Source organism: Drosophila ananassae, chromosome XR (genome assembly GCF_017639315.1).
Source record: "Drosophila ananassae strain 14024-0371.13 chromosome XR, ASM1763931v2, whole genome shotgun sequence".
In the NCBI taxonomy this organism is placed as follows: Eukaryota; Metazoa; Arthropoda; class Insecta; order Diptera; family Drosophilidae; genus Drosophila; species Drosophila ananassae.
In genome coordinates this window covers 14,334,565-14,608,651 of record NC_057932.1, presented here as the reverse complement: position 1 = coordinate 14,608,651, position 274,087 = coordinate 14,334,565, and the positions used below count along the sequence as shown (strand labels likewise).

At 41.7% G+C, this 274,087-nt stretch overlaps 26 protein-coding genes and 4 long non-coding RNA genes across 68 annotated transcripts; 13 read left to right on the top strand and 17 right to left on the bottom strand.

The window, feature by feature from the left end:
- Window positions 1–4,154: 4,154 nt before the first annotated feature.
- On the top strand, window positions 4,155–5,264 carry LOC6505246. Of its 2 annotated transcripts, none has more exons than XM_032452078.2 (3): window positions 4,155–4,415; window positions 4,476–4,970; window positions 5,027–5,264. In XM_032452078.2, exons 1-2 carry the CDS (start codon window positions 4,356–4,358, stop codon window positions 4,920–4,922), a joined length of 507 nt encoding a protein of 168 aa, XP_032307969.1. In that variant the 5' UTR covers window positions 4,155–4,355; the 3' UTR covers window positions 4,923–4,970; window positions 5,027–5,264. The 2 variants fall into 2 exon arrangements, with proteins under 2 accessions (XP_032307969.1, XP_001965617.1); XM_001965581.4 differs by having other exon boundaries at window positions 5,022–5,264.
- Window positions 5,265–8,121: 2,857 nt separating this feature from the next.
- LOC123257626 lies at window positions 8,122–10,058 on the bottom strand. The gene is made up of 2 exons (XM_044717383.1): window positions 9,862–10,058; window positions 8,122–9,472 (listed from the first exon to the last, which is right to left on the bottom strand). Exon 2 carries the CDS (start codon window positions 9,465–9,467, stop codon window positions 8,379–8,381), a length of 1,089 nt encoding a protein of 362 aa, XP_044573318.1. The 5' UTR covers window positions 9,468–9,472; window positions 9,862–10,058; the 3' UTR covers window positions 8,122–8,378.
- A 27,165-nt stretch (window positions 10,059–37,223) lies between these two features.
- LOC6505019 lies at window positions 37,224–123,809 on the bottom strand. 11 transcript variants are annotated; one of them, XR_006507783.1, is made up of 10 exons: window positions 123,733–123,809; window positions 123,288–123,488; window positions 119,195–119,701; window positions 117,361–117,423; window positions 59,313–59,513; window positions 53,156–53,229; window positions 46,772–46,984; window positions 44,315–44,534; window positions 37,562–37,772; window positions 37,234–37,502 (listed from the first exon to the last, which is right to left on the bottom strand). XR_006507783.1 is itself a non-coding variant. In XM_044717526.1 (8 exons), exons 1-8 carry the CDS (start codon window positions 123,349–123,351, stop codon window positions 43,248–43,250), a joined length of 2,352 nt encoding a protein of 783 aa, XP_044573461.1. In that variant the 5' UTR covers window positions 123,352–123,789; the 3' UTR covers window positions 39,151–43,247. The 11 variants fall into 11 exon arrangements, 3 of the variants coding, with proteins under 3 accessions (XP_044573461.1, XP_001965618.2, XP_044573460.1); XR_006507778.1 differs by lacking the exons at window positions 117,361–117,423; window positions 119,195–119,701; window positions 123,288–123,488; window positions 123,733–123,809 and adding exons at window positions 70,728–70,769; window positions 70,938–71,834; window positions 111,474–111,744; window positions 113,382–113,714 and having other exon boundaries at window positions 37,240–37,502; XR_006507779.1 differs by lacking the exons at window positions 117,361–117,423; window positions 119,195–119,701; window positions 123,288–123,488; window positions 123,733–123,809 and adding exons at window positions 70,728–70,769; window positions 70,938–71,834; window positions 111,474–111,744; window positions 113,382–113,667 and having other exon boundaries at window positions 37,243–37,502; window positions 59,322–59,513.
- Window positions 44,945–46,043, bottom strand: LOC26515530. Its single transcript, XR_001408401.3, has 3 exons — window positions 45,495–46,043; window positions 45,356–45,432; window positions 44,945–45,288 (listed from the first exon to the last, which is right to left on the bottom strand). It is a non-coding gene; the product is annotated as an uncharacterized LOC26515530 (long non-coding RNA).
- Window positions 72,271–73,254, top strand: LOC6505248 (cuticle collagen 40). Its single transcript, XM_001965585.4, has one exon. The coding sequence runs from the start codon at window positions 72,536–72,538 to the stop codon at window positions 73,022–73,024; it is 489 nt and encodes a 162-aa protein (XP_001965621.1). The 5' UTR covers window positions 72,271–72,535; the 3' UTR covers window positions 73,025–73,254.
- LOC26513747 lies at window positions 93,102–95,871 on the bottom strand. Its single transcript, XR_001408403.3, has 2 exons — window positions 93,474–95,871; window positions 93,102–93,197 (listed from the first exon to the last, which is right to left on the bottom strand). It is a non-coding gene; the product is annotated as an uncharacterized LOC26513747 (long non-coding RNA).
- A 6,643-nt stretch (window positions 123,810–130,452) lies between the features above and the next one.
- Window positions 130,453–132,378, bottom strand: LOC6505017. The gene is made up of 2 exons (XM_001965587.1): window positions 131,621–132,378; window positions 130,453–131,560 (listed from the first exon to the last, which is right to left on the bottom strand). Exons 1-2 carry the CDS (start codon window positions 132,376–132,378, stop codon window positions 130,453–130,455), a joined length of 1,866 nt encoding a protein of 621 aa, XP_001965623.1.
- Window positions 132,379–135,458: 3,080 nt separating this feature from the next.
- On the bottom strand, window positions 135,459–136,225 carry LOC6505016 (protein sisterless A). Its single transcript, XM_001965588.2, has one exon. The coding sequence runs from the start codon at window positions 136,131–136,133 to the stop codon at window positions 135,561–135,563; it is 573 nt and encodes a 190-aa protein (XP_001965624.1). The 5' UTR covers window positions 136,134–136,225; the 3' UTR covers window positions 135,459–135,560.
- A 658-nt stretch (window positions 136,226–136,883) lies between these two features.
- Window positions 136,884–138,976, bottom strand: LOC26513933. Of its 2 annotated transcripts, none has more exons than XM_014904867.3 (3): window positions 138,257–138,975; window positions 137,152–138,028; window positions 136,884–137,095 (listed from the first exon to the last, which is right to left on the bottom strand). In XM_014904867.3, exons 1-2 carry the CDS (start codon window positions 138,648–138,650, stop codon window positions 137,157–137,159), a joined length of 1,266 nt encoding a protein of 421 aa, XP_014760353.1. In that variant the 5' UTR covers window positions 138,651–138,975; the 3' UTR covers window positions 136,884–137,095; window positions 137,152–137,156. The 2 variants fall into 2 exon arrangements, with proteins under 2 accessions (XP_014760353.1, XP_032307963.1); XM_032452072.2 differs by having other exon boundaries at window positions 136,888–137,073; window positions 138,257–138,976.
- Window positions 138,977–139,962: 986 nt separating this feature from the next.
- On the bottom strand, window positions 139,963–140,869 carry LOC6505015 (protein BUD31 homolog). Its single transcript, XM_014904763.3, has 2 exons — window positions 140,616–140,869; window positions 139,963–140,556 (listed from the first exon to the last, which is right to left on the bottom strand). The coding sequence occupies exons 1-2, from the start codon at window positions 140,707–140,709 to the stop codon at window positions 140,216–140,218; spliced, it is 435 nt and encodes a 144-aa protein (XP_014760249.1). The 5' UTR covers window positions 140,710–140,869; the 3' UTR covers window positions 139,963–140,215.
- Window positions 140,870–140,981: 112 nt separating this feature from the next.
- On the top strand, window positions 140,982–149,533 carry LOC6505249 (receptor-mediated endocytosis protein 6 homolog). Its single transcript, XM_014904840.3, has 7 exons — window positions 140,982–141,119; window positions 143,455–143,618; window positions 143,680–143,826; window positions 143,882–147,693; window positions 147,751–148,599; window positions 148,658–148,754; window positions 148,814–149,533. The coding sequence occupies exons 2-7, from the start codon at window positions 143,472–143,474 to the stop codon at window positions 148,952–148,954; spliced, it is 5,193 nt and encodes a 1,730-aa protein (XP_014760326.1). The 5' UTR covers window positions 140,982–141,119; window positions 143,455–143,471; the 3' UTR covers window positions 148,955–149,533.
- Window positions 149,534–150,487: 954 nt separating this feature from the next.
- On the bottom strand, window positions 150,488–156,878 carry LOC6505014 (kinesin-associated protein 3). 6 transcript variants are annotated; one of them, XR_004310176.2, is made up of 10 exons: window positions 156,430–156,878; window positions 155,367–155,484; window positions 154,779–154,944; window positions 154,390–154,722; window positions 154,192–154,328; window positions 153,946–154,134; window positions 152,411–153,886; window positions 152,093–152,352; window positions 151,638–151,727; window positions 151,225–151,356 (listed from the first exon to the last, which is right to left on the bottom strand). XR_004310176.2 is itself a non-coding variant. In XM_014904762.3 (9 exons), the coding sequence occupies exons 1-9, from the start codon at window positions 156,780–156,782 to the stop codon at window positions 151,212–151,214; spliced, it is 3,168 nt and encodes a 1,055-aa protein (XP_014760248.1). In that variant the 5' UTR covers window positions 156,783–156,878; the 3' UTR covers window positions 150,488–151,211. The 6 variants fall into 6 exon arrangements, 5 of the variants coding, with proteins under 5 accessions (XP_014760248.1, XP_001965627.1, XP_032307875.1 ...); XM_014904762.3 differs by lacking the exon at window positions 151,638–151,727 and having other exon boundaries at window positions 150,488–151,356; window positions 154,390–154,713; XM_001965591.4 differs by lacking the exon at window positions 151,638–151,727 and having other exon boundaries at window positions 150,488–151,356; window positions 156,430–156,877.
- A 591-nt stretch (window positions 156,879–157,469) lies between these two features.
- Window positions 157,470–160,271, top strand: LOC6505251 (nuclear cap-binding protein subunit 1). Its single transcript, XM_001965592.4, has 2 exons — window positions 157,470–159,483; window positions 159,538–160,271. Exons 1-2 carry the CDS (start codon window positions 157,687–157,689, stop codon window positions 160,090–160,092), a joined length of 2,352 nt encoding a protein of 783 aa, XP_001965628.1. The 5' UTR covers window positions 157,470–157,686; the 3' UTR covers window positions 160,093–160,271.
- A 1,354-nt stretch (window positions 160,272–161,625) lies between these two features.
- Window positions 161,626–163,524, bottom strand: LOC6505013 (pyrimidine-specific ribonucleoside hydrolase RihA). The gene is made up of 3 exons (XM_001965593.4): window positions 162,930–163,524; window positions 162,091–162,534; window positions 161,626–162,034 (listed from the first exon to the last, which is right to left on the bottom strand). The coding sequence occupies exons 1-3, from the start codon at window positions 163,482–163,484 to the stop codon at window positions 161,651–161,653; spliced, it is 1,383 nt and encodes a 460-aa protein (XP_001965629.2). The 5' UTR covers window positions 163,485–163,524; the 3' UTR covers window positions 161,626–161,650.
- An 897-nt stretch (window positions 163,525–164,421) lies between these two features.
- LOC6505252 (probable uridine nucleosidase 1) lies at window positions 164,422–165,844 on the top strand. The gene is made up of 2 exons (XM_032451988.2): window positions 164,422–164,816; window positions 164,896–165,844. Exons 1-2 carry the CDS (start codon window positions 164,574–164,576, stop codon window positions 165,727–165,729), a joined length of 1,077 nt encoding a protein of 358 aa, XP_032307879.1. The 5' UTR covers window positions 164,422–164,573; the 3' UTR covers window positions 165,730–165,844.
- A 4,334-nt stretch (window positions 165,845–170,178) lies between these two features.
- On the bottom strand, window positions 170,179–205,879 carry LOC6505012 (glutamine-dependent NAD(+) synthetase). The gene is made up of 6 exons (XM_001965595.4): window positions 205,692–205,879; window positions 187,727–187,922; window positions 174,248–174,557; window positions 173,821–173,910; window positions 172,323–173,756; window positions 170,179–172,270 (listed from the first exon to the last, which is right to left on the bottom strand). Exons 3-6 carry the CDS (start codon window positions 174,391–174,393, stop codon window positions 171,583–171,585), a joined length of 2,358 nt encoding a protein of 785 aa, XP_001965631.1. The 5' UTR covers window positions 174,394–174,557; window positions 187,727–187,922; window positions 205,692–205,879; the 3' UTR covers window positions 170,179–171,582.
- On the top strand, window positions 178,101–205,403 carry LOC6505254 (cytosolic carboxypeptidase Nna1). Of its 10 annotated transcripts, XM_044717453.1 has the most exons (17): window positions 190,017–190,167; window positions 190,243–190,516; window positions 192,104–192,282; window positions 195,829–195,981; window positions 196,902–197,955; window positions 198,103–199,018; window positions 199,084–199,357; window positions 199,417–199,697; window positions 199,891–200,050; window positions 200,112–200,270; window positions 200,332–200,499; window positions 201,472–201,587; window positions 201,688–201,823; window positions 202,255–202,869; window positions 203,056–203,642; window positions 203,695–204,081; window positions 204,138–205,403. In XM_044717453.1, exons 5-17 carry the CDS (start codon window positions 197,004–197,006, stop codon window positions 204,955–204,957), a joined length of 5,571 nt encoding a protein of 1,856 aa, XP_044573388.1. In that variant the 5' UTR covers window positions 190,017–190,167; window positions 190,243–190,516; window positions 192,104–192,282; window positions 195,829–195,981; window positions 196,902–197,003; the 3' UTR covers window positions 204,958–205,403. The 10 variants fall into 10 exon arrangements, with proteins under 10 accessions (XP_032307999.1, XP_014760329.1, XP_044573392.1 ...); XM_032452108.2 differs by lacking the exons at window positions 190,017–190,167; window positions 190,243–190,516 and adding an exon at window positions 178,101–178,620 and having other exon boundaries at window positions 200,332–200,400; XM_014904843.3 differs by lacking the exons at window positions 190,017–190,167; window positions 190,243–190,516 and adding an exon at window positions 178,101–178,620.
- Window positions 205,880–206,079: 200 nt separating the features above from the next.
- On the bottom strand, window positions 206,080–223,424 carry LOC6507965. The gene is given in 26 exon segments (XM_044717502.1): window positions 206,080–206,665; window positions 206,725–207,683; window positions 207,739–209,194; window positions 209,734–210,115; window positions 210,158–210,475; window positions 210,539–211,273; window positions 211,406–211,621; window positions 211,676–211,951; window positions 212,026–212,286; window positions 212,389–212,598; window positions 212,740–213,082; window positions 213,149–213,381; window positions 213,464–213,957; window positions 215,532–216,118; window positions 216,176–216,308; window positions 216,368–216,511; window positions 216,574–217,236; window positions 217,239–217,943; window positions 218,005–218,153; window positions 219,057–219,130; window positions 220,399–220,538; window positions 220,597–220,726; window positions 220,787–220,927; window positions 220,984–221,112; window positions 221,695–221,790; window positions 223,107–223,424. Coding segments are annotated over 26 exon segments (9,243 nt in total). The 5' UTR covers window positions 223,206–223,424; the 3' UTR covers window positions 206,080–206,495.
- On the top strand, window positions 209,430–214,113 carry LOC6505256 (DNA topoisomerase 2-binding protein 1). Its single transcript, XM_001965600.4, has one exon. The coding sequence runs from the start codon at window positions 209,591–209,593 to the stop codon at window positions 213,971–213,973; it is 4,383 nt and encodes a 1,460-aa protein (XP_001965636.2). The 5' UTR covers window positions 209,430–209,590; the 3' UTR covers window positions 213,974–214,113.
- Window positions 223,425–223,552: 128 nt separating the features above from the next.
- On the bottom strand, window positions 223,553–231,339 carry LOC6505009 (gamma-tubulin complex component 3). Its single transcript, XM_001965602.4, has 5 exons — window positions 230,845–231,339; window positions 229,033–230,370; window positions 228,781–228,973; window positions 228,399–228,720; window positions 223,553–224,892 (listed from the first exon to the last, which is right to left on the bottom strand). Exons 1-5 carry the CDS (start codon window positions 230,963–230,965, stop codon window positions 224,170–224,172), a joined length of 2,697 nt encoding a protein of 898 aa, XP_001965638.1. The 5' UTR covers window positions 230,966–231,339; the 3' UTR covers window positions 223,553–224,169.
- On the top strand, window positions 225,007–226,086 carry LOC6505257 (probable methylthioribulose-1-phosphate dehydratase). Its single transcript, XM_001965603.4, has 3 exons — window positions 225,007–225,250; window positions 225,307–225,777; window positions 225,839–226,086. The coding sequence occupies exons 1-3, from the start codon at window positions 225,123–225,125 to the stop codon at window positions 225,921–225,923; spliced, it is 684 nt and encodes a 227-aa protein (XP_001965639.1). The 5' UTR covers window positions 225,007–225,122; the 3' UTR covers window positions 225,924–226,086.
- LOC6505258 (peroxisomal multifunctional enzyme type 2) lies at window positions 226,671–228,092 on the top strand. The gene is made up of 3 exons (XM_001965604.4): window positions 226,671–226,707; window positions 226,789–226,958; window positions 227,730–228,092. The coding sequence occupies exons 2-3, from the start codon at window positions 226,826–226,828 to the stop codon at window positions 227,942–227,944; spliced, it is 348 nt and encodes a 115-aa protein (XP_001965640.1). The 5' UTR covers window positions 226,671–226,707; window positions 226,789–226,825; the 3' UTR covers window positions 227,945–228,092.
- Window positions 231,340–231,420: 81 nt separating the features above from the next.
- On the top strand, window positions 231,421–234,054 carry LOC6505259 (mediator of RNA polymerase II transcription subunit 20). The gene is made up of 2 exons (XM_001965605.4): window positions 231,421–231,924; window positions 231,988–234,054. The coding sequence occupies exons 1-2, from the start codon at window positions 231,511–231,513 to the stop codon at window positions 232,312–232,314; spliced, it is 741 nt and encodes a 246-aa protein (XP_001965641.3). The 5' UTR covers window positions 231,421–231,510; the 3' UTR covers window positions 232,315–234,054.
- Window positions 233,071–243,631, bottom strand: LOC6505008 (programmed cell death protein 4). 3 transcript variants are annotated; one of them, XM_014904760.3, is made up of 5 exons: window positions 243,491–243,631; window positions 239,712–240,148; window positions 238,574–239,619; window positions 238,357–238,496; window positions 233,071–234,474 (listed from the first exon to the last, which is right to left on the bottom strand). In XM_014904760.3, the coding sequence occupies exons 2-5, from the start codon at window positions 239,968–239,970 to the stop codon at window positions 234,402–234,404; spliced, it is 1,518 nt and encodes a 505-aa protein (XP_014760246.1). In that variant the 5' UTR covers window positions 239,971–240,148; window positions 243,491–243,631; the 3' UTR covers window positions 233,071–234,401. The 3 variants fall into 3 exon arrangements, with proteins under 3 accessions (XP_014760246.1, XP_014760247.1, XP_001965642.1); XM_014904761.3 differs by having other exon boundaries at window positions 239,718–240,148; XM_001965606.4 differs by lacking the exon at window positions 243,491–243,631 and adding an exon at window positions 241,955–241,972.
- Window positions 243,632–243,792: 161 nt separating this feature from the next.
- LOC6505007 (gametocyte-specific factor 1 homolog) lies at window positions 243,793–245,827 on the bottom strand. The gene is made up of 2 exons (XM_001965607.4): window positions 245,485–245,827; window positions 243,793–245,414 (listed from the first exon to the last, which is right to left on the bottom strand). Exons 1-2 carry the CDS (start codon window positions 245,680–245,682, stop codon window positions 245,148–245,150), a joined length of 465 nt encoding a protein of 154 aa, XP_001965643.1. The 5' UTR covers window positions 245,683–245,827; the 3' UTR covers window positions 243,793–245,147.
- A 231-nt stretch (window positions 245,828–246,058) lies between these two features.
- LOC6505260 (probable RNA 3'-terminal phosphate cyclase-like protein) lies at window positions 246,059–247,511 on the top strand. The gene is made up of 3 exons (XM_001965608.4): window positions 246,059–246,991; window positions 247,050–247,203; window positions 247,273–247,511. Exons 1-3 carry the CDS (start codon window positions 246,179–246,181, stop codon window positions 247,458–247,460), a joined length of 1,155 nt encoding a protein of 384 aa, XP_001965644.1. The 5' UTR covers window positions 246,059–246,178; the 3' UTR covers window positions 247,461–247,511.
- A 550-nt stretch (window positions 247,512–248,061) lies between these two features.
- LOC6505262 (vitellogenin-3) lies at window positions 248,062–249,672 on the top strand. Its single transcript, XM_001965609.4, has 3 exons — window positions 248,062–248,310; window positions 248,372–248,754; window positions 248,823–249,672. The coding sequence occupies exons 1-3, from the start codon at window positions 248,109–248,111 to the stop codon at window positions 249,495–249,497; spliced, it is 1,260 nt and encodes a 419-aa protein (XP_001965645.3). The 5' UTR covers window positions 248,062–248,108; the 3' UTR covers window positions 249,498–249,672.
- On the bottom strand, window positions 249,499–250,359 carry LOC123257690. Its single transcript, XR_006507798.1, has 2 exons — window positions 250,256–250,359; window positions 249,499–250,042 (listed from the first exon to the last, which is right to left on the bottom strand). It is a non-coding gene; the product is annotated as an uncharacterized LOC123257690 (long non-coding RNA).
- Window positions 250,360–251,477: 1,118 nt separating this feature from the next.
- Window positions 251,478–272,641, top strand: LOC6505263 (protein retinal degeneration B). 10 transcript variants are annotated; one of them, XM_044717542.1, is made up of 14 exons: window positions 251,483–251,562; window positions 251,813–251,838; window positions 258,234–258,648; window positions 258,721–258,865; window positions 258,924–259,115; window positions 259,179–259,589; window positions 259,841–260,187; window positions 261,062–261,100; window positions 261,389–261,464; window positions 261,525–262,730; window positions 262,792–262,929; window positions 265,486–266,453; window positions 267,123–267,295; window positions 268,087–270,241. In XM_044717542.1, the coding sequence occupies exons 3-14, from the start codon at window positions 258,571–258,573 to the stop codon at window positions 268,250–268,252; spliced, it is 3,939 nt and encodes a 1,312-aa protein (XP_044573477.1). In that variant the 5' UTR covers window positions 251,483–251,562; window positions 251,813–251,838; window positions 258,234–258,570; the 3' UTR covers window positions 268,253–270,241. The 10 variants fall into 10 exon arrangements, with proteins under 10 accessions (XP_032307804.1, XP_044573477.1, XP_032307805.1 ...); XM_032451913.2 differs by lacking the exon at window positions 251,813–251,838 and having other exon boundaries at window positions 251,478–251,562; XM_032451914.2 differs by lacking the exons at window positions 251,483–251,562; window positions 251,813–251,838 and having other exon boundaries at window positions 257,953–258,648; window positions 270,176–272,641.
- LOC116655034 lies at window positions 251,557–254,531 on the bottom strand. 2 transcript variants are annotated; one of them, XR_004310174.2, is made up of 2 exons: window positions 252,700–254,531; window positions 251,557–252,076 (listed from the first exon to the last, which is right to left on the bottom strand). It is a non-coding gene; the product is annotated as an uncharacterized LOC116655034 (long non-coding RNA). The 2 variants fall into 2 exon arrangements; XR_006507797.1 differs by having other exon boundaries at window positions 253,518–254,531.
- Window positions 272,642–274,087: the final 1,446 nt, after the last annotated feature.

The following is a 274,087-nucleotide window of genomic DNA, read 5'->3' as shown; positions in this document are numbered from 1 at the left end:
TCGCATCAATCACAAAGCGCCATGTGTCGCCTTGCCACTTGGCAAATGGAAAGAACAATAAAAAGGAGCAGGTCCTGGCACAAGGAAATAAAAGTGGCACAATAAGGCGAAAGCACACAATTTCGTAGGACATCCTCCGCCAGCTTCAGCTCCAGCTATAGCTCCAGCCCCCTATGGAGTTGTTTTCAATCTTAACACTTTTGCGAATTTACGCCGGAAAATCGCTAATGAAAACATTGATCGATTTTCCGGCGAATCTGCCAAACGGAATCGATCCAATTACTTTTATTTTGTGCATACCCTATCTAAGGGTATTATGGTTTTATTTATCTTTCTATTTATGAGATTAGATATATAGTTTGAAATGAAAATAGACTACATCCTATAGAGGTTCCAAGAGAAACAATCTTAGTCCTTGAAACTTTTTTATTAGAAAGGGTATTGGAAGTATAGATTCCTCTCAAACTACCCCTTACTTTTCAGTATTTTTTTTTTTATATTTTTTTGTGTTTTATTTATTTTATGATTGGGCCCAGGACACGTGCTTACTTGGATGGTTTACCCGCTGAGCTAGAGGACATAAATCTTCCAGTCCTGACGACGTTTGACAGCGACACTCATATGTCATATCCTTGTTTTTGTTCCTGTGGGCCGGGCCTTGTTTTGGATTTCGTGTTTAACATTTTACAGCCGAGGCAGCAGTTTGACAGTTTTTGTTATTTATTATGGATAGAAAAGAAAACAATTTTTGAGCAACAAATAATAAAAAAAAGGGATCAAATTTGTGTAGGCTTATGTGCGGAGGTGATAGGTTTTTAGAGGATTATTAAAAGGATTACCGGGAAAGAGTAAAGTTTTCTCTTTAATGTTTAAACTTTAAAGTTTAGAGTCTAAATGATGGATTCCTATTTCCACTCATCATTTAGAAAAGAATCTTGAATCTGATAACCTTGGCTGGGAAATGAAATTCTGGCCAGGACTTGAAGTGTCGGATTAAGTGGCTTTGCATGGAAACATTGGCCAATTGTTCGGTTTAAGTGCTTAACTTGGCCAGGAGAGTGGATATTTTAGTTGGCCAAAAGCAATAGGGTTACATAGTTTCAGAACTTGGACCATATCTGGGCTATATCCAATCAGAACACTAAGAAAATATTAAAAACACAATATAGATAGTTCAAATATTTATTAAAATAATAAGGATTGATTTCTCTCAGTGCACTAACTGCCAAACAACTGACTAGTGTCTGGCTTTTGAAGAAAAAATCCACATTTGGCAGAAAACAATGGGCGGTAATACGACAGAACAATGGCCTAAAGACTGTGAGATGGCCAGGAACATGTCCTGCAGAGCTGCAAAGAAAGTGAAGTGAAAGTAAGGATAGTGGGGGGGCGGAGCGGTGGGCGTGGTTAACTAGTTTCGTACTGAAGTACTGTACATTTACATATACATGTGCAATTTACACACATATGGCCAGGACGAACAGGACGAACAGCAAAATGCAATACAATAAGCATGGAATGCATTTCGAGTATGGATGTATGTGTTCGTGATTGCAGAATCTACCACATCATCAGTTGCCCCGCCCATCAACAGTCAACCGCCCACTTTCCGTACTTACCCCCTTCCCTTTCCCTGTCCCCCCTGTTACCCTGCCACTTCGGCCATCGAACAAAATGCCCAATTTGGTCAACGTCAACGTTTTGAGGATGCCACCACGTCCAGCTTTCAGCCTCCCCCTGCCCTCGAGAGAGAGATGACTAAAAAGATTTAATGAAAAGGCCTTAAAAAAAAGCTAAAAAATAAATATATATTTTTTATAAAAATAATATAAGAAGTATGTAAGTACAAAGGTCTACAAAAGTAAGTAAGTACAAAAGGTATAGAAACAAGGCAGTAAGTATGGGGTTTCTATCTATAAGACCATTTATTTATAAAAATTACTTAAGAATTTAATAAAAGATGGAGTACCAAGTACTATTTTAATTTTTGGCGCCCCGACCATCCGACCGAAGGGCGCTGCTGCATAATGTACGGCTCGAATCGAGGGGATACATCTGAGATAGTAGGAGTAGTAAGTATCACAAGGACGAGTGTTGCAAAGATAAAGCATGTTGATAAGATATGGTAGAGACCATTGTAGTCCGAACATAATTATATATCTTATATTATTCTCTCTCTTATACACTGTACATATCAAGTCTTATACTATATCTAACTTGTAAAAAAAACATCTATATCTTCTTCAGATTTTTACAAAGAGTTCAAGTTCATCTTAGGCTTAGTCCTTAGTCTTCTATCTCTAGAATTATATATATTCCAAAATAAAAAAAGAAAAAAACCTGCTAAAAAGTAGCCAAAATGCCAGCAGTTGTGGGCCTAGGACACATATAGTATACCCACCATTAGGCCCAAAGGACTCACAGGAGTGCTGGCCCGCACGTAGCACGCATTTGCAATTTAAACTTGAATACGCATAAATTAGTGGGTATTGCCAACTTACCAGCGACGACTGCAGCTAAAACAACAACAATGCCCGGCCATGATGACAGGGCCAGGATATAGGACTCTCAGGATATGGGCGGGGTGAAGGGAAGGGGGCTGGCTGATGGCAAGGAAGTGGTCCACAGTGGTCCGCAAATTACAGCAACTGATATTGTCATGAGGGGCCTCGGTCGGGCCAGACCTCTCATGCCTTATGGATGTGTAACTAAAAAAGGCGTCAAATTATGGCCACGCCGAATGGAATTCAAATTGGCCATAATGCCAACTCGCCAACTGGCCAACTACTGGCTGTTGAGTGAAAAAAAGTGGCTAATTTTTCGCTGGCCTGTGCTGGCCAGTGTAAGGCCGATCCACTTAAAGCGGAAGTGTAAAGCGATTCAATGGGCAGAAACAATCGTAGATTACGAATTCTCTATGAATTTTCACATGACTTCTCTGCGGGTTTGCAGATTTTTGTTGGATTTTATTGGACGGGGTTTCCTTGGGTTTAGACATTAAATAAATAATTTAAGCTTCATTTAGCTAATAGAGAAGTTTATTAAACATTATACATGAATTTAAAAGTAAGAAAATACTAAAAGAAACTAGGTTTTCGTCTATTGAAGTTTCTAAGTTCAAGACTTAAGTTTAGCTTTTTGTTAAAATATTCGAAACTTTTCAAAACATTCTTAAAATAATAAAAAAAATTATCTATTCTTTGGATTAAGTTTAACATTTTTTAAATAATTTATTTACCTTATTTTTTAGAGAAACCTCATAAAGCAAGTAAGGCCCCCTTGACTTTTCTGGTTACCCCATCCACTGTGCAAAAAAAAAGAGGGGGTTCTGGTAAAAAGGGGCGGCCCTGGCCCTGGGAGTTAGACAGTGGGCTGTGGACTGTGGGCGTGGCAGTGCCAGTGCGCTTCATTAGGCATGTGTTTGTTTGTGGCCTGCGGCCTGGACCGGAGCTGACACTAGAAACTGGAAAAGTTTGACCAGCCGGCGGATTGTTCCCCAGGGGTGGGGTGGGGTGTGGAGAGAGGGTCCTGTGGGGAGAGAGGAACTTTGAAAAATCCGGAAAGGCCCCTGGAAATCGTAGAACCAAACACCGGCCCTGGCCCTCAACCTGTCCGGTTTTGGCCAAAGACGTGAATGCGGTGGAGAACTGGGCCACTTAGTAGGGATCTCGGGGCCCTCCGTTTCTACTGGACCACTTTGCTTAATGGCCCGATACTGGGCATAATCGCAGGGCTTTTGTATTTTCAGGCTTGTTTGTATGGTTTTTTTTTGTTTTTTTTTTTGCTTTCGCCCCTAGCTGGCAGTTGGAAAATGTGAGGAAAATCCAAAAACAAGAGGCGTCATAAAAATTACGCCACACATTCCATTCCAACTCGCAACGCATTTCAATTCGAAATCCCTTTATGGCCGAAAGGAAAATTAGTCCAGCATTCCGATGATTTAATCGTTTCATTTTCCCAATGGCTCAACAAATCAATTACCAGAATCTTATTTACCGCCCTGTTATTGGCATTTTTAAATCATTTTAATTAAAAATAATTACACTTTCTTGCCATCAAGTAGGCCGTGGATCGAATGGAAGTAGGCTCTGACATCGAATCTCTTTTAAAAGAGTAGCCTTTGACCTTCTGTCAGGTCTAACTTATATTCCATCACCAGGATATCCTCAGTCACAACCAGGAACTCATTCGAGAAACATCTAAATCGAAAGTAAATTCCCCGTAGTAGTTTAGTTCGGAATAAAAATTCACAAAAAAAAATATATAGTATGAAAAATAAGTTTTAGGTTTAGATATTTTTGGTATTTTTCTTCTCGGGTTTGGTTTGCAGAAATAGTTAAAAAAAATAAATTGAAATGAATAATCGTGGCAGTGCATTGAACACATTCTCCTTCTGGAAGGGACAGCCAGGACTGGTGAGTGCCAGGACGAAGGATTCTTTCCATCCCATAACCTCCAACCATCCCGCTCCGTAGCCCGTTTCGTATACCCCGTCGATAGCAGGAGGGATGCCGATGCAGACGATACTACAGCGTCCAGTACCGATCGTGATGCCTAGCTTGGACCTGGGAGTGGGAGACGTTCCAAGGACCAACTCTCCTCCAACATCGCCGGGTCAGCAGGCGGCCCTGGAGCCCTGTCTGGAGAATGGAGAATTTTGTGCCTGCAACGAGATGGACTTTAGTTTGGGGCTGGCTGGTGTTATGTCGGCTCTAAGGAGGGCCGGAGTATCGCTGCGTTCCGACCGCCTGGGTCTCCACCACAGCTGCCACAATGTCCTCAATCATGACTGCTCTCTAGGATCTACTACCGCTCTGGCTGATAGCCGCCAGTGCCACAGCCACCATGAGTTCCGCCAACAGCCTGGATCCAGTTGTTTCTGTTCGCGATCCAAGGATTCCCCAGTTACCAAGATGAACTAATGGTAGAATGTTAAAGGAGGTTTTATTATATTATTAATCACGGCTATAGTAAGTTATTATCAAGTATCTGATTAGATTATAACTATTATTCATTTCTAGTGAAGTTTAAAAAAAAAAATGGATTACTTACTTAACTGATTACTTGGCTAAAGGTTCACCACAAATTCCAAATTGAATAGGAAATTATATATATAACTTTCCCTATTTGGCCTAAACTTTCCTTTTTACACCCTAGACTATACCTGATATATTTTGTTATGCAATTTTAAGACTATAAACATTGTTGGCTAAAAACTATTTGCCCAATCGATTAAAATAAAGAAAAAAATATTTCCACAATTAGTCTGATTGCGTTTCTGATTCAACGAATGGCCTTTATTTTCTCGTATTTTTCGCAATATCTGATATTTCTGCAGTTAAAGCAATTTACGAGTATTTCGAATGGGAATCGATTGCTCGTCCTTTGGCTCCTTGGGCGCTGTCTCATATTTCTGCAGCATTTCCATTCAAGGGCTTCCACAGCAATTGCAACTGCAACTGCAACTGCGCCTGCAACTTGCAACTTGCAACCTGCGGCCTGTCAGGGGCTCCGACTTAATTGATTTGCCATTGCAAATATTTTGCTATAATTAATGAGTTGTCCGGCAGCTACGGGCTTTCTCCGGACGATTCCGTCCGGACGACAGCCGGAGACTGCAGTTTGCGGAGTTTGCAACTCTTAATGGCCTTGCCACAAACATTTGTCCAGACTGGTCCTCCACCTGGCAGTGGCAATGGACTGCCAATGGAGGGGCGGAAGACTGGAAGGCGTGGCTGGGACTCTTCTGGCCGTCGTTCTGTTTCCTTTACGGATCGAAGAGCACCGGACTCCGACCACGAGCAGCAAATTGCAGCCAGACTGCAGGCCGAACAGCAATTTCAAGTAAAAACTTGATTAATGTCCGCTATTCAATTTCGTCTTTTTCACGTCCAGCCTGCAGCCAGGACTCTTTGGTGGAAGAGACTACTCTGGTATACCCGAGGCTTCAGGACTCTGTTCGCACCAAGGCTCAAAGGATATTTGCCAAAAGGACACAAATATTCAAAAGTAAATATGACACATATATGTACAAAGGAATAAAGAGATGTTGGGATAAGATGGGAATTTATATAGGAGTTCTATTAAAAAGGATATAATAAAGGGATTAAGTTAGTGATTATATACATATACTTTATAATTAGTAAGTATTAGTTTAAGAATTATTAAATAATTATAAGTGAAAGACATACATGTGAACATTTGGTTTCTATTTATTTCCAACTATTTATAATAATTTCTTAGAGATTACAAGAATAAGAATTCCTTTAGACTTATAGATTTCAATACTATTTCTTTATAGGCTGATGAGGCTTAAGTTTTTGAACAATTTAGTAAATAATTAGTAAATAATTATAATTGCCGCCATAAGCTTCTTAATGAGTTCTTGATTGATTATTAAGTTTATGGAACAATTTCTCAAACTTTCTCCACTGAATCCCCTTTATTGATAGACCATAAAAACGCTATATTTGTTTATTACTCAAAATCCAAAATGCAAACTCCTTATTCAAATAATTCAATTAAGAGGTAATGGGTATTTATTGGCTTTAACTGTTTTCTCCCTTCAGTCGTTTGCAATTACGGCCGTAAGTATTTAACAACAATTCCAATTGCCGGAGTGCCGAGTTCGAGTCCAGTTCTCCAGCCATTTGTTGGGAAAAATGTAAATGGCAGTGGTGGTGGCGGGAAAATGGGAAATGGAAAAGCTCAATGGCGGACGGAAGGAGTCGATGATGAAAGGAAACGGGCCAACGCAAAAGGCGTTCAACTTGAAACTTCTGGCCTTTAGGCCCTTTTTTTTCTCTCAGTGTTCACTCTGTTGTGCTGACTTTGTCAGAAAATTTGTTGAAAAACGAAAATATCAAAGTAACAACAAAACAAAAACTGACAGCCGTAAAAAGCGTTAGACTTTGCCATCCAACAGCCATTTTGTAAACTGACAAATATGTCCTGGCGAGTGGGCGGATAGCGGTGTGAGGGGGCGTGGCAGTTGATAGAGAAAGAGAGAGAGATTTTGGCATTTCAGATCATAAATCCAAAGCGTTGAGTGGAGATGGAGATGAAAATTGAAGGGAAAAGTGGTGACAGGACTACTACAGTTAGGGGGTGAGGACTGTGACTGTGATGGCGAGAGTGATATATAGAGACAGGATACACCATTTTTAAAGGTGAAAAAATGGTAAAAATATTCAAAGACATCTATGATTACCTGAAAACTTCTTCAAAATATATCCTATTTCAGCTGAAAGCCTTACTAGCTGTGGCAGACAGATTGTAAATAAATAAGTATCCTATTTCATATATTCTGAAGATTTCTTTTGTAAACTCTTATCAAGTCTCTACTGTACTGTACTAACCTTTTATTAGTTTACTGAAAATATAGGATCTCCTGTATGCTAAAAAATAGGACAAAAGCCAACAAACACGGTTCGTGCGCTCTCCATTATCGCATCGAATGCGAATTTGTGTTTGCCTTTTGATGGAATGGCCAATGGCTTTTTATTTATTTGGCCAGAATGCAGTTAGATGACAGCCATGCCATATCCCTGCATGTTTGCTGATCAATATTAATGAAATATTCACCCGATATCAATGGGAATAAATGTATATATACATGTATACATATCCTAAAGCCATATTAAATTCGCTTCCCTTTAATTATTCAGAAACCCAGGCACTTTGTTTTGTGGTTAGACTTTTTAAAGCCTTCTCGTCCTGCGTCCTGCGTCCTGTGACTCGTCCTGGCTTGCCGGCTCATTTCTTATTATATTCCGCCTGCAATTTGCCTGATTAATTGCTGGAGTGGCATTACCTCCTTTTCCAACTTGTTGTTCCACTTTTTTTCCCAGCATTTCTTGACTTTTTTTTCGGCTTTTTTATTTTTGGTAATTTTATGTGTTTCCAGACTGAATTGGTTGGAGGTACTAAGAGAGTTTATAGGGCTAAGTATAAGTGTTATAAATAATAATAAAATATAAAATATAATATTTCTTCTTTGGGAAGAAACTTCAACTGAAAACCTTCCATTTAACCCTTCATATGGCATAAACTCCGATTTTGATGCGGTTTTTGTTTTTAGATATATAATTAAAAATAAAAAATGCACTTTTTTTTCGTTTTCCCGATTTTTGATTTTTTACACTTTTATTAAGGATAAAGGATATGTTGCATAAATACATCAAATATGCTTGGGTTCAAAATTAAACTTAATATAATCCAAAAATTTATTTAACATAAATGAATATATTTGTAATGTTTTTAGTGCATTAAACAAAATATTTGAATTCATAATATATTTAATAGTTTCAGTGCTCAGTTTACATAGATAAAACGTAAATTTTATTATAATATTTGCTATAAGGCGCTTAAATTACTGTTTAATTTAAGTGAAAATTGGTGAAACAATTATTTCTTTTATTGAAGCATAAAGCTACTCCACATTTGTTGCACATGACTTGAGAATATCCTGCACAGTTTGGAAACTTGCATCTTATTCTTTTGTCTGCCCAAATTGGCCAATGTCCAACCTGATCCTGTCGTACCATTTGGTTTGGTACATGCTGAGTTGGACCTCTCTGCTTCTTTAGCTGCAATTCATTTTCAATGACGGAACTTCGTTTACCCAATTTTGATTTAGTGTTAACTTTTGTTAGCACTTCTGCGATATCAAGCCGAAAGTCTGATGAACTTAAAACTTTTCCAGGATATCCATTTGCCTTCCTAACACGTTTATACAACAACCAAGCGTTGCTGATTGTAAGGTCCAGTAAATGATAAAAGATTCTGACTTGCCAACGTTTGCTTCTCAATAAAATTTTATATCTTCCGATTATACTGTCGATCAGATCAACGCCTCCCATATAACTGTTGTATTGTGCTACAGCGAAAGGACGGTCAATTTGTATATATTCCTTTTTGGCCTTGTTGAATCGGCGGGCAGTGTCTGTGGGAACTATTCCAGCGTAGTTCGAAATGGACATATACAACACAATTCCAACAAACTGTTGAATATCCAAAGGAGTAAAAGTAATATTTGCGTTTGGCTCTTTTTGATGAATGTAAAGGTTAGTTTCATTCGAAATATTCTCAAAAACTTTTTTAGGAAATAGATACGAAAAAAATTGAATAGGCTGGGACAGCTCCATTAGTTCCGGAGGTAACGCAGTGCTCGTGAGCAGCTGAAGTTGGTTCTCATTCAAAATCAAACTGCGTTGTCTCCATAGCAAATTCCTTCTTAGGTCCTTTTTGCTAGAAGTCGCAACATCGTTGACATCCTTGCTTGGAACATTCAAGTCGGTAGGGAGTTCAACTTGATTTTCCAAAACTTCGTCATCTGAGGTCTCAAAATCTTCTTTATTGGGATAGTAATCGCTTTCGTCATCAGCAGAAAAGTCGAGATCATCCTCGCTATCCACGCTATTAAAAAAACTTTCTATTTGCGAAGGCGTTAATCCTTTTTCTGACATTATTCCTATGTAATACAATAGTATATACCATTTGAAACATAACATAACTTTGGTTCCATAGATGAACATATAACACAGACGACAAAGACAATAAATACCAAATAATTGTATATAAAAACACATAAAACATAACATAATAATAATCACAAACAAATAAATGTTGCATATATACATCAAAACTGAGACTGCACAAATTATCTCTGAAAAGCAGTTTGATGTATATCTGCAACACAACGATACTCACTATTTTCACGTAACACATAAACCATAACATAAAAACTCGGCTGCACATGCATTATAAACATAAATACCTTTTCAATTGTGCAGTTTTGTTTAAACAAATAAGTTGTATTTTAAGAAATATTTGTAATTGAAAGTTTGGAACGGAGCTCACGTGCTTGTTTCACAAAATTGGCGGGAAAAGTAAACTTATGTTGTCAAAACTCATGGTAGAGTGGGATCAGGTCATACTAATAAAAAAAGCCTTGTTGCATTATGACATCACACTAACACATGTCACTTTCTTTATAAACACTATGAAATAGTTGAATTCAAACGGTATGTTGCAGATATGCATCACGGCCATATAAAGGGTTAAATTAAAAATAAAATAAAATAAAACTCTATAACAATATTTCCTGGCCAGACACTCATAAACAGGTAAAGACCTGAGGTCAGGGGTCTTTTCGACTGCCCGCATATCCTGCAGGGTAATCCTTAATCGAACCCTGGAGGCAGGACATCGCCCCCGTAAATGCTGCCCACTCCTTTCCGCTCCCTCGCTCTGTGTCCTTTGTGGGCCAGTGTCTTGGCTTCTCTTTCGACTCCTTGTTGCTGTTTATTTTGGCTGTTTCCTTTTTGGCCAACCTTGTGGTTGAGGCAGCCACGCCGGCAACAGCTCATCTGTTTTTATTTATGTATTTCATTTATTTAATTCAAACGTCTGACTGAGTTGTGCGCTCTGTGTCCTGTGTCCTGTGTACTCTTGCCACCCGCCGAAAATATCCTTGGTCCTTGGCTGTGGGTCCTTGGTCCGTTGTTTAGTTTGCTCTGAATTTGCATTTGGCATGTCCTTCTGCGGGGCCTCTCTTATTTTTGGTCATTGTTTTTGGGTATAGACAGGAAGAAATCAATAGATATTTTTAATTATTTTTTAATTAGTTTATAAATTTTAGAATTGTTTTTTAGATAATAGTTTATAAGAGAATATTTTAATAAGACTGTTTTTTACCTTGGGCCTATCTCTAACCTTTAATTTTAATTACCCAAATTATTCTTATTTTTCCTTCCTATTATCCCTAATATTTTCGACCAGTGCAGTGATTTTCCTTTGCTTTCCACTGCCCGGCGTCTGTCTTCTGTTTTTCTTGGTGTTTTTCTTCATTAAATGCGTTTGAATTAATTTATAATTTGCTGACGCTTATTTATGCCGTCCTGCCACTGCCACTGCCACTGGCTCTGCCACTTTCTCGTCCTGCCACCAGATCGTTTTTTATTTTTATTTTGGCCATTTTCACGCCTTGCGCGTAACTGTAATTAATTGTCATCGAATTTTCAACGAGTCAGCCTATTTGGTGGAGATTTTCTTTGCTGGCCCATTTTTTTAATTTTATTCCTTAGCCCGGTAATCGCTTTTTGGTAAGACAGCCTCAGGCCCAGGCCCAGGCCCTCTCCCCGACTGAGTTATGGTGTTTGCGTTTGTGGTTTTTGCTTCATGGCTCTTAGATTTTGATGTATGAGCCGGGGAAATGGGATAAGTGGCCAGGACGTCCTTAAATTTTTGGCCCCCAGGCCTCTCTGCTTCTGGTTCTGGTTCTGGTCAATTGCATACAAAATCATATTTGTTTGGGTCTTTAATGGGTGAGTCGCAGGATGAATCGTTCCAGTCTCCGAAGGAAGCCTTACATAAAAAACATACTCGGCCGGCTAATGGCTTGCAATTGATTTTGACTTATTACGAGTGTATTTTTACAAGGGAAGGGAGTCCTACACCCTACCATCTGTCAATATTTGATGAAGATATATATTATATTATGATTCGGCAGTACGTCTTAATGCACTAAACAATTTCACGTCTGGCTGGAGCCAAATGACTTTTGCATGGGATAAATCGGGCGAACTTTCAGCTTAGCCGGGCTCAGCTCAGCTCACTTAACATAAGTTCGATTTTTCTGGCAGTGACGTAGCCTGATTTTGATTTGCCATTTATAGGGTTCAAAGGGTATACTGTATTAGGGGGTTAATGTAACAAAGTCCATACAAATCTGATTAGAATTAAGGATAGAAGTCTCTTAGGGACTTGTTAGCCCCTTAAACTTTTGGATAGAGCATCACTTAACTGCCAGGTATCACTTAGTCTGTAAACTGTTTCCTTCCAAAAGTTGGTAACTGATTGAATATGCTCCACAAAAGTGCGGAAATCTCTTGCGATCTGCCACAAAAGGGTTTTCGCCTTTCCCTTTTTTGCCTTTGCGGCTTAGACCGGCTTGGCCAATTGCCGTTCTGCCGTTCTGCCATTTGGCATTTGGCAATTGACGATGACAATTGGCAGCTGACAGGAGCACCACCCACTGCACTGTCTATTACCCTTTTCCCTCGATGGCTATGGCTCTGGGCCTAAAGTGAGCGCACGTGTTAAGTGGCAATCAATTGACAATTTCTGTCTTGTAATTGCCACACTTTGGTTCTGATCTCGAAATGGGGGAAAAGGTCCTTTGACAGTAACCCCCCTCAGTCATGAGTGGAAATCTGATGAGTAAGCCAACGAGAGCAGCTGAATTTTTTAAATTTTTAAATAGGCTTCCACTTTTCTGGTCATCTGAAAGTTTTTCTTTCGAATCTCTAGATTCATTTGCTGCCCAACATTACTCATCTGGACACTTTTTTTTTTGTGTCGAACCTCCTCGGTGACATCCTCTGTGACACTTCTCGGCCATTAAGTGGGTGGTCGAGTGGTCGAAGTCCTTGTTTTTTTCCCTCCACCACCTTCGGAACATCCGAACATCAATCAAGGCACTTTGCTCTATTTCAATTTCAATTCCGTTGGCAAATTCAAATCCAATTTCCCAGACATTGAAATAAATGTTTTATGCGGCGCACAGTTAATGAAACATAAATGAATCAACATAATTATATTGTGTACACATCCGTACATACAGAGTATGTGTATATATATCTGGGGGGGTCTGTTGATTTTATGCAATTTGCTTATGTAAATTTTATTTGCGTAATTTCGCGTATTTTGCCAAGTGAATTTTTCATTTTGCCTCTTTTGTGCCGCGACTGTTTTATTTCCTTTTTTTTTCTTTTTTGCATATGAGTTTAGGGTTTTGTAGAAATGAATGTGTGGCGGCGCGGAATTATGCAGCAGGTTGTGCTTAGCATAGAAATTCGCAACTTGTTTGGTCAGACACATCATTTAAATTACATTTAAACAGGGTCTAAGCCCTGTTCTCCGACGCTTAGTCGACACTGAGTTATGAACTAGGGAAGTTTTTCGGACTTAAAGTATTACATTCATAAATCACTTGACCAGCTAACAACGGGCTGGCCAAAAAAAAAAAAGGAAATCGACAAATATTTGGGCAACTTTAAGCTGGTAATGCTTTAATACACTAAACTGTAATTGGGGAATTGGCCTGGCCGACTGGTCGACTGGCCGACAGCATGACTTGGCCAAAAGTCAACGCACACAGCTGTAATTCCCAGGACACAAAGAACGGTCAAAAGGGAAAATTAAATAATAAATACAAGACTAGCTGATGCTCTCAAAGCATTAGGAGATTTTTCAGGGTTTTGTTTCTTAAACTAACTCGGTCACACTAATACAGAGTGTGACTGTTCGGTGAATAATTTGGGATTTATTTGTTTATTAAGACTTGAAATGAAGAGAGTATTCCAAAGGTGAACCAAACTCACGCATTTTCCATTTTTTCTCATTAAGAGTTGATGTCAAAGGTAGCCTGAAATAAACGAGGATAGAAAACGACACAGAATCTGGGAGAGATTTCAATTCCCCTCGGGGGGCCCAAAACCAAAACGCATAAAAACACACATGACTAACAAATCCTTGAAGCCATTTTAGAAAATTGTGGCAAACTTTTAATGGAGAAGGGGGTTTAGAGTGGGGTTCGGTGGTATGGTTGAGGTGGCCCCTAAAGTTGCCTTTATGAAATAGCAAATTATGTCATTAAAACTTTAGTCAAAACAACAGAATGCTCAACTAACGCTAAAAAATGCTGGCCATTTGCCAAAAAGACAAACATTAGAGCTGGGAAATGGTAGCTGGTAGCTGGTAGCAGAGAGTGGGTAATTCATTGAGGAATTCATTTATAAAACCATTCATAAACACAAACTTGCTGTTGCAGTTGCAGAATGCAGTTTAAACCAAATTAGACTTGGGGATACTGGAGGTGAAAACTGAAAGTGAAGGCCACAGGCGACTGCTATTTTGGCAAGTGGGCCAATGTGCCACAACTCGAATGGGGAATGGGAGTGGGAATGGGGCTAAGAACTAGAAGTACAAGCACAAGTGTGTCTGCCGTTTGGGAGCCAACTGCCAACTTTGTTGCAAGCTGCGAACTGCGTCCTGCGAGCTGAGTCCTGCGATCTGAGTCCTGCGAGTTGGGCAAAACTTTGCCAACATTTTCGGGCGCGACAGTCACATTTTCAGATAGCATGTAACAGTGCGTTTCATTAGGAGAGAGTTACTTAATAAATTATGGTATTATATGCCTTTGAAAAGTAGACTTTATAGAAAATATTCCAACCTAGTCCTGATTTTTATAGATTTTTTGTTGAATAGAAACCCGAAGCTCTATGGCTATGGAAAGCACTGTCCTGGTGGCTTCACTGGCACTCGAGGGCGTTAGACCAGGATGTGCAGATACAGAGATACGTAGATACAAACACACACAGATAGACATAGAAATAGAAATTCCTGCGGAGAGACAGATATTTGCATAGAGCTGGGGCAGGGTCAGAGGGCTTCGCGGGTTTTGGGGGTTTTGGGGGCGCCTCGAGGGGTCAGGCCTTTGAAAATGGCGTCAAGTGGATTCCATCTGATAGCAGGCACTGCCTTAAATCAACTTTCAGTTTGTCGAGCTCGTCGAGAGGGCGGGATGCCAGAGTTTCCTTGAAACTGAGACACCAGCGCGAGTCCATCCAGATGAAAGCCCAAAGATATGCAGCCAAGATGCCAATGATTCCCAAGGCCCAATGCGATGAGGTGTTTACTGGATGGAAGGACCTTAATTTTATGGTGACTTTAACAAGGTGAAAGTTAAATAAAAAGCATAAAGCCAATCAATTAAAACGTCCTTGCTTGCCGAGCTCGCCTTGCCGAAAGGCGCAACAATCACCTTAAAGTAGTTTCCGTTGCTTTCCCAACGGAGTGAGTGTGTGTGGGGGTGTGTGACACTGTGTGTGTATGTGTGAAGGTGTATATGTGTGAATATTATTGAAATTATTTAATAACATAAACACGCAAACTTTGGCGACAAATAAAAAGCGAGTCAGGGCGACCCTTGGAGGCTATTCCTCCGAACACGAAACAAGAACAACACAACCAACAAAGGCCGAGAACCGAAAAACCAAAAACGTGACAAAGCCCGGCACACCTACGAACGCAACACCAACACATATGAATATTTTATATGCCATCCGGAAGGGTGTTTCCATACATGCACTGAGAGAAAAACACAATTAGAAGGCAAAATAAATGCAAAAATTAGGACAAAAGTAGGATAAAATATTGGCAGTTAAAGTTATTGATATTGTAAATTTTTAAATTATATTTTATACCATAAATCCTCTTAGTTCCAGTAGCATTTTTTTCCAGTGTCTTTATGCATGTGTGGAGAAACAACAGCAACAAAAACCACGAACCACGTTGGGCGCCAAAAGCAAACAATTTCACTTAGTTGGGGCTAATAAATGTCAACGATAATGTTGGACATTATTTTTTCTTCTTGCCATTTTTTTTTGTACTCCAAGCTGCTTCTTATTCCCCAACACATACTTCGAAACACACACTCACACTCCCAGGGAGGTGTGGATAAACAAATTACAGGGTATGAGGGGCAAAACATAAGGAACATTATTGTTCATTCAGAGGCAGTACAAGTTGTGAATTATAACAAAAGTAATACAATATAATTACAATAATTTAGGGTTTATAGAGAAAGTGATAGTTTCCAATTACACTGATCTTAAAAATAATAGGAAATAAAAGTATGGGATTTCTATGTTTAGACTTTGGTTCGGAAGAAGTATCAAGTATAATATAGGGTATCTAAAAAGCTATTCCCCTTATGGAGTATCATATTTAAGCCCTAAAACTCCCATCCAGCCTGCAATCTGATGACCTTGTCATAGTTTCTGTTCTCGGTGCGTCCTGTCAACATTTCCGCCTGGCAAATGAGTTTCTCTCGAAGATTACACTCCCTCCCCCCCCCCAGAACCGAAAAAAGGGATAGAAGGGGTATCAGTGGGGGATCCAGAGGTATAGCTCTAATTAAATTAATTACAGTTGTCAGAGACAGGCTCTGATAACACACACATGGAACATGGTAGATGGTAGATGGCGGGACGCAATAAACTTATGCTGGCACATCGTCAAAATCCAAGGAGTCCTGCCCAGGATTCATCTGAAGTATCCTAGTTTATGACAGGCGGGACGGGATAGACGGGGCTGGGATTTTTTGGCCAAACAGCAGCAGCAGCAGCAGAAGGCCAAGTCAGTTGGCTTAGCTGGAAAACTCATCAATCTAATCCCCAGTTATTTCCGTGACATTTTCTTTGTTAACGCCAGGACAACAACAACAAGGACAATGACGACAAGTAAAAGGCGTAGGAAGGGTGTCCTGGAATAGACGACAATTTCATTTACATTTTAGTTTACGTCTCAGTCCAGACCGGCCTGGCCCGTCCTGTCTCCTCATTTTTTTTGACAATGTTTCCGGCTTTATGTTACCACCTTGTAATGCCATAAAAAAATATGTCCTAGACGAGGGCCGAGCCACAGGACAGTTGTTCCAAGGGGGGGCGTGGCAGGACTTTAAGTCAATCTCCTCAATTGTTATGGCCAAGGGTATAAGCTTGTAATGCCAGGGGAGCAGGCCACAAAATGACTTTGGCAATTAATAGTTTTACCTATTACATTTATGGCCCGGGAGTTGGTTATATTTACACAGGATATCCTAGCTGTCAGTGTTAGCTGAAAAGGATTTTATTAGTATCCTTATTTGTATTAAAAGAAAATCCTTAATCTTTTAAATTTGATTCTCAATTGACTTGCCAATCGAGACCCTCGAACCTAATCAAATACACAGTTTCGTGACCAATCAGATTTGAATTTGTTACACTTGTTTAATATCCCTGAGTCCTTTTTCAACACATCCTTTCGGGGCAAAATTATTGCAAATCAATTGGAGTTTACCCAACAAATGAATCGAAGTGGTTAATTGAAAGGCCTGATTGGGTGACTGATGGAACTCGGATGGAATGCAAATCGTCAGGATTTTGTTTTGTGGCGGCCACCTCCTCCGAATGTGGCCATGTTCCTGCATCTTCGGCAGTTGGCACTCCATTTCGGGTAATTTTTATTCCACTTTGGGTTCGCTTTGAGATTAGGGGACTTGTTGGCCTTTTTTCCTTTTTTTTTCCCATTTTCCGCTTTATTTTTTTTTGGGTTGTGTTGTGTTTGGGCCAAAAGCAGCCGCAGTGTTCATTTATTTATCGGATATCGATGGGGCGACTCTAGGCTTGTGGCACGTGATGGTGATGGGCCGCCCTTGCCGCCCTTGCCGCCTTGCCAGTGTATCCTTGCTGTCCTTTCTGCTCCTGCCCCGGCGATTGTTCCCCACCGGCACTAAATTATCGTTTTCAATGCTTTGCTTGAGCTGCCATTTGCTGATTGCCACCAGACCCACAGAAAACTAATGGGAGCGAGGGAAAGCGACCACATATTGATGTCATTGTATTAAGTACAATTGCGGGCAGGATATTAGGCAGTCCTCAGCACTTTTTTGTCTTTTAAGGCTTTAAACTCTAAGGAATAGAAGCCTTTGGTTTAATTATTGGACTCTGTTCTTCTCTTTTCAAATATTATATTTTTAAATATTTTATTATGTCTCACTTAACCCCTAATATTTTAAGCCCAACTATACGTATTGGAATTCCTGGCATATAAATTGCTTCTCGCTCAAATGACCGCTTTTAACTTTGGCTCAGATTTGGCTTCGAATTCAATTGCATTGGGTGTCCGAGTACTCCAAAAGGGGGGGGGGGGGGGTGACTGTGTTTGTAATCCTGACAGAGCTTAGGCCTAAGCTTGGGCCCACTCCCAGCCCCAACAGCCCAACGGCCCCAGCAACCTTGTGGCCACTTTCCACCCGGGTTGTCAGCCGGTTTAGCCTCCTCTAGCCCCTCCCACAATGACCATTTGCCGCTAGTCGTTGACTTTTTACTGTCTACATGTGGGCACCTAATTGATGCAATGCAGTTGAGCCTCCAGTCTTGACATAACTTTGCTTTTAAGCCCCCTCGCTCCCACACCACTCCCACCCACTGCCGCAAATAGACGCAAAAAAAAAGGGAAAGAAACAAGAGTCCTTGGCGAAAGGTGGAAGAGTCAACCGAAGCAGTCGAGTTTGCTTTTAAAAAAATTAGGGTAAGGATAAGAAGGTTTTCCACCATTCCGACACCGAACCTTTCGCTTAAGTTAAATATTTTATAACAGGGATGCCCAGTCCCATTGCTCTCGTTCCTCCTTTGTTGTTGGATTGCTCTGTCATATGGGTAGAGCAAAATCATATACGTGTGCTGCTCCCAGTATAGGCAAGGCAAATTACAATAACAATTTTTCGTAGTTTAATAACACTTAAACAGTTTCAACACTTTTCTGGCATTTTGTTGTTGGATTGCCGAAAACTTTTCACTGCAAAAAATCACTTCTTGTTGTGGTTTTGGACAGAATGGTTGACTGTGGAACGATGCATTTTTTCTTTGTCGAAAATTTTCTTTGCGAGCAGCAATGTATTATATGTAATATAATAATAAGCGGAAACAAAAAAATTAATTTGGAAAGGCATTTTATTAAATGCTATGCTAAAGTATCTGCGTCACAAGCCGATATGGAAGCGCAGTAAAAAAAATTCGAAAAATAATTGAGCATATTGAAAATAATTATAATCCTAAAATTAATTCTCAATTATCCGAAAAAAATTTTTTTTTTTTTTTCTGTTGAAAATGTTACAAAAATTTTTTTCAGTGATACGATAGAAAAAAAAAAAAAAACTATCGCTCATATGTATTTGTGCTTTTGTGCATAGGTATTGGAATTTGCTCTGTCATAAGCAGTGCTTGGGCACCCCTGCTTTAAAGACTGGGGGGGCTGCACTCTGCTTTCTAAACTACCATATTATTACTAAACACTTTTGCCAATTACCAGACCAACTATTCCCAACACTTTTCCCTGGCAGTTTGCGGCTAATGCTTCCATAAACATAAACAACTGCAGTTCCAGAGCCATTTGCTTGCCGCTTGCAGCTTGCCGCTGATTCTGCGGTTTTTTTGAGAGCCAATGGGGCGTATGCGTAATATATTTGTTGAGCACTTCAGTGGACACAGAACATAAATCCAGATTAGCTATCTAGTTAGGATGGAAAAAAAAATATACTTTAAGCTTTTCTTTTGACAAATTCATTAAGCAATTGATTTGAATTTGAAATATTTAAAGAATAAAGAAGAAGTATATAATCTCTCTATTTTAAGGAGACAATAGGCTTGGAACAATGATGGCCAAATCGGAACAGAATCTCTCCATATTGTTGTCAGAATTGTGAGCGTGAGTGTGTATGTGTCCTTAATCGTCCTCGGGGACATATCCTGTCATTTGGCCAGCTGCACCTCTAATTACGCCACATTATGCTGGAAAAGCTGGAAAGCCAAGAGCCGGCCAGGCCAAATGATGTCCATTCTTCGCCAACATAAATATATATATAATATTATATATATTCTATAGTATAGTCCTGGCAAGTACACCTTTATGGCGGCATGTGTGCCTTGGTTTTGTGGGGCGTAATTTATGCGCATATGTTAAATGTGGGAGCCGCACTCATAACTCACCCAAAAATATGTAATCAAAAGCATTAGGGCCGCATAATGGCCCGCCCAACAATGATAGAGTAGTGGCCGAAAAGAGGCGGCAAAATGGCCTAAAAACGATGGCTAAATCTGGAAGAAAGTGAGAGATTTCTAAGATTTCCAAGCCAGCAATTCTTTCAATGGGTTTATTGAACTTGCTCTCCAAAAACTACAAAGTTAACCCACCGAATGGTTTCTAATTTCTCCTTCTAACCTTTGGGACTCTCCTTATTTTTGTTTTTGGTAGTGGGGTTTAATGGTATTTGCCTTTTGGGCAATAAAAGCAACATAAGCTACGAGTCCCCCCTCTATACACATGCGAGTTCTAATAATCATAAAAAACGAAGAGCCAGAAAAAAACACTAAAAACAAAGAAAACTAAATTAGAGTAAAGTAGAAATGGGGGAAAAAATAGGAAAGTTGCCGGAGGTGGCAAGATATTCTAGTAGCAGACAAAAGACAAAGTTGAAATGCAATTGAAAAGTTGGGAAAAACCGAAAAGGAAAAGGAAGAGGAGGTCCTTGGGTGTGGGGAAGGAGAAAATGGGGAAAATTTGTGTCCAGAGGCAACCCACAAGAAATGTCATAAATGTTGACTCAGTGTCCTGCATGTGGGTGATTGTGTTTACACTTGTAAAATATAAGAGTTACATAGTCCTAAAGGATATAATAATTAAGAAAAAAAAGGAAATTTGGCTGGAACAAAAATAATACAATTTTATAGCATACTTATCAGGGATTATTGAGGAGTTCTTGGTTATACCTTGTATTTCCGATAAAAAATTACTTTTACTTTAAAAAATAGCATACAAAATGAAAGCTTGTTTATAATTTGTATAATCTGTGTACCATTTTTTATCAGTGTAGTACAAGTCTCGCTAAATTCATGTGTAAAACTTTATTGAGGGCAGAACCAGTCGAAAAAAAAATAATAAAGGAATAAAGGTTGGAGTGAAAATGGAGGCGGGAACGCGGAAATGTGGGCGGGGCTGCAACTGCAAAGCTAACAAATTAGCAGCTCTGATAAAGGAGGAGGCGTGGCAGGAGTGTGTGTGTGCTTGGGGTGTTGCAAAGTTTCCTGCAACCGGACAAGTTTAACAAAAGTCTTAACATATTTTCGTAATCCAAAAGTTTACTACAAATGCGACTTAATTGTTGGTGAGCGTTGCGTTGCGTTGCGTTGCGTTGCGTTGTTGCGTCGTCTTTTCGCCAAAGCCTTTTCTTGCCAAGGGATTTTCCACCACTTCCACTTCCCTTCGCCCCTCCCCCGTTGACATAATCAAAAGCCCGTAGAATGCCAAGGAGAGAACCCAAACCCAAAAGGAATTTGCTCTTGATGATGTTTTGCGCGCTTTTTTATTAAGTGATTAAAACAAAAAGTAGAAAACTAAGGAGAAGAAAGTTGCGAGACTAAGCCAAAAGTGGGCGAAGCACTACTAACTTACTTTTGTTTGTCTCCGGAGGAGGGGCAGAGCTAGGAAGAGCTGTTAATTTGACAAAGAGATTATCTGGAGATTCTTAAGGATAACTATTTCGTAGAATGCTATCTCGACTAAAAATCCACTTAATTACATTTATTTTGGTTTAAATACAAAAAGGCATTCAATTGAAATGATTTCAGTCAGTTTACGATAAAGCCAGTTGAAATGAAAAGGACTTGGCTTGGCAGTCCTTTCGGCCAAGGATCATGTAAATTGCAGTGCAGTCCTTTGGTGGCACCTACAAATCCATGTTCTTGTTAACTCGAGCCCACAGATTCCTGGACACTAAGGACAATGTGCCTGCGGCTATGGACGTCTTCTTTTCGTCCTGCCTGCCTGCCTGCCTGCCAGCCCTGTCTCCTATGTCCTGTCAACTCCCCGCCCCCACCACTTGGCCTCTCCTTCTGCGACCAAGAGTGTTCGATTACAGCATTGGTTTTTCGGTTCTCGGTTTTCGGTTACGGCCTTTCAATTTGGGCTTTGACTTGGTCTTAACTTGACTTGAGATGAAAGTGGTTTGCTCAACTTCATCACCTCGCCTCGCCCCTTTTGGATCCTTGATGGTCACACATCCTCCATCCTCCATCCTCCCTCCTCCGGCTGGAATCAATAAGTGTGTGTGACATTTGTGTCACATTTATGTCGAAATTTTGTGGCACTAATGTGTCCTGGCTTATGGCTTGGTCATAGTTCGTGTTCGTGTCCTGTTTGTTGCTGCTTCTGCCTTAGATGCCCCTCATAATGTCCGTATTTATTACAGTAACTCAACTGAACACGGCAGTTGCTGATGCCAGTTGCTGATGCCCCCCAAAAAAAGGGGGAGTTTTTTCCACTGAAACATAAAAAGTGTGGAATTATTGGACAAGGATGAAAGAGTGTTATATGATCAAGGACATTGATATCTTGTCCTCTCAAAGTAAATGTAGTTTTTGCAAAAATTGTTATCCTTTTCTCTCAGTGCCTCGAAATAGAGACATTTCATCTGTCTCCGGCTCTGATTTGCTGCCAGAAACTGCCCTTGTTGAGAAAATGAAAACATAAAAACTTATGAAATCTTTTCCTGGCAACTGTCACCGACTGCGATTATCCTTTGGGCTGTTTATTAATAAATAGTTTGACAGGGCGTAGAAATGGTTCCTTGATTTAATGGGTTTCCTTCTCTTTATCCTTCTCCCTCTTGAATCCCCCATTCGAAATCGATTGATTTCTCTGGCAGTTTCCAAACTGCATTTATGCCCAGTTTGGCAAATGGCTTTATTGCACATTTTTTTTTTGCTCAACCCCTCAAGGCGGTTGGTATGCACTTGCATTTGCAAGGCACCTGGACACCGAACCGACGCCACTTTCGGGGGCAAGACCAAGTTGGCCTGGCCGGAGAATCCACTTTAATCGCTGTCAATGTTTGTGCCAACAGTTCGGATAATCCCGTAAATATTTATGCGCAGTTTGGCCCGAAATGCGAGCGGTGGGTGGTGGCGAATTGGTGGATTGCTTGTTGGCCTGGCCAGAACCATAGCCAGGACCAGGGCCAGAGCCAGAGCCGGAGCAGCTGATGACAACAAAAGCATAAATGGTTTTACTGTTAACTCGACTCGAAAACTTGTCTATGGGCTTGCGGCAATCGATAGCTGTCGAAGTGGAGATGGTTGGTAGTGGTGGTAGATGTGGAGGAGATCCTGGAGGGTAAGGACGATGTATTTAATGCCGATGTTGTGCTAACTTTTGTGTAATCCGCCCAGCATTCCAGGCTCTTACAGGCTAAAACTTACAAGTACTTAACGACAACAGTTTCCCCGGCATTGGGGATTCTTTAGTAAGTGCTTCAGTTGGCCCTGAAAACGATGTGATGGCTTCTCCTCAGATCTAGATTAAAGATTTGCGAATAGACTTTTAGAAAACAATTACATGGAATTAGGATAGGCTTTATAGGAGCAGATTATGTGAAATATTTCCTCGCTCTTATTAAATGGTTAGGGTATAAATAGAGTAGCAGATGGCATCCATCCGACTGCATCCATCACGATTTTGGCCAACTTCTTCGGGGCCTGCAGCACTGCCAATGCGGCGGAAAACAAAGGGACAGAGAGTGGAAAAAAAAAGAAGCCCCAACCACTTTGGGGCCAAATGTGGCCAGTGGCTCGGGGGTCGAGTACGTGTGCGGCTTGCCATTTGGAATTTGGTAGAAACAGAGCGGATGGCAGGGTAGCCGGGGGATAAGGCGACGAGGGGCATTTGTGGACAGTTTTGTGGCAATGTCAGATTGTGTGTGTTGGCCGTTTCGGCATTCGAAACAAATTGAAAAGTTGCGTTTGCGTTTGCGTTTGCCCTGGCCGTGCAGTGCCGCAACACACCACTCTCACTCACTCACTACCAGGGGGCTAAAGGTGACGCTCCTCCCAACATCCAAATGGAGCATGAAAGCTATACACATGCCCGGCAATTAGACCACGTCCCATACTGCGTCCTCATCCGTGGTGGCACTTATGCCTGTCAATAACTTCATTTCCGGTACAACGTGATTTAATTAACGATTACCATGTGTGTCCCACAAAGGGGCGATAACCACGCCCACATCCACATGTCCCCCCGCCCCTATTATAGAAGTTTTTTTTTTTAATGTCACAATTAAGTGAGTTTCCTTGTCAGCTTTTTTCTTTCTCTCGGTCGCAGAGTCCCGGCTACGGGTATCTTTCGTTAAATTCTCGCACTAAAAATAAATAAAACTTGATTATTTCTAAATAATACTACATTATTATACATACTAAGTAAGTTTTTATGAAATATATCTTTTAAAATGAACATTTAAAAGAAATATAATTCACATAGGTGTTTATTTTCCTTTTAGAAATTATCATGTAATAAAATAATTAACTCCAGTTTTAAACAATAAAAAATGTGTATTAAAACCTTAGATTATTTTCGAAACCGTTAAACCGCTTTCTACCGTTTGAGTTTTTTTTTTAATATTTAAATAACCGCTTCGAGCTCTTCCAACACCGATGATCGCTATTCAACACATGCATTCTTACGCTTACCAACACCTATTTTCCAGACGACGCATCATTAACTCTTCCACGGGAACTTCGCCGAAGACAAAAAATAGAAGCTTTTGGGACATATGCATCTAGTCTCGAAGATAAGCACGTTACCAATAATGTGGACACGGTGAAATATTCCGTCGATCTAAAAAAGCATGAAAAGTGGACAGCGTGCTCTACGGACCTACCTAAAGTTCCCCCTGGAAGACATGCAATGAAACCGTTTGGGTTACACCACGCTTTTTTTCGGTTTTCGCAGAAAAATTGATTGCGCTGATTGAAATTGAGGCGCTGATTCCGAAAATGTATGGCGATGCCAGATCGGGCCACAGATGACCGAGATATTCGCTCTAGAAAGCTTAATTCTGGCCCGATCTGGCAACGCTGCGCATTTTTGGAATCAGCGTTCCAATGTCCTTCGGACTGCATCATTACTTTTTCGATATCGAACAACTCATTTTTCACCCGATTTTCGAAAAAATGAAAAGGGGTTACATCACGTTTTTTTTCGATTTTCGCTGAAAAATTGATTGTCTGATTTCGGCGATCTTTGGATGCATTTCGACTAATTAGGAGGCGCTGATTCCGAAAATGTATGGCGATGCCAGATCGGGCCACAAATGGCCGAGATATTCGCTTTAGAAAGCGCATTTTTGGCCCGATCCGGCAACGCTGCGCAGTTTTGGAATCAGCGTTCCAATGTCGTTCGAACTGCAGCATTAGTTTTTCGATATCGAACAACTCATTTTTCACCCGATTTTCGAAAAAATGAAAAGGGGTTACATCACGCTTTTTTCGATTGTCGCAGAAAAATTGATTGTCTGATTTCGGCGATCTTTGGATGCATTTCGACTAATTAGGAGGCGCTGATTCCGAAAATGTATGGCGATGCCAGATCGGGCCACAAATGGCCGAGATATTCGCTTTAGAAAGCGCATTTTTGGCCCGATCCGGCAACGCTGCGCAGTTTTGGAATCAGCGCTCCAATGTCGCTCGAGCTGCATCATTAGTTTTTCGATATCGAACAACTCATTTTTCACCCGATTTTCGAAAAAATGGAAAGGGGTTACATCACGCTTTTTTTCGATTTTCGCTGAAAAATTGATTGTCTGATTTCGGCGATCTTTGGATGCATTTCGACTAATTAGGAGGCGCTGATTCCGAAAATTTATACCGTTGCCAGATCGGGCCACAGATGACCGAGATATTCGCTCTAGAAAGCTTAATTCTGGCCCGATCTGGCAACGCTGCGCATTTTTGGAATCAGCGTTCCAATGTCCTTCGGACTGCATCATTACTTTTTCGATATCGAACAACTCATTTTTCACCCGATTTTCGAAAAAATGAAAATGACATCACGCTTTTTTCGATTGTCGCAGAAAAATTGATTGTCTGATTTCGGCGATCTTTGGATGCATTTCGACTAATTAGGAGGCGCTGATTCCGAAAATTTATAGCGTTGCCAGATCGGGCCACAGATGACCGAGATATTCGCTCTAGAAAGCTTAATTCTGGCCCGATCTGGCAACGCTGCGCATTTTTGGAATCAGCGTTCCAATGTCCTTCGGACTGCATCATTACTTTTTCGATATCGAACAACTCATTTTTCACCCGATTTTCGAAAAAATGAAAAGGGGTTACATCACGTTTTTTTTCGATTTTCGCTGAAAAATTGATTGTCTGATTTCGGCGATCTTTGGATGCATTTCGACTAATTAGGAGGCGCTGATTCCGAAAATGTATGGCGATGCCAGATCGGGCCACAAATGGCCGAGATATTCGCTTTAGAAAGCGCATTTTTGGCCCGATCCGGCAACGCTGCGCAGTTTTGGAATCAGCGTTCCAATGTCGTTCGAACTGCAGCATTAGTTTTTCGATATCGAACAACTCATTTTTCACCCGATTTTCGAAAAAATGAAAAGGGGTTACATCACGCTTTTTTCGATTGTCGCAGAAAAATTGATTGTCTGATTTCGGCGATCTTTGGATGCATTTCGACTAATTAGGAGGCGCTGATTCCGAAAATGTATGGCGATGCCAGATCGGGCCACAAATGGCCGAGATATTCGCTTTAGAAAGCGCATTTTTGGCCCGATCCGGCAACGCTGCGCAGTTTTGGAATCAGCGCTCCAATGTCGCTCGAGCTGCATCATTAGTTTTTCGATATCGAACAACTCATTTTTCACCCGATTTTCGAAAAAATGGAAAGGGGTTACATCACGCTTTTTTTCGATTTTCGCTGAAAAATTGATTGTCTGATTTCGGCGATCTTTGGATGCATTTCGACTAATTAGGAGGCGCTGATTCCGAAAATTTATACCGTTGCCAGATCGGGCCACAGATGACCGAGATATTCGCTCTAGAAAGCTTAATTCTGGCCCGATCTGGCAACGCTGCGCATTTTTGGAATCAGCGTTCCAATGTCCTTCGGACTGCATCATTACTTTTTCTATATCGAACAACTCATTTTTCACCCGATTTTCGAAAAAATGAAAATGACATCACGCTTTTTTCGATTTTCGCAGAAAAATTGATTGTCTGATTTCGGCGATCTTTGGATGCATTTCGACTAATTAGGAGGCGCTGATTCCGAAAATGTATGGCGATGCCAGATCGGGCCACAAATGGCCGAGATATTCGCTTTAGAAAGCGCATTTTTGGCCCGATCCGGCAACGCTGCGCAGTTTTGGAATCAGCGCTCCAATGTCGCTCGAGCTGCATCATTAGTTTTTCGATATCGAACAACTCATTTTTCACCCGATTTTCGAAAAAATGGAAAGGGGTTACATCACGCTTTTTTTCGATTTTCGCTGAAAAATTGATTGTCTGATTTCGGCGATCTTTGGATGCATTTCGACTAATTAGGAGGCGCTGATTCCGAAAATTTATAGCGTTGCCAGATCGGGCCACAGATGACCGAGATATTCGCTCTAGAAAGCTTAATTCTGGCCCGATCTGGCAACGCTGCGCATTTTTGGAATCAGCGCTCCAATGTCGCTCGAGCTGCATCATTAGTTTTTCGATATCGAACAACTCATTTTTCACCCGATTTTCGAAAAAATGGAAAGGGGTTACATCACGTTTTTTTTCGATTTTCGCTGAAAAATTGATTGTCTGATTTCGGCGATCTTTGGATGCATTTCGACTAATTAGGAGGCGCTGATTCCGAAAATGTATGGCGATGCCAGATCGGGCCACAAATGGCCGAGATATTCGCTTTAGAAAGCGCATTTTTGGCCCGATCCGGCAACGCTGCGCAGTTTTGGAATCAGCGTTCCAATGTCGTTCGAACTGCAGCATTAGTTTTTCGATATCGAACAACTCATTTTTCACCCGATTTTCGAAAAAATGAAAAGGGGTTACATCACGTTTTTTTTCGATTTTCGCTGAAAAATTGATTGTCTGATTTCGGCGATCTTTGGATGCATTTCGACTAATTAGGAGGCGCTGATTCCGAAAATGTATGGCGATGCCAGATCGGGCCACAAATGGCCGAGATATTCGCTTTAGAAAGCGCATTTTTGGCCCGATCCGGCAACGCTGCGCAGTTTTGGAATCAGCGCTCCAATGTCGCTCGAGCTGCATCATTAGTTTTTCGATATCGAACAACTCATTTTTCACCCGATTTTCGAAAAAATGGAAAGGGGTTACATCACGCTTTTTTCGATTGTCGCAGAAAAATTGATTGTCTGATTTCGGCGATCTTTGGATGCATTTCGACTAATTAGGAGGCGCTGATTCCGAAAATTTATAGCGTTGCCAGATCGGGCCACAGATGACCGAGATATTCGCTCTAGAAAGCTTAATTCTGGCCCGATCTGGCAACGCTGCGCATTTTTGGAATCAGCGTTCCAATGTCCTTCGGACTGCATCATTACTTTTTCGATATCGAACAACTCATTTTTCACCCGATTTTCGAAAAAATGAAAAGGGGTTACATCACGTTTTTTTTCGATTTTCGCTGAAAAATTGATTGTCTGATTTCGGCGATCTTTGGATGCATTTCGACTAATTAGGAGGCGCTGATTCCGAAAATGTATGGCGATGCCAGATCGGGCCACAAATGGCCGAGATATTCGCTTTAGAAAGCGCATTTTTGGCCCGATCCGGCAACGCTGCGCAGTTTTGGAATCAGCGTTCCAATGTCGTTCGAACTGCAGCATTAGTTTTTCGATATCGAACAACTCATTTTTCACCCGATTTTCGAAAAAATGAAAAGGGGTTACATCACGCTTTTTTCGATTGTCGCAGAAAAATTGATTGTCTGATTTCGGCGATCTTTGGATGCATTTCGACTAATTAGGAGGCGCTGATTCCGAAAATGTATGGCGATGCCAGATCGGGCCACAAATGGCCGAGATATTCGCTTTAGAAAGCGCATTTTTGGCCCGATCCGGCAACGCTGCGCAGTTTTGGAATCAGCGCTCCAATGTCGCTCGAGCTGCATCATTAGTTTTTCGATATCGAACAACTCATTTTTCACCCGATTTTCGAAAAAATGGAAAGGGGTTACATCACGCTTTTTTTCGATTTTCGCTGAAAAATTGATTGTCTGATTTCGGCGATCTTTGGATGCATTTCGACTAATTAGGAGGCGCTGATTCCGAAAATTTATACCGTTGCCAGATCGGGCCACAGATGACCGAGATATTCGCTCTAGAAAGCTTAATTCTGGCCCGATCTGGCAACGCTGCGCATTTTTGGAATCAGCGTTCCAATGTCCTTCGGACTGCATCATTACTTTTTCTATATCGAACAACTCATTTTTCACCCGATTTTCGAAAAAATGAAAATGACATCACGCTTTTTTCGATTTTCGCAGAAAAATTGATTGTCTGATTTCGGCGATCTTTGGATGCATTTCGACTAATTAGGAGGCGCTGATTCCGAAAATGTATGGCGATGCCAGATCGGGCCACAAATGGCCGAGATATTCGCTTTAGAAAGCGCATTTTTGGCCCGATCCGGCAACGCTGCGCAGTTTTGGAATCAGCGCTCCAATGTCGCTCGAGCTGCATCATTAGTTTTTCGATATCGAACAACTCATTTTTCACCCGATTTTCGAAAAAATGGAAAGGGGTTACATCACGCTTTTTTTCGATTTTCGCTGAAAAATTGATTGTCTGATTTCGGCGATCTTTGGATGCATTTCGACTAATTAGGAGGCGCTGATTCCGAAAATTTATAGCGTTGCCAGATCGGGCCACAGATGACCGAGATATTCGCTCTAGAAAGCTTAATTCTGGCCCGATCTGGCAACGCTGCGCATTTTTGGAATCAGCGCTCCAATGTCGCTCGAGCTGCATCATTAGTTTTTCGATATCGAACAACTCATTTTTCACCCGATTTTCGAAAAAATGGAAAGGGGTTACATCACGCTTTTTTTCGATTTTCGCTGAAAAATTGATTGTCTGATTTCGGCGATCTTTGGATGCATTTCGACTAATTAGGAGGCGCTGATTCCGAAAATTTATAGCGTTGCCAGATCGGGCCACAGATGACCGAGATATTCGCTCTAGAAAGCTTAATTCTGGCCCGATCTGGCAACGCTGCGCATTTTTGGAATCAGCGCTCCAATGTCGCTCGAGCTGCATCATTAGTTTTTCGATATCGAACAACTCATTTTTCACCCGATTTTCGAAAAAATGGAAAGGGGTTACATCACGTTTTTTTTCGATTTTCGCTGAAAAATTGATTGTCTGATTTCGGCGATCTTTGGATGCATTTCGACTAATTAGGAGGCGCTGATTCCGAAAATGTATGGCGATGCCAGATCGGGCCACAAATGGCCGAGATATTCGCTTTAGAAAGCGCATTTTTGGCCCGATCCGGCAACGCTGCGCAGTTTTGGAATCAGCGTTCCAATGTCGTTCGAACTGCAGCATTAGTTTTTCGATATCGAACAACTCATTTTTCACCCGATTTTCGAAAAAATGAAAAGGGGTTACATCACGTTTTTTTTCGATTTTCGCTGAAAAATTGATTGTCTGATTTCGGCGATCTTTGGATGCATTTCGACTAATTAGGAGGCGCTGATTCCGAAAATTTATAGCGTTGCCAGATCGGGCCACAGATGACCGAGATATTCGCTCTAGAAAGCTTAATTCTGGCCCGATCTGGCAACGCTGCGCATTTTTGGAATCAGCGTTCCAATGTCCTTCGGACTGCATCATTACTTTTTCGATATCGAACAACTCATTTTTCACCCGATTTTCGAAAAAATGAAAAGGGGTTACATCACGTTTTTTTTCGATTTTCGCTGAAAAATTGATTGTCTGATTTCGGCGATCTTTGGATGCATTTCGACTAATTAGGAGGCGCTGATTCCGAAAATGTATGGCGATGCCAGATCGGGCCACAAATGGCCGAGATATTCGCTTTAGAAAGCGCATTTTTGGCCCGATCCGGCAACGCTGCGCAGTTTTGGAATCAGCGTTCCAATGTCGTTCGAACTGCAGCATTAGTTTTTCGATATCGAACAACTCATTTTTCACCCGATTTTCGAAAAAATGAAAAGGGGTTACATCACGTTTTTTTTCGATTTTCGCTGAAAAATTGATTGTCTGATTTCGGCGATCTTTGGATGCATTTCGACTAATTAGGAGGCGCTGATTCCGAAAATTTATAGCGTTGCCAGATCGGGCCACAGATGACCGAGATATTCGCTCTAGAAAGCTTAATTCTGGCCCGATCTGGCAACGCTGCGCATTTTTGGAATCAGCGTTCCAATGTCCTTCGGACTGCATCATTACTTTTTCGATATCGAACAACTCATTTTTCACCCGATTTTCGAAAAAATGAAAAGGGGTTACATCACGTTTTTTTTCGATTTTCGCTGAAAAATTGATTGTCTGATTTCGGCGATCTTTGGATGCATTTCGACTAATTAGGAGGCGCTGATTCCGAAAATTTATAGCGTTGCCAGATCGGGCCACAGATGACCGAGATATTCGCTCTAGAAAGCTTAATTCTGGCCCGATCTGGCAACGCTGCGCATTTTTGGAATCAGCGTTCCAATGTCCTTCGGACTGCATCATTACTTTTTCGATATCGAACAACTCATTTTTCACCCGATTTTCGAAAAAATGAAAAGGGGTTACATCACGTTTTTTTTCGATTGTCGCAGAAAAATTGATTGTCTGATTTCGGCGATCTTTGGATGCATTTCGACTAATTAGGAGGCGCTGATTCCGAAAATGTATGGCGATGCCAGATCGGGCCACAAATGGCCGAGATATTCGCTTTAGAAAGCGCATTTTTGGCCCGATCCGGCAACGCTGCGCAGTTTTGGAATCAGCGCTCCAATGTCGCTCGAGCTGCATCATTAGTTTTTCGATATCGAACAACTCATTTTTCACCCGATTTTCGAAAAAATGGAAAGGGGTTACATCACGCTTTTTTTCGATTTTCGCTGAAAAATTGATTGTCTGATTTCGGCGATCTTTGGATGCATTTCGACTAATTAGGAGGCGCTGATTCCGAAAATTTATAGCGTTGCCAGATCGGGCCACAGATGACCGAGATATTCGCTCTAGAAAGCTTAATTCTGGCCCGATCTGGCAACGCTGCGCATTTTTGGAATCAGCGTTCCAATGTCCTTCGGACTGCATCATTACTTTTTCGATATCGAACAACTCATTTTTCACCCGATTTTCGAAAAAATGAAAAGGGGTTACATCACGCTTTTTTTCGATTTTCGCTGAAAAATTGATTGTCTGATTTCGGCGATCTTTGGATGCATTTCGACTAATTAGGAGGCGCTGATTCCGAAAATTTATACCGTTGCCAGATCGGGCCACAGATGACCGAGATATTCGCTCTAGAAAGCTTAATTCTGGCCCGATCTGGCAACGCTGCGCATTTTTGGAATCAGCGTTCCAATGTCCTTCGGACTGCATCATTACTTTTTCTATATCGAACAACTCATTTTTCACCCGATTTTCGAAAAAATGAAAATGACATCACGCTTTTTTCGATTTTCGCAGAAAAATTGATTGTCTGATTTCGGCGATCTTTGGATGCATTTCGACTAATTAGGAGGCGCTGATTCCGAAAATGTATGGCGATGCCAGATCGGGCCACAAATGGCCGAGATATTCGCTTTAGAAAGCGCATTTTTGGCCCGATCCGGCAACGCTGCGCAGTTTTGGAATCAGCGCTCCAATGTCGCTCGAGCTGCATCATTAGTTTTTCGATATCGAACAACTCATTTTTCACCCGATTTTCGAAAAAATGGAAAGGGGTTACATCACGCTTTTTTTCGATTTTCGCTGAAAAATTGATTGTCTGATTTCGGCGATCTTTGGATGCATTTCGACTAATTAGGAGGCGCTGATTCCGAAAATTTATAGCGTTGCCAGATCGGGCCACAGATGACCGAGATATTCGCTCTAGAAAGCTTAATTCTGGCCCGATCTGGCAACGCTGCGCATTTTTGGAATCAGCGTTCCAATGTCCTTCGGACTGCATCATTACTTTTTCGATATCGAACAACTCATTTTTCACCCGATTTTCGAAAAAATGAAAAGGGGTTACATCACGCTTTTTTTCGATTTTCGCTGAAAAATTGATTGTCTGATTTCGGCGATCTTTGGATGCATTTCGACTAATTAGGAGGCGCTGATTCCGAAAATTTATACCGTTGCCAGATCGGGCCACAGATGACCGAGATATTCGCTCTAGAAAGCTTAATTCTGGCCCGATCTGGCAACGCTGCGCATTTTTGGAATCAGCGTTCCAATGTCCTTCGGACTGCATCATTACTTTTTCTATATCGAACAACTCATTTTTCACCCGATTTTCGAAAAAATGAAAATGACATCACGCTTTTTTCGATTTTCGCAGAAAAATTGATTGTCTGATTTCGGCGATCTTTGGATGCATTTCGACTAATTAGGAGGCGCTGATTCCGAAAATGTATGGCGATGCCAGATCGGGCCACAAATGGCCGAGATATTCGCTTTAGAAAGCGCATTTTTGGCCCGATCCGGCAACGCTGCGCAGTTTTGGAATCAGCGCTCCAATGTCGCTCGAGCTGCATCATTAGTTTTTCGATATCGAACAACTCATTTTTCACCCGATTTTCGAAAAAATGGAAAGGGGTTACATCACGCTTTTTTTCGATTTTCGCTGAAAAATTGATTGTCTGATTTCGGCGATCTTTGGATGCATTTCGACTAATTAGGAGGCGCTGATTCCGAAAATTTATAGCGTTGCCAGATCGGGCCACAGATGACCGAGATATTCGCTCTAGAAAGCTTAATTCTGGCCCGATCTGGCAACGCTGCGCATTTTTGGAATCAGCGCTCCAATGTCGCTCGAGCTGCATCATTAGTTTTTCGATATCGAACAACTCATTTTTCACCCGATTTTCGAAAAAATGGAAAGGGGTTACATCACGCTTTTTTTCGATTTTCGCTGAAAAATTGATTGTCTGATTTCGGCGATCTTTGGATGCATTTCGACTAATTAGGAGGCGCTGATTCCGAAAATTTATAGCGTTGCCAGATCGGGCCACAGATGACCGAGATATTCGCTCTAGAAAGCTTAATTCTGGCCCGATCTGGCAACGCTGCGCATTTTTGGAATCAGCGCTCCAATGTCGCTCGAGCTGCATCATTAGTTTTTCGATATCGAACAACTCATTTTTCACCCGATTTTCGAAAAAATGGAAAGGGGTTACATCACGTTTTTTTTCGATTTTCGCTGAAAAATTGATTGTCTGATTTCGGCGATCTTTGGATGCATTTCGACTAATTAGGAGGCGCTGATTCCGAAAATGTATGGCGATGCCAGATCGGGCCACAAATGGCCGAGATATTCGCTTTAGAAAGCGCATTTTTGGCCCGATCCGGCAACGCTGCGCAGTTTTGGAATCAGCGCTCCAATGTCGCTCGAGCTGCATCATTAGTTTTTCGATATCGAACAACTCATTTTTCACCCGATTTTCGAAAAAATGGAAAGGGGTTACATCACGCTTTTTTTCGATTTTCGCTGAAAAATTGATTGTCTGATTTCGGCGATCTTTGGATGCATTTCGACTAATTAGGAGGCGCTGATTCCGAAAATTTATAGCGTTGCCAGATCGGGCCACAGATGACCGAGATATTCGCTCTAGAAAGCTTAATTCTGGCCCGATCTGGCAACGCTGCGCATTTTTGGAATCAGCGTTCCAATGTCCTTCGGACTGCATCATTACTTTTTCGATATCGAACAACTCATTTTTCACCCGATTTTCGAAAAAATGAAAAGGGGTTACATCACGCTTTTTTTCGATTTTCGCTGAAAAATTGATTGTCTGATTTCGGCGATCTTTGGATGCATTTCGACTAATTAGGAGGCGCTGATTCCGAAAATTTATACCGTTGCCAGATCGGGCCACAGATGACCGAGATATTCGCTCTAGAAAGCTTAATTCTGGCCCGATCTGGCAACGCTGCGCATTTTTGGAATCAGCGTTCCAATGTCCTTCGGACTGCATCATTACTTTTTCTATATCGAACAACTCATTTTTCACCCGATTTTCGAAAAAATGAAAATGACATCACGCTTTTTTCGATTTTCGCAGAAAAATTGATTGTCTGATTTCGGCGATCTTTGGATGCATTTCGACTAATTAGGAGGCGCTGATTCCGAAAATGTATGGCGATGCCAGATCGGGCCACAAATGGCCGAGATATTCGCTTTAGAAAGCGCATTTTTGGCCCGATCCGGCAACGCTGCGCAGTTTTGGAATCAGCGCTCCAATGTCGCTCGAGCTGCATCATTAGTTTTTCGATATCGAACAACTCATTTTTCACCCGATTTTCGAAAAAATGGAAAGGGGTTACATCACGCTTTTTTTCGATTTTCGCTGAAAAATTGATTGTCTGATTTCGGCGATCTTTGGATGCATTTCGACTAATTAGGAGGCGCTGATTCCGAAAATTTATAGCGTTGCCAGATCGGGCCACAGATGACCGAGATATTCGCTCTAGAAAGCTTAATTCTGGCCCGATCTGGCAACGCTGCGCATTTTTGGAATCAGCGCTCCAATGTCGCTCGAGCTGCATCATTAGTTTTTCGATATCGAACAACTCATTTTTCACCCGATTTTCGAAAAAATGGAAAGGGGTTACATCACGCTTTTTTTCGATTTTCGCTGAAAAATTGATTGTCTGATTTCGGCGATCTTTGGATGCATTTCGACTAATTAGGAGGCGCTGATTCCGAAAATTTATAGCGTTGCCAGATCGGGCCACAGATGACCGAGATATTCGCTCTAGAAAGCTTAATTCTGGCCCGATCTGGCAACGCTGCGCATTTTTGGAATCAGCGCTCCAATGTCGCTCGAGCTGCATCATTAGTTTTTCGATATCGAACAACTCATTTTTCACCCGATTTTCGAAAAAATGGAAAGGGGTTACATCACGTTTTTTTTCGATTTTCGCTGAAAAATTGATTGTCTGATTTCGGCGATCTTTGGATGCATTTCGACTAATTAGGAGGCGCTGATTCCGAAAATGTATGGCGATGCCAGATCGGGCCACAAATGGCCGAGATATTCGCTTTAGAAAGCGCATTTTTGGCCCGATCCGGCAACGCTGCGCAGTTTTGGAATCAGCGTTCCAATGTCCTTCGGACTGCATCATTACTTTTTCGATATCGAACAACTCATTTTTCACCCGATTTTCGAAAAAATGAAAAGGGGTTACATCACGCTTTTTTCGATTTTCGCAGAAAAATTGATTGTCTGATTTCGGCGATCTTTGGATGCATTTCGACTAATTAGGAGGCGCTGATTCCGAAAATTTATAGCGTTGCCAGATCGGGCCACAGATGACCGAGATATTCGCTCTAGAAAGCTTAATTCTGGCCCGATCTGGCAACGCTGCGCATTTTTGGAATCAGCGTTCCAATGTCGTTCGAACTGCAGCATTAGTTTTTCGATATCGAACAACTCATTTTTCACCCGATTTTCGAAAAAATGAAAAGGGGTTACATCACGTTTTTTTTCGATTTTCGCTGAAAAATTGATTGTCTGATTTCGGCGATCTTTGGATGCATTTCGACTAATTAGGAGGCGCTGATTCCGAAAATTTATAGCGTTGCCAGATCGGGCCACAGATGACCGAGATATTCGCTCTAGAAAGCTTAATTCTGGCCCGATCTGGCAACGCTGCGCAGTTTTGGAATCAGCGCTCCAATGTCGTTCGAGCTGCATCATTAGTTTTTCGATATCGAACAATTCATTTTTCACCCGATTTTCGAAAAAATGGAAAGGGGTTACATCACGCTTTTTTTCGATTTTCGCTGAAAAATTGATTGTCTGATTTCGGCGATCTTTGGATGCATTTCGACTAATTAGGAGGCGCTGATTCCGAAAATTTATAGCGTTGCCAGATCGGGCCACAGATGACCGAGATATTCGCTCTAGAAAGCTTAATTCTGGCCCGATCTGGCAACGCTGCGCAGTTTTGGAATCAGCGCTCCAATGTCGTTCGAGCTGCATCATTAGTTTTTCGATATCGAACAACTCATTTTTCACCCGATTTTCGAAAAAATGGAAAGGGGTTACATCACGCTTTTTTTCGATTTTCGCTGAAAAATTGATTGTCTGATTTCGGCGATCTTTGGATGCATTTCGACTAATTAGGAGGCGCTGATTCCGAAAATTTATAGCGTTGCCAGATCGGGCCACAGATGACCGAGATATTCGCTCTAGAAAGCTTAATTCTGGCCCGATCTGGCAACGCTGCGCATTTTTGGAATCAGCGTTCCAATGTCCTTCGGACTGCATCATTACTTTTTCGATATCGAACAACTCATTTTTCACCCGATTTTCGAAAAAATGAAAATGACATCACGCTTTTTTCGATTTTCGCTGAAAAATTGATTGTCTGATTTCGGCGATCTTTGGATGCATTTCGACTAATTAGGAGGCGCTGATTCCGAAAATGTATGGCGTTGCCAGATCGGGCCACAATTGGCTGAGATACAGGCTCTTGAAACTCCATATCTGGCAATATTCAGGCTTTTCTCGGTCATTTGGCAGCCGATCTGGCAACGCCTTATAATTGGCGAACAATTTGATTCTTTTTTTAAGGAAACACCCTTTATTTTATACATGTTTAAAACATTTTATTGCAAATCTTTCATTGTGAGCCTAAAAAAAAACAATATCGATGACGGAAAGCTTCAGATCCTTCCCGGGCTATAAATGATGAGAATAACATATAATATATGTTATCCAAGCGGAGAATTTTTTCATCATGGTCTTAAAACAACTTGCATCATTGTCTGCTAATGCTCATATCTCGAAAGAACAGGTTTTGCATCTTTTTTGGAGCTGAAGACAGCTACAACATGACCAATGATAGGACCTTTCGTGATCTGCAAAAGAGATGTTGATAAGGATTTTAAAGTAATAGGAAGGGATTTTCATTAGTAACTTAATAGTCTGTTGTATTCTGCCGCAAAATGTTGGCCCTGTTTCTATATAAATCCGACTTCCCCTCGTTTTTCAAATTCTCTGGAGCTGCTTCACATATGATTTTACTCCATATTGTAAGTAAGAGATTAGTATTCTATGGGCCTCTTCAGCTCTAGTGACTCGCTAGTGTCTTATAATAGCAACCATGCTACTCCTCAGGTAAACAAGCTCTGTAAATATAAATAAAAACAAATTTGTCAACAAACTCATCATAAAAATTTCATTTCTTCCCGATCTTAGCTCTTTGAAGACTCTAATCATATTTGAGGTATCCATTTTTTAGCTGAAAAGTAAGTCCTGAAAGTGCCAAGCTTGGAAAGATATGGGAGAGATATAAAGATTTATAGTTTCATTTATTTCAGTGTGGTTTGGATTAAAATATAACCTTTAAATGCTTTAGAAAACGAGAAGGATCCCAATGGTTGAAAGGACACCCTAGACTTACCTTTTCAGCAATACCTAAAATGTTAAAGTATAAGAGAGAAATAAAAAGTATTCCCCATATATTCAGTATATTTTTTGGTTTTATTTTCATTATATTCTTTTTTAGTTTCGTTTTATACATATTTTAACTTCACAAAAAAAATATTTCTTTTTTTTAATTAAGTATTTTTGTGTTTTTGTTTTTTTTTTGTATGTATTTAATAATTTTTTTTTTTGGTTCATGCAGTTTAGCATTTAAACGACGTTTTTAGTTTTGAAACATTGTGTTTGTTTTTATTGCATGGAAAGTTTGTTCGTTTGGTTTTATCATTTAAAATTTACACCAAAAAAGATCAGCTATGTTTACAACTAGTAAATTAGTATATCCTTGTGTATACTCGTAATTTAATTAATTTGTAATTGTGTTTATAACGTCTGGCGACTCAATCGTCTAGCTCCTTCGAACATGTACATATACATATAGCGATCAATTGATAACACTTGAAATTCTCAATAGTTCGGTTTAAAAACGAGGCCATCTCCGCTCGCCTTCCACATCCCTTCGTTTGATAACAATTCTTCTGGGTTTTGATATAATTCTCTCTAAGCCATTTGGAGTTCTGGCAATTACCGGCCCAAAAAACATCTAGTACCGCTTCAGGCCTAAGCTATGACATGTATTTTTTTCTGCACAATTAGTAGTAATACCCCATAAAGTTTTCTTTTTTTTTCTCTGAGAAATAAGTGGCTAATACAATTTTTTGGTTTTTTTTTTACAGTAGCAATTCAGATTTCCAGTATTTCTCTAAAACGAGATTTGGTTTGGTTTATACTTTAGTATTCCCTTTCCATTTAGTTCCACTCGAAAACTCCCATTTTGTTGGCTTGCTTTCTTTTTTGGTAAAATTTGATTTTAACGTCTTACAACTTAGGAAAAAAACACACATGTCCTTGCGTTGAACAGGACCCTATACAATTATTTACGTGTATATATCTGTGGATGTATATATATCTGTTTAGAATTACTAGAATTTCTCTAATTTGGTTTAAGGCTTAGGCCTGGAAAATACTTTCAACTTGGTTGGCAATACTCCAATTTTTTTTCTCTTTATTCTTTTGCTATGATTTTGCCACCTTTTTGGTTTTTTTCTATTTGTTTACTTATTTGTTTTCATTTTTTTTTGAAAATTTGACACTTTGTTTTTTGGTTTTGAAATAGATTTTGCATTTAGATTTGATTGCTAATTCACACACAGATAAGTAGATAGATATATAGATAGATATATTAGATTGAGACGGGGAAAGGGCAAGATAGAGATAGAGGTTCTGATCTGATTTGCTGGGGTGGGGTGGTGGGAGATTATTAGGTGTCTTATTATTAGGTATGTCTCTAGTACTGTCCTGGGTGTATTCGATATTGTCGTGCTTGAGATCGAATCGAATCGAGTCGGTTTTGGTTCGGATTTCATCTGAATTATAGCTTACATATACAATATATCATGTATCTTGTATCTGGTATCATATATCATGTATGTATGTTGTAGGAAACCAATAGTTCGAAGGGTGTAACATTGAATAGCTATATAGGATGGGGCAGAATCGAATCAAATCGAAATCGGGGCCACATTGATAACATTTATCTAAAAATAATACAGTTCCTTGTCTTTATAGCCCGTATAGTGTCAATTAACTTTTTCTTTTTGTCTCATTAAGAAGAAATCTTATTGTTTTACAATTTGTATTTCGGTTCGATTTTTAAAAGGTTTTCTGGTTAGTTTTGAAAGCTTTTTGGGTGTGGTATTCGTTTCGTTTTCTTGTTCTTTGGCTAAGGTACAAATTTTCTACAGGTTTCATCAATCTACGTGGAATAGAGTTTCTTATTTCACTTTCTTTTTTGCATTTGAGTTTGAGTTCGAGTTCGGGTTTCATTCGTTTGTCTGGAAGACTACAGCTAAGTACACAGCTACGTGTATGCATGTATATATATATTTATATATATTTTGGGTTTTTTGGGTTTAAAAATGCAACAATTACTTTGAGTTTAGAGTTAAATATAGAGAGAAAGACTTGAGAGTTGCAAGCAAATGAAAAACCACTCACTAACTATTTACAACGAAACTTCATTTCAAAGGTATACTAATATAATGCTATATATATCCATATGCCACATATTTTTCCCCGATTTGTATCTCTAATAGTTTCATGCACTTTCCTCCTGTGGCTGTGACACTTAGTTCTAGCTACAAAAAATTTCAATTACACACCAATTTACCAGAAATAGTAAATATTGTATGCCTTGTATATGTATAGTATGTATATGGAATGTAAATATAAATATGAATATTTATTTTGTTTCCATTTTCATTTTCATTTCGGTTACTCTATCTGCTTTTTCTGCCCCGTTGTTGTTGCTGCTGCTGCTGTGGTCCAATTTTCATTTGATTTTCTTCAGCTCCAACCCCCATACACTCTCCCCTCGACTCACTCGACACTCAAGAAACATTCATGCAGATATATAGAATATATATATATATATATATATAGCCGACAGGGCCGACTTGATGACATTCCATCTTGCCACCATCATTAGTTTCAGTTTGAGTTGCAACTAATTTGCTAATGGAGCCTGTTGTGTGGCAAGAACAACAACGAAATAATAAATAATACATTCAACATTCAACGCAATACGCATACGCAGTGTATGCCTCTGCCTCTGCCTATGCGTGAGAGTCGTATTTGTTTCATTATTTTGATTTAGACACCACAAAATTTCACATTTCACATTTACCTACGAGCTTGCTATACATATACGGGAGTGGTGTTGGTGTGTGCCATACATATACCTATTTCTCTAAGTTGTATATCTTAAATTTTCCTTCAAACTGGTCATCTTTCAATTTTATTTGAATTCTTGGAGAGCTACTCCATCGTATAAATATAGTTTTAATTTCTGTCTAAATTTTTGTTCATCATTTCGTTAAATCTTTAAGAGTTAAGTTTTTAGTTTTCATTGTGTAAAGCTTTCGTTTCGTATGTTAATAAGCATACATGTTCATTTTCTGTTCATTTTCTTGTTCATTTTAAATACTGCACTGCTTTCATTCTGCACTGCTTACTGCATTGCGCCATCTTGTACGCCATCTTGCAAGCAGTCCAGTTTCCGGTTTACTTACATGTGATGCTCAATTTAACCCTCTAAGTGCAACCCAATCAAAAATGGAGTATTTTTTGTTCTTGAAATAGATGCAGGTTCTCCTGCCGATCCACAAACCAGACCATAATTGGATATTTATGGACATTCGGCACCTAGATTTTTCTTTAATTTTTTTTTCCATATTTTTGTATTTTGAATGCTTGTTTTTTTTGTTTTTTTGTTTTTGGCAGATTCGCGTTGTGTTTCTCGTTACCGTTACGCATTTCATTTCGTTTCTATGCAAATTTCTGCATACAATAGTGGGTGTTTATGCAAGCGTTTCAGTGTATGAGTGTGTGTTTGAGTGTGTGTGTGTGTTTTGGGCCAGCATCAAGAAACAGAGATAGACAAAGACAAAGAGAAAAAGAGAAAGAGAAGGAAGAGATAGAGAAAAAGAGATGGGAAGAGAAAGAAAGCAGATATTTTAATCGCCATTCACCAATTTCAATTCCCATGCGTATGCATCCTTGTTTGTTTTCTTGTCTGAGAGTGTGTGCATGAGTGTATGAGTGTATGAGTGTGTGTGTTTGTGTGTGTTTGTGTTTCCTTGGTGGTGTCCAATGTGGCATAATGAAAAACAACAACAACAAAAGCATGTCAAGCAATAACAGTTAGCAAAAAAGTTAACGCCCAGCAGCAAACTTTACCCATTTTACTCGCCCATTTACTCGAATTCCATCCATGGCCATAAAGCATCCAATTAAATTCATCCAATAACTTAGCATCATCAATTAAAAGCAAAAATTCTCTTCTTTGTTTTTCTTTCAATTTCGATTGCTTCTCGGTCATAGGCGAACTTCCATTCAATTTGCATTTCAATAACAAGAGAGTGTTTTCCTTTTTTGCATATTTTTTGTTTTTTTTTTTTTCTCATCCAACAAGCAATAATATTTCGATATTTAAATTAAAATCCAGTGCTATCCAGTACAATAAATATTATATAATATTCTTAATTTTTTTCAAACATTGCCTTGCCCAAAAAACACACACAAAAACACACACAAAAAACACACAAATAATGAAATATTTTTACCCAAGGTGTTTGCTTTTAACATTTAATATTATTCAAGGTTTTTTTTTGTTTTTTTATTTTTTTTTTAGTTAATATACTTTGTTTTTCCATCACAGCTAACGTCAATTTATATTTTGTTTTATTTATTTTTTTAACACTAGGACATTTAACAACGTTTCTAAGAAGAGTTCTCTCGGGCCTCTCGTCTCCAGAATTTATTTTTTAAAGAAAAATGATTATATGGATCTTTGATATATTTTTCATATTTGGTTCAGTTTATCGCCTTACAGTTTCTATTTAGATTTAGATTTAATATATTTTATTTTTTAAGACTATAACACATTTGACAGATTGCAACATCGATCGATATACACACAAAAAAACGCATTGAACCTTAATTTGTTTCTAAACTTGTCTAGTTTACGAGTACAAATGATGGATTTTTTCAAAATTTAAATCGGAAGTAAGCCATTGGAGGTTTACGAGAAGCACAGACACACACTATATAGGGTGGATCTCGGACTTAGGACCTTCTTTCTATTATATTTCAATTACTTTTCTTATAGAATGGTTCTTGACTTCTGATTATAATCTTTTTAATAATTATTTACTTTATTTTCTAATTTTTCACACAGTTCTATAATAGTTTCTGGTTTAAAAAAAACCTTTTTTGAAAACATCTTTTATGATTTTGGATGCCAATCTCTTAAGATCCACCCTGAAACACACAGAATACATATACATTTAAAAAAAAAACATATACATATACACATACATATATATATAAATAAAATATATATAAATAGATATATATATATAGATATCGAAAGGATATTGGAAGGACAACAACAACTGTGGTACACCGCGTTTCATTCGACTGGGGGACAGGGGCGGGGTGTGACAAGGAGTGTGCCAAGGATCTCTACTGGCAAGGCGGTGCAAGGATACTCACTGCCTCCGGGTGGGGGGGGAGGTTGTTGAAGGTGGATGGCTGGGGGGGGCAGGGAGGGAGGATGATTAGCAGGAGACACCCTGCTTGGCAACCGTATACCAGGTGCTGACCGTCACCAGCGACGGCGAGTCCGGAGTGGTGGGCAGTGGCTGCTCCGCCCCCGCCCCCGCCCCGGCCTCCGCTCCGGCCTCCGCCTGGGGCGCCTCCGGCTCCATTACATTAACGGTGAGTGGCGCCAGGTGGGGGGGTGCTCGGTGCTGCTCTGTGGATGCTACGGGGGGCAGTGATGTGGATGCTAGGGGCTGTGGTGCTGCAACTGCCTTGGACTTGTGGACACCTCCGCCGGCACCTCTCCTTTTGGTTTTGCTCTTAGTTTTGGCTTTGATCTTGTCCTGGAACTGAGACTGCGACTGCAACTGCGACTGTGGCTGGGATTGCAAGGGATGATGAAAGTGCATGGGCTGGGGCGTGTGAAGGTCACGACCCACCTGCGGCCCCACCTGCGGACACCGGAAGCGTATGGCCTGCTCATTGGCGGCATTTATTTCCGGCCATCTTTGATAGGCTTGCTGCCTCTGATGTTGTTGCTGCTGCTGCTGCTGTTGTTGTTGTTGTTGTGGCTTAACCCTCTGCTGACTGGTGGTCCTCTTCTTGCTCTTGCTCCGCTGCCGGCGGGTGTTTGATTTGCTCTGTGACCTCTTTGTGGAGCGATACTGTTGACTTCGCCGGCAATGGCGGCACACAAAGTACTCCTCATCATCATCATCATCTTCATCCTCATCCCCACCCTCATCATCATCCTGGTCGTCCTCCCCCTCCTCCTCCGCATCATCATCGTCGTCCTTGAATCCTTTGTAGAGATTACTCCGCTTGTTGAGCAGCTTGCAGTCGAGTATTCCGGTGGTGCCGGTGGCCGCCGAAGTGCCGCTGGTGGTGCTGGTTGTGGTTGTGGTGGTGGTTGCTGTGGTTGTGCCAGTGGTGGTGCTCTCATCCCCATCCATTTCCAGAGTCATGTGGCAGCATCGAGTTTTTCTAATTTGTTGATGTTGCTGTTGTTGTTGTTGTTGTTGTTTTTGTTGCTGTTGTTGTTGTTGTTGTTGTTGCTTGTTCTTCGTCTTGTGATTGGACTTACGTTTTTCCGGATCCTTGAACTGCTGATCCTGTCGAGGATTCTGGGAGCGACTGCCACTGCGTCGTCGACGGCGCACCGTGTACTCGTCGCCCTTGTCGGTCGGATATGGTCAGAACGCTGTGTCGAACACTGACATCGACCCGGAAATGGCGTCATCGTTGCGACATGCCTCCAGGAACTCCTCCAGGGTCACCACTCCATCCCGATTGATGTCCATTTTCTACAGATTACCATAAAGGATAAGTGGCCACATAGTAGCCTTTAGCTTACAAGTCACTTTGGTTTAAAATCAAATCTAAGGAAGCCATGAGTCTGATGCATGCGATGAGGTGATGGGCCATGAAGGGTTATGAAGAAAAGCGAAAAAAAATAGAAACTCAAGCAGATCTTGGACGGCAAGTCCTTCAAATACATGTCCTATATGTCAGATGGTATGATGGACTATGATGATATATATAATATATATCTAAAGATGATCTTATGCCACAGAATAGTAGTACTCCCTTTATCGTCTAGACTCTTACTCCTAAAGAAGAGATCTCCCTAGAACTATGTCCTCCAGTTCCCAGTCTAGTCACTTTGGTTAACCCTTCATATCCTACTCCAAATCCACTTAAAAATAAACAAAAATAGGCTGACAAACATAATATTTACGGCGTAAAGCAGGCAAAATTTGGTTACAGGAAGTCTTCTCGACTACATTTCAATATTCTCGTACTTTTGCGCCTCCCAGGTTTTAGGCTTGACTTCTAGTATCCTCTTTGTATCCTTTGCGTGGTCTCACTCTCCGTCCATAGTCCTTTCCATGATTTGATGTCATGGACACCATTTCTTGTGTCTTGGAACCTTGATGGAGGATTGGAGGATCTCGGAATCCAAGGCTTTCAAAAGTAATTTCTCGTTTGCAGAACTCTTGGCTTCTTAATCTTAGGAATTGTTTGAGGAAGGACCTGAACTATGGGTATTCTTGAGATCTAGGAGGCAGAAAGCATTGAAGATGAGGCTCCTGATGACCTCTAGTCTTAAGCCTTGGACACTTACGGAATCTGGGATGTCTTCTTTCCCCTTGAATACTCCTTGAGAGAGAGTGATCCCTCAACCTTGGATACTCTTAGAATCTATAATGCAGAAAGTTTTGAATTCTCCAGAGATCCTTGATTCTAGAGCCTTCTATACTCACGTCTTCTACGATGCCCTCAAGCTCTGAGCTCTGAACTCACTGGGAATCTTGAATACCTTTGTAGCCGACAATAACTTCCTTACCAATTTCCCAATTATTTTCACCGCAATTTCGTTCAAGGCAGATTTTGGAATAAGTGTAAAATAATTTTGGTGTATAGTTTTATTATTTTTTTGTTTTTTTTGGGCTTTGCTGATTTGTATTTTTATTTTTTTTTATTTTGTAGTGTTAAGATTAAGACACGTTGGTGTAATGAACTAGAATCTGTTTCGACACTGACGCCTAAAGGCTGTGGCCTACTATTTTTCGAAATATTCAAATTTTCCAATTCCATGGAGCTCTTTGATTGAAAATATTTAAACGACAGTTGCCAGGGGGAACAGGTATTTCAGTTTAGAGTCTAAACTTTTGAGTCTAAACTTTGGGAATCAGAGTCGGGCTGCGTTGATTAGTTTCTCATTTCGAAATATTTCGAATTTCATGTGTCAGTCGGCAATATTTGTGGAAAAACACTCTGTGAAATTGCATTTTTGGCCAAAAATCAGGAAATGTTTAAACGGAAGAACCACCCACGCTGTCATTATGCTGCCCGAGGTCGCTGTCTCTCGCTATTGCTATTCTCTGGTCCTTATTATGAAGGATAATAATTTCATGCAATTTGGCACTTTGGCACTGGCACTGGCACTGGCACTGGCACTTTGCTCTTTCCATTTTGCATCTGACGGATATGGAACCGCGAAATTAGATGCAGGATACAGGGCGGTGGCGTGCTTTCCATTCATGTCCATTGTTAATGGCAGTACAATTAGCCGATATCGGATGTAGTTACCTGTACAGGTGTACAGCTGCAGGACAATGCATGGCATTTAGTTGTCAAATCCTTTCTTTCCCTTCCATAATCAATTATCCCCACTATCCTTACTATAGAATCTATCATTTCAGATTTCATTTCAGGCATTAAAGCCTCGTCAAGGACATCTCAATTTATTCGGAATGGGGAACAGAAACCGCTAATGACAATGCGTGACTGGCAAGCCAAAAAAGGACATGCCAGGACACTCTGCTCTGCCCTGCTGCCCGGCAAATTGAAATAGACAATTTGCAATTTGCATAATGCAAAGTAAATAAGTTTCATGTTCACGGGCATTTCAAATGCCGAGTTTTACGAGTGCGTATAATTAGCATAAATAATGGCAGCGAATTGTCTCGACAGGATTCTCTGTCTGCCAGACTACAGGATACTACAGACAGGTAGGTAGCGGGGAAAAAGGACTCACCTGAAAGATCTGCTCCACCTTGCCCTTGATCTTCTCCTCCTCGGGACACTCGTCCGGCAGGCGGCCCATCAGCTCGTATATGGCAGTCACAATGTCAGTCATTTCCTCCCTCGTAATGAAGCCATCGCCGTTGATGTCGTACAGCGAGAAGGTCCAGCGCAGCTTCTCCTCCACCGAGCCGCGCGAAAGTATCGAGAGTCCTTGGACAAAGTCCTGCAAGAGAGGCATTGAGAAATAACTTGGCATAAATAAGCATAAAGATGGGGGAAATGGAGACGGAAGTAAAGGTAAAGGTGGCAAAAAACCCGGAATTACAGGTACAAAAGAAATTGAAAATATGTTTCAAGAAATTGCTTGTAAACCGCAGAGGAGCTTCAACAACTGAGGTTGAGATATTAGTGGAGAAGTGGGGATAGATTTTATGAAATAGTGTGGCCATTGTCTTATGTGAAACAAATAAGAAATGGTCACACTCGAGAGATAAAAGGTTATTTATTTATTATTAACTATTAGCGAGTTAATTTAATATAATTAGAAGAGATTGTCACATTTGAAGGACAAATAAAGTTTTAATTTTTATCATTTATTTAAACTATGTTATCAACCAATTTTACTCGAAAATCTTCTATAGAATAGTGAGGCCATTGTGTAATGTTGAAATAATAAGAAATGGTCACACTCGAGAGATTTATTCATTATTTGCTATTAAAAATATGTCATCAAGTTTGTTAAAATGTTGACAAGTCGACAAGTATTTAAAACTTTTATGAAAGAGTGTGACCATTGTCTCTAAAATTAGAAGAGATGGTCACATTTGAAGGACAAATAAAGTTTTAATTTTTATCATTTATTTAAATTATGTTATCTAACTGAGTTATAATGTTACTCGAAAAGCGTCTATTGAATAGTGTGGCCATTGTCTTTAAAGCTATAAAAGATGGTCACACTTGAAAGACAAATAAAACAAACTAACATTACTATTACTATTAAAACAGACTTCTTATCAACTATTTAAACTTTTTTATCAGCTATCTGCTATTTTATTAACTATTTTAAGTTAAAATAGAGGTCGAGAAGAGTTACCAGTAACTTTAAAATAGTGTGGCCATTGTCTATTAGACTACAAGAGATGTTCACACTTGAAGAACTTTTAAATTTAGGGTTATGAGGCTTTTCTAACGAAAACTTAATAAAATTATTTCAAAAGTGATTAAATTCTTCCGAATTATCTTGATTATTTATTCGAAAGGACCTACTCTTTCGCCCACCATCGTATCCCCTTTTCAAGTTCCGGCTGATGCCAGTGCTAGGACTGCTCCTGGTGCCTCTGCCTGCTGCTGAAGTGGACATTTATTTCTAACATTTGTATGACAAATGTACCTAGATAAGAACTTGAAAAGAGAATGGGGCTAAACTTTTTACAACTGGCATTTGGGGCAGGGGGTACGGTACGTCGTGTACTTCCTTTCCTGCCAGCCTGCCTGCCTGCCGCCTGCCCCACTTTCTTTCTCCGGAGGTGTTGAGGCATTTTTGGAAGGCCGCAGCTGACAGCAAACTGAGTCCTGCTTTTGCATACCGAGTGTGTCGGAGTTCCAGGGACGAATTGTAAAGTTCTCTAGCTATGCTTATGACTACAGATACCTGGTACTACTTTTGTGGCATACTTTTTGGCGCTCTACTTGGGAGTAAGCTTGTCCGATTGAAGATACCCTTGGAGTCGACAAGTACCGGGTATGAATTCATAAAAAAAAAAGCAAAGTAATGGCCAGCGAGTAGATAAAGTGCGAGGGTCCGAGGCATCATTTGTGTCTTGTTCTGGCCATTTGGGCAATTGCAGCGTCCAACTAATTTATCAAACCCGAATAGATCCTATTCTATTCTATTCTAGTCTGCAAAAAAATAGAAGAACTTGCGGGAGTGCAGCAAAGTTTCGGCATTCGACGTGGACAAATTGCAGAAAGGAACAGCAAGCTGGCCCCAAAAACTTTGCCACAGAAGTGAATAAAAATATGACGGGTTGTCGTGGCCTAGATTTTCTAGACATTTCTTCTTTAAGCTGCTGGACCAGTATAGAAGGGGCTATTTGTTTTATTAATTTTTCAGAGAATCCAATCAATCTCGGTTATGGTATTCGGTTTTAACGACTCTGCCGCACAGTAATGTGCAATTTTCGTTTCGGAATTATTTGAGAGGCTCTCTGTGCTTTTTGGACGTGCCCGGCTACAATCCCTTGCCCCAACTTGTCTAGCAATCATAGGGGATTCCGTTTAAACCCCCCCTCTAATATATATATATATACTATATGTAAGACATGTCTCGTAGAATTTTGCTGCCATCCATTGAGTGCTTTTATCTCACATACACGAGCAATTTATCTTCCCTGGCAGCGTAACAGCGTAAACAGGTCACACACTCTTTACTTTGTCCTCCTTGACTTCGTCCTGGCTCTTGTCGTCCTGGCATATTGGCCCTGCCCACAATTTCAATTTCAAAGCATGACAGGTTTGGCTGTTTACTCCTCGTATTGCTGTTGTGTAGCTATTACTTTTGACGGCCTTTTGTTCCACTCTCTCTCTCTCGTTGGCAGTTTAATAAACGCGACTGTCATGCAAATCGCGCATAAAACACCTTGCAACAATATGTGGAACTTAATTGAAAAGCGGAAGTCTACTTAGTCAGGCCGTCGCATACAAAACTAGGGGGAGAATTACCAAAGGCCAGGACCAAAAAGGACCAAGACCAAGAGGAGTGCTGTGCTTTATATCGAGTACGTGCCTTGTAGTCATTACAATTTTGAGGTCATTATTCAACAACGAAAATGGCGAGCAGGCAAAAAGGCAAAATGCTCACAAAGATAAGCTTTTCCGAGGGTTTTCCGAGGGGTGAAGTGTGCTTATAATTGTGTGTATGTGTGTGTGTGTATAATTTCCAGAGATGGACATATGACGCGATTGCGATTATCCTTTTGTGGAAGAGTCCTGGGAAAGTGACTGCTGACTTGATTGCAATATTGATTCTCAGAGGTTGCAATTCAGACTTTTGGTATTAAGTTGTAGGTTTTTTTAGGGAGTATTTTTACAGTATTATCTAGTATCTAATATTTAGTATTAATTACTTAGTATTTAGTATCAAGTTTCAAGCTATTATTAAGTAAGAACCCCTGAAAACCTTCTTAATCTAAGACCTCCTCCAGCAAAAACCTCATCACTTGTCCCCCCCCTAACTTAGGACTCCCTATATCTCATCCCATAACTCACCACCCCCCACCCCTAGCTCTATTGTTTAACTTGGGTTTTCGCGTTACCCCCTTGTGACTACCCCCCTTAAAGCGGGTGGTCCTTGTGACTGTGTGTGTTGTCTTGACCCCCGCCCCTCTACGCTGACAAAGTTGGCGTTAAAATCGCCATAATTCATCGCTCCAATGGCATTGTCTGTATCTGAACGAGAGTGTATAGTCCTGCCAGTGTGTCCTTGCTTCGTATTGCTTCCTATCTCACCCCCACTTGCCGTCTTCTCTTTCGCACCGGAAGTAGAGTTCATGTTCGGACATTGCAGGGGCAGTCCAAAGACAGTGCTTTCAAAAAACCAAAAAAATTATTCGCAATTTGCATGCGCCACAGGGGATACAGTGAGAGAAAAGTGGAACTATATTTATTATTTTAAAAACAATTTAAAAAGAGTTTGAAATAAATATAATCTTTTAATATTTTAACTTCCATTTTCTACTATTACTCTCAGCAGCAGTCTCTTTTCTTTCTTATACTCTCTCTCTTCTTGTATCTATTCTTTTAATCCCAGCCGTACAATGTGCGGCAGTGCCCTCTAGTCGCTCTCTTCAGCTAGAGGTGGAACTGAGTGAAAAGAAAACCAAAACAAGTTGCACACATTTTCTTTCTCTGCTCCCCTGTCCTCTCGATTTCGGCGAAAATGTAGTGAGTTTTTCCGGTCTTTTGTTTTGCATTTCGCTGGCTGCAATAGAAATGTTGACAATGACAGGCGACAGCAGCGAAACACGCGAATTTCCATTCCAACCGGCCCCCCCCCCACAACCCCAGGCACCACCCGGCACCCCAATCGCCCCCGCCATTTTATATCAATTTCGAGACATTTCACTTTGATTTCTGAATTTTTGCGCATTATTTTTTGGGTAGTGGGAGTGGCAGTGGGGTGGAGCCACTCCCCTTGCTATTTTTCTTGGTTGATTGCAATCCCCCCGCACTTTTCGCCCCCCCTCCCCGCGGCGAAAGTGCAAAACAGAAGCCAAGGAAAAGTGCGGAAAATGGCAGCTGGGAGATGAAGAGTTGCGAAAATTTTAGAGGATGTCCTTGCACAAAACTATTCAATTTTTGGTTCATAAATTATGTGTCAGAGCTTCATTAAATTTTTATTATTGTTGCGAGAGGAAATCTAGTTTAAATTTGATATAGAATTAGTTATTAGAATTATTTAGAATTAGAATTATTTAGAATTAGAATTAGAATTATAATTATTTAGAATTATTAGAATTTATTAGAACAGAGGCTAATTATTAGAACTAGAACTATAGATCTCCCACCCAGTAGTCCTTCCACATTTTCCGGCATTTAGTTTTAGTTCCTATTTACTCTGAGAGTTCCGGTCGAAACTTTAAGGACCTTTAAGGGGTGAAGCTAACACAGTCGCCCCCTTTTCCAGGCCAAAGCGGATTATGGTGCTTCTGACCCCCCCACCCTGCGAGTATTGGGAGTCGACTGGCTGTGTACTTTGCTTATTACAAGTTTTATGCTGCGGCAGTTAATAGAGCGCTTAAGCATCTATCTGGAGGGAGTCCTGTTTCTTGATACCCCGAGTCCTGACTCCGGCCAGCAGACCGCCTTTGTTCTCGACTCCTTGGCTGCCTGTCACTAATAAACCGTAACTAAATGCGCTTACCAGGCCGAGAAGAAGTTCCCAGTCCCAGTCCCTTCTGATCCTGCGACCCTTACGCTCTTAACTGTTTTTGTTGTTGCCTGTCTCCCTTAGTTATTTCTCTGGTATCCTTGTTTTTTTGTTTTTTTTGGCATTTTGCAGCATCATTTGGCGCCACCCAGGACCTCCACCGTTTCAACTAAATCAGCTTCATTTAGAGACTCACGATGCCGCACAACTTTTGCTTCTTAGGAGCACAGGAAGAAGGCCTCTGCTAAGAAACTAATTGAAGTTGGCAGTCTGGGAGGAGGGAATCGGGAGTTCTCCGGCATTTCTTCCAGTGTATAAGTACCTCTAACCAAAACCTATGCCAACTCAACTCGCCTCGGCTGTCGGCCATATTTTATACTTAAAACGTCTAACGTAATTTCATTGTACTTAAGTCTGCCTCGTTCTCGTCCTTCCAGAAGTCCTGTTTGCCTCCATGCCACATGCCTCCATGCCTCATGCCACTCTTTGGACCACCCACTCATTGGGTGACCTCAACATTTTCTGTTTGTTGCCACATCATCGTCTGGACATTAAGAGGCGCACTGAGTAAATTAAATAGAATTGTTCGTGCTCGCACTCGAACTTTACGCATTTGGGAGGCAAACAGAATGCCAGGATTAATTATCGATAACGATAGCGAGGCAGAGCTTCGATAAACCACAAATATGGTAGAATGACCTTGAGGTTGTTTCAGGCAACAGGTCTTTAAAGATGTCCTGTCATTAGAACTCTGCTAAAGATTCTGTTTGCCAGGAATGTGGCAAGTTCTACAGATTGTTAAAGGAATGCTTAGTCCAGAGTCCTGTGTCCTTAGTCCTGAGACAATTTCTCAATTTCATCCGCCAGCTGCTCGATGACCCAATCCAAATTGCAATTTCGCATTAGGACTCTAGTTTCCCCCCAAAAAATATACACAAAAACAGACGGAAATGAGCTGCCCGAATGTTTCCCATTACATATCTCATGGCGTCTCTGGCCTGAAGGAATTACTTTGATGTCGGACACTGTCCTTGGAGGAGAATCAAAATCAGACAAAAATAGAGGACAGTGGTGGGACTCTGGAGAGAGTCTAGACTTTATAGTCTTTATAGGAAAGATTTCTAGGAATATTTCAATATCTGGAGAAAGAAATCGAATAGATTATACTCTAAAGAGACTCTAGATAGAGGGAATAGATAGTAGTCTAATAGAATAAAGTCCAACTTGTCTTAAAAGCATGCTCATCACTGCCACAAGCCACCTAGATGGCCTAAAAGTGGAATGGTCCTGGTAATGGATTAATTTCCCAGCCACTACTTCCCTTTTGGGAGAATACTTTCGGGCAACCTTTGTGGCCTAATGGGGATACGAATACCTTCACTTACATATCCTCCACCTTAAACTTTTTCTTTTTTGGTCCTTAAGGGAGGATAAAACAGGTAGATAAGAAAGGATATGGGCACTCACCTCGAAGCTGACAATGCCGCTGTGATCCTGATCCAGTGTATTAAATACATAGTGTGCGTATAGGGTTGGATTGGCTATTATTGTTGTGGTTTTTGTTGTTCGTTGTCCATTTGTTGTTTGTTGTTTGTTTGTTTGTTTGTTGGTTGAATGAAAACAAGAGAAGAAGAGCGTTAAATGAGAGCATTCCACACGGAAGCTGCAAGTTTAGGACCAATTAGGTCGCAACAGAAGCGCTTTAAATTATCAATTCTATAAGCCACACACACACTCTACATGCTCACAAAATAATAAATAGGGGTAATAAATAATAAATTAAATAAAATAAAAATAATAATTAAGAAAAATATGTAAGCTAAGGCCTCCTTTGATTTCTCTCAGTGGAGAAAAGCGATAATGACTCGATAGTTGGCCGGAATAGAGATATAAGTTTTTGGACTTTTCGGTGACAACTTTTATGAGGGTTCTCTCTCTTCCCGAGTCCTAGAGCTGCTCCTGGACCTGCTCCTAGTCCTTCCTCCTCATCCCCTAGTCTTCAAAAACTTTCCCTTTTTCTTTCAGTTCTTTCAGTCAACCGCAAAAGTTTTTCCGTGTTTTCCGCTGGCCTTTTCCCTTTTTCTATTTATCAGAGAGGAGAATAGCATTTTTTATTTTTATTGTCGAGCGAAAAGGGGGGGACCTGCTTCAGTTTGCAACTAATTATGCGAGTGTCTCCAGCGTCTGCTGATAGCTCTGCTTTCTCCGCTTTCTCCCTGCTTTCCCTTTTGAAACCAAGAAGCCTTTCAATCCCCAGAAGGAGTTCTTTGAATTTGTATCATCTGAGGTGTGTTTTCTTGTCTTCTATTAACTATTTATTGTGAGAGTCCTTGCCAAAAGGAGCCTGGTTGAGGGGCTATATCTCGGCTATTTTTATTTCAACCGAAATTTCCCCCCAAAAACACCTACCCAGTGTGGTCGTGGAAGTTCAGGCCAAGAATTGAGGCCAAAACCCAGTTCGTGGGGACTTTCACCCGCGTTGTTATCTTGTCTCTCTGACTTTTGCCAAGAGCACTTAGCGCACTTAGTGTCCTGGCTATGCTATGTCCTTGCCCTCGCACACTCCCCTCTCCTGTTCGCCCTGTCGTCTAAAAAATTTCTTTATTTGGCCATCACATAACGTTTTGATTATTGCACTCGCCCCCTGTGCTCTTTCACTTTTTTTTCTTTTTTTTTTTTTACGATTCGCGTTTATGTTTACGACGTTATGTTGCCTCGTCCTGGCTACTGCTCCTGCTCCTACTCCTGCTCCTGTTACTGTTGCTGATGTCGAACTTTTTTGGGTTTATGCTCTCGGCAACGTTTACACCTCTTTGGCGAGAGCCAGTACATAAAATCGCATCAATTGCCATTCGGAGAGCCCTGGACCGGGTGGTAGGTACCCTGATACCCAGAAAATCCGATTCCAGAGCCTCGCCTCGCCTCGCCTCGCCTCGCATTTCGCCGCCATAAAGTGAAAGCGAAAGTGAAAGTTCGGCGGCTATTGACGCATTTTGTTGCATTTACAGTTGCCAGTTACAGATAATTCAATTGTGGGCTGGACTTGTTCGCGAAAAATTGGGTTTTTTTAAGGCTCTAGAAGATTTGGTTCTGGATCTAGAGCGAAATTTTAAAGGGGGTACTTAAGAAAACATTGTGGGTTTTGATGGAGATTGGTGGAAAATAAAACTACTAATTATTTAGCAGTTTAGTAAAGGTAATATTAATAAGAATCGAACAAGTTTTGTCCAAGTTAGACCCTTTTCAAGAGGTAATAAGTTTACTACAGACAAATTACAGACAACTACAGGCAAATTTTGAAAAAAAATAATAAAAAATTTCTCTTATATGTTTTGATGCAGATTGAAGAAGAACAATTCTACCAATCATTTAAGTTATTTCAATGAAGAATCGGACAAATATCAGCCAAGATATGGTCTTTAAAAGACAAAAAGCATGCTTTTTGTAATCATCTTTGCCTTTTTTATAGTTTTCATCCATATTATATTTTGTTAAAATTAGTTTCCAGGTTTTGATGCAGAACGATGAAGAATATATCCAAACATAATTTAAGAATCATTTCCCTTAAGAATCGAACCACTATAGGCCAAGATATAGTCTCTGCAAGCTAAAAAGCATGCTTTTTTTGCTTTTTTGGTATTATAGTTTCCACCTATATTTCCCAACAATTTCCTTACTAAGTTTTAATGCAGAATGATGAGAAATATATCTACAAATCATTTAGGAATCATTCCCCTAAAGAATCGAACCACTAGAGGACAAAATATAGTCTCTGCAAGGTAAAAAGCATGCTTTTCTTTGCTTTTTTCATAGCATATAGTCAGTCCTATAGTTTCTATAGCCCCCTTAAAAACGGAACCCATATTTACCATTTTATAGCCTCTTCCAGCCATTAAGCATGCTTTCTTTTATCATCATTGCTTTTTTCATATTTTCCCCATTAAATTCCCCGAACTATTATCATTGCGTTCAAGGCCCCCATAGAGCTCCCTCTTCAGAGGCAAAAAAACCGCCAACTTCCATTGGCTTTAAAGGCGGAAAAGAAAAGCGAGACGCGAGCTCTCACGTACCGAGGCAAGTGTATAAATTTATTTGTCCAAATTTATTGTCGTCGTTTGATGCTTAATGTGTTTTTATGACGCATGACGCAGAATGCCACACCCAGGGGCAGGAAGAAGGCAGGGAGCTGGAGGCCTGGAGGCCTGGAGGCTGGGGGCTAAGCAGGGTCAAAGCTGAATGGCAAAAGATGGCATCTGCTCCCAGGAAATCGTTCGCTTCTCGGTTGTTTTTTTTTTTAGCGCCGCTCTTCGCAGGAACAAATCAAAAATGACTGCAAATGTGCCATGTAAAAATTGTTATAAAATTTGCGCAGAAATTTGCCAAGAAACTCCCAGTCCAGGCCAGGAGTCTGCCGGAAAAAACAAAAAAAAATGAAGGTTGGTGAGGAGGAGTGGGGACAAAAGTGATAAATCACCAACTTTGATGGTGGTTTTTTTTTTCCTCTGTATGCGTACCAGAGGGGAGGGGCTTGGGCAAAGCAGCTTATCAAAATAAAAAATGATTTCATTATTTATTTTTCATCAGATAACGGCAGACATGATGGAGAATAAGAGCGTGTGGAGCCAGGAGGGGGCAGGAAATAAGTTTCATGTTTACTGCGAATTTCTTATTTCTTATTTCGCATTTCTGTTTCTGTTTCGGTTTCCGGCCGTCGATGACGGCGCCCAGATCCTCCCTATCCCTGTCTCTGGCCCCCGCCGTATCCTGGCCATTATTGTTCCCCGTCAAAATAGGTTTATTATAATAATTTAGCGTCTAAACATGTGTATCTACGGCGTTGTGTCTTTCGAGCTGAAAGCACTGACAATTTATGGCCTTGAAGGCAAGTGGAGGGGTTTGGGGTGATACCCGGTACTCCTCTGGGCTCTATAAAGTCATCTAGTCTTCATAGTCTTTCTGGACCTCTTGTCTTCCTAGTCCTCTCAGTCTTCTTAGTTCTTCAAGTCTTTCTAGTCCTTTAAGTCTTTCTAGTACTTCTAATCCCTCTAGTCTTTCTAGTCCTCAAGTCTTTCTAGTCGCTTTAGTCTATCTAGTCCATTTAGTACTCCTAGTCCCTCTAGTCTTTCTGCTCTTTGTAGTCTTTCTAGTCCTTCTAGTGCTCTAGTCCACTACTCATTTTAATCTTTCAGTCTTTCTAGTCCTCTAGTCTTTCAAGCCTTACTAGTCTTGAAGTCTTGGTAGACTTTCTAGTCCTTATATGTACTTTCCTAGTCCTCTAGTCCAATAGTCCTTCTGAGCCTCTAGTCCCCTTGTCTTTCCAAACTCTCTAGTCTTTCCTAGTCCCCCTAGTTTCTTTAGTCTTTCTAGTCTATCTAGTACTTTTAATCCCTTTAGTCTTTCTAGTCGCTTTAGTCTATCTAGTCTACCTGGTACTTCAAGTCCCTCTAGTCTTTCTGGTCTTTGTAGTCCTTCTAGTCCTTCTAGTGCTCTAGTCCACTACTCATTTTAATCTTCAGGCCTTCTAGTATTTATAGTCTAGCAGTCTTTTTAGTCCTCTAGTCTTTCAAGTCTTACTAGTCTCGAAGTCTTGGTAGACTTTCTAGTCCTTATACTTCCCGAGTCCTCTAGTCCAATAGTCCTTCTACGCCTCTAGTCCCCTAGTCTTTCTAAACTCTCTAGTCTTTCCTAGTCCCCCTAGTTCCTTTAGTCTTTCTAGTACTTCTAATCCCTTTAGTCTTTCTTATCACTCTAGTTTTTTTAGTCTTGAGTGACTCTTTGTAGTCTCAGTACCCTTAGTAGCTGATACTTCTCTAGCCTACTGTAGTCTTAATATTCCTTCTAGTCCTCCTAGTCTTTATAGTCTCTATAGTCTTTCTATATATGTTCTAATTATAGTTCACTACTTCTCCAGTCCCCTTGCCTTTCTAGTCTTGATTCCTAGTCTTTTTATAGTCCCTCCTATAGTCCTAGTCCTTCTAGTCATCTCCAGCCTTCTCTAGCTCTTTAGTCTTCTTAAAAGAAAAAATTTTAAACAAATCATGCATAAGAGTACTTCCCCTGATTAGTAAAAATCTTTCCGCTTTAAATTCAGCCTTGTAATCCCCCCGAGGACTCTGCCCTAAAAATAGACAAGAATCCCCTCCAGTTTTCGGCTAGCAATTTGCTAATTTACCTTTTCTGGCAACTTTTCTGTTCACTTTTCACTGACATCGCAGCCCGTAACCGGGATTGCGAGCCCTCGCCAGTAATCTATCAGCAATTCAGTTAGTGGCTGGTCACTGAAAGAATTCATATCCTTTTGGTCCTGGCCCCTCTGACCCTTTCGAGAGTCGTCTCATCTTCAGTTCCCAGCTATTCCAGATGTAAATGTACATTTTTTTCACAAGAACGAAAAAAATGGAGGAAAAAAAACCGAAACTCAGAAGTCAAAACGAATGAGAAAAAAATAAAAAAAAAAGACCAGAATTCACTTGTTGTTCAAACGAGGTCAAGTGGGTGGCTTGACTGCCACGCCCCCTTGGAGCTGCGTCAGCATCCTTGCCCCGCGAGTTGTGAAACATGATTTTGCTTTTTATACTTTTTTGCTAATTTGCTTTCTGCATTTCATATTTTTACAAGCCAAGGGCCGGCAAACAAAGAGTCGCCTTTTTGCCCTCATGCCCAGGCCCAGGCCCAGGACCAGGCCCAACATCGTCATTAGCATCAGTATCCTTCCTCCTCGTCTTGGTCTTCGTCCTAGTATGTCCCGCTCCGTCCATCTCCTACCCTCCTTCCATTATTATTTTCAACTCTTTGGGGCTATGGCCCAGGGGTCATGCATTTTTATCAATGGCTTTCGACTCGAGTTGGGAATGGGGACTGGGGATTGGGGATAAGAGCTCCGAAAAATCTCGCCCAGAATCTGGAGGAGAATGGCGCTGGGAAATCTCCAGTCAATTGCCATTTGTTTTGTGGTCCTTGGCTGCTAATCGCAGTCCTGTGAAATTTCATTTCCATTTCGATTCCGGTTTTTGGTCCTTCGAGCTCAAAATGGCGCTCGAAACCAATGAAATCGAAGAAGCCATTTGAAAAGTTTAGAAAACAAAAAAATGGGAGATAAAATTAAAGGCATTTTCTCTTTAAAACTTTAAGAAAATCTATTAAAATAAAGTTTAGAGTTTAGAGAGAAGTCAGAAACTAAAAAAACACACACTCTCACCCACATCGACAGACACAACAAAGCAACATAAACTTAAAACACAAACACTAAACACCAAAACATAAACACAACAAAGTACTATTATGCACTCTAAGTTATATAACAATCAACATTTAAAGACACGAAAACTGGAACACAGAACACATCGAGATCGATATATATAATCGTGATCTAAATCTAGATCGGATGTAGAACAACTCGAACTACTCGATGGTGGTGGTGGTGGTGGTGGGATGACTGTTTTTTTTATTTTTTAGATTAGTTCGTGTATAATCGATCGATTGTTAGCTAGCTATCGATATCGTTTATCGTTTATCGGTTATCGGTAATGGCGCAGATGCAGATTAGAGCAACAATACAGTAAGGGCAGGCGTTAGTAAATCACTAATCAAGTCAGAAATGTTAACGAAACAAAGTATACTGTACCGCACGAACCTCCCTGTGGGAAGAACTGTGAGTAGATCACTTTGAAGGTGTCCTCCTTGACGACGCCAGTTGGGCACTCGGCCTTGAATCCTCTATAAATTCGTTTGATCTCGTCCTCGGTGAATCGGGTGGCTCGACTGAGGGCGCTTAGCGAGTCGGGCCTGTACCTGGCCGGTGTTTCAAACTCCTCTAGTTCTGAATCTGTAAGAAATGGAATTAAAACAAGGATTAGTTGCGAAGTCTGAGAGCGTTGGGCGCCAATTATTGAGTCTCTCTCTCTTGAGAAAATCTTCCTTAAAAGTAGGCCATGTTGTTTAGTTCCTAGAGCTCACTTCGTTCTCCAGTCATTCTCAACTCAGGAACACAACCCATCGGACACAAAAAACTAACAAGGAACCCCCAAGAAATATTTCAAACAAATATAAAACATATAAAACACAAATTTGTATAAAATTGGCAAGAAAACTTGGGAAGATGGTGAAGCACATTGTGATAGTGGCTATTCGCGAGGTCCTGGACACTGAGGTGGCCTGCAAGTGTCTGGGCTACTGGTCGATGAGGAAGTCCCTCAATCAGCTGGAGAAGAAGCCTCCAAGCAAGACATCAAACCTGGACAACCCCCAACCCTAAAAGCGGATCAATAGACTCGAATCGAATGCGATTTCCACTGGATTTGGGCAAATGATAGACAAACGACATGAATAAATGGAGAAATGGGCTTCAAAGATTTCCTTTTCTTTTGCTTTTTGAGAGGCAGAGCCAAGCATGGTGGCTCAAAAGCATGTTCTGAAAAGCACAAGTTAAATTTAAAGCAGCCACTGCCGGAATATGTGTGCTCTCTTGGCTCTGCGGCTGCCTTCGGGCCATGTTCTAGTATGGCTTTTTAGATACTACCACATTTCCCAGGCCCAGGACCACCTCCACCTCCACCTTCGCTGCTTCAGCCTTCAACCGAAAACGACACACGCGATTTTGATCTGTTGAGTCGCTGGAAGTGTTTGAATTGACTTGCCAGTTGCCTTAAGTATCTTGTACTTAGCCTGTCGAAAGTTTTCGCTTTTTCGAGCCAGTGTCAGATGGGGGTTATCAGAGCCTGGCAGACTGCCTTTCCACCAAAAAAAAAAAAAAAAAAGGTAAAAAGGCGCTTGAGTTATTTTTTTTCTTTTGCTGGTCTGACTTTAACTTCGGCGTGGTTTCCTTTCAGTGTTCAGTGCTCGGCGGCGAAAAAAAGTTCTTTGTGACTGAGGCACCTCAATTTTAGTTAATTAAAAGTTTTGCCCCCACACTCGCGCACACATAGACACCTTTTAGAACGCGCACACACGGCGCCTACACTTTGACAAATTGGGCCAGAGTTTGGAAAGACTTTTGGTATGAAAAGTTTCATATTTTGGCTGCGAGGAAAAGCATGCATGAGTCAGGTTTTTATGACAGATACTTTCCACATTTCTTTATTTCTTTCAGAGAAAAGCTTTATGGAATTCAAAAATTATCTTAAACACTCTTGAAATTTGATTGGAAAATATTGAAAAGAGTAGATTATTCCTAAAAATCATACTTTGATACTAAAAAGCATGCTTAAGTGAAGGTATTATACCCGATACTTCCCAAACCTTTATTTTTACAGGGAATAGATTTTAATCAAATATTATTTAAATAACTCTTCAAATTGGATTAGAAAACATTAAAAAGAGTAGATTTTTTCTAAAAAGCATGCTTTGAGAAAAAGCATGCTTAAGTTTAGGTTTGTGACTATGAGATACTCAATACTTTCCACACTTTTAGGCAAAGAAGAGCTTTATAACTTTTAATATTAGAATAGAAAACAATTAAACTAGTTTTTTTTAAAATCATGTTTAGTCAATGTATGAGACTTTGTGATACTTTGGCACACAATTTTATTTAGAAGAGAATAGCTTAAAATAAATCTCTAAATAACGCTTGAAAGAGTTAATTATTTCTAAAAAGCATGCTGAAATGCATGTTTTAGACTGTAAGATACCCAGTACTGCTCATGCTTTTTGTGCCTAATGCCAATCAAATATTTCCCTGCTCACTTTTTCATATTCCATACTTTATAATGCCAATTTTTCAAGTGTCGGGTTCAAACTGCTCGGCACACAGAGCATTTTTGGTGAGTTTCAGCTCACGCGCTTGACAAATGGCTGCTTAAAAATGCATGAAAACATGCAGAGTGGAATACAGGATGGGGATGTGGATAGGGTTTCTGGCAGGGGCATGTGGCATGTGGCATGTGGAGGGCGTTGAATTGTTGGCCATGCCCATTGCAACTAAAAGCCAGGCTTCTCGCACTAAAGAACAAAAAGAGATGCCGACGACTGAGGCGTGCAGTTGTCGTTGCCTTTGGCGCTAAATTTTAATTTGCCAGCCAGGCTTATAGTTCCTTTTTCTGGCCAAAAAAGAGTAGGGCTCTCGGCCATGAGTTTATATTTTATTTGGCTTTCATACCTGAGGCACAAAGTCAATCAAAAAACATAAAAATCTTATTTAAAATTATTAGAAAATGGAAGGCAGAGTATCTAGAAGACTATCTTCTCTCTACTACTAGTTAATTTAACTAATTTACTTTAATCTGAGATACTTTCGGGGTAGATACTTTCCCTTTTAGATTGTCTCCCTTGGCTGGGCAGACACTTTGTCTGTTTATGGCTTCCATTTTATTTCTTGTTCCCATTTCCCATTTCCCATTTTTATCTTTTATTTTCATTTCTCGTTCTCGTTACACTCGAGTGGATTTTGCATTCGCAGTCGCATTCTTCAGCTTCAGCTGCAGCTACAGAACGCTACGCCGGGTATTTGAGAGCTTTATGTCTCTGGCATCGTTTGCATCTTTATTTTCCTTCTCACAATGTGAGCAAAATGTTGACGAAATGCATTAATTCTAATATATATTCATGTGAAGTCTGTCGGTTTGTCGGATTGTTTGCCTTTAATTTACCAAAAAAAAAAAAAAAAAGAGAAAAACTTGTTTCCTTTTAATATTTTTTTCCCATCCTCCCTCTGGACGGCTACCTCTTCCGGTCTACCATTTCCTTCTGGCCTGGTGGACTTTTTCGCGCTTTATTATCAGATGCCACATTTACACTGAATTTCCACCTAAATGTCTAAATTATTTGCGAGACAAACAAAATTGTTGTCGCTGATGCTGCGACAGCTGTTGGTTAGTTTGTTGAGCGCCCAACGATAGGCAACACTTTTTTGTTTTTCACATTTGAGATGCAACTGAAGAGATAATTGGAGATTTATTATACTTATTTTTTTTAAATAAAAAATTTGAGTATTTTTATCATTAATCTTCTATTGTTTAGATTTTTTTTTTATATTTTTTTTTTTTTTTTAAATATAAATATTATTTCAAGAGATATTATCCCTTTGGAGAGCATCTCTCGCAAAACCCCCTTCCCCCTCCTGAGGTCAAGGTGTGAAAACACATGCCTCATTTGGTGTGGGCGGAAGGCGTGGTCGAGGACCAGACCAGACCAGACCAGACCAGGCAATTGCCAAACATAACAATAAACAAGAGCCTGACAGGCTGGCGGGACATCTGAGTGGGTGGTTGGTGGTGTGGTGGTGTGCCATTGTTGTCAGTGTAATTTCAGATAGAGCACAAAACAACCGAACCACTTGCAGTTGTTGTGCGTTGCAGGTTGCCCCTGCCCCTGCCCCTCCTCCACACCGCCCCCCCTCAATCACCTTGCATGAGTTCGCATAATAAGTTCCTGTTTATCTCGACTCGGTTTGCGTTTGTTTGGCCAACGTTCTCTGCAATGCCAGGACATCTACCCCCACCCACCCACTCACTCTGCCTCCTCCCGCCCCCATTAAATGCCAGTGTGTGTGTGGCTGCGCAGGTGTCATGTTTCCGTTTCCGCTGCAACAGCAGCAGTGGCAGTGGCAGTGGCAGCAGCAGCAACAGCAACAGCAACAGCAGCCAGCAACTCAGTGCAAATATTTTTGTATTTTTGCATGCGACACACTCTGCCACAGCTGCCTCCAATATCATAGTTGTGGCACAACTATAGTGGCTAGTATACATAGCTGCCACCTGAAATCATACAATTTATGAAAATATTTCCACATTTTGTGGCAAAAGTTTGATTTTTAAGCCTTTCATTTTGAATAAAAAATTAAGAAAAAATATAAATAAAATTAAGGGAATTGTAAGCCAACTTTGAATAATTTTTTAATAATTTTTAAAACTAAAATATATATTTTTTAACCCCTCTTTTCTTTTAACCCACTGACTGCCACTGTCACCGCAGCCACCGCCTGGCCCGCCCCTTCTTTTTTTTGCCTAGGGGCGTGGCATTGGTTTTTATTAGTTGGGTGTTGCATTTGTTGTTGTTGTTGTTACTTTTTTTGTTGCACTAAAAATATTTGCTTTCGTTCAATTTGAAGAGTGTGGCATGTCGATAAGTGGCAGCAATGGCAGTTTTTCCAAATGTTTGCCTCGCATCAGCCACGCCCCCTCGCCTCCCCCCCACAACTATAAAAGTGCAAATTAATAAAAAAAAATAAAAAAAATAAGAAGAAGAGTTTTTATATATTTATAAAGTGAGGGGAGGGAGGGAGGGAGGATGGCGTTTTCTTTTGAAGGCGGAAGAGAAGGCGGAAGGCACGCCTTTGAAGATGCGCACTCAATCGAATCGAGCCATTCACAGATACTAACACACACACACACACAGATACACACCCACACACTCTCCATAACACACACACTCAAATAAACATGCACCGTAAAGTATCTCGAAATGCCTTTGGCTGCTTTACAGCTTTTCTTTTTATCTTCCTCGAGGTTCCGCTTTCTTTTCTGGCTTTTACTTTCTTTTTTCTTTTTTATACTCTCTTTTTTTTGATCGACAGACCGAGAAATAAACGAGATGTTTGAATACACCCAGACAGCTGAAGAGAATTAAATTTTATGCCCCGCCATTGAGGGTTTATGGACGAGTCCTTCAGGACTCCTCCTCCTCTTGCCAGAGAGACATGTGTCTGGGTGTCCTCTTTAAAGATGAACTCATTCAAGTCTACAGTTTTAATCAATCAATGGGATGAGCTGGTTGTTCAAATATTTCTTAAAATGACAACTGCAACTGCCAACTGCAACTTCAAGGACTTTATTTATGTATTTTTCGATACCGGGTAAGCTCCTTTCGGCTCTAACATTTGAAAGCCTTGCGCCTAAGCCTCTCGCAAAATGCCACTAGGATTTTCATTTTCTCGGCTTAGTCTGGGGAATAGTTTATTGTATAAAGAATTATGTACTTTTTCTCTACTTTTTCTTATTTTTTTGCTGGCCAAGAAATCCCACTAAAAACAGATTTATCCACACATGGTCTGAAAAAAAACTACAAAAATAAAAAGAGGGGGGCATAAAAAAGTTGGACTGCAACTTTGCCGCAACAGACAATGCTCCGACACTTATCTCATTTAATTTTGTATAATTTTTTGCCTCTTCTCTACACTCCCACACACTCACTACACACACACTAAACCCCTTTTTGGCCAAAAAAGAAAAATGAAAGCAGTGCAACTTTGTGCGCCATGTTCCTCATCACATTGTTGCAACATTTTCGTGGCAAGACGAGATGTGGGTGCCGAGGTTAATGAAAAAACTTTCATTTTTTTTTCTTTTCTTTTTTTTGTTAGCTTCTGGATGTGTTGTCTTTGTTGCGCATTTGTGCGGTTGCGATTGTTGCAAGTTGGCCAGTAAATTGGCGGCCCTATTTCTGCCCCTTGTCACCCCTCTTGTGGAAGGTGCAAGTGCAAACTGCACTTTAATCATTTATTCGCTTAAATAAATTAAAATGCGGCAGGCCCTGACACTTGAACGCATCCTTGTATGCACACGAGGAGCCCCAGGGAGCTGGCCGAGAAGGAAGGATTCCAGCCCAGAGATGCCCAGGGACAGGAGGATAACTAAAAGGATTCAAAGAAATTACTTAAAATTATTAAATAAAATTTAAGAAATAATATTAGAAACTCTCAGAAATAGGCTTTGAAAAAACTATTGCCTACTTATTAGGGTTTTTATTTTTAAATTAATAATACAAATAAATAAAGGCTTAAATTTTTAATAAAAACTTAAAAACAAACTTGAAGAATTAATTTTAAATAGTAATATTATTTTTGAAACCCCTTTATTCCTTCCAGGGTATCCCCAGACATCCTTGCGGTTGCACTTTCAGCGAAAGTGTGCCAAGAAGCCAGTTGCAAGGAGACAGCCGAATAAAGAGGACGAGGGCTGACGAGAGGGGCGTGGCAGTCAGTAAGCCGCTCTCAAAGGACCAGGCTGCACTTAAAACATCGCGGTGGCCATTAAAAATTATATGCAATAAGCATCAGAAGCAGGAGCAGGAGCAGCGGCAGGAGCAAGGACCAAGGAGCAGGAGCACAAGGAGAGCTGAAGCTGGCAAACAAACAACAAATAATGAAATTATAATTAAAGCCAGGACGAAAAGGACTAAGGGAAGAGTAAGAGCATCAAGTGCACAAAATGAAGCGACCACAAAATGCAGACAACGAATTCAATTACCTTCCATAAGGGGGCGGCTGTGGCGTGGAGTGTGGGCGTGGCGTGGCGTAATGAAGAAATTATGAAGTGCATTAAAGTGCAGAAACAGCAGAGCCAAGCCACGGCCAAAAGGACGCAGGACGAAGGACGAAGGACGAACAACAGGACAAGCCAAAGGAGATGAATACACTGATTGAGCTGCCCGGAGGATAAGAGCACAGAACAGAGAAGGCAAAAAAAAAGAAAAGACAGGACAATAAAATGCAGCCAGCGGCACTGAAGGCAAAAAAATAAATATATATGTATATATATATCCTTATATCCTGTATATACGAAGTGTATGTGGCGACGAAGGCCAAAACAAAGGATCAGAAGAGCAGGAACACGGAGCAAGAACAAGTCCGCCGGAGTAAGCCAATTACCAAAGCCAGAAACGAGCATTATTTTGTTTTAAGTTAACACCCGCAAGGATAAGGCAGTTTAATTCCATCAGGGGCTCAAGCAGATCAGCGAGATGTATATTTTTCCAAAGGATAATTGAGAAACTCAGGGATTGTGGTGGGATGGAAGCTTTAAAGAGGATATTATATAGAAGGAAGCAAGGGAAAATCAAGTATAAACCAGTCTGGACAAGTCTAGACAAGTCTAAACACGTCTCAACAAGTCTAAACAAGTCTAGACAAGTCTTAACACGTCTTAACAAGTCTAACCAAGCTCACAAATGAAGTTCCTCCAGGGTCAAGGGCAAAATCATTCTAACGATGATAGTTATCAGGGATAAATTATTAAAAATCATGTCTATAGCAGGCAGGACAAGTCTTGACAAGTCTAAACATGTCTGAATAAGTTCATGTCTTAATTCTATAGTAAAATTCCTTCCAGAGGCAAGGTCTGGAAATACTTATAATGGCACTAATGATGGATAAACCAGAAAAATTAACTTTTAACAAGTCCTGACAAGTCTATACATGTTTAAAAATGTCTAAACATGTCTAAACATGTCTGACCAAGCCATGCAATAAAATTATTTCGAAAGCCAAGTTCAAAGTGATTCCAATAATAATAATTATTAAATAAAAGCAAATTAAAATCAAAACTTGACAAGTCTAATCATGTCCAATCAATTAATTTCCTTTCCAGGGCCAAGGTCAAACTGAAATCAACACACCAATGGAGTTGAAAATGCAGAAAATTACACCTATGTACATATAAATAATAATTAATTAATTTAGATAAATTAGTAAAAATCATGTTATTAGCAAGTATTGACAACTCCAGACAAGTCTAGACATGTCTGAATTGAAATTTCTTCCAGGGCCGAGGTCAAAATAAAAACCAACACCCTCCGGCAATGAAAATGAGATGAAAAGGAGTTGGAAATGCAGAAAATCACATAAATTCTAGTTGAAACAAGTCCAGACAAGCCTAAACAAGTCTAATCATGTTTAACCAAGCATTTAAATGATTTTAATTGTAAAATTCCCTCCCAATAATGATAATTATTTTAGAAAAACAAGAAAAATTCAAGTACTAACAAGTCCTGTTAAGCCTAAACATGTCCAAACATGTCTCTTTTCATTCTCTCTTCAACTATCTAGTGAAAGTTAATTGAAATTCCTGCCACTGTCAAGGTCAAACATAAAAACCAACACCCTTCCTGTTAATGAAAATAAAATTGAAAGGAAGAAAAACCGTGAAATGAAAAACTCAAAGCCCCAGACCATAAACTCCTGTAAGTGCCGCCTCCTGCCACTCCCACTACCACACGGAAAACGAAACTTTAATTCAATTTGGCGAGTTTTAAACTCAATTAAAGTTGGGCGGCCTTAAACAATATTTAAGTGTCATGTCATTTGATAACACGACCCGGCGGCCGGCGATTTGTCAAGTGGGGGCGCAGGAGTCGAGTGCGGAATGTGAAATTGTTGTGGTGGTTTTGGGCCCAGGTGGACCGATGGACAGTTGGACAGGTGGACAGGTGGGTGCGGATCATGTGTCAGTGGGGTCAGAGGTCATAGAGAGAGAGAGAGAGGGGGTAACTGCCACTATGAAGTCACTGGATGGCTCTGCCAGGAAGCCAACTTGTCATTCATCAAACTTTTTCAATAAAACTTTTGCGCCGAGAGCTGCAAATCCGTCGTCGCTTATTTCGGCGAAAGCAAAAAAAAAAAAAAAAAAATATATCCTTGCGGCCGGAGAAAGTCAAGTGGAATGCAAAGTTCCTGCCTTCCGGCTCTCTCTCCCATTTGACTCGAGACTGGAGAATGGAGACTGGAGAGTTTCGATTTCCAGTTGCCGTTGTCATCGAATGTCCTGCTATTGTGACCTACACTGAGAGAAATTCTTATCACAGTAGTCTTATATCATAATCCTTTGGTTATCCTTGTTTTCTCTCAGTGTAGCCTTCTCTGACAAACAAATATTATATTGTGTTCCATATTGATTTCCTCTTTAGCTGCTCCTGCATTCAATTTTCAGGATGAGCCATGCAACTTTTATGTTGAGCTCATCATTTTGCCAACGGCGGGGTGGGGGAGCATCCTGCTAAGCATCTGGCAGGACGAACGAAGAAGCTGAAGCTCAAGGCGAACAAATTGACAAAAGAAACTGCTACAAGGATTCGATGGCTGAATGAGCAGGACTTTTCTTTTTCTTCTTCGCTTTACACTCCTCCTTCTCCTACTTTTTTTCCCTTTTTTTTTTTGAAGGATTCGGTCGCATAGTTGAGCCGTAAACAATCAGTGCAATTCGAAGAGAGGAGAGGGGGAGAGTGGAGAGGGAAGAGGGAAGAGGGAAGAGAGGCAGCAGCATCCTTCGGTCCATCAATTTCCATAATTAATCATGCAAGACACAGCACACACAAAAGGGTTAAGTGGAAGCTTTCAGGACTTTTCGGATCAAATCAAATCGAATCGAATTGAAGAGCAACAATGGCAGACTCTTCAAAAGACATGCTATCCTTTGGCATGTCCTTTCCAGGCTTCTTTGCAACTCAACGGATTATAACTTGACCATAAGCTGGCCATTGTTTCAATCTAATTTAATTTGCGAAATTATAAAGAGAGAGGTCAATATATATAATAATAGAGTCAATATAACGGAATATCAAGTTGAAACATGTTTAGTCCTGTTTAAGCATGTCTAAACTTGTCTAGACTACATATGTATGTATGTCTTTACAACAGTACTATTTGGATTTTGCATTTTAAGCCAATTTTTAACCAATAAATAGAATTAGTGAGTAATTAAAGAGCTAATATAACAGGTATATAGCAAGTCTTTGTATGTCTTAACATGTTTAAGCATGTCTGAACATCTTTAAACATGTCCATGCATGTATAAACATGTTTACAACATAAATATGTATCGAAATTCATACTTTTTGTATTGAATTTGTTGGTTTACAACCCAAAACACAGAGGAGAAATATGATGTCCTTTATAAATAATGGTTTTTCAATAAAATATAATTAAATATGAATAGGAATAGAGAGGAATTATAAAGCTAATATAACAGGTACATATGTATATATCATATTAAATCAGCTCTTGACATCATTTAACATGTCGAAGCATGTCTAAGCTTGTCTAAAACATGAATATGTATGACTCTACATCCCTAATAGTCCTTTAATTGAACTCATCATATTTTTTTTTAATTTTCGAGTTTAAAAAGCAATAAAATATAATAAGAGAGTAATTATTAAGACAATATAACTGGTATATATCATGTCTAAACATGATAAAGAGGATCTATTCATCTTCAAACATGTCTAAACATGTCTAATTTTGTATGAAACATAAATAAGTGATAATTTTCATCCCGAAAACTGTTTAGTTTTTTGAATTTTTGAGGTTAGAACCCCCAAAAAAAGGAATAGAAATATGAATTCCTTTTAAACTAATGGGTTTTCAATAAAACAGATTAGAATAAAATTAAAGAGGACTAATAAAGCAAATAAAACAGGTATATTTCATGTCTGAACACGATTAAGCAAGTCTAAACATGTCTAATCCTGTCCAATCTTGTCCAAAACTTAAAAATGTATGACTTTTCATCCCGAAAATCCAAAAACACAACTTGTTTAGTTTTTGAATTTTTGTATTATATAACCCCCTAAAAAACAGCAGAAATATGAATTCCCTCAGAACTAATGGGTTCTCAATAGAAGAGAAGAGAATAAAATTAAAGAGGAATTATAGAGCCAATAAAACAGGTACAATTTGTCCTTTCTGAACATGTTTAAGCATGTCTAAACATATTTAATCTTGTCTATGCATGTCGAATCCTGTCTAAGCCTTAAAAATGTATGACTTTTCATCCCGAAAATCAAAAAAACATAACTCGTATTGTTTATTTTTGGAATTTTTTAGCTCATAACCCCTTTAAAAAAACAGAAGAGAAATATGAATTCCCTTAGAACTAATGGATTTTCAATAGAAAGCCTATTCAAGGCCACTCCGCCCGCAGCGGGAACCGCTGGCCAAAAAATTGCTGGGCGGAAAAAAGGATGTGCCATGCATAAATTTTGTCCAGACGACAAAAACACAGCCACGAGACCGCAAGCCCGTTTTTTCCGCGTTTTTCTCGCCTGTCAACCTCAAGATGTACCGCCCCCCCATCCACCAAAAAAAAAGGATATATATATACTATATCCATGAATGTAAATGGAGGATACTCGTAGCGGTCGGTCATGCCAAAAGCTGGGGATTCATGGCCATGAATTGACCCGAACTGAAAATGGTTAGAACGGCGAAGGGGGTTAGTCATGGCCACAAGCGAACAAATCGGGTTTAAGCCGTGTTTTCCGGGAGAGGGAAAAAGGGTTAAGGCTCAAAGGGTTAACGAGGGTGCAGAGTAGTCACTACTTTGCCGCTTACGATTGACGATGCAATCCCAGGCAACCAAAAGGATTCTCCGAGCTGTCCGAAAAAAATAAAAAAAATTAAAAATATATTTTTTAGAAACTAAATAATCTATTTTTAAGAAAACAAAAAATTAAGAAAATGATTTATGAGAGAAAGAACTATTTGATGTCTAATTTTCCAATAAAAGTGATGTCCTTGTGAGGCCCCTCCCCCCTCGCTTACCATTCTGGGTGGTGCTGCCCTGGAAGAGATTCCTCAGGTAGCTGATGAGTCGGCGGTGCAGGGGTCGATGGCGATGCCTCGAGGACTTCCTATGCGAGGAGGAGGACTCCTGCCCCCCACCGCCCTGTTCCACATCGTCACCGGCATCCAGGGCGGTGGCACTGCCCCCGGCATTGTTGGTGGTGGTGGCCAGCTCCTTGCCGCACTGGCTGGCATCCACAATGATTTCGATGCTGCGCTGTGTGTTTGATTTTTTGAGGCCCAGAGCGGTGCTGCTAGTGCCTGCCCCCGACGGAGTGCCACCTCCTCCAGTGCCACCTCCTCCTCCTCCTCCGGAGGTAATGGTATTGATCAGGGCATCTGTGGCACTCGATCCGGTGCCGGCTATACTGCTCACTTGTTGCCTCGGTGGCAGCTGCTGCGTCTGCTGCTGTTGCGGCTTCTGTTGGGGCAGTCGTCCTGTGAGCAGGTGGTGGGCGGTGGAGGGCAGCTCGTTGACCGTTCCATTGCTGTGACTTCCCCGATAGATGAGCTCCGTTTCGTTGCTCACCTGCCGCAGGGCATGGAGTCCGGTGTGGGAGGCACTGGTGGCCATGCCACTGGCGGAAGCGGAGGCGGAGGCGCCACTAGTTCCACTGCCATTGAGGCCCGTGTAGTAGGCGCTGTTCGGTCGCTGACTGTGCTGGACTTGCGGCCCGGCCATCCTTGTGATAGCTCCTCTCCTGGCTCCTCTACTATATCTCGCTGTAGTCCTGCTCCTGCTCCTGCTCCTACTCCTGTCCTGTCCTTCTTGGGCTTAGTTAGTTAGTGGCTGTTTGGTGGCATAGTGTTGTGGCATGTTTACGGTTTACATGGCTGGGTGGTTAGGCAGACTTATGGGGTTAATTACGGCGGAATCTGCGAGAAGCGAGATGCAAAATTCAAAAAAAAGTTACAACCTGCAAGCAGAATTGAGTTTCAAAAGCAAAAAAAAAAAGGATATTAAAGGACATTATTCCAGCGGCACTAGTGCATATTGGTTATTAGAGTGAGCTAGTGTGTGTGTGTGTTGGTGTGCTAGTGTGTCTATGTATTGGTGAGTGCTGGTGTGGCTTAGTAAGCTCCTGTAAGCTCCTTGTAATCCTGTTTGGCGACAAATTCAATCGACACCTAGGATGTGGTTTACAAACTTTCTCCCCCAAAATGGGCGGATATTTCACTTTTTTAGTTAAAAATAAAAAAAAATAGAAAAAATCAAAAATCACATTAGCCTTGAAGTTTGAAATTCTTGAATTTTGAAAACCCTTAACCCCAGTAGGCCCCTGACTGGCTTTCAAACCCAAGTGGCTATGGCCCAGGCCCAGGGGCTTCAGTATTGGGGCTGACCTCCAACCGAAAACAGTTCGGGGAAGCCAAAAAAAAAAATTCCAAATTTGTCCGTGCAGTTAACCGTTAACCGTTTCCCGTTTTCTTTTTTTTCCCGTTTCGTTTCCTGTTATTTGGAGTATTATTTTAATTTCTATCTCCTCCAATCGCCCCGCTACTCGTGATTTGTCGTCGCCAGAAGCCCCAAAGAGAAGACATCCTTGTGAGGTTCGGTCCTTAAGGACACAGCAACCATGAAGACCATGAAGGGTGACGACAAGCCCTTCAATCCCTTCTACATCGGACCGCATCCGAGCAAGGCGTGCGCCATTCCGGAGATCCCCGGCAGGCAGTGTTCGCCCCCCTGCCTGCCGACCGAGGGGGGGGCGGTAGGTGCCGCCATTAGTCCTTCTCCTCCAGCCGTAGCCGCCGCTACCACCACTGCCACCATCACCGCCGCCTCCGCCTCCGCCATCGCCCCGGGGGGCCAGGGTACAAGTCCCGCCGGAATGCTAATTGTTGGAATAACGGGACCATCCGGCGGCATGGCCAACATCTACAGCTGTAAGGAGGCCCTGGCCGCAGCGGTGGGGGCCGGGAATCGGACCGTAACGGGAATGGCAACGGGAGGAGCAGCCGGACCAGCCGGACCAGTCGGAGCGGCCGGAGGTCCTGCCAATACCATATGCAAGCCATATCCCTGCATGGAGGGTGCTCGCTCCAACGGTCCTGGCTGCGAATAACTGTACACTAAGGACACTAAGGAAATTCCAGGACCCAAGACTCGATCCAAAATCCGAAATCATCACCAGGAGGATGGCCCCAATAATAATAATAAAAAACAAAAAAACGTCGGAAGTTTTGTAAATTTTTTACAAAATTTTACATCCAGATTCAGAGTACAATATGATTTGACACACACACCTACACACACTTGGAACAGTTCCAATAAAAAAGAAGCCTTAAAAAAGGACCTTTCCCATATGATCCTTTCCTGATAGGATAGTCCTGATGGCAAGACGGTCGGAGTAATATCCTTAATTTTGTGGCAAGAAATCTTCACTTATTCTCACTTTTTTTCACAAAAAAGTTGATAGCAAGGATACTGGCAGACATCCTTCAGGACTCACTAGAGAGTATTACTTTTAAGAGAATTTCGCTGGCAGGCTCCTGTTGGATTTCGACAGTGCCACCGGTAGTTGCATCATTTATGGCCTGGTGGCAGGATCACAGAGGAGCAAAGAGCTCCAGTACAGAGCTGTATCCTTGCACATATCCTTCTGCCGGCTGCCGGCTGCCTGCTGCCTCGGCTGTTCAACGTATTGCTTTTGCAAATTCAATGAACTACGAATTTATTATTTATTGATGGACTTATGCAAGTGCACAACAACACAGCTCTGCATCCTTCCTCTGTAAGGACACCACCGCCCTCATCCCCGCCCATGTGTGCGTAAGTACTTTGCAAAATTGCTATTGGATTTCTGCCTTCTTCGGTAGAATGGAGAATGGAGACTGGAGACTTCTCTCCCAGAAGGACCTGTTTACCGGCAATGATTTATGCATTTCCTTCCCCATTTGGCTGTCGACAAAAAAAAACTAACAAACTAAATTGCAACATGCAACCTGCAACCTGCAACCTGCAACGTGCAACCTGCAACCTGAAATGTGCAACATTCAAGGGCTAATGTGATTTTCTTGTTAAATTCAAGTCCTTCTCTCTGGCTGACTGTCAGATTCGGGATGGGAATGGCCCGCCGCCAAGAAAAATGGAGCACTTTGCTGCCAGCTTTGCTTTCAGTCTCCTGCTTTCGCCCCCCTCAAGTCCTTCCCCCCTTAATGGCCATTAGTTTGTTAAGCTTTCAAGCCACACTTGTTGTTAACGAGTGCCGTAAAAATACCTTTCGATTTCGCCATCAAAATGGAGACTTTTTAACGCGACACTTTCCAAGAATCACTTTTGTTTGATTGAGTTTCGAGGCATGGCACTTTCGCTCTTATTCAGTATCTTTTCCTGTTATGGCTCTTCAAGGATATCTACTTACACACATGGTTAAATGGGAACAGATCTATATCTTTGTTAGTTCCTGGATATATTCCCCATCCTAGAACCAAGAACCAAGAACCTAGAACCTAGAACCTAGAACTCGAAAGTGAGTATAAGAGTTGCTCCGAGGAATGTCTATATCTCTTCCAATTCCCATCCGATCTTAAGCGGAGTATCTTAATCGATTTGTACAACTATTCACCACAAATCTGTATCAAAACCTGGCACTCGAATTGATTTTTTAGATTTTTTTTTTTAATTTTCTTAAGAGGAACCTTTTAAACAGTTGGGTATGGTAAGGAAGTGAGTAAATGGCATCTAGCGATGTGTATATCTATTCCAATTCCCAGCCGATTCTTGAAGGGAATACCTTAATCGATTTGTAGATATATTTTATATCATCCTACATCAAAACCTGGCTCACTCAAATTTTTTAGAATTTTTTTTAATTTCTCTCAAGGAACCCCTTACAAAATTCTGGAGGTAGCTAGGAAATGGATATTTGGAACCTTTTGATGTCAATATCTGTGCTAATTCTCCTTCAAACTCTTAGCTTAATCGATTTGTAGATCAATTCCTCATCGACCTGTATTAAAATCTAGAACTCAACAATTTTTTAATTTTTTCCCAAAATTTTCCTATCGAGCCCCATTCGAAAGTAATAGGATGGTATAGAAATGGGTATGTAGTTCCTTGCAATGTCCATATCTCTGCCAATTCCTATCCCATCCTCAAACCCAATACCTTAATCGATTTGTAGATACATTTCCCATTAATCTGCTTCAAATCCTGACACTCTAAAATTTTTTCAGATTTTTTGTTCAATTCTTCCCAAGGAACCCCGTGAAAAGTTCTGGGGGTGGTTGAAATTGGGATTATGCCACCTAGAGGTCTCTATATCTTTTCCAATTCTTATCCGATCCTTGAGTGGAATGTCTTAATCAATTTGTAGATCAATTTTCCATCATTCTCCAACAAAACCTGGCACTCAATGGTACGAGAGATGGTACGAAAATGCCAAAAAGGCTCTTGGCGATGTCTGTTTCTTGCCGATTCTCCTCCGATTCATAGAAGGAATATCTTTATTGCTTTCCTAGATCAATTCCCCATCAATCTGCATTAAAACCTAGAACTAGGTTAGAATGTCAAATTTTTTTTGTTGAACTTTTCATTTCGATCCCATTAGTGGAGGACTTGCAGACATCACCCATACGCCCTGTGGGCTGCCCGACTTTTCTTCCTAGCTTTCTCTCAACTGAAAGGAAATAGAAACAGATTTGTTTCTGATTCCCAGATTAATCTTAATTTGGTTGCCAGTCCAGGCACTTGTGTGACACACTCCCGCCGAAGTCCTTAATTTATAGTTCTCCGAAAATCGATCATACGCACTGTGGGCCAGGACTGCTTCTGGCCACCTGAACTCTGAAACTTTCGAGGGCATGAGTGTATGCCAGTGTGTGTGTGTGTGTGTATGTGAGTGAGTGGCACAATTCCATTTCCAACTGTCAACAAATCGAGTGCGGAAAGAAACAACCAGCAAGGACATCCTCAGAGGTGAAGAGTGGCGGGGAAGGGGAAGCTTAATTTATTGAAATGTCGGAAATGTGAGAGCATTAAAAGCGCTGCACGACGAATGGAAAACAAAGCATAAATATCTATTAAAATGAGATTGAAATAAATTACAATTTACAAACCGGAACGGAACGGAGGACAGAGGTGGTGTGAGGAGGTAGAGCCACTTGCCTCTTGGCCCAATGAAGGTCAGGTGGTGGTGGTGGTGGTGGCTCAAGTCCTGGGAGTCCTGGGAGCTGGGAGCTGTGGAGTGCAGGACAAACACTTCGATGCTCGATGGGTCGATGGGCAGAAAACCAACGATGCGGACACGGAGGGAAATTAAGTGCAAGTGCCGAGGATGCCGCATGGATACAAAAGGACTCAGGTCTCAGAACTCAACATCCTTAGACGCACTTGAGCGTGAGGCACACAAACCGAACGAAAGGTAGAGGAAATGAAGCTCAACTTTATTATAACAATACACAATAATCGTCTGCAGGCTTCGCTTTAAGTTCAGGTCCTGCAGGACGAAGAAAGGAAAGCGGATATGCCGCCTCGAAAGGAAAACTGCAACGGAAGCCAAGCCCGCATAAAATTATGACCAGAACAAATACCCGACAATCTCTATCAAAAAAGAAGAAAAATATTCAAAGGATAAGGGGGGCATGAGTTGCACCAAAAAGTATGCTACGAAAAGTTATCGCATCAGAATCGAAAGGAAAGCCCCAACAAGTCCTGTAAACTAATAGTCCAACTAATTTCAATTAAAATTCATTCAACAAGTTGCCGCAGGACATTGCGTGCCAACTGGAAATAAAGTACTGTGGTCCTTAGTCCTTAGCCCCTTAACCCCCTAAAAAAAAGGCAAGTCTGATGGCGAAACTGATACGTTTGGATGCTAATTGATTGCAGATTGCTGGCTCTGGAATTTTCTCGCAGTGCTGGCACGTACCTCACCTCTCGCCGGCTGACTGGCTGCCTGGCTGGCACGCCGAGCCGCTTAACCAAACAAGCTACGAGAACGTGCTCCTGCACTCCGGCACTCTTGCACTCCAGATCCCTATCCGTGGCTCCTTCGTCACGGAATCCGCCGTAAAATGTCAAGTGCACTATTTCCCCCCCTCCGTCAAGAAGCGCGGGCACAGGTGCACTTCAAGACATTTCTTCTCCCACCTCCCACCTCCTGTATCCTTATATCCTTGCTCCTTTTAAGTTGAAAAGCTTTCCACTTCCTGGACTTGGCCAAGAGGTCCTGCTAGCCATATTCAAACGGGAAGGTAAAAGGAAATTGGATTTTTGTTGATATTATTTTCAAAATATCCGGACTTTTGACTCTCCTGGCATGTCAGCCTGGGTCCTGGAACTATTCCCGCACATTTCTGGTGCCACAGGACTCTAGTTTCCACTTTTTAATCTCATTTTTTTTTTCCAAATATTTTCACATTTTTAAAAATAATCAAGAGCAACACAAGGCATGGATATTTTAATCATGGAGTTCGCTTTTTGGCAATTTCATAACAGTTGCTCCTAAAAGGACCTCCAGAAACCAATCAAATTTCCATTTCTGATGCATTCCAGTTGCTTTTATTCGCTTTTCAACTATTTTGGGTCGTGTGGCGCCTCGGAATTGTACAATTTTGGTTGCAAACAAACTGACAAATACACGCACCAACCTTTTTGAGTGACGAGCTTTCAAAAAAAAAAGGGTGTGAATTTCAGGAAGTTGTTGGGTTGGTGGGGTGGCTAGAAGGACTAGAGGGACCAGGGGAACTGGAGGTGACTAAGCGACTAAAAGGTGCGGGGAGGTGGACTCGAGGGGGTGGACTCGAGAGAGGTAACAGAATGTAAAACAAATTGCCAGCGGCGGTGGCAGTGGCAGCTGATGAGCTTGCTTCTCACTTCTGAGCTAATGACACGCTGAGCTTCTATTTTAGATAGTTTTCAGGTCGTTTTTGGGTGTAGAAAGGGCGGGAAATATGAATAATCTCCAAAGCACCTCCAAATTTGTAGGATTCTAGGCTTTTTAGACAGTTTTTTGGCCCAGAAAGGGGCTGGAAATACGAGATACCACGGGATTCTTACCAAAAAATACTAAAAATTGTGAAATTTCACTTCTATTCACTCTAATTCCATACACACCTTGTATTTTATCCTTTTTTAGACAAATTTTTAGCCCTAAAAAGAAGTAGGAATCATAGGTAACCCCGAAAGTACCTCAAAATAATGGAACAATTTGTCAGATTTTGACTCGGAAGCCATCGAAATATGTCATTCTAGCTATTTGTGGCTAGTTTTTCAGATCTAAAATGGCTGCAAATATCACTAATCCCCACTAATCTTTTTCTGACATTTTTTTTTGTGCCAGAAAGACCGCAAAATAAGACGAAAAGGTGACAGATTTAGAGATTTGTAAAACTTTATTCCTATTATTCACTTTTTTAGATATTTTTGGCTAGTTTTTAAGGTCTTAAATTTCTGGAAACATGAATAATCTCGAGAAAGAGGCTAGAATGTGAAAAATCCCGAGAATCACCTCAAAATAATAGAAAAAAGTGTCTCATTTAGTGCAAGACTTCACTTTTATTCCTCACTGTTAGAGCGTCATTTAAATTTTCTTCTTCAATTCTTTTTTAAAAAGTCTAATTTCTAGGTATTTTTAGCTACCTGTAGTTTAAGCTCTAAAATGCCTAGAAATATGACTAATCTTGAAATAGTCTCAAAATAATATACAAAACTGTCAAATTTCAAGTTCAACTTAACTCTAAAACAAAGAAATCCAGATACACTTTCTATTTCATCCAATTTTTGGCTCATTTTTTTGTCCATTTAGCCAAAAAAGAGCTAGAAATATGAGTAACCCCCGAAACCCCTCAAAATAAAAGAAAAAATAGCCAGATTTCCAAATAAGACATTTAACTTTGTGAGATTATGGACGAGGCAGGCAAACAAATTTCATTTTAGGCCAAAAAAAAGAAAATCATTTCTGGGCTGAAGCCTATTTTTTGTGGCTTTACTTTTGGCAGGGACTGTGTGTATAGGAGAAGTGTGTGTAGGAGAGGTGTGTGTGGCAGGGAGGAGATGTGTGTGTGGCAGAGGTGTGCCAGAGAGTTCGTGTTGGCTTGGCAGCCGTCAAAGTGAAAAATATGAGGCTCAAGCACCATCAGGATGGCTCGTCCTTTCACCCACAGTGACTCCCGCCACCCCTCCCCTGGCATCCTGTAAACTCGGTCAGGATGCACGTGAGTTGCTGCAATCTGTGGCAAGCTCTTCGCCGCCGTCTGGCCCCCTTTTTATGCACATTCATAGCCTCGTACCCCCTACGGCCTCTCTGCAAGTGATTTGTTGCTGTTTTTTGGCAGCTGGTTCTGGTCCAGGTCCTGATTCTGGTCCTGGTCCTGGTAGGAAAACAAAACCCCCTTCCTATCCCCTGGAATGTTAACTGTTTTCATAACCGCACCTGGCTGACACAGGTGCACTGAGAGAAATGTGGTTACAAATGCCAGAGGGCCATGTGGTTGGTTTAAAAAAATAAAACAAATATGAATTTTCTGTCAAAAAATAAAATAATAATTAAAATGGTTAGAATTTTTAATCTCAAAAGAGTCTTTTAAATAAGCTATCCTTGTAGTCTACTAGTACCAGGTATTAATAGTTTTTATTATTTAATTAATTAATTAATAAATTAATCCTCTTTTTTTTTTTTAAAACCTTTCCCTTTTTCCTCTTCCAGCTGTTGTCTTAATTTTTGTGGCACTTTCATGTTGGACGGAAGCGAGAAACCCAAAATCCTGAAGCCCGAAGCCTGCCACCTGTCTGTGGCCTTTGCACCTGTCCTCCGCAACTGCCACTCCCTCCCTGCCACTCCCCTTTTCGCTATCCAGCTACGCCTCTGTATTTATGGGCCAGTGTCCCCATCGCCATCGCCGTCATCGTCATCATCTCGCCATTCAACATTCGCTATTCGTGGCAATGTGGCAACTTGAGCATCTTTTTCAAAAATGTTCCAAGAGTGGGGAGGGGGGGCTACGAGTTAAAAAAAAAAGGATAAAAAAAAGGAGAGAGGGGGTAGAAGGAGAGGGGAGAAGGATAAAACACACGGACAATTTTCAGACGAGTGGGGTTTCATTTTCAAGTGTTTGTCTTCAGGAGTGAGCCTGTGTTTGTGTCTAGAGTGTGTCCTGTGTGTGCATGTCCTGTGTGTGTGTATGTCCTGTGTGTGTGTGCTGGAAAACGTTTATTTTTCAGCTGTTGCTGCCATGACAGGGACACCCGCAAAATGTCCTGTCAGCGCAGAAGAGTGCGACACGAAATTTGTTTACAATTTCAATTGATTCCTCCTGCGAATCCTTGTTATAAAGGATCTCAGCTTTTATCTCCCTCTCTATCTCCTTCTCTTTCTCTATACTCTTTATCTTTTATCCTTAAAATAGCATGTCCTTTAAGGACTTGGGAACTCATCTAAAAGTTGTATTACCTTCTCCCTCCCAGAGGCCAAGACTCGATTCGCGTGCCAGGCTCGTAAATTAATTTTTATATCCTTTCAATTACATTTCGATGTGATCCCCTCCCCCCTGTCCCCCCACCCCCCTTTATGGGGCCAACTATCAATGCATACTAATGAGTGACTAGGGGGGAGGGGGAGGTGGAGGAATCGGGCTTATCGGAACCCACATCCATAGCCTTTGGCCACAAACTCCAGGCCACAAGTCCTCCTTCGGTCAAATGTAATTGCCGTTGTCCTCCACCCACTTGTTCCTGTTCACGTCCTTGTTGTGGCCCTTCCCTGCCGTCCCCTCTTAGTCCTGCCGCCCCCTCTTAGTCCTGCTGCCCCCGCCTTCTTTTGGCCATTAAAGCCTGGCTAGCTGGTGGCACCTCCCCCAGGAGCCCCACGAGCTGCACGCAGCTTAACAACTTTTGTGTGTAAGCTTTCATCACGATTATGGCCAGGTGGGAATGGGAGTGGGCCGGCAATGTGGTGGCCAGAAAGGGGGCCTCTCCACCACACTAGACCACAAAAAGAAATATTAAAAAAATGAAAACTAATCTAATCCTGGAGTAAAGTTATTCATAAAGGAAGACTTTCAACTTCTAGTATTTAAATTTAATTTTTTTTTTTAAATTATTTCTATTATTTAGAGGAAGTAGGGGTGGAGTGGGTGTGGCACATCCTTAGTCCTTATATCCAAAGCCAAACTAACTAACACTATCCCCCCCTGGGTTATAGCCCAGAAAAAATAAAAAGAAATCTGTTAATAGAGACAAACTCCTAGGCACACACTTGCCACAAAAGGTGGCACGCAGGGGCTATTTTGCATAAATGCCACACAGCTGCTGCCGCCACCCCTACCTCGACCACCCCCCTCCCTCTTTTTATGGTAAGCATTTGAATTAATTATACTAAAAGTTGTGAAAATAGAAACCGTTTTGCACCTGATGTCCTGGCACAAAGGCCTTGAGAGTAAGAACTGAACTGCTCCTCCTCCACTAGTTTCCCATCTTTCCTTCCCTTTCTCTCTCTCTGTGTATGTGTGTGTGTGTTAGCCACGCCCCCTTTTATACCTACTCCCCCTCCAAAAAAAGCATCCTTAATTTCCTCAGAAATTAAGTGTAGACACAAAAGTCCAGCTGAGCCTGCCAAAGGAATTACTCTGGGATCCTTGGAAGCCAGGCAGGACTAAAGACACCACGTTTCATGGCTTTAAAGCCATGTTTCTGTCAGAGAGTTGAGTTCCTTTCGTCACCGATTAAGTTCTTCGATTAATAAACCATCGAAGGAATTAAAATTTCAACGAAATTAAAACCAAAAACGGCCACCAACTCACAAAAATGCAAAAAAAAAATGAAAATAAAATCGAAGCGGGAGGCTTTGAATTCCTCCGATTGCCGGCCGAGTCCTGGCTATCCGGGCAAGGAGACAACCACAGACAACAACAACAACAACAAGCAGAGCTTGTCCGGGCGGATAATGGATAATGGACGGAGGCCAATGCCGTTGACAGGACACTGGCAAAGATGAGGGCAGATGACAAGGACGACAAGGAGGAAGGAGGCAGGAGGAGATGGACATGGACCCGGACGGGATGTGGTTGTGGCTGTGGCTGAGCCTCTCTCCCCTCGAGATAGTGGCGATGATGAGGCCAAAGGATATTCCATAGAGATGACACTCTTTAAAAGGATATTATTGAAATAAAAATCTTAAAAAAAAATTAAATTTTAAGAAACAAATTATTATTTTTCTCTCTTGAAATTAAATCTAATATAAGTTTAAATAGGAATTCCTGATTATCCTTGCCATCTCTAAATGAGATTTGAGTGAAAAGGAGTCGTCCTGTCGTCCTGTTGAGTTTAATGCCCGCCGGCAAGTGGCGCCTCAGAATGCCAAATGGAAAATGGAAAATGGAAAATAGAAAATAGAAAATGGCAAACATGCCACCGAATTAACATCCAAACACGAGTCCTGCAACAAAAAAAACAAGAAAGGAAAGCTAACTTCGGGCGGAGCCGAAGTTTATATACCCTTGCAGTTCAGTCGCAGTCCGCTAGGTGGCGCCACGCATCTTATATTATTAGATATATAGCGGATCGTATATAGTTGGCCGATCCTTATGAAACTTGGCAAATCGAATTATTTTGCCAAAAGAGGAATCCATTGAAACTCGCATCCATCTAACTTGAAAAACAACGAAGTTATAGCATTTCCGATCAATCAGTTATATGACAGCTATAGGATATAGACGGCCGATCCTGATGACATTTAGCAGATCATATAAGTTGGCCCAAATTAGAATGCACAGAAAGTCCCATCCTTCTAACTTGAAAAACAACGAAGTTATAGCATTTCCGATCAATCAGTTATATGGCAGCTATAGGATATAGATGGCCGATCCTTATGAAATTCGACAAATCAGATTGTTTTTCCCAAAATAGAATCTCTACCAAATCCCATCTTTCTAACTTAAAAAACACCAAAGTTATGCCAATTTCGATCGTTCTATGACAGCTATAGGATATAGTCGGCCGATCCTTACGAAATTTTGTACATAAGATATTTTGGTCAAATATAACATGTGTAGAAACTCCCAACCCTCTAACTTAAAAAACACCAAAGTTATGGCATTTCCGATCAATCAGTTATATGGCAGCTATAGGATATAGTCGACCGATCCCGGCCGTTCCGACTTATATACTGCCTGCAAAGGAAAGAAGGGTGTGTGCAAAGTTTCAACTCGATAGCTTTAAAACTGAGAGACTAGTTTGCGTAGAAACCGACAGACAGACAGACGGACAGACGGACAGACGGACAGACGGACATGCTCATATCGACTCAGGAGGTGATCCTGATCAAGAATATATATACTTTATAGGGTCGGAGATGTCTCCTTCACTGCGTTGCACACTTTTGACCAAAATTATAATACCCTCTGCAAGGGTATAAAAAAGCCAGGTGGCCTTCAAACGTATGTCCTGTTCTCGATTGCCAAGCCTAACACGGGTTACCCCCTTTTTTTTGGGTAATTATCGCCCGAAACTACTTTGTCATGTCGGGAAGGTCCTTGGCAGCCCTTTTCCACCGCCTGGTCCATCACTTCTGATGTCATTGCGTGCCTTGATGGATTTGTGTAATTTCTTCATTTGTGGGGGTGTCCTTACACCCCTCACCTCCTCTCTCCTCGCATAAATTGAAGTGGAATTTAATTACAGGCTGTTCTTCAGAGGCCGAGAGTGAGTTCTTCTTCCAGAAATGCGAATATGAAAGCCAGCCACTGTGGTTTGTTTTTCAAGAAATCTGTTCTTAATTCTTAGATTTTTAAGCTTTTAAATATTAAATTAAATCTTTCACTTAATAAATAATAATCTTAAAACAAAATAGATTTAATTTTTAATCACTTTTTATCGAATTTAGACCACTGTTCTCAACAACAATCATTCAAGTCGTCAGAAATCTTTTCGAAATCTGCGGCCTGTCGTTTGCCTCCCGCCAGGTGGCGCTAAAAAGGCGGCAAGGTCTTTCGAGGTGGGAGGTCCTTAATGTGCCAATGTATGTGATGACCTTACCACCTCGCTGCTAAATGGTAATTTCTAATTTCTAATTTTCGAGGCCCGCCCGAGGCATCCAACCAACCAACCAACCAGTCAGTCAGTCAGTCAGTGACTCGTTTCCGTTTCCGTTTCATTCCATTCTGTTCCCTTGTGTTGTATTCCCTTCCATTCCCCCCCTTTGGCAGTCAGGATCTGAGGATTTATTAAAATCACATTTTTGCAAAAATCCCTTTTCTCCGTTTTTGGTGAAATTTTTTGTGCAATTCATTTCCTTAATGCTCCGTCGGGGTAATTTGGGTCAAAACTAATTAGTCGGCAGACGTGACTTTAATTACCCAAGGCCCCAAGGACCAAGGACGAAGGACGGAGGATCCTAGAGGCCAAGACGCCATCCTTTTAGCAACTTTTCTAAGCGACGCACTTGAAGAAAATAAGAGTTTCTTCAAGTTCTTGGGTCTCTAAAGCTTAAAATATTCGAACTTTTCCTTAAAAGATTAGTTCTAGAGTCCTTTTATGTCATTGTCTATCCTTTTTTATAAAATAAAATATATAAAAGTTATTTTTTGTAGTGTTTTCTTTGCTCTCCACTAATCGATGGCCATTGCAACTCATAAATTCAACGACAAAACGATTCCAGGCGCCAAACACTTTCCACCCAAAAAGGATCAATTTGCAGTTGTCACGTCCTGCCCCTGGCCACGCCCCCTTTTTGACCCGCCACTTAATTACTTAATTGGCTATTAGCTAACTGGCCATCCTAGCCATTTTTATTTAATATTATATATTTTTTTAAAACGAGCTACACTTTCTTTTGGCGATTTTTTTTGGCGAAATTACTGCAATTTGCATTTTGGGGTTAGGTGTTATGGGGCTTAGAGGGTTAAGGGGTCAAGGATATAAGGAGGGGTTAAGTGGCGGTAGGAGGGCCTGGCGGTGAGCGATTCATTAACCCATGAAACGCAACTGACCGCAGACCACAGGAGCTGGCATTAAACCGAAATGAGTTCGACAGCTGATGGATGTGATGATGAGAGAGGCAGGTCCTGGCAGGATACGACTTGGAGATACCACTTGCAGATCAGCCACAAATTATAATTTTCCCAAATCAACCAAATATCCAAGCAATCCAAACTAGCCCATTGGAAATCAATTAATGGATGTCCTTAACTCCCTCCAAGGCAGCAAGGACATTTGTGTTTGTCGTTTGTGATTTACCGATTAACCCCCCAAACCGAAAACGGGGTAAACGGCAAACAGCAAACCGCAATTCGGGGGCAGCCAGGTGCTATGCCACACTCGACTATGATTTTGTAGCAAGGATATAGCCACGCCCCCCTCCTATAGCCGCCCCCCGCCTAACAGATGCTGCCAAATTGCTTCAAGCCATGCAATTTAATTAATATTATAATTAAGCGCAGATAGCAAAATGAACCACAATGGGGATGGCAGGATGTGTGTGTGTGTGCGTGTGGCAAGGAGCAAGGAGGCAAGAAGGCAAGAAGGATCTCTGGTATCCTGGCATTCACATTTCTGCAGCGTGTGTTGAATTATTCGAATATCCTGTGTCTCTGGGTGGGCATTGTTGTGGTGCATATGCAAAAATCCTGGCCATGAAACATGAAACATTCCCTGGCTCGGCATTTTCCACACGCTGTACGTGTGTGTGTGTATGTGTGTGTGTGTGTCCTTGAATCCTTGAGATTCCTGCCCCCAAAAAACTCCATCCATGCCACATGAATCAGATACTAGCAAGTGTCTTGTATGGCAGAGATTAAAATAATTGATTGGCTTGGAGAGAGGCTTAGTACTTGGACTTAATATTTAGATCCTGCGGCAGAAAGGATACTCAAAGGATACTCTAAGTCGGAGAGGCTCTAGTTGAGTAACAAAAAGCAGCTCCATTTAAGGACATTGTGCTTCTATTTATGTTCCCATCTCGTCTCAATTTCTCTCCACCTTTAAGGATAGATGTCCTGGAGATATCCTTTAGATATCCTTTATATATCCTTCTGATATCCTTGTAAATATATCTCCGATTTCCCCTGGAAATGCTTTTCAAGACGTGCCACAAAAGTCGGCAAGTTCATGTCCTTCGGGTGGCTCTCTTCTGCCATAGTCCTGGCTATTGATGTCCTGCCATCTTCCAGGACTTCCAGTTGACACTTTTCTGGCTTTTGTTCCGATTCTCCGATTTAATCAATGACCCGGAAATGTGTCCTTCTTCTTCTGTGGAATGTAGAAGGCATCGAAGAACAAAACAAAACAAAACAAAAGTCTCTCGCGTCGTCCTGGGAAACAGCTCGTTATCCTGGAGTGTCCTGGTGAAAATGTCACTTAATTGGCATTTGATTAACTCGCCAATCACGCATCTCCAGCAACTTAATTAGCCAAAAAGGAGGATGCCACTCCCACCACTATCCTCCCCCCATCAAGATTGATGCATGTCCTTCTTGGCAGGACCCTGCAGGACCTGGCTAATTGAATGCGATCCATTAGCTGGGGGAATACATTAAAAATTCCCCGCCCAAAAGTCGCCAAGGGTTAAAGTTCATCCTTGCATCCTTGCCATCCAGCCAGCCAGCCCCGCGGCCAAGCACTTGAGCGAGTCCTTTTCGTCCTGCAACTCAATTAAGCGACAGCGTCTTCGGGGGCCATCTGCAATCAGGTCAGAGGCGGTCAGAGTTTGTCTTTCGAGTCATTTGCCCGCGAAATGCAATACAGCAAGGATTCGGGGTAAAAAGGATTCAAGTTCAAGTGGTGAGTGGAGGAGTGAAGGGGTGGCGGCAAGGAGTCTTAATTATACACTCGAGGCGTATCCTTTGAAGCCATTCATTTCACACTCTGGCCGAACGCCTCTGACTCCGACTCTGATTCTGACTCTGGCTATTTATTCCTTCTTCGATCCTTGGGCATTAATCAAAACGCCTAAGCAGGACTCCCCGCCCAGGACGCAGGACTCGGTGAGGCGTGAAAGCTTCTTAGCCGCCTTAGCATCCCGAATTTGAATCTCAGCTCAGTTCATTTGAGATTAATTGCAGTGTCGGGGCCGCCCGAGAGGCGAATGAATTATTTTGGCTTATTGATTCGGAGGTCCTTTGAAGGACCTTCTATGGTGAAAAGTATGGCTATGATCCTTGCCACCACCTTCTAATCCCAATCCGGGGATTTGTCGGCTAATGGCGCAGCTATAGACCCGTAAGGGATTTCCAATTTTGGAGGTCCTGTTTGGAGGTCCTTCTAGTCCTGCCCATAATATTGATGGCGGATTGTGGGGCTTAGGGGCGCCAAAGCAATTAACTTGGCCTTAGGAAGAGGGGGGGGGGAGGCCCGGGGTCAAAGGCTAGGCCAGTCAGTTAAATGCGTTTAAATGTTTTACGTTTTCTGGCGAGTCCTTAGAGAGTCCTTTTTTCTTTATCCTTTTTGTTTTTGTTTTTTTTTTTGTGAAACTTTTGCTTCGAAGCCTGAATTATTCAGCCGGGAAAGTTGTGACATTGCAGCAGGATATAGAAATGAAAGCAAGGACTAAGGACTCATGACTCAGTACTCACTACTCAGTACTGTCGGACATGAACAAACGTGTTTACGACCGCCAATGAACAAGGCGTACTCTTGTCATCTCTCTCTCTCCCTCGCTATCTCTAGTGAGAGGATAGCCCGCTCGCAACATGAACGAACATGAATATGCATAAAGCGCTAGGTGGGATCCCCATGAATTAGTGATGAGGTTATAAGGCATATTGCTTCATGGGGCATGGGGGGCAAAGGTCGGTCCTCCACGGAGCCAGAGCCCTAATAAAATTACTTCAAGTCCTGCAGGAAAAAAATAATAATAAATAAAAGGCAACTACTATAAGGGGGGAGAGAAGAAAAAACAAGACAAATTCAAGACAGATTAGATTAAAAAACAAAGAAGTTTTTACATTTATAATGATATTTAAGAAATAATTAATACAGAAAGGCAAGGACCTAGTTCCATCTCTGACTCTGAACTCCCTAGGTTCCATCTCTAAACTCTCTCTCTAAGACTTTGAACTCCCTTCACTATTTCCTATTTGGCTTTAAATACTCTTTCTTTCCCCTCTCTCTTTATGTTTCTCTTTAAAAATTAAAGTTTAAAGCCTCTCCCCGAGACGTGCTCGCACTTGAGTTATTTTGAATATAATATTATTTTCCGCTCTCGCGGGCAATTAGTTTGCTGGTGACTGCACCCAAAACTGCATTTGATTGATTAGCGTAATTAAGTGGAAGGCCAGTGACGATGACCACCCACAGCGGCATCCTGGGGGCGCATCCAAAGTCACCTACCCCTGGAGTCCTTGTCATCCTTCCGCGCCTCATGTGCCAAGTGTTTGTCGAAATATTGACATGAAAAATCCATTTCGCTTGAGGTCCTTGAAGGGAGAGGAAGCATAAGAAGCAGGAGCAGGAGCAGGACAAGGCAGGACGAGCAAATCTTAGCCAAGTAAGTTCTCAGGGTCTCGGGGCCAGAGAAGCGACATAAGCTTATTAAATTCCATAAGAATTTCACATATCCTTACACATATTACAGCCCAGCTACTTATGGCAAGGATTAAACAAACATGCCGACTTTACAAACTTGCCTCAAACTACACACACACACACACACACACAGACGCATACTTGGGGCACTCACAGCAAGGAGCAAGGAGCGTACAAGAAGGACCTCTCTTGGAGGAGAAGAAGAGCTTAGAGGGGAAGAGCAGCACCCGAGACATCCTGGCACTGCCTCAAAGCCTTTAAATGTTGACCAAGTCGTTGACACACTTGCAACGACTGCCACGCCCCCCTAACCTCACACCCACGCCCAACCACGCTCACGCCCACGCCCTCCCACTGAGTAACTGTGCAACTCTGAAGACTAAAAAGTAGAACTGTACCAGTTATCCTTAGCGGCATATCCTTAAAAATCATTTATTTAATAAAGCCACAAAGCCGCGCTTTTAATTTCAATTCTAGGACTACAGGACACCTACATCTCCCTGGCAGGACCAACCCTACGTGCTAGGGACTCTGGTCTAATTACGTTGAGGACCTCCAGAGTCCTTGGCGGGCTCGATTCCTTGATTCGCAGCTCAGCAAAACCGAGGCGCCAAACTTTTTAGCATTTAATTAAAAAGAAAAACACAGGCAGACCTCAAAGGCAGGACCTCCACAAGGCGGGGAATGCTAAGCCCCAAAAAGTAGGCAAGCATTTTTTTTTTTTTTTTTGCCAAAAAAAGAGGGAAGGGACGAAAGGATATGCTTTGGAGTGCTAGGGGAACCAATAATTCAGTTGGAAGTGAGGCAATGCGTGTCAGGGGGGGGGAGGACTGTCAGTGGCAGACAAAACAGGCGGACAGGAGGACAAAATGGCGGACAGGCGAACAAGCGGACAAGCGGACAGAAGGACAACTGGATATGAAAATGACAGAGAATCGGCGAGTGACGCGACTTGATTGCGGTCCGCCCCGCCCCCCCAATCAGTCTGAGGGCGTGGCCTGATCAACGTGGCGTATGAGTGATAATTCCGAACAATTGTCGGGCGCCCAGATTGCCGGGGATTGCCGGCCAGGATAATGACAGGCTCCCCAACCCCCCCCACCCGACATTCAAATTACAGGATATCCCTTCGAATGTGTGTCGCTGCCAACAAGCAGAAATAAAATAACAGCCATTCTGTATCGACATTTAATTAAATTCGGAACTTATTCTAGTTATTCTGCGCCATCTGTCTTTCGTTTGGACAGAGCAGAGTCCTTGAATCCGTGACGCAGTGCGAAAGGATGTTCTTCGCCTTGGCCAGCAGAGAGCGTAAATTGTTTGGTCCTTGCAGCAGGAAACTTTTCTGATTTTCGCGGCTTTTACATACACATAGTTGCCACAGTTTCAGTTTGAAGACCAAGGCATCCTGCGCCTGATCCTGCCCCAGGGGTGCTTTATTACAATTTAACTTATCTTTTATTGCAACATTTTGTTGCCCCTTGCGTGGGGCGCTGCGGCAAGCCTTTATGCCAAAAAAAGGAAGCCCAAAACACCAACTAAACCGAAACCGAAACCGAAACCGAAACCGAAACCCAAAAGCCAAATTCCCAAAAAATCCCCAACACCAAGGTCCTGGTCAGAAATTCGTGGTCCTGGCCAGGGACATTAGCTTTTGATGGCCAGAGAGAGCCAGAGAGAGAGAAAAAGAGGGGAAGAGAAGGATAGGGAGAGTGAGACTTCCTAGCCCGGAGGCTGGTGGCAAGGGTCCTGAGTCCTGGTTCCTGGGTCCAGGGTCCTGATTATGTGTGATGTGGCACATGCGAGCCACTTGCCTCCAGCTGCCAGCTCCCCCTGTTATATTCAATAGCAACTCAGTCAGGACCTGCATATCCTTAAAGGGCATAGCCGACTAGACAGGATATCTATTTTTTTATGATATTGAAATAAATTGTAAGAAATATAATTAAAATAATTGTTAAAAAATCTTTAAAGGTCCTTGCTTCAGCTCTTATCCTTTTCTCCCTCTACCTCCCTATACCCCCCCTACCTCGCTCCCCCTATTGATTTGCAGGACTTCGAGAGAACTCCACCAGTTGGTATTGTGCATTTGTGGGGTGTGTGTTGATTTCCTTTTTACTTAATACGTATTTCGCTTCATTTCTGCCTTTGTATTGTTGTATCCTGCCAGCTTGCTCCTGTCGCTACCCCTCCTCGTCGCTGCCTTTCGTCCTGGCGTTCCTCTGGCCTTTTCTTTGGACTCATGCATATTTGAGATTCCCTTAAAGGCACTTCAGTTGTTCAGTTTTTTTTTCTTTCTTTTTTTCTTCTGGTTGGGCCGCGGAACAGTGTCCTGTACAGTGCAGGATGAAATAATAGTACAGGAGTTGAAGGATATTCATTGATAGGCATCCTGTAGAACTGACTTTAAGGTAGAATGGTAGGTAGAGTCCTTTGGAGGCCTGATTTTCTTCTCTTTTTCTAATAGTTCCTAATATTTCAACCTCCACTGTGGCCATTGGCATAACTGTTTAGGACTGTGTGTTTATGGCTGTGTGTGTGTGCTCCCCTCTCCCCCCCACTAGCCCCGCCCTTTATCATTCTTATCATCATCAAGCGTTGACGGGCCGCGCCATTGTGGCGATCTTAATGGTCAAATTTTAGGTGTAAGAGTGTGTGCCTGTGTGTGTGTGTCTGCTTCTTCTTGTATATATATATATATATGTTAGCCTGTGTATTAGTGTGTGTGTGATATCCTTAAACTGCAATTCATGCCAGCCTCCTGTTTGTTCTCTGAGCTTCTGCAATTGTGATGATGGCGCATTTTTATGCCAAACGAAATTTAATCGAGTTTATCGCATTATTTCGTCCTTTATTTTTCTTCTTCTCATAGTGTGTGTGTGAGGGTGTGTGTGTTTAGGGCACTTAAGACGTGCTTATTAGCCCTATTAGTAATAATTGCACTACAGAGCAAATTTAGTTGTCCTGTGCATCATCATCATCATCATGGAATTTTTGGCTTATTTTGTGGCTGGCAGTTAACTTTTGAAGGACCTGAGACCAGAGGACCACCACTGTTGTCCTTTGCTGAAAATCTGAGTTTCTGCGGCTTTTGTGTGTCTCTGTGTGTGTGTGTGTGTGTGTGTTTCTCTCTCAACTTCTCAAGTCGAGGTCCCTCCAAGGACCTGCATTTACTTAGCTATTTAGATATTTATCTTTATGGAGCTTCTCAAGTCCAACTGACTTTTATATGCGGATTAATATTTGAAGAGGTGGTGGCTTTCACGATTATCCTTTGCCAGGATAAACAGGTCAAAAGGCTAAAGGATAAATGCCTAAATACGTTAATTTGTAACATTTATCCACCAGGAACTGATTTATTGGCCCTCCTTCGCAGACTCCTTATGTAATAAGCCATAAAAATTCATTGCCACCCGGGGTCATAAAGAGCTATTGACTTAATCATTAAAACAAATTCCAGGTCCTGATTGTCCTTCTCGTCCTGCCCCATCACACCAAACAATGTCAATTATCCTTGATTAAATGTCGATTAAATTCCATCCCTCACACTTTATGAATTACACACATTTTCGTCCTTAATAATTATTCAACGCTAAGCTTGAAACTATTTTGCTGCCATACTACATTTTATTGCATACTTTCGGGGCGGGGGCATAGCAAAAGTTTAAGGAATTTCCCAAACCAGGCAACCTTGCACTTTCTCTCTCTCTCCTAGGGGGAAGGGGGGAGAGGATTTCCCAACTATCGCTGGGAAATAGTTTCCTTTTTCCCAAAAGGCCAACAAATATTTTGGCAAACAAATTGACAAACAAGCCGGCCAAGATAAACAATGTGGGTAGTAAAAATAAAATATAACATATAATATAAGATATATTTTAAATAATAATTTTTTAAAGCGAATCTCTGATAATGGCTTCAAGGACGCCAGGACATGGCTGCCTAATTCCTTTCGGCGAGACAGGACACTGGAGATCAAAGTGGCAGATACAAGGGACATCCTCTCCCTCTCCCTCTCCCTCTCTCCCTCTCCCCCTCTCTCTTAATTTTTTTGCTCATTTTGTGATTTCCCATTCTCTTCTCTCCAGGCTGCCGTCGGCCATTTTATTGTTTGTCTTTCCGTTTGCTTTGTTTCTGGCTTTATCTGGCCACTTTTGGCCATTGTTTAACGGCCTCCCCCCCTTCCCCCTAACTCGACGAAAGGAGAGTGAGACCACCCAGTCGGACCTGGTGCACGCTTTCTTGCTGAAAGCGTGCAGCATTGACGTGCGCCGCGCACTCCCAACATAGGAAACGCATCATTCCAAATTACATTAGCGTGGCCGGGAAATTCAGCACGTGCATCAAAACTTGCGCGTCTCGCGACGAGAAAAAGATGCACTCAGGATGCACACCGTACGCAGCCTTGCCCGAGAAAAAGTGACCGAAAGGCGACAAGGGAAATTTTTATTCAAGAAAAAATTTTTTTTGCTTTTGCTTTTTTTTTTGCTTTTATTCGTTTTTATTTTATTAAATTAAAATTAAATATAAGTTACACTGTTAATTAATACACTGCTAAAATTAAAACTAAAAATTGAAACTACAAATTAAAACTAAAAATTAAAAATAAAAGTAAACAATATTTAAACATTCTGCTTAATTTAAATTGTCAAGTAATGGCGGGGAATTTTCTTTGTTTTTTTTGGATTTTTCCTTATAATTTTTATTTTTGGCTCTCCTTATTCCATCCCGGATGGCCCTAATGAAGTCGTCGTAGGTGGAAAAATCACTCCTTGTTGATTCTGTGAAATAAAAAGAAACGTGAATTAAATTATAATGAAAAAACAGAAACAAAAAAATACCTACCAAATATAGCATGGCATATATGTGCATAACTGATTTTGCTGATATACATACTAACATACATACATAAACATCAAAACAATGCGATAAAAACAATGCGACAATTTCTTCTTTATTCTAGTAATTCTACCCACTAATTATAATTAGTATTATTAGTAGCTAGAATGTTACAAATATATGTGTTATAAGTTTAGTTAAATAAGATGAATACTTACATTTCTTTTGTTAAAATGCAATTCAACACGTTCAATTCAACTAAATGCACTAGAATAAATAGGGTGGGGGAGTTGCCATACTTTAAAGCTACTATCGATTCCCGCACTTAGAAAAATATCGCCCACGCGATGGCAACCCTTTCACCCATTTTTTATATTATATTTTTTTGTTTTCTGTATTTACACAATTCACTATTAAGAAATGTATTTATTTTTAAGATTTACATTATTATTCAATTTTTTTTTTTTGCTTGAGGTGTGTAACTTTTGTTTTTACTCCTTTATTTTTTATTTTAATAATAAAATTAAACTATTTTAGTTCAATTTAAAATTTTTTGTTTTTATTTTGTATTTAAACAATTTGTTTAAATTGACACTTCTATAACTTAAAAGTATTCAATGAATAATATAAAATATAATATTAATAATTTGGCATGAATAAATTTTTTCTAAGTTAAATGTCCCACGCAAAAATTTTTCTAAGTCCCAAACGAGATGAAAATTTTCTAAGTCCCCTTTTTTTCAGAGCAATTGCTTTGAAAAGGGAAAAAATTTCCTTGATGTCTGCATGCAAGCGGAAAACGGTGCAAAAAAGCGCGCGTCAGGCGACTGCGGCACGATGCATGCACCAAAAAGTCCGACTGGGCAGACCCTGTTTTAATTGCATTAAGCGCCTTATTAGATGGCTCAGCAATTTGCATTCACCTTTTATTCTTTTTTTTTTTGTCAAATACTCTCTCTTCTGAGACAATGGGTCCTGGCCAGGACTCAGACTGGGCCAGGCCAACTTGGTTAATTGCTTTTGGCCTTTTAATGGAGCGGCAAGCAAACTATTTTTGTTGATTAATTAAATGTCGGAAGGATATATATTTTTCATTAAATTGATTTCAAGGACAACCTGATTTTTATTATCAGAATGAAATTAATTTTTGTTTCTGGCCATGGCTCATTGTTTTCTGGCCATTTTCATAATTTGCCAATCATTATTTATGGAAGCTGCATTATCCTGGCTTGATCCTTTTGCGGAAATTAAAAATATGCAGCCTGTTTTGTGATATTTTTATTATTTATTTCCCTGGCATTGCGGTCAGAGGTCAGAGGTGAGAAGTCAAAAAATGTGTTTCATGAAAAGCCCCAAAAATCCACAATTCCCAAATTGTTGGCAATTTATTTTCACATTTTTTTTTTTGGTTAAAGGATTAAATTAATTAGGAAAGAGTGGAGAGAAGAGTCCTGACTCTATTATATTATATTTATTAAATATTTTCTAGTATTTTAAAGTTTTAACTAAAAAACTCTCCATATTCTAGCTTTAATTGAAAGGACCACTGGCCAATGGAAACTGGCCACTTGGCCACACTGGCAGTGGCTCCTTTGGAAAAAATAAACACTTGTGCTGCTTGTACCGCCTTAATTGAATGTCTGCCTCTCTCTGCGTTTATTTTCCGTCACTTTGATGTGATAGATGGATGGTTCCAGGACCAAAGAGAAAAGGATGCATTGCTACAAATTATGTATGTGTTTCAGGAACTGTTTTTTAGGCAGTTTAGAGCTTTGAGAGCGGGAAGTTCTAACTTGGAAGTACCGGGTATCATATAATTGAGGGAGTAACTAAGAATCAAAGGCTTTTCTTAATAAAAAATACAACTTTATAAGCCAGGTTAAGCCTTTTCTTATCCCTTATAGGCCTATATAAATATTTTCGAATATTTTTTCTACAATATTTCTTTCATAAAATACCATTTATTACCTTTTAAAACCTTATAGAGTTAGAAATTCTAACTTTGAACCCAAGGAGGAGTACCGGGTATTATATAGTTAATGGAGTAACTAAGAATGAAAGGCTTTCTATAACAAATATACCATTTTGTAAGCCATTTTAAGCCTTGACAAATATTTTATAATATTTTTAAAATATTTTTCTAACTTAGAACCCAAGGAATAGTACCGAGTATCATATATCCTTTAAATAAATTACAATTTTATAAACAACTTGAAGCCCTTTTAAGCCTTTAGAAATATTTTATAATATTTTCTAGCATTTTTTCTTAAGTGTCGCTTTCAAAAAATATTTTTTTTTTATTTTAAAGCTAATATAGTTAGAAATTCTAACCTAAAAGCCAAGGAGAAGTACCGGATATCGATAGCTGAGTGAGTAGCTAAGAACTAGAGAATCTTTAATTTCTTTAATAAATAGACCACTTTATAAGCCACTTTAAGCCCTTAGAAATATTAAATAATATTTTTTAATATTTTCCATAAATATCTTTTTAATGAAACACCATTTTTTGTTAAATTTCTTTCAGTGCCTTTGAATTGTGCTCGCCTGGAAACACGTTGGCAGCTTGGCCCAGTTAAATGGGTTGCCAACATATGACCATTAATTGCCAACAACTGACCTCTGCTAGGCACCCCCCTCTCTCCCCCACATGCCCACCCCTTTGTCCACCACCCATGTCCACCACCCCCCTCTCCCTCGTCCTGCCGTATCTCTAAGATACTTTCAACTGTTGACGTTGACTTGATTGAGTTGCCGGGCCAGACGGCGCAAACAATATTTTACGGAGCAAGTGCCAGTACCAGGACCAGGACCAGGTCCTGGACCCATCTAGAGATACAAATCGAGTAACCGCTCTATGGATCGCTGGCCAACAGTAGTACCTCTTCCCAAAAAAATTAACCAAAAGTGAGGGCTCCTCTGTCTGTGGCTTGTGACAAAAAATTGCAATACTGCGGTTTCGGCATGTCCGCCCATAAAATATATGAGACAGGAGGGTTAATATGTTTCGGTCAAGAGGGGGGGTGTGGGGGCCTACTGGATGACCTAGTTTGTGGGCGTGGCCAGGCCTTCAATGGCAGGGACATAAAAAATAGTTGGCTTCACTCTGAATTATTAAGCGTCAGCCGGAGCAAATCAATTGCTGCTCGGGCGGGCTTCTATTTTTTACAATTTTTGTTTAATTTTTTACAGGCTTTGGGGCTTAAAGGGCCAGAGTTGTCACCCCGTCGCCCAGAGGGCGTTAATTGATGGGCGGTGTGGGGGAAAATGGGGATTACTTAGCGGTATCAGATACCCTTTAAAGAAAGGGATATTTATTTATTTAATTGTTTCTAAATGGTTTATCTTTGCTATTATAATAGATTATAATCTCTTATTTTGTATAATAATTATTTAGAGTTCTATAATAATATGCACTATGAGCAATATCCCCTACAGATACCCTTTAAAGAAAGGTACCTATTAAAATAGATTATAATCATGTATTTCTTTTACTAATTACCTAATAAGTGTCTATAATAATCATCTTTTATAATAGTTCTATAATAATATCCTCCATAAGCAATATCCCCCTCAAATACCCTTTAAAGAAAGAATATTTTTTTATTTTTTTTATTATTTTATTATTTTAAAATTATTTCCTTAAAATCTTTCTATTTATTTCTAAGCTATTATAATAGATTATAATGTACTATTTATTATAAAAATTATCAAGTTCTCTAATAACTAATATTCTTTAATTCCTAAAAAGGAATATCCCCTTCAGATACCCTTTAAAGAAATTATATTTATTTATTTTCTTATTTCTTAACATTAATTTAAATCTTTTTTTTAATAGATTAATAGACAGAATAGTAATAGATTATAATCTTTTATTTTTTACAAAATATGTTAAGAGTTCTCTAATAATAACCTCTATAAAGAATATCCCCCCTAGATACCCTCTAAAATCACAGTCACAGGACTAAGGAAATAAATAAATTTAATAATATAATTATTTTAAACTGGTTTTTCTTTCTTTCTAATTTGTTATAATTTTTTATAATATAATATTTCTTATAATTAAGAGTTGTCAAAATAATAACCTCCTTAAGGAATATCCCCTTCAGATACCCTTTCAAAATAATATTTATTTATTTATTGTATTCCTTTAATGGAATGGCTTTTCTTCCCAAGCTAGTTAAAAATAATTAGTAAGTAGTAATAACATTACTAACTTATTATATTTTATTTCCTATAACCAATATCCCCCTCAGATACCCTCTAAATCGAAGGCGAATATGAAATCAAATTGAAAACCCATTGGCCTGGCAATAATTTCTCTTCTGCGGCTGTAATTTGTTGGCCCCATTTGGCCAGCAGGTGTAGCTGCCACGCCCACCGCCCTTAAGCTTAACCCTTGACAGCCTGCTGCCACACTTCTCCCCCCCTCACCGCCCCTGAGCCAACTTTGCTGCACTTTTATTTTTTTCACCCTATAATTGAGGCAGTCAATTAATAAATGCAATTGCTTTGGCCCCCGCAGCTCAGATTCTTTTTCCAAAGGACTCTCTTCCCCCTCCCCCTCCCTGTTGTTGCTGTTGTTATTTTCAGGCTCCACTGATTCTGCGGCAAGTTGCTTTTAAAAAAAATCAGCAGAGCAAGTGGAATATCTTTATTACAGCATAATTAAAAGTAAATTTTTATTTTATTTTAATTTACTCTCACTCTCACTGCTACTCCCTTATCCTTTTGTCCCTTCTACTTTATCCTTTTTTTTTTGCTCATTAAGTTAATGCGAAAAAAGGTGAAGGCAGGCAGGTGGATTAAGAGAGCGCTTCCAGGAGGTCAAGGGGTCGGGAAAGGACCCCCTGGTCCGGTCACACCCTCGATGAAATGCAAAAAAAAAAAAAAAGGAAATGAAAAGAAAAGCGTTGCGGAAAATGGCGGAACTTGCTCTAATTAATGCCAGAGGCGTAATAAAGCTTATAAACATAATTGATACTCGGTTAGAGGCAAGGACTCTCCTTCAAGGACTCTACTTTTAATTCAATCGAATTATTATTATTTATATCCTTGCTGCCCTAGGAATTGGATTACTCCTCGTATGTGGCATTAACTCCATGAAATAATAATTGATGAGGGTGGCGGTGGTGCGATGGTGACCCTCCCTTAAGGGGGGGCCTAGGGGGGTGAGAGGCTAAAGTGACGCACACGCAACATTGCCAAACTTTTATTTATAGCATCAGGACCTTTCCACCATCCAGGACCTTCCCCTTCAGGAGCCCCCAAAAAAAAAGAAAAAAATCCAAATCCCAGACGCAAAGCGAAAAAGTTGCCATGGATCTGTCGAGGACAGAGGACTGTTATAGATACAGATACACCATCTGACAGATACAGATACACAGTATTTGTGGAGAGCGGCAAACAAAATCAAACTTTGCAGCCGGAATTTATTGAATTATTAAACGACGCGCAGTTTCAAATTTATTTTTCAAAAAAAACAAAAAAAAGAGAAACAATAGAAATTGGAAAAATTTAAAGGATTTCTAGGACAGGATCCCTTTTTGGATGGGAAATCCTGCCGCGTAATTAGAAGTCCTGGCTGGAAAAAAAGAAAAGGGAGATCTCTGGTCCTTCGAGCCATGAATATGGAATATCCTTTCCAAGTCTCCACCTTTTAAATGACAATAATTAAGGACATTAAGGACATCCTATTTTATCCAAAAAAAACGGACTTATCAAATGTGCAAATTGGTGGAATCAGAAGTTATCTGTTCTAGTGTCCTAGTATCCTTGGATGCAGTTGATCTCCTGGCAAATCCCGGACAGGACAACCAGGACATCCAGGACAAACAGGACAACCAGTCGGTCAGCCCGACTAAGCCCCAGATAGAAGACAATGGAACTGAGAACTGAGAAAGTCTGTGGTCGAGATGAATTCGAGATACAATAGTGGCAGGATGCCAGGGTAGGGAGTAGGGAGTGAAGAGGGGGGAGTGGAGAGTGAGAGTGACAAAAAAGGACACTGAGAAGCTTTGATAATGACTACAAAGTCAACTGCAGGACGCTAAACAGGACATTCGGCTTGGATGGCGGATGGCGATGGTTTATGGCGTCGGGAATGAAGGCGTCACAGAATGTATCTGTATCTGAGAGATACGCGCCAAGCCAAGCCAACATATTGTTGCCTTTACGGCTTTGCTTCAGGGCTTTAAGTTTTTGGTTTTCAGAGTGTCCTGCCGTCTAGGAGAGCGAAAGGATATGAGAAATTTAAATTTTAAAATGAAATTAGGTATTTTATTTTATTTAATATTTTTAAGATACTTTTTATCTTATAGATACTTCTAGGAAATACTGTGAGTGTGTGTGTGTGTTTATGTCCTGTGTGTGTGTGTGTGTTATCCTTGTGTTTCCCCTCAGAGCTATTTCCTATTTTTAGAATTTCCTTCATTTGCCATTCCTGTATTTTTCTTTTATTTTTTTTTTTTTCGCCCCCCAGAAACGGGGAGAGGGACATTGCCCTGGCAAGGACCTCAGACATATCCTGAATTTTTAATTTAACTGCCCAGTTTTTATTTGCGTGTGTGGCTCGTAAAAAAAGGTCCACCGAGTGCGTTAAAGTCCTAGCTTGGAGTCCTAGCTCCTAGCTTTAAGAAAAAGGACATGCAAAGGACTCGCTCTCTCTCTCTCTCTCTGTGTGTGTCTCTAATTAACGGCTTCTCTCTGGCTGATGAAAGCCAAGCAATTTCAATTTAAGGCGCTTAATGTCAGATTTTCCCCCAAACACGCACACAGGGACACTCGGTTGGCAGGACACTATGCCATACCGATAGCCGTGTATCCTTGTGCTGTCTGCATATTAAAACGCTGTCAAAATTGCACAGCTAACTGTCATTTCATTTGCCATTCGCCATCCCACTCGTCCTTTCTCTCTCCCCATCTCTCTCGCACTAATGGCTGCCGTCAGCTGCAGGACTCGCACGTATTACGCCTAATTACCACGCCCCCGCTAGGGCAGGACACGGATTCCGATGGTCCTTCGTCCCTCGCTCCCTTTTTTCGATAGCTGCCAGTCTGACAGTTTTTGTGATTCTGATTTTCTAAGGACCTAGGTCCTGCGTCCTTTTTAGCAATTATTTATCTAATATTTGAAATTAAATAAAATTATCCTTAAATCTCCTGTTTTATAGAGTGTTTATGGAGGTTTTTGCTTCTCCTGGCTTCTAGTTATTAATGTCCTTTATCCTTCTCAAAAAACATAACCTCACTTTCCTTTAAAAAAAAACTCCAAAAATACTTAATTAAAGTCTGGCTCTGGCTCTGGCTCTGGCTCTGTTGTTCTTTTGAATTATTTGTCCCTCTTGGCCAAAAAATGGAAAATTAAAATTTTATTGACTTTCCACTTCTTCTTCGTCTTCAAGTTTTCAAGCAAAAGGACATTCTGTGGAGCAGGAGGCACTCTCTGGTGGCAGGACCCTCAACTGAGTCGACTGACCCGACTCGAAATCGATTGCGAGCAGAGACAGTGCGAATTCCTTTATACCTTAATTAAAAAAGTTTACAATTTCTCCTGCCGGCACTGTGACGGAGAGAGCCAAGCCCCACCATGTCCTTCGTGTCCTTATTTGCCCCCAAGGGCCCATATCTGCCAATGTGTGTGTGTGTGTGTGTCACATAATAAGCCTGTGGAGTGCGTCAAAAAATCAACTGCTAAACAATGAACAGGAACTTGCCATCCTTCGCCCCCTCCCCGCCCCTTGAAAGTCCTGTATCCTGTATTCCTTATTCTACATTTTTGTATTTTTTTTTTTTTGCATTTTTGTTTTATTTTATTTTTCTGGCGTCGGCTGGCAAGGAAAGTTTTAAAATAAACTTGCGTCATAAAAATTTCAAAAGTTTCTCCCAAAGCGAAGTGAAAAAAAATAAAAAAACAACAAGGATACCAAGGAATTTGCATTAATCTAAGGCTAACATTGGAACGAAATGAGATGAAACGAACTGGAATGGAACGGAAACAGGAAGAGGGCAACCAGAAGCAGAAGAAGAAGCAGAATCAGAACAGGCAGCTAACAAATTTCGCAACATTTGTTTTTTATGCCAAAGTTTCATCGCGTCCAAAAGTTTTTCTAATAAATGTTCATACACACGAACATAATTAAGGAAGCCTGGCTCCTGGCTCCTGACTGCTTGCTCCTGGCCAAGAGTCCTTAGTCCGGGGTGTCGACACATTCCTGCGAATCCTTTTACCCATTTTCACAAAATTTGTTTCAAAAGCCGTTAATGGATCTCAAAAGTTTGTTAAGTATTCATGGGGAGTTTGGGGATATGGTTCCTATGGATAAAATGCCTATATCCTTGGCTATTCCTATACGATCCTGGAATGAAAGTATCGATTTATCGAATGGTAAATCGATTCCCCACCATCCTCTATCAAAATCGATTACTCCAATTTTTACAAAGTTTTTTTTTCAAATTTTTTTGGGAATTCTGGGAATCTGGAACTTCTATATGTTTATTAATTCCTATCCGATCCTTGAGCGCTATACCTTAATCGATTTGTTTATCGATTTTCCATCAACTTTCATCGAAATCTAGTCTTCGATAATTTTTCAGATTTTTTTTTTAACTTTTCCCATAGGATATTTGAAACTCCTTCGTGATAGTATAGGAATGAGTTTATGGCATAGTGATGTCTATATCTCTGCCAATTCTCATCCGATCTTTCATCTTTCGAACTTAATTGATTGGTATATCGATTTTCTATCGTTTTCTATCGAAACCTAACACTCTACTTTTTTTTAAATATTTTTTTTTTTTGTTTTTCCATGGACTCTTCCAAAAATAGGGGTTTGGTACGAAAAGGAGTTTATGGCACCTAAAGATGTCTATATCTTTTCCAATTCCTATCCGATCCCTAAGTTGATTGCCTTAATAGAATTGTAGATCAATTCCACATCGATCTATATCAGAATCTAGATCTCAAACATTTTTTACAAATTTTTTTCAATTTTTTGCATGAGACCTCTTCAAATGGAAATGCCTATATGGCTCCTTTAAATGTCTATATCTCTTACATTTCAGATCCGATCTTTAAGAGGAATACCTTAATCGATTTGTAGAATAATTCTTCGTCATTCTGCATCAAATTCTATAAACAAAATATTTTTGAAATTTTATTTCTTATTTTTTTTTCTCATGGGATGCCCTTGGAAAATGCTAGGAATCCCTATATGGCTATATCTCCTCCAATTCCTATCCGATTCTTAAGAGGAAAACGTTAATAGATTTGTAGATACATTTTCCACCATTTTGTATCAAAATATAGCACTTAAAAACTCAAAATTATTTCAAAATGATATCATTATGATTATATATGGAAATTGCCTAAAAAAATTCGACATTTTTTTGAAAACTTCCACTGCTTTAAAAAACGCATAACTTGAAAAATAAAACATTAAAAAAAAAGTTGAAAATGACGCGTCAGCCTGCGTATTTGGCACAATTTTTTAATGGCCGATGAAGCCGGCTGTCGTTTTTTATTGTCGTTATGGAAATTTCAACTCGTTTTCGTTTTATGATCCGATTTGAAGGTCATAAAGCCAACTGAAGCAGTAATATTTTTGTATATATATATTCCTCATTTTTTTTCTTGCCAATTTTCGGCAACAAATCCGTTAAGACCCGCTCCCTTTTTTCTTTGGAGCTGAACCGCACCTTGGGCCTCCTGCCTTTGGTCCTGCCATTGGTCCTGCCTCCTTTGTCTTGTCCTGGACTTGGAGAATGTGGCGCGAATGACGAAGAAACGCATTAAAACTGATTTATTGCTGCAGATAAGTTTGGATTTATATGCCAGAGAGTTGGAATGTGGGAAGAAAACCTCCAACTCCCCTCCCCACACCAGAGGGGGCAACCTTTGGCATCTTATTCTCGCTTTCACTCAATTTTCTTTGGCCCTAATCTGTTTGGCTTTCGATGTAGCACCAACCCCCCAACCCGCGGCTCATTTAATTAAGATTTAACATTTAATTACGATTTAAAAGATTACAATGTCAAATTCCAGCTATCATCTAGCCTTCTAGCCCCGAAAAGAGCCAAGGGCGTAGTAGCCAAGGGGGGGTTCTATCGGAAGAGAGAGAGAGAGTCACTGGCATTAGCACTACAAATAGCTAATTTTCACCCCACCCCCTTTTTGGCATTATCCTGCACACGCCATTGTCCTTTGGCCAATCCCCAGCCGTTTATTGGCAATCTGCGTCACTCTTTCAGTGTCAGATACTTTTTTTTTTTCTTTTTCTGAAATCGCTTTTCGATACGCGACCACAGAAAAGGAGAAAAGGATGTGATTACCCTGGAGGGAAAGGACTAAGGATACGGTATGATATTGCATATAATTTTCTATTAGCCATGGAAAGGGGGGGGAGAGAATCCTTGTCATTGCTGCTTTTTCTCGCTAATTATGCAAGCAATGGGCGTAGCAGATTCAATGATGCTATCGCATTATCGTTATCGTTATCGTTATCGGTCCGAGCATAATAGAGATATTCATGTAGATTGCAAGGATGTGTGCAAGTGTCCTGGGGCGACGTGAGTCGAATCACAAAGGCGATGAGCCTTTCTTCTCAAGGACCTTGACATTTTTAAAAATAAATTCAATAATTTAAGTTGACAAATTCAGGTTTTGTTTACTCGCAAACTTGATTATAATTATGAAATTTCCTTTTAATCGGCTTCGCTGATAAATATTAAATATCGTTGCCCGAAACTTTTCCAGTCTTTGTAAACATAACTCGGCTCCTTCCGCTTCCTTTTGTGTCGTTTTGCGTCCTATCGCGTCCTTCTACCCCTTCCTTGTCATATTTTTCGCAACTTTTGTTGGGCGTTGGGACTGGTCTGGTCTGGTCTGGTCTTGAGTCCTTGTTTCGACGTCATTGTCTCGCTTAGCGATATTAAGAGCTTTTGTTGGGTCCGCTAGTTTCAAGGAGTCGGGTCTTGTCTAACACCTCACTCTGCCACGCCCCCTCGCAAGTGTGTGGGCGTTAATATTCATTACAATGTCAAACGCAATATCTGGGGACAAACACAAAGACATGTTCTGTTCTGGGCATGTCTCAACATGTTCTTTTCTGCCTGCCCATCTCTAGCTTGCCTCCATTCTCTCATTCCACATTCCACTCTAACTTGAGCTTGGCTTTCGGCCATTGTACCGCTACTTGCACTGAAAGAAACAGTCTAGTTGGGCATGTCTCAACATGTTGCCTCCCATCTGCCCATCTCTAGCTTGTTTCCGTTCTCTCATTCCTTATTCCACTCTAACTTGAGCTTTGTTGGCTTGGCTTTCGGCCATTGTACCGTTACTTTATTTCTGGCCCCCCCCTGCCCGGCCTATCCCCGAGTTTATTATTTATAATCTCACTCGAGAGCGACACTTTTCTATGAGTGTGCTTAGAGTTTAGCACCCCTCCCCTCGCCCAACATCGCCCAAAACACTCGCGTACAAGCTTTTATGGCCTCCAGCAATCAGTTTATATTTTGTGTATGGTTTATTAACAATTTGCCAAAACAGAAATGAAAATAAAACAAAACAACAAAGTTTATGGGCCGCCATTTGTCCACCAGGACCACCCACTGGGCCTACTTTAATGGCTGGCAGTGTGGCTAGAAATGTTTTTATTGCATTTTATTGTTAAAGACGCTTTTCGCATTAAATCCAGACACCAGAGGGCGCCACAGTACATTCTAAAATGGCGGAAAACTTCTTTAAAATACATATCCTTGTTGATGGCCTCTGAAATGGCCTCAAAACTGCATAAATTAACTCATCATGGTATTGATTCGGGGTTTGTAAACAAAACTCAATTAATAAACATGCTGGTAGTTGTGTATTTAGTTGCCACAAATTAGCAAAACCATTGAAATACAAACGATAATTGATATACATTTGCAAAAAATCAAAAAATGAAGGCACATTTTATCCTTATTTGCCGTTATCCTTGCCAAAACATCTAAACCAGGGATGCCCAGCCCCATTGCTCTCGTTGCTCCTTTGTTGTTGGATTGCTCTGTCATATGGGTAGAGCAAAGTCATATACGTGTGCTGCTCCCAGCATAGGCAAGGCAAATTACAATAACAATTTTTCTTAGTTTAATAACACTTAAACAGTTTCAACACTTTTTTGGCATTTTGTTGTTGGATTGCCGAAAACTTTTCACTGCAAGAAATCACTTCTTGTTGAGGTTTTGGACAGAATGGTTGACTTTGGAACGATGAATTTTTTCTTTGCCGAAAATTTTCTTTGCGAGCAGCAATGTATTATATGTAATATAATAATAAGCGGAAACAAAAAATTTAATTTGGAAAGGCATTTTATTAAATGCTATGCTAAAGTATCTGCATCACATGCCGATATGGAAGCGCAGTACAAAAAACTTCTTAAGCAGTTTTAAAATTATCACTAACTAATTTAAATATAAATATAGACAATCTTTTGGATCAATTTTAAGTTAAAATGAAATTACTTATTTATATTTAAAATGTTTCATTTGCTTTATTTGTTTTGTTTTTAGTTAATTTTTATTATTAATTTTTTAATTTTTATAATTTTTATTTTTTTTCTGTTGAAAATGTTACAAAAATTTTTTTCAGTGATACGATAGAAAAAAAAAAAAAAACTATCGCTCATATGTATTTGTGCTTTTGTGCATAGGTATTGGAATTTGCTCTGTCATAAGCAGTGCTTGGGCACCCCTGATCTAAACAATCATTCAATATCAAACTAGTGACAGTCGACTAATCATCTTAACTGTAATTATAGATGGGGCGATACATTTTGCGTTGCTATTTGTCATAATTAAGTCATAAGTTATACTCCCTAATTAGCCGACAATCAAACATCACTTGAGTCCGACAATCGATTTTATTGAAGATGTATTTGAGGCTTTCGGGAAATACATATATGTTTAATAGTCCTGGCTATAAATTCTGTAGATTCTGGGCAAGTGAAAACGGGGTTCCTTTAATGGCTCCGGCATTGTATTTTCGTCCTTAATTGCCCTTTATCCGTAAATGTGGCAATTAAAGCCGATAGCATTCATGACCAATCATGACCATTCATGATGCACATTGCATGGATTTGCTTGCCTTTCGGCCTCCCTTGCCTCTCTTGCCTCTCTGCTTTCTGCCATTCTGCCTTTTACGAAATTGACCCAATGAGCATTGACTGTTATCGATTATCATCTAGGATGGTGTTTCCTGGATAATGAAGGACTGGAAGTTTATCGATTTTCGATTTTCTGCCTCGCGTGTGTGTGTGCATGTGTGCGTGTGTGTGCGCTCCTCTCTCTTGCTCACATGTGTGCGGCAGTCATTCAAATGCCGGGCAACAAATGTCGTTATATTGTGTACACACAAAGGCATGGAAGGCATGGAGGATATCAAGGAGAAAGCGGGTGAAAGCAGGGTGAACTTGGCAGGCAGTATGATAAGGCGGGGCGCAGTGGCAAGTGAAAGAACAAATGTCAAAGAGCAACCGACGCCTGCTTGATTGTACCAAAAAAAAAAAAGAAATAAAAAAAATGAGAAGAAAAAAAAAGGCAAAAATGAAAATGAAAACAGAATGAAGAAGAGCCCGGACAGTAGACAAAAGGGCAAAAAGGAAAGTGGGAACAAGGGAGTGAGAGTAAAAGGGCAATGCGCTCAGCCGCCTGTTGAATGTCAAAAATAACGGTGTTCGGTGCCTCCTTCTTCTTATTCCCCGCTCGAAGTGACAATGGAAGCCATAAGACCGCCGCCGCTGTGTGAGTAAGTGAGTGAGTGAGTGTGTGTGGCATTCCCTAAGTGAGAGTGAGCGAGTGAGTGCGTGAAAGTGGGCGAGTGAGTGGGTGAGAATGAGCTGAACGGAGTGTCGGCATTTTCTTCAGGGCAGTGGGTGAGAGTGAGTGTGAGAGTAAGAGTTAGAACATTTGCCATGTGGCCTGTGTAATGCAATTTGCTAGGCTCATTTACCGTTGCTATTGCTCTCTTTTGGATGCTCTATTGACTGTTCTCTTTTAATTATGTACTCTCTCTCTCTCTCTATAAGGAATGATCCTTTTAAATCTTCTTCCTTTATTCATAACTGTTTATTATCACTTATTTTCCTTCCCGTATCCTTTTTGTTTATTTAAGACTTCTTGCCAACTAATTGACTTTCAATGGAGACTGCTTTCTCTCCCTCTCTCTCTCTTTCTCTTTTTTGGGGCTTTTGATGTAAGGACATGTGTGCACATTAACCCGCCCACTACCCCCATCGTTTTTGACAAAACAGCCTCCAAAGTAGAATGTCTTTATTCAAAAAGCCAAACTACATGACAACAACGAATAACGAATAACGACTGAACAGCAGCAGGAACGATGACAACGACATCGCCGGCAAATCCTCTAAGCCGCAATATTTACTGTGGATGCCACTGTGGGCGGCAATAGTAGCATCATCAAAATGAGCAATGAAAAAAGAAGAAACAAAAAAACAAACAGGACGATAGTAAAGGATTCGACTAGTGAGCTACCAGCTAGTATAGTTGAACTCTAAACAGTTATTCCATAACGCCCACACTGCGTATACGTATTATATTACTCATACGCACTGTTGCCTCCAACCAGGACCTTGTTTTAAAGTCCTTTTTAAAGTCGTCCTCTGGCGTAGTCTAATACACCTCTCAATTTTCACTTAGGATGTTGTTTCGAAGGGAAAACAGGATCTTTCTCCGAAGCACACACACACACACTCCACACACATACACTGGAAAGGCGGGAAAGCAAAGTAAGAACAACACAGTGGCCCGCGGGGGGCAGAAGGGAATGTGGGCGGGGAGAGCGAACAAAGCAACAACTAAAATTGAAAGGCAGACAAATAAAAAGCGACGAGAGGGAACAAGATGAACACACGCTCTCAATAGAGTGAGAAAGGGGCAGGGAGAGACTCTGGAAGAAGAAGGCGGCAGAAAGGGATGCTGTGTTGGTAACTACAATAAACAAAAACAAAAACAACAACACCAATAAGAGGAACATGATAAAGGCACAAAAATCAATTTCTGTGTCAATTTTTTTTTCCCTCTTTTTTTTTTGTCTGCCCTTTTCGGGTCCCCTTTCTCTCGCATTTTTATTTTAGGCACTACGTGTAAAGTAAGACGAGGGATAAAAAAGAGTGCGTGTGGTTTGGGGTGCCAAAAAAAAAAAAATCCCCCAAAAAAAAAAAACTGAGGGGGGGAGGAAAACCCAACAACAAAAAGAGGAGCAAAAAAAAAACAGGACGACAGCTGCCCACCGAGAACCGCACCAAATACCGCTCATATTTCAAAGCAGTTTTCGGGAATGTCCTTGGGATTTTTCGGCGCCTGTTCGAAACGGGGAACCGGGAATTCTCTGGGCAAGGGAAAAATGCGTAGAAGCCCCCAAACACACAACCCACTAAAAAAAAAAACACACAATTAAATGCAGTCAACGCATAAATCTTCCACACCAACTAAGTCGGCTGGCTGGCTGGCTGTGAATTTCCATTGTCATCAATGAACTGACAACAATTTAAAGGAACTACCAAAGCCAGTGACGAAAATGGTGGGACATCAAGGGGATTTTCCACTCTGGAAGGAAGGGAGTTGTTTGGAGAAGGAACACATTATGTGTCAAAGCATAAATTATCGCACTTTTTGGGAATAAAACATGTGGATTTTAAACTATATTTGGTATCTGCTTTGAAAAGAAGTCAAACAATGTTACAGTGACGAAAATTGAGGGATATTCAAAGGATTTTCGTCAACAAAGTTTGTTAGAGAAAGATTATTAGGTATTTCAGTGTAAATTATAACACTTTTTTATCATAAAACTTAAGGATTTTCAACTAAATTTAGTATCTGACTCGAAAAGATATTATAAAATTCACCAGTGACGAAAATGGAGGAGATTTTCGGCACTGTAAGGGACAGAGTTCATTAGACAAGGCATATTAAGTAGAAAAGAATAAAATATCACACTTTTCAGACATAAAATTTCAGAGAAATAGGACGTATAACTTACTAGGGATAAAAATTAAGGCATATTGAAGAGAGTTTCGTCACTGAAGTTTAGGGAAGTTGGTTTATAAACTTGAGGAGGTTTATAACTTGAGGATTTCTCTGAGCTATATATAGTAACTGATAAAAAGAAATAAAATTCCCCAGAGATGAAAATGTTGGGATATTTTGTGGGATTTTCCTCACTGGAAGAGAGAGAGAGTTGATATTCAGATTTACAGTCAAAGTTGCCCCACTTTTGAGGCATAAAACTTGGGGATTTGAAACAAAATGTGGTATTATAATCCCAACCTGTCCGAATTTGCGTCTCCCAAGCCGAAAAGAGGTCATAAAATTCGAGGAGATTAGAAGAAAATGCGAATTCCCGCCTCCAGGTAAGTTGCAAGAATGTGAAATTTGCAAGAGGAGGAAAATGTGGGCGCTCTGCAGAGCACAACACAGCCAATGGAGGCGTGGCACATGTGGCCAAAATATTGCTGACAAGCCGAAAAGCGGCGGAAAATTTACGAACAAGAAATACTTTCTGTGTTTTGTGTGTGTGAATGCGATATATTTTGTGTAGTTTGATGTCGTGCTGCAGTATAGTAGTATATAGTAGTCTAGTATAGTGCTCGGTTTAATATTTATTGCATTGTTTACCATTTACATTGCAAAAGGCAATGACAAGTCGGCCCTCCTTTTACTGATTCAAAAAAAAAAAGGGAGGGGATGGCTTTTATTATTTTTATTATTTTTAGAGACACTCTACAAGCCTTACTTGTCTCCTCATTGGTGCTTTGATTATTTTACAGACATTTTGCGCTTTTTCCCGGGCTTTTCCTGGTGCAGTCTGGCGAGGGTAAATTTATGCCGACATCGCTAATATTTATAGACACCTTCACCTGTCTTGCCGAAAGTCACTTACGAAATTAAATTTGTTTCTGCCAGCCATGCTCTCTCTCTCTTTCTCTCTTTTTTGGGTATTCCCCTCCTCTCTATCATTTGATTGCAGATAGAAAAAAAAAAAAATAAACAAAATGTTCGAATTGTCAACATTCTCAGTAATATTTGTGCACTTCGAGGGGGGAAGAAGAGGGAGAGAGAGAGACTAAATGGAGACTGGAAGTGTATAACGGTTATTTGAATGGCATCCATTACAGCAAGAGCGGGAGGGATGGTGCTATTCACAGTTATTTCCTTATTTTAAAGACGTATTCTTTTTTCACTTGTTACTTTCCACTTAATTCCCCATCACTTTGCAAACTTTATATCTTTTGGAAAGTGCAATAGAGCTGTTTCTTTCAAAGTTTTCCTTTCTTTTTTTTTAATAGAATGTAACTTTCTTAATCAATTTTTTTCTGTTACGAAGTATCTATTTTTATTATTATTAATAAGTAACATTTAAGATATACCCTCCTTGTCATTTATTATTTATTGTATTTTATTGTTGTTGTTTTCACTTTTTTTGACGAATTTCTGGGAAGTCCTTAGTCCTTAGTCCTTATCCTCCCAAGTTTAGAGAGCAAAAAAGAAATAAATAAAAACACCCAAGGAACTTCAACAGAAATGTATTATTAAATTAATTGAGTGCCGACGGCAAGTATAAGAGGAAGGACTTTTGCAATTAAATTAAGGAGAGTATAAGAGTGGGAAATCAATTTTATTAGCAAGCTATGTTTGTTCCTTAATGACACCTTTTAATAAATAAATCATATAAAAAAGCAATTAAAAGCCTCAATATATTTTATTTATATTTTGTTTAAATTCAATTGACATCCTTTCGCCTCTTTTATTTTTTATAAAAATATTTGCCATGTCACCAAGTTGCAAATACTGTAGATATTTTTTATATTTTTAATAAAATTGGCTACAAAAAAATAAATAAATAAATCAGTGCGAAGGACAATGTCCTTGTTTGTTGATTTTTTAGTGGTGATTAATGCAATGTTAGTGCTGATGTGTGTGTGTGTGTGTGTGTGTGTGTGTGTGGATAGTGTGGCTAGTGGGTGTTGAACAATTTTATGCACTCGCTGCTGGAATTTTCCTTCATTGCTTTTCCGCCCATTTTTTGTGTAGTTTTTCCTCCTTTTTTTTTATTATTTTTTTTTTTGCTTTTTTTTAGTAGCTTGTATTGTGGCTTTTGTGTTTGTTTTCTTTGTTGTTTGTTGTGCAGCGCACGGCTTCATTAATTATTTATTTATTTGGCTACTCACCCGCAGTCGTTGTTGATTTGTTTTCGGTTTTTTTTTTGTTTTCGGTTTCGGTTTTGGTTTCTGTTTCTTTTTATTTTTTTGTTTTTCTTTATTTTTTTGATAGTTGGATCGTTTGTGCCACAAATCAATCAAACAGTTGACTCGAATACCCAAATATATATATAGAGATATGTATATAAATCGGCTTGTTTACGGATCTGTATACATTTAAGTATTTTTCACATCCTTTTTTTTATTATTTTCTAACAGAGTTTTCTTTTTTCTACTTCATCTATAATTCAGGAAAAGGAAAATGTTTTTCTTTATTTTTTTAATGATTTTTTTTCTAAACTGGCATACTGATTTGTGGAAAAGATGTCCCCTTCCATAGAGCCCTAATTTCTGGGAATACCATCAAAATAATTACAATTAAAACGATTCGAAAAAAGGTGGCTAATATTTACGAAAGTGAATTACAAACTGCTAAGAATAATCAAAGTAAAATGTATTCAAAATGCATTTTTCAAACGAAAAACGCTTTTGTTTATGCCATAAAACCGATGAGAAACTGGCCCCAAACGGCTAAACAAAATGGCCCATGAATGGGAATCGAACTGAATGAGTGCCCGAGTCCGTCTGGGGCTATTATGAACATCAACAAATAATATTTATCGATTTCATGATCCAGAAAGTTCAGCAATCCAGCAATGAATTTAAACTAAAATAAATCCTAATTGAGCCAGACTTCTTGTCATTGGCTTTAATGCAGCAATTTTCATAAACATTTCCCTGCAACTTGCAACTGCTTGCCACACTTGCCACCATTGCCATTCGCAGACATTTCAAATCGCAATTCTCACCGCAGCTGCGACCCAAGCGGCGTATGTGTAATATTTCTAATGCCCCCAAAAAAGGCTTCAATCCCCTGCCACTGCCACTGCCACAGTTGCAGTTAAAATTTCTCTAACCTAACCGTGGCGCCACATGGCGTATGAGCAACATTTTTATAATTATGCGACGGCAGCTGCAAGTTAAACACGCCAAATGCAATTAAGTGCTTCAAACAGTGTTTTCTTTTTCCTCACTTTTTTTTTCCAGAAAAAGGGGGGGTTTGGTTACTTGCCACTACCACTAGTGGCACCACCACCTCCTCCTCTGCCTGCAGGCAGGCATCTTCTCTGGTTTTTTCGTTTTTTCGGCTTTGTTTTGTTTTTTTAATTAAAAATTGAAACTAAAGCGCCCAAGCAGCTTAAATATTTAACAAGAACATATAGTATAGAGTGGGGATATAGTGCTGTGTGCGAGTCCTGGCGGGGCAGGACCGGGGCAGAGACAATTAGAAATGCTTTTCAATGGAGGAGGTCCTGGGCGGAGAGAGAGAGAACGAGCATTGCTTTTTATGGGAATGCCATTGCATACTTTCGGGCGCTTCGACAGAGTCCAAAGGGGCAGAGGCTCTTAATTTTTAAAGCCAACTTGAGCATTCTATTTATGTCCTTTAAAGTCCTAGGTCCTAGAATTTTTCATTTTTTTTTAACTTCCAAATCTCTATTAAGAAATATTATTTAAAACTAAACACTTTTATCCTAAATGGCTTAATTTTCAAAGCAAACACCAGAAGGACTCTGCCAGATCCAGCCATGTCCTGGCATGTCCTTTCATATCCTGCCTGATTGTGGCCTGCCTTTAAGCCGATTTGGTCACTAAATAGGCTTACAGATTTTCCCACGATTTCTAAACAATTTCAGATTCAAAAGCATCTAAATTTCCTTCAATTATTATTTTTTTCAATTTTATTGTAATTATTAATTTTTTCTTAATTATTTTTTGTTCTTGGCACTTAAAAAAAAATTTTTTTAAAAAACCAAAACACTTGCCAATGTTTTGAATTTTTTATTTTTCACCGAAAAAAAATCTTAATTTACTCACTTAGGGAATTGTTTTTTTTTTTATATTTTATCTTAATTTTTTGGAATAATTTTTAACAATTTTTTTTCTAAATTAGATTTTTTTTAATTTGGAAAAAATAGTTTTTTGAGTTTACGGACGCGCTTTTTTTGAGAAGAACACGAAAGACAAGACAATTTCCCACAGAAACGATATTCGCTTCGTGGGCTTTTCCCTATTTTCCTCGCTTTTCCTCGCTGGTGGAAAAACACGTCGCAACGTCGGCAAAGCTGAACGAGAACTGAAATCAGAATCGACGGCGGCGGCGGCATTGCAGCACCAGCGAGTTTTCCGACTTTTCCGAGAGTCACCACCACCACAGACCACCCCCTCCACACGAGTTCGGGATCCGGATTCGGTTTTCGGTTTCGATTCCTCCCGACTAGAGGGCCCGATTATCGCATGCGATATTTTTTCTTCCATCGCTATATCACGAAGAGAGCGTGAATTTCCCCACAAATTTCCCTTTCTGTGACGCAGCGAACGAAAGCGAATCTGAGGCAAGTTCGGCATCTGGGACGCCTCGGATTTTCGCTTTTTTTTTTTTTGTTTTTTTTGTTTTTGTGTCCACCATCTCGGCCTCCTCGGCCTTCTCGGCTCTTTCTTTCTTGGCCAGAATTGTGGGCCTACCTGTTGCTTAGCAACTCAGCCGAACCGAGAGACTCGGTTTGGGGACTCGAATTGGGGATTGGGGTAGGGATGTGGCCACCGCGGGAGATCCCCTCATCCTACTCCTCCCTAGCATGGGGAACATTTAAAAAAAAAAAAAAAAAAACAAAAAAAGTTCACAGTTTTTGCGCGGCAACAGCTGTTATAAATTTAGGAAGCAATAAATCCCAAGAAGCAGTAAATATTATTGGGGAAAATACCAAACTATGGGCTATAATGGGATATGGGGTGTATTGGTAATAAATACTTGGTATTGGAGGGCGCGGGAGTATAATAGGAGAGGCGGTGCCTTAGTTGGCCAAATACTTTTACTTTTGTGTGAGTTTTTCAGCCATCTTGGCCCCGAAAAGTAGGCTACCAAAAGTTACTTCTGAACTAATTCCCCACAAAATATATCCCTTTTATCAGCAAAAATAATAATATTATGCAGAACTCTAAAGGAAGCGGGTAGATTGGTATGGTAGGGTGTTTCCGCTATAGGAGCCCCAAAAAGTAGGCTATAGGAAATTTTGCAAAAAAATTATTCCCAAAACAAATATTCCTTTTTTCAACAAAAAAAACAATATTAAAATTAATTAATTATTAAAATTAATAGTAATTTTTAAAATTAAAAGTAAATAATAATAATCAAATAATAAAACATTAAAATAATAAAATACGAAGCTTATAAATTATTTCCGCCATCTTGTCCCAACAAAGTAGGCTATAGGAAATTATTTTTGAATTAATTCTCAAATAAAATATCCCTTTTTTCAACAAAAGACATGAAAATATCAACAAAGACTCATTGTAGTATAGTGTATGCTAGGTATTGACAATAAATTCAAAAACTTGACAAGTATTTCCGCCATCTTGTCCCAACAAAGTAGGCTACCAGGAATTCTGTCACAACTTATTCCCAAAAAAATGTCCCTTTTCTCAATAAAAGATAGAAATTATATCATATGTTTTTAAAAATAAGTATATAGTGGGATATTGAAACCGTGAGAATTATTTCCGTCATCTTATCCCCAAAAAGTAGGCCAAAATTAGGCAGGAATCGAAATTCCTTCAAAATGAAATCCAAAAAAACATCCCTTTTTCGAAAAATATCAAAATATGCCAATTTTAAAGCCATAATTTGTTACAGTGATGAACAAAATGAACTACTTATAGAAAGAAAAAGGCCTTAACTTATAAAATCCCCTCATATTTCGCCATCTTATCCCCACAAAGTAGGCTACAGAAAATTCCTTCAAAACTAATTCCCCCCCAAAAAAAATTGCCTTTCTCATGAAATTGTTTTTTATCAAAATATATATTTCAATGGTACGTCAATTTGAATGGACTTCTCAATGGTACATTTGTAGTGTAAGTCATAGTTGACGGTTTGTCGAGTACTTCTAACCTCTTGGTAGTATTTCATGCATCAGATACAGTATCTTCAGGGTCCATACTATTGTGTGCTTGCCTCAGATATCATGTCGTAGATGTCCATCCCGTCTCCAGGCATCTCGCTTCCCTGGACTCGTCCCCACATGGATATAATTCATAGTTTCATCGTCGTAGGCCGCTCCATGTATAGTCCGGGACATCGAAAGCGTCATAATTAAAATGGATCGATGGACATCTTCTCACAAAATAAAATATAAATACGATGTTGCGAAGGGAACGTGCGAGATGTACAAATTTAGAAAATATATTTTATAAAAATATATATTATTTTATGTCGTGCTTGGCGTCAGATGCTTTGTAAAGTTAAACAACGAATGAGGTAGGGAGCTACGAACGTCTACGATATAGACTTCAAGGCCTACTATTTTGAAGAAATTTCAAATCCTAACCCTTTCACAGAGCTCTTGGATTGAAGAATATTACTTGAATATTACTACTTGGATCGGAGAAAGGCGAAAACGTGGCAATACCCTTTGTGCCAACACATATGGCTCCTCCGACTGTCAAAATATCGGAATGGCAATTGGCAAACTGGCATGTAAATGAGCTCCCCGATGATAGCTTGAGGGACGGGGCCAAAAACGAATCAATTGCAGTCGGTAATTTGGATACCAGCTGGGGAATTATAAACCATTCAGGATGATGTTGTCCCCAAGTCCTTCGAATCAATTAAGTGCCAAGTCATTGGCCGGAGGGTGGAGGAGCTTAGCTGCCAACAATGAGAAGCGGAGAGAAGGGCGCTCCTTCTGTTTCTGACAGCTTCTCGGTGACTTTAAAGTAAAATTTTCGATATTTTATTGATTCTTGAAAACAAAGGACTTGCTTTTAAAGATTTTGAGCGATGAAACTGGGATACTGGGGAGTATATATTCAAATAATATATATCTGTATCCTGCAGACTCTCCTGTTTGCCTTTTGTGGCTTGTTTTTGTTTTTTTTCCCCCAGCTGCCCCAGAAAGTAAGAGTAAGAATGGGAAATGCCACTCAACACTCAACACTCTACACTCACAACATGCCAAATACAAACACGGCGCCGAAAAACAAGAGGAACCTGCTGCTAGAATGGAACTTCGAAGAGGGAGGGGCGGAGTGTAAACAGGAAACGTGATATTTGACAGATGAGTGTAGATATTTAGATACCAACATAAATACTACTTATGCCCTGGGAAACCACCCCGTGTAGACATTCGTTTATCCTGGGCCCCCTACACTGCCCTACACACAGCCTGTGTCTCTGGTGTCTTATTGATTTTCTGCTATAGCTTTCACTTGTGCCGCAATTCCAAGTGCCACACACACAGATACTCACTCACAGATACACCGATACGCAGATACACAGATACAGATACAAAGAGTAGCTAAGCAGAGGCCGGGGGAGGCTGGCAGACACATTTGGAGAGACAAAATGCGAAAAGAATCGAAAATAAGTAAATATTTTGATGGATTAATGCTTTTTATTGTTGCACCTTGTTATCCCTGGAGAGAGGCACTCCAACTATCACATACTTTTGGGGGCAAGAGCACAAGACAGGTGCTAATAACTCAGATATTTGAGAGATTTAAGTCCCAAAATCACTAAATAACAATCAGCAATTATTTCAATATCAATTGTTAGACTCTCGAGCCAGTAGAACAATAAATTTCGAACACCATACAGATCAATCTGCATACGTAAATAGCGATTAATTATAAGTATCCATTTATCTCCCAGTCAATGGCGCACTTCCACTTAATGACTGACAGATTCGCATTCAAAAATTTCACATTCCGCAGGGGAACAATGGGTGAAAAAAAAATACTCTCTATATAGTAGGTAAACAAAATATATAATATGGAAATGAGTTTGCGTTTCACTCACAGTCATAATAGTCGTATCGATCCGCTTCGCTGGGATTATTGCTGCCCATGATTTTGCCAAAAACTGTGTGAGAAAAAACAAAATCAACAAAAAATGTTCAAAAAAAAAAAAAAAAGGCAAGATTTAAGGGAGACAGCTAAAGGGTTAACAACAACATCAACAGAACGAGAGCAAAATCGCAGCAATTCAATTAAAATCGCTGACACAGAGTCAGAGTGATGGGTAAGTGGGAAGAGTAGGGGAACGAGCGAGGAAAGAGCGAGGAAGGCGCGAGGAAAGTGCGAGGAAAAGCATTGGTGGGTAGGGCATTGGAGTGGAACGGACGGAGATTGAGGAAAATGAAAATAGACGCTAAAAGGATGAAATGGAAATGCAGTTTCCCATACAACATAAATACACTTTTTTTCGGCTGGTTTAAGGAAAAGGGATTTTTTCGAAAAAAAAAACCGAAAAAAAAAGGAAAAAATGGCAAACCGAATAAAGTCGAATGGAGCATGGTTACTAATCAAGTAAGCACGGAAGGTGAGAATTCAGTTGGAATAAAAGTCACTCAACTAAAAACTGTTACTATATCTGGCTGGAAGAGTGAAAAAGCGGGGGTTTGCTGCGTTTTTGTATCTATTGGTGGTAGGAGTTGGTATATTGTGGAATTACAATAACAGATAGGCAGGGATTAGTGCGATAAGGCTCACGATTATTGATTTCGAGGGGATCAGATACAACTAGATACACCAACTATCATCAAACAATCAACTTATTGTGGAGAATATCAGGCAAACTTTCATGCAATCTCATGCATCTATCAAGCAATATCATACAAAGTATCAGACATACTATCATGCAAACTGACGTATAAAATATAATGCTAAATATCATCAAATCATATCATGCAAACAGTCATGTAGACTATACAACAAACTATCATGCCTATCATCATGCATACTATCATGCAGACTATTATTCAGACTCTCATGCAAAATAACATACATTATCATACAAACTATCATGCATATCATCATGCATACTATCATACAGGCCATCATGCTAATTATCATGCAATCTTTCAAGCAAACAATAATGAAAACTATCCTGTATACTATCATTCAAGTTATCATGCAATCTATCATGCAAGCTATCATACAAACTATCATGCAGGCAAAATATCGTTCAATCTTTAATGCAGACTAGACAAGCAACTAATCAAACAAACTATCATGCATATCTAGCAATCAAACCAACAATCATGAAAACTATCATGCAGACTACCAAACAAGTATTCAGACTATCATGCAACTATCATGCAAAATAACATACATTTTCATACAAACTATCGCAGACTATCATGCAGACAATCAAGCAAACAATTAAGTAAGTTATCATGCAAACCATCATGCAGATCATCATGCAAACTATCATGCATATCAAGCTATCAAGCAAACAATCATAAAAACTATCATGCAGACCATCATGCAATCCATTATAAAGACTACCAAACAAGTATTCAGACTATCATACAAACTATCATGCAGACAATCAAGCAAACTATTAAGTAAGTTATCATGCAAACTATCATGCATATCAAGCTATTAAGCAAACAATCATACAAACTATCATGCAGACCATCATGCCAAGTATGAAAACTATCATGCAGACTATCATTTGGACTATCATGCAAAATAACATACATTATCATACAAACTACCATGCAGACCATCATGCAGACTCTCAAGCAAGTTATCATGCAAACTATCAGGCTAACTAGGTGGGAAAAATGTCATACAAAACTATCAGGCAAACCATCATACCACAAACTACAACTCATATCTCTACTCACATTTAACGAAGGTCCTGCGAAAGCGCAGGAAACAGGATCTCGAGCGAGAGAGCTGGGCCAGATCCTCCGGATGGGAGCCGTTCGGGATGCAGATGATCGGCGCCAAGGGGGCGATCAGGCAGCGGCTGTGACTGCGACTGCGACTGCGAGTGCGGCTGCGACGACGGCGCTCCAGCAGTGGTATGGCCACAAAATTGGAGGCAGGCTGCAGGTGCAGTTGTTGTTGTTGTTGTTGTTGTTGTTGCTGCTGCAGGTGCTGAGCCACTTGTTGTTGCACCTCCGAAGCACCTGTTTCCGTTTCCGTATTCGTTTCCCCAACAACAACACTGAGAGTGTGATTATTATTATTGTTGTTGTTGCTAGTAATATTACTATTATTATTATTATTATTGTTGTTGTTGTTGTTGTTGTTGTTGTTATTGTTGTTGTTGTTGTTGTTGTTGTTGTTGTTGTTGGTCTCAGTATTAATAATAGTAATGACGTTGACAGTAAGCTCCCCCGACGTCGCTGCGAAAAAGGAATTTGAAGCAAAAAATCAGTAAAAGGACATTCGCCGGCAAGCGGTGAGCGATAGAAATTGTTATCCTTGGTCCTAGGTCCTTCCTCCTTGCTTATAAAAATAAAAAAAATACCATAATACACTAAAAGAAAATACAGTTTATTTGTCAGACTATCCCTTCACAGATCATTAAATAAATCAAATAATAAATTTATAATTTCATTTCAAAGTCCTTGCTGTTTTCTCGAAAATAGATTTGTTGTGTCTGTGTGTGTGTCTATGTATGTGTGTGGGTGTGGATGTGTGTGTGTTTTTTTGACAAATCTGTGATTTGCTGTTTCTATTTCTTCTTTTTCGCACATCATCTCGTAAATCATTTTGATGTTCTGGTCTTGTGCGGATTGCGAGGAGAAATATCCCAGGGCAAAGTGCCAAACCGAAAGGTGCCCGAAGGGGGAGGGGCCACCCACCACCCACCCACTGACAGCCCCTCCTCCTCCCAGATGTCTGTCATGTAACTGTCAATGGAATTGAATTTCCATCTTCCACTGCACCAAATGCCAATTGGAGTGCTGGAAAATGCCAAACATAATGCAATTTGCTCAGCTTGTGCCCCTGCCAGTGTTGGAGAAGTATGTAGGTTGTAAGGGAATTTTCATAAATGAGTGAAGAAACATGATGGCGAATTCCATCTCCTCAAAGGAGAGCGACTACGAGAGAATATTTATTCAAAAAGCATATAAGGAGCCCTTAAAGAAGTCCTTTGAACACTAAAAAGCATTTTCCAGCTAATCAAGTGTTGGAAAGCACACAAAAGAAGAACTTTGGCCCTTGAAATGCTCACAAATAAGTGAAAACTTAGGATTTTATGAACGGAGAGGCTCGACAAATATATATTGAAGTAAAAACCACATAAAGAGTCTATATTGAAGTGCTTTAAGGACTAAGAAGCTTGGAACCGTGTTGGAAAGTGCGTACAAAAAAGACTAGAGCCCAGAACTACAGCTAAAAATGCTTATAAATAAGTTAAAATATGGGAATGAATTAGATTTCCTAAACGGAGTAGCACTAGAAGTTCATATTGATAGAAAAAAAACAATCAAAAAGGCTTTAAATTTTTTCTTCTAACACTAAAAAGCATTTTCTAGGTTATCAAGTGTTGGAAAACATAAAAAGAAAAGACTAGAATCCAAAACAAGAAGTAAAAATTATTATAAAATAATAAAAACATGAAGACGTATTGGGTTTCCTATAAGTATACTCTTTACAATAACATTTTTGATACAAAAAGGATACTAGAAGCCTTTTAACTCGTTTCTAAGACACTAAAAAGCATTCTCCAGCTAAGTAAGTGTTGGAAAATTAGCAAAAGAAGGGCTAGAAACTAAAACTCAAACTGAAAATTCCTATAAATGGGTGAAAGCAATGGTATTTTCTTAATTTAGAGACACTACACCAAAATTTGCATAGAAAAAGCATACAAGCAGTTTATAAACAAGTCCCTAAGATACTTAGAAGCACTTGCCAGCCAATCAAGTGTTGGAAAGCACACAAAGAAACAAATGGAACAAGAATGAGAACAAGAACAAATCGGAATTCCTGTAGTTATCATTTGAAACAAGTTGCCGCAAATGCAATTCCTTTGATTTATTGCCATTGCCAGCTGCTTAGTAAGTTTTCAGTTGCAAGTGGCAAGTTTTATGTTGCAGGATATCAAGGGGAGGGTGGAAGGAAGGATAACAATAGTGTTAGTAACACTTTAAAGTCCTTCCATGACACTGCCTTTAATGAGAAAAAGCCATTTAAGGCTTAACTTTAATGAGAAATTGATTTAAATGGCTTATGGAAATGATTGGAATCCCTTGAAATCCCTTGAAATTCCTTTAAATCCCCGAAAGCCTACGCCCCTGACCCCTGCAGCTGCCCCTCGACATGGCTCGGCTAATTTCTGGCTTCCGGCCAGAAACCGGCATCTGCAGTCTCATCTGCTCGTCTGGATGCGGTTGTGGGTTATGGGTTCGGGGGGTCGTGTTTATTTGTTGCATATTTTGTATTATGTGCCACCGAAAGTGGCAACAAATGTCACCATCCATGCCATTCATGCAACAGGCTATCTGATAGATAGATGAGACTATTTTTGGCATTTAAGAGTCATTCTTACATGTGATTTTGGCAATTATTTGAATTATTAATGCGATTATGATTGCGGGGGTGGCTGGCTGTAAATTATCGCCCCATTAAAAGTTGGCGAAAGAAGGCGATAAACGAGTCATTTCATAAAAATTCAACAATTTCTAATACCAGATACCCTTGCACTCGAAACATTTTCCAGATATTTGGCATTAAATAGCCCAAACAATTATTATTGTTTTTCTTCTAATTTTTAGTTTCGAAAAACAAGTAATTTTATAAGAAAAAACATAGACCAGGCCAGCCCAGTCCGGACCAGGCCAAAACAATCTTTACAGAAACTCATAAAATGGCATACTAGAAGCCAGAGCCAAAATATTTATATTAATTATATGCAATGTAAGACTGTTCCGAGGCGGAATATTCGGAATATGTTTATGACGAGATCGAGAACGAGATCGAGAACGAGAACGAGGGACGGCAATCTAAACAAAAATCCAATCAGGAGCCAGTTTGCAATAGAAACATATTCCAGACATTGTTTAGACCTTTCGGTTTTCTTGTCTTAGTTTTTCCTAGCTTTTCCAGCTATTTTCCCCCGTCTGGCAATTGCAATCGAAGGTCGAAATATAATTCTGGCTACGATTTATGCACTTGTGGGGTTATCCATCTCCCAATAATTACATCAAAAGTACTAGATATAGATCTACATCTCTACCAGAGTCTATAGTCTATAGCTCCTCTGGAGCAAAAAATTTCAAATCTGACAGTTAAATGAACACATTTCACCCAAAAATCAGACAATAAACAATAACAAACACAAGATGTGCGAATTGCTTTCTTCAAAAAAACAAAAAAATTGGAATTTAAAAAAATGTTTCTTCCGGAAGACTGAAGAGATTTCTCTGAAGAATCATGACGCATCTGGAAGAAAACCCTTTCCTTTCAATTTTTATGATTATTTTCTAGGTCATCCTCGATTATTTCCGGTTCTCAGTAGCCCCAAAAACTGAGAACCGGAGGCTTCTGCTTTCCTTTCTTTTTTCTTTCCAAAAAACACATGTTTTTTTTGGGGATTTCTCTATTATTCCGCAATTAATGGGGCGGAAAAGTTCTTTCAAGGAATTATAAATATATTTATTTTTTTAGTTATGATAATCGCACTAATTTAGCTGCGATTATGTTTAGTCTTTAGGGGCCATGTGATTTTTCCTCCAAAATGGGCTGGGGGCGCCATGGGAGGTCGAACTTCTTCGATTCTGGGGGATTCTGGTATGGAAGGAACTCTTTTTTTTATTTCCGCTTTTGATGTCGGCAGGTGGCAATGCCAATTTCAACAAATATTTAAATAAAAAGCAAGTGCCAATGGCAGTGTTTATCGGAGAAACTATTACTGCCTTTCGCAATCAATTTCAATTGAAACTGAATTGAAAAATAAATAAAATGTATATTTATGGGACTTACACATGTCGACAACCGACGCCTCCGAAGGCGCCTCCATTTCCACGGCGTTCACAACCTCCGGCATCTCTGATGGTAATTTTTTTTTATAGATTTTTTTTTTCTTAATTATTTACGATGTGTTTTTTTTGGGTTTTTTTTTTTTTTTGTAATGTTTATAGAAACTCCCTATTGCAGGGCTCTCCTTGTTGGCCTGGCCCAGTACTGCATCGAGAAATGGCTAAAATTAGTTTGGCCCAAAAACCAAAACAAAATCCAAAATGGCCAAAAAAAAAAAAAGCACAAGCCAAAAGCTATCCGTCAACAACCCAGTGACATGAAGAAAAATATCTAAAATGTAATGCACTTTTTCTTTTCTTATTTTTCCTTCAAAAATTTTTCACTTTTCTGGCACAGTTTCTTTGGAGAATTGCAAAAACAAAAAAAAACTAATAATTTTGGAAGAAACCTTCTTCTTCCAATGAGAAATAAACCCCGGGGACTCGATCACGTCCGTTTGCGTTGACGGCTGTCCGGTTAATGTATTCTTTTACTTTCCATTTCGTGCTTTGGCTTTTCTTTCAGTGCCTCCCAAACTGCGCACTCTTCTGCGCCTTTTTGGAATTTTTCACGTGGGGGGGCCCAAGAGAGCCGATCAGCTGAGCGAGTTCGGGGGATCAGTCGGCTCTCTTCGCTTCTCTTCGGTGGGGGCTTTAATTGGAAAATGAGAGCGAGAGAGGAGAGAGAAGGAGACAACTCCTGGAATATCTAAAACTGGAAAAACTTAAGAGAAAAGTATCTTTTTTTAAACTTTATCTTCGAAAAGTATCTTTTAACTGACAAGTACCGGGTATAGAAGTTTTAATCTTTTTTCAATATTTCTGTTGAAATCTAACCTTTTTTTCCCATAACGTGAAGGGTTAGGTCCAACACCCTAAAAAATACAATAATCTCCCTCCAAACATTCAATTTCTCAAAAATGACATTCAATTCACAGTTGCAGTTGCAGTTTGCAGTTGCAAGTGACAGTGCAGTGACAACGTCAGCTCTAAATGGGAAAACTGCAAACTATGAGATAAACAGACGTGCATAGTTCTGTATCTGACAGATGCAGAGGGTGGGAGAGCGATTTGGCATCTCAGGTGCTTATGGAGGTAGTGGATTCTGGGGAGCAATTGCAAGTTCCGAGGACTCCCCCAAGCTAATGGCATTCCGCGCCATTGCCTCCGATTCATAAATATAGTTTCTGTTGTCCGAATCCCATTTACATGACCGCCAGTCCGAGTCCCCAGCCGCCACATATAATAGCCGCATTAATTATTATGATTGCCAATTAAGTTGGGCGCCTCCGGAATGGAGGGGATTCCGGGCCGGGATTCAATAATTTCCTTAAATACATTAGTGGCTTTTGATATTTAAAAATGCGAGGCCAGTGCGGTCGCGGTCCGCATCACAAAAATCAGGGCATCTCAGTCAAAAAAAAAATATCAAATAAACAAGGCGAATCCGAATGGATTTTCAAATCGAATCGAATCGAAAAGTTTTGTGGCTTGTCTTTGACGCCACAAAAACAATAACAAAAATATATAAAACAATCCTGCAAAAATATGTTCAAGTCGATATAAACTAATTGAAAAATTTGTTTCTTTTGGCGGCGTCACTATTATGAATTTACCCTAGATTTTGGTTGGGGATTTAAGTTTTCAAATTATAATATTTTTTAGTTATTTTAATATTAAAAACTAAATAAATAAAGTAAATAATAACTAGAAAACAATAATTAACAAATTACATGGGTGCCGAAAGCTGTTTTCAAAAAAAGCTGACCAACTTTCGTTACCCATTCCACACACCTTCTAAGGTGAGAGCAAATATCACTTATTACCGTTAGTTCAAGTGCAAAGTCAAACGTAAGAGAGAGGGAGAGAGCCTTGAGGGAGCCCACCTCCTTACCGGCAATCAGATGGAGCGAAAAGTACAGTTAAGCTACAACAACAAACTGCATTGAGAGCAGCTAAGGATGCTGCTGTCCTTGTTGTTGTTGCGGGAGAGGAGAAAAAATGAGCAAATGTTAATGCTCTTGGAGGAGCCTCCGAAAAATAAACAAAAACAAATAATAACGGGAGACTGGAATATGTAAATTCCAGGGCATTTAATAGTCGCTTCCATCGCCGATAGGGCCACAAAATGCAGCCAAAATAAATTACCATAATTTCTCACTATCAGGCGTAATAAAAATTTTCGTTTTGTATAAAAACCCACAAACAAACACAAATCGAGCTGGAAAATAGACAAAAAGCAAACGAATGCCAGGGAGAGCCTGGCATTTTTTTTTATTTTCTACTCACCGCAAAACAACAAAAATAGAGAAATATTATTAAATACAATGGAATTTATTATTTTAACGAACGAACGAAAAAAAGAGTTTATATTTTATTATTTTTTTTATAGAAAAACAAAAAAAATTCTATTTTAAAGACACTTTCTCAGTACTTTCACTTTCTTTTCGCGTTGCTTTCTAGCCACCGATCGCCGGAGAACTGAACGAAGCGCTTTTAATCATTTTCGTGGCCAGTTCGGTGCCAGAATTATTGGGCATTCAAAGTTGATTGAAAAACACTTAGCCGGCGGAAGAACAATGGGGCCAAAAACACTGATTTATTTCACTTTACAATTACACTTTCATTTCTACTTATTTTGTTTTTTTTTTGTATTTTTTTTTTTAGAACCGCACGCGTCCGCGGATAAAAACAAAATGCAGGGCCAGAGCGAGATGATTCCAAGCGGAAGAACAAGACGACAAAGAAGAAGAAGCAGCATCCAGGCTGGAAACAAAAAAAAAAAGAGGCAAGAAGCAGACGATGATGGCGATGATGGGGGGGAGAGATAGGGGGTGGCCAATAGGATCACCCCAAAAAAAAGCAGCCAAAGATAAACAAAAGTTATGAGTTGGAAATAAACCAAAAATTTTGATGTTTCTCCAAAAGTGCGCGTGCCTGGTTTTTCTACATTTCGTTTTAGTTTTTCTTTTAGTTTTTTTTTTATCTTGTAGTTTTGATTACGTTTCTTTATGGTTTGTTTTTTATACCCTTGCAGAGGGTATTATAATTTTGGTCAAAAGTGTGCAACGCAGTGAAGGAGACATCTCCGACCCTATAAAGTATATATATTCATGATCAGGATCACCTCCTGAGTCGATATAAGCATGTCCGTCTGTCCGTCGGTCCGTCTGTCCGTCTGTCTGTCTGTCCGTCTGTCTGTCGGTTTCTACGCAAACTAGTCTCTCAGTTTTAGAGCTATCGAATTGAAACTTTGCACACATCCTTCTTTTCCTTGCAGGTAGTACATAAGTCGGAACGGCCGAGATCGGTCGACTATATCCTATAGCTGCTATATAACTGATTGATCGGAAATGCCATAACTTCGTTGTTTTTTAAGATAGAGGGTCGGGACTTTCCACACATGTTATATTTGACCAACATATCTTATGTACAAAATTTCATAAGGATCGGCCGACTATATCCTATAGCTGTCATAGAACGATCGGAATTGGCATAACTTTGGTGTTTTTTAAGTTAGAAAGATGGGACTTGGTACAGATTCTATTTTGGACAAAATAATCTGATTTGCCAAATTTCATAAGGATCGGCCGACTATATACGATCTTCTATATATCTAATAATATAAGATGCGTGACGCCACCTAGCGGACTGCGACTGAACTGCAAGGGTATATCAACTTCGGCTCCGCCCGAAGTTAGCTTTCCTTTCTTGTTTTTTTTAATTTTCCAGTTTATTTTTAAATGGAATGCGAAATATTTCGACGGAGAGAGAAAAAATTTAAAGAGAGACTTTATTAATTTTAGGATCCAAAGAGAGTGAGAGGGAGTTCTGAAAACTTTGGAGAGTTTGGAGAAAAGTATGTTTTAGGATTTTAATATTTACAAAAAAAAAATACTTCTAGTGCATTTTTAAATGAATTGCAAAATATTTGGAGAAAGAGAAGAAAAATTGAAAGAGAGACTTTATTAATTTTAAGATCCCAAGAGAGAGAGAGAGTTTTAAAAACTTGGGAGAGTTTGGAGAAAAGTATCTTTTTTTTAAGATTTTAATATTTTAAAGCAGAATATACATTTTATTTTATAAATAAGCAATAAAATTCCACTCAAGTCTTAATAAAAAAAAACCAAAAATTCCTCCCATCTCTCATCACTTTTTCCCCAAAAAAAAAAAAAATATCCTCACTTTTCAACAAAATCTCTCAGCCAGCAATAAACTTGAGTTTTTTTTCGGTTTTCGGTCATAAATATGGTTATTTTCTGTTGAAAAACATTTATGGAAATACATAAAACATGTGGACATCTGGACATCTGGACAGAAAGCCAAAAACCAATCCGAGCCATTAATTAACTATAAATGAACCACTAAGCGAAACTAGCTGGACGGGAGAAAGTACGTGCCTTTCAATTTCCCATTAACGAGATCATCAAATTCGATTGTTTTCGAATCGAGTTTTGTTTTTTTTTTTTTGCTGGCCATCAGGAGGGGGGAGTACGAGAAACATCTGGTCTGATATTTAAATCAGAAAATCAGAAGGAGCAGCAGTTCCGTTTATACTTCATTAGCATGCCGGGCACGTGTCCTGGAGATGTCCTTTCGGGTCTCTATTGTTTCTTTTTTTTGGCTTCATCAGTAACGGTGATTTTGGCAAACAAATAGTATGTTAATTTATTTATTATTTATTTATTTATTTTTATTATATATAATATTTTGTTGTTGATTTATTTAATTATGTATATCCTGAATATTATCCTTATTTCCTCAAAATATGCAAATAGGTGCCAGTAGGTGTCTCCCTTAAGGGTTAGGAATGCGAGATAACGGTGCGGAGAGAAGTGCCGCCATTTTGTCAAAATCCTCCAAAAGTTGCCAAACTCTCCATTTCCCGCAGCCATTTTGTAAGTGTTGCTGTTTCTGTCACGATAAGATGACTTGAGCTTCGCATATTTCATGTGTCCTGGCACATCCTGCCGCCCCCTTCGGATTTGAATATTTAAATAAACTGTTTCACGAAATTTTCAATGTTGTACTCCTGATGTTGTCTTCTCACAAATTCTTGTTATTGTTGTTGTTGTCACTCGCATTGCGGCTGTTTAATTGTCATTTCGTGTGCAGAAACCCAAATGACAAATAAACGCAATTTTCCAGCCAACCGATTGATGTGCGAGAGTGTTTGGGCAAGCGAGATGGCAACAGTGGGGATTACGTAACACAAATCCTAGTGATATAGTAGGTTTTATACAAAATATATAGTAGAGATATACTAACAGAAGATTTTTATAAAAAAAAAAGTTTAAAAAAGAAAAGAGGAAAGAGTTTGGGAAAGAAAAGGCTTACACTTCATAGAAGTGTAACTCTGAGTTCCACACTGCGTATGAGTAATATTAGATGTGAAAATATAATTACATTACTTTAGAGGGCCAATCTAATATAATATACTGCTAATATAATATAATACTATTCTAATATAATACTATTCATATATTCCTATTCCTATTCCTATAGTTAGAGTAACTTTATGTACCACACTGCGTATAAGTAATATTTTAATTGAAAATGAATCCTGTAATATTATTATTAATTTCATATTAATTTTATATTAATTATATAACTATATTCATATTTTCCTGTTCCTATATTATAATACTTTTAAGGATGGAAAAGTTAGAGGAACTTCACATCCCACACTGCGTATAAGTTATTTCTTATGTACTACAAATATTATATAAAGTATAAAATCTTAAAATTATACTTTCTTTTTTAAATTCTTTATACCCAGGCTGTATTTTAAAATAATAATAATATTTTAATTTGTTATACCTAGTATTATATGGGAATAGTACCATATTAATGTACTTAAAATAAATGAAAAAGAAAGTGAATCTAAATATCTCAAAGATATTTCAGATATTTTAGTTTTTAAATAGTATAGTTTATAGTATAGTACTAGTAGACAATTAAATTTGTAGTTTTTTTGAATAATTTAAAGGCGGGTATTTGAATTTTGAAATAAAATAAAAATATTAAATAGATTATCTAATTTCCCTTTATTATAATACTTAACTTTTAGGTTAAAATGTTTAAAAGAGGGGAATTTTTTAAAGAAAAGAGGTATTATATGATGAATGTAAATAAGTATTGTTATTAATAATAGCTAAATATATAATATAATAATAATAATTTCAAAATATTAGCTATTAAATAGTATAATTATAATACCAGATACTCTTTATACCCAGTCTTTTGAGTTTTAAAATAAAAAAATATTATAGAAAATTCCTTATCTTTTAATACTCAAAAAGGAAGAAAAGCAGTTTAAAAAATATAGTTTTTTAACAAAAAGTATATTAAATAGAGGATTTTAGTATAAAAGAACTTCTTAAACCACATTGCTCCTAATTTATTCCATATTCTGAGATATAAACTTTTCAATTCTATTAAATCTATTAATTGTAATAAATTATTATATTTTGGTTAGTCTAACATTGTATATACTTTTCATGTGATGTTATGGTACTAATTTGATGTACAGATTCTTCACTTAATAAAATAAAATAAAAAAATAAAAAAAAAATTAAATCCCTTGAAACCACTCTTCCTTATCCCCTAATCCCCTTATCCCCCTATGTCCCTTATAGCCAGTTATCACTGTCGCAACAGTCTGCATATGTAATGACAACCTTGAACCGCCAACTGAATTTCGGAGGCTGCCAATTCGATTTGGCCAGTGAGTGGTGTTCTCGGCCACAATTGCAATCGCCGCTGGAGCGTATCATTGTTAACTTGGCCAAATTATATTGGCCCATCTATGCGTGGCAGAGTGTGTGTGTGTGTGGCAGGGTGTGTGTGTGTTGAAATTGCTGCCTCAATTTCACCGCCGGCCTTTGCAAAATGAAATTTGCAAACGGTGCAAACGAAAATGAAATGTTCGCTGAAATTCACTCGACTATGAGGCGCCGAAAAAAGGACATCCATGACAGGACATCAAATTCGGACTAAACTAGGCATTTGTAGCCTGCCTTTAGGCGCTCTTTTAAATTAAATATTTAGCCGCCAAAGAGGGAAAAATTCAATAAACTTAACTATTTTATTATATTTTATTTCCTCAAAAAATCGAATAAATATAGTTATTATATAAACTTCCTAGATAGGATGTCCTTTTTCAACAATCTCTGCCAAAAGTGCTCCACAAAAAATCCCAAAAAGGCCAACAGATTCCCGCCAATCACCACATAGAAGGCCAATTGCAGGTCTCCGATGGTCAGGACTCTCAGGAGATCCGCATCCGAGTCCCCGCCCATGAAGGTCAATCCCATCTTGATGTCCACCCGGGCCTTGGCATCCTGGATCCACTTCACAATGAGTCCCGAGTTCAGGAGTCTCAGGAGGAGAGCATTTATGGCATCCTCCCATGGGGAGTCCCTCGGCATTACGTAAGAAATGGTGTAATATTTGGGGCACTCCGGGACGACCCAGATCTTACGGAGGAGCATAAAGTGGGAGGACTCCAGGGTGAGGGAGGTGTAGCGAGATACTCCCGCCTTGCCACCATTCCGGGCCACGTCATCGATCACGTCCGCATAGAGATTCCTGTTCCAGGAGAGCTTCTTGTTCAGGCTGGCGAAGAGCGGGGAGGTCTCACTGAAGAACAGGTCATCCGCCATGGAGGTGTACTTGTAGACGACCTTCAGGCCGCTCTCGTCCAGCTCCTGCATGGTGTTGATGTCCTTGTAGTACAGCGGATGGATGTAGACAGTGGCCAGACTGGACTCAAAAATGGCCCCAAAGATGACACTCACCAGGCACAAGGACCCGATGAACATCCTTTCGGCGTAACTGGCCGGCAGGTGGGACAAGTTGACCCTCACCCAGACCACCCAAGTGTCCACCACGATGGCCAGGGCCTGCCGGAGCAAGTGCCGATTGCTTCTATCCCTGATCCTGAGCTTCAGGTTGATGATCCGCAGGATCAACCAGATCATGGCACACCCAAAGGCACTCAGGACGAAGCCCAGCCAGATGTCATAGCCGACGGCGAAGATGGGCAGGATGGACTGGGGAATCCGACTGGCTTTCGGGACGTAGATGCACAACTCATCGTCGTAGACGGCCACCGTGAAGTCCATGTACTGCTGCACCAGGTAGTCCTTGACGAAGAATCCCGTCAGGCAGATGTCCAGGCCATCGTTGACGATGGATCCTATGGCGCCATTATAGCTTCCATTGGCGCTTCGTTCCCTGGAAGATCAAGTTTTAAAAAAATAACATCTATGTCCTTGAGCAAGGACGAATATCTACCCAAAATAATTCTTATCCGGCTGCTGGAGTAACATCGTAAAGTTGAGACGCTCCTGGAGCATTTGGGCCACCAGGAAGTCCACTCCTGTGACTCTCACCAAGAGACCCGTGTCCGGATCCATTTCCGGCCTGGTGTACACGGATCTGAACATCTGGATGCGCAAAGGATACCCCTGCATGTCGTGGAAGAGCAACTTGTTCAAAGGCTCCTCCCCATCATAGCGAATCAGTTGGCCAAAGGACGCGTCACGATGCTGGAATGGATCGTAGATCCAAATGGAGTCCCTGGCCAGGACGAAGCGATTGTAGATCTTGTGGAGCATCCACAGCTGGCGGCAACTGTCCTCCAGCATGGCCTGTTCGTCGAGAGTCAGGTCCCGGGTCTGGTCCTCCAGGATGTAGAAGAACATGGCCGCCTTCTCGGTGGGACCAGCCGCTCCTTGGTTGCTCAGGATCAGGTCTAGACTCACGACCAAGGCATGATTATCCCTGCCGAAGGGATCCTCCAGCCAGTCCTCGTGCTCCTCGTAGGTCTGGACTTCCAGTGACAGGTTGGAGCGGTGCAGGAACCACTGGACATAGGGATTGGCTTCGTCCTGGTGCTGTTTACTCTTCCGAAGCCAGAGACTCAATCGGGGCAGGTCCCTGGTGGGCGCCGCCAGGACCTCATCCATTTGGGTCAAGTTCAGCTGGCCCAGGGTGTCCTGCCGGAGGCACAGGACCAGGAAACACAGGACATGCCAAGCAGACACTGCCATTCGAGTGGGTATTGTGGACAGAAATGACTCCTGAAGTCGCCAAGAAGTCGAATCTCAGGTAGTCCCCTTCGAAGGTCGCCAATCGGAATTCTGACACCTGCAATTTGTTTATTTGTTCGAAGGCAATTATAGACTCGTTATGTCAGCTGTTGGGCAGGACATGAGGTCCTGCAGCTCCCAAGTAAACATCATTATAGTGGAGGGGTGCTTTGGTGGAGGTTTCAAGGGGGTTCTATGCCTTCCAAAGGACTCAAGGTACTTTCTTTAAGATATTTATAGAGAAGTTCTAGTTTTTAAGGATTCTTATCCTGGTATCCTTTTTTCCCATTATTCTCCGACTATATTTGTTTACTTGTCTTTAAAGAAATCCTTGCAGAAAGGATGTATTCTTCTCAACTGATTGCGGAAATCCCAGAAAAGTCGAAAGGAAACGCGTTTCTGGCGTGATTTTCCGCGGTTCAGAGGTCGCTGATATGTTTCCATAAAGGAACAGTGGAAAAAGGACATTATTTTTTAATAAAACTTAACCTCAAAAAGTGACTAGTACCGGGTATCTATAGTCTTATTTAAAATTGTCTGAAAAACTACCCAAGAAACCTTAATTATTTTTTAAAATCTTTAAGAGAAAAAAACTACCTACCACTGTTGCCTTATTTTTTTCCAAAACTATTAAAAAAGGACTTCCACTTTCTTTCCTATTCCTTTCCGCCAACTTTCACTGCCGAGAGTCCTTTGGAAAGCCATCAATAAACTCTCGTCCTGTGCGTGTTTTTTTTTTTAACTGAAAAATAAATTAGAAAATTGAAAAAGCAATTCATGGCATTGCCAGAGAATGGTGGAAGGACAATGTTTCCTTTTTTCCAATTCGTCCTTAAGCCAGGTGCTTCTTGCAGATAAAAAGCTTTTCATCCAGGACTCTATTTCATGGTCTGTTTTTTTCTTTTTTTTTTTTGGTCAGAGGACTCCCCATATTAGTTCCTAATTTCCTGACAAATGTGCCGATTCATTGGAGAGTCCTTTTTTTGGCTCCTTTTAATCTTATATATATTCTATGGAAAATAACCATTATCCTTATAGTTTATTCAAGGACCTGCCATCTTCTATGATTTCTCGCAAAACTGCATTCGTCACAAACACAGACGTGGCAGGACTTTTATGGTCCGGCGATAAAATCAAATTGAACTTCTTTGCCGGCACTTTTCACAAGGATGTGAAGGATGTGGAAAAAATAAACGATAAAGGATAAAGGATAAATGAGAAGAGGAAAGTCGGGTGCAGCGTTTCACTCATTTATTATTATGACGAGGCCGTTGTGTGCACTTGAATGAGGCTGCTTTCCGGGGCTTTCCGGGGCGTGGTGGTGGAAGGATATGCCCCGCCAGGATGCGTGTGCAAGCCAGGTGGAAAATGCGGAAAAATCAAGGGGACAGGAGGGGGGAGGCCAGCAGGATAATACTACACCAAAATGGCGATGGAATCATTTGTAACCCGGCACGTGGAAATGAAATTTTTGAGCGAACATCGTCGGCTTGCAGTTCGATTGGCCATTTTGCTGAAATGCATTTTATACTTTCCGCTTTACATTCCTTTTATTCCCGACCATTTTTCCTAAATGCATCGCTTCTTAAATAAATTCTGAGGGTAGTAGAGACTATTTGATTACCTATATTCTTACTCATCATTTAAGATATTCCGTTCAAGAATCGGTTGAAAGTTATAGAAGATATAGACATTGCAAGGTGATAGATGTTTAGAATTTTGTATGAGAAAATTTTGAAAAAAAAATTAAGTTATAGATTTTAATGCAGATCGATGGGAAAGAGACCTACTAATCGATTGAGGTATGCCGCTTAAGAATCGGATAAAAATTAACAAAGATATAGACATTATGGCTGCTATATATTCACTTTCCTACCATCTCCAGACATTCATAAGAGGTCTCTTGGGAAAATTTCAAAAAATTTAAAATAAAATTTTTCTGAGTTCTAGATTTTGATGGAGGATGTTGAGGAATTGATCCACAAATCGATCAAATATATAGACAAATATATATACTCAACATCATACCCAGATTGTTTTAAAGTTCCTCATTAGAAAAATTTGAAAAAATTCCAAAAAATCACTAGTTCTGTTTTTATGCAGTTTTTTATAGAATTTATCGATAATAAATCGATTAAGGTTAGGCATCGAATAAGAATCAACAAAGTTATAGACATCTATAGGAGGATAATGTACTCATATTCAAACCATCTATAGAATTTTAAAGAAGTCCAATAAGAAATATTGAAAAAAAATCTCGAGTGTTAGGTTTTAATGCAAAATGATTTGAAATTTATCAATCAATCGATTGAGGTTTATCTTTTAAGGATCGGATGAGAAATTGAAAAAATATAGACATCGATAGAAGTCAGTAACTTTGAATTTTGACTTTTTCTGAGCCGCTGAATTTTCAATATTCGGAAACATATTCGAAAAATTATTAAGTAGTAAGTATTGATGGGGAATCATTTAAGGATTAATTTTATATATTTTATATTTCAGATATTTTATGATGAGACCGAATAAAGGTGCTATTTAAGGACCCCTTTTCTGGCATTTTAAAAGAGCTCTTGCTCGCTTGCTCGGTTTTGAATCCGATTTAAATGAATAAAATAGAAGGAATACCCCATTTTGTACCCTCTACCAAATTTAGCCACAATCTTACCCCTCTTAAGGCTATTATTTCCGTTGCATTTGCTGCGTTTGGCAACGAAAATAGTTGGCCAAAAGGAGGGATTGGAACGGAGGGCCAGAACGGCCAGACACGGACAAGTGCTGGGAATCGAGGGGAGCAAAGTGCAATCATGTTGGATCAAATGAACTGAACTTAACCAAGTCGAAATGGATTCCCCATCCTCTTTAGAGGCAGTGGCCCAATTTCCAAAGGGATTACCTTCAACGGAGCGCCACAGCACCGCATTTCGCGTTAAAGGCCGCAAGGATATATTACTTCGGTGCCCTGGAAAGTAGGCAACATACTTTATGCGGAATAAGAAGCCAGAAGGTCGTAAGCTTAACATGATTTATTTCAAATAATACAGTTAATAATACATTAAATATAGTCAACAAGAAAAAAAAAAAAAGTGGCTTAGGGATAAGTGGGTCCAAGGACCTCTAGGTTTGACTGCCTTTGGAAGGACTCGTCACTGCTGCATGGCCACGTCCAGGCCGTGGCTCCTGCGCATCTGCTCGAGGACAGAGCGGGGCAGTCCTCGCTCCACCAACTGCCGCTCCGCCTGGGCGATCACACTCCGCATCGTGTCCAGCATCTCGGCGCTCTTCTGGAGCTGTCCGCTGACGAACTTGTGCCGGAATCGGAGTCGGGCCTTCTTGATCTTGTTGTTGTAGCGGGATTTGCGGCAGGATTCGGCTCTCTGGCGCTGGGCATCCTTGCTGTCGGCGGAGGAACGGGCCACACCACCCCGGTGGCCACTGGAAGTGGAGGGCGACGGATCGGAAGCGGGCTGCGCCGGTGGCGGAGGGGCAACTCTTCGCTCCACAACGATGGGATTCTCGAGAATCATTTGGTCCACGTAGCGCTGCTCCTCGTCGGCGTAGTGCATCTTCAGGTGGTGCAGTTGCTGGGCCACCATCTCCTCGATCTGTTCCGGCTTGGAGTGTCCTGTCGTCGGATGCTCCGAATAGGGGGCTCCGTATACGTGTCCCATCGGGGCGTAGCTCAGTTTCGGCAAATACAAGTGATGGCTTCGTTCCATATTTGCTCTTCTTGGTCTATAAGTTGATCTGCTCTCGTGGAAATCTCAGGGCGTACTGATGTCCCTACCCCGAGAATCGTCCAATTTATATACCCACCAGGCAGGTCCTTCCCAGGTATTATTGGTCATGAATGATCGGATCTTGGGACAGCCCCTTTTTGGGTTTTATGATCTTGTTTGTGTCGAAATTAAAGGAGGATGGAGGAGTACCTGGTCCTACCTCTTTTCGGGATGTTGGCCAGCCAATCCCAGAGATGTAAACAAAGGGATTAGGGGTTTCTCCACCTACCTGGCAAAAAAGGACATTGCCAAAAGGGGAAGTGACGGAATGAGCTACCTAAATCGGATGATTAGGGATTTACTTTTCGGCTTCTGGTGGTTTAGGGATATAATTTGGAGTGTGTCTATTTTGAATTTAAATCAAAAAGTACCAGGTACCATATATCACATATCATAATAAGGGTTATCCTTATCTGGCCTGTGAAGTGTAATAATATGTATAGCTGCCACAATCACCCCTAGGAGATAAGAGACCCTAGGCTACTACCTGATATCTGGTATCTGTGGAACTCCCCCATCCTAGGTAGTAGGGGTTCATTATGGAAACAAGTTACCGCTTGTTGTGGATACCCCTTCCCAGGGATATCTGGGATTAAGGGGTAATCCCACCACCCCTAACCAGTGGAATCATTAATTTAACAGCCACTGGAGGCAGTAATCCTTTCAGGCAATAGAGTAACGATCGATTTCCCACTTTTCCTAATCATTTTTTTATTAAATGTATATTCAATTGACATCGTTTCTCTCCATAAGGACCTCCATAAAATCCTTGCAAGAATTAACAAATGTTCTCATTTCTTTAGGCCTTGACATCATTTCACGTAATTTTGAATAGTCTTGATGTTTTTAATGTGATTATATTATGTTCGAACTAGTCTTCCTGCGTGGAAAGAGGAGGATATCTATAAAAAAAAAAACAAAAAGGATATTAGAATAGTAATGATATGTTAGAGCTAACCTTTCTCATTGAAAGATCTTGTCAAGGAACTGGAAGCACCGCTCATAGCCCTCCTCTGATAGCAACTCCAGAGATCTATCTTCGAATAACTGATCCCCGCCTGACATGGAAATGTCCCGAATGGGACACTGCAGGAACTCCTGGCGTTTGATAAAGGCATGGGACTTACGACTGCCCCCTAGCGAAGTGGTCGAGTTGGATGCGGAGCAGCTGGAGCAGATCAGTTTCTGTTCGGCCTCCTGCAGCGTCTCCGGATCCGCATGAACGACCACTCTCCGACTGTTGTCGACGCGTCGATGATGCTGTGCTTCCCGCATCTGGCGCAGACGATAGCGACTCTCGAAGTGGCGCAGCTCAGTGACCCGGCGGCGACAGAAATCTGGCGAGACACTGCCCACGCTTCGCTCCTCCAGCGCCCAGGACACCTCCCGCCAGGCCTGGCTTTTGGCGGCACTGTCCAGAAACTTGCTATGATTTATATTCCACAGACACTCATGGCTGGCGTACAGCTCTAATAATATGGAATTAAATCCATGGCATAGTGTACGGGTTGGCGATTGTAGGCCACGATCCGTCGACAAGGCATTCGCATCCAAGTACAGAGCCGGTGAGAATTTAAAGGACGAATCGTCCGAAGATGGGCTGCTACAAAGCGACGAGTACACGGAGGGCGATGTATCGCCCTCAAAGTTCGGCAAGACGAAAGAGGACTTCTCGCTCAAGTCCAATGACGGCACGGAGAACTCACTGTACTCGTCATGCGTCGAAGGATACGAATCACTACTGCTCCTGTCCGGCGACGATGGAGTCGAGTCCTTATACTCACTGCCCGATGACTCACTGTACGCATCCGAGGAGGACTCTAGTGGATCCCGTGCTATATATGAAGACAAATGGCCAAACATGTTGATCATATTTTCTATTATTTCTATTATTTCTATTTTTTTTTTGATGTTTCAGTTTTAGAAAAATATATAATATATCTATCTCATATATCACAATATATGAAGTATGACTTTTAGAGTTTTAAACTCTACTAGTTTTTTTTTTTTTTTGTAAAAATCAATTGTCAAAAAAATTATGGAATAATAAAAAATGTACTTACGATCGAATTCACGGTAACGATACTCCACATAATAATAAAAATCAACAAAGACATCGGAACTATCATAATTTTTCAAATCATCAGAATCATTAGAACCCTTAAAATTTTTACAATATTGAGAATCACTGGAATCTTTAAAATCATAAGAATCTTTTGAAACATCCGAATCTTTTGATTCATTTGAAACTTCGAAATTATTTGAATCTTTTAAATTATCAGAATCATACGAATCTTTAGAATCATTAGAAACTTTATAATCATTGGAATTTTTGAAATTATCAGAATCATAAGAATCTTTAGAATCATCAGAATGATTAGAATCGTCCGAATCCCAGGCGTCCCAATACTCAGTCGCGTCCTCGTCGGTATCAGCTCTTGACGTCCATGCCCCCATAGATGTAATAGATATATATATATATATATATATATATTATATATATTTTATGTAGTATTCCTATTCCTGTGAGGGATGTCTGTCTCTGGATAATGGGTATGTGGTTAAATGTGGTGTTAAACTCCTGGATAAGAGTGTGTCCTGATTCTATGGGGCTGTGATGTGAACAGTGGTGGCTATCCACTTGATGTCCACATCCGGTTATCGATCAGAGGCCTCTAGTGTCGGTTGGTTATCTATAAACTTTTATTACAAAAATTTTATGTATGCACTTCGATGCTTTAGAAAGTATTTGTTGTATGAGAATAAAAAAAAGTCTAGAAGTATATTCAACTGGCTCCTAAAATCCTATAATTTTGAAAACAATCAGACTTTGTTTTTTTTTTTTTTTTAGAAAATGTGATAAATAAGAGAGCCATAATCGACAATAAATCCTGGAAATAACTTTTTCGCAATAATTGACAACACAATTGAGTAGTTTTAGTGGCCGAAAGCGGTTTTAATTCCAAATATCTCATTTGGCCAAATGAGGGTAGAAGCTGTCATCGCCAGATGGACAATAATTTTCCATTTTTCCCCATTTTCCATGTGAGCACAATAAAATCGACGTCTATTTCGGGAGGGAAAATGAGGAAATATGCAGACAAATATAATTAAAAAACCATTTATAATCATTTTCGCCCCAAATCCCAGTTGACCTCCTAGCCCCTAAGCGTCCAGAACGCCCAGGAGCACTTGAAGTCTGACATAGACACTGGGAGAAATGTTTTCAGAGGTTCCAGAGTTCCTTGTTTAAAGAACTTTCTTTTTTAGAATCAGAAACCTTTAATAACCCTTTAATTTCCTTTCAAATTCCATACTAAACATACATTTTTAAAACTATAACATACTTTTTTTTTGCAGTGACATTCGAGTAGAATGAAATAAATTAAAATGAGAAGCGGGTGGCCATAAATACGGACATGGAGGAGAATCCGCCGCATCCACATCTCCAGCGACATTGAGTTTGAATTATGTCAGCGCAGCAATAAATTCTCCAAGGCATTAAATTAAAATCTATGTATAGTAGATATCGGCTAAAGGACCAAAGAAACGGAGACGACAAAGCCATTAGCAGGACATTTACACTGCCATTTTCAAGGATATTTGATCTAAAATACGATATAAATATAACAAATTCAATAAATTATATATTACTTTTCGAAATAAAGCGAAAAAAACAATCATCCTTGGCCAATACTCACTGTAGATATAGTTTGCGTGGGCGGCCCATTAGATGACCCCCTGCCAATTCAGGATTTACATTGAGTAATTTACAGCATCGACAATGGAAATCGGCATTTCGCTTTTTCCAGTTTGTCACTTCACAGAATCGTTTATTTCATCGGCTTTTTCTTTTTTTTTTCTATAAAATGTATTTACAAACTAGAGCGAAACCTGTCAGGCGAAGAAAAAAAAATTGGCTTCTACAATGGAAACTACGGTGCTACATGTTTTGTGGTATTTCCTACATTCTATGGATTCCCTGGACAGTTGGGATTAACCGGCTTAAGCTAATTTAGCGCTTAACCGGAACATCCACGGCAGCCGCAATGGACACACTCGACGATGCGACCCTCTTCCAGCTTGGATTTGGGCACCCGGCAGATGCAGTTGGTACCGAAGTTGGTGTCCCTGGTTTGGATGCAGCGCAGGCAGCACAGATTCTCGTAACCCGATTTCTTCCACTTGGCAATCAAGTTTCCATCGGCGATTTTCTCTTTCAGGCAGTAGTCGTACAGTTCCCGGCTAATGGCCTTTCTACGGTAGAACAGATCGTAAATGTAGCGAGTCTTCTGGTGGTGGATCTTAAATATGGGCCAGAGGGATTCTGTGATTCGTTTTCCTTCATGCGGTTCGGTTTCAGCTGGAAAAAGAAACGTAGAGTGTAAGCATTTTCTTCCGCACCTGGCACGCTTTCCTTACCTTCGCGCATTTTTTGCTCGAGCTCCTCTAGAGTGGGTTCTATGAGTTCCCAGCCATCTGGCGGTGGCTTGCGACTGCGGCGCACTTTAGGCATTTTGTTTATTTAATAAATGTGACGTCAAGATAAGTATTTGTGGCTAAAATACGTTTTAAATGATTGTTTGTCAGAAAAAAACAACAGCTGACGCCAGAATTTAGTTAGAGGCGGACCATAATCGATATGTCAATAGGTCCGCCACTATCGCAACTACTGAACTAGAGATGAGAACACTCATCGTTTGGTATATTAGGGGAAAATATCGATATTGCTCTGCCACCCAACTATCGATAGGCAATTAGTGCCGAAAACCTGATTTTACCCAAGTTGGCAGCTCTGATTGTTTTTGTTGTTTTCCTTTGCCCACAGACGCGTTTTATTGTTGCCCGAGCCCGTGATAATTTTTTATTTTCCCTTCGTTTGTTTACGCACTCTTTTTTAAGTTAATTTTTAATTACAATCGCAGAGTAAGTAGGCGATCGTCAATCGTATGAAAATCGCCAAAGATAACAACAATTAAGCGTGCCATTGATTGTGTGAATTTTCGGTGCTTGCGTTTGTCTGAAAATGTTGCAAAGATGCTTAAAATGCAAGACTTTCATTCATAAGACATTAAAAAAGAGGAATTAAGTGATATGGATTAGGGAGATGAAGACGCAGGGCGATTGGGGGACAACAACAACAACAACAAAAAGCTGCTCCAATGGCCTTCGCCTACTCACACAACAACAACCACATTGAAGCACACATACACACATACATACATATGTATGTAGTACATATACCCACATAACGGACCTACGCTTTGGTTTTACTTTTCATTTTGTTTGTGTTTTTTTTTCTTTTTTTTTTTTTTTGTATTCATTCATTGGTATTATTTTCAGTGCTTGGTACACCAAATAACTTAAACTATTAACGCGCACACACACACACAAACACACATACAGGGAGCGAATTAGTGGAAGCGGGATGGGGATAATGTCCACCCCCCATTAAAGCTACCCTCCCACCGCCCACACCGTCCCCCCCCGCGTGCTCCTTTTCTGTGTGAAATGAGCGCAACAAATCAGTTTTGTTTTGTGTTTTTCTTTTATTTTTTATTTGTATTTTTTGTTGTGTTGTTGTTTGGTTTTATTTTGCACATTCCGCAGTTTTGTGTTATTGCCATTGTTTCCCCCGCTTTTGGTATGTACATTATGTACATCCGTATGTACGCACTTATGCATATAGTATGTATGTATGTATGTATGTAGAACAGAACACCAGTCACCCACCAACCATACATATATGTATTTATAATCCCACGTATGAGCCATTGTTTATCTGAAAACGCCTCCCAAGACTTTCACACACTTATCGATAAGATAAAATTGAAAATACAATTGCTCATATTCGGTTCCCAAGCCTCATATTCGCTGTGGCTCCAATTTCTAACACCAAAGGTTAAGTATTTATTGCCCATAATTAATGCAAAATATTACTCTATTACTTAATCCAATCAGATCTTGGCTAATGAGATTAATTCTACCTTATCTTGGTCTGATTTGAAATATATGTATTTCTTATATAATATCAAAGAAATATTGAGTAACTATTATCTTATCGAAAATCTAAAATAAATATTTTTCTTATTTATTCAAATTCTTATTCGATTCAAATTATCATGAAATTTCAAAAAAGAAAGCAAGATTTTTGTTTACACTTATTAGGATGACCCCCATAGTACTTGCATTACAAACACCCGTTAATTGAAGCGCAAATATTTGCGGCTGTCTCTTTGCAAGACGTTAGTTTCGAGGGGGTATGAGTGGGATGGACAGACGGACGTCCTAGCAGTACCCCACCTCTCGCTCTCACCTGTGTGAGTGGGAGGGGGGGCCTCCCAACTCGAACAAGTGTATGAGCGCGATAGACAGTGTGTGTGTGTGTGTGTGCTAGGGCATTGGCTTTCGTAATTGATGTCTGCCCTTGACGAAGGCCTAAAAAAAAACCAACTACAACAAAAAAATGAAACAAAAGCCGAGATTAAAAGCACGACATAGTAAGTGTTGCCGCAAACCGACGAGTATCTAATAAGGAAGGCGAGCTGCGAAATGCGATTCTTCTCCGCCGACATCTGCCTGCCTGCTCTTCCTGCCTGTTGGATGCTGTCTGTTCTCCTCTCTTTTTTTTTTTTGTTTCCCCCCTTAGGGCTCCACTTACAGTACTCAGTAGCTAGAGATGAGCATTAGAGTTGGGCGCGTGATTACGATTTCCCCCTCTGATTTCTGACGTCACAAGTGTAAACAAATCGGAATAAGGTCGCCAGTGGCGATTTCAATATAAACACAAAAGTGCTAACTAAACCATAAACAATCACCATCCATATAATTTTTTTTGCTACTAGTGCTTATAGTTCCCATAGTACCCATGTACTGTCTAGCCCCCAATCGTTTAAATATTAATTCTCATTAATTAATTGGCGCCCACCTTTCACATTCTGGCCAGTTGACAGCTTGGGCGGGATTCCGTATGAGAGGCGAAAAGCCAAACAAACTGATATAAAGTGTCGCCCAGTCCCCCCACAGTCCCATCAATAATGCAAAGCCATTTAAATGGGGGGCATTGCGCAGTTTTGAACTGAAACTGTCGTGGGAAATGGAAAAACTGCGAATCCGGAGACAGATTGCAGCTAAAAAGCAAAATTCGATGAATACTTAATGCGGAACTGGTCGTAGAGTGGGTGTAGTCTATAATTCCAAATCAATGGCACTCGTTCCGATATACTTTTCCTAAAAATTAATAGAACTTTTACACTTTCAGCCAGCAGCGGCTGCACCATGGAGCCTCCAGCTGCTGGAAATCTGCTGGAGATCATGGACCTGGCCCGCACCCTGCGCCAGGAGCAGCTCTTCATCCAGCAGGAGCAGGCTGCCTTTGTCCAGCTCAACGGGACCCTGGAAACGAATGCTGGAACCATTACAAAGGTAAGCATGAGCATCAGATTTCTTAAATCCATTTATTTAATTTTGATTCCTCCTCTTGCAGTTGTCCTTTGTGTGTGCACAGCAGAGACAGATCTTGAACGAGCTGCTCCTCTCCCGGACGGATCATGATCCCCTGCAATCCTGCCGACGAGCCAGTGCCTACGACAGTGCCCAGTTTATGGACGCCAAGCAGGTGCTGCCTTATGAGGTGAGTACGGTTCGTAATCCCTGGGATTCATTAAGCGAATCTACCTTTCTTTCAGCACGCTTTGGCCTACGAGGATCTGTTCAACTACCTGTACAACACACCGTACTTGCTGGCCTTGTCCCTGGCCACCGCGGATCGGTTGTCGCTGCTCTCGGCCGGCCAGCTGAATCAGATAATAAACACGATAGCCACGGGACTGTACGGTAACGCCATCAACACCAAGGATGTGGAGCTGCTGCTCAAGTTGCTCCGCGAGCTGATTGAGATCCAGTTGCTGGCCAGCGATCAGCCCAGGAGGCTGATAAGGACAAACAGCAGCTCCTTCGCCCGCCTGTATCAGCGGCTGGTGGAGAGCCTCTTCTCGGCGAGAATCTTCCTCACGGCAGCTCTGCACGCGCCCCTGATGAGTGTGCTGAGTGAGCACGAGATCTGGCTGGATCTGGATCCGCACAAACTGATGCAGACCTTTACGCCGCGGGAGCGAGAGAAGCGTTTCGGCCAGGAGGGCGACGAGGAGTATCAGCGGAATGTGGCTAGGTTTCATGCAGAGACTCTGGTAAAACTCCACTCCCACGTCCAGGAGTTCGTCAAGAGCCTGCAACAGAGCTGGGTCCTCTTTCCCAGCTCCCTGCGATGGCTGCTGCAGACGCTGAGCCAACAGCTCCGGCAGAGCTTGCGCTACGAGGAGCAGGAGATACGGCAACTGCTCACGGATCTCGTCTTCACCCATTTCATATCCCCGGCGATAGCCAGTGCCGATCTCCTGGGCATTATCGATGTGAATGTCAGCGAGAGGATGCGCCACAATCTCAACCAGATAGTGCGACTGCTGCAGAGGCTGGCCTTGAACGACGAGGACAGCGAGCTGGTGCAGCTGATGGAGCTGCTGATGCTGGGCCAGACTGGCGAGGATGTGGTGGCCATTCTCCCCCAGCAATCGGACTTTGAGCGCTCCCAGCTGGCCATCAATCAAAGGGAACTGTCGCAGCTGGTCGAGTTCTTCAGGCTACTGACCGCCCGCGACGAGTTCGATGTCTCCGCCGAGGAGAGGCAGCGACTCCAGAGGATTCTGGGCCGGATACCGAAGCAACAGCAGCAGCTAACAACGCCCAGTCAGGATGCGAACGAGTCCCGCGAGAGTCCCGAGAAGGGGAAGAAGAGCAACAAGAGTCTGATGCGGCTGGGCAAGGCCACCAAGAAGAAGCTGGTCAAGGGCATGAGCTTCACCAGTGGCAGCAATCACCAGCCGGCGGTCCAGCCTGCTCCGCCCGTTCCGCCAGAAGCCACCAATGGAAATGGCACCAATGGCGCGGCTGCCGACCTGGAGCAGAGCTCCTCGCACAGCGGCAGCAACACTAGCCTGAGCTCCTGCGGCGCCACCATTCCACCAGCCACCGATCCCCTGGACATATCCTCCTCTTCCGTCTCCTCCACCGACCCAGTTCTGGTCTTCAGTCTCTACAATGCGGGAGCGAAGAGCAAGCTGAAGCCTCTGACGGAGGAGGAGGTGCTCAAGATGAACTGCATTGGCCAGGACGGGAGCAATCTACTTCCAGCCGTGGTCACCACGGCCCCCCTGGCTCCCTCTTCCAACAACGATGACGTGAGCAGCTTGGAGGCGATGCGGAGACCGCAGGACGATGCCTCGATCGGCAACTCTGATAACCTGGAGGCGATTAGCGAGGCGGCCCACTCGGTGGCCAGCTCGCTGGACCTGGAGGAGCAGCAGGAGCGGGATGTGCACGAGAACGAGGACAACCTGTCGGACATGGTTTCAGCCAACGTCTCAGGACGAGGCACTCCGAACATCAGCGGCCGGGACACGCCCTCGTCGCAGGTCACCGATGGCGACGGGGCTGGCGGAGATCTGGCCCATCACCATGGCGTCCATGCGCGAGCAGCCGCCAATCCCCAGATGCAGAAAATGCTGCTCTCCAAGGCTAGGTCGGACATCGAGGACAAGTTCTGCAAGTTCGAGTTGAAGAAGTTCGAAGGGGACGAGAACGTGAGCATCATCTCGGACACCTGGTCGACGGACGTCCTGGCCTCGGACTCGGAGAACACCCTGGACGCCACCGGCAGTGAACGTGGCGATCGAGATCGGAACTTCTCCACTCCGCTGATACCATCCGCCGTGGTCCTGCCCGGAGACAATAACTTTGTGGTGGAGGCGCTGGCCCGGGCGGGAGGAGTGGCTGTCCCCCAGCTGGACGCCTCGGACCAGAGGTCGGAGAGCAACTGGAGCACGGATGTCCTGGCCAGCGACTCGGAGAAGCTGGCCGAAATCGATACGGACGATAATGTCTCCATAACAGCGACGGCGCCTCTGGCTGTGGTGCTGGACGACGACGACGAGGACGAACAGACGCCTGGGAGCAGTGGCGACAACGATCCCGACCCGGACCCAGATCGCGGCAATGTCAGCGAGCGGAGCCAGGAGGATTCGGCCTTCTTCGATGCGGTGAACTCCTACGATGATGCCCATCTGTATCAGGGCGCTTCCTCGCTGGCCAGGAGCTCGGTGCGGACCAGCTACCATGTCCTGGGCGGCGAGAGCAACTTCCAGCAGCAGTACAAGTGCAGCGGAGCGGACTCCAGTGGCCGGAAGACCACTCCCCTGATGGGAACCTCCTGCATGCGTCGGCAGACTTCCGCGGAGAGCAGCATCAGCAACCAGAGCCTCAACCTGGAGGAGCCGCCGCCGCCGCTGGGCAAGCACCATCATCATCACCATCACCGGGAGCACCGGGATCATCATCGAGAGCATCACCACCACCGGGAGAGGGAGCGCGAGCGATCCGCATTGAAGAAAAAGAAGCACCAGCAGCTGGAACAGAGGGATCTGATCGACTTCAGCGACTGCAGCGAGGACAAGGAGGAGCTGGAACGGAACAGGGAGGCGGACCAGCCTCCGGGCTTGGTGCAGCAGCTCCTGGACATGTTCAACCAGGACGAGCAGGCCGCTGGAGGAGCTGGCAGCTCCTCGCCCAACGTGGAGCACCGTCGCATTTCCATGGAGCAGCGATCGGCCATCGTGGATGGTCGGAGGAATGGCATCCTGGCCGGGAGCATGCGTCGCCACCAGAGCCTCAACTACGAGAACCACGAGATCATGCTGAGGTGCATGCTGCCCAAAACGGACGACGACAAGCAGGAGATGCTGCTCTGCGCCCAGACGCGGCAGCTGCAGCTGGAGGAGAGCTCCAGGTCGTCCGGATTGGGCCTGGAGACTGAAGACTCGGCCGGGCCGTGTGGCTCGAATGGAGTACTCGGCAATGGAGCAAGTGCATCCGGGTTGAAACCACCCTCGAAAGCCACCGGAGCCATACCAAAGAGCATTAGTTTCGACGCCAGTGCCGACAAGGAGAAACAGCCGTACCACCAGGATCGAGAGCGAGAGAGGGAACGCGACAGAGAGCGGGACAGGATGAGAGACCGGGAAAGGGACAGGGACAGGGACAGGGATAGGGATCGCGACAGGGACAGAGATCATCACAGCGCTGGCATTTTCAACAAACTGAAACAGGGAATCTTCAAGAATCGTCGCGGCACCAGCACGAAGGGTCATTCGAACTCGAATTCCTCCGGTTCCCAGGCAAATACTCCCGGAGGTGCTGCCTCCACTTCCCAAACCGCCGATAATCGCAGCGTCAGCTTCGATCCCAGCGCCGGATGTGTCAACATCGGCCCCCATTACTGTGATAGCAGCGAGGACATCCTGGCCAAGTACCGTCGCAAGGTGAGCAGCTCCAGCGAGGCCACCAACTCCGATTCCACCGGCAATGGCCATGGCCTGGGTGTAGTGTCCGCATCGGCAGCCGGAGGTGGCGGGGGCGCAGCCCATCTCCACAAGCACATGAACGGAGGGTAAGTGGTTGTCCCAACACTGATTCCAGCATCTTATCCAGCATCATATCCTTTCAGGCAACTTCCCGGCGTGGCTTTCGGCTGCGTGAAGCAGAAACTGCGGACCGTGCTCTCCAGGACGGACCTGCACAGCGGCGACTTCCGACAGACGACGAGCACCACCTCCACGATGGCCACACCGCTGCAGATCTACCTGCAGATCCAGCTGGCGCAGTGCATCAGCCTGCAGCGCCTGCCCCAGATCTCGCACGTGGCGGAGGCGTTGCGGTGTCTGGCCCAGTTGGAGAGGCCGCAGCACGGCCAGCTGCTGGCCGAACTGCAGCTGGACCTGGAGCGGCGGCAGAGCTATCTGCAGTACCTGATGCGCCACCGGCAACAGTTGCTCCTCCGATCGGAGCAACTGGAGCAGCTGGAGGCACGACTGCGCGTAGAGGCGCGCAGCTGCCAGCGGTGCCTGCTCCAGGCCCTGGTCCGGATGTATCTGGGATGGCCGGCCCAGGAGGAGAAGCTGGAGCAGTTCCAGACGGAGTTCGCCCAGCTGAGGGCCAGCGACGAGCGGGTGGAACTTACCGAGGAGTTCGTGGAGAACCTGCTCCAGGAGCTGCGCTCCAGTGCCGATCTCCAGGACGAGTGGCAGCTCGACGCCGCCCGGGTGGCCATCGAGAGGATGCTCCTCGAGCAGATGTACGAGCAGGTGATGTTTCCCAACGAAGATGCTGACGTGTCGCGGGACGAAGTTCTCTCGGCGCACATCGGCAAGCTCCAGCGATTTGTGCATCCAGCCCATCCGGCCCTGTGCATCGCCCAGGAGTACCTGGGCGAAGCGCCCTGGACCTTCGCCCAGCAGCAGCTCTGCCACATGGCAGCCTACAAGACGCCGCGCGAGAAGCTTCAGTGCATCATCAAGTGAGTGTGGATCCTAAACCTTTTATTCCTATTTGTTTTAAATCTTCTCCTCCTCCAGCTGCATCTCTAGCATCATGAGTCTGCTGCGAATGTCCAGTGGTCGTGTCCCAGCTGCAGATGACCTCCTGCCAGTGCTCATCTATGTTGTAATAATGGTGAGCTGGTGATCCTAATCCTCTTAAGAAACAAAATATAACAAATCGATGCTTTGCAGGCCAATCCTCCGTACCTGCTGTCCACCGTGGAGTACATCAGCTGCTTCCTTGGCAAGAAGCTCGTGGGCGAGGACGAGTTCTACTGGACGCTCTTCGGGTCTGTGGTGAAGTTCATCAAGACCATGGACTACCTGGACTAGCCGCTGCGATCCGCGATCCGCGATATTTGTTTAGACTTTAGGTGGATGTATTTGTAGAATTGTTTCCTCCTCTATTTGATATTTTCTATATATATATATATATATATATATTTATATTTATATATGTAACGTGTGTCTGATTGATATTTATATATGTATAAATTTGTTAAATCCTAATCTAAGTCCAACTGCGGCAGATGAAACATAATCCAATCGAAGAAATCAGAGCGATGATGGCAAGACTTTATCGTTAAATCAAATGGAAATGCTGAACAGATATTCTGAGGATGTAACGAGAATGTGAAACGAGATCGAGATCGAGATCGAGATATAGTTTTAGAGGAACATAGTATGCTAGAAGGCCTCGCCTTGCTACCTTGATAAATATAGTGAACGTATTTGTATATTCTTATGTATACCAACAATAACTAGAGAGCATATTCTTCTACTTATATATTATATATACATATTTGCATGTTTATCGGTCTAGCCTCTGTCATAAGTATGTTTCGGATACGAACTGCAACTTAATATTCCTTATTGTGTAACACAAAATAAAAGCAAAATTATAAAAATCTATATTTTCAATTGTGTTTGCTGTTTCTACAGGTTTTATTCTGCGTTCTTATTGAGATACATTCTATAGAGCTGCCTATTTTAAAAAGTACCGGGTATTATCTGCTCATATTTCGATAATCTCCAACAAAAAAACAAATATAGAATCTTCTGATAGAATTTATTCAGAATCAGAATCAATCAATACTCTAGTCGATCAAATCTTCTCCCTATCTTTTCGATAGTTACCAGGTATAATTTACTCATTCTTCATAAATCTCCTTCAATATCATACTATATATCTGTTACTTATAGAGGATATGAAAGTTTTGAAAAAAGAAACGTATATTCCTAAATTTTGGATCAATTTGGCCTAATCAATCTGGCCTATTTGAAGTAATTTTCTTCCTGCCTTTTCGAAAGGTACCGGGTATCATTTAAGCACCTCTTTTTCAAAACCAAATTCAGAATTATATCTAGTAATTTTACTGCGAAAAGGAATATTTCGGCTTATCAATAGTCTTATCCCTGCCTCGAAAGGTATCTTATAGAGTAGAGCTCCCTTTTCGAAAAGTACCGGGTATGATGCACTAATTTTTCAAAAATCTCATTCAAAAACATACATTTTGTACTTGTAGAGCATATAAAAGCTAAAGAATAAACAATATATACTCTAAATAATGATGAATGGTCTACCCATCTACTACCCATCTACTCTAGTCTTCTCCCTACCGGTAGAAGTACCGGGTATCATACATTATTTTCTTAAATCTATACTCTCGATCAACACCATATATTTGGTACTTGTAGAGCTTATAACATTTCTGGAAGAATGAAAATATATTCTAAATAATAAAAAATTGTCCAGCTCGTCAAGTCTTCCCCCTTAATTCTCAATAAGTATCGGGTATCATACATTCTCTTCTTCAATCTCTACTCACCTTTAAAAAAACCTCCATCCAAAAATACAATTTTTTAAACATTTACATTAGCTTTGTATATATTTTTTTCGGGGTTTTTGTCTTCAGTTTGTTTTCGCCCGTCGTTTAATATTACAATTTGACTTTCGTTCATAGAGTTCGCAAATAAAAACCATAAAAAGGAGTATAAACTAAGTGTATAACTAAAAACATTCGACTTAATACTTTCGAGTGAGATTATTGCACAATAATTGCATTGCAGGGTAACTGAGTGGGAGGCCGGCCAAGCAATAAAAGGTAATATATTAATAATACAAGGATTCAATAAATTAAGGACTATCAGATAACAAACAAATTAAGGATTGAAGCGTATTCGAACTAAAATTAAACTCGTAACTGTGCGCCGTTTGCTTTGTTGAATTTTTTTTGTCTGAATGTCTTGAGTACAAAGTAGCCGCTTCTCTAAAATGCTTTGAACGTCTTTGACTAACAAGCGTGAAAAGTATCTCGTATATATATATATATATATATAATATATCTTATATAAATCGCATATAATATAAGTAGCGGTTTCCCCGGAGACATCATAAAGCTCACAATTTGCTTTAAAACTGGGATTATCATTTCTCATTTGTGGTTTGTTTTTTTTTTTGTAAAGGTAATGACTAAACATGTACATGGGGGGCATCATGGGAGGCATCTGCAGAAGCGACTTAATTGAAGTTTGTTCGGTTTGGGTTCGAGTTTGGGGTTTGGGGGACTGGATCCATATCTTCCCCATTCTAGGCCATCAGTAGCTCTTCGTGGAGGCCGTCGGTGTCCAGGGATTTGTTGGACTTGAACATGAAGTTATTGTCACTGGAGCCCTGGGACTTGGAACTGGTAGTCATGGTATACAGATCGTCGAGATCCTGACTGCGGCGATAACTAAAAATAGATTGTATATTTTATTATTTAAATATATGTATATTTTTTGTAATTTATCAAAAATCTAAACATCAAAAAATTCGATCTACAGGAGTTTATATTTTGATAGTTAAAGTTTTGACAAAAGTTTTGGAAAAAAGAAACAAATCTCGAATTAAAACCAATATATTTCAAAAACACTCTTTTTAAAAACCTCTCTCTTGCAATTCTCTCTGAACCTAACTTTGTTTCGAAACTATTCTTTGGTAATGGAAGACTTTCGATTGATATAGATTTCATACCGATCGGAGTGCTTTAGCAGATTATTAATTAATCGCCTATATATAGAAGTTGCCTTGCGGCCCACTTTCGGCCGTGCGTGCTGTCGTCACCTATTTGAAAAATGAAAATCAAAGTCAAATTTTCCTCTCGAATTTTCCCATACCTAATTTAAAATAATAAAACGTGGTTAACATTTAGGTTGATGGCTGGGAGATGCGCTTCTTGAATGACGATTAATATATACACCTAAAACATTAGAGTCTTATGTTTAGAGTGCCAATAAATATTATTAATTTCATGACGAAATCGGACTGGACGGCATATATTAGGGACGAAAGCGAATTGCATTGTGAATGGCAGTACAAAAAATCAAATAACTTGCTTAAAACTTGACTTTGAAACGGTGTGGTTGGATAAAATATTTTACAAAAGTCATAGAGAGGACATGGACTAAGGAGTATGTCCGGAAACCTACGTGCTGAGGGGCCTGCTGTAGGTGGACATGGCCGGACTGGCCGGATTGTTGTTGCTATTGTTGCTGTTGCTGTTGCTGTCATTGTCGGCGTTGTCGTTGTTGTAGAGATCGACGTTGTCCAGATACTCGGATCGCAGATACGTGTCCAGGTCATTGTCGCACTCGTCCTCCTGATCGGCATAGTCCTGCTCATTGTCCTGATCCTGCTGCGACTCGACCATGCATAGCCACTGGGAGTTGTGATTCCGGAACTTCTCCAGCTGGAAAATAAAGAGGGTATGTGAGATAAGGGACTACCCAGGAGACAACTAGTCAGACCTTGATCCGCTTGGCCCACTCGCTGTCGCTGATCGCTATGATGTCCAGACAGTAGTCGCACACCTTGCGGATCTCCTCGTTCTTGTCGTGCATGAGATCGATCAGATAGGCGGGCGACTCCGTCTCCTTGATCATGTACTCCCGGGTGCTCTCGTGGCGCAGGATCTGCTGGAACACAAAGATGATCTGCAGGACGATCTCGTCGTCCTCCTGCTTGGCCTTCAGCAGCTCGATCAGCGATATAACCACCTTGGCCCGGCAGAAGAGCAGGGCGCACAGTTCGTCGCAGGCGCACGTTCCCAGATAGACGATCGTGTCCAGCACAAGGTCATCCAGTCGGGAGCACGGCACGAGGAGCTGCCGAATCCAGGGTATCAGCTGGAAGTTCTGCAGGATCTGCGAGTAGTCCAGATCGGTGAGGGCGAGATTGCCCAGGATGCCGAGGCACTCCACCACGAAGGCCTCGTCGTCGCAGATGGTGAGGATGCGGGCCAGGTCGCCGACATAGTCGATGAACTGCAGCTGGAGGGACTCGTGCTGCGAGAGATTGCGCAGCAGCTTCATCAGCAGAGCGTCCTGGTACTTGAAGGCGCGATCCATGAGGCTGTGGAGTCTCTGGCCCTCCACCATGATCTGGGCGTTGCGGCGATTCAGCGAGAGATTGATGCACAGGGCGATGAGATCCAGGTCGACTTTGACATTCAAGTTGAGTATTATGGCGTCGGTGGCCATTTGGACGCATTCCGTTTGCGTGAACATCGCCTTCACCTTGTCGTCCAGGCTCATGTGGTAGAGGATCTTGACGGCAATCCCGTGGTGCTTTTCGTCGTTGATGAACATCACCAGCATGGGCAGATAGCCGGCGCCGATCATCTTACGCCGTAGTCCGCCGTCAAACGAGAGATTGAAGACCAGCTTCAGGGTGACCTGCACCAGATCCGTGTGATTGCTCTGGAACAATCGCGGCAGCTTGGCCACAATATTGAGGGAGCCCATCTCATCCTTGTTATCGCCCACAATGGATAGCTTCTTCAAGAAGGTGCTGACTAGCATCAATAGGTCGATGTTCTGGCGATCCAGGGCCTTGACTAGCATCTTGACTATGTGCTTGCGACGCATCTTCTCCTCCAGCTTCACGTTCTCGGCCATGTTCAGCAGCAGGTAGAAGGCCACGCGCAGCAGTTGCTCCTGTTTCTTGGCGAAGATCTTCAGCTGCTTGTTCAGCCGATCGATCTCCTCCTTCTTCACTTTTGGATCGTTCCTGTCCAGCGATTCGTTGCTCTGCGCCTTGAACTCGGAGGACACGGTGGGCGAATCGCCAGCAGGAGATCCACCCGCGCACAGCGCCTCGTGGTAGCTGCTGTTCAGTATCTGGCTCTTGATTAGCGACGACGACATCGAGCCATGGAAGCTACTCCAGTTCCCGGACTTGGGTCGCTGCTTCAGCTCCGGAATGCGACGACGCGGAGGTTCCATCTAGTTTGAGGAGTTTATAGTTAAAATTTACAGAATAATTCATGTTTTTGGAAAGGTACCTCTTTGGGTTTCTCCTCGTTCATGATGTCCAGAAAGTCATCCGTGCTGCGGTTGAGTTTCTCCTTGCTGGCCTTGGCCGAGTGCGGCGTGGAGGAGCCATTCGGTTGCTTACGCACATCCAGCTCATTCCTCATCGTCTCATAGCGACGCAGCTCGTAGTCGATCACATCCATACAGAGGGATCCGATCTTTAAAAGGGAAATACATTAAGGATACTTCTACAATAATTTGGATAGTTTTCTTACCTTATATTGCACTATAAGTGGATGGAACTTGGTGTAGGTGGAGAAGCAGAAAAAGATGTAGATGATGTTGGTGGACAGGTCCAAGGATTTGCGCCAATCCTCGCGAAGAACACGCGACAAAGCGCTGAGGCAGGCTTCTACGAAATCAAAGAGGGAATGAAATAATCTTATAAATAATAAGAAAAAGGATCATCCAACCATTCTTTTCCAGCTCCTCGAGGTTGTCCGGATTCCGTGCCATCTGCAGGATCATCGCTGAGCCTCGAATCCGTTCTCCCAGCTCCTCATACAGAAGCTCCACGTACTCATCGATATTATTGATGGAAACATCTGCCGTGGGAGTGGCGGCGTTTGAGGCATTCGTTCCGCCATTGGTCACGGTGGATCCGCCACCTCCTCCACCGCCTATCCCGGTGCTGCCAGTGCTACTCGACATGGCGGCCACACTGCTGTGCGACCTGGCCGAGGAACGAGTGTGGGAATTGTGCAGGGCCGCCGATCTCCGACTGTGTGTGTTGTTGTCTGGAATATCTAGTTATTAAATGATTAAGGTTTTACTTAATTAATTATTTAAATTATTAACTTACCATTACTAGCATTATCCTTGCGGTTTTTCAAGTAGAATATAATCTGTTCAACGTCGTTAAGTTGGGACTTGTGTATGAGATCACATTTTTCCACCACTTCGCGGGCCAAGGCCGCCGGATCTGTTTTGGCGTTGAGAGAGCGAAGTCTGATGATTTTCTGACAGTGCTTTGGAAAAGAAAATAAATTTATCAATGAGTTTCGTTAAGTTAAAAATATTTATGATTTATTTGTCCAACCAATTCTTGGGAATAAAAGTGGGTGAATAGTTTTCAACAAACTTTTAAAAAAAATAAACTAAATTCCGTAACTGAAACTCAACTCTTTATTTGTTTATAGTCAGTTACAATTGCGAATAAAAATAAAAATAAAACAAACAAACAAAACCAACTCCATATAAGTGGAATAAAACGTGAATCGAGGGCAAAGACCCGACCCGCCAACCTTTTTTGGATATTTTTTTGCTAGTCGCTTTATTCGATACTCGAGCATGACCCGCCATCGACCCCGTTTGTTATCGATTACCCCGTTCAATGTCAACTGAGATCTTTCCCCCACCCCTAAGATTAACCCTTATGTTGTTAGTGTACCTTCTTCTCCTCAATCATGGGATTGTTGGGCTCCCCAAAGACTGTGGCCTCCAGTTGGTAGTTGACAATCAGCGCCTTGTCCGTGGGATGCGGTTCGATGGAGCCGCCTTTCCACCTCCTTCGGATTGGTTGTTGTTGGGCGTTTAACATATTTTGTTGTTATTTTGATTAAAAAAGTAAATATTGTTGGATCAATCATAAATTATGCGGGTCAATGCGTAATGAGGTAATAATGTTCTTTTTTTTTTATTGTGTCTGTCTGGGTGCACAGGAAACAAATTTTTGTGGCTTGTTTGGAGGGGGGGGCAGCTTAATCGATAAATGCTATTATTTTTGTATGAAAATAATATTTTATTTATGTGGGGTTAAAGGGGGGAGGACAAATTACAGATGTGTGGTAGGATAAGGGTTAATAACCAAATGTGTATGCTAATTTTTTAGAGATGGGAATTAATTATCTAAAAAGTGACAAATTAAAATATGTAATTATTCTTGTTTGTTGTTTCTGTCAGTGTAACCCTAGAAGTGTGCTATATTTTTACATGATTTTAAAACTTATTAACTCTAGCATATATCTTACAATGTAACAGATGTTGATACAAAATTAATGAAAAATTAGGCTTTTAAGGAACATAAATTCTGACTAATTGCTGGGGCTTATATTATACAAGTGTAGAACCATTTGTTGGGCCAAGTAATTTGTTTCTGTGTGACTAATGTCCGTTGCAAGTTGTTGTTCTCGTTTTTGTTGTTATTTTTCTTTTGCTTTTGCTCCTCACACACACACACACATACACCAATGGACGCACACGCATGGTAACAAAAGGTTGCGGCAAGTGGAAAATCAATAAAGAGCACAAGCAATAACAACAACAACACCTGCGGCCAGAGAGCAAAGGCAAGGTGAGTGGGTTTTAGCTCTCTGACGTACTTATGATGTTTTTTGTTGTTTCGTTTCGTTTTGTCGTTGGTTGATTGTTTTTTTTTTTTGGCTGATTTTTTAAGCTATTTCTTTTGTTCTGCCACTTGCACACCCACACGGCAGCACTTCATACATACGCACTTTTTAATAAACTTGGCGTCATCGTTTGTTTGCATGGTGTTTGCCGAAGAACAGGAAGAATTTGCCAAATTGTTTATGAAAAGTCCAAGCTCCGATGTTGTTGTAGCTGCTACTCCAGGTGACGGAAAACGGGGGGCGTTGAGCGTCGGGGGGCGTATAACGGTGGCCGCAGAGTTGCGATTATTTTGCTGCTGCTGCTGCTGCGGCTGCTTCTTGCGCTGGTTATGTTCGATTTTCTCGGTCTGAAGATCACCGGCAATCGCATTTATTATGTAATAGATATAGTGTATCACAATCAGAAGCAGCACAAAGCCCGAGAATATTTGGAAAATTAATAACAAAACAAATTGCATGCGACTCCCTCCGATTGGCCCTGTGGTGTTAGTGTTGTCGGTCGCTTCAATCGATATATGTCAGTGTGGCCAGATTTGTCTTTGCAAGCTCTGCCGCTAAAATAATGGGAAATCCCACTAAATTCTGCCTCTGGTCACCCTTTCGATAGTTTATAGATATCGATAGTTTAACTTTAGACCGTTATTTTATTATTAAGTGGATTTATTAAACTTAATTTAATTATTTTAACTCCAAAGACTGTAGAAAACAATCTTGTCCATAAAATATACTTGATAAGTATGTAGGTGGTGATTTTTATTTGAAACTATTAAAAAAAATACTTAGTTTTACATTTTTAGCTAACTTTTATTTTATCTAAAGTTATTAGCTTGAATCTTAAAAACTTTAAGAATATGTTAGAATATACTTTATTCATTATTTCTTTATAATAAAAAAGACATTTGGCAGAAATTTATAATGTTTCAATAATAAAAATTGTTTAGACAACCAGGTCCCACTAAATTTTCAAAAATAAGCTCGAAAAATTGCTAAATTTCAGACTCTTCGTAACGGTCTATAACGTAATAACTAGTAGGCTATATTATAAAACATAAATTTAAATTAAAAATGTCATTTATCGGTTTTAAAATTGGGTGTTCCAGTTAATAGAAAACAGTAGGCCTTGATATTGGAATTTCAAATCGAAAACCAATACCCAATAATAAAATGTAAAATATTCATTCGATTGAGAACCTTTGAACTAATAGGACTTCAAAAAACCTGAAAAATAACAAAAACAATAAATTTAAAAAAATATTCGGGAAAGAAATATACAAAATAATTTAAACAGAAAAATTTGAAAAACTAGAATCGAATAGTGATTTTTTTTTTTTTAATATAAAGCAAAAACTTTAATATTTTAAAATGGGGGACCGTTACCGTCGGACACGTGACTATTCCAGTACTGATGATGATATGGAGCTGATGATCCGTCCGACTAAGAGGCGTCGCCTGTTGCCCTCCAGAGTCAAGATGCTGGACAACGAAACCGCCGTGGAGACCTTTGGGCGACTGATGAAGGCACTGAGCATCCAGAACGGCTGCTCCATGGAGCTGAAGCTGGAGGACTTGTCGTACTTCTATAACGACAATCTGGAGGACAGCAAGCAGGCTGTCCTGCGCATCCTGGCCTCCTGTGTGATCGATCATCCGGCCCATGCCAGTGCCTATGCCACCTTTGTGGGTCTCCTGAATATCGGAAACTTCCAGTTTGGAGCCGAGTGCGTCCACTTTATGATGCACAAGCTGCGCACCTCCATGGAGGACAATCAGTGGAAGAATTCCCACGGGATCATGGCCTTTATAGTGGAACTGTTCAACTGCAATGTGGTCACTTGCAATTCGCTGATCAGTCTGCTCACCTGCTTCCTGAGCGAGTGCGTCGAGGTGGAGGAGGGCGACGAAGTGTCTGATATAGTTCCGCAGGCTCGCCGGGATTGGCTGGCCTTCTGTGTGCTGTCCACCCTTCCGTCGGTCGGCAAGGAGCTGCAACAGAAGTCGGCCAGCTTCCAGGGCCTTCTCCTCACGCTGCAGATCTATGTGAAGAAGCGCATTCCGTTGCATGCCGCGATGCTGGGAATCTGGAATGGCGGCAGCGGTTGCGCCCAAATGGACTACCTGGACCTGCTCTGGCAGCAGGTGGAGCGACTGCGGGATCAGCAGTGGCTAGAGCCGGAGCACCAGCTCCTCCAGCGCCCGTACCTGGCCTTCGACGACACCCTGAGTGCCGCCCTGCAGCATGTCCTGCCCCCCCTTAAGATGCCATCGCATACCCAGATCTCTGCCTATCCCCCCGCCCGGGTGGTGTTCCGCATTTTCGACTTCTTCACTTGCCCGGATGGCCTGCAAATGCCCCCTGTCCTGAGCGTGGAACGGCACCTGCTGGAGGTTCAAATCCAGGAGATCCTCAAGGTACATCACTTGGAGCGCAAGCTCTGCTCCGATCATCTCTGCAACTATGCCAAGTCGAAGCCCCTGATGCCGGTCCACTTCTGTATCGTGGAGGTGATCCTGGGCGAGATGCTGCAGCTGCCCACTTCGCCGTGGATCACCCTCAACTATGGCTCCATCCTGGTGGAGCTGAGCAAGCGTCAGCCGGACAAGATCCCGATGGCAGTGATGCAGGGGGCGGACATCATCTACGCCCAGCTGGAGTCCATGAGCGTGGCCTGCTTCGACCGTCTGGTGAACTTCTTCTCCCACTACCTCAGCAACTTTGGCTTCAACTGGCACTGGGGCCAGTGGGGCAAGGGCTGTACTGGTGCCTCCGCCCTCAACAGCAGCCAGATGTTCAGTTCCGGCGACTTCCAGACCAAGACGGTCTTCCTGCGGGAGCTCATCAAGAAGTGTCGCCGGCTATCCTATCACCTGAACATGACCCAGGTGCTACCGGAGAACATGCTCCACTTCCTGCCACCACCTCCACATCCCCAGTTCAAGTACATAGATGAGCTGGTGCCGGGAGCGAAGCTCTCCCAATTGCTCCTGGAGGCGATGAGGGGACGGAGGGCGGAGCCCACCGAGATCAGCACCATCCTGACGGGGAGTACTGATCTGCATCTTCTGAAGATAAATGTGATGACCCAGGTGTGCCTCCACATAGGCTCCAAGTCGTTCACTCACACCTTCGCCACCCTCACCCGATACCAGACGGTCTTTAAGGTTTATTTCTGAGTCCTTAAGTTAAAAAATTAATTAAAAAATGAATCCTTACAGCAACTCATCCATAGCGAGTCGGAGCAACATGCCATTCTGAAGGGAGTCTTCGAGCTGTGGGCCGGAAACGAGCAGTTCAAGTACGTGGTGGTGGAGAAGCTCATCCGAATGCAGATCGTGGAGGCCAAGTACGTGGTGACCTGGATCTTTGCACCCCAGCTCCGCGTGGAACTCACCAAGATGTACATCTGGGAGCTGTTGCATGCCACTGTCCGTACTGTGAAGCATCCCTCCCGACTGCTGCCTCGGAAACGCAGTCCCGAAACGGTTAAGGCTTTGGAAGAAATGGACGACACGGAGGTGGCCGTCAAGGGTATTCTGCTGGAAATCATCCATCGTTTCGTCAAGGTCCTGGCCGGATCGACCGAGGGACCTGAGGGCTCCAATACCCATTACTGGTGCCAGTGGGTCCAGGGCAGGATGCAGGAGTTCCTGTTCGTCTACTCGGAGGACTATAAGAAGATGGGCACCAAGCTGGTGAAGATCTCCGAGGAGTCTGATCTAAGGAAGGGCGTTATCAAGACCATTCAAGCCTTCCTAGCCTATACCATGTAGATTTTTCGAGGAGATAGGACATTTTAAAGCATGTTTTTAAGATTTTCTATCATCTTCTAGTGGAAGTTCTATAAGGAAATTTTAAGAGAATTATTACCTTTAAGAGAGATCTTTAAATAATTTATATAGTTAATATATATAATATATGAAAATAATATATGTATATTAATTGATTCCAAACTATATTTTTCTTGCTTCTTTAATTATAGACTTCAAATGGAAGGTCTTTACTTTTGAAACTTAAAGAAACTTGTAATAGTTTTCTTAGTTCCCAGCAGTACCAATCGCCCCGGAATCACCCTGGATTCACCCGGGATCCCCCCGGATCACCCCCGAATCCAACCGGAAAGCTAGAACAAGCGGCCCGGAATTTTGTACTGAAATTTTTGAAAATGTCCTCTCGGCCCGGAATTCGATTTCAGGCATGAATCAGGTCAGAATCCGCCCGGATTTCGAATCCGGATTCCGGCGTGAAAATTGTCTCGAAATCGCCCCTGATTCAGACCTGAATTTCAGAGCGGAATCAGGCCCGAAAAGAAAGCATGATTCAGCTCTGAAAATCGTGGCTACATCAGGTCGCATTCATGACCCAAAATTAAAGAAAAAAATTTCCCCTTAAAATCTTCTAATTTGATAATCATTATTTTTTATGAATTCCTTAAAAATTGCTGTTAATATATGTTGTAAACTAAATTAATATGTTAAGTAACATTACATTATTAATATTGAAAACTATATTTAATAACTACTCACCCTGGGATTCGAACCTTAGTGCTTTTGTATACTAGACCGACATGCACGCCTCTAAGCTATCAAGGAATCGCGCATACTTTGTGACCGACTATAATATACCTCTACAAATTTGCATGTTTAAAACAATCTTAATTATTAAGAATCCCCGTTAAAAAAAAAGTATTGAATATAACAGTTTATTTTGAGACTGCGATATTAAAATAAAATGAAAGTAAACAAAAATCAACTCATAATAAAGACTTTTCCGCTTGGAATCGAACCCACGACCTTACGATTAACAGGCAGATACCTTAATCATTGAACCATGGGGTGAAAGTTTTTCGGGCAAAATGTTTAGAATGACTAGAAAATATTAGTGATTAATAACTAATATCGAATATGCATAATTTCGAACTCTAGCAGCAGCAGAGGGCCGGCAGAATTAGTTCGCCTACTTTGTTTTGACGTTCGAAGAGCAAACCTTATTGAATTGTTTTTGTTTTTCGATCGAAATTTGACATTCGGTCCGGAAAAGTCGGGGCCAGGAATTTCAGTACTGCTGGGTTATAATAGTTTAAAAAATAGCAGTCCCCTCGTCCTACATTAGTCCTATAATTTATATCTATAATTTAGATCTATAATTGTTTCCAAAACGACTTCAAGAGCCTCTTAACCCCCACAAAGTCAATGTAATTATGCAATTATAATCAGAACACCTGTGATTATCTTGGAAAGTCGCCCGATTTCCAAGACTTAACTTTATGGCCAACAAACAAAGAACAACAAACGCCATAGATAATATTTGGAAATTACTAGAGATATGGTTTTATTGAGTGCCCTCCACTATAATGCCGTCATCCAGACCGGCCACCCACTCGCAGATCCGCTTGAAGAACTCCGCGTCCACCAGCTCGATGATGCGTACGTTCTCCGGATACTTTTCCCGCTCCCGGAGATGATCCAGCACCATCTGGCCGCGAGTGTGAGTGCCCCGGAGGTCCACGGCGGCGTGCCAGGTGCTGTGCTTGCAAAGGATCCGCTCCTCGAAGAGCCAGACAGCCACCACGATGGCGTCGCAGGGATTCCACGTATTAATCCCGTACTGCTCGATCATGGGCAGCCACTGGGCGGCCTCCACCTGGTTGAGCATTGTGATGGCAGGATGATTGGCCTCCTTGGCCCTTTCGCCGAACTCCTTGAGGCGCCAATCCTGCAAAGGATACAGAATGATACAGAACTCCTCATTCCTTCAGGAAATGTACTTACTATGGGAATGTTGAATTTCTCCGGGAGACAGGGCTCCCAGGGCAGGATGGTGATCGGACAGCGGCTCTTCAGGAGCACCGTGTGTGCCGCCTCCGGATCGGAGTGGAAGTTGAACTCGGCGGCCCGGGAGGAGTTCCCCACGCCCTGGTAGTTGCCGCCCATGATGAAGATGTCCCGGAAGTTGTTCCCAAACTGCTCCCCGTACATCGTATAGCCCAATGCCAGATTCGTCAATGGGCCCACGGCGAAAATGGTGATCTGATTGGGTCTCGCCTGGCACAGGGCATGGATGGCGGGCACCGCGTGCTCCGGCTGGACAAAGCACTCCACCGGTTCACCATCGTCCTCGAGGCAATCCCCGAAGCCATCACGTCCATGGAAGTATTTCTTCTCGTCTTCGCAGGAGGGGATTAGGGGATCCACGGCCCCTAAATAAATGGGGATCTGAAATCAGGGTTAGTATTTTTTAATTTGAGGGGAACTACATGTCTTTAAATTAAAGATTGTTTTTTATAAATAAAAGTATAAGTCATCAACTAAACATTTAAGGGGAACCACTTTTTTATAAAATCAGTTATCAGTTTTCACTGGAAATTCATAATTTCACGCAAAAAAAAATCACTTTCGGTTCGAATTAGTCACTTTAAATAATAAACAAAAATAAAAAATAAAAAATCTGTCACTTCATGTAAATATGCGATGCTTCTCAGTTGTTTACACAAAACGTTGAAATCGCAGAAATCTCAGAAATCTCCGAAATCACAGAATTCGCCAAACATGCATCCGAGAGATACTTTTCGTGCTCTTGTTTATATTTATTAAATACTCGAACTGTTTACCTCCGTGCGTTTGCTGGCAATGAGAATGCGCCTCATGTTGCGGGCGGAGTTCTCCCGATTGGTGTTTCCACATCCCACCGTTGTAATCGCCAGGAGCTGGATGTTGTGCGTCTTCCGGGCATGGAGCAGGAGAAGCAGAGCCCAGGCATCATCACTCCCGCCATCACAGTCGAGGATGGCGTATCTGGGAGAAGATACGCTGTCACATCCGTCCTCTCCCGAGACGCTTTTGTTTGTTGCTCCACTCGATGTTCTCCGTCGTCCGTCTGCCATCGCCGGCGATTGCTGAATGACTACGGCGGACTGCCACCTCATACCTACACACTCACCTACCTCGGAGTCTATCGTAGCGCCATATCTTGATAGGGGCTGCACTAAACCTCCCTCCCAGTGCTGCCTGGGCTGTCGGCGTAAACATGTGGGATACTTGGTGGCAACATGTGTGCCGTATTTCATGATAAATGAAATCAGCTGCGACCGCCAGAGTGGGACAAACGGATATCCCAAGACCGGAAGAATTTTTACCAGACGGCTCGACCCGTAAATACCGTACATATTCTGGATATAATAATTTAAATTTAATATTTAACAGATTATACTTGACCCAAATGTATAAAGCTTACTGGGTTTCCATACCCAGAGTAGCTAGCTAATCTAGCCGGTTGTGGCAGGTCGTTCTGATAATGAAAGTCCATCGCCCACTTGCGACAGCGACATGAAGTAATCTAGATTGTACCGTCTATGCTGGTATATCATATATAATTATATAGTTAAACGCATTGTGGAGGGTTGATGAAGGAGAACAAGTGCCATGCCGCGCCAGTTGGGCAACTTTCACGCTTCCAAGCCTTAAACAAATTTAAATCACTTTAAACACAGATTAATGACGGATGGTTGCTCTTGAAATAGTAAACTAAAAAGAAAAGAACCACTTCCTTTATAGAGCTCTCTTAAGTCTTTTTATTTATCAGATACTATTTGTGTATTATTTAGATTTTAAGAAAAGATCCCACGACTTCTTTTGATGCTTCAGACTGGGATTCATTTTCAGTAATAATTTTCCATGCTTCGCACTTCATTTTACGCATTCGTCGATGATTCTTCTGCATCGCTTCACTCTCCTGTCTGTATCCGGGCCACTTGTACGGTGATCCATATTCCTTGACGATAAAGAATGACTTGTATACCACAGTCGGCATCATTTTAAAGTTATTCTTAATTGGACCAGGCGATTACAATAAAAATCATGTAAAGAAACTTCGCTTTAAAGTACAAAATAAATTTTGTTATTTCCTCTGATTGGATGTGAATCTATCAATATCTAAAAGAAATGTAGCCTAAATTCGGTATAATTTAAAGGATATACATTTCTAAGCCTACTGAATATAAACTTTTCATTTGAGAAAAATATATTGAGTTTGAAAAAGAAAATTTAAATACTTGGCGCCAAAGTACCACCGCTATCACATTTTTTTCAATAGTGTCATCGCTTGCACAGACGATAGTTTCATCGCTGTTAAAGTTTGGAGCTAGTGTCATCACAGGCTTTGTTTATGTGATATTATTATCATCACTTAGGAACAGTTATCATTTTTGTTATTTTGTAGCATCCATTTCGGTTGTAATAAATTTTAATTTCTCGACATGGCAGAACGGGGAAGATGCGAAGCTACCTCAGAGCAAAACAATCGTTTGGTTATATTCGACTGCGATATTGGCACGGACGATGCCTGGGCCCTGGCCATGATGCTCCGGGCGGAAGATCTGCTGCTGCCTGACGGAAGACGCGTTAAATTGGTGGCCATTACCTGCGTGCAGGGTAACACGGATGTCCACAATGGAACACTAAATGCCCTGAGGATAACTACCACGCTGAACAGAAGAGATGTGAGTAATTATGAATAATATTGTTGTGATAACTGGTTTTTAATCAAGAATAACTAACTAAAATAACCCAAACCCACAGGTTCCAATTTACAAGGGCTGCGCCAATCCCATAGTGCCTCGGACATGGAGCTACACCTATCGGTTTCATGGCATCGATGGTCTGAACGATATCGACGACTACCCCAACATAGATGGATTCAAAGAGAAGCCGGAACACGCCGTAAATGCCATGTACCGCTTGGTCTGTGAATTTCCCGGCCGAGTGGACTTCCTTCTTTTGGGCCCCCTGACAAACTTTGCCAATTGCATTAATCTTTATGGAGACGACTTTCTGGACAAAATTGGCGATGTCTTTATAATGGGTGGCAATTTCCAAGGCAAAGGCAATGTGTCCAAGAGCGCAGAGTTTAATTTCATGATGGATCCGGAGGCGGCGCACATTACCCTGGAAAACTTGAAAAAGCCGGCACTTATCCTTCCCTGGGAGCCCTGCATCGATGGCGAGTTCGGAGTGAGTCTCGACTGGCGGTTAAATGTCCTTGGAGCTGTTAATCATCCTTTCGTGGAGCTACTCACTAAAGTCGAGAGATCAATGCTGGTTCCCCGCGGCTTTGAAAAGTGGCTTAGCTGCGACTCCCTTCTATCGGCCGCATATCTATTTCCGGAGGCCATGATTGCTGATCAGAAAGAATTCTATGCTACTGTAGAACTTTCCGGTGTCCACACCCGCGGTCAGATGGTGCTCGATCACCTGCGTGGCCGCAAAGTAGACTCTATCCATGGCAAGAAATTCAACATGAAGGTCATAAGACGTCTCCATTCGGAGGCATATCGTACCATTGTCAGCTGGGCAGGATTCCTGCCAGAAGCTAACATCGCTGAGCTATGCCAGCCAAAAGCAAAACCTACCTAGAAAACTTAGAGCTGTAAATGTTTCTTAAGCATATCCAGAGGCTTTTTAGATTAAAAATCTGATCGAGTTATTTGTCGTGTAACGACAATTATCGACACTGCCTATCAATCATCAACCGCCTGACTTATCGATTTATAGTGTGGAAAAGCTGGAACGGGCCAATGCTATCGATATTTATGTGTTGGAAAATTCGTAAGACAGGTATCGATAAAACCAATGATCACTGGAAGTTTTCTGTGGCGTCTGTTGGAAAGGTCAGGGAAAAATATGTAGAAGATGGCAAAATTGCTGTGGAACATGGATATCACAATCTGTTTTACGTGCTACGTGGAGTTAAAGTTCCGTGCACCAGGTGAGTCTATTCTTCAGTAGGATTTGGAGTGATGCTAATATGTTTTAAATGCAGATAAATGGCTCCTTTCAGCTACTGATTACTGATCACAAAGTTGAAGGGATTGAAGGAGTAACACGGCATTAAGAACCCTCTATGTCAACCAGGTGAGTAAAGAACTGCATTTTGTATAAAAGATTATGACCAATATGAAAATTTAGATGCAGAAGAAGGAGTTCAGGCCATGCCGATAAAAGACACATCAGGCCATGTATCACTTGAAGGAGCGGAAGGCGTATTCGGTGGACGAACGTGATTTTTATGGCGTGATTTATTTATTGGCGTGACAACTACTGTTTACTGATCGCCCAGTTGAAAAATCGGAGGATTTACTCCTAAGCAGATAGCCAATGGAATCGTCCGCCAAATATGATAAGCTTTGTCCACTGGTAGTGGCCTTCATGTTCTTAATGTTTGGGAGCCAAAGGTCTTGGGGGCGTCAGTCCACGTAGTCACTGTCGTGATAGGTGAGTAGGATAGAATGTAGGTAACTTACTTTTTTACCTTAATGTGTTGTCTTTTTCAGCAACCGCCTAAATGTCTACTACACTTTGTTAATGGATGGTTAATGTTTACAAATTGATTCCGGAAGAAGCCAGAAACACCTTTAGTTCCATGTTGAATTTGCTTACTGAATTTCATGGGAAAGTAGAAAGTCACCTTGCTAGGCCATCAGGTAGGGGACCATGGCGCATATTAAACGAAGCAAGCATACGTAAACAAATTCCGCGACAGAAAAACCTGTTTTAACCCAATGTACTGGAACTGTTACCAACGCATTACGCAAAGTAACTTATCAGGGGGAGGCTACAGATGATTTACAATATTTGTTTTATATTTTAGAAGTTATTGGGTGTTATTTTAATCATTGGTAAATGTTTCATATTTCTCTATGGAATTATTTAAAATGTACGTCTACTGAATAATATTTTTTTGTTTTTTAGGTGTCTGTGTTCTTGAGGTGTATAGCACCTCCACCATTCCGCGTCTTAATCGAATAAGAAAGGCCCATAATATCCGAAAAAAAAGGAAAAGAGTAAAATCAAAGGAAATCCTTGATCCTTCTGGAGAACGACATGCTAAATCCACTGGGTTACAATAAGTCACGTCGACTGGAAAATACGAAGTGAGTGGATCAACTCCCAACCACCGCATATGGGCCGGCGCCTCAATATTCAGGACTGCGTTCAGTATCAGAAAATGTACTTTATCGATCTAGCCAATATTTTATTTTTAATCCAGCTAACGGCAACCGGCTATCATATATTATTATTCTTTTGGCGTTTTTAACTTTTTAAAATTAGAAATTGTAATGCATAAAAATCGATAGTAACGCGGGCTTTTGTTACCGATAGATGCTGTCTGCGTTTTTCAACACAGGAAAATTATACATAAATATCGATTTAAAAAAAGCCATGGACTATTGTGATCGATAGTTACTATTTGCGTTTTTTCGCACAGGAAATTTTCTCAATAAATATCGATAAGAGCTTGGGATATTCTTATCGATGGTTGAAAATGGCGCTTCTCAACACAAATGATCATCCACAACTAGCACACGACGCTTTTCAACACTTAAGCCGAGAGCTTATATCTTAGGCCATTTGTGGCTCGATCTGGCAACGCTGCATATTTTAGAAATCGCATTCTAGAGCGAATATCTCGGCCATTTGTAGCCCGATCCGGCAACGCCATACATTTTCGGAATCAGCGCCTCCTAGTTAGTAGAAATGCATCCAAAGATCGCCGAAATCAGACAACCAATTTTTCAGCGAAAATCGAAAAAAAGTGTGATGTAACCCCTTTTCATTTTTTCGAAAATCGGGTGAAAAATGAGTTGTTCGATATCGAAAAACTAGTGATGCAGTTCAAACGACATTGGAGCGCTGATTCCAAAACTGCGCAGCGTTGCCAGATCGGGCCAAAAATGCGCTTTGTAGAGCGAATATCTCGGCCAATTGTGGCCCGATCTCGCCACGCCATACATTTTCGGAATCAGCTCCTCCTAATTAGTCGAAATGCATCCAAAGATCGCCGAAATCAGACAACCAATTTTTCAGCGAAAATCGAAAAAAAGTGTGATGTAATCCCTTTCCATTTTTCGAAAATCGGGTGGAAAATGAGTTGTTCGATTTCGAAAAACTAATGATGCAGTTCGAAGGACATCGGAACGCTGATTTCAAAACTGCGCAGCGTTGCCGGATCGGGCCAAAAATGCACTTTCTAGAGCGAATATCTCGGCCTTTTGCGGCCCGATCCGGCAACGCCGTACATTTTCGGAATCAGCGCCTCGCAATTAGTCGAAGTGCATCCAAAGATCGCCGAAATCGGACAATCCATTTTTCAGCGAAAATCGAAAAAAGCGTGATGTAACCCCTTTTCATTTTTTCGAAAATCGGGTGAAAAATGAGTTGTTCGATATCGAAAAACTAATGATGCAGTTCGAACGGCATTGAAGCGCTGATTCCAAAACTGCGCAGCGTTGCCAGATCGGGCCAGAATTAAGCTTTCTAGAGCGAATATCTCGGCCTTTTGCGGCCCGATCCGGCAACGCCGTACATTTTCGGAATCAGCGCCTCGCAATTAGTCGAAGTGCATCCAAAGATCGCCGAAATCGGACAATCCATTTTTCAGCGAAAAAACGTGATGTAACCCCTTTCCATTTTTCGAAAATCGGGTGGAAAATGAGTTGTTCGATTTCGAAAAACTAATGATGCAGTTCGAAGGACATCGGAACGCTGATTTCAAAAATGCGCAGCGTTGCCAGATCGGGCCAAAAATGCGCTTTGTAGAGCGAATATCTCGGCCAATTGTGGCCCGATCTGGCAACGCCATACATTTTCGGAATCAGCTCCTCCTAATTAGTCGAAATGCATCCAAAGATCGCCGAAATCAGACAACCAATTTTTCAGCGAAAATCGAAAAAAAGTGTGATGTAACCCCTTTTCATTTTTTCGAAAAACGGGTGGAAAATGAGTTGTTCGATATCGAAAAACTAATGATGCAGTTCGAACGACATTGGTGCGCTGATTCCAAAACTGCGCAGCGTTGCCGGATCGGGCCAAAAATGCGCTTTCTAGAGCGAATATCTCGGCCAATTGTGGCCCGATCTGGCAACGCTATAAATTTTCGGAATCAGCGCCTCCTAATTAGTCGAAATGCATCCAAAGATCGCCGAAATCAGACAACCAATTTTTCAGCGAAAATCGAAAAAAGTGTGATGTAACCCCTTTTCATTTTTTCGAAAATCGGGTGAAAAATGAGTTGTTCGATATCGAAAAACTAATGATGCAGTTCGAACGGCATTGAAGCGCTGATTCCAAAACTGCGCAGCGTTGCCAGATCGGGCCAGAATTAAGCTTTCTAGAGCGAATATCTCGGTCATTTGTGGCCCGATCTGGCAACGCCATACATTTTCGGAATCAGCTCCTCCTAATTAGTCGAAATGCATCCAAAGATCGCCGAAATCGGACAATCCATTTTTCAGCGAAAAAACGTGATGTAACCCCTTTCCATTTTTTCGGAAATCGGGTGGAAAATAAGTTGTTCGATATCGAAAAACTAAAAAAAATGTATGGCAACGCCATACATTTTCGGAATCGGCACATCGATGTTAGTCGATCTGTGTCCAAAGATCGTCGAAATCGGTCAATAAATTTTCTTGCAAATTCTCGGTGGCCGGCGGCCACTTTGTAATTCTCAACCAGTTTAAGCGCGGAAAAGTATAAATAGAGCGTCGTTGCACCGGAATCCTCTTTGAAAACCTTAACAACTCGGCCATTTACCGTCTGATTTTGACGAGTAATGTCTTAAACGACTCGTTGGAATCCTTTCAAGCGATTGATGCAAAAATCATTTCGATAGTCCGCCGATTAATTTTTGTATGTCGAAATTCTGAAATATATAAATTATTTAATATCGATGTTTATCGATAGTCCCCGTAGGTGTTTTCCAACACTCAACCAGCTAGCGCTTTGCAACACCAAAACAAGGCGCTAAATTTAAATTAGTTTCGTAGTCTTTCCAGACACAGGAACATTTATTGAAACTACAAAAAGTTCGGGTGTATATATTTTTTCAGGACTACAGTGGTGTACAATCAGTGTTTCAATAAATCGATGCAATGTAAGTGATCAAATTCACAGAGTGCTTTAAGTCTACATACAATATTATAGAAAAAAAAAATATAGCTAGCTTTGGAATTTTCCAAAGCAATAATTTTTAATAAAATCTTTATCTATAATAGTAGCTTTATGATAGAATCGACTGATCTTAGTTTATAAGTTCAAAACTAAACTCATGCCAATTTTGGTAGTTAAGATACATGACAGCTACAGGATATTACAATTTGTATAATTTTTTGTTTAATTTGTTAGCTGATTGGCTTTTTTCGAAATTTTTGCTAGAAAATATATTATTCAAAATGTTAGTTTCCAATGCTAATTGACTTATCGAATGCATCCTGAATATAGAAATTCTATCATAAGCATATATATATATATATGTTTCTATTAAAAAAATGGTGTTTCCGAGTTTTAAGTTTGTTAAACATACTATTTAGATAGTTGATAGTTTAAACCAAACATCTAGAACGATTGCATATAAATTAAGATCTAAAAAAAATGTTTTTTAAGAATTAGAAAACAAATTTAAATAGGATAACAATAGTTTTGTTGTAGTTTTTCATAGATTTGACAACACACTGTACACAACCGGCAAAATTAAATATTTACAACCAACAATCGTATGTTTTTTAAGTAAAAAAAAAATAGGCCACATTAAGCCAGAAAAGTTTTGTGACTTATATTACTAAAATTACGGAAAGCTTGAGCTTTAGACAAGATAATAGACTTTTAGATAAGGCCAAATGGAAAGGACTAAGAAGGCTGTGACTGCATTCAAATGGAGCTGAATAAGTACATATTGAAATGGATCTAGATTTTGAGAAGGATCTACATCTAGGCCTACACTTCCTTTTAATTTATATATATATATATACAGGATAATGCCTTTTGCTGTCGTGCTTAATTGTTTAAAGCTACATATTAGTGATTGGCATAGGCTAACATTAAAAAAGTACATTTTAAAAAGAGTTTTAAGTCAAAGCTAATTTTCAATTCCGTTTAGGTTTCATAAACTTGTTGATTAAGGAACAAATACAAATACTAGGACGTACTATAAACTAAACAATTTCTTTGGATTTGACATTTTAAAATGGCCACAAAACATTACAAATAAATTACGAAATCGCGAGCAGTCGAAGGCACATAGTACATAAAAGTGGATAGCAGAAGTGTTACATTTAAGATATATCCTAAAAACTACAATAAATTGTGTGTTCCAGCATTGCAGCAAAAGGCATTGAACTGCAGATCTAAAAAAAATTGTTAATAATGATATATGTGTCTTGTATAATTCCAACAGTGCGCGTTTGTATAAACTTTTGCGAGTATATATTGTTCCTAGACGGGAATTCCCGTACGATCCTTGATTTTTCCAAGGACATTCACATGCACCTTCGAGTATCCACTTGGTTTCTTGGACAGTCCTCCGGGAGCAGCGGCACCCGGCAGAGGAACCGCCGCCGTTGAGATGCCCACGTCTATGGAGGCGGATGCCGAGGAGAGTGGCGACGAGTGTTTCGAGTCGTCCAGGTGGGATGACCTCTGGGTGGAGATGAGAAGATCCTCGCTGCTGGGACGCATCTGTGCCGAGGATGGTGTATAGATCGGCTGCAGTTTCTCCACCTCGTCGTCGATGGCCTTGAACTGCCAGCTCCAGTTGGGTCTGTAGAGGAAGGGCCGGTGGTCGAACCGGTTGTCGTCCGGACTATAGCCCTCCATATGCACCGACGGCGTCAGCACGGTCATCTTGTGCCGGTTGATGGCGTAGCACCTAAAGAAGTGCTTCACCTTGTCGGCCACCTCCTTGGGACTCAGGTCGCCCTTCCAGGTGGCCACCAGCCGGCAGAACATACTGTACGGCCCGCAGAAGGACTGCTTCCTCAATCTTCCGTACTCTGAGAGCTCCGCATACGTCATTCCCATGTCCTGTTCATCCGTTTGCTGCAGTTCGCCGTTCTCCTGGAGCGGCTCCAGCTCCGCGGTGGGCGGGGCCTCGATGATCTGTTCCAGAACGGGTAGGTTGAACCTGGAAATGGAGATTTAGTTAATTTTTCTGGACAGATTTCTTGGAAACTTACTTTTCTTTGGCGTAGGCCAGAAATCTTCGTAGGTCCGTCTTGGAGATGCCGCCAATGGGATTGATGTCCGCCGAGGAGCAGTCGTACTTGGTAAGGTATCCCCTTAGGGACTCATCCACGTTAGCGGAGCCCAGGACGAGGAGTCCACCGGGTCTATTCCTCACCCAGAGCATAAGCTGGGCAAAGATGTAGGCCAGGACCATGCGGATGCGAGATTGGATGTTCTGCAGAGCCAGATTCTGGCGGGCGCAGCCACCTTGGGTGCGGAAACGCGGTGTCAGGCCAGTGACGGCATTGAAGATCCCCAGCAAGGCATTCACGGCCAGGTCGATGCTGATCTCGATGTGGTAGCTGCCCAGTTGGTTGGCCAGTTGGGCGGCACGTCGCCGAGTCTCCTTGCTGCTGTTAACGCTTCCCATGAAGCAGGTGACGAGCAATCGGTTGCACAGTCCGGCGGCGTTGTCCGGCGTGTAGTCCGTGTCCGCCAGGATCTTACGGATGTCGTGCAGCACCTGGGCGTCGCCCAGCTGGACAGCCTGGACGATCAGCCGGCACATGGAGTGGACTATGGTGGCGGAGCTGCTGGAGTCGACGCCGCCACTCAGAGGCAAGAAGAAGCCACCCTGTCCGGACCGCCGAAGGTAATCCCACAGCCAGCAGGCGGGGCCCAGAGCTATCTCCTCCTCGGGCGTGTGGTTGGGCCAGTTGAGGGGCGGAGTCGAGGTCTTGAATATATCACTGTGGCTGGACATCTCGAAGTCGCAATGAACCCTCGGATAGTTGGCTGCCCCGGCGGCGGCCGAGCACCTCGATCGCAGACTGACCCTGTAGGCCCTGATCTCTTCCAGGTCAATGGTGGCCAGAGTGACCTCCACATCTTGCAGCGCAAACTGCTGGCCCCGCGCCAGGAGCTCCCCGTTGAGGGCGATGGCCGAACAGCCGTGGAAGTAGACCCTCTGGCCGTCGCATCCGCGCAGATTGCTGAAGAGGTAGGCCCCGCCCGCCTTGAAGCTGGCGTTCCGGATGAGATCGGTGGTGATGTGCGCCTTCCTCAGCTCCATGTAGCTGCCCGAGCTGTTCACGATCAGCTCCACGCCAGCCAGCGACATCTCGATGTGCTTGCTCCGCACATTCCACAGCTCCTCGCAGATCTCGTAGCCCAGGCACGTGTCCCTGGTGGCGATCACCGCATCTCCGAACGGCACTGTCTGCTGTCCCGTGTGCTGGGCAATCATTCGCGGCAGGACGAACTCCTCCGTTTGCAATGCCTTCGTCCAGGCGGTGAACCAGCGGGACTCCCGATAGTTGCCATCATCGCACATGGCCATCTTCGGCCGGATGAGGAGCAGTTGGCGATTGAAGAACGCCACCCGGCAGTTGTAGGCCACATTGCGATGCATCACAGGCATTCCCACGTCCACCAGCATGTTCTCACTGGGGATATAAGGGATATAGGTCATATAAGTCTGGGAATAATGGAATAATTTGAGAAACTCACCAAATGGGAGACATCATGACCTCCAGGAGCACCTCCCAGGAGTGCAGAAAAGTGTCCGGCTCTCGGAAATGATCCTCGCAGCTATAGCCACTGTGAAAATAAAAGAAAATTGTATTATTTATTAAGATTATTTTTTAAGATCGATTTTTAAGAACTCTTACTCTCTATACTATCTCAACTGTATGATACCCGGTACTTTTCATAACAAATCCCTTTAAAAATTTGAATATTTCACCTCTTTAAGCCTCTTAGATATAAGAGTTCTCAAGTACCGGGTATGATTATCTTATAAAATCTTCTACAGAACTCCTATACCTCTGAGATATAAGAGATCTAAGCTCTACAAGTACCATTATTATAATTATTATAAAAAAAATCTCTCAAATCCTCAATTCTTTTTAGTAAAAATATACTTTTCAAAACTCACCAAACCTCCAGTTCAGGTCCTGTCCTATAGCTGGCTCCCATGTCCTTGGCCTCCAGTATGGACTGCAGTATCCTGGCCATGTTGCCCTCAAAATCCAGGGCCCATTGGTTCAAAGTGGACACTGCCACCGTAACTTTGCGTCCCATATCGAGTTTTTTTTATGTTTTTTTTTCGGTTTATAAATATTTTAATTAAATTTCACTGTTTTTTTTTTTTTTTTAGTTGGTTCCTTGGTTTATTTGTTATCCTTGTTGTTGCGTTTGTTTTGTTGTTTATTTTTATTGTCAGTTCAAAAATCGGCAGTTATCAACTGAAAAATATTGAAAAAAAAGAGGGGAAGCCACAAATTAATTAATTACACAATGCAGTGGCAATTAATTTTAATTATAATTATTGGAGCGAAAAGTGCAGAAATTGAAAATGAACTTTTCTGCTTGTCGAGGATTTTTGGTCTGCCTTTCGATGCCTTTTGTTGATTGTTGTAGTTGCCACCAGATGTTGCTAGTTGCTATTGTTATTACCGTTATTGTTGCAGCTGCTATTGTTGCTATTGCCACTTGCCGCTGCGGCCATATATCTGGGTTATTGATCAAACATCTGCCAAGTCGCCGGTGGCAGCGGTTCTCAAAAAAAAAAAGTCAAAAAATCAGAAAAAAAAATATTGGCCCGCTGACGTAGCCGGCTTCTAAAATTAGAACTTCATAGTCCGGACGGAGAAAATATGGCGGAAGGGGGGGCTGAGAGGGCTAGGACATAATGTGCCACCACAAAATCATGGCTCAGTTAACCCTCGAACTTTTGGCCAAAACAAAAAAATGCGTCAAAAAAGCAAGAAAGTTTGCAGAAAAATAATTATCAGAAAACATGTGATATTTAAGAAGGATATCTTTTTTAAAGAAAAGAAAGGATTCAGTTTTAAAATAATAAAATATTTAGTGTTTCTTCAAAAAGGATTTTTAGTTCTATTAATATAATAGAAATATATTTTAAATAAAAATCATTTAAAATTTTATCCAAAAATCTATAGAGATTTTAGAAGAAAACTATATTTTTAGTCCTTTTTAAAAAGGTTTTTAGATTATTTTCAGACTCTATTATAAGCCCGAATCTGCCACCAATCTCCTACCTTTTATTAACCCTTAATAACCCCTGCAATTCATGGGTTAATTCGAGGCTTAATTAATATTTACTCAAAAAGCGAGTGCGTTGCACTTCGGAAATTCCCCATCAAGTTGAGGAATTTCCGTTGCCTTGGCCACATCCTTTTTGACGCCAGCTCCTGTCCCAGCCCACCCAGATTTTACTTCCCTGGGAGGCAGTAGCCACGCCCCCTCCTCCCAACATGCCACATATTTCACCTGCCCTGCCACCAGAACACTCCACTCCATATATCATTCATTTATCGTGACGCACTTTTGGCATTTCAAGCTGAAAAATTGAAAGCCAAAATGAATAAGTGCTACACTGAGAGAAACTATGATTTGCTTGAAAATATTTTTTTTTATGAAATTTAAGAGTCTTAAGAAACTAGAATTTAAGAATAAAAATATTTTAAAAAATTTTATAAATAATTTTAAAACAAACTATTTTCTGGCCTGTACTTTTGACATTAAAAATTTAAGCAAAAAACAATAAAAAAATTGTATGCAAATTTTCTTTGCAAAGCTACAAGTTTAAACACGCAACTTATACACACTCTCACACACACACACACACAAACAGACCACAAACACCCTCACACACACACACACCCTAATGCAATCCTTAAGGTGAAATTTTCTCATAAAGTTCAGAGTTCATTTAGTTTCCACATAGAAGTCGCGCATATTAAATTTCTGGCGCTTGATGGGCTGACAGCCGCATTGGCCCCCCAACCTTTGACCCCAAAGACCCAAAACCCCTCCCACCACCTCCCCAGAACTTTGGATAAAGTTGCGTTTTAGGATTTTTCGACGCCCCTGCCATGTGTGGGAATTTTAGTGAGACGGTCTGTCAGTTGCATTCTTGTCAGTTTTCTTACTTTATAGGAAAAGTTTTTTTGAATAAAAAAAAGAATGAGAAAAGATAGTGAAAGATATGGAAATATAAAGGAAATTTGTTAAGGATATAAATAAAAATTAATAAAAAATTAATTTCAGAATAAAAGTAAAATAAAGAGTTTATTATTCATACCCGATACTTTTAATATGTTTTTTTTGTCTTTGTCTCAAACTATCTCTAAAATACCTTTAAAATATAATTCTTTACTACATAATTTAATTATTAAACCAAACTTTATTAAATTAATTTTTATGGCAAAAACAAAAAACTTTTTGAAAGCGTTAAAATCCTCAAAAAAAAAAAATCCCAAAAAATGAAAGAAAAACACTGAAACCCAAGTCAGGTGTTTAATGGCATTGGGCGTAAGGGGCGTAAGAGGGCGTGACGAATTGGCATGTTTATTTGTGTGTGTGTTAGTGTATATATATACACTATGTATGTGTAAGTGAGTGTGTGTGGCGGTATGCGTGCCGCAAAAGAAATGCATTGAACTTTGAACCGCGGCAAAGGGCAAAGCTTCTTCGGTTCAGTGCAACCGAAACCGAAATGTGAAGAGAAAAGCTGGAATGCAGAATATAAAACTTTTGCCAATTGGCAGCCAATTTTAATGGCAGCTGGCGGTGTTGAGGGGTATATCTGATAAATATGCTAGTACATACGATTATCTGTTATAAAGGGTGTTTTTTATATATATTTTTTTAAAGAATTTTTCAGATACATCTCTTCTAGCTTTTTTAAAAGGGATACGAATGAATGGAAAGATATTTTGTGGTATGTGATACCCGGTACTTTTACTTTTAGAGAGCTTTTGTAGCTTTTCTTTGGCTCTGAAGAGCCTTTTTTTGAAAGAATATATCTTTAGTTAGAGGTATAACTGATACTAGATCAAAAAAGATTTAAGTTTAGTATTTACTATACAAAGAATACGTATATGATACCTAGTACTTTCAATATCCTAAGACAGAATGACTTTTGTAAAACAACATGGTGATAGAATCACTCAGACTTGTAGGTTTCTCTTCCTTAGAGGCCATTATTTATTAGAAATAATACAAATATCTAAATATTATTATAGGAATATATGATACCCGGTACTTTCTCTTATAAATTTTTAAGATCTCTCGTTAAAATAAACCTTTTGAAAGCAATTTTTGTAACAAAATCATAGATTTTCTTATAAAATAGCCTTTAATATAAAATATAAAGAGCCAGATCCCTTGAATCCCCTAAGAAGATCACCCTGTATCCTCCGAATAGACTCGCATGTGCATTATAGCATTATGGCAGTAGGTGCTGGCACGCCAGCCGGGCCCGCTTTCCCAACTTTGGGGCTTTGGCTTTGGCTTTGGCCGTTTGGGCCGAGCGGTCCTGGGCGGGAAAAGCGGGAAAAATGCCCGGGGAAATGGAAATGAGTGTGGAAATGGGAACGGACCAATTGGCAGAGGTGCCGGTGGCCGCATCCTGGAGCTTTTTCTGTTGCTGCTGCATTTCCTTTGCTGATAGCTGCCACTAATGCAACTAATTCGCTTTGATTTGTTTGCCAGTCCGCGTCGCATTGTCACGAATTCTGTTCCGGCGGCACTGTTTCCGTTTTTGGGGTGCAGGTGAGAAGTTCCGTTTCCGGTGGCCAGTAGGCAGTCGCCAGTTGCCAGTCATCCGGTATCCGGCATCGGAAGGCGTTCATTCGAAGGAATTAGGTTCTAAAAACCAATTATTTTTGATTTTTTAAGTGCCAATAAGAAGAAAAGTAAGCCGGAAATGATTATTGAAATCGAGACAATCGCAGTGTGCTGTTCCAATATCATCGTCGGTGGGAAAGTAGGCCCGGAGACTTCAGTTCGATTCGGCCTAACACACACAAGACACACTCAGCATACCCACAAAATACTCCAATCTTACCCCCTAAAACACTTTCGAATCCTTTAGCAAATACTCACAATACACATGAACACACATAAAGCAAAAATCCTTATCCAAGTCGGAGACAAAATCAGTTCGAAGCTCGTCCTCACGTAGTTCGAAACCCACATTTTTCGGTTATTGTTAAATACAAAAAATCCTCTAAAAATCGCATCGGTCCTCCTGCCACAAAAACAAACGCAAAAAGACGCATATTCCCCTTAAAAAAAAAATAAATTAGAAAAGAAATTGGACAGTAAAATCGCAAAGATCACGGATTAGCCGGACAAGTTAGCCCCCGAAGACGGCCGACATGCAGAAGGGAGTCAAGGACAAGGAGAACCGGACCACCAACACGGCTCCGGACATCCACGACTACCATCAACAGCAGCAGCAGTCGCAGTCGCAGTCCAATCCCTCCAAGCCTAATGAAGGTGAGTTCTAAAGGGGTTTTTATATTTAATATATATTCAATAATATATATATATAATTGTGATGTCAAGATCTGAGCCTACTTATAGGGCATTTAGATGTTATTTAAAAACTATAAAAATTATATTAATTAGTTCTGGTAGCTTATTTCGAATTAATAGATTCCCCATAAACTTCTCTTATAATTCCCAAGCGGTTTAAGCAGTATACTAAAAAATACCAAAATAGTTCAGAGTTATAAGGTTTGCCTTTTGTTTTGGCTACTTATTAATCGATTTATAAGAAATATATCCTAAATATATCCAAAATATAACCATATAAAGCAAATTCAGTGACGAAAGTTCCCATTCTTGCGCCCCAGGCCATTATAATTCCCAACTGGTATAAGCAATGAGATATTTTTAGTTAAAAACTCTTAAAAAAGCCTGTAATTCTTAAATTTCCTCGATTCACTGTCTTTGATAAATTCAATGATATCAATTATAGAACATAGATCTTCAAGAACAGATCTTAATTGTTTTTATTTACTTAATTGCACTATAATTCTCAACTGGTTAAGGCAGGACAGCGAACTTAAATCTCAGCTCGTTTAAATAGCTTCTACCTACGCATTTTGGTTTTAAACTCTTTCTGAGGAACCAAATATTATAAAATCTGTCTCTAAAACTGTCTCTAAATATTATCCATCAAATTCCTATTTAAAAAAACTATATATATAGTTCGTCCGCCCACCAATTACCACGAAAGCCTTTATAAATAAAGCGCTCCCGAAATATGGCTGGTATTTCTTTAGTTTAAGTTTGTATGTAGCCCGTGCCTTTTAGTTTTTGGCTTTTAGTTGGCATTTGACGTACCTGACGCCTGACGTCCACCGTAAATAGTTGCAAAATTGTTTCTTTTTTTGGTGGCCCGTTCTATTTTCGGCCCAGGCTCTAAATGCATATCAATAAACGGCAAAAAAAACAAAGTACTTTGCTGCTCTGTTTTGGCTCCTGTCACAGTCTTGACTTGCCCCAACCGGTGCAGGGATGGTAGGGGGAGGACCAAGGGGGCCCATCGGATAGGCTTCACTGTACTGCGGGCGGCCGCAGCCGAGAAAAAAATTCTACACGAAACCATTGAGCAAACACAACAAGAAACAAAATAACAAATGGAGAAAAGATACTCAAGACGAACTATGAAATACTCTTTCAAATAGAGCTCTTAAGATACAATTTAGGACCTTAAGAAGAAGCTATGAAGGAGGTCTATCACCCCATAGATGTCCTGTCTAAATGTCCTTTTAGAAATAGTCCTAAATACCCCCCTCCAGTTAGGGCATCAGAAACAAAGGAGACGCAACCAATTGGTGAAGCAAAATGACAACACCGCGACATGCAAGCAAGTGCGAACGGGACGGAGGACGGAGCAAGGTTCTCCAGGGGTTAAGGATCGGGGATCGGAGGTGCCACGGGGTCACGGGGTGTTGCACCAAAGTGTTCGACCCGGCCTAATGACGCATTGCAGACAAAAACGATATGACACCGCATGGCAGCAGTTGCTCCTCCCGCCGGGCGGGTTATTCCGATTATTAATCAATATTTCGGATTTATTATTATTGGATTATGATTATTAATAGTCATGATTGAATTATTCATGCTCGGGGTAAACTATTCCTTCTATTAATAGTTAAATATTATTAGATTTATGTGCCGAAAGGGCAACAAAAATCTTAATTAAAATTATACGGAATTAGGGATATTGTTTCGCTTGATAGGCTCTCTTGCGTGGCACAACCGCTACTACCACCACTAGCACCATGTCAAGTCATTGAGATTGAGCTGGCTTTAAGGACCTCTTCTCTAAGGACGTCCCGCCGCTGCCAGGGCGCTGTCAAATGTCAATAAGCCGACATCGTCTCCATCTCCGGCAAAAACAACTAAACCCATATAGTTGAAAAATTGGTGCCAAGCGGCCCATGCAAAGGAACACACAAGAATCGAGGGCCAGCGCAAAAAAAACAAAAATATATATTGAAATATTTATGAGAGCCGGGGCTAGGTAGCTCACGGTTGCCAAATCAGCCAGTTTCTGGCTATTAAGTTGGCCAAAAAAAAAAGCATTAAGTGTTTAAATACAGAATATTTTTGACAGTGATTTATGAATGTGGAACAAGAGGTGTCGCTTGAGATCTTGTCAGCACAGAATAGATATTTTTGGGTCATAAAGTAATTAAGGGAAATTATGCCAAAAAAGTCTGTAAAGTATAGGGATTTATTGAGATTTTTCTTATAGTTTTGTATTATTTATTTTGTATATTAAATAAAAATGTATTAAAATAATAAAAATGTCCCCCCAAATTGGCATTTTAAAAAATGGCGCCCAACACTGTTCAAAATCACTCACGCGCCCGAAAAGTAGGCAACAGAAAAATGGGAAATGTGAAAGTGAGGCAGGCTGTTAGGAGGGGGGGTGGAGAGGCTTAAAAAAAAGAAACTGACGGACCCGTATAAGCATTCGTCCTGGCTCAAACGGGATTTAGCGAGCATATTTTTATTATATGCCACACATACCCCCCTCCCCTCCGCCAGCACATACATATATATTCATATTTATTTTAAAATTGCAAAACAAATGCTTTGGGATTGGTTGCGGATGGTGGGCGGCGGGGAGAGGGGTACTTGGGGAAGGACTTTGCTGCGCTGTTTATAGCCCATGTCGTGCGCAATTTATGTTAATCACAACGGAGTTGCAAAGGGGTAACAGTATGGGGGGCACTACTACTCCTCCTCCTCCTCCTCCATCCATCCCTTTCCAACCATGCCCCTATGCCCCTTCCTCCTGCCGCCCCTTTCACCTCACCACGCCCCCATTTTGCCGTGAGTATAGTAGGCCTACAACAATATAACGAAAAATATGTTGTTGTTTTTCTGTGTATTCTTTTAATACACTTTCTAAGGGCATTATTAGTGATACTATATAGAAGGGTATATAATAGAGACTCTATACTAAAAGACTAACTATTTGTTTTTAAAATAAATAAAAATCAAAAATAAAACTATTTTCCAATTAAAATCTAATTAAAATCTTATTAAAATCTAACTGAAATCAGACTCTCCAAAACAAAGTCATTACCCCCTTGCAGGGTATCTCTAAGTCCATGGTTCGAACTGATGTCCCTCATGAATCTATTTTTTTTTTTTTTCCTTTTTTTTTTGTTGCTTTTTGGTCGGTGCCTTGCACAAAGGCAACGCCGTGGCAGCAACAATTTTAATGCCGTGGTTTGCTGTGATTCGCAATTTCGCCAAAGGCAGTAGCTGTAGCTGTGGCAGTGGCAGTGGCAGCGGCAGAGACGGAGGCCGTTGCCGCCGCCGCCGCCGCCATTGTCGTCCGGATTGGTTTTGGAGCTTCAGTCAGCAGTTGCGCTAGCAGCTGAGCTGAGCTGAGCTGAGCCTGAGAAGAGCCAAGATAATAACTAGAAGCCATAAACCGTTAGGATAGCTGGACAGGAACACACGCGCGCGCGTCTCTGTCCACTCGCTACTTATCTTATCATAAATAAGTTGTTGTTGTTTTTTTTTTTTTTGTCGTGTTTGTGCGTGCGCTGAGTCAGCAACTTTGCACTTGTGATGGCGCTGACAGCGACAGCGGCAGAGGAGCAAGTGGACAGGGAAAGGGAGAGGGAGAAGCCCAAGGAGGGTGTGAGGGAAGTCACAGCTTCCATTAGCTGCCTGCTACGAAACTTGAGCTCAGCTTCGATGAGTCGACGTCGCTGTCCGCTCGCTCTCCTCAAGCCACTGCCTCTCAGGGCGGGAGGAGGGGGACGACACCTAACGGAAGATAACACATCCAGTGAGAGATGCTACAGCAGCTGCAGCGACAGAGACAGCAACAACAATAGAAACACTCAAGATGACGACGACGACGATGATGATGATGATGATGCTGAGGATGAGGATGATGAGGAAGATGACGTCGATGGGAAAGAGGAAGGAGATGGGGCTGAAGAAGCTGAGCTGGAAACCCAAGTGGAAACGGAGGTGAAGAGAGAGGAAACCGTTAGCGTCAATGTGGTGAGAGCCAACTTCAAATGCAATGACATGGAATGCTCCCTCGTCCTCGGCGACTACGTGAATGGTGAGTGCCGTTACCGTTAGTTCGCCCCACTTTCTCTACTTTTTATACCCTTGCAGAGGGTATTATAATTTTGGTCAAAAGTGTGCAACGCAGTGAAGGAGACATCTCCGACCCTATAAAGTATATATATTCTTGATCAGGATCACCTCCTGAGTCGATATGAGCATGTCCGTCTGTCCGTCTGTCCGTCGGTCCGTCTGTCCGTCTGTCCGTCTGTCTGTTTCTACGCAAACTAGTCTCTCAGTTTTAAAGCTATCGAGTTGAAACTTTGCACACACCCTTCTTTCCTTTGCAGGCAGTATATAAGTCGGAACGGCCGGGATCGGTCGACTATATCCTATAGCTGCCATATAACTGATTGATCGGAAATGCCATAACTTTGGTGTTTTTTAAGTTAGAGGGTTGGAAGTTTCTACACATGTTATATTTGACCAAAATATCTTATGTACAAAATTTCGTAAGGATCGGCCGACTATATCCTATAGCTGTCATAGCACGATCGAAATTGGCATAACTTTGGTGTTTTTTAAGTTAGAAAGATGGGATTTGGTAGAGATTCTATTTTGGGAAAAACAATCTGATTTGTCGAATTTCATAAGGATCGGCCAACTATATCCTATAGCTGCCATATAACTGATTGATCGGAAATGCTATAACTTCGTTGTTTTTCAAGTTAGAAGGATGGGACTTTCTGTGCATTCTAATTTGGGCCAACTGCTTTTCAAGTTAGAAGGATGGGACTTTCTGTGCATTCTAATTTGGGCCAACTGCTAAATGTCATCAGGATCGGCCGTCTATATCCTATAGCTGTCATATAACTGATTGATCGGAAATGCTATAACTTCGTTGTTTTTCAAGTTAGAAGGATGGGAGTTTCAATGGATTCCTCTTTTGGCAAAATAATTCGATTTTCCAAGTTTCATAAGGATCGGCCAACTATATACGATCCGCTATATATCTAATAATATAAGATGCGTGGCGCCACCTAGCGGACTGCGACTCAACTGCAAGGGTATATAAACTTCGGCTCCGCCCGAAGTTAGCTTTCCTTTCTTGTTTTTTGTGTTTTTTTTTTGTTGTTTTTGTGGCACAACCACCACCATCGCGCGCCACTCAAGAAGTTTATTCAAACGTCGATGTCGAGGATAATGAAGATTCAATTTTATGTGACGGCAGAGATAAAATGAAATAGAAAGGAAACATGAAAGGCGAGTGGAAGGCGCCTGGAAAGGAAACCAAGTTTCGAGGGCTCTAGAAAGTCTAGAATTCACAGCAGAGCCACAAGATGTGGCGTTTATATTTATTTCTTCTCTAAAAGTGTGATCTTAAAGGTTTAAGCTTGAAAAAAATTGATATCTTGAAGGGAAATCTAGTGAAAAATTAAATTACGTATACGCAATGTTGCCAGAGGTGGCTCTACTAAGGCTCTACGAAGGCTACCAGGCTCGACTAAGAGTCTCCTTTAAGTATTTAAGATTAAATATTACGGATATTATGTTTAAGAAAAATAATAGTAAGCATCGAAAAGTTAAAAAATAATATTACGTATACGCAATGTTGTCACAGGGGCATAGAAGAGGCTTAAAATTATTACCAGGCTCTTCTAAGAGCCTTCTTCAAGCATTTTAAATTAATTATTACGGATATTATATTTAAGGAAAATAAAAATAAGTATATATAATATTTAATTTAATTAAATATGTGTGTAACACAGGTCGTATACTTGATTTTTTCTTAAAAAAATTTAGAATTTAAACATGATAGACTAAATTTAAGGCCCAAAATAAAGAACATTAAAGGCTAAGACCTCATTTCAATATTGATTAAAATCATCTAAGCATAGAGTACATGGCGTATACTTGATTTTTCAAAAAACACAACATGTTCTATTGAAATAGCCTTACGTTTTGGATGAAACACTCATCGAATATATAAATACACTTCACTTAATTTCCATCAAACTCAATCTCAAGAGCTTTAAACATCAAAAGATGACTAGACTAGACTATATAGACTATAATATCGGGCGATATCCATTGGGAATATTATTCAGAAAGTTCATAATTCGCTTTTCACTTCCAATTCATGTACATCGTTTATCTCTGTCACAATTATTAGACTGTTTCAAAATATAGGGATTCAGAAAAAAATAAAATCATATTCAGATTCGGATTCGGATACAGATTCGGGTGATTTTATATTTTGTGTGAACAGAATCACATACACATGTCGGTGGCTGCCAAAATATGGCAAACGAAAACTTTTAATTGCAATTTGTTAATTTGCCCAAAGCAGCCAGCGAACGTATAGAGCAGGTACAGTGGAGCTTGCCTATGAGGGTGGAGTATTATACATTTTAAAGAAATTTAAAGAGTATTCTTAACCTTCAAATATCTATCTTATATCTTAGAATCTTGTAAGATCTTCCCTTTAAAAACTTGTATCCTTCATAGCTAGGGTCCACTGTTTGAAGCCAAGGAGAGGCGGTGGGTGGTGGGGGGCTGAAAGCTAATCGCTGGCACAATTCGATGATTGACGAGGGCCGAGCACTGCAGAATGGGCGAAAGGAGGAGATTGGGGTGTCGGAGCAGAAGAATATCATGCGTTTACGGTTCGGTGAGAGAGAGTGAGTCTTCTTCGTTGTTTCAGTTTTCGGTTTTCGCCTTGGCAGTCACGGCGGCTTGCCAAAATAGAAAACACATAAATTGCACGATCAAGATCATTGCTGTAGCTGCTCCTCCTCTTTATCCCCATCCCCATCCTCCTTCTCTTTCTCTTTCTTGTTCTTTTGCATCCACTTCGATGACATAATCCCTAGTAGGCACAAAAACAAAATGGCGGATCAGCGGGCGGCGCAGGAAGGGCGACAGATTAAAACTTTTCACAGCCTAGACAGCACATCCCGCTCTCTTCCACACACTCTCTCTCTGTCTTCCTCTTTGACACCTGTTCGTTTTGTGTCCGCGTAGGCAGCTGACAGCTGCTGCTTCATCCACTCTCCTTCGCTCTTCCCTTTCTCTGTCGCAGCTGCTTAGCTGTTGCTGCTGCCTCTGTTGCCGCTGACGCTTCTGCTCTGCCACTGTGGGAGCGACTTTGACAAATTTGCTTTTGGCGTTGAGGCTTTGATTTGTTTTTTTCTGACACTTTTTACTGTTTGGTTGTTGTTTCTGTCTTTTTCTTGCTGGCCATCAAAAACAGCTGATCTAAGAGTTTATCTCATTTGATTGATCAGCTGGATTTTGAGAGAGAGAAAAGCTCTTCAAATAACTGTTGTTCTTCGGTTCTTGAAATTAAAAGCCATCTTAAAGCTTCTGATTTAGTAATTGGCTTTTAAAATGATTTAAGTGGAAATAAATAAAGAAAATATTTGTCTAGGAATCTTTATATTTTCTCTATTTTATTTCTCTTTAAAAAGTTTTGAAGATTACAAAAAAAAACAACTTTATATAAGCCTTAATTGAAAATCCTGGCTTAACAGAAAATGTTGCCTACTTTATAGGGCGCTTCAAAGCTCAAGGTTTAGAGTTCGCTCTCTACTCAGTGATTTGTTTTTTTTTTAATTTGATTATTTCATTAAAAATATTAGAAAAATGTATAATAATTAAAAATCAAAAATTGAAAAATAATAATTTGAAATAAGTTATATGGAGAACTTTGTATAAAATATAATTGAAAAACCTGGCTTAACAGAAAATATTGCCTACTTTATAGGGCGCTTTCAAAAGTTCGATCTCGACTCGGTGATTTTTTATTAAAATTATTATTTATTATTATATTAAGAGTATCAGAAAAGTGAATAAAAATTTAAAAGCAAAGCTTGAAAAATAAAAATTTGAATCCTATTTCTCCTTTAGCTCCTTTTATTCCCTTAAAATATACACTGAACAAATGGAGAGTGCTGTTGTTGCCGCCTCCACCTTCGACAAACATTTGTTGCTCGTTAGGAATATTATGCGGAGATTTGTTGTAACAATGTGCGAGTGTGTGTGTGTGTGTGTGTGTGGGTGTCTGAACTTATTTTATTTCCATTTTGTTCGCCTTTGGCGTATCCAAGGCTGGTTGCCTTTGCCTTTGGCTTTGTTTGAGCCATCGAATCGAATTCATGTTCACGGCATGCCACGTACAGATGGAAAGGGGGCTTAGGATGGCTTTTACTTCAAATCAACATACATACATACATACATACAAATATATATATACATATATAGAATAGGAATATATAGGGACTGGGTGCATGGGCATGTGGAGGACGACTACCTTGCACTTCCTTCGGAGCACCCAACTGGCATTAGAGACAACGAAAAAAAAAAAAAAAAAAGAAAATCAGAGAGAAAGAGAGGAGAGCTTTGTTTATTTGTTTATAACAGTCGCAGTGGAAATTCGAGTTGGCTCACAACGGCTCGAATTATATCGGTTGCCTGATGGCCTGAGGAATTTTGGTAAATCAGTAGTAGTTATCATTTCTTAACGCGGCACAATGCCAGACGGGCCGCCGAGCCGCTACCGCTTCGAACCAAAAGGCCATTGAAATATCACGAAGGATATCCTTCTTCTTCTTCTTCAAAAAAATAAAAAATAAAATATATTAGAAAGGCGGAAATGCCGCGGTTTGTTGTCGATTGATTGCATAAGGAGGTGGAACGTGGAACGTGGAGTGCAGGACCTGCAATACTATTTGCATTTTTTCATGTGTGCCAAAACGCCAACCGAGTGACGAGAGTGAAATCAATCAGCAATCTCTCATCTATGTATCACATATATATATATATATCAAAAGCAACAGCAACAGAAACAGCAACAGCAACAGTCTGTTTGTCCTGCTGATATAATGTCGTAAGGATATACGGCAAAAACAAAAAAAGGATATCATGGACTTTGGAGGCGGTCGTGTGCAGTTCCTGCAGGCCCAGCTGTTTCCGGTCTGCACTCTAACCACGTCCAGTGGAGGTAACAACTAATTGACTATCACTAAACTTAGTATCTATTACTTACTTTCATTTAATTAGTTTTTGTTTTGGTTTTTTTTTTTTCTTGTAGAAATAGAGATTGTCTAAGGGCACCTCGGTGTTGTTGTTGTTCGTTGATGTTAGATGATAGATGTTCCACTGTACTACATAGTCTTAGTATCAGGATTCGTTGCCAAAGAGTAGTTGTAGTAGTAGTTGTATCCTTGCTGCTCCTTCACCTCCTGTTTTTGGGGGAAATGGATGGAAAGTGCGGATAAATGGGTATCAGAATTAGCTGCAAATCGGTTTGTTCAGATTGATTTTACGAGTAGTTGGCACTTGTGGCTGTCATGACAACCAGAGCACCCCCTCATTAACACACAAAATCGAGAATAGAAATTCCGGAAACCGGCAATCGGCAATTGGAAATCGGAAATATCCTGTTGACAACGGCTCCTTAAGACCACCCACCTCTACCTCTAGAAATATACTTTGAACCCAATCGAGTTCACTGAATTGCGATTAACGTCATTCCAACCTGAATAAATCACAGATACAGATACAGATACGGGCCACCAACCCTGAGGTAGCCGAGGCAGTAAACCCATTAATGTTCATTCACTCCCAGATATATAGGGGTCGTCTGATATGACAGGGAATGGAATTAAATGAATATTATTATAGGAATATTATAGAGATTACTTTCCCCCAACAAATCATATGCTTCTGGGTTAATGTTAATTATAATTTAAGACAATTAATTAAAGACAGAAACAAGTCAAGGCCGGCCTCTTTCAGAAAAGTATCTTTAAAATAATCTTGAGAATAATGCCTGGAGAAATGCCTGGCAAACAAAGAGAAATGCTATTTATTAAATAAATTTTCATGAAAATGGAAAATGGAAAAGTGCAACAATAACAAATAAACAAAGAATACAAAGAAGAACAAACATGGGGGAATGGGGGGAAAAAAAATGCGGAATAAAAATTGTGAAATATATTGCGCCTTCAGATTCTGAAGATCTGAAAATTCCTTAAGATCTGAGGTCCTCAGAAGGCCTCTGAGGCATTGGCCGAATGCCTGCGATTGGGATAAACAAAATGCCATAAATATTACGAATAATAATACAATTTAAGTAAATAATATGCAAAGATTGCAATTAGGAACCATAGATCTCAGCCTCTCGATCGCCGTTTGCATTTGAGCATAAAAATTTAATTAATGCTAAATTCCTGCTGTCAACGTCGACAGCGTCCAAGTCGAAGTCGGCGTCGCAGTCAGCGTCGACACCTGCGTTGGCGCAACAATTGAAAACAGAGAGAAAGCTTTCGCTTTGTGGCTTTTTTATGAATGAAAGCGCATTTTGTTTGCCCTTCGGGGGGGTTTTGGCCAAAAATTACATCAATTACAGCAAGGGGCCAATGGTTTTCATTATTTTTAATTCAAAATTACATAAATTTTTAATATTTTATACTAGAAACTCAAAAAGTATCTTCTTGTCTCTATTATTGTCTTTAAAAAGCTCTCTAAAGCAATCCAAACAGGGCTCTTCTAAAATCAACAACAACTAATATGCACTTATGCAGGGCGTTGGGTGGTGCAAGGTTGAGGTCAAGGTCGCTGCTTAAGCTTTGTCATTCCACTTGAACTGCCACTGCAAGTGCTGGGGCATTTAAAAACAAAACAAAAAACTACTTCAATCGGTTTTCAATATCTCAGGACAACGTGGCGTATGCGTGATATTTTATCTAAGATAATTATTTAATTTAATAATAAAATATGGATAATTTTGTAGTGATATTTAAATTGGAAAACTGAAGAATTTTTATTCAAGAATTAATAAACACACTGCGTATGCTTGATATTCTAATTTACAAATAATTTTAAAGCATATTTTTATGTAAGCCATGATTTCAAGCCATCATTGCGTATACTTGATATTATCATAAAATAAAACAAAAATAATCCTTATAAGTTCAATTTATGAGCTTAAGATCGCTAAACAGCTGTTTGTTCTGCAAAGCTTAAAGCAAAAGCTTTGCGAAATAACCGTAAATGGCCAGCATTTGGCAGGATAACGGTTTCTTCTTTGCCTAAAAACAGCTGAGCGCCAAACTCGCGTCGGCAGCGAAAGTGCAAAAGCTCGCTCATTCCCTACTCTCTCCCACACTCTCTCTCTCTGCTCTGCTTTGGGGGGGTTCCTTGCTCTTTCGCATTAAATAATATTCGCAGCCGCAGCGCAGTCGCCGCTGTCAGCGCTGAGGTGCACACGCATCGTAAACGACAGCAGCGGCGACGCAAGCTGCGGCTGCGGCAGAGACAGCCATTATTGAGAATTTCGCATTCGGTGGCGTTTTCTGATTTAGTCAACAACAAAACGCGCAACGGCAAACGACGACAAATAATCCCGAAAACCGAAATACCAAAAAATTCACAATTAAACAAAAATTTAAAATTAAAATTATCAAGAAAATTTCAATTACAAAAGTAAGCGGGAAAAATTCAAAACAAAATTTGCCAAAAATGAAATTAATTTTTTGCTTTGCTTTGTTTTTTTTTTAGTTCGGTTTTGTTCGAGTGCCACAAATTCTGAAAACATTTGCCAAAAAAATCAACAAAAAACAAAATTCTAAATAAAATCCAACAACAAAAAATCAACAAAAAAAAAAAACTAACAGCTGTGCGTGTGCCGCCCCCTCTTCTCCTCCACCACCCACTCGAATCTAGCGTCTTTTTTTTGTTGTTTTCTTTTGAGATTCTAAGATTCTGAGATTCTGAGTTTCTGAGATTTTTGAGATCATTTTTTCGAGCTAGAAATTCTGTAAAATCTGTGCCGGTAAGCCAACAAAAACAACAATCAAAACAGAAAACAAAAAAACAGAGAAAAAAATAAAGAATTATAATTCAACATCATAAAAATAAACACTTATCTGTGAAATATCCACAAAGTATATAGAGACATGTCTGTGTACAGAATGTTTGGCCAAAACAAATAATATTTCTCATTTCAATATGTTATTTGTTTATATATGAGGAAAATATGAGAAGAATTGGGCCATAAATTATTCAATTTTCAAATGAAAATTGAGGTTTTCTTTTCTTTGGATTAAAAAAAACAAGTATAATTGCCAATAGTCTAAATACTGGGGGAGAAAGTTTTTCTTTTATTTCTTTTATGTGAAAGCCAATAAGAAGCTGAGTAATTCTCGTGACAGTTTCCCAGAATAATTGGCAACAGATCCCCCAGAACAAGTAATCTGGGATAAGGTGGGAAAAACACCTCTGAGTCAGTAATATATATAGGGATTATTATATATTAGATATTTTATACTTTTGTGGAGATATAAGGGTTTAAAAAATAATATACTTTAAGGCCTTTAACTTTCAATCTTAACTATAAAGGTCTATAACTTTTAGACACCTGTCATAATTAAATTATAATCTTGACAAATTTATCTTCTTGGCCATTAAATTGTTTAGTATTCTGCCAACTTTGTACCAAGTTTTATGAACAGTTTAATATTTCGAAGCTTAAAATATAACGAGGCCATAATTCTCTGTAAAATTCATTAAAAACAAATCCACAAAAATCCCCCAAAAGAAGCTACAAACTATAAGCCATATTAATCGCCTTGACAGGATTCCAGGGGAAGAAACTTTTTCGGCCGGAATAAACCGAAAAAGATTTACAGAATCTAAACACGAAGACCCCCCCTTTGGCCGGTTGCAATAAAAGAAGCAAACAAAAACTGGAAAATAAGGAGGAAAATCTGATTTTATGAGCTCATAAAAACGGACTTTTCAGCAGAGAGATGGCAGGAGGGGTGGAAAATAGGAAGAAAAAAGACCAAAAATTAATTAACAAAATATGTTGCAGTGGCAACAAAAGAAACAATATCTTTTTTGCACAAAAACCAAAAAACAAGAAGTCGACTCCAAGAAAACCACACACACACATGGCAATTAATTGCTGTTGACGTTTTCTTGAGGCTAGAAGCCAAAAAAAAAAAAACGCTCATTTAGGCCAAATAAATGGTGATTTTTTAGGCCTCTCCCCCATGGAAACAAGTCTGGAAAACATTTTTTGACAAAAAATAAAAGAAGGAGGCCTTGACTTTAGTTTCATATCCTTAAGTTTCTATTTAGTTTACATTTTGGTGCTGGAGACAATCGGTTCGAACAGTCTGTGGAATTAAGTACAAATTTTATTATTTCTTTTTTTTGTTTTGGCCTTTTTCGAGTAGGTTTTTTGATTCGAATTTTAGACAATTTCGATTCGATTAGATACGCGGTCTAGTAACAACAAAGTCTCACCAAAAGATACAATTTTTAGAAAATAAAAAAAAGGGATTAAAGGTTAAAAACAAGATTAAAAAATTAGTAAGCAAAGACTATAAGGATATCCTATCTCTCCCCATTTCAGGCTTCCTTGGCAGCTTCCTTTCAAAGGGCCTGAAAACCAACCAGCTGGTGGTGAACACGGATGAGAAGACCCTGCGACCCGTCGCTCGTTTGAAGGAGCCGCGCGATCTCTTCGCCCTGCCGAAGGACAAGGACAATGACTGCTCACAGCAGGCCCCCAGATGGCCGGTCGAGTGCCAGGTGAGTGACAGGATCGAATATCCTTCGAGCTAAATCGAACTATATCGAACTATAAACTATAAAGGACGAGGCCAAGGAGGTCTAGGAATGTCCTAGATTTCTGCAAAATTAGTAAAAAAAAAAAAAAATAGGTGGCTTAGTAGGGAAGCGTTTCAATGCCTTTGACACGCACACCTTGTCTGTCAGGATGTCCTGCCAGGACATGCGTGCCGCGCCTCATAAATATTAAAATGATGGGGGCCAGATTACAGGATACAGTCAGGACTCCCTCAATAGTGCTCAAAGTTTGAGGTTATCCTTCCATGTCCTTGTTATCCAGCACAGACTGTACCTTTTACAGTAAATTCCCTCTATCTTGGGGCTATGTAGGTCAAATTGCAATAAAAGGTGCACACACACACTAGGCCACGCCCACCGCCCTCGTCCTTGCGCTTAACCCATGGCATGCGGTAAACGCTCGCCAAGTGCAATGAAAATCCTTTCGTTTCCGCTTTCCGCTTGTCTGATTTTTTTTTCTTCTATTTTTTTTTTGTTTGTTTTTTATTTATTTTATTTTATTTTATTTTTTTTTGTTGGCCTTTTTGCCTAATTGTTGGCCAAGTCGTTAGCAATCGATTCGCATTCGATTCTCTGCCAATTTCTGTGTTGGGCAAATATTACACGTTACCCATACGCCCCGTTGGCCAACGGATTGTGGTTGGGAGGGAGGGGGGTGGAAAGGTCAACAACAAAGTGACCAACACAAAAAAAAGGGGGCTAAAATGAATCAATTGGAGGTCAATTGTTGAGCAATTTCGTTGTGGCGCAATTTGAATCGAAACGAAAAACAAAGGAAGTCGTCCCTCTCATCCCATCACATCCCTACCCATTTCCTTGTCAATTAACACACAAAAACACACACCTACGCACACCCAGGCAGTCCTTCAAGGGGCCAGGCCAGAGCAGAAGGATTTTTTTTTTCGCAAAATCTCATTTCAAAGTCAATTTACATTATTGATTCGCACACGAGAGAGCGGGCCACCACGAATTGCATATTTAATTCGCTCGAAACTAATTAATTACAAGTATTTAAGTGCTTTTCAAAATGGATTAATTCAAATGCGATTAAAATCGAAAAAAGAACTAATGGAAAATGCATTTCATTAGAGTGCAGACAAAAAAGGATATGGTTGGGGGGTAGATCTAATGACAGAGATGATTCTAACTGACTGGTTCTAACACCAAGTTATATGACAGCTATAGGATATAGTCAGCCGATCCTTATCATTCTTACTTATATACTAGATAGTCTTTAAAGAAGTCTTTATACCAAATCCCAAGCAAATAGCTTTAAAACTAACAGACTTATGAAGCTTAGAAGCATTTTCGCGGACAGACGGACACGCGGACAGGCTTATAATGTCTTAGAAGAAGAAGAAGAAAAAAAAGGTTTTAAAAAATAAATTAAAATTTAAATGTAAATGTAAATGAATTGAAAGAAAAGTAAGTTTAAAGCTCCTGACATAGCATTTATTGAAATCCTGTGTTGGCTTTTTCACCTTCAACTTTTTGTTGATTTGTTTCCTGTTTTTAAGACTCCTGGCAACTCCTTGCTTACACACACACACCCATACACACATATACACACACATACACTTATACCCTCTTGAAAAGTTCTGCGAACTGTAAATGCAATTAAAAAAGAAAGAAACAATAAGTCAAGAAAGTTTTTTAGCTAAAAGAACGTCTTTGATTCGTTTTTTGGTCTGACCATGACGTTCAAAATGCAAACACAAATAAAAAGTGAAATTTGAAAAACGCCTTCAGTGTTTTCCGTTTTTTTTTCTGGCTCTGGCTATGGCTCTGTAACAATGACACTGGCATTGGCAATGGCCATAAATAAAGAAAAAGTTTTTCATTTGCAAAGGTAGAGCAAGAGCTGGGAAGAGTTCCTTAGTCCGTGGGGGTAAAATAAACAAGCTAATTAGTTAGTTTTTGGGTAAAACACACACACTGACACACAAATAAATACTTAAATCTACAGACTATACCGACTACAAATAAGGAAAAATAAAAAAAGGAAAGGGAATGATTACAACTGCCACAGATCCAACTGGCCATGGAGGGGAGAGTGGGGAGAGAAGGGATTGTTTCTGACACTGATATGTTTCAATTAAGCCAACACACACTCCTACACACACTAAGAGACATGCAAATCCCTGTACGTGAGCCTCAGATTTGCATGTTTCCAGAAGCCCTGCGGAAACAATCGGACACAAATGCCTAAAAAGTGCATAGATTTTGTTCATTTTTTTTGTTTGGTATTTTATAAAAAATTGAGCAGCTCCAGTTTGGTTCGGGAAAATTTGAATTTTAGTTCGGGGGCTTAGTTCTATTTAAGAAGCTTTAAATGGCTTTATTCTCTAAAATATCACTCATACGCAGTGTAGGCTTTTAGTTCCAAATACAACTATTTCTTTTTGCGAATTTTTTGGTTTTCAAATAGGATTATCTAAAAAATTACTCATCACTCTCTTTAAGGGGTTTTGCTTAAGAGTTCCTAGTAAAGATTTCTATTAAAGGGTTATTTTTCTCTAAAATATCACTCATACGTAGTGTGGGCTTATAGTTCAAAATACGATTTCTCTTGAATAAGGAATAGAATATCTTATTATGTACAAAAAAATAACGGAGAAAACTATCAAAGGAGTTTCTTGCTTAAAAATTACTCATACGCAGTGTTGGCTTTTAATTAAAAATTAAAATATTGCTTTTTAAGAGTGAATATAACTAGTAAAATATTTAAAAAAAAAGAATTAAATAATACTAATTAATAATAATAAAAATTGAATAAAATTAAAAATCACACATACGCCGGGTAGGCTATAACAGGACTTTCTTTTTTTTTAATTACTCATCCGCCATGTAGGCCATAAAAAGTGAAAAAAATGTAAAACTACTTAGATTTTCCTAGAAGAATATTAAGTATTAGCCATTTATACCAACTGATCCTTCATATTAGCCATTTTTAAGCACTTTTCCCAACCCATCCTCCCACTGTGCCTTGTGTCACTTACATGTGTAAGCACATCAGCGACTAAGCAAATAAGCTGCTAAAGCTTGTGGGCAAAATAACAACACAACGAGACTAAAAACAGCAACAAACGACATCAAAGCTTTAACAGAGAAATCCACAAAAGAAATCATACAGAATCGGGGGCAATAGAGGAGGGATATTCAAGAAGACAAGACCGACGAGAAAAGACCATTCGATTTTCAGACGACCCGGAGAACAACAATATAGCCACACTTCCCATTCCCAGGACTTCGACAATGAATGTAGACATAACCGTAACCGTAACTCTGACTGACATTCGCAAATTTTGCTGTCAAGGACACGAAACAAAACGATGAGAACTTCCCTGACGGGAAACAACATGTGTGTGCCATAGAATTGTAATAATTGGGGTGTCCTTAGGGGACTAATAGGTGTTCCAACAATTACGGGGATAGTTGACTTCCATTGATAGTCATTTGAACCAAAACGTAATTGATTCTAATTCGCAGGTCATCGAGGAGCGAATCACACACATTCCGTACGTGCCCCCAACGCCGGAGCCCCTCAACGCTCCCACGGGAAACGAACTGAAGCCGCGGCCCGTCGGCGAGGAGAACGGCATCGTCGTCTTTAGTTATAGTCCGATCAGTGCCGTTAATTACGTGAGTATCCTTGGGAATAATACTAACTATATATAATACTAAACACTAAAAATAGAACTCGATTTCGATTTCGATATAATAGTAGATATTATATAGATATTGATAGGTTAAGAATGATAAGAATTATAGGAATCTGATTACATACAGTTCCAGCCCATATTTTTCATTTTATGAATTCCCCATATTTTTAAAGGGGTTACATCAGAAAATTTCAAAAAAATAGGTTAAAAATTGTTATCCAAGACGTTAATGTAAAATTTTTAATAAATAGAATAGTTTTATTAAGCTTTCAAGATATTCCACTCAAGGATTGGGCACAAATTGGAAAAGATATAGATAGTTAAGGAGCCATTTCATAAGGTGACCGTGGGAAAAATTCGAAAAAAAATATTTTAAAAAATTTTGAGATCTAGGTTTTGATGAAATTTGGTGGAGATTTGATCTACAAATCTTTTAACATACTCCGCTTAGGGATCGGATGGGAGTTAACAAAGATATAGACATTAAAGGAAGCCATATACCCATTTCCATATATGGCTTCCATTTCCTAGAATTTTGTAAGGTTTAAAAAATTGTAAAAAATTAAAAAAAAAACATTTCGAAAGCCGAGCTTCCTCTCGAAGATCAGATAAATATCACCAAAGATATAGCCATAGTTTTGGAGCACATTCCAATGCCATATAATTTGTTCCTTAGTTTCCTATTTTTTCCTAAAAAAAATCATACGAATTAGACGCAAATCGAAATCGGTTTAGTTGCTTAACCCACGTTGACCCTCTGCACTTTGCACTTTGCACCTGCACCTTAGCCAGTGACATGGGCGGGTAAACGAGGGGGATGCGACCCGTTACTAACAAACCAAGAGCCTTGGGAAGACCTTTTAATAAAAACCACAACCTCACAACCTTAAAACCGTACAGGAAAAGCCAAAGGTGAAGAAGGAGGAGGATGAATCGAGCGACGAGTCGGACTACTCCTCGGACTCCCGCTTGGACTCCACGCCCCCCAGCCGGGCCACGCCCATGCGATTGACGGGGGGCGGGAGCTGTGCCCGCGGCAAGATCAACAGCGTCTCCAAAATGATCAACAATGTGGACAATAGATCCACCAGTGCCTCCTTGGACGACAACGATGACTACGATGATGAGGAGTATGACACGAGTGGAGGAGGCGGCGGAGGGGGTGAGGCCAGGGAGAAGGCCATGATCAAGGATCTCATCGAGGCGAAGAAGAAGCGCTACCAGGAGGAGTCGGGCATGACGGCCAGGAACTCCCGGGCGGGGAGCCGTTCGGAGGCCAGCAAGGATCCCAGCGACATCGACAACATCTGGAAGAACAACACCAGCGAGTACAAGCCCGCCTCTCCGCGCTACATCCTCAGCCAGTTTGGCAAGAACGTGGTCATCGACCGGCTAGCGGATGAGGACGATCCCTCCCTAACAAACGGAGGCGATGGCGGCGGTGGAGGAGGAGGATCTGGAACCCAAAAGGTATCAAGCAAGTTCGCAGTTACCCCCGTCAAGTTGCCCAAAACGAACATAGCCCGCTTGGAGGTGGCCTTCGAGCGGAGCAATCGCGACCCAGTCTCCACCTCGTCCTCGGGCGGCCAGACCCACTCCCGGAAACGTAAACGCGGGGGTGCCCTTAGCATGGGGAATGAAAACGATGGTCCCGGTACCAGCAGCACCGAGGATACCAGCAGCTCCAGTCTCGGGGAGGACGAGGAGGAGGACGAAGACGATGACGATGACGAGGAGTTGGACGAGACCGATACGGAGGATTCCGGTAGCGGTGAGACGGTCTGCCAGGCCGAGCCCGTAACCGATTGCAGTCAGTCCGCTGACGGATCGGGGCTAGGAGTTGGCTACTCGCCCAGATTGGCAGGCGGGGCCGAGAAGCGCACTGGTCCTGGTTCCGGTTCCGTTTCGGACACGGAGACTCTGGTGGGGGACGAGAGCAGGAGCAGGCTAGCATGTAAGCTTTGGGGATAGGAGGTGGTAGTAGTAGTAGTAGTAGAGAGTAGAATGGAAACTTTTTTGGAAGAGCTAGTTGCTCGAATGAAGCCTCCAAGAAAGCTTCCGGAATAACTGACACCATATCTGATATATAACCTGCCCACAGGCGGGGGCCACCACCAGCAGCATGGGGAGTACTCCACCCATGCCGGAATGACAGCGCCAGGGCCGGCAAAGATGCGCCAGCCGCAGGGACGACCGCCTAACCGGTCAGTGCCCTACACCCATGCGGCCACAGTGGCGGCAGCGGCAGCCTCCGCGGCGGCAGCGGCCAGGGGTCGACATCGCGACATAGAAAGCTTCCAGGCTTCGCTGATTCAAGACCCAGACTCAAGAGTAGCCGGCGGCATGGTGATGGGCATGGGCATGGGGAGTGGAGCAGGCACTGGCACCGGCACTGGCACTTCCAGCACCATTAGCACCTCGACACCGGGTGGGGGCAGTAGTGGTGGCATGGGGAACAGCGTTTTCCGGCTGAGCAAGGAGCAGCAGCAGCAGCATCAGCAACAGCTGCTGCCGCCCGGATTGATTCCGATGGCCAGCCAGGAAACGACTGGAACAACAACCACGACCAGTACTAACCAGGATACGACCACCTCGTCGCAATCCTTTCTTTCCTCCGATTTAACCCAAGCACAGTTCAGCCGATCGGCGGTGGGCGGTGCCCGGTTCGTCACCAACTGCCATCCGATGAATCCAGAGGAGTACGACGGCCTGGAGTTCGAGTCGCGCTTCGAGAGCGGCAACCTGGCCAAGGCGGTGCAGATCACGCCCACCTACTACGAGCTCTACCTGCGTCCCGATCTCTACACCAGCCGGTCGAAGCAATGGTTCTACTTCCGTGTCCGACGCACCCGGCGTAAGATGCTCTACCGCTTCTCGATCGTGAATCTGGTCAAGTCCGATAGCCTCTACAACGACGGCATGCAGCCGGTGATGTACTCGACGCTGGGCGCCAAAGAGAAGAGCGAGGGCTGGCGGCGATGCGGCGACAACATCTGCTACTATCGCAACGATGATGAGTGAGTAATGGACACGGAGTAACTCCTCCTTGATCCCTGATCCACTTGCTCTTCTTTCCGCATAGGAGTGCTGGGAATAGCGCCAACGAGGATGAGGAGGACAACTCCACCTACACTCTAACCTTCACCATCGAGTTCGAGCACGACGACGATACGGTATTCTTTGCGCACAGCTACCCGTACACATACAGCGACCTGCAGGACTACCTCATGGAGATCCAACGCCATCCGGTCAAGTCAAAGTTCTGCAAACTGCGCCTCCTCTGCCGCACCCTGGCGGGCAACAATGTGTACTATCTGACTGTGACAGCGCCCTCTAGCAACGAGGAGAATATGCGGGTATCCTATATCCCAAATACATTATCCTTTTGCATCTAAAAAACTTCCGGCTTTTGTAGCGAAAAAAATCGATAGTGGTGTCGGCGAGAGTTCATCCCAGCGAGACACCGGCGTCGTGGATGATGAAGGGTCTGATGGACTTCATCACCGGTGACACAACGGTGGCCAAGCGACTGCGCCACAAGTTCATATTCAAGCTGGTGCCGATGCTGAATCCGGACGGAGTCATTGTGGGCAACACCCGTAACTCGCTGACGGGCAAGGATCTGAACCGTCAGTACCGTACGGTTATCCGCGAGACATATCCATCCATTTGGTATACCAAAGCCATGATTAGAAGGTAAGAAGTGGGTCTTAGATCCCCATTTGAATTAGAGGTGGACTGTCGAGAACTATCGGTACTATCGATGGTTTGCGCCTATCGACACGATCTCGATAGTGGCCCACCGCTATCATCGATAGTGGTCGATATTTTTGTTTTTCCATCTCATTTAAATTTTGAATGTCCTTGCTAATGTATCCTTGTGGGGCAGACTGATTGAGGAATGCGGCGTGGCCATGTACTGTGATATGCACGCACACTCACGCAAACACAACATATTCATATATGGCTGTGAGAACAAGCGCAACCCAGAGAAGAAGCTCACCGAGCAGGTCTTTCCCCTGATGTTGCACAAAAACAGTGCGGATCGGGTGAGTTCTAAGGGACCTCTATCTTTCGTATTCCTTACTGATTACATATCCCTTATCCTAGTTCTCATTTGAGAGCTGCAAGTTCAAGATCCAACGAAGCAAGGAGGGCACCGGCCGCATCGTTGTCTGGATGCTGGGCATCACCAATAGCTACACGATCGAGGCCTCCTTCGGCGGCTCCTCCCTGGGATCGCGTAAGGGGACACACTTTAACACGCAGGTAAGTGTAGCATCCATCCTCCAATCTAGCATCTATCGAATTCCGATTGACTCTTTTTCAGGATTACGAGCACATGGGACGAGCATTTTGTGAGACACTTTTGGACTACTGCGATGAGAATCCGAACAAAGTAAAGCGGCACGCAAAGTTGTTTAGACAAATCAAAAAGATAAGAAAACGCGAGAAACGCGAACAGAAAGCATTGAAATTACAGAAAATGGCCGATCAGGGATGTATAATGAACGACAAACTGAAAGTGAAACGTTCTGTGGAGAAGAGTGTCTCCTAGGAAGGTTCCACTCCCCAAACCCAAAACCCACACAACTCCAAAAAAACACGCACACACATGCCTTCGATCAATCAAATCCCCCCTGTATCTCGTTATTGTTGTTATCGTTAATCGTAATAATCGTTATTTGTCGAAAAAAAACGTAAATGTAAGGCGCTGCTGTGCTGAAACAAAGTCCATCTTTGTCCAATTGTCCCCCCAAGACCTCCAAGACAAACATAACACTTGAACACAGAATCCCAAGGCCAGAGGCCACAGATCTATATGACAGAGAAGTGTGAGGTTATGGCCTCGATAGCCTCGGCATTAAATTGAATTAATTTGAATGCTGTCTATTTGCGCGTATCGCAGTTTTTCTAATGTTTTTGAGAGCCTCATTGCGTGGATAGAGCCCCCGATAACCAGCGGGATAGACCCATCCACGGAATAGGTCCTTAGCCTATATAATACCTATACCTATTTTAAATCACAAAACAATCACACTCTAAAAAACGCACTACAAAGTATCTAGATATTCGATACACAGCAGCAGCACAGCATCGCCGGGCTATATATTATATATACTCTATATACTTTTATTTTAGTTACTCTAACTCTTAATTTTAAAGCGCGTTTCTTTCGATGTTGATAGTCATAAGCGTAACTGATATTATTATACCCGAAGAATATTATTTTTTATTTTTAAATAAATTCTATATCTAAATTTGATTTTCGATATTGATTTTTTGGAGAGAATACTTATCGATTTCTTGTAACGCCCTGCTTCTAACAATCGCCTGCTTCTTAAAATCGCTTTTTTTCTCAAAACACCAACAACATAATTATTTTTTATTAACCCCTTAACCATTTAATTTTTTCTTTTCGCCAGTGTATGATTTTTCACTAATCCAAATGCATTAACATTTACAATAGATTTTAAATTTACTCAAACAACAGGACAGACTACGATCCAAAATCATCGAAAGACTGATGCGAGAAGGCTCTAGTGCCGACGAGCCATTAAATATACCTTTGTCAGATTACTCAAGGTGGGTTATATAAGAGATTCAGTTTATAGAACTACTAACTACTATGTCCCTTACTAACCTTTACTAACAAAACTAACTGACCTAACCTCAATCCCATTAGCGATGAGGGCAATTGCAGCTCGAGTTCCGATAACGAGGGCAAGCACTCGATAACAGCCTCCGATTTGGAGGGCCCTTGTTGTGCGCCCACCCGAGCACCGCCCAGTTCGCCAGAGGTGATCCACGAGATACGCAAGGTGAGTGGAGAAGTTGTTTTTGTCTTTAAATACAACCATTTTATGCGGCTTCTGTTTGAAATTCTTGTTTGTTCCTGTCTGTACTTATCCGTTCTTATCGGTTCCTGTCTATACTTATCCGTTCTTATCGGTTCCTGTCTATACTTATCCGTTCTTATCGGTTCCTGTCTATACTGATCCGTTCTTATCGGTTCCTGTCTGTACTTTTCCATTCTTGCCCGTTCTAGTCTGTTCCTGTCTGTGTTCTTGTCCGTTCTTGCCCGTTCTCGTCTGTGATCTTGTCCATTCTTGTCTCTTTCCCTCCACTGACCATTGGAAATCTTACCCTCTACCGATCTAAACCCCCCTTTTTATCAAATATCTGCCGCATAAAATGAGTTCCCCCAAGCACCCCATGCACTGCACTAGCACCCAACTCGACTCCCCCCCAGTTCCGCATGCGACGCATGCGCAAAGTGATGCACGAGCTGGACAGGATCTACTTTACGCCCCTGTTCCAACGCAAATTCAAAACGCTGACCACTCTGAAACGGCGGCGCCACAAGCTGGGCTGCAAGACGGCCGTGCCACCCAAGCGCTTGAAAGCTGGCGCCGCTGGAGATGCCACGCCGGGTGGAACAGCTGCCCCCAGTGAGTCCGGGGCAGTCCAGCAGCAGCAACTGGCGCCACAACCCCAACAGCAGCAACTGCCACAGCAGTCGGCGCTCCAACAACGCAAGCAACTGGGCGTGAGGAACCTGCCGCCGAAAAGGACCCATCAGATGGTGTCCACGGCCAGTTCGGAGAGTTCCGAAAGCGGAGACTCCGACTCCGAGTCGCAGCGGGATCAGGACTCGAGTGCCAGCACCAATGTCAGCGGCGCCAGTGTCGGGCTGGAGGCGAAGCGGAAGCACAAGGCCACCGGGCCCAAGAAATCGGGCAAGAAGAAGAAGTTCATGCCCACCGAAAAGAAGAAGACGGTGGTCAACCAGAAGCTCCATGTGGACCGCAACTTCCGGCTGTGGCTGGCCAATCGACGAATCTACATCTATCGCCGTAAAAAGGTGGCAAGTATCCGGGGGGAATCTTTTTTCAATAGATTCTTGACTGGAAATCCCAAGGTTTAGGGTAATCCTCTCTAGAAATATTCAGAAAATAGATTAGAAAGCACACTCTGTCACCGCCAATGCACTAATAAGTCACCAAACCCCCTTCCACCTGGTATCTCCCTTCCCCCCCCACTAACCGTGTAGACCACGCAGGCGCGCCGCACCCGGGTGAGGAACAAGCCGCCCAAGAAACGCGGCGAGGTGGTACGCACCACATTGGACTTGCCCACCACGGATCCGGGCTCGGATCTGCACTTCTCCACCGACGACGAGGAGCACTCGCCGGCATCCGGCCATAATGGCTACGGAGCAGTGGCTCCACTCCGGCACACACTGCTGCAGAGCGATCTCCAGAGGCGCTACATCGAGGAGATTGGCGACACAGTGGTCCAGAAGCCGAAGCCGGCGAACATGCCGCCAGAGCTGATAGTGACCACGCCCTCGAAGAGCGGCACGCCGGGCGGCGGCAAGAAACTGGATGTCTACAAGCTGACGCCGCGCACGGCCCCTGAGCTGGAGGGAGGCGGTGGCCACCACATGAACGCCATATTGCACCGACAGGGCGGTGGCGTCGTAGCGGGCGGAACTTCGGCCCGACGCACCTACTCCTGGCACAACCTCGACCAGCAGGACATACCCAGCGGCAGTGGAGGTCAGAACAAGGCCAACTTCTTTATGGGCGGCGACGCCAAGCCCACCATGAAGGCGATGCCCAAGCCGCCACCCAGAAGGTAAGTCAGCTGCCTAATCCCAGATCTAATCCCTAATCCCTGTGACTTTCAGGAGCGTTCCGAGCAACTTTATCCCCCAGCGACATGGCGCCAACGGGCCCAGTGCCGATGACTTGCAACTGAAGCTGTCGCTCAAGAAGAAGGTCTGGACGGGGGCACACGGAGAGCCGGACGGACGGCCGCTGGCCTGGTACAAGGGACACTCGATACCCGGTCCTCAGATGCAGGGCGCCAACACAGCTGGCGTCGGAGTCCGCAGTGCAGGTGGCGGAGGCGGTGGCAACGTGGGCAGTGGCCATGGCCGGAGCATGTACACCGCCAGTGGCCGGGAGGCGGCCGCTGTGGCAGCTGCCTCCGGAGGAATGGCCATGGGCGTGCCGCCGGCATTTATGGGAGCGCCGCGAAAGCCCCGGAAGCTGGAGCAAGTGGATCTGTTCAAGTGAGTAAATAATATAGTTCTTTTTGGGGAAAACTTTCACAAGATTTTTCCCGCAGTGCCTGCTCCCAGAAGCTGCTACTGTGGCAGCAGCAGGAGGAGACGAAGCGCAACCACCCGCATCCTTCCCAGCGCCTGATGAAGGTGGAGGACCAGCAGCAACAGCACCAGCACCACCAACGCGAACGAGAGCGAGAACGCGAGCAGCACCAGCGGGACATGATGCGGGCCTTCAAGCCGATGCAGCTGTCCAAGAAGGCGATGGGCCAGGGCCATGCCAAGGCCATGCAACAGGGCATGGTGGGCGAGTCGGGCGGCAAGGTGAAGCGCAAGTCCAGCAGCCTGATGAAGATAGCGGAGACCACACAGCTGGTCACGCGGTTCGCCCGAAATCGCAGCAGTGCTGGCGGATCCGCCGTTCAGCAGCAGCAGCAGCAGCCAGGACAGCAATCCCAGATGCCGATGCATCAGCAGAGGATCATGTTCAAGGGCGGAGCCGGTGGCGCCATGGCCGGACGAATGCATTCCGCCGGAGTGCTGGGCGGAGGCGGCGGCGGAGTACGGGCTCCGAATAAATTCAAAACCGGCGGCCTGGTGATCACGGCCGTCCAACAGCCGGCCAATGTGCCCGGTGGCAGCTCCCGGCGGATGCGAAATGCTGCCGGCCTGCATGCCAAGAGCAGTACGGGCATCGTGGGCTCAGGCTCCGGTTCCGGAACAATGCATTTCCAGACAACGCGTGGCAGCGGCGGCAACATGCCCCTGGCCAACAAATCCTCCACGGCCATCACCCTGGACACCGTCAATCTCGTCCGCAAGGTGAAGACCAAGCTGAAGAAGCGCAAATCCCGGACACTGTCGACCGGAGCGCCCAAGTAAACGGATGATCCCTGTCCAGATCCCGTCCAGAAGATAACCGTGCTGCTACTACTACTCCTCGCGCATATTCGAAACATATTCTGGTCCAGTTTTGAGTTTCCAAAATTATGTAGACATCGATGATGGAGTTTTACCGATCTAGATAGATGATCCTTTTGGTCAGATATATTCTTATCCCAAGTAACAAATCCCCTCTCGCCCTCACACACGTTTTGGTTGCGATTTTAAAAACGAAACGAAAACGAGATCCAAAATTTTAGTCCAATTCTCTAGGCAAGGCAAAAAAGGAATAGCAAAATTATCAAAATAATTCATATAAATATGTGGATATATGTATAATCTGTAATCTGTAGCAGTACGCATATGTAATCGTGTTTCCAGTAATCCCTCAATCTCTGTACCTATACAGTTTAATCCCTAAAATAATGTTTAAAGTCCAAACAAGAGTTCGGTGTGTGTTTTTTTTTTTTTTTTTGTGTGCGGGATGCCCCGCTGGAGGAACTTTTTCTATTTGAGATTTGCAATAAAGAAAAACCAATGATGATAAATAAATGAGCACATAGTGTTTAAGTGATGAACAGGAGAAGGCAAATCAAATTCCAATGGGGTGATTGGTAAATAAATAATGCTGACCACTGACCGAAAAATCAATTACGCACATGTCCGGCAATTGACGCGACCCACAAACAATGGCACAGACAGGGCAGGGTGGTGGGTGTGACGGTGATACATACCTCGCCAGTTCCAATATCCTTTCCCGATCCTAGCACAATTCACGCCGATGCTGTACATGCACTTCACCGCTCAGAAATCACCGAAAAGTTTAAACTTTGGCGAAAGTAAACAAAAAGTGTTGCCCAATTGTGACCTCTAGTGATGGCAGCGCGCCAAGCGTCTAGCTTTCGATAGGCGGGGCTTTTGCATATCGATAGTTTGATCGATGAGTCGATATTTGCAATCTAAATTCAAATTTATTATTTATTAAATCTGTTACTATCATTTCAATCTTAATTTTTTTATTTTAATTTAATGAGACCCTTAAAAAATTATTATTTTGAAATTAGTAGCCATTTTTTGTTTGGGTTATATTTATTTTGGAATGCTACGCCATAAGCGCAATTGTTGAATTAATTTATTTTATTCGTTATATACCCAAGCCATTATGCTAGATTAAACTACGTACACATGCATGCGAGACGTGTGTGTGTCTGGATCTGGATCTCTTTCAGTTACTGTGTTACAGTGTGTATATATACTGGTTAAGTGTTATGTCCTGGTCGACTCCTCCTCCTCCTGATCCTCCAGATCCTCCAGATCCTACTCCCGATCCTGGATCCTAATCATCCTTATAACGTCTTGAACGAACTTGTATTTGTTCCTGCGGGCGGGGAAGCAGCATTGATTTAACTAAAGCTACGAAAACTACGAATAAATAGAGTACACGCAAGGCTAAAACGATAAAACGATTGAAAAAAAAAACACCGACGACGAAACGAAACGAAATTCAATGGACACCGACTCCGGCTACCGTCTGGAGTTTACACATTGACGGCGTTCTGGAGTGCCGTCTTGTCATCCACGATTATGTTGGCCGCCGTGGTGGTCGGATTGGAGCTGAGCAGCTGCTTGGTGGAGGAGCTGGAGGAGTAGCTGTCGCTGGAGCTGCGGGTGGAGGCCGAGTTTCCACTAATCGGGCTGTCCAACATATCTGAAAGGAGCAGGGAAAGGTCACAAAATCTATACATAACTAATGGAATAAAAGTTCACCTGGCAAGGAGCTAACATTGTTGGATTTGAGATCCACAACTGTGGCCACAGAACCGGATCCGGAGCCCAACATATTGCCCACAGAGGTGGACTTCTTGTGCAGGTTCTTCTTCATGGCGCTGCTGAAGCCCACAACGACCCCGGTGCCTCCTGTACCGGTGGATCCACCCACCACAGCGACACTCCTGCCCGAGCCAAGTCCAGTGGTGGTTAGTCCGGCACCCAACGGATCGCCACTCTTGGCCCGCTCAGCGGGGCACAGTGGACTGAGTATGGAGTTCTGAGTATCTTCGGGCGTATAATAGTCCGAATCTTCTGCGGTCGGTTCGTTGGACGAACCACCACCGCCTCCGCCGCTGAGTTCCGGCCTCGGTTTGTTGCGCTTCAGCGAGGAGCCTTTCTTGGAGGTTGTTTCCTCCACCAGGCCATCGCCGGCTCCACCTTTTTCGCCATCATCTGCATCCAGGCAGGCCACCACCTGCTTCAGGGACTTGCTGGACATGTTCTTGCTCTTGCTACCTGGCGAGAGCAGCGGCGACAGCTTCTCGTTCTCGCTGTCCACGTCGTCGTCGGTGCCAGCGGATCCATCGCCTCCGGATCCGGCCTGAGACCTGGAATACTTTCGCTCGTTCACAATCTGCAGCTTGTCCTGCATGGCCTCCGGCGATGTGGGTGCTCCCAAAGTGGGTGACGTGCACGTTCCGGCCGTCGACTTTTTCGGATCGCTCTCGATCTCCACAACGGAGAGAGCAGAGTTTCCATTACCATTACCTGCTTCTCCACCAGACTGATTGGTAATGGTGCCCACCTCACTGGTCGAGGTGCAGGTGGAGGCATTCTTTTTGATTTTCGGTCGTCGCTGGCTGCTGGACTTGATGGGCGAGGTGGCCTTGATGTCGCTGCTGGTCATCGTGGAGGCGGCCACAGTGGCGGAGTCAACGGTGTCCAGTTCGCTGGCCCTAAAAATGGCAATCATTAATTCCCCCGCCGAATCAGTTATCCGGATAATCTTACCTGGCTCTGGCCACGTATTGTGGCGGTCCATTCAGCGCCTCGATGAGCGACACGGGCACATAGCCGGGAGGCACATCCACTGGAGCTGGCTCACCGCCTGTTGAAGTGGGTGTGTTCTGGTGCAGCACGTGCGTACTGATGCCTTTCTGCACCGCACGGATCTGCAGGAGGGCCCGGAACGGTGCCCGGCAGATGGGGCAGTTGTTGGCCTGGTAGCGGAGCGAGTCAGCACAGGAGTTGCACAGACAGAGATGCCGACAGGGCAGTATCAGGGTGTCCCGGGTCTCGCTCATGCAGATGACGCACTCGCTGCCATGGTCGTCGATCTCCTCGTCCATCGAGTTCTTGTTGACGGCCTTGTTCTCGATGCCGTAGATCTCCTGCAGCAGGTAGCACAAGCCATCCACAAAGATCTTCTGCTTGAGGGCGCGCAGCGAGTAGCTGCCGCTTTCCGGATGATGGTCAATCACACAGATGGTGGTGTGCGACTGCCGGCACTCATCGCTGCCCTCCTCCACGACACAATGAATGGCCACGGGATACTGCTCCCGGCCGGGACTATAGCCGAGCTCGTCCTCCGGCATCTGCTGGGGATTGAAGATGTGTCCCGGCTGTGAGAAGCACTGATTTATGCCCTTCTCGTAGTGATACGTCTCGGAGGTGAGGCCCTCGCGGGGCACCAGGGTCACACCGCTGGGACTCACGTCCTCGGAGCAGAAGTAGTAGATGGTGATGGCGCACTTGGCGTCCGAGTCGAAGGTGAATTCAATATTGTAGGTGCTGGGTGGCGGGGGAGCTGCCGGCTCGCTGTCACTGCTTAGGTTCATGGAGCACAGGACATTGCCGTCCACATCCTCGATGGTTACATTCGTCTTGTCCTTATCCTTGTCCTTCTCCTTATCTTTCTCCTTTTCCTTCTCCTTCTCCTTTTCCTTCTCTTTCTCCTTCTCTTTTTCTTTCTCCTTTTCCTTCTCTACATCCTTCCGCCTGGGCTTCTCCTGGAGATTGATCTTCTTGTCGTTGGGAATGCGTACAAAGCGTACGGACTCCTTCCGGATGTTCACCAGGCTCTTCAAGGTCTTCGTGGGTTCGTTGGCCTGGGGCGGGGGGTAAGGGAAGGCGGTGGGTCGGTTCCCAAGGAAATTCAGATCCGCATTCTCGCCAAACAGATACGACTCCGGTTGGGGCGTGTCGAATCGCTCACCGCCCATGATGAAGTGACTCCCGAAGAAGTTCCCCATCCGCGGTGGATATTTGTAGGCATGGTTGGCACTCGGGTCCGCCTCCTCCACCGCCGCGTTCTGCCTGCTCACAAAGTTTCCCATTCCGGGCAACGGATTACGGTTCACTGAGAGCTCCCCTTTTTTGTTTTCCAAACTATTTTCCCTTCTTTCCCACTTGGTTTTCTTTTCTTTATTCTCTTTTGCTTTCCTTTTGCGATAACGAGTGGTGGGTCAGCTGCGATAGCACTTTTTCTTAGTTCTTGTTGACAACTATCGATAACAAGGATTTATTGACACAATACACTAAAATAAAAATATTACTTATTCACATTATGTTGTTTGGGAATTTGAAACTATTTCTAAAAATAATAGGATTAAAATATTCAATTAAATGTAGTTATTTGTTTGAACTCCATTTAAAGTTTCGTTAACTTTCAACGAAAGTGGCAACTCGATTACGAAAACCGATTGTATGGCAACGCGGTGACATATCGAATCGAGGCACCCTGTGCTCAAAGCAACAACAAACGGCCGCGCCAAAATTGCGAGTGTTGAAAGAAACCTTGCAAATATTGCCAAAAAAAAACGGGAGCATTTGCGAAAGAACAGTCAAGAGACACACCGCAAGGATGAGCATGAGCCTGGACGAGTCCATCTGCGCGTATTTCGTGAAGAATGCGAAGCCGGCGGATGGCAGCAGCAGCTTGGATGCGGAAATTCTGGAACAGTTTGAGGCGTCGCTGGAGTTACTAGGCCAGCAGCTGGCCGAGACCCAGATCCGGCAGATAAAGCCCAGCGAGGGCTATCCCCTGATAGCGGCCGGCAACCTCTCCAAGAAGGATGTCTTCATTTTGGCCCACTTCGAGGGCGACTTCTTCGAGCAGCTGAAGAAAACAAAAGCTCTGATTCTGGGGCCACCGTGCCTGCTGGCATGCCTCCGGCAGGAGCAGCCCATTCCCCTGGGCAGCAGCGCCATCTACACCACAGCCATGCGCGACCTGCAGATATCCGCCACCGGCATACCTCCCGACAAGAAGGAGGAGCTCAGCAACCTGATCCAGTGGATGGGCGGAGTTTACTTCCAGAACTTCGGCCACCGCACCACCCACCTCATTTCCAACACCATCAAGTCGCACAAGTACGAGCAGGCCACGCTAAACGGGGTGCCCGTGATGCACGTGGATTGGGTGCAGTACGTCTGGGATCTGAGCCGCCGGCAGCAGCGCGAAAGCATCCGTGCCACTGATCCGGAGTTCGACAAGTACCGACTGCCCGTATTCTTCGGGGTAAACATCACATGCAGCGGCCTGGACGTGGCACGCAAGGATCAGGTGATGAAGTTGGTCCAGGAGAACGGCGGCATCTACCATCGAGCCTTTCGCTCCCAGGTGGTGGACATCGTCATAACCGAGCAATCCAAAACGGACACGGAGAAGTACAAGGCGGCCATCCGTTACAAGAAGGATGTCCTGCTGCCGGAGTGGATCTTCGACAGCAGCAACCGCGGCTACGCCCTGCCCACCAAGGAGTACGAGGTGCGGCCCGGCAAGAAGTCCTCCACGCCCACAAAATCAAACAGATCTATGGCTCCCAGTGCCGACCACACTCAGCTCTCGGATCTCTCTAGGATTAGCTTCGTTTCCGGCTCCCGTCGCATGTGCAGCGATCTCACCACCGTTAATGAGTCCCTGAGCAGCCTGGGCAGCAGCTCCCCAGCCAAGGATCTGCTGAAGCAGGCCACATTCCAGGCCAGAAACTACCAGCAAGTGCTGGCGGAGATCGATCCCAGGCAGGCAAAGAAATCGGGCGCTTTCCTGGACGGCTGCTGTGTCTATTTGAGTGGCTTCCGGGCCGAGGAGCGGGAGAAGCTCAATCGCATTCTGAACACTGGCGGCGCCACGCGCTACGACGAGGCCAACGAGGGAGTGTCCCACATCATAGTCGGCCAGTTGGACGACGCCGAGTACAGGCAGTGGCAGCGCGACGGCCTTATGGGCTCGGTGCACGTGGTGCGGCTGGACTGGCTGCTGGAGAGCATCCGCAGCGGCAAGGTGGTCAGTGAGCTCACCTACCGCGTCTCCCTTCCGACCACTGGAGAACCCGACGTGGCCTCCCCGGCCAGCAAGAGGACCCTTCGCTCCATGAACCACAGCTTCAAGCAGCCGCAGCTGCCCATCAAGAAGAAGCTGTTCGAACAGGAGCAACAGCAGCAGCAGGAACAGGAGGACCAGGAGCAGGACAACCAGCTGCTGGGCCAGTATTCGCAGGATCAGGGTGCAGTGGCTCAGTTGCCGCCAGTGGACATAAGCGTCCTTCATCCGGCCGCCAGTTCCACGCAAATGGAAATCAATCCCAGGACCTCCATGGCTCCCAATCCGAGCTCAACTTCGGCTGCTCCTGTTGGTGTTCCGGATCTGAGTGCCAGCGCCATGTCGATTGATTACGAGAAGCTGGACTACTTCGCCGGCCTGACCGTCTACGTCCACAAGGAGTGCTTCAACTCGGAGTTCTACAACCAGTTGCTGGTCGAGGTGGAGGCCGCCCAGGGCATCCTGGTGCCGCCCAGCTACGTCGACCAGGTGGACTTTGCCATCGTCAGCTTCGAGGTGCCGTTCGACGAGAAGGAGTTGCCGGTCAAGTCGAACTTCGTGGCCACCGAGCTGTTCCTCGAGAGCTGCATGAAGCTGAACAAGTTACTGCCCCTGGACTACTACCACAAGCCGGTGCCCGCCGCCGCCTTGAAGCAGCCGCTGGAGGGCATGACGATTGTGGTGTCCATTTATGCCGGTCTGGAGAGGGACTTCATCAACTCGGTGTCGGAGCTGCTGGGCGCCTCCGTCAACAAGACGTTCATCAAGAAGGAGAAGCCCCTGCTGATCTGCCCAAGCGCCGAGGGCTCCAAGTATGAGGGCGCCATCAAGTGGAACTATCCGGTGGTCACATCCGAGTGGCTGGTGCAGTGCGCCCGCTCCGGCCAGAAGCTGCCTTACCTGGGTCATTTGGTCGGCAAGAGTCCCGAAGACTTTCCAATCTCGCCCAAGCTTCGAGAGAGCAACACTCGCACTCCGAGGCGTCCAGAGGCGACTACTCCGCTGCCACCGCCGCCAGTGCCCATGGAGGAGGAGGAGAACCAGCCGGAGATGGATGTCCAGCCGGTGGCAGCGTCCAATCCTCCAGCAGCAGCTCCGGAACTGACTCCTTTGCGCAATCGGAGAGTCTCCGAGCTGGCGGGCATTCCTGGTGGCAGTGCCCGTCGTCGCAGCAGCAGCTCCACATCCTCGCCAGACTCACCGTGCACGCCCCTCAGCCAGGTGGGCGCCCAGAACTACAACTTCGACTTCCTCGAGCAGTTCGTGCAGCGCCTGGACAACGACGAGGGGAGGGACTGCGTCCGGCAGATCATCCGCGAGATGCGCGAGAACCAGACCCCCGAGCTGGAGCGCATCCGGCGGCAGGCCTGCACTCCAGTCAGCCGGCGGCATTCGCGACCCGCTTCCGGCATTCCCGACTTCTGCCTGACGCCGGAGTTCCAGCAGCGGATGGCGGACGACTTTGAGCGACGGTGGCGACTGCCGACGCAGAAGATCAAGCCGGACACACCGCTGGCGGTGATCAGGCAGCGGGTGATGCGCATTACCTGCGAGACCCTGGGCATAGAGTACGACGAGGGATCAGATCAGATGGAGGAGGAGGAGCAGCAGGCGCAGAAGGCACAGCGCCAGCAGGAGGAGGCACTGGGCACGGCCAAGAAGAAGCCACCGCCGAGGACTCAGGCCACGAAGCTCGTCTTCGAAAGGTCACCGCCGACGCCCAAGCTGCCGGTGGCCAGCAGCGGCAGCTCCGCCACACCCAAGCTATCACTTTCGAGCAAGAGTTCCACCACTCCCAGACTGTCCCTGGCCAGCAGATCCCCCCGAGCTTCGGTAGACGCCAATCCAAGGCGTTCGTCCTTCATACCGCCCACCCAGGATAGTCCCGGACTGGCCCGGAAGCCGGAGGAGCCATCGAAACTGCCGAGACGGTCGGATGTAGCGACGGAGGAGGAAACTGCCGGCCAGAGCACCATCAACTTTGACAAGATCAGCTTCGAGGAGACCGCCCCGCCGGCCATGAACACGGATCTGAAGCAGATCACCGACTACCTGAAGAACTGCGAGAGCCGGAGGAACAGCCTGAAGCGGAGCCACGACAGCGACATGGAGTGCCCCGAGAGCGAGGTGCAGTATGTCCAGCCGTTCGAGTCCGAAGGCTTCGCCATGGGCACCGAGGACATGGTGAGTTGGCGGGATCCCGCCGAGTTCAATGCCGCCAAGAGGCGCTCCTCCGGCGGCTCTCCCAGGATGCAGCACCGGGGCACTCCCTGCTTCAGCATCTCGTGCGGCGATGATGGCGACAAGCGAGCGGAGCTGATAGCCAGGATCTCCCAGTTGGGCGGACAGATGTGCGAGAATCTGGTGAACTACGACGACGCGTGCACCCATCTGCTCTGCGAGCGTCCCAACCGGGGCGAGAAGATGCTCGGCTGCATGGCCGCCGGCAAGTGGATCCTCAGCATCCAGTACGTGGATCAGTGCCATGCCCGCGGGCACTTCCTGGACGAGACCCTGTTCGAGTGGGGCAACCCGAAGGCCCTCAACCTGCCCGTCCTGCCGCCGGAGGAGCAGCCCATTGCGGCTGCAGTGCATCGCTGGCGCTCGGAGCTGAGCAGCCGGGGCGGAGGTGCCTTCTCCGGCCACCGGGCCATCCTCAGTATGCAGCGCAGCGGAGCGGCCATCCGGAATGTCCTGGTCGCCGGCGGAGCCGTCATCCTGGAGCCCAAGTCGCCCTTTTCGGCGGATCCCATTGCCGCCACCGCCACCCACTGCTTCGTGGACGTGAAGAAGGCTCCGCTCTCGCCCCAGGATCTGGCCTATCTGCTGAAGAAGGGCGTGCGAGTCCTCAGCCAGATAGCCATCAACAGTTATCTGATGAAGGGCCGGGATGCCGATCTGGGGGCCTACGAGCTCAGTTGAAAAACTTAATATTAGTTGTTCTATTTTTTTTTCGTTAAGACTTTGTCAGAACTTCTCGGAATCAGTTTTTTCTTCACTTTAAGTTATCTTGTTATCCTTTTTTTCCAAATATTCTCAAATAAATATTAATAGAGTAAGAGGACTAGCTTTTCTTTCTGTGGCAGCCATGAGGAGGAGTTTATTGAACTCCTTTGTGCTTTTTCTTTCAAAAACATAAGCCTAGAAGGGCTAGGTTCGAAGTTCAAGGACTATTTAAGACTTCTAAGGACCTTTAAGGCTATTTATCATTTAAAGGATCTTATCTCTTCTTTCCTTTTTACCAATAAATCTTAAATAAACAATAATAGAGTCTAAGGATAAGCTTTTCGTTCTGTAAAAGTGTCACGGTCGCCATGAAGAAAGAGCTTACTGAACTCCTTTGAGCTTTTCCTTTCAAAAACATAAACCCTTCTATTCGAAGTTCAGGAATTGTTTTAAGCTTTTAAGGATCTTATCTGTTTTTAGATTATTCAAGATTTAAAGGATCTTATCCCTTGTTTCCCTTTTAAATAAAAGAGTTTAAGGAAGAGCTTTTCTTTCTGTGCAATTGTCACGGTCGCCATAAAGAGCTTAATGAACTTCTATCTACTTTTTCTTTCAACAACATAAGCCCTTCTATTCCAAATTCATGGGATTGTTTTAGGCTTATAAGGACCTTATCTTTTTGTTTAATTAATTAAGATTTAAAGGATATTATCCCTAGTTTTTGTATAATTTAAACTCATGACTAATAACCTCCTAACTAATAAACTCACAACCGGAAAAGGTAAAATAGCGAAAGTCTCAGCTCATATTGTACTTTCCATTTATTTAACGTTTATATATCTTGATGTGGGTGGCTGAATGGGTGTGGATGTGATTGTGGGCTCTTGTATATAGGATATAGTATGTATATAATTTCGATTTAGCTTCTCTTCCGTTGCTGTCTCAGTAATAGTGTCGTAGCAGTACTTAAAGTTTGATTCGTAGGTTTACATGTTTATACACTCCATGCCGGATTCATTAAAAAATTCTATATATAATATATATATATATATTTTATATCTATAGTTATATAATTGTGTGTGTTGTGTGTGTGGTTGTGGGTCTTGTTGTGAGGCTACAAATTCATCAAAAATAGATAGTACACGAATGCATAATTGATCCATCGATCCATCTTCCGTTTTAAGCCGCGACTGGCAGACTGGCGGCATTTTTAATTACAGTTCTATATATATATATTTCTAGTAATATATATATCCGATTTAATATTGGTTTAGTGTTTATTTTTACTTAGCGTATCAATTTTTTGTTCAATGTGTTTTTTATATCGCAGCGATAATTTGTTTTTTGTTTTTTTTGTTTCTTTAGGAGGCATTGTTCTGTTCTTTCGTTTCGAACTTAGATGAGAATTGAAAGGATGATACTGGAGGACACTACCTTCTCATCCTCTGGTTACAATGAATCGAAAACCAGCAAAAAAAAATGTGTATAATTAGTTATAATATTAGTGGAACTTGGAGCTTACTTAGAAATTAAAAAATCTCTTTGCTGGGCGTTGAGATTCCCAGTGGCTGTTCGTATTCTGATACGGATGCGGTTGCTGATGCGGAAGCCTTCTTCTCCTTGCGCTGCGACTTGTCCTTTTTATGCTTCTTCTTGTGCGACTTGGACGCCGCCGGCTCGCCCGCCTGTCCCGCCTGCCCCGCCGCCGCCGGCTCATTATCCTCCTCCTGGGCGGTCACATCGATGATCGCCTCCCGGGACTTATCCTTGTTCTTCTTCTTCTTGTGATGCTTGCCGCCATCGGGCAGGACATTCGCAGTGTTGTTGTTCTCGTTGCTCGTGGTGGGGGCGGCAATATGGCTGGGGCTTGGAGTGGGCGTGTCGGCATCAATGAGATCGATCACCGGCTGGGAGGCAACAGCAGCAGCAGCAGCGGCAGTCGATTTTCGTTCCCGCTTGCTCTCCTTATGCTCTCGCTTCCCCTCCCGATCCTTGTCCTTTTTACGGTCCTTCTTGGAGGTGCTACTGCTGGCGGCCGAGTCCGCTGGCACCTTGAGATTCTCTTTCCCGGACGACGACTTCTTCGACGTGGACTTCGAGGCTTGTGGCTCAAAGTCCGTTCTGAAAGAGATTTGATTGGAAAATGGCTTTTGAATTCTAGGGATTCCCTTCACTTACATGTCCAGTTCGATGTCCAGCGCCCGATGGGGATCATTGGGATCGTACTTGCCATCCTTGTCCTCGCTATCCGAGAGTGAGACGCCCTCCGGCATGTCCAATGTGGTGTTAACAATGTGCAAGGGTTTCGGCTCTAAAAATACAAAATATTTATGATTTTTGAAATTGTAAGAGTTTCTGGCGGGGATCTACCTCCTTCGGACTCGGAACTGCTGTTGTAGGCCACCTTGTTCTTGGCCTTTTTGCTCTTTTTGCCCTTTTTATGTTTCTTCTTGCCGTCCTTGCCACTGGAAGCGGCCTGCTGTTCCTGCAGGTATTTATCCGATCGCTTGGTGACTAGAAGAAGGACATCATAGATTAGATAATTGGTACTTGGTGGAGGGCTACTCTGTACTTACTGCCCACTCTTAAGGCGGCCACTCCCTCCATGTCCAGCGGCAGTTCCGTGATTGGTATATCATCGATATTGTCATACTGATCGGCATTCGCGGACGTACTGGTCGCCGAAGGCGTGGACTTGAGGTAGTGGGGATTGTTGGACTGCTCCATGAGGCGGGCCGTTCGCTGCCGTTCCAGCTGCTCGGGCGTCAGCTCCAGACTTTGGCGACGCTTTGCCCCGCTACCATTTCCGCCGCCACCGCCATCCCCCAAACCGGATCCACCCTGGGAGGAGCTGACGAAGAGCTCGTCTTTGTCATGGTCCGAGGATGAGCTACTGGCCACATCCTCTGGTGGCGGGGCATTGATCCACTCGTCCAAGTCGAGGCCATCGGGCAGGGGCACCTTCCGTTGCGCCTTGGGCGCCACCGGAATCAGTTCGCCCGCAAACAGGAGCGTCATCTCCTGGACGATCTCAATGGCCAGCGGGGGAATGCCACTCTCCGTCGTTGTCGTGTCCATGGCATTCTCCGACGTTGCCAGCTGAGTGCGCAGCATTTCGATCAGCATGCAGGCGGAGTTGGCCCTCTCCTGGACTTCTATATCGCTGGAGCCGTTGAAGTGCTGCAGCTTGTCCAGGACATGGTCGCAAAGCTGTAAAGTCAAGAGGAGTTGTTATATTTCTTTAAAAACTGAAAAAATATTCCCCTTACTCTTATTAATCCTGCCAGATCCTGCAGCTCTAGACACGTGGTGGCCAGGCGGGCGAATAGCTTGATCACGTTCTGCACGTAAACGCCCTGGATGTGGCCGGGAAGTTGTCGCGGTCGCAGCAGGATATTCAACGTCTTCTCGGCATCCTCCAGCTCGCCGGAAAACTCGCCGACAATCCAGGCGGCGGCGTACAGCACCTCGTACATGGAGTTACTTTGCGCCGAGACGGTGAACGTGTCCAGCAGATTGGTCATCTCATTAACGGCGAACTGCCGCACCACCGGCACCCGAATGGCCACGTCCAGCAGCTGCTCGGCAATGAGCCGGCCATGTCGCGAGCCAGCTTCCAGCTGGATCAGCTCCACCAGCACCGTCAGATACCACTCGAAATTGGTCACATACAGGTAGGAGCTCTGGGCACAGATCTCAATGACCTTGTAGAGCAGTTCGTCCCGGTAGGCGGAGCCCTCGGCCCGCTCCATGTGGCCCAGTAGACGCTTCACAATCTCCATTAGGTTCTTCTTCGAGACCATGCCGTAAAGGAGATCCAAAGCACGCAGTCTGATCGACTCATCCTTGTCGTCCAGGCAGGCCAGAATCAAGTCCTTGTGGGCCTGCACGCTCTTCGGATGAGTCTTGAGGATCTTGGACATGGCCAGAAGTCCCAAATATTTAACTGCAAGGGTAGAAGGTCTCTTAGTATCTATAGATTCTGAAGTGAAGGATGAAATAGTTACGATTTTGGTCGGAGTCCTCGATGAGGATGCGCAGCTTCTGGACGCAGAGCTGGATGGAGGCACTGTGGTTCGGCATGCCGCTGCTGATGCTGATGAGGACAGCGATCACCGTGTTGATGCACTCGTACAGGAGACTCATCGCCGAGGTGCTGTTGGTGGAGTTTGGTTTTCGATTTTTGGATCGGTTTTTTTTTTTTTTTTTATTTTGTTTTTAGTAGGTGTGTTGGTTTTTTTTTTTTTAATTTTTTGTTGGTATTAGTATATAAAAAAAAAAAACATATAGAGGAATTTGTATTAAAATTAAGCAGCGATTAAGCAGCAAACATAGCACAACAACAACAATATCAAAAGCAACATTCAACAACAACAGTAGAGCATTAGTGGTGGCAACAACAGCGATTAAAGCGATAAATATCGATAACAGCGATTAAAGCCATAAACCGCAATTGCAAATTATAATTCGAAATAATATTTAAAAATCAACAACTGCAACACTTTAGCTTTTGTTTTCTGATATTCGATACAATTATATATATTTTCTCAATGAATGTGCTCGGAGAAGCTCGGAACTCAAGGCAAAGAATAAGAGAAAAAGAGCGAGACAAATGGAAAACAAACCCAAATCAGAGCAGGAATGCGATAGTTTACAAGATACTTCAAACGATAGTTTAATCGATAAATATAAAGTAGGAGAAATTTTGATTGGATTTTGTGCATTGAAGAGACATATGATTATCAAAGGACATAAAAGAAGCCGAAAGATTTGTACAAGGAAACTAATGAGGAAACTAAAACGAAACAATAAGAGTTTTTTTTTTTTTACATTCAGTCGCACAATCATCGAGCAATCGATCGATAAATATCGATCCTAAATCGGCCTTATTTTAAATTCGATTATATCGATACATGTTTTCGATACATGTTTTTCTGCTTGTTGCAATCGTTTTCCACACACTTTTTTTTCTTTTGGGAATCTTTTCTTTGTTTTTTGTTTGTTTGTTTTGGTTGTTTGTTTTTTTTTTTGTTTGTTTTTGCAATGATTTAAGACTTGCCTATGAATTAGATTTGTGAGTGGTTCTATTAATTTCTTTCCTAGCCGGGGTTCTAAGGGAGTTAAAGCGCCAAACTGCAAATGCAAAGAGAAAAAGAAACAAGCAACAAATTATAATTGACATACAATCGAAATCTTTTTTTATCCACAACTAAAACTAAAAACTAAATAAATTAATTTTTAAATTAATCGCTAAAGGAGTTTCCTTCTTTTTTTTTAATAATAATTCTTAAACTGGCATTGGTTTTCTGGCAGTTTCCTGGCAAAGTTTCTCTCCAAATCTCCAATTTCCAACTCATGACGATGAAGTCTGTGTGCTTTGTTTTTCAGCAAAATGATATATAATTAAAATTTGTGATTATTTTCCATCAAATCAAGCGAATTAAGCCACAATTTAGCCAAAGGATGTGGTGGTGGGGGATTGTTGTGGCGGTGAGTGAGTGAAAGTGACTCCTTTCGGACCAAATCAGATCATCTGACTGGCTTTTATTCTTCACTTAGGTAGTGGGAACATCATGTGCATATCGAATTGCAATTACAATGTCAATTTTTTAGGGTTAATAATAATAAATAATTAATTACGACGCATAAGTGTGTTTTTTTGTACGTAAATGGATCATGAACTCTGGGATGTGGGCAGTTGCAGGAGAAGATTGGACCTGGTAGAGCCTCCTGCTCCTCCTGCAACCATCCGATTTATGACAAAATAATACAACATAAAAGTCACTAATTTTTACAGTGTATATTGCTTCCATTTAAAACAATTAGGAGATCAAAATCAAGTACAGAACTAAATCAAAACTAAATATTAAATAGTAAAATGCTTTAGAATAAATCAAAGCGCGTGCTGGTTTTTCAAATTTCAAGTTTTCTTGGTATTTTCGTTGGTTTCTGATTTAAGAAAATAAAAGCACGCCGATAAAAACCTGGAAATAATTTCAATTAGGGGCTGAGTCAATTTTCGTCCCAGCGCCGGTTCAATAGTTGTGAGGCTCGCGAACTAAAATTCATTGGATTTTTTTTTTGTATTTAATACGAGTATTAGTATTTTTTATATTTCAAAGTGATTTATTTCACATTTTTTTTGTTTTTTTTTTTTTTTTTTTTGGAGCGGGAGCAGAGGGAGGAGAGGGGGAAGGAGTAGTTGTAGTGTTAATTAAACTTTTAATTAGACAAGAAATCATTGTCATTTTTTTAAAAAATAATATAACATATACTTATACAATAATACAGCGAAAATAAATTCCACTTTGTCTTTCAACAAAATGTTTTTTTTTCAAAAATAATACAATTAATAACTTAAGTAAAAACTTAAAAATAATATTTAGAGGACAAGAACTCACCAGCTTGATTATCTTGATCAGCATCCAGTTGTTCGTCGATGTGGTCATCAGTTTGAAGAAGATCGGCGCCAGGGGCAGGTAGTTTTTTGGGTTCTTACGTGCTAATTCACAAATAACATTCACGGCAGCTGATTGGACGCCTAAAAAATACAAAAATCTTAAAATTTATAGTTAAAATTATATAATTTAAGATAAAACCTGGATCTGGATCTTCCAGTTTCTCTTTGAGTTTGGGAAATGCAGGTCGCAATGCCTCGGGATAGCGTAAAAATACTTTATACATCATAAGGACGGCTTTCATGCGCAGATACGGTTTCGTTGAGCTCATCTTTTAAGGATTTTTACAATAATTAGATTGTATATTAAGATGGTTTAGATATTGCCCTACCAAGGTCATAATATCGTTGGCCAAATCGCGGGAGAGATCGGGTGATATAAAGCAGCTTAGCCCACTGAGCGCCACTCCAGCATCGTACTGGTTCTGCGAGTTGAGATCCTTGCGTATCATATTCGTGGTAAGCATAAGAAGCTAAAATAAAGTATATAATATATTAATAAATTATATATAGTGATATAATGAGTTACCTCGCTGTCTGGATGAAAGCACTGGCTGGCCGCCAGATAGCCGATTCGTTTGCAGGTGAAACGTGAGGAGCTCATCACCTCGATGATGTTGAATCCCGCCCAGGAGATGTCATAGCCCAGCATTTGTATCTGTTTGAGGGGCAGAGTGAGGGAAATCAATAAATATTTGAATTTGTGCTGATTGTGTGCAAACTAAGTGTTATCAAGTGGGTGGAAGTGGGCAGGAACAGGCTCAAGGACTCGTTAGCAACGAAATCTGTTGAGCTGCATCTGTTTTTTTTATTATCCAACAGTAGAGGGTATAATAATAGAAGCATGTATTATTTTAAGCATGAATTTAAGCTCTCAAAAGTGTTAAAAATTAAGTGTATTTCTTTTAAAATGCCTTGCTGGTGCTTCTAGGCCACCTAGTCCCATGGTTATTGTTAGTCCTGGCGCTTTCTTGTCCTGTTTTTGTCGTTATTGTCACACTTGCACACAAGGACCTCCCTACCCCAGGCAATTTGCGTCAAGTGCAAAAAGGCATTTCGCCTGGCTTTCAGTGGCAACTGGAAGCCGAAACAAGAAACAAGATGCCGGGGCACGCATCCCATAATCCCCCAGCTAAGACCTGCCATCGTGGCAATTTCAATCCTCTTCAGGTACAGTCTATGAGCTTACCATTTTTTTTTTTTTTTTACATATTTAATGAGGACTTAAGGTTCTACTTACGTAGGTGAGCTTGGCCACCGCATTGCACTTGACACTGATATTGTCCTGTCGCAGCTCCTGTTTGATTTCCTCGATGCACGTCGATATGTATTTGGCCTGCGGGTTGGAAAGTTCATAAGATAATCAATCTTTGTCGGGTATATATATACTATATAAGGTATGTGGGGGAATATGCTAGATGTGCAATGGCAGAAAAAACAACAAATCAGAGGCTATCAGTCGAACGAAAAGCCAATAAACACAAATACCAAAGTATACAGTCATAAACATAATAAATAATGTTTTCTAAATTAATGTATTATTTTTTTTTAAATCTTTTTTTAGATTTAAATCTTTAAAAATATCATATAATATATATATCTGCTTAAAGTATATATTTTTTTGGATTTTTTTTGTTTTTAGATCCTATTATCTTGACGGGGTTTGTGGCGAAATTAATAGAAGGCCAGGGGAGGTCACTTCTCAGCCTCCTCTCCACCCACTTTAGTACCGTTACTTGATCCAGTCCCTTTCCTCACTTTATCACAGAATTAATGGAGTGAGTGGGAGTCTTATGAACTCAAAAAAAAAATAAATAAAAAAATAACAAAAATATATATATATATATTATATATTAAAAATATGTTTAAAAACAAGTCGAATTTGGTATGCTCTTTAAGAGGATTAATTATTAACCTTTTTTTTTTTGCTTTATTATCCTTAAAACATTACTTTTTAGGGAGTAATTATAATATATCTTAAATGAAAATATAAAATAAATTGAAAATTATAACAAATACTTTCTGGAAGAGTATTTTATTCAAAAGGGAAGTGTCCTCCTCCACTGTAAGTCAAACATCTGGGCGCGGAGCTGCAGCTGATAAGGACCAAGGCGCAATCACCCAGGGACTGGGACTGGGACTACATGGGTAAATATTTGATAAAACGTGCTCCGTCGCTTGGAGTAGGTCTTCTGTAGCCGGCAGAGCTGAATTTTGGCCAAAATTGACATAAAAGCATTAGGGCCGCTAATTGAGTGAGCCAGAAGGTGGATGAAGGTGGGGAGGGACTCCTACTCCTCCTCCTCCTACTCCTCCTACATTGTGCTCCCCATTCTCCTTCCATTCTTGTTCCTTTTGCATTGTTGGCAGATGCCAACACACACACACACACACACTACCACCCACATAGTCACACTTACACGCGCTTTCACACACACTCACCTACGCACACACACACACACAACTGGCATACACACTCTCACCATGGCACTTGCAAACTCTAACAAAATTCCCTTAATGCAAACGAAATTTGTCAGCCAATTAGCGAGTTCTAATTGGACTCACGGCTGGACGTTGGGAGGGGGGCGTGGCAAAATGGGCGGTGGGTGGCCAAGGAGCCATCAAGAAGGATAAAATACGGCACACGCTTACCTCATTATCCTTGTTGTTCCTGATGCCGCGCACCAAATCTGTTAGGTTTTTATCAAACATACGCTCGAAAAAGTTGCCCTTCACTTTCTTCAGTGCCATGTTGATGTTTTCGTTTCGCTTCGGTCGGCTTGACAATGGGGCTGTGCGGCTATTTTCCAAGCAGCAGCGGGCGATATTAGTTCGATTTCAACACCTCAGCACCGGCGGCAGCAGTTAACTTCCTCTTTTTCTTTTTGTTTTCTTTTTTCTGGACTTGCAAAAGTTGCAAAAAGAAACATCTAATCAGTGTGACCAGGCTGCGGGGGTGGCCACTGGCCAAACACCTGCCATCTATCGATACATTGGTATCGATAGTTTTGGAGATACCCTTGGAGCGAATTAAATTTAAATTTAAAAGACCCGCCAAATAATATTAAACACCATTAGGTTTTCAGGAAAAAAAAAGCTTACAGAGCATTTTAGCGTTTATTGGGAGCTCGCAACACGACTGGCTTAAAACATTGTTTAAAACATTAACATTTTAAAACTTCCTTAAACACCTGGGCATTTAAAATATTTAACATTTTCTTATCTCCAGCTTTCAAAATTGACAAACGCACTTAAGGAAACGTGTTGTAACATTTGGCTAATTAGGCTTTGTGTTTCTTCTTATTAGTTTTAAAGTTTTAGTGTCTTTTTTTTTTAACTTCTTAACTACAGTAATCGATGTAGAAAATCAGTGGATTACAAAAAACAATGTGCGCCAAAAAACATGCGACAAACATAATTCCATTTAAAACTAATCAATGGTAAAAACAAAAAAATAAAGTTGGAGATAAATATTTGAGATATCTTCGTTCCAAGGCTTTTGCAGAAATGCTCGAGATATTTGTGCAGATTCATTTGGATTTCGATTGAGTTGCAATGATTGCTTGTTCGTTTCGCTTTTAGATTAAAAATATTATAATATGGCGCAGCAAGTCGACTGGATCGCTATATTGGCACACGGGTGTGGTGGTAAGGACTTTGACCTCAATCTCGACCTTGACCTCGACCTCGACCTCGATCTCGATCTCGGCAAATGCTATTCCTTGGAGGCCTGGGGATGGATCACGAACCGGCTGCTGTGGCTCAACTTGTTGGACGTGGAGAAGACACTGCTCATCCGCATGTGCTCGAAGGTGAGGGGCTTGCTCAGGTTGGTGTCCCGCTTCTTGTAGTACTCGTTGAAGTCCAATCGGGTGCCGAACAGCTGCAGGTTGGGATCGTTATTGGAGTTGAGGGCCAGCAGAAAGCCACTGACCGCCTTCTCGTAGGCAATGGCAATGTCGTCCAGTCCCCGGCAGGCGATGGACACCCGCTCGTCGAATTGCTTGCGCTCGTGGTCCCGCTCGAATATCTCATCGGCGGTCAGACCAAACTGGCCACTCGCCTCCGACTCCATCACCTTCTTGGCCAGGGCTTTCCGTGCATCGAGCTCCTTGAAGCACTCCTTATAGAACGCCGACTGCCAGTTCTCCAGGCCAATGATGTTCTCGTAGACCGTCTCCAGGTGCCGCTCCATGTCCGTCATCGTGTTTACAAAACAGCCCACGGTGATCGTCTTGAGGAACTTCTCGTGAGCCTCCAGGATGTCGTCCAGGGCGGTGGCCTGCACCATTTTCTTCTGCAGCTCCACCCAGTTGCACTCGATGACCTCGAAGAGCACATAATACTGCATCTGGTGGATGAAGTGCATAATCTCGGAGGTAAACAGGTGAAGGCGGTAGGAGGCTTTTCCAATCTCGGGGTTCATCATGCGAAGGATCTGAAAAAAAGGGAAAAATATTAAAATCAAATATTTGTAGAATTCAAAAAAAGCTCATCGAAGTGGCAACACTGTCGAAACGGTTCTGCCGATAGTCGATTTCCGATAGGACTGCCTATCGAGCTGGCCATTGTTTACATTCGTGACTTTTGTGGCATTGTCTGACTTTATCTCCCTTATCAGCGCCGGATTGCGGATTACAGAGCTAGAGTCACGCTTTCCCCACCACGATGTCGCTCTCCATCTTCAAAGATTTACCCGAGGAGCACCCTCGCCACCTGATCCCCTCGCTCTGCAGGCAGTTCTACCACCTGGGATGGGTTACCGGCACCGGCGGTGGCATGAGCATCAAGCACAAGTGGGTATCCTCTTAGTTACCAGGAGAGAGCAGAATAATTTCCAATCCCCTTTCAGTGACGAGATCTACATAGCACCATCGGGCGTCCAAAAGGAGCGCATGCAGCCGGAGGATCTGTTTGTGCAGGACATCACCGGCAAGGACCTGCAGCTTCCGCCAGAGATCAGGGGTCTGAAGAAGAGCCAGTGCACCCCGCTCTTTATGCTGGCCTACCAGCACCGCGGCGCCGGAGCCGTCATCCACACACATTCCCAGCACGCGGTCATGGCCACCCTGCTCTGGCCCGGCAAGACCTTCCGGTGCACCCACCTGGAGATGATCAAGGGAGTCTACGACGAGGCGGACAAGCGATACCTGCGCTACGACGAGGAGCTGGTGGTGCCCATTATCGAGAACACGCCCTTTGAACGTGATCTGGCGGACAGCATGTATGCGGCCATGATGGAGTATCCAGGCTGCAGTGCCATCCTGGTTCGCCGGCACGGTGTCTACGTTTGGGGACAGACCTGGGAGAAGGCCAAGACCATGTGAGCATTGAAGCCCATCTTCTAAACCATGTGTAGTAACCCCAATCTCTATTTTGTCTAGGTCGGAGTGCTACGACTATCTGTTCTCCATCGCCGTGGAAATGAAGAAAGCAGGAATCGATCCGGAGAAGTTCGAGAGCACTTAGAAACGTGCCTATTATTTTAACTGATACAAATACGAAGAATATAAATGGAAGAATAAATAGAAGAGTTATTCCAGTGACTATTTCAATGATAAGAAATATCTGAAGAAACTTTGGAAAGCTTTTATAATTTAATCTAAATATAATACAGAAGGTTGAAAAACGACTTTTTGAATGAACCCGTGTGAGGTGGCCAAAATAATCTGGGGACACTTGAAGCCTTATCGCCTTGTTTTATGGGTCTTTGAATTTTAGAGCGCACTTTGCACTAAAACTTTGAGCATTACCGTGGTAACCAGGTAACAGACCAAGAGCTGATAACAGCTGTTATGGGTCCATGTTAGTAAGACCATATTTATGTAAAGTCTAAACTCCATGGCAGTGGATAAAAAAAATAATATTTTTAACTACAAAATAAATTTTAAAATGGTTTAAACTAATAATAATTACTTGTTTAGCAATACATTTAAATATAATAAATAAATGTATACCATTTTATTACTTAATCCTAACTTCTTTTAACTTTATTTTTTAATAAAAAAAAAATATATAATATTTGTAATAAAACTATTTTAAATTAATGTATTGCAACATTTTGTCCCACTGTGCGTGGGAGAGTTGCGCGCGCGAGAGAGAGAAGAGTGACAAAAGCACTGTTTACGGAAAAGCCATGGGTGTAAAAGAGAGCAACGGAGTGTACCGGCACTTAACTGTATAGCTATCTCGCGAGAATAAAATCGGCGATGGCACGCCGTTTTCCCATTACTTCGCATTCCCCGCTCCAAGCGTAAGCATTTTATTTTCCGCGGCGCATAACTCCCATCGATTTTAACTAATTTTTTTTTCATCCCTCCCCCCTGAACTCCAGTCCCCCGGAACACAACACACACACAAAAAAAATCATCATGTCGCTGCAGTCGGACGCCGTTTTCCAGAAAATCATCGATGGACTGAAGGATAACGAGGCCAAGGCCAAGTCGGTCAACGGAGTGTTCCTCTACAAGATCACCAAGGGCGGCAAGGTGGCCAAGGAGTGGAGTAAGTTCAAGTTCCAAGTCCCCCCCATGTAGGAACACCCGAAAAAAAGGCCCACACCCCAGTGCTTCCATGTAACCATACGTGTTCCTCAATTGTGTATTTTGTTTTCCTTTTTCTTTTTTTTCTCATTTTTTTTTTCCTTTTTGTTTTTATTATTTTGTAATGGTACGGAGTTCAAAGTGCAGAATTTTTTTTTTTTCTATTCACCGTTTTGTACTTCGGAACCAGCTGTTCGATTAAGGCAGCATTACACGGCAGTTTGCGGAATTAAAAAACAAAATTAATTTCAAAAGTGCATAATTAATTTATACTTGAAAGGAAAGTTAAAAAAAAAACAAGTGAATAAATCAATTTTTTTTTTTTTTATGTTAAAAAATAATATTTGTAAAGTCCAATGTAATAATAATGATTTGCAAAAGTGGTGTAAAAAAAACTTTAAAAAAATCATATTTTTTTCCATCTAAAAAAAACTTTTATAAAAATTTACTTTAAACAAAAGAATAATTTTTTACGAATGTGTTAGATTATCTTTAAAAAATACCAATACCATTAAGAGTTTATAATTATCAAGTTTTTTTTTTTAAATATATATTTAAAATAGACCACCTGTTGAGGTCTTCTAGACCCAGAGTTCTTAGAAAAAAATGATTCAAAGAAAGAATATATTTTATAAAAAATGTTTCAACAAAAAAAGGAACAAAATGCACAAGATAAGATTAGTTATAACCCAGTTATTTCCTAAAACTCATCATCCCACTATTACTCTTCCAGCTCTGGACTGCAAGAACGCCAAGGCGTACGAGGGACCCGCCCAGGGCGTCAAGGTGGACACCACCCTGACCGTGGCCGACGAGGACATGGTGGACATTGCCCTGGGCAAGCTGAACCCCCAGGCTGCCTTCATGAAGGGCAAGCTGAAGATCGCCGGCAACATCATGCTCACCCAGAAGCTGGCCCCCCTCCTCAAGACCGATGCCAAGTTGTAAAGATGGTCAGGTCATCACTACCACCACCAACTATGTAACCGAGAGGGATCAAAATCAGGAGCAGGATCACATTCCTCACCCAAGTGTGTGTGTTTCTATTAATTTTTTTTTTTAAATGCATTGTGTGTATTTTAATCTTAAATATGTATTTGTGTTTTTGTTTCACTCCACATATAATTAATATATGTTATTTTTGTACGGGAACTCGTCCACGAAGACCCCCTATTAGAAAATAATACATAAGGCGAAATCGAACCAAAAAATAGCACTAGTTCCGTAGTGCCCTTTGATACTGGGGAGGGGTTTATCGGTAAGTGGGTAATCGCTGAGGATTAGATTAAAAAATGCCTGTAGTTTATAATCTTATCGGGGGCAACCCACTACCACTTCCTCCTTCGATTCTTCTCTTTTTTGGTCAGGCAATAATGGAAAATAATGGAAATTGCGGACTCACCTTGGAGTTGCCCATCTGCTCCTTCCAGATCTTCATGGAGAGCACAAATTCCATGTGCTTCATCCGCCAGAGGGGCTTGAAGAGGGCCTTGTAGGTGGGCATCGTTGGCTCCAGCATGGTGGCCAGTGGTCCCTGGACGATGTACTGCAGCGAGATGATGTCCCAGCCGCAGTCGCCGGGGAAGGGGGTCTGCACCACCACATCCAGGTGGTTCAGTATCTCCGGATCGTCGTACTGGGCGTTGGTGCAGCGCAGAGCTGCGTCCAGCATGGCCGAGAGATCGTGGGCGTATATATCAGTGCCCTTCCGCTCCAGCTCATCCCTGGGGATCAAAAATAGGTGGTTAAGAGAGACATGCTTCCTCTCCAGAACAGAAACCTACTTCATATTCTCAATGAGAATGCTGACAAAATCGCCCTGGCCCAGGAGCAAGTAGCGACGCATTCCGTGCAGATGATCCAGCAGCTTGTGGGGACCCACCATGATGTCCAGGACATGCTTGGAGGTCTGCTGGTAGCATGTCTCCACCGCGGCATGCCAATTGGTGTCCTGCACATACGAGAATATGTGCGAAACTGAAACAAGACAGAGTTTTTCGGTCAAAAAGAAGATAATGATGGCTCCCGGCACTCACCATTGTTGTTCATGAGCTCCTTGAGCTCCTCCCGACCCCTGACCAGTTCCGTCATCTCGCATATCTCCCGCAGGAAGTTAATACTCTTGCCCGTTTTGAGGATCTTGTCGGCCAGCTCCAGGGTTATGAACTTGGGCATCATGTTGACCCTCAGCCTGAACTTATCGTGCCAGAGTCGGTCCGCTCCTACTTCGTTCAGTGACTCCACAAAGAACTCCCCGTAACTGTCGCATATGCCGCCCTCCAGCATCCACTTGGAGATCATCCGGACGAGGGGACCACATATGGCGGTGAGCAGCGAACTGGCCAATTCGTTCACCATCGAGTTGCCATTGTCCAGGTAGTTGAAGACAGCGGAGGCCAGTTCCCCGCCCTTGCGCAGCTGGCAGGTGTCGGCGATCTTTGTGAGCCACTGCATCCGATGCAACGGCGTCACATACCAGGCCAGCAGCTTCAGCAGCGTCACTTCACCCAGTGCCCCCGGCTCTGTCTTCTCCATCCAGCTCCGGTCCTTCTCGATGTGCTGGCGCAGCTGATTATCCCGGAACTTGGTCAGCTCGTCATGGAGCACCGCCACCTGGCCGTGGAACTCCATTAGCTCCTCCTTGAGCTTCGATATGAAGGCCTGACCCATGCAGCCCATGGCATTGAAGCCGGTGGTCACGTCCGCGAACTTGGCCACCCGATCGTGGTAGTAGCCCAGCTCGGATAGCCGCAACAGCATGCCGGCCTGAACCGGAGACAGGGTCTTGGCGTTCACCGGATCGAGCTTGAAGCGACCCGAGACCACATCCTTCTTTAGATACTTTCCCTGGACGCCGGTGAACGAGTAGATGGCATTCATCACGATGTCCTGCGTGGCTTCCAGATTCTTCTGGGCCTTCATGTTCGTCATGTAGTCGGGCAGGGGCTGTCTACCGAAGCCCACACTCGACTGTGTGGCATCGTAGCTGTAGATCCCAACGCTGCCATTCTGACGGGACGAGTGGCTCGATGTCGAGCCGTTGATGCTGTGCGTTGAGGAGCTGGGGTTCCGGATGCCCAATGTATGCTTCAGGTTGTCGCCACCGGCCCCAGTTCCGTTAATAGATTTCAGCTCCATGGATTTGTCCGCCAGGGTCAGCAGGAAGCACATCAATGAGTGCCTGAGATTCGAGTCGATTTTCACCGCCAGCAGCTTGCGGTAGACTTTCAGGAAGAGATCGCCGGGACTTTCGTTGTCGTCGGGATGCGACCCGGTGTTCAGTTTGCTCACAATCCTCTGGACGCACTCTCGTTCGCAAATGGGTAGGGTCAGGTTCGAGCTTATATGGTGATTAGCACGTACCAGCGTGCCTTCTGCAAAAGGACATAGGTTTTAGATACAAATTCTCATCAATTTTTACAATCTAAAGCTAAAAATCGAAACATACAAGGGAGTATTGTGTTTCGAAAGCAACAGGTGTTATTTTTAAATAGTAACTTTTTAGTTTATCCTCTGGGAATTGCTTTTTTAATCATTTAGGATTCAGAAATGGGAGGATGCATGCTTGTCGGACAGGGCAGGACTTTAACAAACACATTTAATTCGATTAGTTTGTAGAATAATGAGAGACAAGCCATGGCTATCTTAGATTACTTATTTTCCTAATAATTTATACAAAATTAATACAAAATCCTAGGGTATACAGTCTTCGACTTCCCCTCGAAAGCCACCATTCCTTTTCAGTTTATTTTTTTTTCGCAAAACATGTTCTGTTGTCTCCGCTCCATTTGGAATAAAAGTAGATCAAAGATTTGGGTACCCAGTTGGGTAATTTCTAGTGGCCTCACCATGTTCGTCGGGCGTCCGCCTGCCTTGAATGACGATGCACAAATCGGAAAGGATATCGGCTAGTGCTGTGTTTTGGAGAACCAGCTGATCCTGGCTACCCAACGGCATCGGTTGCGACATCTAACGATGCCACCGAAACATGCGCCAATTATTGAAATTTGCGCAAAATAACCAGCGACAAATTCCAGCGACGCGCGCGCCAAAAACCAAGCCACAAACAAAAATTAAAACTCGGGATGCTCGCGCCCGATACGAGGAATGGCGTCAAAATGCTCTGGACGCCACAACTGTTGGCCAATTATTCGTTTGCAGGCGTTTGTGGGTGAATATTCCGGGTAATTGCATCGCCTGTTTCTGCCAATGCCTTAAATCTCAGCTTAAATGGGCCATTTGGCGTTTAGATGGCGCGTATTTTGTGCAAAATTTAATAAATTATCAAAATAGCAACAACAAAAACAGAAGAATCCAGTGTTACCGTTTTAGGCGTAACTTTAACCAAACAGTATTTTTTTCATATTGAAAATACCAAATCTACCAAAAACAGTGTTGGAAAATAAAGCCGGCTTCGATGGCTTTTGCAGCACTATTGTTATTGCAAAGACAATAAACAAACAAATTTTTTCTTTGCCAGACGAAAAACAGTGTCCAGAAGCCTCAAAATATAAATGGGAGTTACTGTCCTGCAACCGTATCCGCTGCCAGAGGGTAAATCCGGTGCGCACATAATCGACCAGCTGGGGAAAAGGCTGCTCTCGCTGGGCGCCACGCATGCCGGCCAGTTCCTGGTGGACTGTGAGAGTTTTATTTCCACTCCCCAGCCCCACAATGGGGCGCCAGGACGAGCCGTTCATGTCCTTCACAATTCCGAGTATCCCGCCTCGACGTTTTCCATCATCGACAACGGAACCGGGAAACAGGTCGCCCTGGTGGCGGACAACATCTTCGATCTCCTGATGCTCAAGATGACCAACACCTTCACCTCCAAGAAACAGACGAAGATCGAGTCGCGCGGCGCTCGTTTCGAGTATGGGGATTTCGTGATCAAGCTCGGCTCCGTCACCATGATGGACCACTTTAAGGTACCCTTAAAGTCCTTAGTCCTTCTAAAGACGACTCAAAAATCTCTTTTTTCCAATCCGCAGGGAATCCTGGTGGAGATCGAATACAAATCCTGCGTTATTCTGGCCTACTGCTGGGAGATGATCCGTGAAGTGCTTCAGGGCTTTCTGGGAATTTCCGTTTCCAAGGATTTCCCCTCATACTTCGCCCCGCAAACGATCATGACGCCGATGGGCCAGCAGCAGCTCCACACGAAGCACAACGACATCTATGAGCCCATGGACACGGTGAAGCAATACCTGGAAACGTTCACCAACTACCGGAAACAGGTGCACAGCGGCATGGGCGGGAATACGGTGGGCCAGCCCATGCACATGTCGCCATCGATGGCGGGCCTGAGTAGACCCTGATCCGCCGAAGTGAAGCTGGAGCCACCGGTGGTGGAGTGATCGGGAGTCCTTTTTCAGGATACCGATGATTTTCAATTTTTTTTCAACAATGCTTTCTAAACGGATATACATATTGTGTGTGTTTCCCATCTTTATGGGTTTTCGATGGTGTTATTATGTTCTTGTCGATGTCTATGCTTAAAATATTGAAATATAAAAGATTGTAAAAATGATTATAAATAAAATAATCAATTTTCAATCTCTTAAGATTAAGCAAAAAAAACAAAATATTGTGAATAGGCAGAATTAAATTAATTAAAATATTGTGAAATAAAAACACTACAACACTATAGTTGGCAGATAAAATTAAGAAATAAATTATAAAATAAATTCCCACTTATTCTTAACCCTCTATTGCATAACTAAAATAAAGGTAATAAAGGAAAAACATTTTTTTTTTACATAAATAAATAACATTTAACATATTTTTTCAAAATTGAATTTCAACAGATTAAAATCTGATTAGGAAATGTATCTTTGTATCAAAAAAAGATATAAAGTGTATCCCATTATTATAAGAAGCCATATATGGCCCTGTATGCGGTAGAGGGTTAAAAATCTATATATTTTTTTTCAAAAATAAACACAATTTATGACCCCCTGAGTCCATTGCCAAATGCATTCAAAAATTAAAATTTTTTTTTCATTTTATTTTTATGTATATTTTCTGCTTTAACACAATAGTTTATATATATATTTAATATATAGATGTGTGGATGTGGTGCATATTTTTTTTTTTTTTTCAAATAAAAAAAATACGCTGGAGTAAATATGAATTTGTTTTTTTTTTTTTGTATGTATGATGTGCGAAAAAAAAAACAAAAAAAAATGTATATTATAGGACGGGATGTGGAGGGGGAGGAGGGGTTAAAAGCAAAGTGCAAAAGTCATATTTTCTTATCTTAAAAAATGCAATGTTTATTTAATCAAAGAAAAAAAAAATAGGGAGTAAGTGAGAAAATATGAATTGTAGTAGATATATGGTAATATATATGTGGTAATATGCAAAATATGAAACATATTCATGTTTCTTCCTCTCTCACACACACTTAATCAAATATTAAGGAAGTATTACAGTTAATTAGTAAATTAGTGATGATACAAAATGAAGAATTTTTAAGAACAAAAATAGGTGAGGTTTTTCAACGATTGTTCATTAAAATTACTGCCGTATTACAATAGATTTCAAAAGTTCACATGATTTTATTTTTGTTTTGTTTTTGTTTTTGAAACGATTCAAGTTCATGCATGTTGTGTATGTCGTGAGTGTGGTCGTGAGTCTCGTGTGTATGTGTGTATAACAGTTTCATATAAGTAATATACTTTGTTTTTCTCTCTTCTCTTTCATGTGGCATTTATGAGAGCATGCTCTAAGTACGCTGCTCAGCCGAAGAAGAACCCACACAACAAAATGCAATTATCGTTGTTCCTTGGTATTCCACCATCCTCATATATCCCGTTAGCCCATTTTAGATTCCTTCCTCCTCCTCTCATGGCATATGGCTGGATTGGATTGGATTTGATTGTTTTTTTTCTTTTTCTACATAATATGATTGAGTTCCTCTCTCGTCTTGTTTTTTTCTTTTTGTTTTTGCTTTTCTTTTTTTTTACAAATATTTAAAATATATACTTCCTTCCGCTTTACGTTCCATAATGGGTTGGTTAGATTAAATGGTTTTATGTTTTTTTTTTATTTTTTAAGTTTTTAATAATTATGCATATAGTTTAAACGGAGATCAGATTCCGATTAATTGTTGTTGTTGTTGGTGTGTATGTTGTGTGTGTGTGTAAGTGTGTGTGTTCCGTTATCCTTATAGCTTTGCGACAATTTCTTTTACTTTCTTCACTGCTTCTCTCTCTCTCCTTTTCTTGATAATTTTGCTTTTTTTCCTCCCACTTCTTTTGTTTTTTTTGGGCATGTGTGGGGGCGTTGCTTGTTTGTATTTGTTTTGGTGTTTTTTGTTGTTGTTGTTGTTGTTGCTTTTGGGTGTCCTTTGAGCTGAATGTCCTGTGGCATCCGGCATTGATTGGTTTTGTTGTTTTTTTTTTTAGTCGCGTATTGGCAGAGTGGCCGGCTTCACATGTCCTCCATCGCCCTCCGAGACGAAACGCTTGCGACCGCTAAAAAGACAAAAATTTAAAAAAAATTATTAATAAATCAAGTGTTTTTGAAATAGTTATTTTTAAAATTAGAGAAGCTACGCACTTGGTAATTATAAAATTATGCAATACCTTGCGACGCAAAACAAAGAACTGCGAGAAAAACAAAGAAAACAACAAAATGTTGCAAAATACTTGCCGCAAATTCGGCAACAAAAACAACAACTGCAGCTACAACAACAACAACAAAATTTGCACAAAAGTTCATTCAACCGTTGACCCTTTTTTTTTCTCTCAGCTCTCTCTCTTGCTCTCTGCCTCTCTCTCCCGCTCTCTTGCTGCGAACTGCAACTGCAAACAGCTGTGCGAATAGCGGGTGTTTGGGGGGGGAGGGAGGTAGGCCTGGGAAAAACAGGCGGGTGGCCCCCGGTGGGAGGAGGGATGTTGTGGGGAGGGGGGCGAAGAAGTTGTTGGGGCATTAAAACTAGTTTTTCGCAACAAGCTGCTGCGGCTGCTGCTACGGCGCCTGATGCTGCTGCAAAATGCTGGCCAATCAAAAAAAAATCCAAACCGACAGCTGGGCCTTAATTATTGCTTCTAAAAATATAAATATGTGACCAAGTGGGGGACTAAATACAGCACATAAATACAACAAATACATAAATCCATATAAAAAAAAAATAAAAAGAGTCCAATAAACTTGCAGCACGATAAGTGTGCGGCCGCAAATACAAATAAATATAAATAAAAATAAAAATAAAAAACAAACTGAAAAGCATAAACAACGCAAACAAGCAGAACACCAGAGCTGCCAGTCTAGACTTTTAAATTTTAGCTAAATTTCAATTAAAATCTCTCTCCATTTGGCAGAAGGGGTGTCTCCCAAAATCCCCCTTTCGAAGTCCATAACTTTCTCTTATAAATTTATAAATTATAACTAATTCTGGATGAATTCTCCTTTAATCTATATGTTAGAAACTAAAGTTCCTTATTTTTTTTATATTTTTTTTCAACATTTTATGATGTTACCCCTTATAAAAATCTGATAAGTGGGGGTGTCTTTATAAGCCTCCTTCCGAAAACCATAATTTTCTTAGCTTTCATCCATCCTACTTTCAAAAGGAATGCCTGAAAATCTTTATTAAAACTTCATAAAAACCTCAGTTTTTTTTTTAAATTTAATGATTTGAAAACCTCTACAAAATGGGGTTGTCCCAATAAGGCCCCTTTTCTAAAACCCATAACTTTCTTTTTTTTCATCCAATATCTAAAAAGACTGTCTTAAAATCCTCAAGGAGGAATTCGTGGTTAATTTGCCCTAAAATCTCAGTTTCGAAAAATTTTAAAATTTTCTCAAATTTTTATGATGTTACCCCTAGAAAAATGTGTCCCTAGTATGGATCCTTCAGAAACCAATAACTTTCGTAGTTTTTATCCTATTTCAATAAGGAATTTCTTTAAAAAATCCGAAGGGGATCTACATTAAAATCTCAGTTTCAAAAAAATTCATTTTCACAATTATTCATATTCACAATTTATGATGGCACCTCTTGGAAAATGGGGTTGCTCCAACATGGCCCCCTCTGAATATCATAACTTTCTTATTTTTCATCTAATTTTCAAAATTAATATCTTAAAAAAATTCTCCGTTGATCTGCATTATAATCTCAATTTGCGAAAATTTTTCAAAATTTAAAAAAAAAATTTTTTGATGGTAATCCTACAAAATGGGGTAGCCCCCAACATGGTCCCTTTTCTGAAACCCATAACTTTCTTATTTTTTATAAAAATATATCTTTCTTATAAAAATATTGCTATTACAGTATCTATAATACTGCATCTAAACCTCAAATTTTAAAATGTATTTTATTTCAAATTTTTTTGTTGGCATCACTGCCCCATCAACCGTTATGTGCGAGTGGAGTCTTTTTGGCATTGAGTTTAGTGTTTTTTTTTTTTGTCTTTTTTTTTTGTGTTTTTTTGTGCCTTAGCTCTTTGGAAGCTCTTCGCTCCGAAGCGCGAATGCAGTTGCGTTGGCGTTGGCGCTGGTTGGTTGGGGCAGCGACGTCGGCGTCGGCGTCAGCGTCGGTGTCGGTGTCGGCGTTTAGTATAGTTATGTTTGTTGGTGTTGGTGTGCAAAGTGAATGGTGTTGCTGTTGCTGTTTCTTGTTGTTCTTGTTTTTGGTTTCAGCGCTAAAGTGGCAAAGAGCAATAGCCGGAGCCAAGGCGAATGCAAATGCAGTTATAGGCAACAACAACAACAGCAACTAAAGTGGGAGTGGCAAGCAGGTCGATAACAGCAGCAACTTGGCGGCCATGTTTACCTTCGCTAGACAAGCACACTAGGCAGCACTGTCACTGGCAAACTACTGAGACCCAAACACTGAGACGATCTTGAGCCAAATGCAGGTTGTTGCACCGTCAGGACCCATCATGTTTATCGATAAATTGCATAAGAACATGTAGTCTACTTATCGGAAAAAAGAAAAAATGTCTAAACTTGAACATGTTTAAACATGACTTCGACAGTAATTATTAGGAAAAAAAAACATGTCTGAACTTGATACTTATTAGACTTGAACAAGTCTAAGCTTCTAAGTCTAAGCTTGTCTTCTACAGTAATTATTAGAAGAAAAAAAGAAAACAAACATGTCTTAACTTGAAAAATTCAATAAGAAAACATGTAGTCTACTTATTAGATGCAGTACTCGAACAAGTCTAAACATGTCTTCTACAGTAATGCTCCCCAGTTGCAGTACTTCGAACAAGTCTCAACTTGTCATCTACAGTAATGCTCCCCACACGAAAGAGTATAACAACAAAGAAACAGAAAGTATGACAGAATAGAGAGAGAGAGAGAGGCGAAGGGAGGCGCGATGGGGAGCTGAGAACACTCTGCTATAAAATAAATATAACTAGCCGGCACCTGATAAACCGGCACAACAAAAACCAATAAGCATAAAAACAAGAAATGGCAAAATGGGGGGAGGCAGAAGAAGAAGAAGAAGAGGAGGAGGAGGAGGAGGAGTGGAGAAACCAGCGACTGCCCCAACGGATGACGCGTCGTCCGTCAAGTCAATTCCAAAAGCAAAAACTAAACTGCGCAATAGAAATTTCATAAACAAACAGACAAACAGACAAACAGACAGGCAGGCAGGCAGGCGGGCGGGGAGTGGGCGGGTATTACGTGTATATAAGAAACTGAGCCAAAAGCGCAAAAGAAACAGAAAAACGAAGAGCGCAAAAAATAAAAATTAAAGAATAATAAACATTTCAAAGCCGGCAAAAAAGAAAAAACAAAAAAATCAAAGAGTAGCTACAGTGGGGGTCTAAAAATAGGGCATATCTGTTTATAGCTAATAGGCTGATTAACTTTATAGGTTAAAGATAAAAAATTAAAAATATCGATCAATTTTCTTTTTTTCCGATTCTCTTTCTTATCTTCTTATTAAAAAAAATAATAATAATTTTTATTATTAAAGAGTAGCTACAGTGGAGGTCTAAATATAGGCTGATTAACTTTATAGATTAAAATTGAAAATGAAAAAAAAATATCTATAAATTTTCTATTTTTTCTGTTCTCTTCTCTTTCCTATCTTATTACAAAAAAAAAATATAATTTCTTATCAATAGATCGGATAGGCTCTCGTTTTCTGGGGTAGGGTATTGCAATTCTATAAACATTGTTGTGGGCGCTGCAGTTGGGGGGCGTGTCTGGTCTATACGGCCTCTAAGATTACGTAAACACGACGGAGAGAGAGAGAGAGAGAGACGGGGGGGAGTGGCTTTATCAATAAATAAACAATAAACATTGGAATGTTTACTTTTGAAACTCAATCACGAGAGATATCTTTGAGATACAATATCTATGAGATATTATATTTAACTTTGAGGAGAACTCACCGCGATGGCATATTGTTGATTATCTTGTCGGTGAGGAAGCCAGCGCGATTGCAACGCTCGACAAACCGGTCAAGTATGATGTACGCCAGTGGAACATCCAGAACGATATCGGCCATGTCATCGAAGACCCGCATGAAGCCCTTTATCGGAAGGAGGACACAAAGTTCATGGATAATCCAGGATTAACCCCGATTGGGTGGTACACCACCCCCCTTACCTGCTCCATGCCCGCTGGCAGCACCAGGCAGGTGAGATCCAGCTGCTTGAGCAGCTCACACATGGCCTCCTCGGTGGTCTGGCTGAGGGACTCCAGCGTCATGACAATGGCTTCGTAGACCAGTTCGTGATGATAGTGCGGCACCTCGAGGGCCCGCAGACAGCGCTGCGCCTCGGCGACATCCCTGGACGATTGGTACTCCTTCAGCAGCAGCTCCATCTGCTTGGTAATGGTCTTGACGGGACGCAACGGCCCACCCATGCCCCACACATTGTCCAGATGGGCCCAGCCCTGCTTATGGAGCAGCGAGTCGGCCCGACGAAGGGCCTGCTCGGCATGCTCGCCCAGTTCCAGGAGCTCCAGATCGGCCGTCGATTTGGCGACAAACTTCGGGGGAATGCAATCATCGGCCACGGCACGGGCCATAAAGTTGCCCAGAATGATGGGCGCCTCTGGGGTGTCCAGGATGAGATCCGGTAGATTTGACAGCAACATATTGAAGCCCTTCTCGATATCCTTGCCGGTGATGACGCGTCCATAGAGATCCGAGATCAGTACGGAGGTCATCTCGCGCTGCGAGTCCTTGTGATCCATGGAGATCTCGACCAGGATGCTGGTGATGTGCTCTCGCAACGGTCCCTGCAGTATCTCATCGAAGCTGACGGCCACCTCGTGGGTGTCCCCATGCTCGAAATACTCCAGGACAATGGGCTCCGCCAGCTTGAAGAACTCCACGGGTGTGATCTCTGTAATCACCTCCCGCAACTCTACATTCCGGTCATTACACTCGCTATCATAGTTGGGATCATTCTCGTCCTCATAGACCTCGGCCAGTGCCTCCGAACCGGGCAGACCCCAAACACCCTTGCCACCGGCACCGCCCTTCTTGGGTAGACCGCGTCCACGGTTCAGATTCCTGGAACGACGACTGTTCTTCCAGCGGCGATGGGGCACCACATAGCCACCGGTAGCGGTTAGGATGCCGTTGCCGACCAGCGTGGAGCTGGCAGAGGCTCCATTTCCATTCGTCTGGCTGGGAGATCCACCTGGTTGGAAGAAAAAGAGTGGGGGAAAAGACATGCCCATGTCCATATGGTATCAATGATCCGAATAGGAATTGTCTTAAAATAGCACTTACCTCCTCCTCCTCCTCCACTGCCGCTGTTCTGTCTTTGGATGAGCCGCTTGGCCTTCCGCTTGATCCTTCCATCCTCCACTGGCAGCGGCTTCTTAATGTGCCCATTGGCATGGCTTCCACTTCCACTTCCGTTTAGCTCCACCGCCTGGATCTCGCCGTTGAGTTCACGTTCCACGGAACTCTCCTTGGAATCAGATCCCTCCGGGGAGGCGGAGTGACGCCCGTTGGTGGCGCGTTTGTTATTCGATTCCACCTCCATACTTGATGAGCTGTGCGATTTTCTTCTGGCTTAGATCCCTTTCTGGCTCTGGTCTCTCGTTACGTATATTATTCCCTCCCTTTTATTTATTTTTTTGTTTATGGGGTTTACGGTTTCCCGGTTTCTGGATTTGTACTGGTGCTACCAGGTGCGTCTTCTAGTGAAGTGAAGAGGAGTTCTATAAATAGAAGGCAAGTGGATACTGTTCTTAGCGGGGCTTATCAGAAGGGCAGGTCTCGATTGGGGATAGTTTTTTTATACTATCCTACAATATCCTACTATTTTTATATATTTTTTATAGATTTTATCAAAAAAATTTACATCTATTAGCTTTATCTAAAATATTTAAATAAAGATTAGTGGAATTGATAGTTATTCTTACAAATTTACAACTATCCTACACTTATAGTGCTTTTTATCGATATTTTCGATTTTTTTTTATTAAATTTTTATCGATTTTATCAAAAATAACTACCTAAATTTTATATTTTTTAATAAATATCAGTTAAAATTATACTTTTTTTTAAAAATGAACAACTATCCTAAAGTTTTGGGATTAATTCAGCGACCAATAGTACTTTTTATCGATATTTTCGATGATTTTTTGTTCAATATTCATCGATTTTATAAAAAAAAAACTACCTATATTTTATATTTTTAAATAAATATCAGTTAAAATGATACTTTTTCTTGAAAATTAACAACTATCCCACAGCTATCGGCGAGCAATAGTGCCCTTTATCGATATGTTCGATGATTTTTTAAGATCTCTCTAAAGGAAAGAAATAAAAAAAATCTTTATTCGATGGTTTTTTTTACAAATCTTTATAGTTTCTATCAATAAATATCATCTCTATCTTAAAAAATTAAATGATCACTTGAAATTATACTTTTTCCTTAAAAATAGCCACTATATCTATCGATATTTTCGATGACTTTTTTAAATCTCATCTCTATTTTATATATTTTCATGGAGATCACACGAAGGACACATATTCTTGACAAAAGATCAACTGTTCCAAAGTTTTTTGCTTAAGACTATAAGTAATAATGCCCTTTATCGATATTTTCGATGATTTTTTTCAATTCTATCGATAAATATCGTCTCGGTTTTATATATTTATATAAAAATTAGTTGAAATAAGTATATTTGTTGAAAAATAACAACCAAGTTTAAGCTTAAGACTGTATCAGTAGATATTTTTGATTGTTTTTATGGGAATCTATCGATTTTACCGATAAAAATCACTTCCATCTCAAATATTTAGATGGATATCACATAAAATAAATGTATTTCTTACAAAATAGGCACTTATTCTCATTTGGCGGCCCAAGACTGGAGTAGTAGTACTCTATATCGATATTTTCGATGTCTCCATGGGTTCTATCGATAAATCTAACCTCTAAATACCTTAACTTATATTGTTTTTTTTTTCCATGTGTCTGCCTTAGACACTAGAGCAGACTTTTGCGAACCAGACACATCTAACCCCCTCTAACCCCCATCATAATTCCCTCCCACTCCCCTCCTCTTATTCCGTCAGACATATTACAAAAAATTAAAAATAGAACAGACACACGAATGTGGGCAGTAATTTGCATTCCAAGACAAAAAACAACAAATAAATAATAAAACTTGAGAGAAATAAATTGAAAAATACTTGGCTTATAAGGTGGAAGGAAAACTTAAAGCCAGAGACCCACCCGGCACATAACGGTATTGCGTCTTCCAAAAATGCCAGTTAATGGAGTGGGTGGGGGTCGGGGGGTCTGAGTGAGATAGCAATAGCAACAAAACAACAAATGTCCAAAACTCCCCTTGTCGAATTCAAGGTCATCCAACAACAATAACAACAATAACATGTGATAGAGAGTGATAGAGAAGAGAAGCCGACATAATTTACCGTTAGAGCATCGCATTTGCAACCCCCACAAAGAATTAGCTGCATCTCTGTCACTCCAACTCAAGTATGCAAATACTTACAGTTATGTATTAGAGAGACAGCTGCTTTTGTTGTTGTTGTTTTTTTTTGTTTTTGTTTTTGTTTTGTCTTTGTTATGATGCTTCGTAAGCTTCTCAAAATAAGGATAATCACTGATATCGTATAAATTTTCAAATTTCTTGCAAAAAAAAACAAAACATTTATAAAATTTTTAATAAAAAAACTGAAATCAAACCGTTCTATTAGAAAATTTACAATAATGTGAGGTTTTGGGAATACAACTTCTCAACTCTTGACTTGACAAGCGATAAATATATAGCCTACTATATCTCCATGGCATACTAACTATCTGATCTGATCAGATCCGAAAAAAAAGAGTATTTGAACTTTGGCTTTCAAAGGAGTTTGGAGTTCTTCTCTTTCTCTCTTGCTTTATTGCGTCGCTGTTGTTGCTTTCGCTGTCTTTCGTGTTCTTATGTATTCCATTCCTTCTCCTCATCCTCCTTCTTCGCCGTCTCCTTCGTACATATGTACTATGTGTTGTATGCTGTAACCGGTTTTTATGTTTGTTTTGCCCGGGTTAACCTTGAAAATTTAGTGCGCCTTACGAATTTCTATGTTTTTATTGCCGTCTCCTTCCTTTCTCTTCTTCGGCGTCTCTCTGATATTTCGCACTTGTTGTGCCCCCCCCCTTTTTTTTTTTTTGATAACAACAAGAAAAACAAAACAAATATTTTGGGCAGATTCTTGCTCGCTCTCTCTCTCAAACAGAAGAGAGAGAGACAGAGAGAGAGGAAGAGAGAGAAAAGGGGGAAAAAAGCATAAAAGTGACGCTGCCGAAATTGCGTCGCAAAATTTCGCAAAAGGCCAATAAGAAAAAAAGAAAACAAACGGAATCAGTCGCAACATAGTATATGATTTTTGGGACAGTCGCCGACAGAATATTAGTCACGTCGTCAGTATTTGTTTACAATTTTCAGGGGATATGGTAGTTATTGGTAGAAGATTCTGGTAAACAAGTAAGGTAATACCCTTAGGCATGCCCAATTGGAAACCGTAACTCGAGATTACAATTGTTTGTTTTTAATGTTTAATTTCCACCTCTACTGTTGGAGAAAAACAAGATCAAATGACGAGAGACCGCCGCAATATGCAAATAAACACGAGGCGATCGAAAAACAAGACAAGACACAAAAATACAAGTTGCTGCTGCGAAATCCCTCCCCCCTCCCATGCAGCTGTATTTTCGGCTTCTATTTCGGTGTTTTTTTTGGGTGCGTGCGTGCGTGCCGGTCCACTTTATCACGTACACCAAAAAAACAACCAGAGACCAATGGAAAAATGGAAATTTCTCGAAGTTTTCCCAATTGGACCAACCGATCCGATCATATTTTTCCACCCAAAGAGCAACCAAAAAAAATCTTAACAGAACAGTGCATTATATTCCGACCACGACTGTATTTATGTTTTGTGTTTTTTTGCGCCCCCTCTTTTAGATTCACATTCGCCGGCAGTATTTTGTATTTACTTTCAATCGGCCCCTTCGCCGATTATGGTTGTTATTCCTTTTCACTTACCTCAGTGTTTTTTTTTTTTTTTTGTGCTATTTGCTGCTGCCGCTGCTGCTTCTGTCTCTCTATCCTTTTCGCTCCTCCGAATGCTGCTGCAACAATAACAACAACGTTGGCCCACTGCAGCCGACGTCGACGCTAGCTGCGCTGCCTTAATTCTTAGGAGCCCTGTTTCTTATTTTTTTTTTTTTTTTATACTTGTTGGGGTTTCTTCTCGTCTTTCAGTGTTCAGTGTGTGCAGTGTGCGAAAAATGCACTAAATCTTGGCTCACAGAAAAAAATTGGTTACTTAGATTGCGCCTTTGCCGTTTCCTTCGCTCCTTTTTCTTTTTGGCGTCTCTCCTTTTTCCCACACGCTCACACACACACCCACAACTTGAGAGTGGTGTCTTATTGCCTTTTCGACGATTGAACTTTTTTAATTTATTTCAATTTATTCAACAGATTAAGGAGTTTATTCCTTGCAATTTAATTTTTTTTTTTTTTGAAATTATGGAGAGTGCCGAACCGCTAAACTTAACGCCACCTGAGTTCCGTTTAGTTTGAATGGAATACGTACCCAAAATAGATGAAGTTATCGCAATATTCTTTCCGCAAATATATCGTATATCGATTTTGGTTGACAATATTTTTTGGTATTTTCTGTATGGTCACACTTTGCAACACTTATTTTATGACAATTATCGATAAATCTCTAAAAATTCAAATATATTTATTTAGTTTTTAATTATTTTCGCTGACATTTTTCAGATTTACTGTCTTTTTGGATTAATAGTCTTTGATAGACTGACGAATCCAACCTACTATTAACTGAAGAAGTTTTCAACGTTTCTGGGAAATATTTAAAAGCCCGCCAAAAAGACAATGGTACAAAAAATGACATTTTCTTTTATATTTTTTTTGTTTAAATCATAAAATTGTATTCATAAATTAAGCATATTGTTATGTGAATATTTAAAGGAAAAAAAAGAAAAATATATAAGTTTCCTAACTATTACGAAAAGTTGCCAAAGCTTTTTGGAAAATTTATTATTAGCCCGCCACAAGATGACATTTGCTTTTATTTTATTTTTTTTTATTAAAGCGAAAAAGTGCATTTATAAACTTAGTAATTATAATGTAATGTGAACATGTTAGATATAAAAATAAGGTGTTTAAGTCTTCCAATGTCTTATTCTGTTGCAAGTTCAATAAGACGATGTTATACAAAAAGGCGGTTTTTATTAAAATTAAAAAAAAGTGTATTCCTACATTAAAGAATGTTGTGGGGAACGTTTTTCAATGTATCCGAAAAAAAAAGTATATAAATATTTTATGTTTCCTAACTGATATGTGAGTTGATACAATGATTTATCTTGTATGAACGCATATGTAATGATTAAGTGAAGGTTGTTAATTTCGATGTATGTTTTTTTGTGTATTTAGTAATATATGAAATTATGAATAAATGCGCCACCTCTTTGAGCTTACTTTGTGCAGTATGGCAACTCCTACACATTGCATTTTTTCATTACTTATAATTCTAGGAATAAACGGTAAATGGACTCTGATTTGACGCTCATTTAAGCAAGCACTGAAAGCGAAATCATTGCTGTGCTGTTTGATCTCATACAGTCCCAACTGAATTAGAAATACTTCCTTTAGACGTTCCACCATCTTGGTTTTAAAACTTGGAGTGTTCAAGAAAGCGCCGGCGTTCACGTTCCCGAAATTCACGGCGGGCTGCCGGTGGAGCACCTTGCGGATTCCGTATGACAAACTTTGCCTCGCAATAGGCTCGCGGATCGTACGACTCCACCGGCGGTTCGGCATCCCAATCCTCCGTAGACTCGACCGTAAATTCGCGGGCTCGTGGTTCTGCAGGTGGTAACTTATCCGGACGTATATACCGTTCCAGATGCGAGCGGTTGGGGCATTCACCGATATGACTCTGAAAAAAAAAAAAAATTCAAGAGCAATATGGGGAAGAACTTGGATGAGGAGGAAGCGCCATTATTCACCTGGATGTCTTTAACGGAATAAACGTGGGTATTGTTGAAGGGACAGTGAACCATTTTGGAGCCAGGATGATTGCGGGCGCAACGGGTTAAGTGCCAGGCCAGGCGCGTTGGTAACAAACGATGGACACTGTCGTACGGGCAGACGATGTACGTTTCGAAATTAGGGCCAGAAATGTCCAACTTATTCTTCGTTGTCATTGTGCAAGACAGATGCTTTTTTAACTTTTTAGCAAAATTATTAACAAATTAAACGTTAAAATGGTTCTTATTATTCCTTTGCGATGCGATCAGTTCGAATACTATATTTGCAATGACTTGAAGGCGACTTTTAAGCGGTTCTCGTTAAAATGAAGGAAGCGTTGCCCCATCGCCCAAGAAAAGTTTGACACCCCCGCCAAGTACAATGGGTGTTACAGGGATATATTTAATCCCAAATTATATTAAAAATTGATATTTATTTAAATTATTAATCTTTATTCAATAAAAATGTATATTTATAATGAAAGATTATTAAATTAAATTATTAAACATGTAATTATATCATGTATAATTTTATAAGTCTGGCAGCATTGGACTATCGATAGTCCACCGATAACTTTCTGTTTACCTTCTTTAAAAAAACGCACGTGCACTTTAAATATTGTAGGGTTTTGCTTATTTTTTTTCACTTTTGGAAGCATTTATTGACCTGACAATGCCGCCCGTTGCCCAGGAGGGCAATTGCCTGATTTACCGCGGCAGTAACTTCCTCAAACAGCGCCTGATCCTCTCCTGCCTGTCCGGGAAACCCGTGAAGATTACCCAAATACGCTCCGAGGATGAAACGGCGCCCGGCTTGAGGGAGTACGAGATCAGCCTGATCCGGCTGCTGGACAAGATCACTAACGGCACAAAAATCGAACTGAATCCGGCGGGCACTAGTGTCATGTTCTCACCGGGTCTGCTCCATGGCGGACCCATCCATCACGATTGCTGTGTGCAGCGCGGCATCGGCTACTATTTGGATGCCCTGATAGCCTTGGGCCCGTTCTGCAAGAATCCTCTACAGTGCAACCTGCGCGGGGTGACCAACAGCAAGGACTCACCGTCAGTGGACCACATCAAGGGTGCTGCCTTGACGCTTCTCAAGAGGTTCCTTCTGGTGGACGAGGGCCTGGAACTGAAAGTCATCCGACGAGGAGTCGCTCCTCTGGGCGGCGGTGAGATTGTGTTCCGGTGCCCAGTCCGGAAGAGTCTCCGGGCCATTCAGTTCCAAGCCCAGGGCATGGTGAAGCGGATCCGGGGCACGGTTTACGCCTGCAAGGTGTCCCCGGCAATGGCCAATCGCACCGTGGAAGCGGCCAAGGGCTGCATGCTCAAGTTCCTGCCCGATGTCTACATATACACCGACCAGAACAAGGGCAAGATGTCCGGGAACTCGCCCGGCTTTGGAATCTGTCTGATTGCGGAGACCACAGACGGTGTGTGCTTCGCCGCCGATGGCTGTTCCAACACGAGAGAGGAATCGGTAAGAGAGTTTGGAATATCTGTCTCCGGATGACTATTATTGTTTTTTGTTTTTAAAGGACACTCCTTCCATACCCGAGGACCTGGGCCAGGAGGTGGCCATGCGACTGCTGGACGAGATCTATCGCGGCGGCTGTGTGGACTCCAGCTACCAATGGCTGGCAGCTCTCTACATGGCTCTGGGCCAGAAACATGTCTCCAAATTTCTAACAGGTATTTGTCAAATATTTCTCTATTTTATTCGATTTTTGTAACATTTTTTTTTTTTGTTTTCTGAAACAGGTGCTCTGTCCACATACACTGTCCACTTCCTGCAGCATTTGCGCGACTTCTTCTCCATTACGTTCAAGCTGGAGAACCCCGAGGCGGAGGACGACGACGTGGAGGATGGGGATGTCCGTGGTGCCCAGAAAGTGCTGATGGCGTGTGTGGGGATCGGATACACGAACATCAATAAGCGTGTTAATTAAAGTGCTCTTTAGGTATAAAGTTTTATTAATAAATATTTTTTTTGTATATGATATGGAGTTTTTTTTTATAAAATATTCATTAAAAAATATATATTAATTCTGCAATAAGTATGTCAGTTGAGAAGTCTATATTATTGGAACGAAGAAAGCCAATATTATGATTTTTTTATGTAATAATTTTTGCCATTTCCGTAATAATCATTTCTGCTGATGGAAGCAAAAGAAGCTTCTAGTTTATCCACCAAAATGACTTAAATATGAAGTATATATTATATATTTTAAATTAAAACGTAAAGAACAACCTTAGGTCGGTCATCAGGTGTGCAAGTTTGTAATCGGGATGGAAACTAATCTTAAAATGTATTAGATTGAATCAAAAACTATATATTTCTTGGCTGTGGAAACGTGTAAAGGTTCAGACACCTTTTCTTTGATAAGAAATCGCATTTCCATTCGGTTGCACTTTTTCGAGAGATCAGCAGAAAATGTAAAGCTAGACGCGGCGACTTCCTGCGGTCAGCGGAAAATAATTCGTATAGTATAGATCTGGTGGTATATAAGCCACCAGTTGGACCGGCAGAAGGTATCAAACGTCGTTCAACGTTTGGCCTGATCGATCCGAGTCCGAATCCGAATCCGATTCCCGCAATGAGTCTTCGTCTGTGCCTATTGGCCTGCCTCCTGGTGGCGGCGGCCCAAGCCTCCAAGGATTCCTCCTCCATGCAGCTGAAGCCCACCCAGTGGCTGTCCGCCTCCGAACTGGAAAATGTGCCGTCCCTCAACGACATCACCTGGGAGCAGTTGGAGAACGAGCCCCTCGAGAAGGGTGCCAAGCTGATTGAGAAAATCTGTAAGTATTCTCAGTCTGAATGAATCTATTGATGGTTCTAATCACTATCCTACCTTGCCAGACCATGTTGGCCAAATCAAGCACGATCTGACCCCCAGCTTTGTGCCCAGCCCCAGCAACGTCCCTGTCTGGATCATCAAGTCCAACGGCGATCGTGTGGAGGCTAAGCTGAACAACTATGTGGAGGTTGCCAAGGGCCAAAACGGATTCGCCCAGGATGAGGTGACCATTGTCCTTACCGGCCTGCCCCAGAACAGCCCTGCCGCCAAGAAGGCCATGCGCAAGCTTGTCCAGGCTTACGTCCAGCGCTACAACCTCCAGCAGCAGCAGAAGAACGCCCAGGAGCAGCAGCAGCAGCTCAAGAGCAAGGACTACGACTACACCAGCAGCGAGGAGCAGGCTGACCAGTGGAAATCGGCCAAGACCGCCAGCGGCGATTTGATCGTAAGATATTCCTAATCCTTTCCAGTTTGTCCAGTTTCTTAAAAGGATTTCCATGTTGTCCTTGACAGATCATTGACCTCGGCTCGACCCTGACTAACTTCAAGCGCTACGCTATGCTGGATGTGACCAACACCGGTGCCATGATCGCCCAGACTCTGATCGAGCTGACCAACAAGGGTGTGCCCCAGGAGATCATCCATGTGATTGGACAGGGTATCGCCGCTCATGTGGCCGGAGCTGCCGGTAACGAGTTCACCGCCCAAACCGGACACAAGCTGCGCCGCATCACCGGCCTGGACCCCGCCAAGCTGCTCTCCAAGCGCCCCCAGACCCTGGTCGGACTATCCCGCGGCGATGCCGACTTCGTCGATGTCATCCACACCTCGGCCTTCGCCATGGGCACCCCCATCCGTTGCGGTGATGTTGACTTCTATCCCAATGGACCCTCCGTGGCTGTTCCCGGCTCCGAGAATGTGATCGAGGCTGTTGCCCGTGCCACCCGCTACTTCGCCGAGTCCGTCCGTCCCGGCAGCGAGCGCAACTTCCCCGCCGTTCCCGCCAACTCCCTGCAGCAGTACAAGCAGCAGGATGGCTTCGGCAAGCGCGCCTACATGGGTCTCCAGACCGATTTCGATCTCCGCGGCGACTACATCCTGGAGGTCAACGCCAAGAGCCCCTTCGGCCAGCGCACTCCTGCCTACAAGCAGACCACCTACCACGGTGTCCACCGCAACCAGAACTAGGATGTTGTCCTGATGATGTCCTTACCATCACCGTAGCACCGTAAAAAGGATAATCCGGTAATAGGTAGAATCTAGTGAGAAGTTCCAAACACACAAACAACAACAACAAGAAAAAAAAAAAACAATTTAAAAAAATCACAAAAATAAAACATGCAAATTTTCTTAAAAATATAAATTTCAAGTCTTTTATTAGATTTTCTTTTTTTTTTTTTTTTGGAATTATTTAAGATGTTCTCCAGATGGCCCGAAAGAACACTTCTTTCCAAATAAACAAATAAAGTCGAATAATACCGTTAAAACAGCTCATAAAACAGGTCATAATGCGAGAGAGAAGTTTAAAAATAAAACCAAATTCCAAAAAGAGAAATCTGCATTTAATTTCATTAATAAACAGACCAAAAACAATGTGTTTTTTGAAAAATATTACTCATACGACCCGTATTGCGATTCCAAAATGCATCTCTCAAATCGCGTTGTGCCGCCATTTTGTAACGGTTGAAAGCATAGCATATGGTCCTTAAATGTCATCCACTTAGGACCCAGTTCTGAAAGCATATTGAATCAATAAGTGGAGAGGAGAAAAATAGGAAAAAAAAAAAGTCAATTTCCTAATGCATTAGATTGCATGCCAGGAAGCCGGTGAGTGAGGGAGAGAGAGAGAGAGACAGAGGGAGAGGAAGGCAACTAGTGTCTCATGCAGGCACCGTTACTCGAGGCATATTTGCACTCAATTAATGAGCGCATCGTATAAAAATTACATTTCATTTACCGCAAGCGCTTCAGAGCTTCAAACATTCTGCTCGCAAACTCGATTGTTCTATTTGGTAGCGCGCATGTGCGCTTGTAAATGTCAAAGTTGAACTTTATCACATGCCTACTAGGATGGAGAATAGAAAAGGAAACCGTAACAAAAGCGACAACAGTTGGGTGGCCAAGCCGGAGCAGGAGGAGGAGGGTGGTGGTGGTGGTGGTGGAGAAGACGGACAATAACAACAGTTGGCGCCTTTGTTTGTTTTTTTTTTTTTATCGTTCGTTTCGTTCGTCTTCAGTTTGCTGATGGCAGAGAGCCATGCATGTCATGACATGTTTGCCTTCATTCCGACGAACGAGCAAAGAACACCGTTATCGCCGCACACCTCCGTTGCCCTTTACGTCAGTGCAGCGCTACCGTTACTCTGTTAGCCAGCTCACTCCCTTTCTCTCTCAAATGCTATCTCTGGCTCTGTCGCTCTGTAGCGTCCGGACAAGGACGCCGGGACGTTGGCATTTTGTGGGGCCCACCGAGTTTCTTGCAGGAATTACAGTTATATTATTCATTGGCCGATATGCATAAATCCAATTTACAAAGCCCCTACGGCAAGTGCGACACCACGAAAGTGTGACAGAGAGAGAGAGGAGGCGTAAGGAGCGAGCGAGCTGGAGAACTTTCTCTTGGCGTCTTCTCGCGCGCTTTTGTTGCGCACAACTTAATGAATGGGGTGTTCTCGGGAGCGAAATAGTATCTAAAACTCCTTTTTTAGGTGTTTTTGTGGGAAATATTTTTAGTGTTGGTTTTGTGCTACAAATTGTTTTGAAAAAAATATTACTCATACGCAGTGTGACCCTTTATTTTATTTTGTATATTTAAAGCGTAGGAATATAAAATAATTACTTGATATTTTCTACTTTAATATTAATTTAGACGTTAAAAAATGGTTTAATTTTAATTTGGAAATAATTTTTTAACATATATCTATCCTTTTACTAAAAAAATACCCAAAAAAGTATGCTACAATTTTGATTATTTCCAATGGGTCGTATGATTTATTTGAAATTTTGAACCGATTACGTTTTGGGGAATGCCCCCTTTGTGTAACTCTCTTGCGTTTTTCTCTCCCTCACTTGAAAAGCTTACTCTCACGATGGGGCTCGTCGGCGAGCTTCGTGAAGCTTCGGGTGGTACGAATACCAGCGCGGGCCAAGGCTGGGCACCGCTTGCTCTGGCTGGTCTGGTGTTTCCATTTCAGAGTGTCGCAACGGCCAGTCGCAACGTCGCCGCGGCGCGCGTATCTTTTTTTTCCAGTGTGTACGTTTTGATTGCAAAAAAAAGAAGAGGCAAGCAGAAGCAAGCGCTAAGCTAAATAGCAGAAAACATTTTTCATCTGTGGCCTGGAAAAGTGCCTAAAAAGAAAATGAATAGATAAATTGTGTTTAATCGCCCGCCCCCCATCGTGCCACCAAATATTTACTGTATATTCATTGTATATTTTTGTTATTGCCTTCCTTCCTTTTGTTTTTCTTCTTGTTTTTTACTGATTTTCTTGTTAATTGTGCAGCTGTCCGCCTCCAAAATGATAAAAATGTGAGTTCCCCTAGTAGTGATATTTTGTTTGTTTTTCAGGTGGAAGAAACTGTGCAAATATTGCTGTGAAATTTGTTAAGGATAACAGAGTTTGAGAATGTTTGTGTCTGCAAGTCCTCCAATGTATGTATGTGTGGGAGTAGCAGCTCTCTGTGTATCTGTGTGTGTGTGTGAGTGTACGATGGCAGTGCGTAAATGCGTAAGCTGGACGCAGAAATATATGCTTTTTATTTTTCTTCTATAAAAAAATAATAAATAAGAAAATATTATAAATTATAAATATAAAGATGTTTTAAATTATAAATTTATATAAAGAATAAAATATTATATTTTATAATATGATTTAATAGAAGTTGGGGATTTTTTTCTTCTTGTGTAGTGTCTGTGGCCCAGGTCCCAAGGTTTTTGCTTCTCCATTCCACCTCTTCCGCCTCTTTGTGGAGCTCTCTCTCCCAAAAAACAACAACAACAACAAGGAGTCTGCAACTCTGATAAGAATTTTCCATGCGTATTTTTCACGTAAAGTTTTGTTTTGTTTGGTTTTTCCTTCTCTTTCTCTTTCCATACATATTTTGTTGTTATTGTTTTTGTTTTTTTTTTTTTGTGATTTAATTTCAATTTTTGCGGTCTCAGGTGCAACATTGAACAGATTTTATTTCGCGAGGGGTGGTTGGGGGGCTTAGTATACTTTTGGACCTACTTTGTTGTTGTTCTTGTTGTTGTTCCTTTAACCCTTAGCTTGTCCTTGGTGGTAAATCAGCATAATAAATTCTAAAATTTTGTTTTTTTTTTTTTTTTGTCTATGTACAGAGCTATTAATAAAAAAAATAAATATAGAAAATAGAGACAGAAATAAAGTACCGTTAACCATTGACGGTAATCATTGGTATTATTTTTGGCATCTTTCTTGTTTACATTTTGCGAAGGACCTCCTCAAGCATGTTTATTGTTGTTTTTTTGCTTTTCTCGGCTATCTCTGATGTTTATAAATTATTAATAAACATAAAGCGTGCCACAGGTGTGCACCCGGAGAGGAGAGAGGACAGAGGAGTGGGAGAGATGGCGACGCAAGAGCGAGCGACGAGAGCGCGACCTTTGTGTCCGAGTTTTCGTACTTACATACATACATATATAGAGGTACTTAAGTACATATGTATGTATGTATGTTTGTTTGTTTGTTTGTTCATTTCTAGCTGTGTTTGCTCTTTTCTGTCTAATTTGGCTGGCCAGACTCCGACCCGTAGTTGTCTCGGATTTAATAGGCTCACATTTTTGCTGTCCAACCTTTGCTCTCTCTTTGCATCTCCTCTATTTGCACCTGCCTTTGCTTCTCCCTATCCTCCTATCCCCTATCCCCACTGCTTTATGCCCCACCATCGCTTTCAATTATTTCCGCTTGAATGCGTTGACGTCGCCGCCGCCGTCGACGCCGACAGCGTTCCGCTTTTTTTATTTTGCTTTATTAATGCTTTTGCACTTTTACACGCAAAAAAAAATATATATATATAAATATATATATAAATATTTAATTGAAAAACTATAATTATAGTTTTTACCAATTTTTTTGTTTTAAAATTTATTTTTTTATTAAAATAAAAATATTTCAACTTTATTTTTCTCAGTGTCAGCCTTGTCTTATAACTTCATTTTACCGTATATTGTATGTCTTGGTCAATTACCATGGCAATTTATTTATCAGCTTGTTTCCCGCCCAGCTCTCCTCTCAATTGTGCAAATTGATAACTGTATCTCGCGGCCATATTGTGGCAGCGTCTCTCATCGTCCATCTTCCTCCTTCTCCTCCTTCTCATACTTTCCATCCTTTGGTCACATCATAAACTGTAAAATGACAAAATAGCTACGTATGTATGTACTACGTAGTACGTGGTACTCTTTTACGGTAAAATGTGCAAGCCCCTTGTTTCTATCTCTCTCTCTCTCTCTTTTTGTGTGTGTGCAATTCGTTTATTGATGCACAGTGGGATGGAGTGGGGGGAAATGCACGTAATCCGCTTAACGATTCGCGGTAGCAATGAAAAAGCCCCCATAACTGTCAAAAGCAAAAATAAAAAAAAAAATGCATAAATTAAAATACGACCGACTACGATGACTTAATAATTTTTTGACTTTCAACTGGAAAATTGCTTTAAAAAATTTTCAACAATTTTTCAAGTATTTCTTTGTCTTTAAAAAGTCACAAATTTTTGTGAAGTCAATAATTATAATTAAAAATTGCCATTTCATTATCAAATCTAGACTGTTTATTATCACTTTTAAATATAAAAACTTTTTTAGAAACAGAACCATAAAAAAAGTACTACAAATATATATATATTTTTTAATTTTTATCGTCAGAGTCGAATCAGAGTAGAAAAAAAAAGTAAATCACTCGAGGCATTTTTATGGCTTGAAATGTAATTATGGCCAAAAAGGACGAGGAAGGACACTGCATAGCATGCTTTTAATTGCCAGGAGGGCTTTTTTCCACTTTTTCCCTCAATTTGCTGGAGGGGGTAGTCCTATTTTTATAATTTAACTAAATAGATGGATATAGATGGTTTCCAGGTACATATTTGGGTTAATTTCAGGGGATGGTGGTGGCCATCCAAGACCAATATTTTTGTAGGGGGTGGTCCTATTGATTGACTTGTGGGCCTTCCCATCGAAACACAAGCCATGGATACACTCTAAGAAATTACACTATAAACAGTATCATTTCTATAGAATCTGGCTGGCTGGGAAAATAACTCCATTTAAATCATATTTTATTATTTAATTATTCAAACAAATAGATAAGAATATACATATATGGGCTCTATATCCCTTAATAAATAGGTAGCACTTGTAAAGTATTATAGTAATTTCCACCGTTAGATAATGTCAGATAATGAGTAGTTATCACTTATTAGATAATGAGGCCCATTGCTTTTTAGGGTGGAACTTATTTGCAAATTAACACATGTTTGTGATGAGCTACACTCCAGCCCACTGGCCCACCCACTGGGACCACCCACTGGACCACCCACTGGGCCCACCCACTTCGATAGGTCAGACTGCGATGCAAATGCGTCAGCCGACCACTGCGACTGCCACTCACATCACACAACAAATGGAACTGTTGCTGCTGTCAGCAGTCAACAATAAATCCAATTAGCACAAAGTACACCTCCATATGTCCACCGCATAATGAGAAAGTAAGAATAGTATCTGGGTTTCAAGGTGGATTTGGTTTCAAGGTGCTTTGCAAGTCACAAATTTCTTTATAAAGGGGGCTTTATAGATGACTTTATACTACAAAGTTTATAGAGTGGTCTTTTATGAGACCTATTCTATAATAATAAGAAAGTTACTTTAGATACTATCTTTAAGATATCTTTATAAAGATAAAGAGGCTCTATAAGTGACCAGAGAAGTGAATAAGGAGTGTATTGTTCCTCCTTACTAGCGATCAATTATTATATTATATTATATAGTAAAAATAGCAGATTTATATCTGCTAAAAAATATTGCTTTATTATAAGACCTTTTCTATAATAATAAGAAAGTTACTATAGATAGTATCTTCTTTAAGGTGATCAAGGAATATCTTTATAAGGAGGCTCTATAAGTGATCAGAAAAGTGCCTAGTTCTTCCTCAATAGGGCTCTATTATTATATTATAAAGTAAAGAAACTAAGAATATTAGATTCTTCTTGGAAAACCAAAGTTAAAATGTCAAAATATCTTTAATAAATGACCAACTAGTGCTCTATTATATAACTTATTCCATTATAATAAGGAAGTTTTGAGAGAAATACATGGTAGATAGTACCTTCTCTCCAAGGTAATCATAGAAATGTGCTTCCTAAGCACACATTTATTTATAAATAGGCTCTATAAATGACCAGAAAAGTGTATAAGAACAGTTATAGTTCCTTCTTTATAGGGCTCTATTATTATATAAATAATATTATAGAAGAAGGAAGTAAGAGTAGTAGATGTTATCCAAGGTAGTCTCAGTTATATGCTTCAAAAGTCAAGAATTCTTTATAAAAAGGTCTTATAATTAACCAAATAATATTTTTTATAAGAAACTAATAGTTCCATGTAAAATATCTATTCTATTATAATAAGAATTGTTAGAAGAATATTGTGGTGAATTGTAGAATTTTATTGTATAATTGTAACATAGATGTTTGATTCAAAATTAAACTAAAACAAGCTTCTTAAATGCCTAAATAGATGCCCTATTTAAGACCATATATTTTCTTATTCCATTAAAATAAAAAAGTTATAGTAGAAAGGAATGGAAGAGAGTATCTTCTCCAAGGTAGTCATGGAATATCTTTAAAAATAGGCTTTATAACTAACCAGAAAAGTGTATAAGGGGAGTGTGGTTCCTTCTTAATAGTACTCTATTGTTATATTATGAGTAATAGTAGTATAGAAGATACATATATAGATATATATACATATATAGTAAGGAAGTCTTGGTTATAGGCTTTGTAACCCAAAATATCTCTACAAAAAAGGCTAGAAATGACAAAAACACTGCCCTACTATGACCCCCATTCCATTATAATGTTAAAAAAGTTATAAAAGATAGTACTTATTTAAATGAAATCATGAAAATGAGTCAAAATTTCTATAAAACGAGGTCTTATAAGTAACCAAATAATACTTTTTATAAGAGGTATAAGAAGGAAAGAATAGTGGTTATATCCCAAAAAAGTATCTCAAGTAATGACCAAGGTACTGCCCTACTATGACCCCCATTCCATTATAATACAAAAAAGTTATAAAAGACAGTACTTAGTTCAAGGCAATCATTAAAAAGAGCTTCATAATCTCAAAATATCTTCATAAACAGAATCTTCCTCTATGATGACCAGAAAAGTGTCTACTTATTAGATTTTGGATTCAGAACCCCCTAAACTAGAGAATTACAAGACTATAAGGCCATCGAGTGGATAAAAAAAACGGAACCGCTGAACTGGCAACTTTTGCAACGTTTTTTTAGTGAAATTTGAGAACCTGCTTGACCTTATCGGACTTGCTAGTTCTTTTCTCTTTATGTTGTTGTTGTTATTGCTATTTAATTGACACAGCCCAGCCCCCTTTTTGTCGCTGGCCCAACCCTAACCCCAACCCCAACCCCAATGCCCCGTCCCTGGAAGGGTCTCGTCTTGGCCAAAGACGATTATCTGTAGTGGCTGTCAGAGACTTTGAATGCCCCACACTGCTGCCACTCCTCTAATTTGACTGTGACTTGAAATCGATAATGGGATGGAGGGGATATTTATGTGCAAAGGGGCATAGTCGAAGCTCGAATGCTCTACGTTATAGGGGTGACTTCTAGTATATACTTAATGTGGTGGTTTATGATTAGAAAAGAGTTCTAAAACAAAGACTAATTAGTTGAAATTGTTTATTTAGTTTGTTTGGAAGGTAATTTAAGCTTTTTCTGCTTATGATTCTCAACTGGTTCTACATAGAGGATACATATAGGCATAATCGAAGCTTGAATGCTCTACGTTGTAGGGGAGACTTAAGGGAAATACCTAATTTAGGGGTTTATGATTAGAAAAGAGTTCAAAAACAGAGACTAATCAGTTAAAATTTTGTATTTAGTTTGTTTAGGAAGTAATTTAAGCTTTTTTTCTTATGATTCTCAACTGGTTCTAGTTCCATTAATCCAAAACCTTGGAATTATTAGGGATTGCTATAAAAAGTTGCTTTTAAAAGTGTAGTTTATTGTTCTATTAGATCTAAAATATGTATATTTATCCTATAATTCTCAACTGGTTCTAGTTCTCTTCTCTTTTTCACAAAAAAAAATTGGGATTATTAGGAATTTTTTGAACAACACTTCAAGTTTGTATATTATTTGTTCTCTTAGATCTAAAAGATATGTTTCTCTTATGATTCTCAACTGGTTCTAGTTCTATACTTTTCTTTTTCATCCTGGGATGATACTTGGGATTATAAGTAATTGCTTTAAAACTATCTAAGTTTATAGTTTTTTTCCTCTTGGATCCAAAATATCTATTTTTCGCTTATGATTCGCAACTTGTTCTGCCGGAAATGTTTACTATAGCCTATACCCCCTATACTCTACCCTGGCTTCAGCTGTCAGTCAGAGTCAGTCAGTTAGTGAGTCGTTTGTGGCATCGAGTTTCTCATTTAGTTAAATGTCACATGGGCATTAGGGAGAAGCCATAGCAACCAGCCAACCATCTAGCCATCTGAGCCACCACTGTAGAACACCACCACCTCTGTGTCCTACCTCCGGACTAGAATCATCCGACTAACCTCTCGTATTCTGTTTTTCTTCTATTTTCTTTCTTTACATATTTTTTTTCCTTCTATTCCGTTTGCTGTTTTGGCCACTTTTGCCGTACCGGGTCATCATCCAGGTCATAGACGACGGACACCACCACCAACGACGACGACGACGACGACGACAGCAGCAGCAGCAGACGTGCTCCTCCCCTCAACAGCGCCGGACGCCAGTGTCGCCTCCAACGCCTCCATCATCCCAGCCATGACCGGCGGCAATCGATGATTCTCCCCATTGTCATTGCGTAAGCGAGACAGAGACAGTTAAAGCGAGAGAAGGAGAAAGAGATAGGGAAATAATCTAAGAAAAAAAAAAAAGGGTTTTCCATCCGGATCCGGAATAGTTACATTAGCCGGAGGGAGGAGCTATCATTGAAGAAGGAAAACAAAAAAAAATAGAAATTCAAATTCAAAATGCTGATCAAGGAGTACCGCATCCCATTGCCCCTCACTGTGGAGGAGTATCGGATCGCTCAGCTCTATATGATAGCGGTAAGTGGAGATGTTCCCATCTTCCATCCATCCAAAAAACATCCAACTACAATTAGAATTTGCCATTTGCAGAAGAAGAGCCGGGAGGAGAGTCATGGCGAGGGCAGTGGCGTCGAAATTATCATCAATGAGCCGTACAAGGACGGACCCGGCGGCAATGGCCAGTACACGAAAAAGATATACCATGTCGGGAATCATCTACCAGGCTGGATCAAGAGTGAGTCTCAAAGGATACACTTCCATCCTATCTAATCCCTAATCCCTCATCCTTGTAGGCCTCCTGCCGAAGAGCGCTCTAACTGTGGAGGAGGAGGCGTGGAATGCCTATCCCTATACCAGGACACGCTACACTTGCCCCTTCGTGGAGAAGTTCTCGCTGGACATTGAGACGTACTATTATCCGGACAATGGCTATCAGGAGAATGTCTTCCAGTTATCTGGCAGTGATCTAAGGAATCGTATCGTAGGTTAGTCTTTCTCCCAGAGATTCTACTGACACCATTTCTAATCTTAAACCCTTCTCCTTTCAGATGTCATTGATATCGTTAAGGACCAGCTATGGGGTGGTGATTATGTGAAGGAGGAGGATCCCAAACACTTTGTTTCGGACAAGACGGGACGTGGTCCGCTCGGTGAGGATTGGCTGGAGGAGTATTGGCGCGAGGTGAAGGGCAAGAAACAGCCGACCGGCCGCAACATGTCCCTGATGACCGCCTACAAGATCTGCCGTGTGGAGTTCCGCTACTGGGGCATGCAGACCAAGCTGGAGAAGTTCATACATGATGTGGCCCTGCGCAAAATGATGTTACGGGCTCATCGGCAGGCCTGGGCCTGGCAGGACGAATGGCATGGTCTCACTATCGAGGATATACGCGAGTTGGAGCGACAGACCCAACTGGCCCTGGCCAAGAAGATGGGCGGTGGCGAGGAGTGCAGCGACGGTCAGTCCACCGATCTGACGCCCACTATTCTAACCTCCACCTCTCCGCGAACCCTTGCAAAATTGTAATTCGTAGAAACCCATAGAGTCCATTGGACAAATGCCCATTATTATTAGTTTTTTATTTTTTTTTCCTGTTGGGTGGATTTTTAATTTTTTTCTCTGGAGGATTAACATTTTGCAAGAGTTCCTGGACACTCCCAGTTCCTCCTAGCTTCCAAATTAAAATTTCTTTATTATTCTCATGTTTAGATAGCGTTTCGGAGCCGTATGTTAGTACGGCAACTTCCGCCGTGGCCTCAGCCGGCCCGACTGGAAGTGAGCGGAAGAAGTCCGCTCCGGCCATACCGCCGATTGTCACCCAACAGCCGCCCAGCGCCGAGGCCAGTTCGGATGAGGAAGAGGGCGAAGAGGAGGAGGAGGATGATGAGGACGAGAACGATGCCATCGGCACTGGGGTGGATCTATCCGCCGCCCAGAGCAGCTCCTCCGCCCAGAGATCCCGCTCGCAGAGCATCCAAATGGCCAACAAGGCCAAGTTCGGGTCAAAGGGCGCCCTGCACTCCCCGGTGGGTTCGGCCCACAGCTTTGATCTTCAGGTGAGATTCTAGAATCTGAATAAGAGCTCTTGTCTCGATGTCCTTTGTGCTCTCTTGGTGTTTCCTTTAAGGATAATATGTTTGTTTTTTTTTAAATTAAAAAAAGATATAATATGATTCTGTCTATTTTTGATTCAAATATCATGGAGATCGATGTCTGTTTCTTTTTTTCATAAATTTCAAAGCATTTTTTCTAATTTTTTAAAAGAAATTTAAAGTTTGAAACTAAAAAATAAGATTTCAAAACTCGAAATGCCATAAAAATTATAATTTTTCGAAATTCAAAATCCTAATCCTTCATCCTAACCCTACTTTTTTGGTCTCGGGTTCGACTCCTGCTACTATTTCTGTGTGTTTCTTATCTCTCTTTTTAATCTTTAAAAAAGAAATCAAAACTTTAAAAACAAAAAACAAGATTTTTGAACTGTTATTGCCATTAAAAATATAATATTTTTAAAATCAAAACCCTATCCTTCATCCTAACCCTACTTTTCTGGTCTCGGGTCTGTGTGTTCTTTACTTCTGTGTATTTTTTACTTTTTATCATAAATTTCAAAGCATTTTATGTCTTTTTTTCAATCTTAAAAAAAATTGAAAGTTTTAGAACCAAAAATCAAGATTTCAAAACTTTAATTGCAATAAAAATCGTAATCCTTCATCCTAACCCTACTTTTGTGGTCTCGGGTTCGACTCCCTGCTACTATTTCTGTGTGTTGTGTTGTGTGCGTCTTAAATTAAATTAATCTTTAATTTACCTTCAAATCCAACACGATCCACCGACAAAAACAACACCTGAAACTAAAACTTCAACACCTTTACCTTTTTTTAACCAATCCAATACAAAAATACCAAAAAATACCAAAAAAAAAAACAGTCAAAAAAGCCGCATGCCAAGACAGTGCCACGCAGACATGTAAGTTCCTCGCCCCGTCTCTGTCTAATTTGTTCAGCCATCTCTCTTTTTTTTCATTGCTTTTGGCTTTTTTTTATTTTTAATAATTAAAAATTAATAATATTTTCCAAATAGTTACCTCTTAGTATATTTTTTTTTTAGTATTTTTGCTTAAAAGCAGAAGAATCTATGCTTAGCTTCCTGCCTCCCAGAATCGCTCCTAGAATCAGATATTTATATAGTTTTTCATTAAAATATTAGTTTAAAAAATGTTTAAAATATTAAATTAATTAAAATTAATAATCACAGGTGGCTAATTGGCGGATGGAGCGCCTGGAAGTGGACTCCAAGTCCAACTCCGATGAGGAATTCTTCGACTGTTTGGGTAAGAAGACTCTATACTTTTAAAGAAATCCAACTAATCCGGAGATCCAATCCCCTCCAGACACCAACGAGACCAACTCCCTGGCCAAGTGGAGCTCCCTGGAGCTGTTGGGCGAGGGTGATGACAGCCCGCCGCCACATGGTGGTCCTTCCAGTGCCGGATCCTCGGAAGGACGTGGCAACTCCCGGCAGGAGGACAGCATCTTCAACCAGGACTTCCTGATGCGCGTCGCCTCGGAGCGGGGCAACAAGCGCCAGCTCCGCTCCTCGGCCAGTGTGGATCGCAGCCATGACTCCTCGCCGCCGGGCTCTCCCAGCACCCCGTCGTGCCCCACCACCATCCTGATCCTGGTGGTCCATGCCGGTTCCGTGCTGGACGCCGCCAGTGAGCTGACAGCCAAGAAATCGGACGTTACCACCTTCCGGGGCTCCTTTGAGGCGGTGATGCGTCAGCACTATCCCAGCCTGCTCACCCATGTGACCATTAAGATGGTGCCCTGCCCCTCGATCTGCACCGACGCCCTCGGCATCCTCTCCAGCCTGAGTCCCTACTCCTTTGACGCTTCGCCCTCCGCGGCGGATATACCCAATATAGCTGATGTGCCCATCGGAGCGATACCTCTGCTGTCGGTGGCCTCGCCGGAGTTCCAGGAGACGGTCAACAAGACGGTGGCCGCCGCTAACATAGTCTACCATGAATTCCTGAAATCGGAGGAGGGTCATGGCTTCTCTGGACAGATCGTGATGCTGGGCGATTCCATGGGCTCCCTGCTGGCCTACGAGGCTCTCTGCCGCTCCAATGGCAGCCAACCGGGCACGGCATCCAATTCCGGCGGCGATGCCTCCAGCACCACGAATGTCAATCCCCATAATCTCCTCTCCGCTCGCCACTCGCGCTTGGATGACGAGGAGCGCTTCATAGAGGCCGACCTGGATGCGAAGAGGCTTCTGGTGGCGCCATCACCTCGGCGACGACGCTCCAGCTCCTCCAGCGACTCGCGGGCCATCAAGCTGGACTTTGATGTGTGCGACTTCTTCATGTTCGGCTCCCCGCTGTCCGTCGTCCTGGCCGCCCGGAAGCTGCACGACTCCAAGGCCGCTTTGACACGGCCCAACTGCCACCAGGTCTACAATCTTTTCCATCCAACTGATCCGATTGCCTCGCGTCTGGAGCCGCTACTCAGTGCCCGGTTCTCCATCCTGGCGCCGGTTAATGTGCCCCGCTACGCCAAGTATCCTTTGGGAAATGGTCAGCCACTGCATTTATGTGAGTTCTGGGTGGGATTTGGTGAAATCTCTTACTGATTACTCTTTTTTTGTGCTTCCAGTGGAGGTGATCCAGTCACATCCGCAGCACTTCAACGATGGCAACCACCTCCTGGCCGGCAGGCGGCTATCCGATGCCTCCATGCAGAGCACCATATCGGGTCTGATTGAGAATGTCTCCCTAAGCACTATCCACTCCCGTAAGAAGCTAGCAGCTCATTAGCTCTCATTCTTCGCAGATCATCAAAGTAATGGCACTAATAGTCCTCAGGGAGTCTCATCCGCTAGGACATTTCACGATAGACTTTAGAGTATGAAGCGATATGGTCACACTGGCAGTACACCTTGTTCCAAAACATACAAATTTCATTCTCGTAGGGACTTACACTATTGATTAGAACTTTATACATATGTATATTATTAAATATAGAACTATAAGTAGAAATAGAACAGGTATAGGAGAATCATATATCATCTCCAGCAATGTCCATATCTTGTTCATTATCCAACCAATTCTTAATCGGATTCGTAGATCTATTCCACCATTCTATCTATCATCCGTTTCTTGAATTAAAATCAAGAGAGTACATTTTGGATCTAAAGTTTCAAATAAACTATGGGTGATAATAATAGTGATAATATGCCCCAAAGTCAAGGCTATATCTTGGCCAATATCCATCCGATTCCTGATCGGAATACTTTCAAAGATTCGTAGATCTATTCTTCAATATTTTTCATCAAAATCTAGAAAGAAAAGATTTCCATCCATTTTCTTGTACATTTTTTTGGGGAGAACCCTTGGAAAATAATAGGGAAAGAATGGGAGTGGGTGGGATATGCCCCAAAGTCAAGGCTATATTTTAGCCTATATCCATCCGATCTGTAAGAGGAATGGCTTCAAAGAAACTGTTTTTTTTTTTTTTTTTTTTTTTTATTTCTATTACTCCGCTTGGGAGCTTAGGGCATCCACATGTGTATTCCACCGGACCCTCTGTTCTCTTTGCCAAGTCCCCAGGTGATGTATTATTGTCTGCGAGTTCGCGTATTGTAGATCGGCGCCAGGTTAGCTTTTGGGGCGTCCCACTCTTCTTCTTCCTTGCGGGTTCCACTCCAGGGTTCCAATCCTAACTATGCCCATCTCCTTATTCAAACTGCGCAATTCTGGATGGCTCCATTAGGGTCCTCACATTCCATTGTCCAATTCGTGTCCGTTGCGAAAAGCGGCGGGTCGTCATCGGGCTGGGGGTGTGGGTGTTTTTTTTCTAATCATGTGTTTGTTTCTGTAATCGTTATTTTTCAGTCGATCCGGTGATTAGCCGAGTGCAACCTATCTCAGAAGTGGGCTTGCCACCTAACGACATCTGGGAATGCCGGTTTTTCGGGTCTCATGCACATAATTATAAATAGCGAGAATCCAACGGGAGCTTTTCGCTACTTACATCATATGCGCGAGCGCCGAAAAACTTGCAGGGCCATGCACTTGACACGAGTGGGGCTCGAACCCACGACCTCACGCTTAGCGAGCTAGTACACTAACCACTAGGCTATGAGGCCCCCCTGAAACTGTTAACGATTCCTAATTAATCTGAATCAAAATCTATAAACTACATTTTTGATCCATTTTTTTTGAACTTTTTTTTGGGAGTGTTTTTGAAAAATGTCTGGAATATGATCCATAGCCAATACCATAACTTGGTCAATATCTATCCGATTCTTTAGCAGAATACCTTTAAAGATTGATAGATCGATTCTCCATCAAGCTGCATCAAAACTTGATCACCAATTTTTTTTTTTTATTTTTAGTAAATTTTTTTTGGGTAGCCCCCTTACAGAAACTGAGAAATCCTTAGAAAGGACCATGTGGCTCCAAAGATAAGGCTATATCTCGAACAATATTCATTCGATTTCTGAGCGGAATATCTTAAACGATTTGTAGATCTATTTCACGATTCTGCATCAAAATTTAGAAACATCATTTTTTATCTATTTTTTCGAATTTTTTTTGGGGAGACCCTTTTGAAAATACCAGCTAAGCCATGGAAGAACAATAGGGTCCCTAGCAATGGCTATATCTTTGCCAATAATCGTCCGATTCTTAAGCGGAATACCTTAAACGATTTGTATATCGATTCTACATCATTCTGCATCAAAATCTGAGAAGAAAATATTTTTTAGATTTTTTTGTCAACATTTCTGGGGGATCCCCTTGAAAAATTATGAAAAATGTATGAAAGGACAATATGGTCTCCAGCGATGGCTATATCTCGGTCAATATTTATTTGATTCTTAAAATGAATACCTTGATAACCTTGAATTCTTGATAAATCTGCTTCAAAATCTAGAATCAAAAATTGTAGATCCATTTTTTGTGAATTTTTTCTTGGGAGACCCAGACTCCCTAAAAGGTGTCGGAAGAGGCATGGAAGTGATGGAAGTAATATGTCCCAATCTTGGCCAATATCTATTCTATTCTTGAGTGGAATACCTTAAAAAGATTCTTGAATTAATTCTCCATCAATCTGCATTAAAATCTAGAATTACAAATTTTGTAAATCAATTTTTTCTGAGGAGAACCTTGAGGAAGATCATATAACTACTTAGGCTCCAATGAGACCCATATCACTGCCAAAATAGATCAGATTTCCGTGCTTTAAGCTTTAAAATATTCCTTATTTACAAAATCTAGAATTATTAGTGCTATTAGTTTGGAGACAACAGTAGAATTATTCCTTATTAATCCTTAAATCCCCTTTCAGTTCAAAACAAGTGGTGGGGCACCAAGCGTTTGGATTACGCTCTTTACTGCCCCGAGGGACTGAGCAACTTCCCGGCCCACGCCTTGCCCCATCTCTTCCACGCCAGCTACTGGGAGAGCCCGGACGTGATCGCCTTCATCCTGCGCCAGATCGGCAAGTTCGAGGGCATCCCGTTCGTGGGCTCCAATGACGACAAGGACAACGCCGCCTTCCATCCGGGCCAGCCGCGAGAGAAGTGGATCAAGAAGCGCACCTCTGTGAAGCTGAAAAATGTGGCCGCCAATCATCGGGCCAACGATGTGATCGTCCAGGAGGGCAGGGAGCAGCGACTCAACGCCAGGTTCATGTACGGGCCGCTGGACATGATCACCCTGCACGGAGAGAAGGTGGATGTGCACATCATGAAGGATCCGCCAGCGGGCGAGTGGACTTTCCTCAGCACCGAGGTGACCGACAAGAACGGCCGCATATCCTACTCCATTCCCGACCAGGTCTCCCTCGGCTACGGCATCTATCCGGTGAAGATGGTGGTCCGTGGCGATCACACCTCCGTGGACTGCTATATGGCGGTGGTGCCGCCTTTAACCGAATGTGTGGTCTTCAGCATTGATGGATCCTTCACCGCGTCCATGTCGGTGACGGGCAGAGATCCCAAGGTGCGAGCTGGAGCCGTGGACGTCTGCCGGCACTGGCAGGAGCTGGGCTACCTGCTCATCTACATCACTGGGCGACCGGATATGCAGCAGCAGCGCGTCGTCTCCTGGCTGAGCCAGCACAACTTCCCCCACGGCCTGATCTCGTTCGCCGACGGCCTGTCCACCGATCCGCTGGGCCACAAGACGGCCTATCTCAACAATCTGGTCCAGAACCACGGAATCTCAATCACAGCCGCCTACGGCAGCAGCAAGGATATTAGTGTCTACACGAATGTTGGCATGCGACCGGATCAGATATTTATTGTGGGAAAGGTGCGTCTCCCCCAAGGATATGGGGTTTGGGGGTTATATTTTATAGATCTCTGCTAGGCTACTTGGTCACTTGGGTCTATGTAGTCCTGTCCGCCTGGCCGTTTGTCCGTTTCTTTGATTCGAGAGCACTGTCCGCCTATCTGTCCGTTGGTCTTTCTGGAATTGGGGCTTTAAGATACATTTTAAAGTCAAAATAGAACATCCTATTCATAGAACCTTGTTGCCTGTGTCCTTATAGTCCTGTCCGTCTGTCCGGTGGTCCGTTTCTTTGCTTCTAGGACCCTGTCCGCCTATGTGTCCGCTTGTCCGTCAGTTTTTTGGCTTTAAGATACACTTTAAAGTGAAAATAGAGCGCCATATGTCTTCAGAACTTTGTCCTCGATGCTCATATGGTCCTGTCCTTCTGTCCGTTTGTCCTTTTTTTATCATCTCCATGCCATGTTCGCCTATCTGTCCACTTGTCCGCCAGTTTTTTTACTTTCAGATACATTTTAAAGTCAAAATAGAGTCCCCTCTTCTAAGAAAATAGTCTTGTGTGTCCATATAGTCCTGTCCGTCTGTCCGCTTGTCCGTTTCTATGCCTCCAGAGTCATGTCCTCCCATCTGTCCCTTTGTCCCTAAGCTTTGAATTAAATTTCCCTATCTAACCTTCTATTTTTCCACTTACAGGTAAGCAAGAAGCTGCAATCCAATGCCACCGTGCTCAGTGACGGCTATGCCGCCCACCTGGCCGGATTGCAGGCGGTGGGCGGGTCCCGTCCGGCCAAGGGGAATGCCCGGATGGTGATACCCAGGGGCTGTTTCAACCTACCCGGCCAGACGGCCAATCCGCGACGCCGAAGGTAAGACCGGAAGATCCGGAACAATGGACCACTGCTTGCTGATCCCGCCCGATCATAATGCCCGATCTGTGTATATATATGTATATTTGTACATGTGCGTGTATGTGTTTAGTGTAAATAGGCAGAAAGCATTTGTGTTTGTTGGCGATATATAATCGCTATATATAATATATATATGTTGTTTGTAAAGTTCAATGCCTTCAGGATAGAAAATACTAAAAAATACTAGTTAAATTTTAAATTAAATAGTTAAATAGTAATTAAAACAAAGTATTCCTATGAAAAAATAGCTTTAAATCTGAAGGCATTCAACTTCGCACCAAGTTTAGAGTTCGAAACTGCTTGGTTGGTGTTCTTTTTGTTTTGTTTTAATTGTAAAATAATAATATGTTAATTTTGTTTTGTTTGTGTGGCTTTATGTTTTTGGTTTGGTCGCATGGCCGTTAATTCAAAAAATCCAGCATCATTTCTGTTCAAATTCAAATTCAAATTCAAATGCAAGGACAATGCCGAGAGATCATACCATTCCATTCCACATCCTTCGGTGTCAAATCCGTCAACTAAACGTTGTGTGCGCTGTTTTCCTGGCCTGGCCGGTCGTCCTGCCGGTCCGACCGAATCGATGTCCTAAACTCTCTCTCTCTCTGTCTCTTACTGTCTCTCTCTTGCCAAAAATGCAAAAAAAAAAAAATTCTAGTTCCACCCAAGCTAATCTTGTGCACTTTTCCCCACTCCCCCCACTTGCAAAAAAAAAAAAAAAAATACCAAAAAAAAAAAAAACAAATATGTAGCATTGCTTTCGAGTTGCAATTGGCCAACATCAGTCCCGGCAACAGCAACAGCAACAGCAACAGCAACATCGGCGGCAACAACAGCCCCTGCAGCAGCAACAGCATCTTACTGGCCCAGTTAATTGAGGAGGCCATTGCCAAGGATACTAGTACGCCGGTTGCCTAGCGCTTAAAAAACAAAAAAAATATATATAAACTATATATATATATATATAAAAAAAAAAAAAAGGAAACTAAATCGGGGAAAACAAATCTCATATATCCTCTCAAGAAAAACTAGTCCGCCACAGATCATATATTGTATTTTAATTTGCAATTTATATCGATTTATATCGATTATTGTCGATTTATATCGTTTCAAGTTTTAAGTTTCGTCCTAGAACAAATGCCGTATTATGTATGCTATAAGTTATTACTATTATGATTATTATTGTATTACTATTATTATTATATTTGTATTATTCTTATTTGTAAATGATATTATTTTTGTTGCGAACAAAAAGCAATTAGGAACAAAAAACATACAAAAAACCTAAACACAATTTATAAATAAATAAATGCAGTACAGCAGTGTCCAAATAGAAATGCCTTAAAAAATAGCTAAAATATAAAAATATACATATATGTATATGTGAATAGTGATATATATATATAATTTATAATGTTCCAATTACGATTTGTATCTTTTCTTGGTTTGATCTTTGATTTACGGATAATCGATAAAAAATAATCGAAAAAAAAAAATAATGCTTAAAAACGCTTCACCACGCTGACCACTTGTCACCATACTCACCATACCCCGAACACACCACAATCACGATCGCCTCTCAAAACCCACCACGCTGACGAATAACACCTTACTTGCACACTGAAAAAAATAAAAAACACAATCATTAGGCTGCATGAACAAGCAACGAATGACAATTGAACTTGCCACTTAGAAAATTAAACAAAAAAAGCAAAGCAGATTGTTTTTGAGATTAAAAATTAGTAAACATAAATTTTAAAAACATAAAAAAAAAAAATTAATCTAGAAAATAGTAATTGATCAATTAGATCTAGTATTTTAGAATATGCCCATTACCCAAGATATTTTCAGTTGTTTTTTCATATATATTTTTGAAGCATTACTAGATGAGCATTTTTTATTGATTGATTGATTGATTGATTGATTGATTGGTGTTGTGCAAACAAACTTATTGAAAAACACACAAACACACACCAAACGCACGTAGATTCAAAATTTGATCTCTATCTGAACTTTAACTCTGTCTCTGTCTTTTTCCAAAAAAAAAAATATATACGAAAAACTCAAAATTTGCTTGCAAAAAACACTCAAAAAACTCAAAACAACAAAAAACATACTTTCCCCCAAAAAAAACCCCATACACTTTCCCCCAAAATGTATCACAACACCCACTCAACATCGACATTGTTATCGATAACTAGCAACGAGACGGGACTGTCATCGCCGATAAGGAGTGGTTATCTAAAGCGCAAGACCTATCTGAGTCATCACTAGAGAGGAGAACTAGATAACTAGAGATCGAACTATCGAACCCCGAAATACAGCCCCGAAATAGTTATATCGCTGCATTCCTTACTATCTAGAAAACTAAAAACTAAAAAAAAAAAAGATCTAACAGTTACCCCAAAAAAACAAAAAAATAAATGGACAACAGCATCGATGTCTCCATACGCCACATCTGTATATATATTACACATATATATATTTATATACTATGCCCGATATATTGACAATTCAATGGTGTAATATAAAAACGATCAAAACCAAAATTGAAAAGAGAAATTGAAAAAAAAAAAAATACAATTGTACAACATTTAACCAAAGTCAAATGTGTCACGCGGTGAGTATTACGTAATCTATAATCTAAAACTCAATGGATATATACAGAGAGATGATAATTTAGTTATAGAACAGAATATATTAGGGGGGAAAAATATTTTAGGGGTAGAACAAAAAGGGGTTAACCTATCAGAAGCTTTTGCTTTAGTTCTCGAAGAATAAAATTAAATTGTTATTAAATATAAAGATCCAACTAATATATTGTTTTAATTCCATCCCTAGGTACCTGGAAAGAAAGACTGTTTCCTCCTGTTGTTTAATGGTTTTCCAAACCACTTAAAGCATAAACAAAAACTAAAGAACAAAACGCCGATCTTAAAGCTATATACTAAATACAATTAAAAAACAAAAAAACAAAAAACCAAAGATATATATACAAGATGATATATTCAAAATATAGGACCGTTTTACATATGCAAGCGAACAAAGTTCAACAAAACAAAACAAAACCAACAACCAAAACAATTGAAGGACAACAATTGAAGGACATAATAAATCGAACCGATGATCTCAACACAATTCTAAACTGATCAAAAATCGATATATATCGATTCAAGTATCGATCAAAATCGGCTGAGTTGGAGAGAGAGAGAGAGAGAGCGTTGCAAAATCAAATGGCAAATTCAATGCATTTCTTGACATAAACCAAACATAGATACTTACTTACAAAAAACTAAAAAAAATGGTAAAAAATTGATGGCTTCCGATTAGTAGAATAGTTAACTGTGTGTTTTTCTATATTCGTGAAGCAAATTAGTAACAAAAAATTAATGAAAATGTCATGAAATGAATGTGAAAACAATCTGATAACCTGGCCCCAGAAACTTTGAAATCTCCATAATTGTGATAGTTTTTCGTTAAAAAAAATAATAATTATTGAAAAAAATGAAATGTAAGGAACACAGGCAAAAAATACTAAAACCTCTATATATGTATGTCTACTAAAAAAAAAAAACAAAAATTGTTATTTGGAAATGATTCGAAAAATTCCTTATTTTGCGGTGTTACGAGTATAAAATAGATGATATTGATATTGTGTTAACGTAAAAACCCGATTTTGTGATACCAAGGACATAAAGAAATAACGAAAACCGAAAATCTAAACTCTAAACTCAAACTGAAACTCAAAACCGAAAGTTTTGAGTTTTCGAAATGAGATCAGGCATTCACTTCCGAGAATTAGAAACCTAAAGAAACAACAAACTCGAACGACTTAAGGCTACCTGATGTAACGGGCAATTTAATATATATGTATATATATATATATATACGAATCCCGATATAGAACTATATACTATACAACCACTATGTACACATAACCCAGTTATGTGCTGTCCACATAAGTTAACTTACAAAAACAACTCCCAAAGACAAATTCTAAACGAAGTACAGATTCTAAATAAATGGGAGCCACCCGGGTAAACAAAGATAGTAAAAAAAATTACTGAAAAAAATACTGAAAATAGAATACAGAGAAAGTAAATTATTTAAGTCATATATAGAGATAAGCCCAAAGTTGATTAACTCTCTGGTAGTTGAGTTGAGAGGATATAGTATATACTTCCTAAAATCGAAAAAGTTTGATTGTATATTGTATATAAGGATAAATATCCATACTATATACCATTTAGTATATACCATTATATAGCGCAAGAGTTCCTCTACTTTCTGTTTCTGTATCAGTTTTATTTTCTGTTTTTATGTCTCAGATGTGGATGGATCTCTTCAGCCCTAGAGAGTTGATGCTATATAGATCCTATATAATAGATAAAGTTTTTTGGGATTAACTCCTAACAAGTACCAGATCAAGTTTCCTCTCAGATCTTATGAAGTGTGAACTTTTGTTCTTCGAAATTGCTAATTCCTGTAGTATCCGCAGGGCTATTGTGTATTTTAGTTAGTAAAATTTAGTATTTGATTTGAAGCTCTTGCGGATCTGATTTCAATATCCCTCCACTGTCTCTGTCTGTGTCTCTCCCTTCCCCACCAGAACAAAAATAAACTCCCTCAGCCAATAATACCAAAAAAATATACTAAAAAAAATTGATATTTTGAAAACCCACCATTTAGAAGTTAAGCCGGAAAAACCCTAGAATACCATGGCCCATTATACCGACTAAAGAAAAAATCTAGAGGGGGGAATATATATATATATACCCCCTAAAATGTATATATAGAAACGGAATACTGCATATATAGAAAGACGGAAACAAATAACGGTTTAACAAACTAAAAAGCAATTGTTACGTACTTGTGCGTATACTTACTTTTAAGAGCAACACAGTCCAGGATAACAAACTCGAATTCATAATATTTAACGAATTATAGAACGGAATGGTATATAAAGAAATTATTTATTGACAACAAATTCTACAAGCAGTAAAAAAAATATTTAAAAATAAAAAAACAGAAAGCGGAGCAAGCCAAATGCAATCTATTTACAAAAATAAATATAAAATTACAAAAAACCAGAAACACAATAGAAAAAAAATACTAAAAAAAACCAGAAACAAAAATATTTATGTGTGAAGGAAAAGAAAAAGACATGGTTTAGGCCAATATTTAAATTTTTGGCTTCAAATTATGGCCAAAAGCTATAACGGTAAAAATATTTTTCGATGTAAGCTGTTTGTTAGACAAGGATCGACTATGGGCGAACGAAAGAGATGGCTATACCAAAGTTAATCATTTCCAAAAAAAAAAAAAACAAAAAATTGAAACAAAAATGGTTCAAGCAAAGATTAAAAAAAAAATACCAAAAAAAAAAAGATATTAAAAAAATGTTCTATTTGATGTTGCAAATGAGAAAAAAAAAATAAAATCAATAAAACATGCTATGTAAACAAATTGTTGTTTTGTTTCTTCATTCGATAAGGGGGCGTGGCAGGGAGGTCCTCCCAACTGGGCCCTAACTGAGGGGCCAACTGAATCCCCCATTCAGGCTACCTAGAAAATTAAATTTCATTGTTCATCGGAATCGAAATCGGTTATCAGGAACCACACACACCCGCAGGACACCCACACACACTCCCAGTTTTAATCCAAATTCAATTCACTTTGGACCAGGTCCTTATCAGCACTGCCTCCTGCCGCCTGCTGGCTTTGTCCTTTCGGTATCGGCCTCGGCCAGGATCCTAAATCCCGGATGGCCTTGAAAACCTGGATGCCTAGGCCCAGACCTAAGCCAGGACCTAGCCAGGTCTAATTGAATAAGATTGAAATGCTCTAATTATTCAATAGAACAATGGCAAGGATGTATTGGCCGGACTTGCTTTTTGGGGCTCTAGGATTTTGGGGAATACACTCCGGTTCATACCAAAAATACCAGCCTAAAACCAGCAGGACAATTGTAAGACCACCTTTATAGTCATATGCCGCACTGTTTCGTCCTGCCAAGGCCATCTGTTATTGCATCTTTTCGAGCCACTGAACAAATCGAAAGCTTTCCGAAAAACAAAAGAGCCCCAGAGCCCCCATCCCACTCCCCCTTTTTTTGGCCAGAAAACTAATTGTAAAGTCAAACAGAAACTGTTAACCAAATGGCCGCTTATCGGGTTCTCGGAAAAAGGACCCTCAGGGGATGTGGGCCCATCCTTTGTCCACCGCTTCTAATTCTAATTCGAATCCTGACACATTTGCGCCGTCAATTCCGACTACTCCAGCACCCCAGCAGGACTCGCCAGGACTCCAGGACCTTGGCCAGGGCCACGGGTATTAAAAAAGTTTTCAATTTTCGCAGTCGTCCTTGAGAGTTTGTCGGTTGAGCCGCCGTTGACGTGGCAGACGATGGAAATATTTTCCAGATGACTGGATAGGTTTTTTTTATATCCTGTAAAGGATGTAATAAATAAATAATAATATATAATTAAGTTTTATTTATAAAAATATTATAATTACCTTTTTTAGTATTTTTTATCATTTAGTATTTTTTTAATGGGCATTATGGAGTCTAGAAGGGAGTAGAAACTACATATTCATTTCTTTATTTGTCTTTTTTTTTGTCCCTCTGGCGGCGGCCACTCCATGGCGGGCACCACATAATTTTAACTTTTGTAGGCCAACATAAATACTTGATTAAGTAAATCCACATTTGTAGACAAACTTGAGACGACGAGTGGTCCTGTGCGGCCTTTA

Coding starts and splice junctions, on each gene's coding strand:
- LOC6505014 (XM_001965591.4), bottom strand. CDS start 156,782: ATGCAATTTGTTTTGTTATTAATTTTCCAAATATTCTCGGGCTTTGTG. Junction 153,887..153,945: donor ACGAGGAGAAACCCAAAGAG/GTACCTTTCCAA, acceptor TCCTCAAACTAG/ATGGAACCTCCGCGTCGTCG. Junction 152,353..152,410: donor AGTGGGCCAAGCGGATCAAG/GTCTGACTAGTT, acceptor TTTATTTTCCAG/CTGGAGAAGTTCCGGAATCA.
- LOC6505007 (XM_001965607.4), bottom strand. CDS start 245,682: ATGACAACGAAGAATAAGTTGGACATTTCTGGCCCTAATTTCGAAACG. Junction 245,415..245,484: donor ATTCCGTTAAAGACATCCAG/GTGAATAATGGC, acceptor TTTTTTTTTCAG/AGTCATATCGGTGAATGCCC.
- LOC6505249 (XM_014904840.3), top strand. CDS start 143,472: ATGGAGCCTCCAGCTGCTGGAAATCTGCTGGAGATCATGGACCTGGCC. Junction 147,694..147,750: donor CACAAGCACATGAACGGAGG/GTAAGTGGTTGT, acceptor ATATCCTTTCAG/GCAACTTCCCGGCGTGGCTT. Junction 148,600..148,657: donor AAGCTTCAGTGCATCATCAA/GTGAGTGTGGAT, acceptor CTCCTCCTCCAG/CTGCATCTCTAGCATCATGA.
- LOC6505252 (XM_032451988.2), top strand. CDS start 164,574: ATGGCAGAACGGGGAAGATGCGAAGCTACCTCAGAGCAAAACAATCGT. Junction 164,817..164,895: donor CCACGCTGAACAGAAGAGAT/GTGAGTAATTAT, acceptor CCAAACCCACAG/GTTCCAATTTACAAGGGCTG.
- LOC6505257 (XM_001965603.4), top strand. CDS start 225,123: ATGTCGCTCTCCATCTTCAAAGATTTACCCGAGGAGCACCCTCGCCAC. Junction 225,251..225,306: donor GGCATGAGCATCAAGCACAA/GTGGGTATCCTC, acceptor ATCCCCTTTCAG/TGACGAGATCTACATAGCAC. Junction 225,778..225,838: donor TGGGAGAAGGCCAAGACCAT/GTGAGCATTGAA, acceptor TATTTTGTCTAG/GTCGGAGTGCTACGACTATC.
- LOC6505019 (XM_001965582.4), bottom strand. CDS start 71,640: ATGGCCGGGCCGCAAGTCCAGCACAGTCAGCGACCGAACAGCGCCTAC. Junction 59,514..70,937: donor GGGCAGCACCACCCAGAATG/GTAAGCGAGGGG, acceptor CATTTCTTACAG/ATTCAGAACTAGAGGAGTTT. Junction 46,985..53,155: donor GCGGCATTGTCAGCTTCGAG/GTGAGTGCCCAT, acceptor CCTCTCTTGCAG/GACTTTGTCCAAGGACTCTC.
- LOC6505009 (XM_001965602.4), bottom strand. CDS start 230,965: ATGTCGCAACCGATGCCGTTGGGTAGCCAGGATCAGCTGGTTCTCCAA. Junction 230,371..230,844: donor GCGGACGCCCGACGAACATG/GTGAGGCCACTA, acceptor GTCCTTTTGCAG/AAGGCACGCTGGTACGTGCT. Junction 228,974..229,032: donor GGAGCTCATGAACAACAATG/GTGAGTGCCGGG, acceptor GTCTTGTTTCAG/TTTCGCACATATTCTCGTAT.
- LOC6505260 (XM_001965608.4), top strand. CDS start 246,179: ATGCCGCCCGTTGCCCAGGAGGGCAATTGCCTGATTTACCGCGGCAGT. Junction 246,992..247,049: donor CCAACACGAGAGAGGAATCG/GTAAGAGAGTTT, acceptor TTGTTTTTAAAG/GACACTCCTTCCATACCCGA. Junction 247,204..247,272: donor TGTCTCCAAATTTCTAACAG/GTATTTGTCAAA, acceptor TTTCTGAAACAG/GTGCTCTGTCCACATACACT.
- LOC6505246 (XM_032452078.2), top strand. CDS start 4,356: ATGAATAATCGTGGCAGTGCATTGAACACATTCTCCTTCTGGAAGGGA. Junction 4,416..4,475: donor GGAAGGGACAGCCAGGACTG/GTGAGTGCCAGG, acceptor CCCGCTCCGTAG/CCCGTTTCGTATACCCCGTC.
- LOC6505254 (XM_014904843.3), top strand. CDS start 178,500: ATGCAGAAGGGAGTCAAGGACAAGGAGAACCGGACCACCAACACGGCT. Junction 197,956..198,102: donor GAGCAGGAGCAGGCTAGCAT/GTAAGCTTTGGG, acceptor ACCTGCCCACAG/GCGGGGGCCACCACCAGCAG. Junction 201,588..201,687: donor CCTTTGTCAGATTACTCAAG/GTGGGTTATATA, acceptor CAATCCCATTAG/CGATGAGGGCAATTGCAGCT.
- LOC6505251 (XM_001965592.4), top strand. CDS start 157,687: ATGGGGGACCGTTACCGTCGGACACGTGACTATTCCAGTACTGATGAT. Junction 159,484..159,537: donor GATACCAGACGGTCTTTAAG/GTTTATTTCTGA, acceptor GAATCCTTACAG/CAACTCATCCATAGCGAGTC.
- LOC123257626 (XM_044717383.1), bottom strand. CDS start 9,467: ATGTCAGAAAAAGGATTAACGCCTTCGCAAATAGAAAGTTTTTTTAAT.
- LOC6505256 (XM_001965600.4), top strand. CDS start 209,591: ATGAGCATGAGCCTGGACGAGTCCATCTGCGCGTATTTCGTGAAGAAT.
- LOC6505263 (XM_032451913.2), top strand. CDS start 258,571: ATGCTGATCAAGGAGTACCGCATCCCATTGCCCCTCACTGTGGAGGAG. Junction 259,590..259,840: donor TGGCGAGGAGTGCAGCGACG/GTCAGTCCACCG, acceptor TCTCATGTTTAG/ATAGCGTTTCGGAGCCGTAT. Junction 260,188..261,061: donor CCCACAGCTTTGATCTTCAG/GTGAGATTCTAG, acceptor AAAAAAAAACAG/TCAAAAAAGCCGCATGCCAA.
- LOC6505248 (XM_001965585.4), top strand. CDS start 72,536: ATGAAGACCATGAAGGGTGACGACAAGCCCTTCAATCCCTTCTACATC.
- LOC6505017 (XM_001965587.1), bottom strand. CDS start 132,378: ATGGCAGTGTCTGCTTGGCATGTCCTGTGTTTCCTGGTCCTGTGCCTC. Junction 131,561..131,620: donor CCGGATAAGAATTATTTTGG/GTAGATATTCGT, acceptor TTGATCTTCCAG/GGAACGAAGCGCCAATGGAA.
- LOC6505015 (XM_014904763.3), bottom strand. CDS start 140,709: ATGCCTAAAGTGCGCCGCAGTCGCAAGCCACCGCCAGATGGCTGGGAA. Junction 140,557..140,615: donor CGAGCAAAAAATGCGCGAAG/GTAAGGAAAGCG, acceptor TTCTTTTTCCAG/CTGAAACCGAACCGCATGAA.
- LOC6505012 (XM_001965595.4), bottom strand. CDS start 174,393: ATGGGACGCAAAGTTACGGTGGCAGTGTCCACTTTGAACCAATGGGCC. Junction 173,911..174,247: donor GGACCTGAACTGGAGGTTTG/GTGAGTTTTGAA, acceptor TTATTTTCACAG/TGGCTATAGCTGCGAGGATC. Junction 173,757..173,820: donor GTCATGATGTCTCCCATTTG/GTGAGTTTCTCA, acceptor TTATATCCCCAG/TGAGAACATGCTGGTGGACG.
- LOC6505258 (XM_001965604.4), top strand. CDS start 226,826: ATGTCGCTGCAGTCGGACGCCGTTTTCCAGAAAATCATCGATGGACTG. Junction 226,959..227,729: donor CAAGGTGGCCAAGGAGTGGA/GTAAGTTCAAGT, acceptor TTACTCTTCCAG/CTCTGGACTGCAAGAACGCC.
- LOC6505262 (XM_001965609.4), top strand. CDS start 248,109: ATGAGTCTTCGTCTGTGCCTATTGGCCTGCCTCCTGGTGGCGGCGGCC. Junction 248,311..248,371: donor CAAGCTGATTGAGAAAATCT/GTAAGTATTCTC, acceptor CTACCTTGCCAG/ACCATGTTGGCCAAATCAAG. Junction 248,755..248,822: donor CCGCCAGCGGCGATTTGATC/GTAAGATATTCC, acceptor TGTCCTTGACAG/ATCATTGACCTCGGCTCGAC.
- LOC6505259 (XM_001965605.4), top strand. CDS start 231,511: ATGGGAGTTACTGTCCTGCAACCGTATCCGCTGCCAGAGGGTAAATCC. Junction 231,925..231,987: donor CCATGATGGACCACTTTAAG/GTACCCTTAAAG, acceptor TCCAATCCGCAG/GGAATCCTGGTGGAGATCGA.
- LOC6505008 (XM_014904760.3), bottom strand. CDS start 239,970: ATGGAGGTGGAATCGAATAACAAACGCGCCACCAACGGGCGTCACTCC. Junction 239,620..239,711: donor CAGTGGAGGAGGAGGAGGAG/GTAAGTGCTATT, acceptor TCTTCCAACCAG/GTGGATCTCCCAGCCAGACG. Junction 234,475..238,356: donor ATCAACAATATGCCATCGCG/GTGAGTTCTCCT, acceptor TTGTCTTTTTAG/CGGTCGCAAGCGTTTCGTCT.
- LOC6505013 (XM_001965593.4), bottom strand. CDS start 163,484: ATGTACGGTATTTACGGGTCGAGCCGTCTGGTAAAAATTCTTCCGGTC. Junction 162,535..162,929: donor TTGCCAGCAAACGCACGGAG/GTAAACAGTTCG, acceptor CCCTGATTTCAG/ATCCCCATTTATTTAGGGGC. Junction 162,035..162,090: donor AGAAATTCAACATTCCCATA/GTAAGTACATTT, acceptor TATCCTTTGCAG/GATTGGCGCCTCAAGGAGTT.
- LOC6505016 (XM_001965588.2), bottom strand. CDS start 136,133: ATGGAACGAAGCCATCACTTGTATTTGCCGAAACTGAGCTACGCCCCG.
- LOC26513933 (XM_032452072.2), bottom strand. CDS start 138,650: ATGGGGGCATGGACGTCAAGAGCTGATACCGACGAGGACGCGACTGAG. Junction 138,029..138,256: donor TCGTTACCGTGAATTCGATC/GTAAGTACATTT, acceptor CTTCATATATAG/CACGGGATCCACTAGAGTCC.